Source organism: Oreochromis aureus, linkage group 10 (assembly GCF_013358895.1).
Source record: "Oreochromis aureus strain Israel breed Guangdong linkage group 10, ZZ_aureus, whole genome shotgun sequence".
Taxonomy (NCBI): Eukaryota; Metazoa; Chordata; class Actinopteri; order Cichliformes; family Cichlidae; genus Oreochromis; species Oreochromis aureus.
Window position 1 is genome coordinate 20576655 of NC_052951.1, and position 253731 is coordinate 20830385.

At 40.1% G+C, this 253731-nt stretch overlaps 11 protein-coding genes and 1 non-coding gene across 21 annotated transcripts in view; 8 read left to right on the forward strand and 4 right to left on the reverse strand.

The window, feature by feature from the left end:
- ubtd2 (ubiquitin domain containing 2) overlaps positions 1-10048 on the reverse strand; it is a 13829-nt gene extending 3781 nt beyond the window's left edge. The window contains exons 1-2 of the mRNA XM_031739107.2: positions 9691-10048; positions 4474-4710 (exon numbers count right to left, since the gene is read on the reverse strand). Coding sequence (XP_031594967.2) covers positions 4474-4710; positions 9691-9973 — 520 coding nt within the window. The 5' untranslated portion in view covers positions 9974-10048. The remainder of the gene's footprint in view (positions 1-4473; positions 4711-9690) is intronic.
- Positions 10049-28817: 18769 nt separating this feature from the next.
- LOC116319692 (beta-2 adrenergic receptor-like) lies at positions 28818-38642 on the reverse strand. The gene is made up of 4 exons (XM_031739104.2): positions 38377-38642; positions 35147-35303; positions 34746-35037; positions 28818-32118 (listed from the first exon to the last, which is right to left on the reverse strand). The coding sequence occupies exons 2-4, from the start codon at positions 35298-35300 to the stop codon at positions 31077-31079; spliced, it is 1488 nt and encodes a 495-aa protein (XP_031594964.2). The 5' UTR covers positions 35301-35303; positions 38377-38642; the 3' UTR covers positions 28818-31076.
- Positions 38643-53581: 14939 nt separating this feature from the next.
- Positions 53582-111275, forward strand: LOC116319712 (actin-binding LIM protein 3-like). Its single transcript, XM_039617893.1, has 23 exons — positions 53582-54006; positions 59742-59909; positions 74626-74809; positions 76243-76355; positions 77315-77441; positions 77784-77877; positions 78283-78370; positions 84828-84886; positions 86799-86879; positions 87452-87613; positions 87734-87763; positions 88583-88694; positions 88942-89043; positions 95492-95542; positions 100251-100388; positions 100542-100606; positions 100921-101062; positions 104779-104808; positions 106497-106555; positions 107245-107311; positions 107452-107459; positions 108829-108909; positions 109836-111275. The coding sequence occupies exons 1-23, from the start codon at positions 53988-53990 to the stop codon at positions 109947-109949; spliced, it is 2094 nt and encodes a 697-aa protein (XP_039473827.1). The 5' UTR covers positions 53582-53987; the 3' UTR covers positions 109950-111275.
- Positions 111276-113472: 2197 nt separating this feature from the next.
- On the forward strand, positions 113473-131374 carry afap1l1b (actin filament associated protein 1-like 1b). 2 transcript variants are annotated; one of them, XM_039618890.1, is made up of 19 exons: positions 113473-113648; positions 120954-121082; positions 122646-122726; positions 122854-122939; positions 123024-123135; positions 123249-123338; positions 123458-123669; positions 123906-124085; positions 124176-124268; positions 124850-124952; positions 126601-126756; positions 127502-127716; positions 127928-128073; positions 128190-128268; positions 128706-128814; positions 128911-129078; positions 129172-129338; positions 130351-130476; positions 130553-131374. In XM_039618890.1, the coding sequence occupies exons 1-19, from the start codon at positions 113627-113629 to the stop codon at positions 130577-130579; spliced, it is 2301 nt and encodes a 766-aa protein (XP_039474824.1). In that variant the 5' UTR covers positions 113473-113626; the 3' UTR covers positions 130580-131374. The 2 variants fall into 2 exon arrangements, with proteins under 2 accessions (XP_039474824.1, XP_039474825.1); XM_039618891.1 differs by lacking the exon at positions 130351-130476.
- A 2689-nt stretch (positions 131375-134063) lies between these two features.
- On the reverse strand, positions 134064-152318 carry fgf13b (fibroblast growth factor 13b). Of its 4 annotated transcripts, none has more exons than XM_031739118.2 (5): positions 152080-152318; positions 141107-141217; positions 139166-139269; positions 137711-137909; positions 134064-135450 (listed from the first exon to the last, which is right to left on the reverse strand). In XM_031739118.2, exons 1-5 carry the CDS (start codon positions 152126-152128, stop codon positions 135311-135313), a joined length of 603 nt encoding a protein of 200 aa, XP_031594978.1. In that variant the 5' UTR covers positions 152129-152318; the 3' UTR covers positions 134064-135310. The 4 variants fall into 4 exon arrangements, with proteins under 4 accessions (XP_031594978.1, XP_031594979.1, XP_039473845.1 ...); XM_031739119.2 differs by lacking the exon at positions 152080-152318 and adding an exon at positions 149001-149095; XM_039617911.1 differs by lacking the exon at positions 152080-152318 and adding an exon at positions 145581-145829.
- Positions 152319-158691: 6373 nt separating this feature from the next.
- On the forward strand, positions 158692-164123 carry LOC116319684 (coagulation factor IX-like). The gene is made up of 8 exons (XM_031739093.2): positions 158692-158848; positions 159802-159968; positions 160197-160221; positions 160313-160426; positions 160526-160657; positions 162191-162552; positions 163028-163172; positions 163437-164123. The coding sequence occupies exons 1-8, from the start codon at positions 158761-158763 to the stop codon at positions 163994-163996; spliced, it is 1593 nt and encodes a 530-aa protein (XP_031594953.2). The 5' UTR covers positions 158692-158760; the 3' UTR covers positions 163997-164123.
- Positions 164124-164349: 226 nt separating this feature from the next.
- Positions 164350-185937, reverse strand: LOC116319715 (proto-oncogene DBL). The gene is made up of 27 exons (XM_039618166.1): positions 185611-185937; positions 183775-183909; positions 183529-183645; positions 182377-182526; positions 182132-182256; positions 181887-182001; positions 181678-181797; positions 180309-180500; positions 179721-179912; positions 179461-179641; positions 179060-179148; positions 178588-178688; positions 176793-176859; positions 176495-176551; positions 176226-176341; positions 176048-176117; positions 175868-175960; positions 175659-175751; positions 174144-174269; positions 173695-173910; positions 173517-173609; positions 173350-173425; positions 173076-173118; positions 168960-169132; positions 168042-168160; positions 167231-167343; positions 164350-167130 (listed from the first exon to the last, which is right to left on the reverse strand). The coding sequence occupies exons 1-27, from the start codon at positions 185659-185661 to the stop codon at positions 167049-167051; spliced, it is 3105 nt and encodes a 1034-aa protein (XP_039474100.1). The 5' UTR covers positions 185662-185937; the 3' UTR covers positions 164350-167048.
- Positions 185938-187002: 1065 nt separating this feature from the next.
- On the forward strand, positions 187003-197029 carry arr3a (arrestin 3a, retinal (X-arrestin)). 2 transcript variants are annotated; one of them, XM_039618611.1, is made up of 21 exons: positions 187003-187159; positions 187314-187443; positions 188263-188300; positions 190107-190257; positions 191747-191778; positions 192554-192584; positions 192685-192745; positions 192851-192895; positions 192998-193188; positions 193478-193537; positions 193625-193701; positions 193811-193946; positions 194048-194132; positions 194223-194295; positions 194398-194535; positions 194707-194790; positions 194885-194908; positions 194999-195048; positions 195180-195199; positions 196178-196208; positions 196522-197029. In XM_039618611.1, exons 5-19 carry the CDS (start codon positions 191771-191773, stop codon positions 195182-195184), a joined length of 1068 nt encoding a protein of 355 aa, XP_039474545.1. In that variant the 5' UTR covers positions 187003-187159; positions 187314-187443; positions 188263-188300; positions 190107-190257; positions 191747-191770; the 3' UTR covers positions 195185-195199; positions 196178-196208; positions 196522-197029. The 2 variants fall into 2 exon arrangements, with proteins under 2 accessions (XP_039474545.1, XP_039474546.1); XM_039618612.1 differs by lacking the exon at positions 188263-188300.
- Positions 197030-203894: 6865 nt separating this feature from the next.
- Positions 203895-209232, forward strand: znrd2 (zinc ribbon domain containing 2). The gene is made up of 4 exons (XM_031739136.2): positions 203895-204011; positions 204449-204600; positions 207097-207181; positions 207764-209232. The coding sequence occupies exons 1-4, from the start codon at positions 203996-203998 to the stop codon at positions 208198-208200; spliced, it is 690 nt and encodes a 229-aa protein (XP_031594996.1). The 5' UTR covers positions 203895-203995; the 3' UTR covers positions 208201-209232.
- Positions 209233-220181: 10949 nt separating this feature from the next.
- On the forward strand, positions 220182-242821 carry LOC116319691 (EH domain-binding protein 1-like protein 1). Of its 5 annotated transcripts, none has more exons than XM_039618348.1 (18): positions 220182-220300; positions 225605-225807; positions 226956-227297; positions 227441-228883; positions 230464-230988; positions 231249-231353; positions 236805-237012; positions 237101-237249; positions 237374-237422; positions 237796-238120; positions 239070-239140; positions 239307-239355; positions 239463-239515; positions 239870-239990; positions 241149-241248; positions 241339-241412; positions 241568-241682; positions 241850-242821. In XM_039618348.1, exons 2-18 carry the CDS (start codon positions 225728-225730, stop codon positions 241935-241937), a joined length of 3897 nt encoding a protein of 1298 aa, XP_039474282.1. In that variant the 5' UTR covers positions 220182-220300; positions 225605-225727; the 3' UTR covers positions 241938-242821. The 5 variants fall into 5 exon arrangements, with proteins under 5 accessions (XP_039474282.1, XP_039474283.1, XP_039474285.1 ...); XM_039618349.1 differs by having other exon boundaries at positions 239879-239990; XM_039618351.1 differs by lacking the exon at positions 231249-231353.
- A 1416-nt stretch (positions 242822-244237) lies between these two features.
- Positions 244238-244309, forward strand: trnae-cuc. Its single transcript has one exon. It is a non-coding gene; the product is annotated as a tRNA-Glu (tRNA).
- A 170-nt stretch (positions 244310-244479) lies between these two features.
- Positions 244480-249673, forward strand: LOC116319717 (CAAX prenyl protease 2-like). The gene is made up of 8 exons (XM_031739130.2): positions 244480-244825; positions 244898-245000; positions 247459-247542; positions 248108-248186; positions 248276-248443; positions 248791-248862; positions 249008-249070; positions 249167-249673. Exons 1-8 carry the CDS (start codon positions 244716-244718, stop codon positions 249385-249387), a joined length of 900 nt encoding a protein of 299 aa, XP_031594990.2. The 5' UTR covers positions 244480-244715; the 3' UTR covers positions 249388-249673.
- The last annotated feature ends 4058 nt before the right edge of the window (positions 249674-253731 follow it).

A 253731-nucleotide genomic window follows, 5' to 3' on the forward strand; every position in this document is an offset into this window, starting at 1 on the left:
TATTTCAAAAGCACACCAACTAAACAGTTGCACACCAACTAAACAGTTGTTTATTTAGGCTCTGATGAATTTACTTTTATGTGGGATAACAGAGAGGGCACAATATGAAGAAGTAGCGATAGCCAGCATCACAAAAGGCTAAGATAAATATTAGTTTTAACATGGATCAATGAAAATGTATAAACATGATCTGGAAAGGATCTCCATTTGATTTTTTTCCTTCAACAGCTATTTATTTTTCAGCTGCAGAATACTAATGTATTCCAGATGGTACTGATGCTTTTGGTTGTGGCATTTCATTAACACAAACAAACAAACAAAATTCCACCCACAAGGTGGAATTAGCCTTGTACCAAATTTTAGAGAAACATGAAAGAAACATGTTGTTGAAGTGCTTGCTGTGCTGCATATCCCCCAACACGTTTTGAATTTTAAAGGATGAAAATATAAGTGATGTGAATCTGTAAATCTTTCCATCCTCACGAGGATATTCAAAGCTGCGTGGGAATTTGCCCAACCAGTCTACATGCATTTTATGGACTTTGAGAAATCAAGTGACAGCATCCCTCGGGATGTCGTTTGAGGGGTGCTTTGGGAGTATGTGGTATTAGCCTATTATTATGGGCTATTCGGCCTGCCAAGTGTGCTAAGAGCTTGGTTTGTGTTACCCACGGTAAATCAGACTGGATCCTGAGCTGGACTCTACCAAGGTTGCCCTTTGTTAAAGAGTCTATTCATAACTTTCATGGACAAAATTTCCTGGCACAGCCAAGGGGTGAAGGGTTTTGAGATTAGTGGTATCAGGATCTGCTGTTGTAGATGATGTGGCAATATTGGCTTCACTGAATGATGACCTCCAACTTTCACTCTTGTAAGAAGTGTGTGAAGTGGACAGGATGAGAATCTACATGGCCGGACTCAGCTGGAAGACTTAGGTATCACAGAGTGAGCAGAGAGTAGACTGGGAGACTAACAGATGGATTCAGGTGGTACTGGTAGTGATGCAGATAGAATAGAATAGAATAGAATAGAATAGAATAGAATGCCTTTATTGTCACTATAGTTGTACAATGAGATACAGAATGCTGTACTGCTATACTGGCCTGCCATAGTGACCATACCTTCATTTATTGTCACAAGCTGTGCCCAAAAGAATAAGATTGTGGATACAAGTTTGAGGAATTAGGTTCCTCTGAACTGTGGCTTGTCTCCCTATAGATGAGGAGCTTGGCCATTCAGGAGGAGATAAGAGAAGAGCCTCTACTCATCCACAACATGAGCCAGATGAGGTTGTTTGGGAATCTGACAAGATTGTCTCATGGACGCCTCCTAGGTGAGGTGTTTTTGCTCCTGATGGAGACCCAGGATATGTTGGAGAGATGTTGTTTCTGGGCTGGCTTTGTAACAACTCAGTGTCCCTATAAGTGCTTAAAGAGTTGGCTGGAGAGCCTCTGGGCACCTTGTACCTCATGCTCCTGGTACCCCAAGACAGATAAGCAGCACAAAATGGATGGATAGATAGATGGATGGATGGATGGATGGTTGGCTAATGACAGCAAATGGCTCCAGAAAAGATGCTCTATAATTTCATTATGCTTTCATAATGACAAAGACTCTTGAATCTCATTTCAGGGTTCACAGAGCAACTTTCAATGACCACAAAAATTGTCTTCAGCCTTTTTTTCTTAAAAACCAAAAAAAAAAAAAAAAAAAAAACAGTGAAAGGAGAACCCATCAGACAATGCATCTCTAATAAAATAAAAGTCTCCATTATGAATTGAGTGGGGATTTGGAAAAACTAATCCATTTCCTGAATGGCACCAACAAAGTCTCAGCTAGTAATGGCAATACAATTTTAAAAGAGTTTTGAGGATCACTGTTTGGTCCCATAGTGAGCAAACATTTTCTTTTTACCATGCTGGCGCAGACTGAAATGTAAACAGCTACTGAAAAGACAGCCATAAAGTGAATCCTACAGATTACAGTGATTGTTTTATTCTGGTGTCACAAAAATACCCTGGCTTTTCTTTAGCCACATCAACACTTGTGTGTAAAACTAATGATGGCTTCGTCAGCCTCAGCTGTACTCTGAATTTCTTAATATTTAACTTGCTAAGAGTGATAACTAGGATGTTGGACATAATAAAATTGCTTTAAATTTGTGAATGTGTTGTTTCTTTCTCATGCGTTTCCTTTGCTGCAGACCTAGAATGGTGGCCTGATGTTCAAGATAAGCCCTTTCTCATCAAACAAAACACAACTTCAATTTGTTTCTTAAAACCTATTAAACAGACTTCACAGCCAAACACACATAGCCAAATGATTTAAGCAAACTTGCCTTTATTCTGCTGCTGTAACACAGTCATTTCCCTTGTGGGACCAGTTAAGAATACATCCATCTTTCCCTCTATCCCAATTGTACAATATGTGATCTATTAAATGTGATGAAAACATTTAGGAATGTCAGTTCTGATTCCTGCATGCTGCTCAGTTTAAGGGTAAAGCAGTACTGGAAGACCAAAAGTGTCCTGGTGAACAAGGGCAGAATGGTGAAAGAAATCTGAAATCAATGCTTTGCATGACTGAATGAGAAAATGTAAATGTGTGAGTGGTGAAAATATTTAAGTGTTGTGTCTACTCTCTGCACTGCACTGCTGGTTGAGTGAAACAATGATGTCAGGTCTAGAGAATCCACAGCTGCAGCCCAGCAGGGCCTGATATGACCTAGCCAAACTACTGAGAGGAATAAAGTAGGAAAAAGCAGGAACCATGTTCACGTAAAGCCTCTCACTCGTATTGGCTGTTCTCATTCAGGTGTCAAGTCGCCTATACACTGATAAATCTAATCTCCAAAAGACAAATTATATTCACTGACTCCAAATGTCACATGCCCAACATTTTGGGCATGTGACATTATAGGATCAAGTTAATAAGGCCCCAGTTACCTAAGGCCGAGAGGTAGGTCAGTGACCACTTAGCAACCACTGGTCGCTAGGGAAAAATTCGAAAAATGTCCCAGACCAGCTGGCAAAAACCTCATTGCGACTGCTTTGGTCCCTTCCTATGGTCTCCAAACAGTAGTGAAACTGTGAGAAGAAACCAGAAATGGGAGAGCATCCGTCTTCACAGTAAAAGCTCTGCCTCTTCGCTGCAGCAAACACATTTCTTTGAAGCCATATCCTTCTTTTCCAGTCAGTGTTTCACTACTGCTTGACTGTGTTTGCAGCCAAGTTGGTGTTTTCCACAGAAACTTCAGGTAACTGTGCCAATCTGCTAGTGACCAAAGCAATCACCAGAATGTTTTTGGTGCAGCACCCTCTTTGCAACCAATTTCACCAAGCAACTGGCAGAATGGGCTTTAATCCATCATGGATTGGCCTCACCAGAGACCCAGAACTCTGAACATTATTAACAATGTGGGATCACGTTGACATAGAACAGACCAAAAGGGAGCAAACATCTAAAGAAGGGCGTTTAATGTCCTTCAAGAAACTATTCCTGACGACTACTTAAAGAAATTACAAGAAAGCTTGCTTGTTAGAGTTCAGGCTATGCTTAAAAATAATATTCCCTTTCAAGCTTGGTAGAATTATACAAAATCTGTTTTTGCCTTATGCCTGTATTTCTCTGTATGTTTGCATGTTTCAACAACTCTGCATCTATTTCCCATTTTTCAAGTAAAATATGAAGAAATGAGGGATACTGCACAGAACTGTATTGTTTTTCTGAAGTTTGTTGAATTGGGAACAATAAAGAATGACACGTCCACGTGTAGAGAGCCTACTGCAGCAGCTTATTATAACGGCTTGGATTTGGGCTTCCTGAATTTGAGCCACATATATTTTATAGATTTGTTCTAAGAGAACGCTCTTGTGTTTTGAACTCTTTGGCATACTTAGGGGACTTATTACTTCCTCCTTTCAGCAGAGCAAGAACATGCCCCTTATTTATTATTTATGGGTTACTTCTGCAGCACTTCCTCGCAGCTAAAGCCTAAACTCTAAAATGTGGTCACTGAAAATCACTAAGAGGTTCTTTTATAGCAGGCTGAATTATATTGATGCTTTATAATCGCTCTATTTAGTTCCATGTTCACTAAAATGTCAATTGTAGTCTGTGACTTTAACAGACACTCACATAAACAAAATGCTTCAGTAATATGTGGCAAAGTTTGCTTCCTGTTTATGAAACTCATCAGAGGGCAATCTAAAGACACTTCCTGGGGAAGCAGCCTCCCTTTGCTTCTCTGTTCTATGTAAATTTAACCTCTTTACATTGAAGAGCTACTATTTTGTAGCTGTGTGTGGTAGTGAATGCTGACAGGTGGCACGAAGTAAAAGCTCTGTATCGTGAGTATTTGCAGGGGAGATTTTGACTTTGACATTTCAGTGTCCCAGTACAGCTAGTTTTCAGAAAGTAAAACTAAATCTATGACTTGTCAACTAGATCCATCACTGTGGAAATGTGTGTTACCATGTGGCAGTGTGATGCTGGCTCCGTCAAGGATCGCCTGAGCCAGCAGGTGGTCATTGCTCTCAAAGGCGCTGGCCGCAGCCCGCAGCGCATCCCAGATCTCCTTCCGGCCTTCGAAAGCTGGCGCCGTATCCCAGAACTCATCTCTTTTGCTGCGCAGCTGGCCTTCAGTCATCGGGTAGTCGCTTTTCCATTTAGGCCGCTCTCTCTTCAGGGGCTGGTTACGCCCTAGAGCCACTGGGAGCGGCAAAGAGAGGGAGAGGAAAGGGGGGATTTAGAGAGAAAATGCAACTAATAAAAACAGGAAGACTGACGCAGGCTGAAAATTGAGGAACCAAACAGAAATATTGAAAAAGACTTTCATAAAAGTGAGGGAGGGAAAGAGGAATCAAAGGTGTGAACCCAAATGGGAATAAATGGAGGAAGCAACAAAGAGAAGAAGGAGTAAAGGGGAAATACCAAGAAAAAGAAAGAATAAAAACAAAAGCAATTTGGATGTAGGGAAGAGAAAGTAGACAGATGTGGAATGCAAGATGAGAAAAGATGGGAAATCCACATAAGATAAAAATGAGAAGTAGAGATTATGAGTAAGGAGGAAGCAGGCATAACAAAAGTTAGGATTCACTGGAAACAAAACAAGAATTTCAGCTTTGCTCATAAACACAAGTACGATTCAATTGTCAATTAAAAATGGGCCTACAGTGTAATATAAGGTCTAAATGAAGCATTTAGACAAACTGAAGCTAAAAATGTATTGGTACTAAACCCAATTAAATGATTAGCATCTAACAGCTCTCTGGCTGCAGCGTGAAGGCAGGTGAATAATACCATCTGGATCACCGCCAAAGGGGCCGACACACAGGACAGCGTGTATGTTTGAAAACACAACACAGACACGGAGGTGCGAGCAAGCTGATGGATCAAGGTGTTGAGTTACACCTGCTGGTATACACGTACCCTGATGATCATATGGCACAGTCGAATAACACCAACCTTCAACTGACTTTAGTAAGACAAGCCTCTAGCCGTGTTACTTTTAATACTTGCTTGAACTTGCTGAAAAGACTCTTCCCGTTTGAAATAGCTCATTAGACAGGTTACAGTACACAGCGTTTAGTAGGTTAAGGGGGACCTAGTTGGACAGGTTTAGCCTTTGATATTTCAGGGAGGAGGAAAACAATGCGGTAGAAGTACAGTAAACAGATAGCAACACAGATAAACATACATTAAAGTCCCTCTCCTGGTGCTGACCTTCAACTCTTCTCAAATACTGAAAACCACTTCCCAGTGCCAATGACATCCATACATAGGTGTTCAACTAGAAAATCATTCCGAAGAATAATGAACTGCACAAGGTTTAATACATGTTGATGTATCATAATTGAAATGTATTTTATGGATTGAGCTCAACAGCGTTAGAAACTGTGCCTCAAATTAACTTTTTGACTCACCAGCCAAGAAAACTGGAATACACTAAAAACAAACAGAAAAATCCACCAGCAAAGTGACAGAGCTTTATGCTGAATAAAACTTAAAAGAAGAGCCCAGAGCAAAACTGAAGCCAAATTCTTGAGAATCGATAAACGGTGAGTCAGTTTAAGCCCGATTTCAATAATATCACACATCAAAATTTGCAAATTAATTAACTTACAAATCAATCCTGGATGCTTAACCATTTAATCAACTTAACCCTCTTAAACTGTAGGCTCTTTATCTCAATTATCCACTTCTTCACACGGCCCATAAAGTGCTAATCTTCTGCTCATTGGCTAGTGTTAATGATTACTTACATGGTAAAGGACAGAAGAAAAAATGTCAGGGAGGGAATCAATCAGACAGCAACTGTGTGACGCTTGCTTTATAGTACTACGTTTGTGACCGTTTACCTACGTAGAAGTTATGCAAAGGGGTACACAACCAACACAACAGTACTCCCCCTTCAGTCTTCCAATGACCCAACAGCACATAGATTGGTGTGGAAGATGCTATGAATAGATTAGTTGAAAAGTGAACACTTCTTGTTAATTTTAACATTTAACTTAACTGATCTTTGCTGATCTGTACTGAGAACAGTACAAGAAAGGGCTTTTTGTGACACTGGCCTGTGACGACAGTACACAGCTACATGTAAGTGACGATCTGGAAAGGTGTCTTTAGGCTCTGCGTAATGCGTGATTTAGACTTCTGCGGGAATTCTATGTAGTAACTGGAAACTCCTTTAAACCCTACGCTTCAACCTTCCACGCCATTCAAGTTGCTGTGGGCTGTGATGGGTTGTGTGGAAGGTTATGGTGTATGGTTAAAAGGAGTTTCCAGTTATGTCGTAAGTTACCACATAGATTTCCCACAGAAGTCTAAATCACGCATTAGTTTAACCATGAGCGTGTGTTTATCAAACTCAGAACCAGAATGCATGTAAATTACAAGGGAAAAAAAAGCAACCCACAATTATTTTGGTAGCACAGTGGTACAGCAGTTGACGCCGTTGCCTCACAGCAGAAGTGCTCTGGGTTCAAATGCACTGGCCAACTTCACTTCTAGCTTCCTCAAACAATCCCAAAACATGCATGTTAGGTTAACTCGTGACTCTTAATTGCACATAGGTATCAATGTGAGCATGGATGGCTGTCTGTCAACTGTGATAGTCCTGGAATAGACTGGGAACTTGACCACTGGGTACGATTGATCCACATCTCCTGTGGCCCTGAGCTCGATAAGCGTTCGACATTTATTTGACAAACTGAAACTAACTACATTTGAAGGTTGTTCATTTTGGACCCTGATTAGAAAAGTTATGGTAAGGGGGTAGCATGAGCCTTCAGTGTGACAATGTCAAATGCTTATACCTGATTGCAAATATGGACAGATGGAGATCTGACAGCCTGACAGTCATTCCTGCTTTAAGTCCACTGCCTGAGGCTCATGCTTTGTTGGTGCATTGCAATGCAAATTCTCTGCAGTCAAGTCTACAGCGTTATAAAAAACAGGCATGGACATGCGCTCACAATCTGATGATGAAATTTATGTCACTTGGACCCGAGCAGACACAGAATATATAATCAACAATGTGTTTCTGTTCACCAACTCTAAGAAATTAGCTCCACTTCCTTATGCTTGTTAGATATGAATATTTATCCCAGCTCAGAAAGGGTGTACCGTTTCTGAAAGTAACCCAAGAAGACTGGGTTACTTTTATGTGTTACTTACGTTTATCTGATTTCTGGCTAATAGGTTAACAAAAAAAGATGTATGCAATTCCTGAGAAAATCTTTTCTTTTTTTGTTAAAAGTGGCTTAAGACTCTCTAAGAGCTTAAGTACTATATATTACAATAGTCAGGATTCTTCTTTGGCTCTAGCTATAATTTCTTAGAGGGGCGCCAGACCCAACACAGGTACAAAGCAGCTCCAAGGCGGAAATGCTCAACTATGAAGTTGAATTGCTTATTTTGTTCCTGATTTATCTTTAGAGGAAAATATAACTGCGCCAACTTTCATTGGACAGGCTCTTTAAACAATTTTATGTGATTATACAAAACATTAGCAAAAGTACCAAACAATCAGTAACATCAGGAACATAAAAGCATTTTAGTGCGTCATTTAGTTGTAATCATTTTCCAGCAGTGCATGCCTGAATTCCTGTGGATATGCTCTCATGTTATGAACTTGTCTGCATGACTCTGTCCATATGTCTTCATTAGCCTGCTTTCCACATCGTCTGTAAGCCAATAATTCACGTATATCTTTAAACAGTAACCTACTTGGGTGTCATTCAGTAAGGATTTATGTAGGTCGGTATGCACAACAATTTAACATAAAAATTTCTGCAATGTAAACCTGCCTACGAGATCTGATTTAGTGACAAATAAATGTGCCTATGTTGAACTGAACTGTGTCGTTCCTGCTTGCTTGTCTGCATCCGTTTAACGCTGCAGCGTCTCTTGATCCTCCACATTTTACAGATACCGCTGCTGTTTATACGCAACATCTAGTCAGGGAGGAAGCCTGAGGAACTGGCAAAGACAGAAGCAGAGGCAACGAGGGAATGAATAAAGGAAACCAAGTTTTATCTCAGCATCTCTAAGTGTTCAGTCTCCACCCCGCCCCCCCATGACCAACTGTATTTACCGCTCTGTAATTAAAATAACTCACTGGCTATGAGCAGAACTCATTTTCAGATCAGACAAACCAGGAAACAACACTAAGGAAGTTGTGTAAAACCTCAAACGACAAGAAGGGCCTCTTTTTTCCCCATATCTTTCTTTTTTTTTTAAGATTCACACCATTTAAACGCAATAATTCCCCTTAAACCCCACCCAGAGCTTTTATAGTTGACAAAGCACCCTTCTTTCACGGTGCACCCTACCCATATCACCAATGTAAACTATCTAATAAAGGGAATATGTACTACAGCATGCATTCATACACAGTGTCGCACTCAATTTCTCACTGCTTGAGCTGTCATCCCTACTATGCTTTGCGACTGCATGCAACTCCATTTATTGCTCGGTAAATAAAACTAACCTTTACCCTGCAGTTTTGTCCGATATCTAACTTTTTGCTCACATGATAAGTTTCGCTTTTAGTCATAAAGCTACAGTTTTGACACCTCCTCCACTCTTCCGACCACTTTTCAGGACACAGCATGACCCGACACCTCGTTCACAACGAAAACAATCAATAATAATAATAATAATAATAATAAATATATAAGATAAGATCAGCAGCTGCCATATGTGCACCCCTACTCGAGCTGTCAGTAACTTCAAGTTGTGCAGAGAGTCTGGGCATAATTCAAATCTGAAATCACACTGAATCACGCCTGAGCGCTCCCCTTGCATACCATTGCTGCCTGTGACCCATATTTGTTATGCAGAAAGCTAGCAAGCTAACTAGCTACGTTTTAGCCGGCTAGCTTAGTCAACACCAAAGAACAAAGGGAGGCAGCCTGGCACAGTCAATGTTTCCCACTTTGTAAAGTACAGAGCAGACGAGGCGTCGTTTGCCGTTTTAAGGCCAGGTGCATGGAGGGAGACACCCGGCAGGACTGCTGTCTGTCTTCGGCTCTGTCTGGCTCGGATATTAAAAGGAAGGGAAGAAGACCTCCAGTCAGGACAACATGCAGGGAGCCTGGAGGAAGCCCTTCATAAAAAAAAAAAGGAAAAAAAGAAATGCAAGCTTGTGGCCAATAAAAGACGTCGACAAGCCCCGCAAGTTACCTCCAGTGCCGTCCGAGTTCTCGTTTAAGCTGCCCGAAGAGTCGTGGTGGCTCCCGACACAGCCACCCATGGATGTTTCAGCAGAGCAGCCCGGGCTAGGTAGCTCACCCCCCGGCCCACAGCTACAGCTACATCCACTACCCCTCTCTCGTTTTTCTCTCTCTCTTCCCCCCTCCCCTCCTTTTCTCCCTTCCTCCCTCCTGTCCTCTCCTTCCTCCTCGTTTCCTCCCGTCTTTCCCTTTCTCCTCGCTTCCTCCTTCCCCTCCCCTCCTTCTCTCAGCATAGACTGAGCTCAGCAGGCATTATCTTCTTCGTGTTTTTCGGCGGCGCAAGAAGGTCTGAGAGAGGTTCACATCGGTGCAAGGTGACCGAGGTAGGAATGAAGGAGAGAAAGAGAGGGGCCGAAGGAGGAAGAGACATAGAGAGAGAACAAAGGAGAAGTGCACTGTGCAAAACAAAACAAAAGATAAAGATAATCTTTAGGGTATGAAATGTTTGCTTTGGACCTTCTACTCTAGTGATGTTAATGCATTTTGACACATCTGATGTCATGTTCATGTTCATGTTTGCTGCACAGATGAAGACACATCAAAATGTTCACCCTCTATTATTATTATTTATTATGTTCTCATTCATTCAGCTGGCAGACTGTAGTAGCTGTGCTGCCTATTATGTTCTAATTTCCACTCTATTTAATTTTATTATTCAATTAATTTTTTAGTTTTAATGCACAAAATATTGTTGATTTTGTGTTGCGTGGTTTTTACTCTACTCTGCTCTCCTTCCTGCATGGGAGACTTTCATTAGTGAAACTAGTTTGGTGTTTTAGACACACAGTTTAAATTTATTAAGTTGTACACAAACTGGATTTTACCCTACAGAGCATAATGAAAGCAGTTGCAGTTGCAGTCAGAAGTTTGTATACACTCATCATGGTAATGATGTTTCTTTGATCAATTCTTTTTCCAAATAGGAATTTGGTACAGAAGTACCACAGGAGTAAAGGTGAGGCTTTCAAACCTAACAACACTCTACCAGGTGTCAAGCATGGGGGTGGTAGCATCATGCTCTTTGGCTGTTTTGCTGTCAGCGGTATTGGTACATTGCATAAAGTGGATGGAATAATGAAAAAGGAGGACCACTTCCAAATTCGTCCACTTCGCCTCACATCAGCAGCTAGAAGGGTAAAACGTGGTTGTTCCAACGGGGCAATGAGCCCAAACACACCAAAGCTAGTTCTGGAGTGGATAAAACAGGCTAACATGAAGTTTTTAGAATGGCCTTCCTAAAGCCCCGACCACCACCCTATTGAAAATTTTTGGAGCGTTCTTCAAAGGTTGGTCCTTGTCAGGAAACCAGCCAATTTAAACGAACTTTACCAATTCTGCCAAGAAGAGTGCTCAAATATCCAACCAGAATCATGCCAGAAGCTTGTTGATGCCTACCAAAAGCATCTGCTTGATGTGCAACTTGCACCACCAACCAAACATTAGTGGGAGTCCATGTATATATTTGAGTCTGTGTTTATACTTTTGACCTTGTGTGGATTCGAGAAAATTCAAAATGAATTCAAACTTGTTTCTTTAAAGTCATTAAAGATGTATGCTGTACAGTCATTCTACTGTGGAAAAAGAATTACCATGGCATTCATGCCCATGATGAGTGGATGTAAACATCTGACCACAGCTGTATTGTGTTACAGTTCTATTCTGTTCTCTTCAGTCGTTAGATCGTCTGTAGTTCTGTTGCAAAAACGAAACAAAAACCACACTTAAACTTTATTGCAGATAGAAAAATATTGTCATAGGGTATTCTGAAAATGTAGTTGTTCTGCTTTTTCTATTCTTATATACTTCCCTCTTTTCGCCTTATGCCACTGTCAAAATATATCAAAATACATTACATCAATTGTTTCAGGTTTTAACACCAAAAATGTTGTTGAGTGACTGTTGCATAGATTCTGTTCTATTGTACTCTGGACACTATCTTTGGGACTGTGCTAAAGAGATCTATGTGTAATTTGATGCACCAGAACACACACCCACACCCGCATGCACATGCGCATGCACATACCCACACAGTCACTCACGTGTTTCTTAACACAAACACAGAACAGCAACAGGATAGCGAGGGTAATTTTACAACAAAGCTGTCTGGAATTTCAGTTATTTCCCATTGCTAGGAACTGAAAGAAGATGCTCGTGTAGGAGCGAGCTTAGTTGGAAGCACTTCGCTAACAATCTGTGTGACCTAAATGATGTAATATGATGTAACAAGTTCCTGGAGTTGACATTCCTCTGAATACTTATGATCAAGGTCATAGCAGGACATCCAGCAGAATCTTCTGTACTGCCTTCTATATGTAGACCGTTTCATGATGTAAATGACTGAACTTTGAATTTTATGCTCCCAGGCTTCATTCAGGGAGTGCTAAAGATGGCTGAGAGAAGCGATTTTGTTGGACATGTTGCCTTTTTTTAAGCCACTCAAACATTACAGAAACTCGTACACGTCACAGAACCTGAAACCCACACTGTTGGGTGCCCAACGATGGTTAAAAGGAAACTCATAAACGCGCGCAGTTGTGTGGTTCCAATTAAAATCCCAGACTTGGCTGTTGGTCTTCTGAAGCATTGTTAGAAGTCCCAGTAAGCTGTGAACTATTTCACACAGTCACTGCTCAAGGCAGAAATAAGCTGTTGGCTGAACACACAAGTGTGACCACCTTACTTTGAGAACGGCAGTGACCTCTAGTGAAAAGGCTTAATCTAACATCATGATTACATTAGTCATAACGGTATATTGGTTTGATTTATTTTACAAACTAAATGAGTAGTTTGAGTATTTTGTAAGAAGAGAGACTTAAATAGTTTATTGGCAGTTAAAAAGCAGGCAGGGAGACACAGTGATATTGCAATAATCACAGTGTTGATATAGCAGAGATCTTATGCTTCAGATTACATATACCGGATGAAAATAGCATATCCTGCTCATGTGCAAGTGTCAAACCGCAGTGAATCTTATCTGTAACAAGGAGAAAGTAAAACGTGTGACCTTTAACACTACAGAGACTTGCATAATTTTAGTTAAAGTACTGTCTGTTCTTGTACATTTCTGCCTCTTGGTTCTTTGCCTTCTCATTTTATCTTTGTTTTTAATCTTCATCTGCTTTTACTCATCTGAGACAGTAGATGGTGCTGGAGAGGTGGAACTAAAGACTGGGGTACTCTGCTTACACCAAAATAGAGTGTCTGTGTGTGTGAGACACACAGGTCAGAAACCTGGTGTAATAAAGACGCGCTTGCACCTTTGAATAGAGAATAATATGAACCTGCTGGTATGGTATATATGCAGCTCTTAGAACTTTAGATTTTTCAGGCTATATTTTCTAATCTTATAACAGCAACAGTTTTGTCAGTATATTTGTTAGGACTCACGTATTCTTTAGCAAAAAACACTGTTTAAGTTCATTAATAAAACCCTGTAACGTTGGATGAAAAATTACAAAAACTGCAAATGGCAGTTAAAGTTGTTCATTCTGACCTCTGAGAACGTAATTGTTCTGCTGACTCTGTTAAATAAGGCTTAATTTTTCAAGCTGGAAAAAAACAGAAGAAGAAAAGTATCGATTTTTTTTAGACCAGCAGGCTTTGCTTTTCTTTATCTGACAGGTCTCTCTAATCGTTATCTCTGTGGCTTCATTTACTGTCTTCTGTTCATTTTCTTCAACACCCCCTTTTCCTTCTACTTCTTTAATGTAGCTGACTGAAAGCCGGCACAGGGATTAATGGCTTGTCAGTGATTGATTGATTGATTTATTCTTGCGCTCACTCAGCGCCTGACTGGCTATTTGAAGATGTTCAGCTTTTCCCATCTGTGTTGAAGATGGGGCTGCTAGCGGACCCATTGATTTACTGTTATCTGTGGAGCGCTACGCCCTTTTTGGATAAAAAGCCACAGTGTACTTGAAAACGGCCAGAGAGAGGCAGGGCTGCTTGAAGCTTTTAAACTCATTCAGAGCCAGCTGTGTGTTTGAAGGAGACTAACAGACAGCACACAGTTGATTGTCCTTTCATTGATTTACAATTAACTGCTTTGTCTGACCGGACTGCAAATCTACACCACACCACAGCGTCACACACTTTGAAGCGAGCCAGAAACAGGATGGGACAAAAGAGGGAACAAAAAGGTGAAACGGTGAGGGCTGACAATCAGAATGTGCAAGAGAGAGGCAGATAGCCTGGCTGTGAGAGATTCAGGTCAAGTTGGCCCTCGGGATAAAAGTGGCCTTTAGCAGATAATAATCTAGATGTACGGAGGACTCAAGCTGCCATAATAAAAAAATATCCAAGAAGAAACACCAAAAATATTGTTAAAATAAAATGAAACATTTGTTTTAAATATCATATGTATTTATTTATATTTGTGGTAATTCTTAGATTTACATCATTTGCTTTTAATCTTATATTTTATGTATTAATTTAGCTAGTGCCACATTTCTCTGCGAGTCTAGGCCAACATTTATGTTGTGAGTTATTCTGCAGGGAACTTTTGTAGAGCCTAGAACGTAACCTACGTAAGTGGCCCATCGTCGTTGCCAGCATTTGTGCTTGTGTGTGCTGCATTATGTGTTAATTAAAATGTGCTTGTGTCCCACTATTTCATATGTGGTGCCATCGGATAGAAAAAACGTTAATCTTTCCTTATACTGAGGTGATGATTGCCGAATCGACAATGCCGAACAGACACAGAAGGACGTATGTGTGGCTGTTTTGGTCCACCATAAAGATGGAGCAATAACGATCACTCTGTCACTTCGTTTCACTAAACATCTCTAAACAAAATAATATTATTCTTTCACATTACACACATTTGTTGAAGGAGATGTCTGAAAACAGGACATTTTCCACTAACATTACATACATTGCTGTAGTAAAAGAGTATGCACACACTCACATGTGCTCCCCCCCAAAAATGTTTATATATGTTAATAAATGTGGTTTTGCTCTCCAGTTTGGACAAAAATGTAGAACTGTTTACTTTGTTTCACACATACTGTAAATGCTCGTTGTTTTAAAATAACATTCTCCAGTAGATTTTCTATTTGTCAGCAGCTGATCTTTGGTAGATCTTTCTTGACTTAAATCCAGATTATTTCCCTAATAATAATAACAATAATAATAGAATAAAGGGATACAAATATGAATTGTAATTAGGAATAAAATGTGAAAAAAAAAATTAATGTATCAGCATCAAAAAAAGTTATTGCTTGTGTTATGAGAGCTTTCCTGTATCTGTCCTTGTGGCAGTGGAGCTGAGCCAGTCTGTTAGAGAAGGTGCTCAGGATTGGATTGGATTGATGGATAACAGCTTGTTCAGTGACCTCCTCTCCACCACAGCTTCAAATGTGTCCAGTGTGGAGCCAATCACAGAGCCAGCCTTTCTAATCAGTTTATTCAGTCTGTTTGGTAACCAACTCCAGTGCTGCTCCCCCAGCAGAGCACAGCAAAGTGCACTGCACTTGTCACAGATGACTGACACCATTTTGCTGCACACATTAAAGGATCTCGGCTTCCTTAAGAGGTAGAATCTGGTACAGAATTATAGAATTATGGTGAAATTGCAAAATTCAATAACGGCAAAATACATTTTACTACGTGGCAAAAATGTTGGCTTTGAGGGTCAGAATAACACTGAGACAAGTGTTTGTATTAACGGAACAATGATATTGGCATCCAGCTACAGCTAGCACTGGAGTGGCTTTTGGAAAAAAAAAAGCCTTTGAATCCAAGCCCAGGCTTTCTCATTCCCTTTGACAATCTATGAAGTGTTCAGGGACACGCTCCAGAATTTTGACCCAAGCTGGGATAAATCCAGACGTGCTAAACTGACACAGACAAGTCAAAGCTGCAGGTTTTTACAAAGCATTAGAGTTACTGAGCTATTTATCAAAAAAGCTGATTCTTTTAATACAGTTCAGCTTTTTTGGTTTTCATATTTTAACGTGTCTGTCCAAATGCGATCTCAGGGGTTAAGTCTGCAGTGTTATGTGATGTCGTCACCATTAATCTCAACAAAGGACAGCACAACTCAGTCATGAGACCATAACATGAGTCTGGCTCAGAGAAAGTCACTGTTGATACATCAACACAGCCGTAATTAAAAGTTAAATTACCATAATTACAGCTAAAATGGCCATGTTTGCATTGAAAGAGAAGGGTAGAGAGAAAAATGATGGGGGCTGATGGAGCTCTTACTAATTTTGGGCATTGCTGCTGTTGTACTGGTGACTTTGTACATCTTATCTTTCCACAGTCTGTCTTGCTTTCTTTTGTTGTCTCTCTCTCTGTGTGTGTGTGTGTGTGTGTGTGTGTGTGTGTGTGTGTGTGTGTGTGAGTGAGAGAGAGAGAGAGAGCACATCCCACACGGAGTAAAGCCCAAACTGAGACCTGACTTGTTTTGGTAAGGCTCAGTTTTGTAGCAGTTTATCAGTCCACTGGATGTGTCTTTAGTTTTTCACACCATATGCTCCATAAACACAGGAATAAACTGTCTCGATATAAACCTTTATGCTTTTTACATTGCAGTACATGTGTGTATATTTGAAGTTCAGCAGAAATATTGTTACATAACCTCTCTATTACAGTGTGTGATTTAGTATACAGCATTTTTAAGAACTCATCAGTAAATGACTAACTTAAGCTTCTATAAATTGCTATGCATTTTAACCCTTTTTTTCCACACCACTTGCTTTCACAGCCAAAGACCAATCATCCCGATCTGCCTAAAGAGCAAGACTGTTACTTTGACACGCCAATCATTTAAAAAAATAATGGAGGACTGTGTGAAGTAGAGGAACTTGAGCATTTTTCCAAACAGCTGCAGATGCTACAGTGTTAACAGCCTGAGAGGCAGCAGAGGCTAAAAGGCTGTAGAGGGTCAATCTTGTTTCACAGGGCTAGTTTGTCTATTCACAGTCATAAATAAATGCTTTCTTCAGTCATCTGTCTGTGTAAGGGCTCAGCCTTTACAACCATTCATCCACATGACCAGGAGAGATGTTATCATGCTCAGCAGAGCTTCAGGCGCTAACAGCAAGGAAATGAAAAGAAGGGTTGTACACAGCACTGTGCACAAGTTTTACGCACATGAAAAAATACGCTTTAGGTGAAGACAATTTTTTTTTTAAATTACAGGAAAGAATTTTTTTTCAGTGTTCTTTGTACAGAGTGCAATAAACAGAAAGAACATGATAAAACAAAGATACACTTGATTGCAGTCAAGGGTCACTGCTCTGCATTCTTGTTCTTGTCTTTTCATACGACTTGCTTACATAAAGACACTTTCTGGTCAGACTCTACACAAGCGGCAGATTTGTTCATCAGGATCCGAAACCGGTTTCTGCCACAAAGTCCGACCAGCTGCTGGAAGATTTCCTGAAAGGGTGGTAAACCTGGTGTACTGTTCACCCTCTGCAGAAAGCTCTCACAGTCAACCATCAGATGTTTGTACAGCACATCAGGAAGCACCTGCTTGTGTCTTCGAGAGAACTTAATGTCTTTTGTGTATTTTACACATCATAATATGTTTTATCTGGAACTCTAATGCAATGAGACCAGTTGCAGGTTTCTTTGTAATAATACAAAATATAATATACAATTTGGAAACTCCAAGTGCTTATTGTTTATACGTCGATGCACGATAGTGAATCCGCATGCAATATGCCGCCCAGTATAATATCCATCTTATATGATTTGTGCAACAATTTATGACTGAAATTTTGCATTTACCATATCTGGTATTTATTATGTATGTATTTAATTACAAAACCTTACCAGATATACATCAGGGTCTCAGGTAGTTGTGAGCTAGTGGATGTGCTCTTGGGAAAAACACTGAATCTCATACTGCTGGGCTGAATGAGGAGAACCACTGCATCATAACCAGTTAAAAAACAACAACTTCATAAACTATCCATTTACAAAACTGATAATGATGCGAACAATTCTCTGAAAATTCTCTGCATTCTTTCGGTCCATTGTCATTGTAAAGAAAGCCTGTGGCTGGGCTCCTAGGCGTGGTATGTAAGGCCATGGGTAAAGTAAGAACTGACAATTATTCAGATTTGCTCTGGCTTCGATTAAATGAATAGTTCTGAAAAAAGTCTTACTTTAACGTACAGCATCTTAGTTAAAAATCTGTGAAATTTAAAACAAAACCATTTTTCTCTGCATTGTTCACACATTTGCAAAGTCAAGCAGCGGTCTGGATTAGCGGTTTGGTTCTGGCCCACAGCTTTATGTTTTCCTCATACCTTTCAATTGGAATTTTCTTTTTAACTTCTTCAGTACACTACAACCTTTTCCTTTAACTTGTTTGTTCTCATCTCCTCAAGCGTCCTCTGTAATAATGGAAAAATCCAGCAGGCTTTGGCAGAGCTTAAAGGGCTAATTAGCAACAATGAAATAAACCAGCAGAGTCTGGTGTTTGACAAGAGTGGGATTAAGAAGACATTTTCCCAGCTGGTAGCGCCGTACAAAAACTCATGCCCTTTCGGTCCAGTGACTGTGATGCAACACATCACATCTCCCCTGTGCCTTTTTATATCTTTTCTACATCTCTTCTTGTACATTGCCATAAAGTGTGTCACAGCTGGTTTGTCTCCAGGCAACATGGAAATGTGATCACAAAGTGAGCTGCAGACACCTTCGTGTCTTGTTTGCATTATGCAATAGCAGTTCAAGTCAAATTAGGTTTTTGTGTCAGACTTTTCTTCTAATGTATCCTGACATGATTGGATAATAAAAGTCACAATGAAGCGAGAGGAGAGATGTCAGCTTCAAAAAGCCGTCCTGAATTAAAGTGGCTGCATCTTTTTTCTCTGTCAGCTTGGCTAAGAAGGTGTCGAACTAAGAGTCTAATCCTAATCTAATTAAATCTAATAGGGCCTGATGTAATCCATTTATGTGCGCTGATTGGATTTCTTAGGATGGTGATTGGAGACCTTTGAGTTGTACGCACTAGTGGTTTGTATTTATGAAACACAAGTAACAGTTTGATGGTTATTATTTAGATTGCTCTTATTTCTACATCAAAGAAAGCCTTCCTTCAGAACAGATTTCAGCGTGACATGAATTTGAAATGAGAGACACACACTGGAACCAAAGCTTGCCAAACGGCCGACAGCGGGACAATAGGGGAATATTTAACTTCCTGTGCTGCTCTGGAACGTCACCATGGATGCACACAAATGTTCGTTTAAGGTAGCGGGGTATAAATATGCACACACACAGAAAGACTGCACGCAAACATGAATGTGGAAAAATACATACATGGACTCACACGTACACAAATGCAGCCAATTGCCAAGACCAATCAGCTGGTGTGACACCATATGTTGCAGTGTTGGCAGCAAATGTTCATTTGAAGGACTACAAACCGGTTAGAAGCTGTAAACACAGTCAGGAAATTCCTGCACTAAGGAAAGACACATGCAGTCACTGAAATCTGAGTTCGGTGCTCGAATGTAGGGTGGAGGGAATGAATGCACACACTGCACATGTGCACTTGTGCTTTTGTCTGTTCAAAAATGTACGACAAAAAATTTAAAAAGAAATCTTATGACGCAATATTTTCATTTCATATATAATATGAAGCTAAAATACTGGCACCAGACTTTAAATCTGTCTAGTCCTGAGCTGAGCTGGTAGAGCTGAAGGCTCGCCTCAGGAGCACATAGATCATGGGTCATGTAATGTAAATCTATACAGTGGGAATTTATGTTAAGCTGAAGACTGTGTGACTTTCAGCTCCCAGAATACCACCAGGGCCCCAAAGACCACCTACAAGTTAAGTCAGGCTCCGCTAAGCTTGATGTTGTGTGTAGTAGAGGAGGATGGATCGATCCACCCTCCTCTATCGATATTACTCTAAGTATGTACCCCACTAAATATGTTATTATGGAGGGTTTTTTTGGAAACATGCATGCATTTCATTAATGGGCTACAGCACATTTAAGGTTGACCAAAAGTACTTTAGAGCCAGGCACATTTAACTTCCAGGTCTCCAAAAACCCAGTTTCAAAATACATGAAGTGTGTTTTGGTGTGTTAGCTGATTATTGTGGAAAGAAAAAAAACAGTAGTCATTAAAATGTGAAGAAGCAGAGTCATGCTGGTGAAAGATGATCCAGGGGATTGATGCACTGTAGTTTGGGCATCCCTGCATATAACCAGTACTTGTGACAACAGCATGTGTGTTTGCTTTGCTTTTAAAATGGAGGTTTGTACATGCAGAGATGCTGGTTTATTATCTTCTCATTCCCTGGTCTCTCTTCTGATGAAAGACTCCACTTTATCGGCAGATGTTATCACTTAATATCGTTTTAGCCATTTAGTTGATATTGGTCCACTTATGGTCACTAAGCAATGAGGCTCTCCTGCCTTCTGGTATAGTCTACATTACCTTGCTGGAAGCAGGGAAATAAACTCTCCGTTTGTTTCTCTGTCATAGCACCATCAGGGGCCCTGTTGTGTTTGGGCCACACAGTGTGCCCAAACACAGTCCTCAGAGGCAACTAAGTTTATTGTTATGGACCATCTGATACTATGAGGATCTGCTGGCAATTGCAGTGGTTCATAGTTTGCTTTTTCACAACTCGAAGAGGTACCAGGTACTTGCAGATCAAGTAACATATACCACCTTTTCCACAGATGGAGTGCCAGTGTTGGTGTGTTGCCAGTTATGCTTCAGTCTTTTTAAGAACCAGCCACTAGGTGCTAGGTACTGAAAGATGGGGTAATTTCAGTGTGAAGTAATTCATGGCAGACAGAATCTTCCGGCTATGTCTGTGCGTCATTGGTGCACAGACATAACCGGAGGTGATTACCCCTCCCATAGCAACCAGCCGAGTGGTTTCAACATTAGGGCCAGCAGTCTTGTGGTTCGGTGCTGGTGCCAGCTTTTCAAGGAGCTAAAAAGACCAAACAAACAACCAAAGAAACAAACAGAAATGTGTGTGCCTGTCATCTTAAAGATACCCTGCAGTATTTACAGGGGGCCTGCTTCTGAAACCAGATGTAACATCTTCTTGACAGTCACAAAATTATGTTGGAGCAAAATAAAGAACTCCTTATTCACAAACCAAAGATACCACGGTTATGTTTGGTTGTTTGTTAGTTTATTCTCATACATAAATAACACTTTCCATGAACCAGTCCCTCTGAGTCACAGGGCTCTTAAAAAAACAAAAAACAAAATACTAAAGTCATTCAGTTATGTTCAAAGGTTTTGAGCCACTCTTCATTTATTTGAATTTTCCCAGAGCCAGACTTTGTTGTAATTTTTTAAACTGGTCCAGACTTTCTGAAGGTCTTTTAAAGTCTTTGTTTTTGGTGATTGGCTGGTTTTTCACTCATTTTCATTCCAGTTTTTGTTTTTTTGGTTTGGTACACCACTTAGCAGGGACCAATTCAATTCAAATCAATTCAATTCAATTCAATTCAATTCAATTCAATTCAATTCAATTATCACCAAATCACACCTCAGGTGTTTTAGAATGTAAAGAAGAGTGTTGGTCAAGCTACTTGAAAATAGTAATTAGTTACTAATTACTGATTACTTCTCCAAGAAAGTAATCCCATTACTTTACTGATTACTTATTTTCAAAAGTAATTAGCTACTTAATTACTTAGTTACTTAAAAAAAAACCATGATACACAACCCAAATATGTTATAACTCAATAGACCTTTCAGCCCAACTCTCATTTTTCCTTCATAATTCATCAAAAAAAAAAAAAAAACTATCTACAGCAGATGAACAGCATCTGAAACACAGCCTTAAGAAATTGAAAAAACAAAACAAAAAAAATCCAGCTGAGACCTGAGCTGAATTCAGCTCAGTTCCATCCATTTGCTGTTCACTGAGGCCTCATCAGAAAGTATTTTGGGAAAACAGTTGCAACAGGGAAACAGAGAAAAGGCAAGAACCTTACAGAGTGATGAATCTAAATTTGAAATTTTGTGGTTCAAATCACAATCAGTATGTATGTAGAACACTGGGATTTGGGATTGTGTCATAATTGATGGAACTATGAACACAGAAAAGATTTTGATTCACCATGCAATACCATATGGAAAGTGTTTGATTGATAATTGATTCATTTTTCAGCAATACAATGATTCCAAAAACGCTGCATGTGCATTAAAAGCATACGCAGATAGAAAAAACAAAGTGGAACACAATCAGCCATGGACTGGCCTCCCCAGAGCACGGACCGCAACATTATTGAAGCAGTTAGGGATCACACTTCAGAACAGTCACAGAACAGTCCTGCATATGTATACAGAATAGAGGCCAAGTTGTCTTAGAAAATATAACCATGTATCTTTAAAAAAAACATGTATAGCATTAAGCATTTATTAAATAGGCTTTCAGTTAAGACTGGAATGCTAACTAGCTTGTCTTTGCAATGAAATCTAGTCTGTGTAAGATTTGCAGCATTTTAACCTACGTAGTTAACCAACCGCTCAGTGTGTTGCCATGATACTGCACTATATCTCTTGCCATCTTTCCCTTTATTTCCTCAGTTCAGGGAGGACACTCGTGTCGAGTGACTCTCAGATGCCTCCACCCGAGGTCTGAAGGACAGGCAAACATTATGTAATGTCACTGTACAAACAGCACTCTACTGTAAAAGAGCATTCACCTGCATCGCACATACACAGATACGCACAGATTACACAGATTTAGTCAGGCATCTATCCACATGTTCCTTTAAAAACAGTAAATAGGTGAAATGTCACCTAAAACCCTCAAATCTTGCTATACTTAGTTTCAGTAAATTTCCCCTGTAGTGCTTATCACATGAGTCCAAACTTTATATGACTGTGTCCCATTTCTGGCCCTCTCCCCTTCATGCAACTAATCTGTGTGACTATCCAACATTAAAAAAAATACATTAAAAAAAGAAAAAATTTGTTTCAGCTAAAGATATTCTGCAGGTTATTGACATTTAAGGGGATGGATCAGTGCACCTTTGCATATAGGCCTGCAATCTGGCCTGATGCCTTTGTGCACCAGGCCAGATTGAAAGAATCGTGGGTGTTTGTACACGTGTGACACAAACAGACAGATAGACACACAGACAGCCCGTCTGTCTGTTCTCACAGTCCTGCTTTTTCTTTTTTTGGCAGGAGATGTTGGGTCGGTATCAGCTCAGGCAGCAAAACAAGCTCACCATCTATAAACTCTCTGTGATCATAAGATACACTTGGCACATCTCTCCGTGTAACACACACTCTCAGGACATTGTGTATCTGTGCATGCACATTCTGAATATTCTGCATAGCCAGGCTGTGCTAATGTGCAGTTGCATGTCTGTTAGCACATTACATGAGAGTATGCCTGCACACTGGGGTTTCACTGTGTTAGTGCCCGTCTGTGCCTCATTTGCAAGCACTATCATTGCATCTGAGAGATACAGGGTGTTTGTGTGTGTAGGTAATTGCAAATCCGTACCTTAGCCTGTCAGCTATTAGCAAATGTCTGAGACACAGCCCAGGGTGGGCCTCTGGAGCGAGAATAAACTGCTTCTGTCCAACAACATGCATACATCACTGTGTGTGCATCTGTTAGTCTAACCAAAGTAGTGCATCGTTTCTGTTTGTGGGCGAGTGATCACACAGGACACATGTGACTGCCTTTTTGTCAGTTGTGTTAAAAGTTTAGATCAGCAACAGGGGTAATACGCAGACACACCTAGACAAAGTTTTCACAAGGAAGTGAAAGCAGATATTCACATGTAGAGAAAGGAAGTGCACAGGATGTAAAACATTTAAATTATGTCTCCTACCACTGACTCTTTTCTCAGTTTCACAATTCAAAGAATTATATATGACACCAAAACCTTAAAATAGGCCAAAGGTCAGCAGTCGTAAACAGAAGCACAGAGAGGAAGAGGGTGGAGATAATAAAACAGTGTTTAATATGGAATTAGCTATATATATATATATATATATATATATATATATATATATATATATATATATATATATATATATATATATATATATATATATATATATATATATATATATATATATATATATATATATATATATATATATATATATATATATATATATATATATATATATATATATATATATATATATATATATATATATATATATATCAATTCACAACGATCCGCTGTCCAAATCTGTCACATCAGTCTTGCCGAAATCCAATAAAACATTAGAACATCACTAAAATTCAGTTTTAAGTTAAATCAGTCTTCAAAGCAAATGTTCTTTTCCACATGATTTTCTCTCAAGACAAGTCAGCGCAGTGCGATATGAGTTGATTTGTGTGGTTTTCCCCACCCAAAACCTTCCAATTGAATTTAATTCATTTCATAAACAGACGCAACAAGAAATTAGATGATTGTGGTGCATTAAACGCAGCTCTACTAAAAGTCAGAGCTACACGAATCAACACAAATAATTAATTTAATAATTTTGGTACTTAACGGACAACTAAGTGTTAGGTATGGCCCAGCTGAGTAAAAGTTGTGTGTTTACTCATAACTGTTATTAAGTGAATATTAAATACAGCTGGAGACAGTATAAAAATAGTCATTTCTACACCACCTGCCATATCAATGCAATTTACATATATAGTAGAAGCATAAGAAGTTCGATTACCAGGCGATTAAATCAGATGTTATTTCTGCTGAGATGTTTGACTGTCTGCTTACCCTGCAGCAAACCCAGATGATGCAGACAGCATGCAGCTCTAATATAGTCCAGTCTGAACAATCTTTATAAATCAAGAAGCATTTGAAGCAATAAGCTGTCTTATTATAGACTCTTTTAAGAAAAGTATTCAGAGTTGATGAACTAACTCACCTTACCCTAACTCGCTCTAAACATTCAAAATGAGCAGTACAGAAGGAAGATCGCCACAAAGATATTTACCATCAGCTGACAGTGACCAGTTTTGGAGGTATTTGCAAAATTTTCTTTAATAAAAGCAACAGTTCAACACTATGAAAATGCTCCACTACAATCCTGAACACAATTCATTAAAATGTGTGAGCATTATGTGGCTTTTTTAAAAAGTAAAATATCAAAATTAAAAGTAACTATTTTACAGAAAAAAGTCCACATACAGTGTTTTATGGCAATGTATAATGCTCGTGTATTAATATTGCACATGCACCACTGTGCTGCATTTTAAAGAGCAGGCGTGAGCCATGTCATGAAGACTTTATGCTGAGAAAGAGCTCTAAAGAGGTGGAGAGCGTTGCTGGAGAAGTACAGAGAAATTCAGGAGGAACTGCACTGACTCTTTGTGGCTTTAGAAAAAGTATATCATAGGGTGGCAAAAGAGGAACTGTGGTACTGCATGAGAAAGTCAGAAGTGGCAGAGAAGTATATGAGGGTTGTGCATGAGACAGCAAGACAATGTGGGGAGGTGTGAGGTTGAAATGACAGATGAGGTCAAAGTGAGGGTAGAATCAAATCAGGCATTGGTTTCTTGTCTTCTTGGCTTCTTCTTCTTCAGGGAGCAAGTGGAAGAGACCCTGAATAGGTGGAGTTATGCTCTGGAGAGAAGAGTGAAGGTCAGTAGAAGCGAGACAGAATAAATGTGTGTGAATGAGAGACAGAGGTGTAACAGTGGAGATAGAAGGAGCAAGGCCAATGGACAGTGCACAAGAGAGGCGAAGAAGACAGTGGAGATGGGTGGAGTGTGTGGAGACTAGTGTCAGGGGTGATATGTGACAGAGCAGCAAGAGTAAAAGGCAAGGTTCACAAGATAGTAGTGGGACCTGCTATGAAGTGTGAAAACAGTGGCCCTGAGAAAAAGACAGGAGGCAGAGCTGGCGTTAAAGATGGCAGAATTTAGCTCTGGACAAGATCAGAAGTGAGTACATCAGAGGGAGACAAACTTTGGAAGGAAAGGCTGAGATGGTTTGGATATGTGCACAGGGGGGTTGTGGACAAGGGATGATGAATAGCAGGCAGAAGGAAAAGAAAGTGTTGCTTTTTACTGCTGTAGAACTCTTTTTAAATAATTAGATTTGTTCTCTTATGTGCTCATCTGGAAGTGCTCGATAGAGCTTTCACATCAAACCCACCATGGTAAGAGTTGATAGTCCTCCCTCATCTCTTTTCTGTGAAAGAAGGTGAGCGCTAAGCATTATTAAAAGTTACTTCACACAACACAATAACTTTTCACTATCAGACATGCTGATAAAGGTAATTAGTAAGAGACATCTTACCTGTTGAGATAATAAAAGTTTAAGCGGAAGTTGGCTAAAAATAAGCAAAGGAATAGTTGACCTGGTTTTGCTAGCTGTTAGCATAGTTAGCAGGCTGCCTGATGTGCTTGTATTTATGCAGCTGGAGTTTGTAACTCCAGTCTCCTGCAGCAGGGTTTTGTGTGAGTAGGCGCAATCTGTCAAGAGCTGCTCCTAGCATCTTTGAAATAAAACTTCAATGGTCTTTATCTGAATAATTATATTGGCTCGACCGATGCTACAAATACACAAATGACAGGTAGGAACGAAAGAAATTTCATTTTCCCTCTTAGACGTCAGTGTTCCATCAAAATGATGTTAAGTTTTTATTTTAAAAATAAAAATCTTTTGAAACTGTTGCTTTATAGATTAACCTTATTTTATGAAATAAAATAAAAGTACATATATGTTATGTACCATATATACCATACGCTGTATATAAATGATCAACATGCTGTTTATTCCTCAAAGTACAGCTAATGAATTGATGCCTGGAATCTGGATTTTTTCCAGCAGTGGAAACTTGTCTGTTAGCTAAAGTAAGACTATTGATGTTTCATTTGTGATGTCATGTACACAGTGCTTGAGACTTGGGTCTGGACTTGGAGGAGCTTGAAGATATGGTCCTCCATACTGGATGTTATACCGGTTGTAAGTAAACATGTATTCCCTGACTGCTTGGCAGTGGCTTGTGGAGGTTGCTAGCTGTCATTGGGTTAAATTTGTTGCACTGTCATGCCTCCAAAATGCCAGAAAAAGCATTTTGGGGTTAGTGAGGCAAGCGTGGTGGCCTGTTAGTGACCAAAGAGAGCACAAGGAGGTTTTAGCTACAGCACCATCTAGAGCAGCAACGAACACCAACCACTTGCCAACCAGTCTGAGAATGCACATTTTTCCCTTGCAACTGGTGACTGTATCACATCCAAGATGGTGGACAACTCTTGAGAAATATACATATGCTGTCATGAGAGAAACCTCTATTGGAAATCGAGACTCCGACTTGCCTCGTTTTGTGAAATGCGGTTCTAGATACCAAGATGGTGATGACAAAAAGCTTGGTGTAACACTTCACACTGGGACTTAACAAACAGATGGCTACACTCATGTTTTACGTGCCGACTGTGGTGGCTGTGTGCAAAAACATACATAAACATAAGGCACTCTTACCCAAACATTTTGAGCTCAGTTGCATTCAACAAATTAGTATCTAAGGTAATCGTGACACCAACATTTTGGACATGCACCAAAAAAAGGATGCCTCCACACGCTAATCTTAAAAAACCTAAATTGGAAACGGGTCAAACTTCACAAACACACTTGGACACATCCACAGTTTGTTTTCATGTGTGAGGGGAAAGACGTGTGTATGAGTGCTTTGAGGCAGCAAAGCTGATTGTATTTCCTCTCCAGCAGCTGATACTGTAGCTGCTGTGACCAGCTGCAGCTGTTACTGTGTGTCACATGCACCCACACACACATGCACTCACGCCAAACTCACAGCACACAACCCACCCCACCTGCATGTACCCTTTAACTTGAATGCATATGTGACAGCGGAGTCTTCATGAATAACCTGGATGACTGAATAAGCACAAAAAGCTCCTGTCTCAGGGTTTAGTTTAAAAGGATAAAGGTGCAGCCAGTGAAAATCACATTTCCTCAATGTCATTTTACTGGTCAGCCTAAGAGGATTTGGAGGAAGCATTTTCCTTGAATATTCCACAGTTGTGGAAATTTCTTGTATAATATTTTAGACATGCTTGGTCAACAACATGTAACAGAGTTGTTTTCTCCACTGGCTACTTGAAAAGCATCATTGTTTCAGCGAGTGCTAAGGCTAAGACAAAGCTAGGAAGGACCGGATTAGCAGTGTTTGTATTTATTTGATCTAAAGAATAAATACAGTGACATTAAAATACACTTAGATTCCCCATAGCCTGTAACTGAGAAAATAACTGCGTGCTAACGGCACATCATTCGTCAACTTGTATGAACAAGTTTCACACATGCATCCACACATTCGTACAGACAAAACAGGCTGTATCATTTTATATATATATAATTTTGTGTATTAATCTATACAGCAACGAGATGACATTCACCTGACTTTGATGGAGGTAGGAAGTAGAAATCTTTCCTCTGGTTATCTTTCAGTTTTGATAAGTCAAATTTCAGATTTTTCTCAAGTCCCAAATTGGGACACTGAGGCAGCTTTCTTTCTTAGTTACTTACTGTAGCCTCATGTTTTGGTGCTTTATTGTAAGGTTCATATGATTCAACTGGATATGATTAAAAAATCTTCCTACCCATATGGAAAAGAAATAGTAAAAACTTATAAAAGACTTGCATAAGATGTGGCCTACGTCTTATAGTGAATCATATAAGGCTTATATGATTTACTCATGAAAGTGGCCACTTTCTCATTACTTTCATATATTGTTTTAGTAAGTATCCAAAACATACAAGTTTCATTTATATAATTTTTCAAGGGATCTTATATCTGTTTTCACTCTTGTATGCTTTTCATACAAGTTTCACACAAGACAGATACAAACTTTATAAGATTTATATATATCTTTTCCATATGGGTACCCATGTCACTGAAAAAAAAGTTCCTTTAAAAAATAGAAAATGAACGGTAATTTTCAGCCAGTGTGTTATTTGTTTGTTTGTTTGTTTAAGTTTCTGTATGTGGTTAAGAAGTGTGATCTCAAAAGTACAGAAAAAAATCCATAAAATTTAATACTAAAACTATTTTTTATGGTGTAATGTAAAATTTATCAAGTCAGTTTCAGTAAGTTCAGCTATCATCAAAAGGCATACCTCAGTTATTCTACCTGTTTTATTTCCCATAACTTAATGAACTTGAACCCCAATGCAGAAAACAACACCCACCTGAAAGGTAATCCCAATTTCATACACGTAACAGTACATTAAGAAGATTCTGTGGATGTTTATAGCTTTACATTGCAAAAATACTCATTTTCACATACTGTAAACATACTGTACACTGAGACAGATACATGCAGGTGATATTTACAGTAACTGACAATGTTCAAGAGTATTATTTTTTTTAAATCACATAATTATTCGTGCACATAAAAGATGAACAAGAGAGATCATATTCAATCTGACTTGCTCTGCTTCGTATTTGGGCAAATTTATTATCATCACTTTGAATTTGGGAAATGGTGAAAGAAAGACTAATCCAAACAAATTTTTTGTTTCTGCAAAGCTTCTGCTGAGAGCAATGTATAAAGTAAGCACTTAAAATATGCGTAACCTGATCGGTATGTTTTTACAGGGAGTGTAACAGACAATGTTATTGAACCAGATCCAACTACATAAAAAAAGATCTCCCAGCTCTTCTGACAGAGTGCACCGTTCGTACTTATAACAGAGCAAAAGCAGATAGGATAAAAGGAAAGCGTGGGTTCATGGGGTTGTTGGTGGAGGGACAGAGTGGGGGATATAGTTTAAGGGAATACGTGATGAAAAGAAGCCAACACATGGGGAGGACACTCATGACAGTCACAAGTTTGGGTCTCACATGTTTATCTGATACACAATTATACACCACCAAATAACTACGGACCAGTTGTGAGTTTTGTTAGAAGGAATGAAGAAAACAGGCAAACTGTGAGCCTTAAAATATACTCCCTGTTTCAAATAAAACCTTTGGCCACTGGGCAAACATGTCGTTTCTTATCTCAGTTCTGTTGGGTTCCGGTTCATGGAGAGTTTATCTTGATATTATACTTAAACTTTGGTTTCTGAGAAAAAAAAGTTTATCTTAACTGCAAATATTATTTATATTTCACATTTAATCCTTTGTGGAACAATGTAAGAAACCACTGTTTTTGACTTAAAAGGCTCCATTACTGTGGCAGCTTTTCAAAACAGGTAGTCCTCATCTGGTATTTTGATGGTATTTTGCAAGAACACATTATGTTCTGACAAAACACTTTTACTTATTCTAAAATTGATTTTTACCCTTCAGCTGTATAAGCCTGATTGAGTATTGTCTGGTGTGTGGGCGGGCAAGGTAGACACTCAGGTTTGTGATGGCGATAACTCGAGAACGAGACAACGCGGGATATTCAAATTGATGAGAGGTGTGTCTACTAAAAATCTTGAACGAGTCAGAATCTCAGTGACCTCAAGGTCAGAGGTCAAGTTTTCAGGAAATCTTGTGAATGAGATAACTCGAGAACAAGGCGACGTAGGGTTTTGACATTGACTCTTAAATAAATATTAGCCTTGGGAGGTGTAGGGGTACATCTACTGATGCGAATCTTATTCATCCCACCTGATAACTCAGGGGGCTGTTAATGATCAACTGTAGCTGAAAGTCCAAACGTTTAAGTCTTTAATGTTCTGACTCTAAGTCCTCTTCCTGCTCAACATTCTCAAATGTTACTGCACCTAGAGAGCATTCAGTGCTCTCCAGTACATTCTAATGCTGCTGTGCTGCACTCTTATTATGAGGACAATGATCTTTTTGACAATGTGCAGTGATTTGAAGCAGCAACCTTCTCGCCAACGGCTCACTCCTCTTCTTTTTTTAAGCAACAGGTAATCTCATGACTTTAGTCGAGGAACATTTTGGAATGAAGTAGCATGCATGATATCTTAGTACTCTTAAAACATGTATTATTTGCTACCAATATCATACCTGTAGTAATTCCAATTTGAGGAAGCTGATAATGTTTGATGTTGTGAGGTGTTTTTCATGGCGCTGCTTTGCAAACTTTTCCTGTGTTTATAGCTCCTGAACCAAAAAACTGCCCTTTTGATGCTAAATAAGCTACAGCATGATGCCTTTATGATCGACACAAACATCATACCTGTTTGAAAGGAGACACTGCTGAATATGGTTTGCCCATGTAGCTGCCTTCTTGATTCACGCCATTATGAGGAAAAATCGGACCCTGGATCATAAATAAAATCTCAGTAACGCTGACAACGTGGCCTCATAAAAGACCAAAAGGTTGGGTTACTGTAGTCTCAAACACAAACATTATTAACTTCAACAAATTGGTGCTTACTGCACACACAATGGGAATCCTAATGCTCTAATTGGTCAAGCTATTGAACTCAGACTGTCCTTACAGCTCCAGGTGGCAGAACGGTTTGCCTGCCCGTTGGTCAAGGATCCCGGAGCTACATCTAAAACTTGCTCAGAGCAAGACGATGGAGGAGCCAGATTCAGTGAGCTGCCTTGAATTGAACTCTCCACACTGCCCTTCCATCTAGAATGCTGAATGTCAAGTTCTGTAACATCAGTAAGAGCTGAGTTCCCATTCAGCCTTTGTGGGAGATTGGGATAACCGCTGTTCTCGCTGCATAGTCCCAATAGTCTCCTTATGCTCCACTGTCTTCCCCTACTCCTCAAACAGAGTATCTCCTGGAAGGCGTGCCTGAAATCGGGGCTGCGACAGTAGATGAGAGGGTTGAAGGCTGAGTTGGAATATCCAAGCCAATTGAGGAGTCTAAAGGGTACCTCAATGTTGTCCAGGCTGAGTATGTTTCTGAGGATGTTGAGGATGAAGAATGGTAGCCAACACAGTGTGAAAGTTCCCATGATGATACCCAGAGTTTTTACAGCTTTATGCTCTTTAAGAGAAAACTTAAGACGCTTTGTGGCGGAATGTTTTCCATCCCCTTTGTCTGTCCTCAATCTGCTCTCTTTCCCCTTTTCTTCTTTACCAGTGTCTATACTTGGGTTCTGCATATTTAGACTATCGTCTCCTGCTTCTTCTCCCACCTCAGTTCCTGTCCTGCGTTGATTTAATGCAGGGCTATCATCAGGATAAGCAAACTGTGAAGTGCAATGCAAGTTATACATATGTCTTTCCCTTCCTCGGATCTTCTCCAGCTGTTTCTGAGCCTCCTGGAACACGCGGGTGTACAGGAAAATCATCACCACCAGTGGCAGGTAGAAGGATACAATTGAAGAAGTCACTGCGTATGCCGTATTCGTGTTGAACTCACAGCAGTTTTCATCTTCCAGACAGTCGAGAGCTTTGTCATCACCTGACACCGACCACCTCAGACATATGGGTACGAAGGAGATGAAGGAGGCCACCACCCAAACTGCAAGCACCACTGCAAAAGCTCGACCCCTGGTTATCAGCAGGAGACAAAAGAGTGCGCAGAGAAGTGAAGAACGTTGCAAACAGTAGACGTGAGTGACAACACAGAGATAATTTCTTACTTAAATATTACGTTGGTTGTCCAAAAATTTAAAAGAGCTCTAAAAGCAACATAATAGCCACGACTACATTCTAAATTAACTACAGCTAAGCCCAGGATCTAGCTCAGGCAGGTAACATGAGCTGCACTGTGTCATGCAGAGATAACATGCCTCATTCTTCTCATTCTCCCCATGTCATATGCCAAATACACTCTTTCAGTTTGGTGGTCTACTTAAGCTTCCGTTTAAATTTTATATGTAACGTATTTGTGGGTAATTATGAGTCTGGTTAACTATATTCTGCTAAATATGTCCTTTGATTCATTCAGATTTAAAATGGCTAATCGCTAAGATAATGACTTTTCTTCTTTACTGTTACCTACATTATGTATTAATTTGATGAATTTGAGTCAGATATAATAATGGTAAAAAAAAAAAAAAAAGAAGTACGACATCTATAATTTCTAAGGTTTTACATATCAGGATTAATTTTTTTAAATATTGTCTAGTCTTTATCATCATGTAAAATGAGGTAAATATAACTTGAGATGAACAACAACACATGACACGTTGCACTGTGTCATTATTTCTGCAATAAAAACAAAGCTAATATGTGGAAGCAGTCTGTAAAAAAACCCCTTGACTTATTCGCTTGCAGAACAACCTTGAGCAGCAATAACTTGAAATAGTCTTTCTCTGTGTGACTTTATCCGTCTCTCACATCATTGTGGGGGAATTATGACTCATTCTTCTTTACAGAGGTGTTTCCGTTCATCAGTGTGAGCAGGTTTTCATTTACTCAAAGCTCTCTTAAGGTCTTAAGCTCTCTTACACACAGAATTTCAATCAGCTAGAAGTCTGGACATCAACTGGATCTGACTGAGTTAGAACATCCTTTCTTTTTGAGTCATTCTGCTGAAGATTGCCTGCTGTGCTTGTGATCATTGTCGTGTTGCATGATCGAATTTGACCTCAAATCTGACTCTAGAATACTTTGGTACACAGAGTTCATGATCGACTCACTGACTGCAAGGTGAAAAAAGTGGGCTTGAGAGTTTGCATGAGGTGCTTGTGTTAATATGCTGTGTTTGGCTTTCACCAAATGTGGCGCTGTGCAATATAGCCAAAAATCTCCACTTTGGTTTCATGTGTCCAAAGCACTTTGTTCCAGAAGTCTTGTGGTTTGTTCAAATGCGACTTTGCAAACCGAAGCTGTGCTGCTATGTTCTTATTCAAGAGAAGAGGCTTTCCCCTGGCAACTCGGCCAAAACAAGCCATGCTTGTTCAGTCTTTTTTTAATTGTACCATCACGAACTTCAACATTTAACACGCTAACTGAGGCCTGCAGAGTCTGAGATGTAGCTCTTGGGTATTTTGCAGTTTCTTTGAGCACTGCACGGTCCGACAGGAGGAATTTGCTGAGGAGTCGACTCATTGGAAGATTGGCAGCTGTCTCAGTGCAGAATGATGGATTTCAAATTGTTTAAAATAACCCCATCCGTAAAATCACTGCTGATGTTTTTTCTTCTTCGCATTGTGTTATAACACACCTGAATGTTCCAGACCAGCGAACTGCCAAAACGTCTGTTTTTATAGAGGTGCTTACACTTTTAATGAAGTGCATTTGATTAGCAGCACCTGGCTGCTACTTACCCTGTTAATTCCAATGGAAGCAGTAAGGAAGTATTCAGTTTTTCACACGCTGCTTCTGCGATCAGGCATTAATTTTGTATAATAAATAGTCACACAGTGTAATACGTCCAACGTGTCGTTGTTCATTTAAAGTTTTATTTAACTAATTTTAAGACCTGCTAAGGATTGTTTTAATGTTAACATATCTTCTTTTTACCACGACTGTATTTGAGAATCAGAATATCTTTATTGTCATTGTAACAAGTACAATAAAATCAAGTGCTGTGCCTGTGGCATTGAAGAGAACAACAATAAATATTAGCAAGAATAAATATGACTTTGAAGGAAGTAACCCCAAATGTCCAGCCTCAAGCGAAAAGTCAGGGGTACTGAAAGCTCACGTCTTTGAAACTCTACACCTCTGGATTTTTTTTTCAATCTTCAATGCAATTTGCACTCCCTAGCTGACTCTAACCCAGACTTTGCACAGGGGTACAAAAGGGAACATCAAAATTTTCACGAGTTTAGCCGCACTCCTCAACATCCATAAGCAGACTTTGATGTGTGCAAAAAGTAGAGTTTCCTTTTTTAAGTTGCATAAAGTTAAATTATTTAACCTTTATTAAAGTTTTATAGAAACAACTCTTCAGAGAGGAGGTTATAGCCACACTACAAGGAAAACTGTCACTAGTGCCCTGATTAAAAGTCTCATATTTTCCAGTATGTTGCACCTCTGGTTATACCGCAACAAGTGTCAACAGGGTTTGCCTTCAACAGGAGACAGAAAGCACCTGATGTGACATCACTGGTTGGGTTTAACTAAGTGTGCAACATCTTGGAAAGTTTGAAAATGTAGAGATTTTTGCAGTAGCAGCTTGATCTAACCTCATACTACATACTAGCCAAGCTACATCTCTTTTGTACCTGGTGAGCAGTGTTGGGTAGCGGAGCGGCGAGGTGATGGCAAGGTAGCGGTCCAGAGCGATCACACAAAGCGTTTCGATGCTGGCAGTCACGCACAGCACATCGGTCGCTGTCCAGAAATCACACATGCCATTTCCGAACTGCCAGACTCCCCGCAGGATGTGGGTAGAGCCAAAGGGGACCACAACCACACCCATGATGAGGTCAGCAACAGCCAGTGAAGCAATGAAAAGATTGGTGACAGTCTGGAGCCGCTGAAACCGCAGGATGGCGGTAATCACCAACACGTTTCCTGTGTAGAAGAAAGCAAACTGTATTCGAAACTATAAACTGGATCAATTGTAAAAGCGCATTTCAAACACAAGCTGTCCTCTGATTGAACCGAAAGAGTCACAGCTTACCGAAAACTATAGCCAGGACCAGAATGGCCATAGCAACACCAAGCAACACGAGTTCTGCATCACTGTACTCTGGTCTAGAAGAATTGAAGACCTGGGTGATGTTACTGTCCTGTGAATGGTTAGTCTGTGCTAACACAGTACTCACACCTCCCATGATCTGCAGAGAAAACACAAAAAACACAGCTTGGTCACGAAAGGTAAAGACACATCAACTGATTGTTTTGCATGCATGATCACTTTAGTAGGGAAGATGTTTAAAAGGTATACAAGAGATTGGACAGCTTGTATTTGTTCCTTTGTTTGCCTCTGTGTTTGTCATGCTTTTAGCAGTTTGTGCAGCAGCTTACGGGATTTGTATTTTTTTGGTGTAGCCTCAGTCCACAGGATCAGCATTTGGCTGCAGCTAGTCCACACACACTTCCTAGTGGGGTGTTATCTGCTCAGGCTTTGATACTTTTTGAATAAGATTACAAGTGACCCTTTGATCTGTTTGGCATTCTTTAACAAATAAGGGTATTACTTTTTTTTTACACCATTAATGCCATTAAAACAAAAAAGCAAATGCCAGTGCTGGTAAAAGCGAGAGGGTGGTTCCTGCAACACGTGTAAATGAAGACACTAAATGCCCTTGTTATGTAATAGTGCTTACATAAGTAAATGCACAGACAGATGAGTGTGCTCCTAATGTGCCATTAACACACACAGGTGTATATTTAAGCTGTTTGTATACCAACAGATCATTCTTTCTGCCAGAATGATCAAAGAATGTAAAGATATCAAACTTTGAGCAGTATATGATGAAAAATAGCTTTCACAGAAGTCTGTGCATGAGAGCTAGCCTGCTTTCTATCTTATAGAAACAAACAAACTGTGTATATGTGTTCACAGAGGAAGTTATATGTTCCTCTGTATTGTCATGCTTTAAACTTATCCTCCCCAGTGACAACATATGTCCTGTGATATGATGTCATGTATCAGCATCTAACTTCATGTTTTTCTTACCTTGTGTTGCCATAACCTAATAACATAGCATAATTTTTTAGTTTTTTTTTTTTTTTTTTTTAACTGATACTGAATACTGCAGTGACAGAAAACAGGAGAAAAGTGAGCAGCAAAAGTTTACAGGAAATAAAAGTCCTTGTCCAAACCACTAGGCCATCAGGACTTCCTCTACACACTAATCTTAGTGCCATGGTACAGAGTGTACACTTTCGTTTCAGGGTGTTACTAAGCACAAATAACTGATGCTGAGGAAGAGCAAGGCTTGTGAAATACTATATAGGCTCCAGGAGCCCGTATACTGGTGTTTGCAAAGGAGCAGTGCACAGTAGAGCAACAACAGGCAGCTTAAATAAATAATCCCCACATTGCTACGATGCTTTATAGATATATTCCAGTGATACATTAAATAATACATAAAAATAAAGTTTTGGCATCAGTTGCACTTATTCCTCAATGTTATTTCTAGTCATGTTCCAGCATAAATAATAATAATAAAAACAAGACGTCTGTTTTTTGGGGGCTGAACATAAATGCTCTTCCACAGCAGCCGTCTAACTGACAGTAGACACATGGCGATCCTTGTTTGCGCTTCTGATGTAGATCCCTGTCGGGGGATGGTAAGTTGTATAAGTCATCCTGTCTGGACAGTCCATGAGTAGTAGACAGATATTAAATGTCTACTACTTATTGACTGTTTGCCCTTCACAGGTGGCATTTGACTTATTTTTGCTTTTCTCCAAAATGTGCAATTAAGAGAAGAACACATCTATGTCTTAATGCTAATCGTAAGGCTGCTTGGCCAACTGGATCTTCTGTGTGCATTTGCACTTAGATGCATGTGAATGTTGGCTTTATTCCAATGCAGTCCAAACACTCACAACATATGTTAATTGGCAGCAGTAAAGAGGTGCATTGATTCATGAGTGTTTACCCAGTTCTCTCATGGTCAATGAGCAAAGTGTTGAATTTTGGGATGCTTTTTAAATGTCTGGGTGGACCGTCGGGCGATTGTTGTTTTTATGACAATCATCCTGTAAGTGGGATAATCGTCTAAACATGAAAGTTAAACGGTGTCATTACTTAGCAAGTGCGAGGCACCACACATTAATTTGGAGAGCAGGTATGCTGTCAATCATGCCGTCTGCATCCACAGCAGCGTGTTTGTGCGAACATTCGTCATCGCTTGGAAAACGTCCCTAAGTCAGCACATTAACATTTTAGTAAATACGAACTAGAAGTGCCGAGAAAATGATGGATCTGCTGGAAAGGTAAGTGCAGACTCCTTTTAAAATGAACATTTTCATTATTCATGCTTTGAAATGACTTCTGTTATATAATAATGTGTGTGATTGTGCACTACACACACAAAAATCAGACTTTCATGTACTTGTTAATTCATTTATGTTTACATGATGTGACAGTCGCTGTTGTTTTTCTCACAACACCAGTCACTTACCCTGTTACTCTTTGCCCTAATGACCCCTGTACTACCCCTGCAGAGGGGATCAGTACTCCAGGAGGTGGTTGCACACATTAATACCAAGTCAAACTTGCAAAACAGACTCCAGTCGCCTCCCTAACCAAAACTGTTTAAACAGCCGAGACCGAATCAAACACAAAAGATTTACTGAGACGTAAAACTCCCAATATTTAGGCTTAGGGAGCATGGCGATAGTAAGTACACTGAGCACTTAACACACAAAAGCGCTTGCACAAATATAACCATGAAGCTGCAAGTGTGTGGAAAATACACAGAGAGAGAGAACACCCAGCTTTTGTTGTCGTCGGTAAAATAAAGAGATGACGGTAGAGCAAACTGTGAAAAGGACACATGCTTTAATAGGAAAAGATAAACAAGTTTCCCTCCTGATATCATAATAACAGGAAGAAAAGGAAGAAAATCAATTATATCTGTAGGTTTTGTCAAACAATTTAAACAGTAAATGTATTATATGATAGGTAATCTTCAAATCTCCCATGATGTCAGAGTTAGGTGCACATATTTTAAACAATGTCATCATCAAATAGTCTTGTAAAACTAGAGCAACTTGAAGATTCTTTATCTGCACTGATCCCTTAGCATTTACTTTAAATCTATATTAATTTCACTGCTTTGATAAGTCCAAAAAAATCACAGAGTGGTGCATGCACCCGTGACAAATAGGTTGCCTGCAAGATTTGCACTTTGTAAAACACACTTTTATTTTCAGTTGTTCTTTAATTGTTACCTCCAGACTTTGTCCTCTTCTTCAGTCCAGTGTTTTCATACTCCAGAAGCTTTTAAATCCACCACACAAAGATTCATAATAAAGTGTCTGCCAGCAGCTTTTTCTTCATTTTTTGCTGAGTTGTTAATTTCAGGAGTTGGTGTGTGACTGACATGCACAGACACACACACACGCACACGCACTCACACGCTCTGTCTCGCTCCCTTCTGTTCCCACACATGTATAAACACTTTCAGGTCTCAAGCACACTTGCCCCTTTGAAGCAGCTGAGTCTGTCAGCCTTTTTATAAGCAAGCCACGATGACATCACAGCAGGATAGTAGCCTATCAGAGGACAAGGAATGGCTTTTGGTGTATATCATATGTCTGCAGTGCACTGACAGCCGGACAGCACCCAGTGCTCTCTGGGAAACCTTAGGTTTTTAACATTTATTTATTCAGGGCAGCTTTTCTGAGCTTCTTTTCAGCACCACCCTCCTCACATTCTCACATAGGAGGTGCCAAACAAAACCACAGACTTCTGTATTTGGCTGCTGTTTAGCTGTACTTCTGCACCACAGCAGTGCAAAACATAACAGCAACACTATTCAAACTGAATATGGCGTTATACTGTATTCCCAGTATATTCAGTGGTACAAGTTTTACCTGTTGCTTTCTGAGATTATGAGGATATGATAAGAATCACTTTGCATGCTCAGACAGAAAGTCAAGGCTAAACATCCATTCACCAGTCTCTGGTAAACCTTAAATTAGAGTGTTTCTTTGTTCCAAACTGCAGGGCTGATTTTAATATTTATAATTTTATATTAAAATGTTTAATACAATGTGGACTATATGAAGTCTCATTAAAACAAACTTAGAGGCAGTGGATGTGGGAAACAAAGCGTTTTAAATATGTAATTTTGAATTTTCTGAAAGACATGAATTCATGAGTTATTTCCTTGATTTCTCTACCACTACACAGTCCTGTGAAAAACTAAGTGCACATCTTGATTCAGTAGCTTGTAGAATGACTTTATCCATCTTTCATATGCTTGTGGGAAGTTTTGGCACACTCTTCATTGCACTGTTGGCTCACTTCATTGAGCTTTCGTTTACACCACAAGGTCCCCAGATGATGTGGCTGCAAAGTATCACTACCTCTCCACCACCATGGTTTGAGGTGCAGAAATACTGGGTTTGGTTTTGCCAAACGGGGTGCTGTGAAATATAGCCAAAGATCTTCACTTTCATATGTGCTAAGGACACTTTAACCACGCTGCCATGTTCTTTTTAGAGGCAGGAGGCTTTCTCCTGGCTGCCCTTCCAATTAATCCAGGTTTGTTACGTCTTTTTCTAATTGTGTTTTAACTTTTAACATGCTTCCTGAGGCCTGTGAGGTTTGAAATGTAGCGCTTGTTTTGTTGTTGGTGGGGTTTTTTTATTTCCCTGAACATTGCATGGTCCCAGCAAATTCACCTTGAGGGGATGTATGTAGGGATGCCAGTTGTGTGTTACCACACACTGAACGCTCCAGACCATCAAACTGCCAAAATCTCAGTGTTTATAGAGGTGCTCACACTTGCTGATGATCAATGAATCAAACAGATTTCATTAGCAGCACTTGGCTGCCACTTACCAACTTAATTCATAAGGAAGCACTGAGGGTGTACTTACTTTTTCACTGGGCTGCATACAGTTGAACTGTAGTCACAATGAAAACTACCCTCAATAGAACATGTCTGTGAAGGTTCTCAGTCATCCAGGTCATCGTAGTCAAAGGAGTTTGCAAAGAAAAGCGTCTGGACTTCTTTAAGTTCCTTGAAGACGTTTCACCTCTCATCCGAGAAGCTTCTTCAGTTCTAAGGTCAAATGGCCGAGAGTCCCAGATTTAAACCCAGTGGGAGTATCCCCCAAGGAGGGACAAAGGACCCCTGGTGATCCTCTAATCACATGCGCCAAGGTGTGAAAGTGGGTGTGGGACCTAATCAGCCAGGGTTTCGGGTGAGCTCATTGTGAAACCTGGCCCCACCTTGTCATGTGAATTCCTGAGGTCAGATGGCCCAGGATGTGAGTGGGCGTAAAAGGCGTCTGGGAGGGAACTCAAAACTGGATTATAGATGGCAGACAGTTGGTGTCGTAAACCACCGCCTCTGTTCAAAGATGGTCGCTCACAGTGGACATAGATGGCCTCTTTCACTCCTCTTTCAAACCATCTGTCCTCTCTGTCCAAAATGTGAACATTGGCATCCTCGAAAGAGTGACCTTTATCCTTAAGATGCAGGTGGACTGCTGAGTCTTGTCCTGTGGAGGTGGCTCTTCTATGTTGTGCCATGCGCTTGTGAAGTGGCTGTTTGGTCTCGCCAATGTAGAGGTCCGGGCATTCCTCGCTGCACTGTACAGCATACACCACGTTGTTCAGTCTGTGTTTTGGAGTTTTGTCTTTCGGGTGAACCAGTTTGTGTCTGAGTGTGTTGCTGGGTCTGAAGTACACTGGGATGTCGTGCTTGGAGAAAACTCTCCTGAGTTTCTCTGATACACCGCTACATAGGGGATGACAATGTTGTTGCGTCTGTCTTTCTTATCCTCCCTCGCTGGTGTCTGATCTTCTTTTCTGTGCCTCTTTGCTGACTTTATGAACGCCCAGTTCGGATAACCACATGTTTTGAGTGCTTCCTTTACATGTGTGTGTTCCTTCTTTTTCCTTCAGGCTTAGAGGGAACATGTTCTGCCCGGTGGTGTAGGCTCCTAATTACTCCAAGTTTGTGTTCCAGAGGGTGATGGGAGTCAAAGAGGAGGTACTGGTCCGTGTGTGTGGGCTTCCGGTAAATTTCAATGTTGAGGTTGCCATTCTCTTCAATGTGCACAGCGCAGTCCAGGAAAGGCAAACAGTTATCCTTTGTGTCTTCCCTGGTGAACTTGATGTTTTTATCCACGGCGTTAATGTGCGCAGTGAAGGATTCCACTACGGCGGTGGTTTACGACACCAACTGTCTGCCATCTATAATCCAGTTTTGAGTTCCCTCCCCAGACGCCTTTACGCCATTTGACCTTAGAACTGAAGAAGCTTCTCGGATGAGAGGTGAAACGTCTTCAAGCAACTTAAAGAAGTCCAGACGCTTTTCTTTGCAAACTCCTTTGACCTCAATAGAACATGAACTTTGCTGCTTCATGTTTGTGCATCAGTGTTTCTCATTTCACTGAGCCATCACGGCACAGACAAGTCACCACTGGTCGCATATAAACAAAACACTGCGATTACTCTTTTGTCAAAAAACATATTTTTTTTAAAAACTTTCAAGGCAAGTCTCCATATGTTTGCAAAGCTGTTGATGTGATCTGTGATCTCTAGTAATGATAAATACAGTGTACATACAAAATAATAATCCAACCCAGTGTGCAAGGTCGTGAACGCCTCTGATGCAACCAGTGGTAGTGTCAGTAATCATACCCAACCAAATATTAGGCCACTAAAATGTTTTGGAAAAAGGTTTAGTTGATGGGCTACCTCGTAGAGATCCACCCAACTGAGTTATGACAAGTCCAATCCTGCACCTTCCATCATGCTACCTTGTGTGCTTACTCAGTTAAGACTCTTAGTGTGTTCCAGATGAAGTTGGAAGTCAGAACTGATCAGTCAAAATTTTCATCTGCTTTCAGCTGCTTTCATCTTTCTCTAATTTTTTCTTGCTTATCTGACTTTACCACTGGAACACCCTCCGACATCTGACTTCTGAGGTAAACGGACCCGGTGGCATCTGGCGTTAACCAAAACGGGTAGAATGAACTCCACTGAAGCTGCAAATGAAGGTCTTCTGTCTTCCCTGAACCTTATATCTCAAGGAGGTGATGCGTGCAACAGGAAGCAGCTAAAGGTTCCCACACACCACAGAATGTACCCAGCAAGGCTTTCATGTAGAGAATTTCTCATACTTGATCACCACAAGCCGTCATTTTATATGCTCATGATGACCTACATGTCGTGAACAATAGACTCCCACATATGAGGCGCATTGAAACCACTCAGATGTGAACCAGTTAGATAAAAGATGCTTCCGCAGGCTGATTGAGCAACACCGTCTCAAAATTGCAAAGTGGCTTAGCTCTGTCTGATAATATATATACATATTGCTTCTTCAAAGCAATTATATCATCTAAAAATATACACCACTGATGGGTAATGTTTTGTTATGTTTTTAGGGCAGTACTTTTTTTTGTCAGCCCATTTAGACTTTTAGCTGTATATGAAAAGCAAGAAACACACTGCTGTGAGCAGCTGTGAGCAACATGAGCACTCGCTTCTTCCCTTTTTTATGGCCTCTTTTGGAGCATGTCTGTCAGAGAGCCCAGAGCAACATCTTCTTGTCCAAACGTACTGGTAGAAGATAAAGCTGAACATTTGATCAGCATGATTGAAATTCAGGATCTTAGTCAGTTATGCTCCGACCACCCTACGGTCTGTACTGCAGAAGACAACAATCACCCCTTGCGTGCAAATGAAAGCTATCATAAAGCTGAGCCTGCACTCAGTTCATTTGAAGGTTTACATGCTTTAAAGAGGAAACCACAGCTGGTACCAGTGTTCGTCTGACATACACATAAAAACTCTAATCTTTCTATTGTAATGTTTGTGTTTTCTGCTCTTTAATGTTTCCTCCTGTGGGAAAAGAGACATAGAACAGAGAGTATGGCCACTTCCTCCTGTCACATTCCTCTTGGCGCCTCTTCTGTCTGCGCCTTATCTTTTCCTCTATCTCTTCACATGTTCGCTCCCCGTCACACCTTCAAAAAGTATCCATCCATTACTGTGCGTTAGCTGCTCCCTCATTCACGTCACTCTTTTGTTCTTACTTTTTGTCAGTTTCTTCTTTCATCTGTCCTCGGCAATACATCATCTTTGGACACTTCAGCTCACCAGTTCTTTCAACCAAAGTCACATTTAATGAAAGAACGTTATGACACAGTACACTGACATTTTAATAAAAAAAGTCTTATTTTACCGAGTGTTGCCACTAAACCTGATTGTAAAATGTTTAAATTAATGCGGGAATCCCGCGCCGTCACTCTAATGATATTTTTAGCTGCAATGTTTTTATTTCTTGCCAAATACTTCCAACATTTCTTCATTGTGTTAATATAAAATATGATACAGTGATATCTGGTTATGTGTTCTTACGTTACTTTCTGTTATCTGTGCAATTATCAGTTTGGTAATATATAGAGTGCGCACCGCCTTTCCAACATTTCACACCATTTGAAACACACGAGTCCTTGTGGAGGGGTTTCTAAAATGTCGCTGTACCAGTTGATTCTTTGTCTGCTTGAAATTCTGTCTTCACAAGCACTTAAATTAGATTTTATTTGAACAAATTATAACAACAATCGACCGATGATGAGTAAATCTTTGTAAGGAAACAGTGAAGAAAATGTTTTCGCAGCGGTGGGCAGTGAGGTTAACGCTGTTTGTAGGTTTTAGAAGCAGCTTCTTGCTGTGATCTTTTTTTCTGTGGGGTTTGCGTGTTCTGCCTATGGTTGCATGGGTTTCTTATCAAGCCTAATAGGTTAACTGTTAATGATAAATTGACTGTAGTTGTGAATTTGGGAGTATGCTGTTGTCTGTCTCTCTGTTCCCCCTGGCAACCTGTGCAGCTGTGATCTGTATGCTCCCCGGCTATCAGATGTGCTCCGGCACCCCTGCAATCCTCAGTTGGATAAACAGTTAAGAAAATGGATGACTTCTGTTGTGATTTGATAAATAAACATGTAAAACACATCTGTCTCTCTTATTGATTTTTTTCTTCTAATGTTTTCTATTACTTTCTGCTGAAACAAATATCCATAATCACTGAGAAGCTTCATCAGAAATTTACATAAAGTACTGAGTTCACTCCCCAAGTTCTGGGAACAATTTATATTGTCAATGATGACTGTTCTTAAAGTTTCACACAAAAGAGCAGTCGCTGAATGTGATCTGCAGACGGTTGTTTTCTTAATTACAGCAAATATTTTCCAGAACTCTGATTAAGAAATGAGAAGTTTTCATCTAGAAAAACGTCTGACACCAGATAAACGATCTCAAAAGTTGATCTTTAGTAGCTTGCACTACAGTTACTGCAGGAAAATATCTCCCACATATTGTGCGCAAGTATGCATGTGTATCAGACTATTACAAGAGTAATTAAGTCTAGTTGAAGCAACTGACTGTCTATAAGGAAACACTCTTCTGGATTTCTGGTATGGCCTCTTTGTTTTTCTAAGAAATGCTTGTTCTGAACAGTATATCCTGCACATAATGTTCACTGGTATTATTTGACAATGTATTTTTCCTGTATCAGTATTTGACATAGACTGCAATAATAGCAGTGGTTTCCTTTTTTCTTCATTAAAACTGGACAATAGATGATTTGAAAATGCTGAAGATTATTCTATTTCTGCTTCAGATGGTAGAGCCAGAATTTGGTGTAAGCAACATGAAAGTATGGCCCCATCCTGCGTTGTATCAACAGTTCAATCTGCTGCTGCTGGTGTAGTGGTGTGGGGGATTTTTTCTTGTCACACTTTGAGCCGCTTAGTATCAAATGAGCATCATTTAAATACCGCAGCCTGCATGAGTATTGTTGCTGACTATGTCCAACCCTTCTTTGACTGCAGTGCGCCCATGTTCTAATGGCTACAGGATAAAGCATCACGTCACAAAGTTTAGTTTATTTCAAACCTGTTTCATGAACATGGCAAAAAGTTCACGGCACTCAAATGGCTTCAACAGCCATCAGATCTCAATCCAATAGCATGTGAGATTTGCATCATGGAAATGCAGCCAACAAATCTGCAGCAACTGTGTGACGCTGTCATGTCAATATGGACCAAAAATGTCTGAGGAAGGTTTCCAGCACCTTTGCTGAATCTGTGCCACAAAGCATTACTGAAATCAAAATGGGGTTACAGTTCATTAAGAAATATGAAGAAGTTAGAAAATGAGGATTTTATTGCAGATGAAAACTACACAGAAGTATTTAAAACTAGAGATTAAATGATTTATTGAGTAATTGCTTAAAGTGACAGCTCAAAATTTCATTTTTGTATTTTTCCTCCAGCCTGTTGCTGCTCGTTATCCATCTAGATTTCCAATTACTTTCCCAGATTTTGAGATATTAGCTGTAGTACACCCACCCTTTCTCAATACAGTGGAACAGGATAGCATCTGTTGCTCAACCACCAAAAATTACACCTGAAAAAGTCTGAAGCAATCTCTCTTTCCAGAAAAAGACCCGAGGCTTTTCTCATTTCTCTTTTTTATTCCTTCTTGTGTCCTCTCTCCTCCTGCTAGTGACCCAGAAATCGATCACAGTACTCCATGGCTTCAGTGTATTAAAGAGGGATGGCACACAGCTGTAATATACAAAATAAAGTGTAAAGAGGACCTTCAAAGGACTTGGTCCTTTTATGCATTTGTTGCTTCAGTTGTTCAGTTGCCCTTCATTGTTTGAGTGCCTGTGTACATTTAAAAACAGTGATAGTCGCATTGTACTATGTTGTGAATTGAATGTAAAGTAGCCCTAATTATATAACATCTTCTGACCTCTATAATTCCTGAGATCTATAACTGCAGTAGGGTTTAAAAAAAGGTGCAGCTGGCCAAAAGTCATGTTTTATTCACAATGCTTCAAAATGAGGCTCCAAAGTGAGATTTTCTTGTTTTTTTTAATGACTCCTCCCTTCTCCTATCTCTTCCTCACCAACTCTGCAGTGGTGGAAGGAATTAGGATGTGAGGAGAGGAGTCAAGGACAGGAACTGCATGTGTGCAATCCAGGAAAAGAGCGAAAGAGTGCAGGTGAATGGAAAAAACCCACAGAGACTTGTTGTGAGAAATTTCATGAAAGCTCTATTTTCTTTTTTACAGAACTACACACAGAAACCACAACACACTGCTGAACACAGCTGCTCTAATTGCCACATGGGACTTCGGTTAGCCTACCTTTCAATACCTCAGCCGGGCTGATATGTGCATTGAAACACATAAAAACAAACAGGAGTTAACAGCTATCCATAAAATCTTTCTTTTTGCCATTACCTCACTGCATTTTTTTTATTACATCCCCAATGCTTTGCTGAACCTGTTGTGCTGAGAGATGATTGAAGTAATCCCTGAAGCTAGGTGAGAGTTAAACAAGTTGGTAAGAAAAACACAGGGTCACAAACACAGAATGCATTTAAATGAGAAAATGACCATCTCTTCATTTGCTTTTTCAGCTATCACACAAGTAGTTCTTTCATACGTACACATATATGCAGAGGTCCATGTACAGTACCACCTGTATGTGTGTTCAAAAAAGGTGGCTCTTTATGTGCTGACAGGTATCCAGAACAGGAACGAAGCACACGAGCAGAAAGAAAAACAGTCTTTCTGCCCGTCAGCACTTTTCTTTTCCTCCCCTCATCCATCCTCTCATCAGGTTGCTGTTGTTCTTTCTCTTCCTTTCTTTTTTCCATCATTCACCTTCTCTCATTTTGTCTGCTCTGTCACTCTTTCTGCTCGGCCTCATCACTCTCTCCACTTTCCCTAGCCTCCTCTGCCTTTTCACTCATAACTCTTTAGCTTCTTCCTTTCTCCCCTGTGTGTATCTCTGCCATTCATCTTTCATCTCTCCTCAATTTCACCCCCTCCCGGTACTTTCTTCCCACTTGTGTCATTTGTCTTCCATTTTCAAGCACCATTTGCAAACAGTTGTCAGCAGTTTTATCTCTTCGGGGCAACCGGATGCATCAAGTGTTTCCACATTTCAACAGATTTGTAAGGGACGGCCTCACACGCGGTTTACATGATACTGTGGACGCCACCTTAACCTATAGACAGTGTAGCCATGCTTATATCCATTTTGTTTCCAAATCATTTATCATGTTTGTTTTCTGTGGAAAGTGCAAAAATAGGTGCAGCAATTTACTGAAACGTGTGCAACAATTTTAATGAGACAGAAAGTCAATATTTGGTATGACCACCTTTATTCCAACTCTCGTCTGCAAGCTTTCTTGGCATTCCTGGCACTCTTCGGGAATTGTTCTCCAGGCTCCTTGAAGGACACTCAAAGCTCTTCTTTGGACGCTGGCTGCCTTTTGTTTTGTTCTCTGTCAAGATGATCCCTCACTGCTTCAATAATGTTGAGGTCTGGTCTCTGATTAGGCCAATCCATGAGTAATGGTGTTCCACTGTGTGTGTTTTTTTTGTCCAGGTATGCTTTTACTTCACTGGCAGTGTGTTTGGAATCATTGTCATGCTGAAAAATTGCCAGCCAGACACTTTCCAGATGGTATTCCATGTTGGATTAAAGTCTGATCATACTTTTCTATGTTAATAATTCCATTAATTTTGACAAGATCCCCAACAACACTGGCTGAAATGCATTGACAAACCATAACAGAGCCTCCAGCATGTTTTACAAATGGCAGTAGACACTCACCGTTGTATCTCTATCCTAACCTCCTCCGCACATACTGATGAGTTGAACCAAAACTAAAATTTGGAACGATCACTTGATAAGACCTGTTGTTACCTGTTGTTTTCAGTCCAATTCTTGTGTAATTTGGCATACCTTGGGCTTCTCTGCCTTCCTTTCTCTAACAATTGCTTCTTTACAGCCATCTTTCTGAAGAAACCATTTGTCATAGGCCTTTGCTGTTTTTTTCCCCCTATTTCCTGAAGACATGAATTTCAGATACTGTAGATATCTGCTTGTAGATAGCTTGTAGGCCTGCCACTTCGTTTGTCTTTGCACATCATGCAGAGATATGCAAAGGTTTTGGCAAATAGCTTTTTGAGAATCAACTTGTTGGTATATAAATCCTATTTTGTGTTATCTGTAACTGTTATCTTTGGCATTTTTCTTAGTTGTTTTTCACCTAAAGAACTGGTCAGAAATGTTGTGTTTTTCTTTGGAAGCAAAAGGTGAAGAAATGATGGCTGACTCAAGACTTTTGCACATGCTTTAGTTAAGACTAAAGTGCAAGCATGCAACACTTTTTTTCCTTTCTACTCAGACTACATGTCATAGTGCATGTTAGTGTTTTACATGTCATCTACAACAACGAAAGGAATCGTTTACAACAAATCATCACATTGGAGAAGCTGGGTGTGAGGAATGTTTGGTATTTTTGCTCGTCTCAGTCAGATGAAATCTTCATCGGCGTTCATGTTTCAGCGTGATTTTAAACTGGTTGCATCTCTAAACTCCACGGATTCTGTGTGAATTAACACATTTTAACTGCTGTTTGTCACTTCCCGAGTTTCACCTTCCTCTTTTGCACACAGCGGGCAAAGACACATTACTTGCTGCACCCGCCTGCTATGCTAGACCAAAGGCTGAGAGAATTCCTATCTGTCCAAACACAGCTGCTAGAACGACTAAGGATAAAAACCAAAGCTGTGAAAAACTGGCTCAGCAGCCAGGTTTGAACAATGTGTGAAAACAAAGTGGCAGTCAGCCAAGGGCAATGGTTCTACTCCACTACCAGAGAAAATTTTACCACAAGCTTTTCAAGAAGCTGTGAGAAATACAGCTGTTTCTGAGCAAAATTATTCATTGCATTTTAATCTGCACATTGTAGACTAGCATAACACAAACAAGCAGTTATGATGGAACTCATGAAAAAGACACTCTCACTGAAAGCCCTGAGGTAAAACAAAAAACAATTGCAGGGGATGTCTGCATGATATACAATTAGCATCACGTTTTGATTTCTCAGGCATATTTTAATCCCGCATATCTATAAATCTGAAGCTTTTAAGGCGTATCGTTGTGACTCTTGATCTCTGGATTATGATTTATGTTATAAATCCTTCTATAACGAACAGAATCCTGACCCACAGACTCCACTTACGACCCTTTAATGAAGGAAGCAGAGGCGGATCACTTATTATACTGAAACACACAATAGCCTTGACCTCACCTTCAACTTGTTTCATTTCCTGACTGATAAACTCACAGGCAAACACATATGTACCAAGGCCTTGTTCCTTTAAGTCAAGATCATAATTTTTGTCTTCATATTGGGAAGAAAGTCTCCACAGTGTGACTTTATGTACAGACTTGTGTCTCCTTTCTGCTATAAATAGACACACAGAATACCCAGTCTTTGTGAAGACAACTTTATGGGTTAAAGGTAAAAGTAGTTGCAAAACCAGAAACTGCGCAAGAGTGCAAAGAGTGCATAGTCTCACTTTTCTGTGTGTGTGTCTGTAAATAAAGGTTTTGAAGCTATTGCAGAAAATTATTATCAAACAGTCTTAGGTTTTTTTTACACAGCAAAATGGAAGGTGAAAAAAAAACCTTGCTAAGGCTGCAAGCCTGCAATTCTGACTTCAAAGAGGCCTGTTGCTCAACCATCATCCATCTGTGTGTTCGCTTATCCATTACACGGGTGATTTGGCTGATTTTGTCTATGTCAGTGGGTTAAACGTTTTATTTCATCCTCACTGATCTCATCGGGAAGCTATTTTGAGCAAGAAAGCTGGAAACACCCACTGTATGCTATACGTCGAATAGAAATAGCACAAGGTCACATCTAAACACAGCAAAGCATTCAGCAGATGAAGACCTTCATCATTCCTTCTGTTGGTAGAGACCAAAAACAGAGCAAAAAGAATTTACTGTCATAAATTGTTTATAACTGACAGATGAGGTCATTAGCAATTTTACAATTAATACAATATCAGTATTGTGTTTGCAGTTTGTTTCTTTACTATTATTATTTAATTAAGTTACGATTATTATTCACTAATAATATTGGCATTATCATGTTTAGAACTGTGCAAGTAAATGAAACAGTAGTAAGGGTAAATGTTACTGTTACTGCAGAGCTGTTTATAGGTAGGTGTTATGTCATATTTCCTTCAAAGCCAGTTACTTCCTGTCCAGGAGGATGTGGTGACTTGTTGCTAAGGCACAGCACAATCTTTGTATTTCTGTCTGTCTCTTATTTGCTCCATCCGTAAGCTTCTGTACTGTGCAGGTGAAGTGGTGCAGCTGTTTGCAATAAAACAGCAGCGCCCTCTTTATGACACTGTCAATCCTGCTGATTTTCTGTTGTCTAACTGTGTGAAATAACAAAATGTGGTGCAGAAACAACACGAATGATATCACTCAGAGATGTGAATCTGAAAACCCACTTCCAAAAAAGTGTCATAATGTAAATAAAAACAATGCAACAGAATCCAAATCTCATAGACCCACATTTATTCAGAGTAGAAAATAGAAAACATATCAAATGTTTAAGCCAAGAAAATAGAGACCAACTGCTGGACTTGTGGGAGAGAAATTTCCCATTCTTGTCTGATATAAGTTGCAGTTGCTCAACAGTCCTGGATTTTCTTTGTTTTATTTCTAATTCCATGATGTCCTAACACCTGGACTCTTCTACTATGAAGTCATGCTGCTGTAATATATGCAGTATGCTGTTTAGCATTGTCATGCTGAAATACAGAAGGCATTCATTGAAAAAGAGGTAATCCTGTGATCCTTCTGTTGGTAGATGGGAGCATATGTTGTTCTAAAACCAATGGTGCCTTTCCAGATGCGCAAATTGCCAATTTCATAGCCACTAATGCACCACATACCATCAGAGATGCAGTTTTTCAACTGAGCGCTGATAACAGCACTTGTCCATTTCTGCTTTAGTCCAGAGGATATAGTGACATTTCGATTTATCTGACCACAGCCTGTCCAAGGTACCACAGGGAGAAAGGTGGGGTACACCCTGGACAGGTCTGCAGCCTGATGCAGGAAAAAACATAGAGACAGACTCACATTCACACATATGGGCAACTTAGAATCACATACCCCCAATAACTGTATGTCTGTGGGAGGTATTGGGAGGCATGGCTGTGGGAGCACACGGAGAGAACTAAAGAAATTCAGAAAGGCCTCTGACCAGAGGTGGAGTCGAACTCCGGACTTGCTTACTTTAAGACAACAGTGCTAACAACAGTACTAACATGTATGTAACGATCTATATTTATACATATAATGGTAAGTATGCTGTTTCTTCTTTCTTGATATACAATATTCCTATGCATGTACATAAATCCCATTGTTCAGATGATCTTACTGTTTTAGCTTCCTCTCAGTGTGTCTACTCTGACCAAAAACAGTGTAACTTCATCTTTTACAAACAACAGATGCATCCTCTTTTGGAACATAATACATCAGCTAACTGTAGAAAATCAATGAACTACACAAACACACACACACGGTGCACTTTCCCAACTGTGTTCTTCAGTTCTTCCCAACTGCTTTTAAACTGACAGACTGACTTAACAATGGGTCATTAATCACATCTGAGCGTCGTCGGAGACACACAAACTGCATGCATGACATATTGTTTTTCTGACCTTGGCGGACTCACGATTGAAGGCATGAGCAGACACTCAAAGCTTTGACCTTTTGATTCTGAGTGCAACCATTGCAGACACGGCAGCGATCTCCGTGGAGGAGTCAAACCTCTGTTGCTGCTAATGTCTTTAAAAAAAACCAGATCAAAAGCTAAACACACACCTCAGCCAGGTTTAATATACTGAGGATTGTTAGATTTTGAGCCTAGGCGTTCCCTGACTTTATTTTTACTTCATCTTCGCAGTAGAGGTTAGATGAGTTTCAGCATTTGCAGGAAATATCCTGTGCATTGTTTCTCAATTACAGGGAAGTGAGCCAAGACAGACTGAAAGTTAACTGTATAAACATGTTTTGGTTGGAGGGTTGCTGCCTGCAAGTGAGAACAATCACATGCCAAAGTCTTCAAAAGAAATATATATATAACACCTGTTTGGCAATTCAAAGAGTAGTGGAGTATACCAAATAAATATTCCTGTGATTTTGTTCAGCAGCATCAAAAACATTTCCCAGTTCTTCTTCTACGGACAATAATAAATGCATTCCAGCTATGTTCACCTTTTCTTCTCTCTTTTTGTCACATCTTACTTTAATACTATCCAAACTTAGACTTTACTGATAGTGCCGTGCTTTTTTTTCTAAACATACACTGCCACCTCTTGGTGTTTCTCTATATCTACAGATAATATTTTCTTTGGTCTGTCCTGTCAATTTTTTGCTATTTATTTAGCTATGCATTTATAGAAATATCTATTCATGGAATATTTCAATTCAGTTTAATTCAGTTTTATTGATATTGCGGCCATTCACAACAGTTGCCTCAAGGCACTTTATACTGCAAGGTAAAGACACTACAATATTATAAAAAACCTCCCAACAATCATACAGCCCGCTTATGAGTAAGCACTTGGTGACAGTGGGAAGGAAAAACTCCCTGTTATCACAGGAAGAAATATCTTGCAGAACCAGGCTCAGAACTGTACTTGAACACAAATAAGAAAAATATAGGCAGCCCAGTGCCACCCCCAGCCTCCTGCTGTACTTATCAAATAGCCGCATGAACTAGTAGACAGCTGCATCTGTGATATAAATGTGAAAATCCTAGGTGATTTTCAGAAAAGTTGACCTCTGACCTTGACCTTGAGGTCGAGATGCCAGCTCCTCTGAGATTTTTAGTAAATGCACATATGGTGTACATTTCAAAATCCTACGTTGCCTCGTTCTCAGGTAATGGCACTCACAAACTTGGGTGTCCAAATTTAGCTCATATACCCGACATAAGCGACTGTAAACCAGTAACGACAGCTACTTCACTACGTGTGGGAATTTACACTTAATAGTTTAAATCAAAATCATAAACTATTGATAGTTCACATTTTTTCGTTTTAATCCTTGGTACACGGATCTTCAGAAATAACTTGTTCGCCAGAATCACTTATGCGCTACAAAATTAATCCAATTTAAATGCGTTTGACTAAAATTTCCTCTCTATACACCCCCTGTGGAGCTAAAAAATTAGGTAAAAATTTTAAATAAGTTAAAAAAAAAAAAAGATGGACATTTGTTGACTGGAATATTACAGGGCAAAAGCGAAGAAACGCCAAAGCAAAGGTGATAGAAATTTTCACAAAAATATAGGCACGACCATTGACTATCATGTGGGCAGTTATGGTTTCGGATATTTAGGCTTTTGTTTTTGACGCACTTTGGAATTCGGACGCTGTTCGGCGCTCTCTCACCGCGAGAAAAGCCCCCGCCTTGCCCGGCCAAAGATGCTCCGGCATCTCCAGAGTCTGCGAACACCCCCAGAAACTCAGCATCCAGCATATCAGCCCTGACGCCGGAGCGCACCGGTTTACAGGCGACCTCAGTGGCGCTGCTGTGACAGAACAGTTTGCAATGGACGCGTCTGCACCGGAACCGAGGACCGCTGAGGTTTGTGAGGTGGAGGAGGCAGAAGAAGCTGGAAGCTTGAGGAGAAGTAGTAAATCGTCAGTTCCCATTTAATTCCTGCCTTTACGCAGGGTGGAGAGGCAGAGCGATCCGCCGCCTGACAGTAATCCTCTGGCCGGGAGGAGCAGGGAAAGCCCTTTCAAGGCTGAGGCAGAGTGAGGGAGGGAGAGTTTTAAGTCGGACGGGGAACGAGAGAGTTGTCATATTCGGAGCTTTTGCCCTGCCACTCGAGGTTTAACTGATCTGCTCCAGAGCCCGGGGCGACTCTCATTCAAGCTTCTGGGAATTAACTTCGCACCATGAGCGGACCGACGGACGGTAAGCAGTGTGCGCGAATCTGCCTGATCAATACCACAGTGTCCTGGGAGGGCTTAGCTTGAAGTAGGCATAAACAGCCCCTCGCCAAGGTTATTGATCACTGGCTCACTTATTGACAGGCTGTTAACTAGCTTTTTTTGGCAGTGGCATTTTGAAACAGAGCATGATATTGGTTATAGATCGGTGACGGGATTCATCAATGTTTTCCTCAATGTCACTGCGTGTTGCCAGTTCTGAGGACTGTCAGCAGTATGTACTGACTCATGTGGGACTCCAACAGTAGAGACATTTCTAAAGTCATATCACCCAGGCTGTTTCCTTTTATTGACCCAATATTTAAAATCACTACTCGATCATTTACTTTTTGAAGAAGATTTTATTGTTATTATTCTTTGTGTGTGTGTGTGTGTGTGTGTGTGAAAGAGAGAAATATTTTTTGTAGTCAATACAAGTAAGACGGTCAGAAGACTTTGTGATGGCTTGTCAGATGTATTTTGGAGAGAAGAAGCCTGCTGTTCTTTGATAGCTGGAAGACAAAAGAGCTCATCTGTGGTTGACACTGTTCTGGGCGCACATATTAAAATGCATCAGTGACTCAACATAGCACCAAATAAAAGCAGGTTTTTTATTAATGTGAAACCACCTAATCCCAGAATTGTATCTCTGAAGAAACGTAGAACAAAGTGGCTCTGCTGCTGTGACACAGTGCTTTCCAGTAAGAGCTACCAAGCAGCTGCCTTCTCCTCCTAGCAGCCATTCAATTTTATACCTCCCACCACACAGAATAGTTAACCTTATAAGGGCTTTGGTGGTGCTACACTGGCACAAGTACTACCATGTCAGTATAGCTGAGGCCACCCCCAGCTGAGCGACTGTAACCCCCACAAACTCTGCCACAGAAAAGAAGAGGATTATCTGTTTGCTGGCTGATTTGGTTCAGAGCTTTATTGGTATATTCATGCTTTTTACCAATGAAGTCACAGGTCAGAGTAAACATGAGACGCTTTCAAACAGAGCAGAATAACTGGGATCACTTATGAAGTCACGAGATAAATCCGATGGATCCCAAGACTGTTAAAAGATTCATGCTTTAAATGTTTTTTTCATATTTTTTGCATGCTTTGTGTGAATCACTGGATATCTCAACTCTACTGCAACTCAACTATTCAAATAATTTACCTCGGGTGAGCAGTGGTTTCCAGTCCTGGGACCCATCATGAAGTCTCAATTATACAAATGTAAAAATTTCAGTGATTTTACTTATGAGTTACTGCATGTTAGATATCATTAGTGCCATTTTATTTTCAAGTGGTCACTAATACACTCCTCAAAAATAATAACGGGAACTCTTGATCATCACAATATAACATGAAATCAGTTAAACGTCATAAATCTGACCAGTCAGAAAGCATTTCACCTGCTTTAGTGCAGCTGAGCATGACAACAGGTGCACTGTTGTGGTCTCTTTTTATCCCTCCTGACCTACCTTTCTGTACTTTGGCTTCTTGCTGGTGTCCTTGTCAATTCTTTTAGCACCAGATGATGTCTGCTGCTCATTGAGATTGCACATGTAGTCCAGCTCCAGCACGTATTCATACGTGGTGTTATGAGAAGGTTTGCTGTGTCTCTCAGCACAGTCTCCAGAGTGATTGGGCGGAATGAGGAGTACTGAACACAGCTGTAGTTTGAATAAGAACAGGAGGGCTGGCACTGCCAGAGCCCTACTGAATGACCTGTAGCAAGCAATTCATGTGCATGTTTCTGACCTGACTATTACAAACAGACTCCATGACCATTGCATGAGGTGCTGATGTTCTCTAATGGGACCTGTGCTCACAATCAAGCACAATGCAGCTCATTTGGCATTCACCAAGGATATGCAGATGTCTGTGAAGAGAACAGCACCAGTGATGGACCTGCCAGTTCCGGTCTTCTCTGGCAAATGCCAAGTGAGAGAGAGAGAGTGGAAATTCTAGTTACTTTTAATATTTTATCAGCATTATACATCCGTGATAACAATAACACTCACCAGCCATTACAAAGGTACACCTGCCTGTTACTGGGTTGCACCGCTTTTGCCTTCAGAACTAACTTACTTTTTCATGGCATAGATTCAACAAGGCGCTGGAAACATCCCTCAGACATTTTGGTCCATGTTGATTTGATTTCATCACACAGTTGTTGCAGATATTTTGGCTGCACATCCACGATGTAAATCTCCTGTTTTACTACATCTAAAAGTCACTCTGCTGGATTTTGATCTGGGACTTGTGGAGGCCATTTAGACTCACTGTGACATTCCAGAACCCAGTTTGAGATGATTTGAGCTTTGAAGAAGAGCACACTGAGGTCACAAAAAACATCCACATGGTCAGCAGCAATATTCAGGTTGGCTGTGGCATTTAAATGATGCTGAGGTGGTACTAAAGGGTCCAAGAAAAAGCGACACACACAAATCCTGCAGCAGAAATCGGGCTCATTACCAGGAAACCATTTTCCAGGTTTATTATCGTCAATTTTAGTGTGAACTGTAGCCTTAGTTTCCTGTTCTTAGCTTACAGGAGCGGCACCTGGTGTGGTCTTCAGCTGCTGTAGCCCATCAGCTAAAAGGTTTGAGGTGCTGTGGATTTAAAGACTATCCTCTGCATACTTTAGCTGTAATGAAAGGTTATTTCATCTACTGTTGCCTTCCTATCAGCTTGAAGCAATGTGGCAATTCTCCTCTGACCTCTGACATCAATAAGGCATTTTCTCCCAGAGAGCTGCCACTCACTGGATATTTTATCTTTAAAATGCCAGTAGATCAGCAGTTTGTGAAAAACTCTGAGGCACAACATCCATGCCTCATTCAGTGTCACTTAAATCACCCTTTTTCCTCTTTCTGATGCTCAGTTTGAGCTACAGCAGGTTGCATCAAGGGGTACACAGGGTACCTAATGAGGTGGCTCTGACTGTATATATAAATGACACAGCGATTCTCTCATCTGTAACTGGAAACAAAATGTATTTTTTCACTGCACTCTGGTGTTAGTGTCATTATTATCATTATTATTAAATAGTAATAATGTCATGTGATGTTAATTTCATTTAACTAGCTCCATCATTTCCTTTCCTCCAATGGGAGCCTCTTATTTTTCACCACAAATCTGCAAATTCCTGAAAGTTTTATTTAGGGTAATATGTTAGGAAGACCGCCCTTTTTCAATAAAAAAACTGATATTTTTGATTATTGTATTGATCATGTATTGCTTGAAGAAGCAACTGTTATACAGAGCAGTTACTGGTTGTGTGGACAGAACTTTCCCTACCTCCTTTATCAAGAAAGCAGTACCCATGCTACACACACACACACTGCATATACAGTACAAACACACAGCACGAGTTCAAATTCCAAAATTTAGATCACTTAAACCTGCTAAATATAACACACACACACACACACACACACACACACACACACAGTAACACATTTAATTTCTCAGCCACACACAGGTGGCTCAAATCTTTCTATGTCTGTTGTTCCAGTTCTTGTGCTGCCATCTGGCTACAAAACCAATGCCAGCTTCTGTGATACACACACACACACACACACACACACACACACACACACACACACACACACACACACACACACACGTGTGTACTTGATGATACAATTTGTTAGGAAACATTTTTGTCCCAGTTTTACCTTTTCTTTATCATGAAAACATTTTTAGATTCACAACCCTCTCTTTCCGTGTCTCTCCTGCTGTCACCAGCTTAACCTGCCAGCGTGGTGTTCGCTGTGATTGCATAATACTCTGGGATGCAGCAGCATTAACTGTAATGTAATTGAATTGAGCAGAATACAGTAGAATTGTTGCTCAGAGTGCTGTACGGTCTGTTGAGCGCAATTTACTTTTATGGCAAAACAAAATTTAATGAGTCAGGCAGTGAAATTTAATCATCCCACTGCTCTTTTCCTGTGCTGTCCTTTCATCACACAGATGCGGTACATGGACATGTGTGTTCGGGAGAAGTTAAAGAAAGGCCTTTTTCATTAAAATGGATTTGACTAGTTTCATAAGGATGACAGAGGTGTAATCTCACCAGAGTGCACTGTTCTCTCTCCAGCAGTGTGTGTATCTTTGCTATTCTGCATGTATGTTGAGATTTGACATCATTCAGAGCTTTATTGACATATGCAAAAAGATTAAGTCAGAAAATGTAATGCAATGGTTTGCTGCCATCCAGGATTAGAAATGGAAAAAGTAAATATATAGGAGAGGGAAGGTAGTCAGGACTGAGGGAGATTGCACTACCTGAAGGCAACATTGTAGACATAGAGGACAGAACTTGGAATCCCACAGGCAAATGGGAAACATGAAGAGGTTGCTAGAAAAGCTGCAACCACCAAATACCTGCAGAGACTAAGGCAAATCCTGTGGAGTCAGTCGAATGGGAAGAACAACCATCAACACCTACGCCCTGCTGACCGTTAGATATCCTGTTGGGATAATCAGCTGATCAAAGGAGGAGATAGAAGCCACTGATATCAAGGCAAGAAAGCTGCTTTCCATGCATGGAAGTCCAGCACCCTGAGACTGTATGCTAAGTGGAAGGAAGTAGGTGGAGGACTGGTGATTGTCAGAACCACTATTATCAGGAAGATGACCACGACTGATCACTTGCTTCGTCAATACCACAGGCAGCAGAAATCTGAGAAAGAAGAGGAGCAAGAAGAGGAACCATCATGGAAGGACAGGCCCCTGCATGGCATGGACCACCTTTAGATAGAATAAGTGGCTGATATTGGGAAATCCTACCAGTAGCTGGATTGAAAGACAGCACAGAGGCACTAATCATGGCAGCATAGGAACAAGCTCTGAGCACAAGATCCATAGAGACTGGGGTCTACTACACCAGACAAGACCCCAGGTGCAGGGTGTGCAAAGGTGCCCACGAGACAATCCAGCACATACCAGCAGGGTGCAAGATGCTAGCAGGCAGGGCATACATGGAACGCCATAACCAAGTGGCCGGCATAGTATACAGGAACATCTGTGCTGAGTATGGCCCGGAAATCCCGAGGTCAAAATGGGAGACCCCCCTCCAGGATAATTGAGAATAACCGAGCTAAGATGCTGTGGGACTTCCAGATACAGACAGGAAAACTGGTGATGGCTAACCAATGGTCATGGACATAGTAATGGTGCACAGACAGAGGAAGACAGCCGTACTGATAGATGTAGTCTATGTGCCTTGCAATAAATGGTTGTAAGTCAGGCTGATCTCCCTTGCAGACTAACAGGCTTCTGAGATATTTTGTACAAAGTCAATCTCTTCATGTTTTGTGAACATTCAATCAAGTGTGTACGCTGGTGTGTCTGTTCTATCACTGTAAATGTTTTTATTCATGTTTTCTGACTTACTGATCCAACAGGATTGGTTGCCATAGTGTTTGTGCACCATTTAACAAGAGTGTCATCTGAAGGCCACACTGACTTTTTTTTTGAGCGGTTGATGTTGGAAAGTAATTTTTTCCTTGTAGAACTGATTGCTTTCATCTTAACTCATGAGGCAAAATTGAGAAACTGTTTTCAAATTCATTAAGATTCATTGTTTTGCCATCCCTGTAACAAGATGCTTGGCTGAAAAAGGCATTTAAAACCTTGTCATTTTGAGGCTGTGGAGCAACTGGCTCAAAAAGATAACAAGTAACAAGGTTTTTTATCCTCTCTTCTTTCCTCTGCCAGCAGTTCAGTACCAGTCGAGCCTCTATGGAGGAAACAGCAGCAGCAGCTCTCCCGTCTCCAGCCGTGGAAATTCACCCATCGTGTGTGAGCGCTGTGGGGAAGTTTGTCGTGGGGAGGTGGTGCGTGTGAAGAACACACACTTTCACGTTAACTGCTTCACTTGCAAAGGTAAAAGAAAAAAAAACTAATAAACCAACACACAAACATGCTTTATGTATGTATTTATTTATTTATTTGTTTTTTACATTACACAAACATAAAAAACTCATTAAGTGTGCACCACAGTTATATCTGCTTCCGTACTCCACTCTTACCCTTACATACAAGGGTTTAAATTCATTTGTTTTTCAGTCTTGGTCTAATGCATTTCATCCGCATCAATTTATATAGTTAAATATTAAATAATTACCCAGACAAGAAGGAACCAAGGCAATTGAATAATTGCTAGCTTCTTCTTGCTCACTTAAATGGAGGCTGAACTACAACTTGACCAGGAACAGCCAGAAAAAATTAGAGACACCAATTTGGAAAACAGTTCTGTCACCAGCGACAAAAATGATGTTGATGTAGGCAATATCATCATTTAGCACAGCGGAAAGATCGTTGGTCATTTAAACATATGAGGCATTGTACTTTTGTCCAGATTTTCCGGCCACATAACATGCATAATATCATATTTTAAATCACCCAGATGCACATGTAAAGAAAACCGCTATGCATAATTGTTCAAGGTCTGTTAAATAACTTTCCTCCTTTTTTCATGTTGTTCCAATTCTGGATACTCATGAAAAACTTGGTTAATTGGTCAGAAAATGAGGTTGAAATATGTACAACTGTGTACAGTTGTACAATTTTATTATTGAACAACAACCATGTTCTCAATGAACCCAAAAACTCATTAATATCAAAGCTGAATGTTTTTGGAAGTAGTTTTAGTTTTAGCTATTTTAGGGGAAGTGTGTGCAGGTGACTAACTGTGCATAATTATTAGGCAACTTAACAAAAACAAATATATACCCATTTCAATTATTTATTTTTGAAACCAATATAACATCTCCACATTCACAAATATACATTTCTGACATTCAAAAACAAAAAAAAAACAAATCAGCGAAAATACAATAGGTTTGCAAGGACACTCAAAAAGCCTGCCATCCATGGATTCTGTCAGTGTTTTGATCTGTTCACCATTGCAGCAGCAACCACAGCCTCCCAGACACTGTTCAGAGAGGTGTACTGTCCTCCTTGTAAATCTCACATTTGATGATGGACCACAGGTTCTCAATGGGGTTCAGATCAGGTGAACAAGGAGGCCATGTCAGTTTTCTTCTTTTATACCCTTTCTTGCCAGCCACGCTGTGGAGTATGGGACGTGTGTGATGGAGCATTGTCCTGCATGAAAATCATGTTTTTCTTGAAGGATAACTTCTTCCTGTACCACTGCTTGAAGAAGGTGTCTTCCAGAAACTGGCAGTAGGACTGGGAGTTGAGCTTGACTCCATCCTGAGCCCAGCTCATCTTTGATGAGCCCAAACCAGTTCACCTCCACCTTGCTGGCGTCTGAGTGGGGAGCTCTGCCCTTACCAATCCAGCCACGGGCCCATCCATCTGGCCCATCAAGACTCACTCTCATTTCATCAGTCCATAAAACCTTAGAAAAATAGTCTTGAGATATTTCTTGGAGTCTTGACGTTTCAGCTTGTGTGTCTTGTTCAGTGGTGGTCGTCTTTCAGCCTTTCTTACCTTGCCATGTCTCTGAGTATTGCACACCTTGTGCTTTTGGGCACTCAGTGATGTTGCAGCTCTGAAATATGGCCAAAACAAGTGGCATCTTGGCAGCTGCACGCTTGACTTTTCTCAGTTCATGGGAGTTAGCACTGGTTTTGGGCTGCGACCCTGTTGACTATTTTGAATGAAACGCACTCAGAAGCTTTGCAATTTTAAGACTGCTGCATCCCTCTGCAGATATCTCACATTTTTGACTTTTCTGAGCCTGTCAGTCTTCTTTTGACCCATTTTGCCAAAGGAAAGGAAGTTGCCTAATAATTATGCACACCTGATATCACATGATGTCATTAGACCACAAGTCTCATTACAGAGATGCACATCACCTGATTTAATTGGGAGGCTTTCGAGCCTATACAGTGTGAGACAACATGCATGAAGAGGATGATGTGGACAAAATACTCATTTGCCTAATAATTCTGCACTCCCTGTAGTGGAAAACTGGGACCATATGGCTTGTTGCCAACACACAGTTCAATCTCAAGCAGGAATGGGGGACACTGTTGTTTGAAAACCACAACATTTGGTCTCTTTGGTTCTTAAACACCCGTTAAAACTCAAAGTCAAAATTTCTTCTTCTTTCAGCTGCTCCCTTTCAGGGGTCACCTGCCTCTATCTCACCCTGTTCCTAGCGTCCTCTTCTGCACATGCCCAAACCCTCTCACCCTCGCCTATCCAACTGTCAGAATTTAACTTCTTTACATTATTTGCAGACCTTTGCCTTTTGCTTTTTAAATTATTGACATCTTTCAGAGTCTCCTACCATTTTTTAAAGACTAGCTCGTGTGAACCAAATGCATATGCCTGAGACTGCTCTGAAATCTTGGAATCCAGCTGTTTTTTCTATGGTTGTGATGAGCCACAGTTTTCCTTATAGCTTATAAGCTCTGGGTTCTGTACATAAAAGCAGGCGAGGGGCAGCCAATGAGAAAAAAAGAGGCTTTCAGGGATGCAAGTCTTAAAGAAACAGGAGCTATAAGTGGCTTATTTGACACTGAAAATGAGCTGCAGCGCTGCATCAATGCCATGCATAAAGTAAAATAAATAAAGGATTTCTAATTTACTCTAGCGGAAAATTAAATTAAAAGCTTGATGTTAAGGAAGCGGCTTTTTTGGAAAATACGCCCTACACGCTTGCTTGCAGAGATAAAGCTTAGCTTCGCCTATTAGTTTCGCATAGCGCAAAGACCACAGTCTGGGTGAAACAGGTAGCATGGGAATGAATATTGCTGTTCTCCAAAAGAAAAACTATGACCCTCTTGCAACTAAGGTTAGCAGTAAGGTTGTAACACATAGGCAAAAAATTGTATAAAGTGAGCAAATCTCCAAAAATAAATCCAAGCTGTAAGCAGTGGATGCAGGTGTAAAGAAGCAGAGGAAAGATTTAATCATTTAGATTTAGTGTGAGGCCCTGTTTTTAGTAACACAGCTATATGGTTTTTTTTAAAACATGTTTATGCATGACAGTGTGCATTTGTGCATGTAGTTGTGCGTGCAAACCCGGAACTATATACGTCACTTGATGTCTCTGCATGGTTGAGCTCCAACAGCGAGCAGGTGGGACAGAAGGCACTAACACAGTTTTGCAGTCAGCAGCTAGCTTAGCAGTGCAGTCAGCAGGTTTTCAGCCCCTAGTCAGACTCCAACCAGCTAACCTCCTTTCACGGGCCGGGACCTACACAGTCCCAAAGCATACTGCAAGACAACAGTTTTCTCTGTTTGATCTGACAGAAGCATCGCATCAGTGCACTCAGTCACAAAGCACAGAAGAAGAGGATTTTCTATTTTTTTTTTTCTTTTCTTTTATGGAACGCCATGTTTTATCTCACGCACCATTACTTACAGATGCAGATCTTAAAATAGCCTGAGGTGAAATGACTCTTTTTGGTTGTTTGGATGAATAATTGATTATCTGCTGGATTGAAGCACTCACTCCTCCTGACGGGACATAAGCCAGATGTATTGACAGAAGTGTCCCGTTTGATATTAAAGTTCATATTATTATGGACAATTGATCTTGCAGAGTAAGCTTAATGACTTTTAGCTAATGGCACAGTCCATTAGTACTTCATCAGCAGAGGAGACGTCAGCTGATGGAGTGGACAAGAATCAAAACGTCAGCTTTTAGTACACAGATGTCTGGTTTTTCCACTCTTCTGCTTGTTATCTTCTTCTCGCTTCTGCTCTCCCATGCTGTCGCTCTCTCGTCCCACATTCTTTGTTTTTTAGATGTGAATGTCAGTGAGTTACAATGCATCTTTGGTAAACAGCTTGCCTGTTAACGTGACTATTCAGGAAAGAAACGAGGTATTTTTAGGGAACAAAGACAGAGTGAGACGGATGAGGCGGCTAAACTCTATTTTAGAGAGACTCAAATTGTTTTTTAATGTGTTGTGAAGTGACTAGTGGTGATGGTGGTATGCAATGAAATTAAGATCTTGGGCCTTTTTAATGACATATAAATTAAACGTATTGAAAACCTGGAACTATTTAATGACAGTTAATTATAAGTTTTCATTGAGTCAGAGAATAGAAACCTATATCAGGCTGGTAGTATAAGAAGTCTGTGATGTGAAAAGACCGTGCACGGTTTTTCTGACACTTTTAATCGTGAAAATATTAACCAGTTTGTTTTCTTAAAATGTCTCAACAAGTATTAAGTAAATTTTGTGTAATTTGGTGACTTGGTAGCAATAACATCAAGGTATATTTTTTCTAGGACTTTATCAGTCTCTTACGTGGTTGTTGAGGAATTCTGGACCACTTTTTTTACAAAGTTATTTTAGTTCATTGAGGCTTACGGGCATTCATTTATGTACAGCTCTCTTAAAGTCCCACCACAGGATATCATTTACCATTGCAACACCTATTTATTTTCTTTTTCTGACATTCTGTTGTAGATTTGCTACTGTGCTTGAGATCATTCTCATTTTGTATGACCCAGTTTGGACCAAGCTTAAGCTATTGGAGAGATGTCCTCATATTTGACTCTAGAATACTTTGGTACATGGTCGACTCAGTGACTGCAAGGTGTCCAGGTACTGTAAAACAAGCCCAAATCCTTATTCATCCACCGCCATGATTAACAGTTAGTATGAGGTGTTTGTGCTGATATACTGTTTTCTATGCATTATGGCCAAACATCTCCACTTTGGTCTCATTTGTCCAGTGGCCACTGGATGCAACTTTGCAAACCTAAGCTGTGCTGCCATGTGCTTTTGAGAGAGAAGAGGCTTTCTTCTGGTAACCCTTCCAAAAAAGACATAATTTTTCAGTTCTTTCTGATTGTACTGTCATAAAATGTAACATTTGGTATGCTAACTGAGACCTGTAGAGTCTTTAGCTCTTGGGTTTTTTCAGTTTTTCTAGCCATTGCACGGTCTGATCTTGGCATAAATTTGATGGAAACTCCACTCCTGGGAACACCAGGCCACTGTGTTAACACACCTGAATGCTACAGTACAGCAAACTGCCAAAACATCTGCTGTTATAGAGACATTCGCACTTGCTATGATCAGTTAATGAAGTGCATCTCATTAGCCGCACCTTCTGCTACTTACCCTCTTAATTCCTATAGAAGCAGTAAAGATGTACTTTTTTAGAGGACTGGACAGAGCGTTGTATGTAACACTCTGTCCAGTATATAACCAATTTTTTTTTAAATAAAGCTCACCACAGAAGTAAATTCATCCCATGCAGCATTTAGAGCTAAAAGTTGTACCAAAAACATGGTCTTGTATACATTCTAATATACTTGTCATCAATGTGAATACTCACTAATGATTTCTCTGAAAATCTCTCATACAGCACACACCTCTTTATATATTTTTTAATGTTTAAAATCTGACTGACAAAAGTTGACAATTCAAAACCTCAGCGTCAAACAATACTGCCAAAATCCATGCTGTAGCACATAATTCTGCCTTTGTACAGTTAGACCACAGACTGATTAGACCCGTGCTTTTCCCTTTCCCCCTCATCAGTTTCTCTTTGATCCTTCTGTCCCGATCACACACTCATGCAAATTCAGTCGTGCTACAGAAAAGGAAATCCATCTTAAGTTGATGATGCAAATAGATGAGGGAAGACAGTGACGGGATGGCAGATGTGTGCTGGATGGACAGATCGATAGCCTCATTGATACCTCCCTAGAGTCCCCCCGCATCTTTCTCTACGTCCTCATCCCTTCACTTTGCTGTCTGCTTTCCTTTCTCCTCACATATGATGCTCTTTCTCTATTCAGCTTCCTCTAATCTCTCCCTCGACTCCCATCTTGCCCTTCTTCGTCTTCCTCTGTCTTGTCTGAGCCTTGTGTCTGAAATAATCCTCTCTCCTCGTCATCTCTGCTTTTTTAGACAAGAAAACTTCCCCATCTACATCATCTAAAACCTTCCAGCATCTCTTTTCTGGCAAATCTATTCAAACACTGGCAAAAAGGAAAAATGCTTGGAATTTTCCTTTGTATTGAAACATTCTACAAGACAAGGCTTGTAATGTCTTCCCTCAAAGGCGGTGAAATATCGGCACGCACTAATTTATTTTGATAGATCATCCAGCTGCAGGTGCTTTGCCTTCTCAAATGAATTTTAAAACAGACTCCTATGATTCTAGTGAAGCTTGCTGCCAAGGCTGACCCACTTTAAGATAAAACAAGTTTGTGTTTCACAAGTGAAACATACCAGGAGCAAGAGTCTGTGTATTTTATCACCATTAGTGTATGCTCAGCCATACACAGTCATGGATGGCCTGGCTCTTTCTTCAGAACAGACTTCAAGGGCAAACTGTAAAGCATTAATCGCTGTATCAGCTCTGCTTTGCAGCACTTTTTTGTGGTTTTGTATGAACATTTGCTGATGTCCTTGTGTGTTTCCATACATGCTTGTATTCTGTGTTTTTACGTGTAACTGAAAGCCAAATCACAAAGATGAGACAGTCAACACCAAACCTCCAGGAGTTCCTTTTGTTTTGCATCTTCATTATATCTATTATTATTAAATCTTCTTCTTTTTTCTTCTTTGAATCTTTCTTTCATTCACTCAATGCTTTGCTTCAGGCATCAAATAAAGAAATCATTACTCGCAGTCTTTCTGCCAATATCGCGTGTTTGTGGATAAATGCATTCACACCTGAAGCACTTCAGTCTAATAGGCTTTAAATCACTATTAACAGTTGTAAAAAGAAAAAGTACTTGGATACTTGAGTGCCTCTGAAAAAGTGCAGCTGAACCTGTCCCTTAAAGGGAGAATAAATAGAAGGCTGGGGAACAATTAAATCGATGAAACAGGGCGTGAAAAAAGGGAATACAGTTTACGAAGCAAATTTATTTAATGGTTGATATTTAATGTATTTATCTGTGCCTTGGGAATAGTTTTTATTGTTTTCTTGAATAGCCCACGCTCACGGCAGTTTGTGAAATAATCATAAAAAATTCATTTTTTCATGTTTATGGGCACAAAGCAGGTAGGTGTGACCACGGCAATCAGGAAAACAAGTTTTGAAAGATGTGGCAAGCTGCCTCACATTTAAAAAAAGGCCATGTTGCAACTTTTTAGTGGAATCGGTTGCACACAAATGTTTTAGTTGGCAGTACAATTGAGTTCAATCAACACAACCTTCATATTCAATAAAGATATATATTAATAATAAAAAAATTGAAATATGTTTAGCCTGAATGTTGAGCTCTCCGGCTTAAAGGTTCAGATGACTTATTTTCTTTCAACCCTCCTCCAACCTCCAAATTTTTCTCAACTTTTCATATGTACATATCAGAGTGGACTCATGGAAAATCATATTCTGGGTCTTAGGAGTTGTGATGAAGATAAATAGATTACTTCTTGATATTTATAGACTGTTCTGCAGGCCTTGTGATTACAGGACAATTTTATAACCTCAATAGTGCCTTAATTTCATTGCTTTGCAAATCACAAATTAGAGTTATTAGTGAGACTTTGTTAGAGAAATTAGATTTCTATTGTGGGAAGAAATTTATGTCAAGAGAGAAACCAGTGCAAACTAGTTAAGAGTGGTGTGAAAACTGCTCTCTACACATGGATTGAACTGCAAATGAATGAGCTAATTAAACAGAATTTATTCAAAACCCTCTCACTTCACTTGCTTTTATTAAGAAACCAAAGTAGTTAGTTAATGTGAAATATATTCATCGGTCCCCATTTGAGCTTCTTGTTATTAGTGTACTTGATTTCCTGTTTGATTAAAGGAATAAAAGACAAATGTGAGGCAGTCATTTCAAAAAACAAATTGTTGGATTTCATACAGATCCTTGATGATTTCATTACGTTTATACAAACATGATATTATTGTGTTTAAAAAGCAACTTTTTTCAACATTACCCAATTTGTTATCTTGACTTCACTGACTGCATATATCGATCCAAAACTAGACTGAAAGTTATTGAGCCACACACAACATGGGGTGAACAATTTAATCGCATATGCACTACATAGAATAGAATCCACTACAACTGAGTATTTATCTATTTGCTACATTACTAACTGGAATAATCCAAAGGACAGACACAGTTTGCAGTTTTCAAATCAGAGAAAATAAACAGCTAAATGAAGTCTGCTTTTTGCCTGTTAATGTAAATGTTAGGGAAACATAAAAGTTAACGTAAGAAGGAAAAAATTTAAATTATCAACTTTTGCATGCTGTGTCACAAATGTCTTAATTTCATGTTATTCCAAACAGCTATTTCACTGGAGGTTGGTAAAAACCTAGACTCTGTGTAAAGGTGAATGTAGCTTCCTGAAAAAGCGAAGCTAATGAAGAAGTGCCTTAAACTTGGTGTGTAGTGTCCTGGTTGTTCCAAACTTATGGGAAAGCTTCGTTACTTCGTTACTCTGTGACCTCAGTACACACTTTCTTAATTATTGGTGTCAATGACTTCCTTCAGGTCTTACCGAATGTGTTTACAGCTCGCTAGCCTATAAACCTTCAGCAGCGCTATTTTTCTCTGTTCAAACAAGAGATACAACAAAAGTTTCAAAACACCAAGATGGCGTTGAGGTGAAAGCGCTCAAATTGTGGCTGCATGAATGGCCTTGATAACTACGTGTTTGTGAGTGCATACGTGTATATACACTGAACAGTATGACAAAGTGCCACTATGACTTGATGATCCTCCAGATGGTTGTAGGCAGTCGAAATGTGTTAGTGTCTCTGTTAGTGGATCCAGTGTATAATCCAATGTTCACTTAAATCTATAATGCCAATTATTCATCACTAATCATAATAGTGATCTTAAGAGTGTTAACCACTAAGCAGTCTCAGTCATTTTCCACTGTGCACACTATGTCACTGCATATAGGACTCTTACATCTCTGATATGCCAGGTTTTATTTAGCTCCTGGAGGAACTGGTTAATGCTGATTCAGCACACAGAGCAGTCTCCTCCTTCAGTTTGGGACAGCAGGTGAGGGTCACGGAGTGTCAGGGGTAAGGTCACATTGTCCTAAGGTCTTGTTTGACAGGGTATGGATGGAAGTGCCTGACAAGTCTCTGACCTATATGAACATTAAGCCTCAGTCAGCAAGTTCAAGTAGCAGTGGGAAGATTTGCTCCGACTGTCCATGAAAGAGTAAAATGTCATGTGACAGAGGGAGAATAATGGATAGTAGCAGGCCGGCACATGCTCATTTATATTCTGGGAGTTCACTGCTGTGACATTTTCGTCTTCTATTATAATTACACTGTAAATGTGTCAAATGAAATTTTTAGTTCAATGGAATTATTTGTGGTCAGTCATGCCCTTGTATTTCAAAAGACTACATTATAGGGACGGGCCTTTTGTGGCAGTATCTGCGTAAATTTTAAAGAAATGACTGCAAAGAAAAAAAAGGTTTTATAAGATATGGTGAGCTACTTGATGTATCAACCCTCCTTCCAGGTCTTGGGTCCTACTGTGTTCATTAAAGCCGTTGTCTTTTTAACGTGTTTTAATGCTTTGTATCTTGTTTTATGTGATATAAACAAGCCCCTAAAAATAATCAGTGGTCAATATTAGGCTCTCTGGCTTTTTATTAGCACTAGTGTGCTAATAAAATGTGCAGCACTATGTGCAGCAGGTCTTTTAGCCCAGTTTTTAAAACTTTACAATGTAACTGTAGCCCAAGGGCTCATGGTTTACCAGACACAAAATATTTGAACGCTTCAGAAAACAATTATTTAAAGCTAATTAAGATTTGAATGGGTACATGAAGCCTAGGCTCAGTCATAGCGAGTCATCCAAACCACGCAGCAGCAAATTACTGATTGACTTTGAGCTGTGGATGGATCATCACAGGTGTTCTCTAGTCTGACGTTTAGTCTGTTTTCAGCATCTTCTTACTGCCATATGATGATGTTTGTCTCTGCTAACTGGGGGCTCTCTCGTAAAGTCTTATTGAGGGGAAAAAGTTATTGCTAATCCTCCGTCTTTGCTGTGCTAATGTGTTTCTATTATCCTAAACACAGCTTTGTAGATAGCTACCATTATATGCCTGCTAGCCTAACTTCAGTAACCTTACAAACATCGCTGCTGTTTAGCTTCCTGTTTTCCTTTATGTCCAAAATGATAGCAGAGCTGCACATTTTAGTTTTTTAGAAATCCCTCAGCCAGAATATGATATATTGTCTTTGGATGGAAACTAGCAAGCTAACTTCGTTCCAACTTTCAAGTCTGTTAAACTTCGTAAGTCCTCTTTTTCATGGATTTCATGAAGTCATACTTTATTGTAACACTTGTGAGAGCAGCCACACCGATCATTTTATAGGAGAGGAAAGAATTTGGATCATTTTTAATTGTCAGTGATAGCACAGCGTTTGTTTGAGTTTAGAAACCAAAGAAGAATTTGGACCCAGAAATGGCTAATGGTATGCTTTACATCTTAGACCTGAAATGGGTGTATATCAGTTTCACAAAAAAAACAGCAAAGCAGTGTGTAAAGATATGCTAGCAGTTGATATGTGTATAACATGCAAATATTAAACTGGATAAGTGTATCTACTATCTTAGTTTAGTTTGTTAATAAGCTAATAATTGCTAGTTGGCATTGAACACAAAGCTGACACTATAACGTCAAGTTTGTGTTTTAGTCATAAACCAAAGCAGTGGCTGAATGCGAGTATCATAGTTTCATCAAAGGAGAATTGGTTAAATGCCAGGTTAAAGTAGTTGGACTATAAATGTCTGTAGAATACTTAATGAGATTGTGGCGGGGCGTGGTTTGCGATGCTGCGGCAGGTGCAATGGATGCACCTGCGCGGCGTCTACAATCACGCTCCGCCGGCTTAAAAGTCTGGATTTTGAGTTAAGGTTGTTGTTGTTGTTATGTTGAGCTGGCAGTGGGAGAGCTGCAGCTGTGTGTGTCCAGCAACCGTCAATAGTGAAATAAAAATGCCAGTAGGTCTGTTGTGGATATTATTGAAATGATATTTCAGTCTGGACCAGCAGTGGGATTAGACCTACAAACTGACTGGCTTTGCCATCCCTAGTAAGATAAAATTAATAAAAAGGTTTAAATAGGTTTAAATTCACCAGTGAAAATTAAAATGATATAAATATTTGTTGAATGCTCTCTGGTGATCTTGCTTATTTGAAAAATAAATATGAAAGGATATCAGCCTGTATAAAATTCTTGCATTGATTTTTGTCAGCGAGAACAGCTTTTGGATACTGGCCTACGATTTGAAATCCAAAAATAACAGAGAGGCCTCTGGAGAGGCCAAGTCTTAACAGCTCCCACTCTTCCCTGTTTCCTCTATATCTTAATAGCTTTCCATTGAGACAGTGATGAATGTGTGAACGTTATCAGCATGGTGAGAAATGATGGGACGGACTCTGCTAGGATCCTCAAGTGTGTATTTGAGTCTGCTGGGGGGGACAGGGAAGGGTATCTATATGCGTCTACGTTTGTTTGGATCAGCTCTGGTAAATCCTCAATAACATCAACATTATATACAGTATATGTCTTTTGAATCCCAGTGAATGATAGCAAACTGAAGGTTGTGTCAAGGCTGGCTGTGTGGCTGGCAGAATTGGACCCAAATGCAGGACTGGGAAACACAAAGGAAAAAACTAAAATGTGGCTTTATTAACTAAAACAAAGTACAAAAAAACATGAGAAATAAACGAAGGAAAATCAAACTTTCAACTTAACTGGGAAAACGTGCTGCAGAAGACACAACTATGATGGATGATGTAAAAGAGAGCAAAGGGAGACTCAGACAATATAGGCGCACCAGGTAATGAGGGAAATGGGAAACACCAGGGAACACAGCTGAACACAATCACACTAATGAGACAAGGGGTGCCAAAACCAAACACAACACACAGGAGACGAGGGACCATCAAAATAAAAAACGAAGTAATAAACACTAATGCCAGGACTAAGACGCGAACTTGACACAGTGACAGGAGATAAACAAACATGGTGACATGACTGACTGGGGAAACAGAAAGGGAACATAAAAGATGATAACTAAAGATTACATAACCTAATGAGGAACACAGACTGGAAACAAAAGGAAACCAACATAACCAAAAAAGAAACCTCGAACCAGAAATATACATAATAAAACTCAGAAGCAAGGAATATAGAACATAAAACACAAAACTCATTTTAACCTAGAATGAACCTAAAGACCTACAGAAGCGCAGAACTATAATACAAAAATAATCAAAAATGAGAAAAATCACAAAACATCCCAAAAACTCAAAACCATGACAGGTTGACTTGCTGGGCTTGACAATATTTACCTTGTATGTCACGTAAAAATGGCCTTTTGTTTTGACATGCAGTATGTGAGTACAATGAGTGCATGAATGAGTGTTTCAGTAACTGTAACTCTTCCTCTGTGAACTGCTTTAGTCTCAGCCCGACTGATAAAGGTCAGGCTGGCATTTCAAAGTTGTACAGCAGCAGCTTTGCCAGAGGAGAAAAGAACCCCCCGCCCCCACCCAAAGAACGCTTAATACAGTATTGTTATCTTTTTTTCCTACACTACAAAAGTTTACTTCCAAATCTTCAGGCTAACTAAATAATTACTGTAAAAGTCATCAGTTTAAATGCAGCAGTCAGTGTGTTGGAGGTCCATGTATCATACCATTTCACACAGAGATGGTATGAGTTTATTAAAGGGTTTGTCTCACAGGTAGAAAAACCATGCAGGTTCCTGCAAAAAGGCTGCAGCTGTTTACAATCACAGCTGCTGGTGCCAGCCTACACAAGAGAGGTGGCTGACATTTGTCTTTAATTTAGGATCCTATTTGTCAAACACTTCATTTAAAATATTGTCATTTATTTCTAAAGCACTGAATGAATGAGGATTGAATAAACTTCTCATAGTTCTCTGTAGTGTTTACTATTATTCCACTCTTTTTTATGGTCAGCAGTCCACAAATGATTACGGGTATTATTGTAATAAAATGTATATTGAACAGCAATACCATATAAATCTAACTTTTAAGGTGTTAGAAGGTAATTTTAAAGCGAGTTGGATCCTTTTCAAACCTTTTAAATATATTTAAATGAAAATTCCTGAGTTTAGCTGCAGGCTCATGTTGTTACTTAATGTTGCTTTCCCGTATTTATGATGTCTTCAGCTTTCCTATACAGTTCTATACATCTCTCTCGCTCCTTCTCTCTATCTGTCTGAGCCTCTTAACACACTGGCTCAGATTAGATCCACTCACTCTGTTGGGTTTAGAGCCATTAGCTTAATTAGAGACTAGACGTTCAATTCACTGTCAGATATCTTGATCCGTTGGCTGCCTTTCAGTCGTCTAACCTAAAGTACGTAAAGGTTTCATCATACTGCCTCTGTGGATAATGCAGCGTATCCTGGGTAGGTCCGTTACAAATTATCTGTCAGTGACAGACTTGCAGAGGTGAAAGCACAGCAGTAATTTGATTCTTTTTAGAGATTTTCATAGGAAAATATCTTTACACTAGTCCCACTACATAAGAATTTTTGGTTAATATAAGACATTGACTGACACATATTGTAATAAATACTAGATGGCAGATGAGGGACTCAGCTCCCTCCAGCTGGAGCAAATAGCTGTTCAGTTCCTTTTAAAACGCCTAATCAACCAGCTGAGCAGAGGCCGCCTAACCTTCACACACAGTCGGACTAGAAGCAGTCACTTGGCTGAAGGACTTTGCATTTGCTAAATGAAAGCCATAGATCATGCTGCCAGTATATCTTGCAAACACTGTGTCTATCTGTGTGCCCTTTTTTTGTTGCTGGATATGCACTTATCACACAGCTCTGCCTCCACATAAATGTATTTAAAGTTGTAATCTGTAACTGGACACATGCAGATAGAGACAAAATTCCATATATAGTATATAAAACACAACACGTGCAAGTTAAAAGCAGTACAAATTAGGATCAGGGTTCTGTAGATGCTGTACCATCTGTTGCAGGACTTCTTGTTCTTCTTGTCCCTGAAGATAGTTCTGTGTGTCTCCTACTCAGTGTTTGGAGTCGCTGTTCTCCATGCACAATGTGAGGCCAGTCAGATGCCTCCCTAATGGTATTACATAATGGGGGAGGCTCCAAACATTTGAAGTGGCTGAAACTTTATTGAACCTTCATTTGGATGGACAACCATAACATACTGTATGAGTTAAGATACGATGGTCGCTGGTCTAATCCCTAAAAGCAGATTAGAGTATTAACCCTTCTGAGCTCAGAAAGGACAACAGCTTGTACTGTACAAATCTACACCCACAAACAGTACACACACACACACACACACACACACACACACACACACACACACACACACACACAAAGAATATTAATTGTGCCTTGAAATCAGCGGGTGAAACCTTTATGTGGATAAGTGGATTAATACTGTTCATTGTGTCAAAGAAGGCTGTCAATTAAAGTTTCTTAATTACTTCAGCAGATTGTGGAACATCATACATACTGATCACATACATATTTGACCAACTCAACACCCTGTTCTTTAATTCGTCATGACAGTTTGCCCTCTATAACATGACTATCATGAGCAACCTTGCCACATTGTAACTTTACATCCTTTTTTTGCTTCTGTTTATGAGAAATGAAGTTCTGTGTCTCTGTTTAGTGTGCGGCTGTGACTTGGTCCACGCGGGTTTCTTCCACCATTCTGGTGAGTACATCTGTACAAAGGACTACCAGCGGCTCTACGGGACCCAGTGTGACAGCTGTAACCAGTACATCACCGGAGAGGTGGTGTCTGCCCTGGGGAGAACGTACCATCCAGACTGCTTTGTCTGCAGCATCTGCAAGTAAGGAATGAGTGTTTCTTCATGTAGACCTAAATGTTGGCAGGCAGATAGTCAAACAGATTGACTGACTGTAAGGCAGTCAGAGTAAAAAAAGTTATTTGAACTCGCATTCATCTTGTAAATCTATACTTGGTAGTAGTCTGTCTGAGATCAGTAATAAATTCAGATGAAGGGATCAGATAAAAAAAAGAATAAAATCCACAGTTTAATAATCACAGCGGGGATTGAAGACCAGTCAGGACAGGTTGTCTGATGACTTACTCGAGTGGCAAGGTTCAGTGTTCTGGTGCTCCTGGTGTCAGCAGATTTACGGATCATGACATAAAAGTATTATTTAACCAAAGGGATTATCTTACTCTAACCTTAAAGAAGTGCTGTGAGTCCATAAATGCAACTTAACCAAAGTTACTTAAACATGACTATCAACAAGTAGATATTGTAGTGAGCAAAATGAACTACGCAGAAAATTAACAAACTTACTCTCTGTGAATGTTTTCTGTTATAACACAGTGATGCAAACCTTTCAAAAATGATTGATTAAAAACATAATTGCAAGATGTTTGTGTTGAAATTCTGCTGCACATAAAAATAATCCCTGACCTTAGTGTAGTGGTTTACATGTTTGCTTGCCAAGTGAAAAGATGCTGCTTCATTTCCAGCCGGAGACACAGATCCCCTTTGGGGTTGTGTCATGAAGGGCATCTGGTGTAAAGCTCAGCCAAATTAAACCTGCAGAGCTGCCTGCTGTGGTGACCCCTTGTGGCAAGGCAGCATTTTTTTTTAAAGTAAGACATCGTAGTTGTTTCTCACACGACTTTAGAAGAGGCCTGCTTACATTACCGTGTACGAGTAAGCTGTGTTAAAATGTTCTTGGTTTCTTAAGAACAGCTCCTGTGTCTGCCTCACGGGCTCTGTACTCTGCTTTTACCCTGAAATATTATCCCATACCTCACTGGATATGAAGCGTTATTCATTTTAACTGTTACGCACTGAGAATCTGACAAAGATTTCCAGAGCTGGGAGTAACATTTAATCCTCACAACTTTGACATCAGCCTGGAGATCTCGTTTTATTCTTTGGTACATTCAAACTGCAGAAATACTCCTCTGACACTGCTGATGGTAGTTCTTGACAGTATTTATTAAAAAATGTCCCAGTGTAAAAAAGAATTAAATGTTAGTTTTCAGTGCTGGGAATGACAAATTTCCATGCATAATTTAAAGGTAGCCGAAATAATGGCAAATATTGTGTAAAACTTTTGCTAAAGAAACTTGGAATTACCTGCACCAATACTACTTACCTACCATCAATACTGTTCAACTTGGGAGTACAAGCAAATTGGAATTTCATGTGTTTTGTGATTGGGTAAACTGTGAATTTCAGTATTGCCCTATCTGCATTCTGCATGTTTTTTTTTATGTGTGCTTTCTCAGAAGCCCATTTCCAATTGGAGACAGAGTGACCTTCTGTGGGAAAAAGTGTGTGTGTCAGCAGTGTTCACTTTCTCTGAACAGCGACAAGCCCGTCAAGGTCCACGGACCAAGCTGTAAGAAACAAACACGCACACACACACACAAATGAAAATATACGCTCACTCATGTGTGCAACACCATACACAGCAACAACATATCTCACATTTTCTTCACTAGACATAAAGGATAAGCCAACACACATTATCCAGTTCTTCAAAAGCTGTGCAGGTATTACTTTGTAATAATTATTTTTCTATTAACATTTTAAGGAAATGCATGGTGTTTTAAATAGAATATACTCAACCCAAAGGTTCATTTACTAGCCTGTAGAGTGGCATCCCTTATGGTGTTCATTAATGAACCAAAATATGCAAACTTTCGTGTTTGCTACTCCAACAAATCAAAGAAATGGAAGAAATAAATATGTGTCCAGCTTTGAGTATTTAAGTTTGTGTGTGTAACTAAATCCCATCAAATCCCATTCATCAAACCTAACACAAGCAGAAGATTAATTTTACAGCACTTTGCCAGTTCATCTTTTTAAAAAAAAAATTATTAGCTATGGTTTTTCCCTGCCTAATGATATTTAACCGACTCATATCTTTGTGATTCATCCAGCATGTAAGACTGTTTGTTCCTCTACAAATGAACACCTAGAGTTGTACAGTCCACCTGCTGAACGCTGCAAAAACACAGCGTCTTTGTAGGTGTGTAGCTGCAGGGAGATACTTCCAAACACGCCCACAAACACAGAAGGTGGCCTGCTGCTTCAGGTAGTCCTGTAGCCTGGTTCTGGTAGCTCCATCTGGCAGAGACAGTGTGACTGTCACGACAGGAGAGAGGGATGAGGAAGAGAGGAGGAGGAGGTAGAGAAGTGATGAGAGGCTGGCAGAGCAGAAAGGCAAGGACATAGAAGGGGAGTGATAAATGCATAAATGCTCAAAGTGTTCCTGCCTGTTCCTATCGTACATATGTGCGTTCTCATTACCGCGCTTCCTGCTTTTCCTCTCCCCTCTCCTCCCCTCCCCTCCAGACTGTGCCGGCTGCGGTGAGGAGATCAAACAGGGTCAGTCTCTGCTGGCTTTGGAGAGACAGTGGCACGTCAGTTGTTTTAAATGCCGAACATGCGGCTGCGCCCTCACTGGAGAGTACATCAGCAAGTAGGTGGCTTGATCCTTCTTATGTCAAGTCAGTCATAGGTGTGCTTGGGCAAATATCAAACGTTTCTTCAAGCAATCCACATCAAAAGCCACTGCACAGAAACTGCCTCCTGTATCCAGACTTTTAATTCTGAAACTACTAGAAAATTGCACATTTAAAACATTTGTCAAGTTGTGGAAAGTTGCTGTTTTTTACTCACTTTTTCTATTATTTACTATCAAAATTAAACTGAAATGTATATTAATGCACTTGCTTCATAAATCTTTACAGGATGAATAGTAGTGGAGTAGTTGCGCAGAGCTGTGAGCTTTTTGTCTTTCTCACTGTTTCTCACTGTTCAGAGATGGGATACCTTACTGTGAGACTGACTACCACAGTCAGTTTGGGATCAGGTGTGAGAGCTGTAACAGGTACATCAGTGGCAAAGTACTTGAGGTGAGTGCATTTTTCTGTTGTGTATGTGTGCTTTTGGGAATATGCGTGCATGCTTAAAGACAGCTGGGAATGACAGTGGGAATGTGCGTGTTCTGTGCTTGTCAGTGTGAGCTGGTCTATAAAAAGCTGCAAAAAAATGCAGCTGTCCCTCTTTAAATGAAGTGCTGACTGATGACGAAGCAGCTTTGGAAACCCGACAAAGCAACACTTCCCCATCTCCTTCACACTATTCATCTTTTTTTCCTATTTCTTATCATGCCTCTCCTCCTTCTTCACTCTGCATTGTTTTTCTGTTTCTTATCACCACTCTGTTCCCGTTTTCTCATCTGTACCATTTGCTTTTGCCGTTTTGTGTCTGATTTTCCTTTCCTTTCCTTTCCTTTCCTTTCCTTTCCTTTCCTGCAGGCTGGAGGAAAACACTACCACCCCAGCTGTGCGAGATGTGCCCGCTGTCACATGATGTTCCTAGAAGGAGAAGAAATGTACCTGACAGGTAATCAGGATGTATGTGTGTGGTAACTAGCAAAATAAGTTTCCCTTGTATGAAGTGGAAGAAAATTCCACTATCAACCTGAAACTGGATAAAACAAAGCTTAATATTTAATAATAATTATAACTTCTGAATATAAAAGTCTGAATATACTTGTTGGGAAATCAGTTTAGTCTGAATTTATGTCTCTATAAACACAAATGTGCTTTTGCATTTGTACAGTTAACAGGCATAAAAATAGACTTCTAGCTTCAATTGAATTAGTACCCTGCAAGTATCCAGATGGCCTCTGTGTGATTCTGCATCTGTGGAAGTCTGTGTGTGTGTGTGTGTGTGTGTGTGTGTGTGTGTGTGTGTGTGTGTGTGTGTGTGTGTGTGTGTGTGTGTGTGTGTGTGTGTGTGTGTTGGTATTACTAATGTTGTGGGGACATTAACATGTTTACTTGGCCATATCATGAGGACAAACTTCCCTTTTGGGGTCAAAAGCAAATACTTATAATAATTTAATGACTTACATCTAGGGAAGTGTATATGTGTGTGTATGTTTATGCCTGTGGTGGACACAGACATAAGATTGAGTTTTAGATCTTGGTACTTGGGACATTAGTTGGAACTGAGGACATTTTAGCCATGCTTCATCTCCTGAAACCTCTGCAAATGACTGCATGAGTGTTAAGGGTTAAAGAGAAGGATTTGGGGGTTTATGTCTGAGTGTGTGTGTATGTGTATACATACACATATATATATATATATATATATAAATATATATATATATATATATATATATGTATGTGTCAAAAAGACCAGGAGTGTTAGTGAAAAATACCTTGACCTAATAAAAGATTGCGCGTAACAGCCATTATATGGGTTATTGATCTCAAGTATAACACTTGTGGTAAATACACAGAAACCCACACATCCCCCTCCTCTGTCACACACAGAGGTTGGAGTCAATTACCTGTCAGCCTTCACCTCTGCCACTGTTTCCATTACTCTCAGCTGTCATTGACAGAATTATCCTAAATGATGTTACCATCACCAGGTTTTAAATTGAATCATCCAGGAAATGTTGTTTTACAAATCAGATAACAATGACTAAAGTTAATGAGTTCAATCATGGAGATACATGAAGATAAAGAAAAATCTTGTTGTGTATGTATCTGATGAATTTAGTTTGAGTCCCACATATTCAAAGAGCATGCAACGCTTATATCATGATAATACTGCTAAGTATGTATTAAAATTGTCAGATTACTTATACCTGACAGGTGTGTTCACCTGTCACAGAATAAAGAGTTTTTATACAGTCTGACAGAGAACAGTAGGAAGATTTCCTGAAGCGTTATTTATGGTAATGGGGTTGAATCAGTCAGAGGATATAAGGAGCTCTGCTTCCTTAGTAGTGTGGAGTGGAGGGAGTTGTGATGGGTTGTCCATAATGGAGAGCAGTTTGTTCAGTGACCTCCTGTCCCTCACTGACTCAAACGGCTCCAAATTCTGGCCTGTGATGGTTCCAGCCTTGTGAATCAATTTGTTGATCCTACTGGCATCTCTGGCGCTGATGCTGCCCTGCATAGCAGACAACAGCAAAGAAGAAAAACAAATAACAAACAGGGAGTGAAACATTATAAAAAAAATCAAAAACTTAACAAATAACAAACTAAGTGTACTGAAAGGCATACTATGAAGAACATATGGGAAAGAAATGGGTGCACTGCACACAGAAAGAACTGAGGGTAAACAGGCTAAATACAGAAGTGGAACCTAATTGGTGAAAACAATTAGGAAAAAGCAGCAAATCACAGCAGTGAGGAAAGACAAGAAGCAAACCAACTGGACACATGAGAAAAGAGACTGCTGAATAACACAGGAAGTGACCAAACGAGCACACACAAACCAGGAGTGGGTGGCTGGAACACACTGAGAAAATAGAAGATGAAAACAGATATTATAAAATAGTGCATGTGATAAAAAAAGTAGGACAGGACAAGAAAAAAATTGTGAACACTTGGCCTAATGGAGGGAAATTTAAATTTAATATTAAGTTACTGTACCGTAACATGTGGCCGACAGACACAGTGTCAGAGTTGCCACACAGGGTGGCACCTCCTGTTTCAGCTCATTGTCATTCTGCTGCTCTACCTCTCAAAGCCACCAGTAAAACTAAGCATTTGCATATAGTACTTGAAGACCACATATGTGAGCTTTTTAATCTATACCTGTAACCATGTACATTATATTCTTTATAGATGTGTTTGAGACTAATATGTGTGTCTGTGTGCTGAGCTCCTGTAAACTGCCCCAAGGTTACATTCACTCCTTTTGATTACTTTAGACATGTAGGAGGCCCGAGCAATCACCCACGTGAGGCACACTCAATTACGACACACACACACGTACACCCACTCGTACATGCTCGAAATCCATCTCATGACACATGTCTAGAATAAGAAGTGGTTTGTGTGTGCAAGTTTGTGTGGTGGTAGGGATAAGGGATGGGAATTGATGAGAATTTAGAGATTCCAATTCCATTATTTGATCCTTATCGATTCTCTTATCGATTGTCATGAGGTTCTCATTGGCTCCGTTTTGAGAGTCACCATCATTGCTAAGCAGCAATAAAGAAATTACATTCATGCAAATTAATTGCATGCTGTGGGTCAAATGTTTGTGGATGTTTGCTGAGGTATTTGCCCTCTTTTTGTGATCAGTGTTGAAGTCGTTACTCAAAAAAGTAATTATTACACATATTACACAGGACATTCTTCTTTAAAGTAATGCGGTACGTTACTTGATTACTCCCGGGAAAAAGTAATTTGTCATACTACTCGTTATATTAATTTCATAACAATATATAAAAATATAAAAAAACCCACACACACCAACACAAATTCCCAATGAGAACACAGATCTCTAAGACCTTTTTTCTTAGTAGATCCAAAGCTAGCTGCAACAAAGCAAAGATGAAAACCAGCACAAAAAAGCAATCGCCTTCTGCTTTAGAAACGTGAACAGGTAGAAACGGAGGCTGCAGCCTGTTTGCTCCTCTGCTTGTTACCTGTTGAAGTTCAGGGTCTGGCTGCTGAGGTTGGTGTTTACTCAGCTTTCACTCTGGGTTCTTGGCTAGTTTAGCATTAGCATGCTCTCTTGGTGAATGCTTGCAAAGAACCAAAGTTATGTTTGCAGCATAAAGCAGTTGTTTCTGTCCTGGATGCCATTTTCCACTTTGCCATTTATCTCTTCCTTTTGTGCAATAAAAAAAAGTCCATATCCACGCTCTAGACTGTGTTGCTATTTTCCTCCTCTTGCACGTGAACTGAAATCAGCTGATTGTAATTCGAGTGCAAGAACCAGTTTATGAACTAAAAATGGATGCTAGCATCTTCAAAACGGTTAAAGGATCGAATTGCTGTTAGGCTTTCCTTTTCCCTTCATTCTCAACAACATTCTCAACAAAAACTTGGATTTAATGTTAGTTAATTTCCTTTCTTTAAAAATTAGCAGCAGGCCGCGGTGTTTTTGTTTTTTTGTGTTTCGTTTAAATGACGAATTACATTTTTCCTTCAGGTTTGGGGCCGCTGCTTAAAAGACGTCTTTTAATTCATTTTATCATCATTACATAAATATAATGGTGATAAAAGAAAGCACATCTTTTAGAAGCGGTATGATCGCTGCTGTCAGTTAGTTTTATTAAATTAAATTAAAATTCACAGAATAAACCACTGATTCAGGATACAGCCAATCAACGTAGCATGGTAGTGAAAAAGACTTTAACAGTGAAAAGAATTAATTTAATGCTCACACTAATTTTTGACTACACAAGAGTAAGAGGATGCCTGTGGGTTGTATTTCTGACCACAGCTGAGTGATAAGCGATGCCAAAGAGAATCATTTTTGTTTGGCAGAATCAGTTTTTGTTTGAATGAAATGTTCCTTTCCAAGTAGAAACTGATGATTAACCACATATATTTACTCTTTACTCGGTGTAGTCTCAGTTTCAAAAGACATACAGTATGCGTTTCACGTGCTCAGTGTGTACACACTTTGTATTGGCAGCATGACTCAGCAATAAGGAAAATTGTCTTGAATATTTAAATATCTTTTTATAGACTACACTTAGAATTTCAAATGGTATAAATGTTAATAATACTTCCCTGGGTTTCACACCCGTTGCCTTCGCCCCATATTTTTGAATATCACCAGTTAAGATCAGATGGCCAGTTTGTTCCATTGATTACTCTTATTTTGCATGTCTGTACAAAGACAGCAGAGCCTTCATTCCTACATCCCACATCTGCATGTAAGAAAAAAAATACCAAATATCCCAGGTTACTTTATAATGGCAGTATTGTTAAAAGAAAAAATAAATAGGCATGCAGCTAGTTTTCTCAGAGTTTATTTTGCACTGTGTTTGAGACTGAATTCTTTTTCACTGCACAATTTAAATTCTCCTCATCCTGCAGAAAAAGGATTTCAAGTCCAAGGCCACACATCTGTTCGACAGCAGAGTTGAAGACCGTGGGTGGAACGGGGGTGCACTGAATCACCACGCATGGTTCCTGTCTACACTATTGATTTTGTGTGGGTGTTTGTGTGAGAGCGGTGTGTCTACTTATTGGGCGTGCATAGCCTCCTGCTTTGTGTGTGTGCGTGTGTATGTGTGTTGCAGATTTATGGTGTTGATAGTGGTTGTATATTAGAGTCATGATCAACTAACTGAGTTCTTTTTGCTGGCCTGCACTGCCCCAGGGCTCAAGAAAAATGATACATAGTCAGCGTGTGTGTACACATGCATTTATTGTGTGTGTGTGTGTGTGTGTGTGTGTGTGTGTGTGTGTGTGTGTGTGTGTGTGTGCACACGTGCTCAGGGTGGATATATTACTGTCAATATCAGATCTACATGGATATAACATCCTGACATTAGTGGTCTATTGTTATAAGAGCTACGAGATCTCATTCATTGCCTCTTTCCTCTCTTGCGCTGTAGTTCACCCTGCTCTTCTTTGTTTACTGTTGCTCATTCTTCTCTCTTTTTCCTCAATTACTTCACTTCTTTTTCATTCAGAAAATTCTTTTGCAATAACTGTTAAAGCACAATTATGCCAATGCAGTCAAAATGTCCAATAAACAGCAACACAATTATAATGTTGCATCCTGCAATATTTGATGTAACATTTTTGCGCTTTAACACTTGTTTTACTCTCCTTTTTCTGTTTTTACAACTTTAAAAAGGATGGTACAATCATGCTGGCTTCCTTAATGGAACAATTTTGAAACTCAGTTTTTTTTTAGTCTACAATGTAATATAAGCAATGAGAAGTATTCACAGAAGCACAGCATAAAAACATGATAGCAAAACTAAAGAAAAAGTATTGAATGTATTTTTTATAATCAAATACAGCGATAGAAGTTTCCATATGGTTGATGATAAATCAGCTTGCTAAATCATTGCTATAGAAGACAAGGAGAAAAAAACAAAGTTTAAGCAAAGTAAAGCTTCTACTTCAATATTAATAACTTTGTGGACATTATTAGAAACATACAACATGCAGTTCAGCATAATTCACTTGTTCATTCTTTTCATTTCTATTCTTGTTATCTGTGCAATACTGTTTATTGTGTCTTATTTGCTAATATCTGTTGCATTTTAGGCAAAACCACAACAAGGAGGTAGAGAGGCAGGTTGCAAAAAGTAACTTTATTGACCATAAAGTTGTTAACAAAACACACTGCAGAGCGTTAGCAGCAAATTCCAAGTCTAAGTTGTTTTATAAAAACTGAAGGAAGACACAGGATACAAGCTTGATAAATTGACAGACTGAGAAGTCATACAGGCGAAAGACCCACCAGGTGGAAATGGCTAGTAAGGTTCAGCTAAACCAAATTAGACAATAAGGATGGCGGGAAATGAGCAAAGGCAGGAAATAGAGCTACATGAAGGACAGGCCTTCAAAATAAAATAGGGAGTCACTGAAAGATGACATGGCAAAAACACACACGAACTAATGAGAGGTTGTGGTTAATCATGTCACAACAAAATTTGGGGATCACATGTCTTAAATTGTTTTCACACTTTCAGAATGTCGCTAAACATTAACAGGTGAAGATGATGACATGTACTGTCATGAAACTAAAAAGATGAGTTACTGTGAGAAAAACATCTGTTTAATTATTGTTGGGATATTTCAGTTTGGACAAAGGGGTGGACAGAATTTTTATTTGTCCCTCTTGATATTTATCTGTGTAGGAGACCACAAGAGCCACATCCTCTCTTATCAGTTTAGACAAACTGCCTCCACACACACACACACACAGTGTCTGTGTGTGTGCCTTTGATTGATGTTGATGCACTTGAGAAAAGCTGATCTGCTCTTCATAGGATCCCATAAAACTGTATGGCTGCTGCCCACACGCAATAAACAAAGTAAACTGAGATAAAATCGCATGTGTGTATGCGCAGGTTCAGAGGTTTGGCACCCCATGTGTAAAGAAGCAGCTCGGCTGGAGAGGAAACTGAGGGTGAGTGTTACTCAAAATACCTGCAAGCCCCTGCTCTTCCTCTCTGTTTCTGTTTTTGTCCTCTCAGTGGTTCTCTCTTTCATGCTGTGTCTGAAATGTCTCACTGTTGTTTTAAAAGCAGGTATGTCGCTCTTAGCATTGTAAGAAATGTGCTAAAATCTGCCCTCAGCGAATGTAGTTTTATATATAAAAACTTGGATAAATAGACTTTATTTTGATGTTAATTTATACAAGATTTCATTGTAATATATAGTTCATCACCAGATTTTTCATACTATTGTTGCAGCTTTATTTAACAGAAATTGTCCAAAGAGGTTCATAAAGTCTTATTGTATTTTTTCAAAAGAGCATTTCATCGAAAATAGAGCTGCAGACCTGCACTTTGACAGCTCATGCCGGAGCGTGGTGTTATCATGAACATGCAAATAATAATCATCACACCATGGCAGAAGAGGAAGTTTTAACTTTACACAAACACACACACACAGACACACACACAGGGAATATGAATGTTAAAAGTAGGAAATTAAAATTTGTTGTCTTTTGCATAGTCAAATGATTGCTCAGCTCAACTGAGAAGTGAACACGTGAAGAAAAAAAGTGAGATTCAGCTATTCCAGCACATAGAGGAACATTTACAAGAACACTTGCATGATTAAGACTTGGCTTAATAATGCTGTCACAGTAAAAACATAACAGGTACAGAAGTGTTAGTTTGTAGCTATAATATTCAGACAAAGTGGTTCTCTATCCTGAAAGATTAATCCTGAAGAAAAAGTCAGGTATCTGCCTTTTTAAAGTCTTGACTTTGTATGAAGTCAAACAGAGTGGATATCGATAATATTACACAGGTCTGGCTGTGAGCAGAGAAGCTCCATCCACTTGCTTTATATTAAAAACAAAAAGGAAGCATTAACAAAACACACTTTTTTAAGTGAGAGGCTGAATAAAGTATTTTATTTTACTTTTTTATTTTAAATTTGGTCTATATTGAACTTTAATATCACTTGGTTGATGCATGATTTTGCAGCTGCACCTGCATGCTGTCAATCTCCTGTTTGCCATGTCATCTGGACTCATTGTAATGTTCCAGAAACCCTTTTTGGGATGGTTTTAGCTTGGTGTGACTTGGTGTGTTAACTTACAGCTACTAGAAGATGAGCACACTGAGGCTTGATGCTGAGTAGTAAGGATGGAGTCCAGAGTGTGCCAAGAAAATATCCCCCATAGACCATCATACCACCACCATTATACCACCTTAAGAGTTGATACAAGGCAGGATGGATCCAGGCTTTCATGTTGTTTACACCAAATTCTCACCCTACCGTTCAAATGTTTGAGCAGAAATCAAGGCTCATTACCAGGCGACCATTTTCCAATTGTCTGTTGTCCAGTTTTGGTGAGCCGATGTGAATTATAGCCTCAGTCTCCTGTGGTACTGGAGGTACTGGTGGTACTGGGTAACCAACTCAAGGTTTGAGGTGATGTGCTTTCAGAGATGCTCTTCTGGATACCTTGGCTGTAATGAGTGATTATTTGAGTTACTGTTGCCTTCCTATCAGCTTCAAGTTCACTTTTTTTGACCATTCTCTGTGACCTCTAGAGATGGCTGTGTGTGAAAAATCCCAGGAATCATCCTTTCTTGAAAATTCTGGCACCAACAATTTGAACGTTCAAAGTCACTTTAATCACCTTTCTTCTGATAATGTCTACATGCATTAATGCATAAAGCTTCTGCTATGTGATTGGTTGATTAGATATTTGTATTAACAAGTTGTTGAACATGTGTACCTAATAAAGTGGCAAGTGAGTGTATAGTAATGCATTAAATTAAAGTACTTTTCTGCGCTCACTGTTGTATTTAAGCTAACTTTACTCACCTTCTTGCTCTCACTGACATTTGTCCCACCAGCTGAGACGTACCTCTGAGACAGCATCCATTTCTCCTCCAGGCTCCTCTCCTCTCCTTGGCTCTCCTCACCGGCTCATCTGTGTGAGTAACCGTCACCATGGCTACGCCATGGTTGCGCCCTCGGCTGTCACTGTCACATCTGTCATTCAAACATAACCAGCATAGACAGAAGCACAAAAGAGACCCTGAAAGCTCAGGCGGTCTGTGCTATCAGTCTCTCGGCAGACTTCTTGTCTGTCTGTTGCCTCTCCCTGCCTTACTGTATGTCTACTAAAAGCAAAGTGCTAGACTACTAAAGCCTTAATATGCCTTTTATAATAAGCAGGCTTTTATCTTAAGCTCTTTAGTTTCCTATCCAGAGTTATTGTCTTACAGTGCACACTTTTTAGCTCCATCTTAGATTGTTTTATGTCATGTTTAAATCTTTACTGGCCCATCAAAGATTTTAGTTTAACCTGCTCACCTGAATGTTTACCATTGCCTCATTTTCCTTCCTGTATGCTACCATATGTGTGATTTTCTATGCAAGAATTTGTGTCTCCATGGGTGCCTCTTCTGTTGGTGATCGAGATTGGCTGTTTACAGCCAGTCCCCTACTTATGGTTTGGTCTTCATTTAATGTGTATTCCTGTCTACCTGTCTCTCTCTAACAGGCTAAGGGTGATGGGGATGTTTTGGAATATAAGCAGCTGGCAGCACTTCCCAGGGTTAAAGCCATATATGACATTCAGCGGCCCGACATTATTCCTTATCAGGCCGACCATGCACAGACGCACCTCTCAGGTGACACTTTGGAGAGATGCAACCGTAGGCAGGTAGTCACACACACACGCACAAACACACTATTTGAATTTCTTCCAGTAAAAATAAATTGACCATACCATATTGAGAATAATGAACAGTAACAAATATCTTTTATTTCTCCTCATATCCAGTCATTGGGCTCCTTATCACCATACTCTCATGTAAGTACTCCCCCCACCTCTTTGTGTAATGGTTGAGAAGGTAATCCTTACTCTAAAGTATTAAATACAAAAGAAAATAGATGTAACTGGTTTTAATTTTAGAACTAAAAACAGTAAAATTGAGTGATATCAAACACCAGCAACATTTGAGTAGATCAAAATGATAACAGGTTGATTACTTCAGTGTATTCAGTACTTTAAACACATTAAAATCTTGGTAATATAAGGTACCGGTGTCTTGCTATTGGCAGATAATCTGAGGTACTGTAAAGTGTTGGGTTTCTGGAAGCAGATTTTGATGAAAATTAATTACCAATAATAGCACATAAAAAAAGGATACAAAAAGACATAGTTTGATATTTTGGGACATAATTTTGCACCCTTGAGATATACCATCTTAATTAGTAAACTGTAGAAGTGCTGGTAGGTGGATTTTGTTCCCATCAGGCTGCATGTTTCCTCTGATTCCAGTCTACATGCTACGCTAACCTAACCACTTTCATATTTAATACCCATCTATTTATATGCTAATATTATTGTTTCAGTCTTGGCATGAAGGAAAGTAACCATCAAAGTATTTCTTTAGTTTGTGCCATCATTGTAACGGCACGGTGATAGTCTTCACTGTCTGTGTTTAGACTACATCTACACATGTTTGTGCACTAGGACTGCTAGCAGCATATGCACCATGTAGGTTAATAAACTGCTGTCAGCATGATTAAAACTGTGTTGTGGAAGTAACCTTGTGGTCTACTTTACTGCCTTTAGTAAATTAAAGCACATTACTCAGACAGCCTCTAAAGCAGCCTTTCCTTTCAGGATCTCTTGGATGGCATGGAGTTAAGAACAAGACGTTCCTCCAGCTCCCCCTATACCGACTCACCTGCACACAGTCGTCACGGAGGCTCCCCACTGCATTATTATGTCCCTGGTAATACTCCCACTCAAGCAAAGACACACACACACACACACACACACACACACACACACACACACACACAGAGAAAAATAGCTGGATAGAAAGTCTTTGTGTGGGTGCAACTCACATTTACATGCACATGTAATCCGTCGGGTTATTTGTCAGTGTATCTTTCAATACCCTGTCTGTCTTACTGTTTGTGGATGTGGGTCATTGATGCTTTGGTTTCTCTCATTGTGATTGGCTGGGCTGAGTGCAGGCAGTGAAAGTGGCAGGAGTTCTCCTTATTATAGTCAGCCAGAGCCCAGGTGTGCTACACCCACCAACACCTTCCAAGCCCCCAAGCATTTCCATGTGCCAGGTAGGCCGTTACTGTGTATGTAGCCCTGACCCTAACCTGTTAACTAACCAAAACTTCACCACGTCAGTCCAAAACTAATCCACAGTTCAAATATTTACAGGACATACCAGGTTGGTCACTGATGGACCTAGTTTGTTATTACTATATATCAGCTGTTCTCCTGCATTCATGCACACAGGTTTTAATTGGATTAAAATAATAATTTGATATTTTGTTATACTTTTTGAAATAAAAAAATCCTTTATAGTCATGGCAAAAAAAGTACACTGTCTCAATTCTAAGGTTTTACATATGAGGACATGATAAAAATAATGTGGTCCTGAGCAGGTGTTAGAATGAGGTAAATACAACCTCAGATGAACAACAAGCAACTAACTAACAACAGCTAAGCCAAAATGTAAAAGCTGTGTGTGAAAGAGTCCACGATTCAGTAGCTTGTAGAACCAGCGTTAGTAAATTGAAGTAAACATTTTCTATTCAACTTTATTAATCTCTCACATCATTGTAGAGGAATTTCTGCTCACTCTGCTTGACAGCGTGGCCTCAGTTCATTGAAGTTTGCGGGCATTCGTTCATGGACAGCTCTTTGAAAGTCCCAGGTTGAGGTCTGGACTTTGTCTTGGCCAGTGCAACACCTAGATTATTTTCTTTTTCAACCATCCTCTCGTAATTTGCTCTAGTGCTTGTTTATTGTCCTGGTGCATGACCAAATTTCAATCAAGCTTTAGCTGTCAGGCAGATTTAACTCTATACACAGGAGTTCAAGGTGGCTGCAAAACAAGCCCAAATCATCACTAAACTAAGCCATGGTATAATTTTAATTTTTAGAAAGAATCAGCTTTTTCCTGGCACTTCTGTTATCTTTCTTGGCATTGTGTTAATACATCTGAATGCTCTAAACCAGGGGTGTCAAAAGGGGTGTAATTTTTTACATTTATTTATTTCTGCTGACAGATTTCAGGGGATCCCCGGGTGAGGGGGTGGGTATGTCGTTCACCCAAGTTTGTGAATGTGATAACTCAAGAACGAGGTGACGTAGGAGTTTCAGATAGGTGTATAGGTGTATCTACTAGGAGGCTGAGAGGTAGCACTGGCCGCTGCCAGTATTTTTGTTTTTGTTAATGTCCTTTTTTTTTTTTAATAATGTGATAGTAAAAACCTTAGAATTCAGGGTTTACTTTCTTTTTACCATGACTGTAACTGAAGAGTAAATTTGAATATTGAGTAACTATTGTGATGGAAGAACAGTCTTCTTGCTGGTTCCAATTTATCTACCCCCAAAAAATGAGTCACAAAAAAGTAATTTGAGATATTAATTACTAATGAGCACGATCCATCCATCATCATCTAGATAGAGGAACAAAAGTTTTTCTGTAATTCATTCATTTTCATCTTATTTTTATTTTCTTTTATTCTTTTGCCTTTAACAACCATAAATTGTATTAATCCTCCTCTCTCATTGACCAATAGGCACTCTTTGTCTATTTTGTCTTACTGATTTGCAGCTTTTGTGTAACATACGAGTACTTTAGTACTGTCATCTTGCAACAAATATCGGTTAATTTTATTTTAAGAGCCCATCAACCCTCCACTTTATCAACTTAACGCCTCTCTCCTCTCTGAATGTTTCACTCTGTCTTTGCTCCCTTCACTATAAAAGGCCTCTTCTTCTCAATATGAGCTGCATATTTGATTTCCCTCCATCATTCCCTCTTCCTGCCCCCACTCCATTTCTCAATTTGTGTTTCCTCCTGCTTTTTTTCTCTCGCCAGCCCTGAAACAGCACTTCCTGCTTGCTTTCAACAGAGTGCGAAATGTATCTGCTGGATGCTTTTATTCAAAGTGTCTCAGAGTGTCATGTGCATACACATTTAGTGCATACAAATAAGGGAGTCAAATCTCAAACTTGGTTGCATTTGTGGCACACTGTGTGAATGGAAATGTTTTCTGTTCTTTTTTTCATTATTTATTGTTATATTAAAGGCTAAACGGCATTTATAGTTTACTGTGGCATGTTGTTGTGCCACTTTCCTGTTCTTGTCTCTTCTTAGTTTTTTTTAATTTGGATCAACTTTAATTGCTCTCCACCCTCATCTTTATTCTTGTGCCGCCTGCTTTTCTTTCCCGTATTAAGCCTGGGAAGCTGTATTAATCAACCTCGGCATGTTAGTCAGGTTGTCTGGATGCAAGGCAGCACCTCTGCAGTACCAGTTTATCACCTGTTCTGTCAGCTTCTGTCGTGCTTAAGACTGTAAATGTATACAACTAATTTGGTGGGGGAGGTTAAACAAGGAAAGCCAGAATATTTAACTCCTCCGCTCTCCTCTGTGCACTGCATACTGGGATTTTGTACGGGAAGGTGGTTGGTATAGTTTTACCTTTATATACAGTTTGCATGATATCTTTAAAGAAACATGAGGGTAATTTAATTAATTATCTCATTAATTGTTGGTGTAAAGCTATGCATTGATGTACTGGTGTTCTCCCCAGAAATGGTGTCCCTCTCTGGGGAAAAGCAAGTGATGCTAACAACACAAATAGTGCAACAAATGAAAAAAAAAAAAATGGAAGGAGGAAGTGTCGCTGTGGCAGGTGATGCAGCAGGTTCAGCTTCAGTTGTATGAGGTGAAAATGAGAATAAAGATGAAAGAATGGTGGATGATGGTTGACATAATGTGGAAATAGTTTTTTTTTCCTCCCTGCATCTGAGCAAATTCTAGACTTCTTCAAAAAATAAATACTGATGACTATAGTTCTGATATTTAGCATCTCTGTCAAGGCAAACATATCCGACCTACCTTCGTTTCACCTTAGTCAAGTGTGGTGAAAATGACCTCACTGCTGTGAGAAGAAAACTTCATTGATTTGGAGGTCTTAGTTTCTAGTCAGTTTTGAGGTTGGGTTTGTGTTATAAAAGCATATGTTTTAGTTTTACTTCCTGTATGTTTTCACCTGTGCCTCGTTCCCCACCAGCAGTGTTCAGAACGGATGGTATATTCCTGTTCCCTTTCTTCCTGTGTGCACCTCCTTTGATCTCCTGTTTTCCTTTGCTTACATGTTTTATTCTGGATTTCTGTTAATGCCACATGATGGATTTTTAACATTTTGCACTTTGATTTTACCCTGAATAAAAATCTTGCTTTGTAATTCAAGTGTACCATTCACAGCTCTGCACTCAATATTTCACATTAGGGCCATGATGTCACTGTAATGATTTTTCAGATCACCATACAGCTACAGAAGACACCCTCAGCACCCACTGTGGCAAATTAACATTCAGAAGCAGACCCCTTCTGTCAGTCTTTCTGAAGTCAGTGGAGATTAAGAAAAGATCACTAATATCATTATTTCAATAGTGGGAGTTGGTTAAAAAAAAACAAAAAAACCAACACAAATTAGAGTCTTTTCTCAGCAATACAGCAAATGCACATGACCCATACAAGAAAAAAAAAAAAAAAGTATTTAGCAGTTCAAAAGAAAGATTTAGTTACTCAAAGAAAGGATCGTCATCAGGAATAAGAATTGCAAAAAGCTGGGAGAAAGGAAAGAAATCTCACATGAAAGGCAAAGAGGTTCTGATTAGAATCTTTGCTAATGGGCCACATACAACCCATTTTAAGTGGGCAAGACCATAGAAACTGTCACCAAGTGCTTGGTCAAAGCAAGCACTTGTTTGATTGTTGGGGTATCTGTCAGGTTTTGTGTGGAGGCGAGGAAGAAGGAACCCAAACGCAGGACTCGCAGGTAGGTGAAGACTGGTGAAGGTTTATTATAAGGAGTGGATGAACAGAGGGTGAACGGACACTGACTGGCTGGATAACTGAATGGCTGACTGAACTGAGAGAACACACGGGAAGGACGACAACATCACACGAACATCAATGACACGACAAAGAACTGGAGGAAATTGAGGACTTAAATACACAAACTGATGCGGATGATAATGAGAGACCGGTGAGTACACAGCTGAACATAATCTGGCTAACGACATGAGAAATGAGCTGATACGGGAGAAACAGGAAGTGAGAACAACATTGATGTGGCAAAATAAACTGAACATGAACAAACTGAAATCACTGGGTCAATGACCCAGGAACCCTGACAGTACCCCCCCCCCTTCAAAGGCCGGCACCCGAAAGAAAGAACCACCAAGACGGGGTGGGCGTTCCGGTGGGCGGCCGCGAGGAAGACTGCGGCGGCCACTGAGCCGGCGTTGATGTCCAGAACGTGGGCTGGGCGACGGCGTGGAGGGCGCGGGAAGCCGAGGGCTGGACCGGTCGACAGCGTGGCGGGCGCGGGAAACCCCTGGCTGAGGAGCGGCCGGGCTCACAGCTGGCTCTGGATGCTGTGGCTGCAGGTCTGGGAACTGACCAGGATGGTGGACGAGTGACTGGGCCAGAGACTGGAGGCGGCCGGACTGGAGGCGGCTGAACAGCAGGCGAATTAACTGACTGGAGTGGAGGCTGAACAGCAGGCGAATTAACTGACTGGACTGGGGATGCTAAGGGATGAACAGAGGTTGGCGAGGCTAAGGAGTGAGCTGAGGTTGGTGTGGCTAATGGCTGAGCTACCGACTGAGCTAGTGAAGGAGATAAAGCTACAGCCTGGACTAGTAAAGCTGGTGCCTGAGCAGGGGACACCTCAGCTAGCCTAACCAGGGATAGTGCGAGGGCGTGAAAGGCTGGATCAGGAGGTGGATGAAGAGGTGAAGTAGCAGGTGGACCGTTAGCTCTTCCAAGCCTCTAGGGAGGTCAGGCTGGGTTCTGGCTGCTCTCAGCCTGGGCGCTGGGACAGGCACGGGAGGTGGCTGGACACCAGTCACCCCCACCCGAGAAACAGGAGCGGGTGTGGAGGTAGACTGGGTCACAGCTGCCCTCGTCCTTGGAGCTGGCACAGGAGTTGTTGCTGGCTGGGCCCAAGTCATCTGAGGTGGTGTTGTAGGGACAGGCTGAGCCTTAGCTGTCTTCACCTGAGAAGGTGAAACGGTTGAAGAGGAAGGAACCCTGACAATTTCTGTATTATTGTAGACTCTTTACCTTACAATACAACGTGCCTTGAGGCAACTCTTCTTGTGATTTGGTGCTATATAAATAAAATTGAATTGAATTGAATGGATGGCAGTCATGTAGATGGAGGGATTACCTACGCTGAAGTTGAACTTTCCATTGAGAAGACTTTTTTTACTACCATTCAGCAGCTCAGTTGTGACTCCCTGCAGAGCTCTACAGGCAACCAAAAAAAAAAAGAGAGATGTTAGGGTTTGCTAAAAAATCAGAGACCAGCTTCACTTCACGTACAAACTATAAAAATAGGTGAATGTCTTTTAAATACATTTAAGGGTGGTCTGGAAGCCATTATTCATTATATTCAGACTTAACACAATCAATAACTCGCACTATTGGACAATTTAGGCCTTTGTGTCTAGAGGAAGAAAAAGCAGATCATCTTTGTTGCAGATGCTTGAAGCCTTCATGTTATTTCATGGGATAAGCTGTTGTATTCAAATACTGCTATATTGTTGAAAATAAGAGGACTTAGCAGCTACGTCATTGTACAAAGAGGCATTAGGCAGGGTTGACCCCTGTGTGGTCAGCCATATGCTGTTGCCTTTTAAATCAGCTTAGATGGGGTCTCACAGGTTTAACCTTTGCTGCAGTTTCACATACATGAACTAATGTGCCTGCTTATGCTGATGATGCAGCTGTGTTTATTACTAGTCATAACAATTCTGCACGTGATCACATAAAACACCAGTAAAATATGTGAGTACACCCTTTTCAATAGTTAACTGGTTGAAGAAGGGTGGAGATGTAAATGGCAGCTGGCACTTCCATCTAGGATGCACTGGAGCAGAAAGGGATGAAAAACTGGTGTTTTTGAAAAAATTATATTCTGAAAAGAAACTGACAGGGTTCAGAGGAGAAAAATCATTGCTCAAACCGTCTAGCAACAGTTTGACTATAGGATGAGATATTTGGTTGTGAATTATTCTGTTGCCACTTGACTGTTGTTGAACCTTCAAGTACACTTTTAAAGGAAATACAAATAGGACTGGTCAACTTTTTCTTGCGAGGATATCACTGGCTCAGATGTGCATTTCTGTTGTTACTTCTGTGTGAAGGTGGGCAGAGTCCAGTGGTTGCTTTTCTCTGAATAGAGTTCATGTGGATGATTGTATCGATTTTGGAGTGATAGAAATGTCCTCTGCACAGTAACTTGTGGATCACTTGTTCTCACTTTCTGAAAATATGTATGTGTTGCAGCCACACTATGTACAGGTTGGGTTTGTAAATATGTACAGTAGCTTTCCCTTGTGGGGTCAATAAAGTGTCTGTCTAATTGTACAAAGACATTTGTTTATTAAAGAATTAGTTAAAGGTCAAAGTCCTCTTCTTATCTGAATGTTTATTTTGCTTTTTGTCACCAACTGACTCTTTTTTGTTCTCAGCTTCTGAGGAAACCAACATCTATAGAAAACCACCCATCTACAAGAGACAAGGTTGGTTAATTGCTCAAATTTTTGTGATTTCAAAGCCTTTTTGGGGGCTGTGTATCTGTCCAGTCCATTGATTTTTGTGTTCATTGTAGCATAGTCTTAGTGTGATAGTTCTGTGTGTCTGACTTAATGAACCAGTTACGGAAAAGATTAAAGCTGTTAAAGTTAAAGCTGCAGTATATATTTATAGACACACTTTTTTATTGTCTGTAATCTGCTACTTCTGATTAGATTCAGTCTTCTTAGGATTTTCTCAACATGGAAACACTCAGAATAAATGAAAGAATTTCTTCTGGACCCTTACACAGCCTTGAAGTAGCTGCAGTTTGACCCCATCCCGTTCAGTTACAAAGTTTATGGTGTGAATTAACTCAAATTTTGTTCCCCAATTTTTCAGCTCTTGTCAGTTGTCCACTAGACAAGTTTCACCTTCAGAAACTAGAAAGGTCGATGGCCTTTGGGTACTGATCACTTGTCCCTGTTAAGTAGGCTTTGGTTGGAATGGGGTAAACAGTCTATGAAAAGCCTAAGAAATACATGTTTAAAATGCAATTTTAAAACCATCAGCTGTAGTCTTTAAACAGTTTAGCCCTTTATTGCTTTTAACAAATTGTAGTGAAGTGGAAAATGGTAAAACTACAAGAAATGAACCCAACATAAAGCAAGATGGCAGACACAAAGTAAAGCACCTCTTAGGGTAAACAGACAAACTGACAAAGGGGACAATACGAGACTATACACACACACACACACAGAGGGGTGACTGGAGATGAAGCACAGGTGGGAACAAGACACAGGTGAAAGCAGATAGTCACAGCAGAGAAAAAGAGCATGAAATAAAATTAGAGGTGTGGTTGTGTAGTTAATGTTGCTTAGGAAGGTTTCTAACAAATAGAAGTGACCCGGAAGTATCTGTATGGCAGCCATAATAACAGCGGTTCAAATTCTCCAACTACTAAGAAAAGACCCTTCCTTTATTACGTGCAACACACCATCCAACTGTTCACCAAAACAATGACTGTGATTTAGACCTAAATCAAACTGATGGTGATTTTGGTCACATAAATGTTAACACTAAGTGTGTGTTTCTCATTTTTGAGTCATTTCAATCACTAATTTCACAGTGAGGCTTACTCATACCATAACCCTGCTGTATGGTTTGACAACAGGTAAAATCTACAGTTGACCTGTCAATGTTGCACTGCCATAATACAATTCTCAAGGAGGTGTTGCCTCGCATGAAGAGCATAGATTTATATCAGCTGTCTAAATCAATGTTATAACTTATGTGAACTATATCAAAGTGTGTTTAAGATATACGTTAGTTATGTCTGTGGTTGTATTGCCATCCTCATCATATCACATGCATTTTTACTTGGGGCTAGCTGGGAAAGGCTCCATCCCAAGTTGTTGATGGAGGGAATTTTACTTTGGTCACAGAAAATTTTAACAGTAGGATAGGAGTTACTGCATCATTGGTCAGGCAGGAAAAAATAATAAAATAAGATTCATTTAATTTTATAGAATTTCAGGCTTTGTAATGAAGTAATGGGTTTTTTTTACTAGTCCTTGTAATTTAGTAATTTAGTCCAGCTATGGGGCATTGTAGTTTTAACATGGTACAACACCATTAACAAATATGTGCACTCAGATTCTCTGAGTAAAAAGCTTTCCTTTTCCTGTTTCCTTATAAGTTCTTCTGGACACCTTTCCTTGATGTTTTCCATCAAAATCAGGTAAAAGGAAGTAGGAGTCAATTTTAGGACTATTTGATTATTATCCATAACAAGAGACATGAGAAACTAACCTTCACTTCAAATCAAAAAGAAGTGACCAAGAGACAAATAATACAGAGTAAAGATGAAATATAATGCCAGAGGTAGAGGAACAGATGAGGCTAGAGAAACTAAAAATATTAAAAACAGTAAAAATAGCCAATCTAACTGGGACCTGTTACACCACCACTGCAGCCATTGTCTGTGCTTCTCATTTTTGCTGTCACATATCTGCAGGAGGAGGACTCATATGGAGACTCTTAAGGCAGCAGCATAAATTGAAAACACACCTTTACTTAAATGGGTTGAAAAGTACAAACTATAAATATTAAAGATTATACAGGAATCCAACAATTTAGGCACAGAAGACACAATAACAGATACTGTGACAAGGACTGACAGAAACATGCCATTATATATACACAAGAGGGGGGATTAGCTGAAGTGAACACAGCTGAGGGAAATGAGACACAGGTGAACAGAATCTAGGTAATGAGAAAAGGAGGAAATAAAGCTAAATACAAAAAAAACCAAGATGAATGAACCAAAATAAAACAGGAACTAACAACTGGGGGACAGAGACGAAAACTTAAGAAGACTTAAGAAACTCAAGATATAAACAGACCTCAGATTATAAAAAGTAACCACAACTTAAGACTAAAAACTCAAAAATATAAAATTCAGAGATCCATAAACTTTATAAAACTCAAAACTATGTTTTTTCCATATTTCTTTTTGCACTTCTTCATCTTCAAGATGAACTCCATTGTCACTCCCTTTGCCAGCCCTTTTCTGTGTATGACCAAATATCTCATAAGTCAGAAGACCATTCAGTGAGTTCCCAGATTGACCTTAATATGACTGAATCTTGTATCACCCAGTCACACTGACTAGCCTGCTCAGTTTTTTAGCATTCTAGCCAAATGCTACCTCATGAGACTTTTGGAAAAATGCACATACTAAATCACAGTCAGAGCTGATGGATTGGTGCATTCCTAATTATGACAGTAGCATTCCCCATACATCATGTTGATAAAGTTACTTTAAGGTTACTTGGCTCGACTATAAAGGTATGCAGACTTGAGGCGGATGTAAAGTTTGATCGCAGTTTTGATACAGCCACATCAAACCTGTGATTACAGATTCAGCTGGTGGAACTGAGAGAAGCAGTGCCAAATAGTGTCTAGATGATCTATCTGTGCTCACATGGCAGGTCCAACAGAGTTACAGTTCTTCTGAAAGACCTCTGCATGATTTACATTGCGCCACAAAGTGCTGACAAGCCTCTCTCTCCTGTTGGGCAGTCTGCAAACTGGGCTGTGTGGATGTGGATTTACACTTACACCATTAATCATGTATAGAGCAGGTTTCATATTAAGGCAAAATACCATAATCAGGTGTATATACGATACATTGATACCATAATTTGTTATAGGCAGATGTGGCTGCACATCAAAAACACTATTTCATCTATTTCCTCACATGTCATCTGCCACATCTAGATATACCACAGGAGGAATCACAGATAAAATGTTTTAGCAGCTCCAGTTGCATCAAATGATCTAAGTCAGGCCAAAAATACATTGCATCTGTTTTAGTGCATCTGAAAGGTAGCATCAGTTTTGGATGTAAAATGATACTAAAAATAGGGGTGAGGTGGAGCCATATTGCACTTGATCAAATGCCCAAGTTAAATGAATACTCAAATTAAATAAAAAAAACATCACAATACAAAAATGATAACAAACACGCACAAACAGATGGATTTTGTTTGTGTCCTTCAAAGAAGAAAAATGCCATTCATGTATACACATGATTAGTTTACAGTGGCCCTGAAGGTACAAATGCACTGCATCTTAAGAAAACCAGCAAATAGAAAAATGCTCCAAAAGCACACAAAACACAAGGGAAGTTTGAGGAAACAACAGTGTGATGGACCAGCTGCAGAAGTGACAAGCTAGCAGTACACAGTTAATTGCAAACATGAATCTACAGTGTTATATGAATCGTCTCATTAAAAGAAAAACACCTTGCGTGCGTCTTTTTCACATCTTTTCTACAGTCATTGGTCCTTGACAGCACAGATGAATCCTCCACTTCTGTGTATCATGTGTATTCGTGTGGTTTGGTTTCTGTCACGTGTGCAGCTGTGCTGTCATATTATTGTCTTCCAAAAACACTCCATTGTGTTTTGTGATTTCCTGTTTCCATTGTGGTTTGTATGCTTTTACAGTGTTTTTCTGTTTTCTGGCATTTTTCTTAATTTGCAGTGTATTTGAACTCTCAGGGCCACCGTATCAGCTTACACATAACCGATATGACAGCATCTTATTCGGATCACTTTTTTTTTACGTTGTTTAATAAAAGTAAAAATTCCAGCCAATCTTCTTGTGAGATTTCAGCTTTAACAGAAACTTTACACATTTGTATAATACCTTAAAGTGTTTCATTCTGTTCATATTTTTTATTTAGAGTCAGCATTATCGCCTGCTTGAAGTTTTGTATCACACCCCCTCCCATTGTCTCTGACCTCTTTTCGATTTTCCATTCCCCTGTTTTTGATGCGTCTCCCCTCTTCTCCTCCTTTCCTCTCACATACTGTGCTCTCTCCCCTCTCTGTAAATACATGCTCTACTTCATCTGTCTTGTTTCTCTTGCACTCACGCATCAGCAAACACGTTGGTCAGAAAATCATTTTAAAGCCAACAATGGGAGGGGAAAAAAGACACTTTCATTAAACAAGAACATCTTTAAGGCTTTCTACCCATATAGACTTTTCACTTCTGGTGGTTTTCTTGTTATTTCTAGCATGAAATTCAGCACAAGATTCTAGGACAAAAAGATTTTCTGTCACAAATCAAATGCTCAAAGTGTGTCTTTAACAATAAATTTAAAAAAAATACCCTCAACAGCTTCTCTAATTATCTTCCTGTCAGAAATATCAGCCTCTCCAACAGCCAATAAGAGTAGGACCAATGACAATCTCACCAATTCCAATCGCCTTTCCACCTCAAACTGTAACAGCATTTATCACCCGAACTCCAACTACTACCCATATACCGGCTCTCCAAAAGGTAAAGCACCATCTACTTAATAGCATGTTTTACTGCTATACACAAACTGAACCCAGAGAGCCAAGTTACAGGGTTTTTTCACTTTGATGTTCACTTTTTCAGTCTTCCCACTTGCTCCCTGTTACCTTTCATTTCCTCCATCTCTCTATCTAGTCTCCAGGGTGAGGAGGTTTTCATCTGGAGGAGAGGAGGATGGACTGAATCATAATATAAACAGGGTAAAAATACATCTGTTGCTTCTTCCTGTTATATTTTAAGTGAGGGTTAATATTTAATGAGCCAGTTAATTAAATGCTTCTTTCTAGCCTCACTTGACATGATACAAAGTGATGCCCCTGTACTCCTCTCTTCTTCCGTCCTCACATCCATCCTTCTCTTTTATCCTGCATTATTCCATCACCATCTGTCAACTCATGCACCCATCTCACTCAATCAACTCTTATTACTCCATCTATCTGTCCTTTTGTTCCACCTTGTTTTCCCATCTCTCTTTGTTCTTCCCCTCTGCTCTTCTTTCCTTCACTCCATGCAGGGAATTGGCAGATTGATCCTGAAGGAGGAGATGAAGGCACGAGCAGGTTGTCACGACAATGACCAGTGGGGTAGCAGACACAGCTCCCGCTGTAGCAGCAAGGAGGCGCTGAGCAATCTGGGATACAGCTCCCTTAATGGCTGTAAGTGTGTGTACATTTCTTTATTTACAAGGTTAGGCTCTTAATCTTGTCTTTTATTATGATGAATTTGGTATGGGATTTTTTGCAGATATATTAGTAAAAGTCTATATTGTAATTCATAATAGAAAAAACAAAGTAAGTCTGAAGTATTTCAGAGTTAGTGCCAGGACTATAAGTTGATTAGTTGGAGTGAAGCAAAAAAAGTTCAAGTGGATGTATTCAGCTTTTTTCTTATTTTATGTATATATATATATATGTATAAATACTGTTGCACTGGTGCATGCTCACATTAAACATGGCTAAAGTTTTAAATAATGAGGTCAACACAGGCTTCAGATGACTCTAAGTGCACAGTTTTTTATACTCTTATTTTCATATGATGTCACTAAGAGCGGATATCCATAATATGGTCATCTCAGGCACACAGGACTGTGAGCAGAGCAGCCTAAGTCATCCCTTGTTCAAATGATTTGTTTTCACGGGACAGCCAATGAGAAGAAAGCTTGCTTAAAAAGAGAGGAAAAGTAGCCACAAAAGACTGTTTTTATGGCAATGCTACAAGCACCTCTTTTATCTGGTTGAGTAAGTCTGTGTATTTGTTATTCCCTCACTTGTTCCAAATATCAGAGAACTATCTCCCTGTCTATGGGATAAACCATCTATCTAAAGTACCTCAGTATTTACTGGAGTCCATTATTTTATCTTCTGGTTCCAATATGATATATTCTGTGAATGTTGGGGATCACCTGTCCTTGCATGAAGTTTGGTAGAAACATTAATTTTTCCTGAGGAAAGTTGTGATAATTAACTCCTCATCTAGTATTTTTTTTTAAATATAAGATTCAGTAAGTGTAATATTCTGAATGAAGACATTTCTGCAAAACAAGTGGTAAAATAAAAATAGTAATAAAACATTAAACGTTAGCATGTTAGCATTATCAGTGTGACCATGTTAGCATGCAACAGAATTCCAGCTTCAAATAGCAGCTAGCGTGGCTACGTCCTTTCTGTCTCTCTTCTGGTGGAAGGTTAATGATGTTTGCATGACTTATCGATATATTCCCAGTCCCTGAAGTGTTTTATTTATTTATTTATTTATTGTATAAAAGGTTTGAGGTTTTAATAGCTAAAACAAGATTAGTTTTTGGTTTGGGCTAATTCTGATTAGGATGCATTGACTGAAGGTTAGATGTTAGGAAATAAATGTAGTTTCCTTTATAGCTGGAACAGTGTTGGGTGTTGTCCTGCTTGCTGACCGAGCCTGAGCAGGTGGGGTTTTCCCGCTTCTGTGTTAACTCTTTAATTGATTCCATTCCTCATTGTGTTCAGCAGATAAGGCGAGACAAAGATGGAGAGATTCGAAGAAAGGCAAAGAAAGCGTACGTTGTGTTGTGTTGTGGTGGGGGTCCAGCAGGAATAAAAGGAAGGGTGTTAAAGCGGAACAAAGAGTGAACACTATAGAAAGTGTATAGATTTAAGGGTGAGAGAGAGAATCAGAAGCTAAAGCAATTTGGAGCTGTTGAGAGAAGATGTACGACATGAAGCCTTAGAAGTAAATCAGGGTCAGAGAGCGGTGGAAAAAGAGGGAAATGAGCTCTGTCCACAGGGAGGTCACGGAGAGAGAGAGAGGTATGAATAATGTGGGTGCTCAGTGCTGTGTAATCACTATGGGTTTATGGTGCTTGCTGTTATTATACTGATTAGAAAATCCTGACAGGCGCACTCTCATCTGTTCTTCAGAGGAGGCTAATTCCAAAATGGGATGTTCAACATTTTTTAGAAATGGAATGAACTGCTACAAACTGACTGACACGCTTGGTGACTTCATTTCACTGAATTGATTCGGACCATTTTTATCCACGCTAGCAGCGTGACCCTAAGGATGGCAGTATCTGTCCATCAGTTAGTTAGTCAGTCACTTCGGTCTAATATATCTCAACATGGTGGTATGGCCATGACAATTTCACATTTCATGTTCACCAGAGGATGACAGCTGGTAAACACATTTATATCATTCTCAGTGATGACCTTAAGTCATCAGCCCAAAGCTTAAGTTAATTACTAGAAAACAGCTGAGCGTTGCAGTTGTTTTGTTTTATTTTGATCAGCTTTCAAAGTCATTGATTGTAGATTGTTAAGTGATTGCATAATCATTCAAAAGTACTTCAGTGTGTACAGGATCAATAAGCAATATTCAGCAGTGATACAAGCTGTCTTAAGTTTAGCACTAATACTAGAGAACCAGCTGCATTTAGATTAGTACAAAACTAGCCGTAAAAGCGCAAGGTTAACAACTAAGTGTTTTTGATTTATTATTTTTTATAATAAATCATTATTATTTTTGATTATTTGTTCAGTTTAAAGACTTAAAGATGTTTTTACAAGATCCTCAGCTGTAGTTTTGCTTTCTAATTAGCAATTGCTAGCAAATTGTGGCTGCTAAACTTGTTAGCATTCTCACTGCAACTACAGTCATTAGCAAGCTTTGCTAGTAAGTCATTATAATAAAATTGAAAAAAGGGAAAGAACTTTTTCCTTTATTTATTTATTTGTTTACCTATGTTTGAGAAAAATAACTGCAAAAATCTCACATTTCGATGAACTCTATTCAAAATAAGCGCAGTGGTTATGTGCCATAAGCATATAAATATCTAACGTGCTGCATGCCTATGCACATAGTGCTTCATATTTTAAATGATGTACAGGTCTTGGTAGTGATTAATCCTGCATGCAGATCTTCTTAGGGACATGTTCTCACACAGCTAATGTTTTATAGACATCTCCCAAAACAGCTGGCTTTTTTTAATCTGAAAACTAATAGTTTTACCATGTGGTAGATTTAATAACCCTACTTAATAGAGTGTGACATCTGTTCATGTTGTCCCAGCAACTGATATGCATGTTTATGCGCACACTAAACCAAAAGACCAACATGGTCCACAAAGGACAGCAGCATTGTTGCAGCTTTAGTCAGTTTAATGGATCAGGAAGAAGAACATCTGCTGATTGCCAATGCTTTTTAAAGAGGAGAATGTATATCCCAATATTAACTTCAGCTATGCCTTTGTTCTCACACACTGTGCATATAATGTATTTTTCATGGGTTTTATTTTGTCAAATGTTAAAATTCATTGCATTATATTTAACATGGAGTCCTCTTCATTTGGTAGATATCCTAATTACTATTACAACTTCAGTATTTCAAGATATATACAACAGAACACCTGGATTCTTACATATGTTAAGTAGGATGTCATGTGCAGAGGAGTAATAGTGCATATATTGGACAAAGGATTGAAGATGACGATGTGAGGCGGGAAGAAAAGAAAAGATTGTGCTAGGGAGATGGAGATAGATAATTTGATGTAGTGACCTCCTAAGGTTCTCCTTGTCTCCCATAACATACTAAAACTTTCTCACTAGATTCCACAGATCACTGCACGATTTGTTCCTCAGTGTTTTAACTGAATCGGAGATGGATTCAAAATCCATCTTGCTGTTTTTCTTTAGCAGTATTTTATTCTGCTCTTTACTAGCATCTCCTTTCTGGGAAACAAGTCCCTCCACTAAAGTATTCATTGAGCTAAAGTTCTTATTCTAAATAATTTAAAAAAACTGCATTTTGGGGGCTTGAGACAAAAATTTTCACAGTATGAAACTGGTGAAATTACAATATATGGCCCCTCTCCCCACTCCTTTGTTTGTCTGTCTTTCAGCTCCCAGGTCCCTCTGCAGCGCTGACAGCGGTGAGTGGTTCATCAATGTGTTTTGATCTGCTTGTTCATCCCAATGGGAGCCGCGACGCAGAGAGCCGGCTTTCCCCTCATCTTCTTCATCCTGTTAGTTCTGCTGTGACAGCAGCAGAGCTTTAAGTAGGAGATTTTTATCAGTTCACACTGACACTCGCACAGACACCTCTATCTTTTGAGTTACGGGTAGGAAGATGAATGACAACAAGGTCTGTCTTTATTTTTTTTTCAGAAGCTGCATCATCCACAGTGATCTGTTCTATAAGCTGTTGTTACATGTGACAATATTTTTAAAGATTTGGAGGAATTCCGATGCTGTTCTTCTGCCTTTAACAGTTGTTAAAGGCATTAAAGTCCGAACTGGGCTTCCATATTTGTTTTTGAAAACTGTGCATTTGTGCCCAATAAAGTAATTTTGATGGTGCACTAAATGCATCAAACGTTAGCTATAAAGATTCAAAAGCCTCAGTTATTATAGGGAAGGACTTGTACAACAAAAATTGTGATATATGAGATGCTTATGCTAGTAGTTTTCATGCTGGCAACAGAGCAGTACATATCTGAGATGAACACCGACTATATCTCATTTCTTGTTGAGAAAGAGAGTAGTAGATGACAAACTCATTATAGTTCAGCATTTTACACACTGTACATTGCCAATACACCGCAGCCTGTATTCTGCTGCATCATGGTGTTTCTTCAGGGCTCTTTGACATTACAGGGTAATTTAATTCCTTTCAACACCAGAGTAAAAGAGAGAGGGAGGGAGGAAGGATGAACAGAGGAGTGAGAGGGAGGAGTGGAAAAAGGAGGGAAAAGCAAGTGACAGGGGAAGAACAGGAACAGGAAACAGTGATAGTGAAGTAAAGGCAAGTGAAAGTTGATAAGCCAAATGAACTGAGAGGAACAGTGGGATTGCACTGCCCTCTGCTGCTTCCACTGCAGGAGTGCACACAACAAGTGCAAGGATGCCCGGAGATGCTTGGTTGCCACCAGTGGTTATCACTGATTACAAGACAGGTGCTATGTTGGTATAAAGGAAGTAATGCAGCTCTTTTCTGCAACTTAAAACCCATCTCAGATCACAGCTTGGGTCTTTGAGACATTGTGTTGTAGCCTTGAGATTTCAAATATATGAAAAAAGCACTTCTGCTTTGAATTCTTATATGAAACGATAGAAAGTTGATCGGAGGCCTTTTTCCAAACTCCCAGCAACATGTCAGTAACTCGCTGTTTGAGCTACTGAGATGAGAGGTTTCAAGATCAGAGTTGGGTGAAAGATATTAGATGAGCATAAGACAGAAAAACCATTAGATCATCACTTTTCAGACATGAAAACATTTCTTATGCAACACTTCAGTAGAAAAAAAGTGGAAAGAAAACCTGATGAAACAGCAAAATATAGAAGCTTCTGCTCATCGACAGAAAAAAAGCAAAATGTCTTTTCCCCCCGTTTACCCACAGCTCAAAACCCGTAGCTTTCTTAAAATCAGATACAGACGAAATCAAATTAAAAATTTTGAAGCTGTAAAGTAACCTCTTTTTTTCCAAATAAATAATTAAATAAATAAACCAAAAGCACCACAGACAATAGAGGCAGTGTACTCTTGATTCTAATTTAAGTGTGTTGGTATCAGTTTTCATACTTCATGTGTTTGTTTATGTGTTTTTGTTTGTTCTGCCAGACTCCTACATTGCCAAATCAGCCTCGTTGCCAGGCTACGGCAGAAATGCACTGAACAGGGTAAGGAATCAATGGGTTTTGGCTGTGTGTGTGTGTGTGTGTGTGTGTGTGTATTCTGGTTCTTCCTATCTTGGTGGGGACCAAAATCTGAAATTTACTATACTGGTGGGGACCAACAGCCTTCGTGGGGACCAAAATCCAGGTCCCCACGGGGTTGAAGGCATTTTTCACACTCAAAATGTGGTTTTAGTGTCAGGGTTACAATTGGGTTATGGTTAGGTTTAGGGTAAGGGTTAGGGTTAGGCAATCATTTTTGATGGTTAGGGTAAGCGGCTAGGGAAAGCATTACGTTAATGAGATGTCCCCACGAGGATAGCAACACCAGACGTGTGTGTGTGTGTGTGTGTGTGTGTGATGACTCGCCTTGTGTTTGGAGACAAAAACCAAGTTCCCATAATTGATGATTGCAGTCCACAGATAATGAATGTAGGTTTCCTCTCAAGAGTCAGAGAGAGAATAAGATACACATGGCCATTTGCTAAACTGTAATACATTGCAGAGTCATTTGCTACTGACCTGAAACCCATTTGTATCAGTTGCTTCTTAAGGCCAAGTGAGACAAGTGGCATGATGCTGTCGTTACATTAGTGTGATAAGTTGTTAGACTAAAAAACCACTACACTTTGTAAAATATTAAATGTGTATTTTTATTCCATGTTTTCCTAAAATGCACTTTCCTGTTGCGGCAGCCTGGGAGTGTTGGTGGAGATTATTACCAGTATGACAGCAGTAATGCAGTTAATTGGCAGATAAGAGGTAAGCCTATTGCTCAGCTCAATCTGCTTACACCACTTTTTAGAGTTTTTCTCTTGATCTATTGCCCACCTTAACACATGTTAATCAGAACTGTTGGAACAGCAATTGTCAGTGACTCCTTTTTTTCTCCTTCTTTTCAGAATACAAGGTAAGATCCAGTTGATAAAGTAAGAAATCTGTTGCTGAGCAAAGAGTGACAGGTTTGTATCAGTGGATAAGAATGATGATGTTGCTTCTTTAATCTGAATAATGAATTAATCTCACTCAGTAGCACCCACTTCAGCCAGAGAAATTGTAACAGTGACAGACTCATTTTACTGACAGCAAAGTCAAACCCACAAATAGACGTTAACAAAAGCTAACAGTACCAGCCTTGTCTTTTTATGGCAAGATAAGTATATTTATACTCATGAATATGAGTAAACACAGGCTGGACAGTACTCTCTAAGATCAAGCTGCCTAATTGGAAAGTTAATAATAAATAATAGTCATGTATTATGTATATACTAGTGCATGGCCATTCTCCAGTATTGTCTGGTCTGCAGTTTTTCTCCTTCTTAGGCAGTTGCTAGGCAACATGGTATCCCAACATAGCATGCATAATTCAAGTTTTGTGGTTAAAAAATTGCATGATATTGTCGTGAAATTTTAATCATATGGCGCTTTTAAGGTGTTATAGGCACATAAACTACAAAGGCATCAGTTGACTTGGTAGGTGGTTGCTTGGCAACATGATGATATCACAACACCTGCTATAGATGAGAACCTTCAGGGAAGATTTTGGTTGCTCAAATCTTGATCGCATAGCTATTTTGTATATAATCACAATAAATATATATTTCTTCTTCGTTTTAGTTTAGTTGGTGTCACATGCTGTATCCTGAAAAAGCTGTTTATTTTGTACTTTTTGGCACTGAATTAAAAATTACATGTAAAGTAAAACCGTTCAAGCTTTTTTTGTTTGTATTTAAATGATTATAATTTATAGCTCAGGAAGATCAGAATTGTGCTGACAACAGACATCAGCAGACTTGATTCTGCTGCGTGATTATTGTAAATAATAATCAATAAATAATAAGAAAATCAACCGAGAACTTCATTAACACCAGAAGAAAACAGCATTTCTTAACATTTTCATTGGTGAAATCACAAATTTGAAAACATAAACTTAATGTTCTTTTTTTTCTTCATATGCAGTTTTAGGGGTTGTTGGCATTGTAACTGCATTTGACCACTAGAGGGTAAAACAAATGCAAAATGATTCAGATGTTAAAATATATACTGAATTTCCAAAATTTTTACTGGTGTTTTTGTTTTCATGCTCATTCAAATAATCATTTTCAGTAAAGAATTTAGAATGAAGTCAGCATTTAAAGTCCTTTTAAGTCCTTTTAGCGTTTCAGACTTATTTCAGCTAAATCACCCATGGTGCATTTTGATGAGGAACCTTACAGGAATATTAATAATAAAACAACCACTTTGACAGGTATTAATAATATGTTTTCTTTCTTCATAAGATCTACCCATATGAAGCCCTTGTGGTGTCAGTCAGAGGGCAGCAGCGCCTCCCCAGTGATGTGGACCGAGCCAGACTAGAGGTGACCTGTTATAGGACCCAACTCTTTCACAAAGTCTACATCAATCGTTGCTTTTGATCTTTCAGACTGTGATGAAAGCTCTCAACACTAAAGAACAAAAAAACCCTGCAGTGTCCCTCATGTTGGACACAACGAGCACTGCAGATGTTTTACGAGTCATAGAGCAGCAAAGAAAGCAGAATACAGACCCTTCCTCTAAGCACTAAGTGGCAGATGTTGTTGCCCGTAGCCTCAAACAACCTGCAATGTAAAGCTGAATGGACAGACTGATCATTAGCAGAGAAAATCATTTAAAGCACAGTGTTCCCTGTGTAGCTGCTGTAATGCTGCACTGTGCAAAAGTCCTGAGTCACCATTCATTTCTTTATATTTTGCTAACAAAATGGGAAATAGGTGCAGTGATTTACTGAAACATGTGCAAACGTAAAAGGAAATAGAGTGCACAAAGCAAAAACAGAGTTTTAACAGTTTCAAAGAGCTTGAACTTTCTAGGCCTCTTGAAGGACATTCAAAGATTTTGACTGCCTTTTGTTCAGTTGTTTGTCAAGATGATCCCGCACTGCTTCAAAAATGTTGACGTCCAGGCTCAGGTACAAGGAGTGGAGTGAGAAAAAAATTCCAATGTCATAAGAAGAAATTTGAAAGTGCGTCTGAAAGCCCGAATAGTTATTGCTCAAACCACTTTAAAATTACGAGAAAGTCTGGCTACTTGAAAGCAAACTTTATAGAAATGAGGGTGACTCAATACTTTTGTATAGTACTGTATGTCTTTTCATTTGGTACTGTAGCAGCAAAGGTCATTACTTATGAATTTTAGAAACTCTGTGCAACTGGTCGTGTCACATTATTAATGTTTTTTCTCTATGGTTTATTAAATGTAAAAATGAGATTGTGTTTTAATCTGCTTTGTTTCTTCCTGCTAACAGCGTCATCTCTCCCCAGAGGAGTTTTATAGAGTCTTCGGCATGTCCATGTCTGCCTTTGACCGTCTTGCTCAGTGGAAACAAAATGAAATGAAGAAACAGGTCAGACTCTTCTGAGAAAAGTCAACAGATTCTTTCACTGAACCCAGCTTGAGTTCATGGCTCAGTGGAAGAAGAACTGAACAAAATAAGAATGCAGAAGAGAGATGTTCTTGGCTTGTTGTAGCTGCTGTGTGTTCGGACTTCTTAAGCAATGTTTGTGAAGTTTGCCAAGTGGGCAAAATTGAGGAAAAATCCCCACCAAGAAGGGAAGACTGAGTGGTAGAAGACTAAAAGAGGAGCAGAGAGCTTCACTGGAGCTACAACGGGTTGCTTGTGCCTCTCCTACCAGCAGATGGCAGTGTGTTTACACGAGCGTTAGAGTTTTTGTCTGAACTACTGATGTGCTTTTTAAGAAACTCCAGGTCTGCCAAAAAACGTGCATTCTTATGAAGTATGTCAGCTGTTTGGAAGATGGTATAAAGAATCTAGTTTTAGGGGGTGAGAGTTGCTGCAGAGTCTGATAAACTGTGTGATTCTCAGCATTGGGGTTACTGAACATGGTGTATAAATAATGTGTTTTTATAATGTGCACATCTTGAAAACCAAAGGTTTTCGTCTACATTTTTCAAACAACATGTTTGATTTTTGATGTCAGTATTTCTGAAGCCATATTACAAACTTCTTTTCTACACGTGCAAGCAGACTGGACAGTCCATCGACGTTTACTTTGAAATGACATTTGACATAAATGAGCTGCGTCATGGCTCAGAGCTGGAAGGTGTTAGTTTAGAAGTGGGGGTTTAGTACTATACACTTTAAAATAAGATGTTTGCGTTTCACTTATATATGGAAATCCAAGTTTTTTGTTCGTATTTGCACTTATTCTCAAGAAACAAGCCCGAATTTCAGATGCTGGACTACAGTTGAAACACTGTTTTTCTGACGTGTAGTGTACGTGTGAGGGTGTGAGTGTATGACTGATGATAGTAAACAGTTAATCAAGGAATTTTTTTTTATTAATATGTAAAAGCCATCTGAATAAAGTGAAGAACTCTGAATATAAGGAATGCCAAGAAAGGAAATATTGAAGGAAGAAATGTACAAAAAATATGAAGTAAAGGTTTGTGTTTGTGATTAACAGATGCAATATGTAGTGTCTGAGCTTAAAGGGGTCTAATTAAAACAAAAGGCACTGGATAGTTGTTGCAAAGAATGACTCAAGTTTGTTTTAACTGGCTGTAAAAGGTGAAATAATGCCATTGAACCAAGTGGAGGGTTTTTGTGTTTACAGGCTGCAACAATTAATCACATATACAACGTTTGCCTTTTTGTTTATTGGAGTTTTCATTTACAGCCTAATGTCTTTCACTGCTACTCTTAAATAAATGATGCACTGATTTATTTAGTGTGCAATATTTTTTTTCCAACCCTCGAATGCAACTCAATAGAAGTTATGATGTTATCTGTTCTATGGTTTGTATTTTTAGACTTCACTGACACAATCATTAATCAGGGGCTCATCTTTAAAGTGCTTTCACCTGCAGCTCTCTTATCTCTCAGAGTGTTCAGTTTTACTGCAGATCTGGGGGTACAGAAAGCTGCTTCCTTATCTGGAAAATATAGGAATTTTGATAAACGCTTTAGGAAAGTGGAGGAGTATCAGTGAATATATCTCTTGGTAGGTTTGTATTTTTGTGCACATAATAATAATAACTTATATGAGTTTATTGTATAAACATTTTTTTTTAAATTAAAGTAATGTGCATTTTAGAAATATAATACATAATCTGAGAGGTTTAAATACAATTATTAATTTAACTTAGTGACATTTATTGCAGCGACACCACCAAATTAGCACCCAACAGCACCCAACCTTTGCAGTCTTTTTTATTCATAAACTTGTATTTGGTATCATGAACATAGATGTTTATTTTTTTTCTAGTTGTACTTTGGTTTTACCAACTGACATGGAAGGTTTACCAGCTGAATTTACCTATTAGTATCCATATTTAAGAGAACTCAGCCAGCCATGAAGACCTCATTGGGTTCCTCTGTATGATGAAACATCATTTTCACTGTTATTATTATTTTATTTCATATTAATAGTCTCGTATTCATGGTAGAGCCATCCTGACATATGACAAATTGCTGAACAAAATTCTAGTAATGATCTCAACAGCTTCAAAACTATCCGGATTTGTATTTTTTTTTCTTCAAAAAGACAGTTTTCACCATTCTAAGGAACATCAACATTAATATTTGCCTTTTTGTGTGAGAGAGACTGAACTCCTTCAGCCAAACTCTTCTTTAATAAGTCATCTTCAAGAAATAGTTTCCAGGCTTCTTGAAAGACCTCCACTGTGTTTTACAGGCGGCTTTAGAAACTCACTGTTTTACCTCTCTCCTGATCGCCATTGTCCATATATGATTTAAACCAAAAATGTAATTTTCAGTCCAGTTCTTGTATAATCTAGCATACCTCAGTATTTTCTCCCACTTGCTTTTCCTTTCTGATTATGCTTCAGTGAACTGTAGATGATCAGCTGAAGAGCCAGATGCATCTCTCAGGTCCCGTGTCAGGTCTTTACTAGATATTTTGCTGTTTTGCAATGATGTGACTTTCAGATATTGTTTATCTGCTGTAGGTAAATTTTATTTATTTATTTTTAGCCCTTCTACTTCTTCTTTTGTCCCCCACTTTTCCAATTTCCTTTAGATTTTTTAGGGACAAACTGCACACCATAGTGAGACATCCCAAGTTTAAGGATGAAAAAATACAATTTTATACCTGTCAAACCTTGATGTCAGTGCCATTTTGTATTATAGATTTGACTAAAGAAACAGGAACAAATTATGTGTTTTTGCAGTGAATTGACCAAAGATACAATTTAAAATAGATTCTTTGCTAACTTATATTTAGAAGCAAAACTGTTTCATTCCTTTAGTTAGGTTATTTTTTTATGCTTGAGTGGTTCAGACTTCGGGTCCTAACAAACATCCAAACAAATAAAATTCCTCTGAAAATGGTGAAGTCCAAGGAGCCAAAAGCAGCCGATGAATGACTTTCAAAGAAAATGGAAAAAAAGAGAAAGACTTTCAGAAAGCCTGGAGAACTATTGCTCAAGACCACTTCAAAACAACAAACAACAACAACAAAATTCCAAGAAAGTCTGGCTCCTGGAAATCAGGCATTGCTTAAAACTTTTCCAGAGCACTGTAGACTCAAACATGTGCATGACCCTTGAGTAAGGACCTTCTTAACGTTAAAAATAATTCTACCTTTAATAATTATGGTTTATGATCTCTTAAAATAAGAAAGTGCATAGTTGTGGCCCCAAGAGTATGCATCCCGGCCTCCAACCAGATATATTTGCTAATAAAAACCTGTTTTCTGGTTAATACTGTAGGAATTACATGATCGTGTGAGTATTATGCCTTCCGTACCAAACTACTACCCCGGTATTGCCATGTTACTACCAAGCTGTAATGCTATGATGAATATTGTCACGGTGGACGTGTAACAGAACTCCACCAGCACTAGGACCCAGCAGGACCCTTGATGATGAACAAGCAGCCCCTAGTCAAAAAGTGTAGCGGCCACTCTGACTCACTTGGCCGCACAGAGGCCGACAGACCTCCGCTGTGTATGCGGGTACAACTCCTCTCATATGAGCAGAACTTTGAACCGAAGCAACTGAGGGATTATTACTGGAAACAAATCGGGCGGCACAGACTTCAGAATATCTGAAGACATGGACTCCAAACGCCAGAGTGGTAAGTAAATATCCATGTATCGCACGGTAACTGTAAATACTTTATGATAAAGCCTCCATAGGTTGGGTGGGCACCAGTGTAAATGCAAGAGCTCCTCCACAGCGAGGCCACATTCATAAACCCTAACAGAAACAACTGGCTACATTAAAAAACATTATCAAACGTATCAGATACGATATGCAGTTGTTTTCCAAACAAAAGCAATGTTATGGGTGGTTTTAATACATCTGGGTTCTCGTTAAACACACGTGAATGGAGAGGCAGCATCTGTCTCAAGTTTCTCTGAGTGAGCGAGCAGAGAGCGCCTCGCGCCTCGCTGCCGGTTGACTGCTGGGGAGTGATGTCATACAGCCACGCGCCGGGTGGTGCGCTGTGTGAGTGGATGGAGGAGGTATCCTCAGGTAGAGTGATGCAATCTGATACCAACAGAAAAGTGCCCTGTTGGAAGCAGCGCTGCTGGTGGGAAGCAGCAGCAACTGAATGGCTGCTCTGTTTTAAAACCCTTCAGGCCACTGTGTTGCAAACAGGAAGCTTCTTTACGGGAGACCAGGTGATGAAGAAGGGGCTTAATTTGAAAGATAATAAGAAAGAGGGTTCGTTTGTCACAGAGGTAACTGGTTAAATAGGCAGTTTGCATTAAACGGAAATGTAAATGGATGTAAATGGCACAGCTCAGTGCAGCTACAGAATTAAATTCTAAGCACCTTATCTTGGAATTTGGGACTCTTATCTTATCTCATCTCATCTCATCTTATCTCATCTTAACATCTTATAACACATAACTGCCCCAGCTCACTGTATTTTTATTTAGCGTGCAGTCCATCTCTTTTTATTATAAGATTAGTGTGAATTTATTGATAATTCATCTTTTGAAGCAGCTAAATATAAATAAGCCATTCTTTTTTGTCTTATGGAGGTGACAAATAAAAGGAAAAAAAATAACATTGTTGGGCCACTACATGCCACAGTATGGCACTGATCTTAAATATCTCTGGATCTCTAATGGAGGTCTCTTTTCTCACTCATTTGGTGTTTTAGTGATAGTGGTGCTCACAGTGCCTAACAAGCTGATCTAAAATCACAGATAGGTGTTCTTCCAGGTTGAGACCAGGTGATTGTGAAGGCTACAGCACATGATACACATCACTTTTTTATTATTAATTAAGTGATTAATTAATCACCTGTGTCTTAAGGATAAGAGTGTTGCTAACTAGTAAAGGCCATTCAAATCAGAAGTGATTCTTTGTAGGATAAAAGCTATGTTACTCTTCCCTGTAAAAGCAGGGAACACCAACAAAGTCACCAGGCGCCCTCGCTGCAGAGTTTGGATTTCTCCTTTAGATTGTCCCCTTTCTATCTGTAAATTTGTCTGTTTGTCGAGGGATGAAACAAAAACTACCAAGCTGACTTTCATGAAAAGTTGCGCAGACTTAGAGCATGGACAAATTGAAGAACCGATTCAGCTTTGTTGTGCATCTGGATCACTTTCTTTTTCTTTCCTTAAAAACTGGAAAATGCTGCATTTGCCTTGGCAGAAGTTGGGCTTGCTGCCCTTTTAGTTATTTTATTTACACCTCTGCTTTTCCAGTCTGAAAATGTGTTGTAGGGGAAAAACATGGAGCACTCAGACACAAGCGGCAGATCCACAGCCAAATGGTTGGAGCAGCTGTACACTGCAGGAGAAAATATTCTCACAGTAAATGTGTGAATAATTGATACTGGAGATTTGGCAAAATATTGCAAGAGCTTCAGTGGCTGGGAAAAATTGGTAGATTCTGAGCTGTGGATAAAGGAGAGATTAAAGAGCTGCAAAGTTTTCTCACAACCCTATTTTAATTTAAAAAGGTAAACCTACCCCTCACTGAATTTTACACTATTTCTATGTGCATTCTGCCTATAAGTGGTTTATTGCATTTGCACATATGATTTTCCTCAGTTTAATATGTGTCACAAGCCTTGACCTCTGCCATGTTTGCCTTACAATCCCTTTTCCTCTACAATTCATTCCAGCGCGCTACACACCCCCTCGCTCCATTTTCAAAAAGTGCACAACTCCCTCTTGATTGGATTTCAAGTTGTGTTTCACACAGAAATATAACCTTCATGAGTGGAAGTGAGTCTGCAGCTCAAAGCCAGAATTAGCTGCGCTTCAAATCAGCTGTGATTACATTTTCTGTAACAGAAACGCAACAGAGCAGCAGGTCTATACATGAGGCCCATGTGGGTCTGGTGTAGGTGGAAGCTAAGCTGATGTGGTGATGATAGCAGCCTCCCCCCACCACCAAGTGGAAAAACAGAGAATCATGATATTTTGTCCTCATCATCACCCTGTCACTCCCTGTAAAAGCAATAAAAAATAAAACCTTTGAGTGGGTGCGTGTGTCTGTGTGTGTACGTACGTCTCAGTGTTTGCATTTGTGAAAGACAGTGATGACAGGTAATAACAGTAAAGTGTGGTCTGGTCCAGTCATTTTAAATCGTGTGCACTTGATAGGATTATTGCAGACTTAGTTCAAGAAAAGAAACGCAACTAGCTAATTTCCCGATTTCATGCCTTCACACTAACTCATACTAACTGTGTTCTGGCTGCTGCGTTATCTTTACAAACCATTTTCATTCCACTCTGGGCAAATAAAGAATTTCAGTATTTATAAAAGTCGTTTGTGCCCCTCTGTTTCCTGTGTTTCCACACCATTTGCTATCTGCAGAAAATGATAAGATACTAAAAGAATGCGAAAAGAATTCGTCTACTGTTTCCCCCCAGCTGGTTCTTTTTAAGTATCTTGCTATCTTTGTTGTGGACTTTTTAAAGTGTCTAACTGAATGCTAACCCCAGGCAAGCACTGACACCATCTTTTGTTGTCACGAAAATATGAATTACTGGATGCTGTGTCTCTGAAGTAGACTTTTGTCTTAGTGGGAGCTGCTGGGCCTGCCAAGCCTTGAACTTTGGCCTCTGTCTGAAGAGGATGGGTGTCTGGGGAAGGGACAGAGGGAGACAGGCGAGGGAGAGGAGTTGAAGGAAAAGGATCTCAGAGGAAGGGAAAGAAAGGAGTGGCAGAGAGAATATGCAATCTGGAGGGACCTCAGTGCTGAGGAGTGTGGGGGAGGCAGGAAGAGGACAGTTTCATACGGTTTTTGCATGGAGTATATGTCTTAAATTACCCTTGTTACACATATTAATGTCAATCAGGTAACAGAACCATTGGAAGCAAGAAGCAGTACAGTTCAGTGCATTCATATAGAGTACTTCTGAGTCATGAAGTGTTGCTAAAATTATAACGTGGAGGGATATTTTGAATGGGAGAGGCAAGTGAAGATGGGTAACCTTGGATTTATGTTAATTGGTGTGTTCGAATTGTAATGGATGGGAATGAAAGCCTCAGTTTAGGAGATCCAAAGTGTCTTTCCTGTTTTGACCTGCTGCCCATAGGTATTATGTGGCGAGAAAAGCAGCAGCAGCAGCAGCAGTAAGTAGCAGTTGTTTTGTTCTAAGCTGCAACCAAACACACTAAATCAGTCCAAATGAGAGTCGCATGGCCCGAGTCTCATGACTGATCTTCATCAGGAAGTCTGTCTGTGGAAACACACAGAAAAAGGAACGTGAAGACGCACAAACAAACACATTCCTCTTTGTACTCTTGTGACTGTATGTTTACTCAGACGAGGAAGCGAGAGACGAATTAACAGTGAGCGTTTGTGCTTCCTCTTAGTTAAGTGAATGATTGTGTCTATCAGTGGAAAAAAAAAAAAATTTGAAGAAGAAATTTGTGCCGTGTGTGTGTGTGTGTGTGTGTGTGTGCTTGCATGTGTGTGGTTCTGGGTGGAGTGGGGGTGTGTGGGGCAGTGGGGGATTACAAAGATCCCTCTGTGGGTGAGACAGACCACAATCCTGCAGAACAGCTGATTCTCAGCTTCTGAACCCTCAGGTCCCTTGAGAGAGAGAGGGAAATAGAAGGAGAGAGAAATAAAGATATAGACTCAGACATGAGGGGGAGAGAGAGAGAGCCTGTGCACTGATGTCCTTGACTGTGCGTGTCTTTGAGACTGGCAGAAAATAGATCAGAGCACTGGTCTGATTACTCGAGATCTTTGTTGATTGTTTTGTAATTGAAGTTTCCTCAAGTAAAGCAAAATGCATCTGCAAATTGAGCACCCATCAGATAAGAATCTTTCTATTCGGTTGGTTTGGGAAAAATCTAGAGTATGGGCAAGAGATGGAAGGAGAGCATGCAGCGAGAGAAGATGTTGGGGCAGAAACAGAAACAGCAGGACACAAAATGGGAAAGTGGGAAGAAGTGAAGGAGGAGGTGAGGTGAGGTTCATAATGGAATGGAGAGTCAAGATCAGGAAGGAGGGGAGAGAAGCTCCCGTCGACAGCTAAGACAGGAAACCACAGCTGCACTCGCACGTACACTCACTCAAACACACACGCACGCACACACACAGCTGCTGGAGATACAACCCTGCATGCCCGTGGATTGAGACCGTGCAGCTGCGTTGCACCACGCCCCTCTTACACTGTGTGTTAGTTCCTGTTTTGTTTTCTCCGGGAGTCTCTGACTCCGACAATACGATTGTTTGCTCTGGTCTTGCCGAGCATTGTGGCCATCTAATTTTGGCCCTTGCGGAGACAATAGAGTATTGTCCGAGTGAGAGGGGGAGGCGGAAGAGGCTTGTGGGAGAGTGAGGGTTTTTTCACTCACTCTCTCTGTCTTCACGTTGTGTGAGAGGAAAACAGACTGTTTTGATCTTATTTTTATTTAACCCTTGTTCCACTTTTTTTCTGGGAATGGACAATTCATTTATTATTTTTTTTAGGTGTACTTATGTCATAATAAATTGTAAACATACTAAAGCTTATTGATCTGACTAATCATTGTGAAGCATGTTCTTCTTAGCAAAGCCATAAAATTAAGTGGATCAGATAGTAAAAAGGGACACGAGGTGAAAGAGTCTGCTTTTTCAAGTAATTCCTGAAAAATCCTGTTGCTTTTCCAGCTTTCCAGCTATGAACTTTCTGCTTTGTATTATGAATGAAACTGAACTGTAAATTTGACAATTTTAATGCCAAAAAATACAAAATCTAAATGTTTCCACAACCTATAATCTTTCCAGTGTGGAAAAAGCCACATAAAGAGCACAGGCTATTAAAATCTCCCACTGGAAACCAAAGTGACATGAAACTATTTTAGACTTGGTTGCACTTGACCTGTTCAAGTGTATGAATAATACTTCATCAAATAACAGTGGATAATATCAGAGTCCTATAAGAAGCAGTTCTAATGTCTATGATAATATTCAGTGTTTAATTAAAAGTCAATATCAGAAGAAAAGCTGCTTGCTTCGGGTTCAGACTAATCCTAAGATACGCCTTTCAATCTTCTTATATGAAGAAGTAAACAAGTAAATGAACTAACTTGGGGCTTCAAGCAGTTTGGTAACCATCTCCTGTCCTGTGTGGTAAAGCTATACATTTTCTTCTTCACTTTGGCTCCATTTCCTTTAGGGAAGGAAGCTTCCTCCCCCTCACCTTCTTTTTTCTCCGGCTTCCCCCCCCCCGCTCCTCCTGCTCCTCCTCTTTGTCGGCTGTGAGCAGGCAGGATGTGTGAGAGTGTGTCAGGGCATTTGGAACAATGTCAAGGTCAACAAAACACACACACGGACACACACGCTTGACCCACACAGGATGTAGGAGTGAAAAAAGTAAATTTTTCAAAGAAAGCACAAAATATCAACGTGGAAAGTCGGATTTAACGCTTAGTAGTGACACACAGAGAACTCGCTGTGTGCCCAAAAGGCTTGCTCCGAGCGGGACAAAATCACCAGGGTGACATTAAGGGATGTTAAAAATCTTTTCCCTGTCAGCTGTTGCAGCAGCTGACAGCTGAGTTCCAAACTGACTTCATGCCACTTGTGAACTGACAGTTTTAGTCATATTTGCCTGTATGGCCTTGTGATGATCTGATGACCATGCTGAGCACACAGGATTTTACTTTATTGCTTTTACCTTAAACATTCTTCCCTTAGACAATATTATAGCCTAAAAACTGCATACAGCATTATTACCATGCAGATTGTACGCTGTTATATTTATCTATAAAATCTGACTACAGCAGCTAAAGACATAAAGGCCTAAATGACCTCCAGTTTTCTGCTTCTGAATTCAGATAAATCTGGTTATTGTACTGCTATCCTTAAAATCTTAGAAACATGCTGTCTAACCAGATACTTTCTGTGTATTGCATTACTGTGGCCTTCAGTAACACTGTGAGGCATCCTTGAGTCATTTTTGTCCAGGACATATCCATAAGCACACACATCAGACAAATATGTAAGAATGTTTTCTTTCATGTGCTAAATTCAATGGGAAACACCCTTTCTTAGAGTGATGCTAAAAAAAAATAGTTCATACTTTTTTACTTTGTGGCTGGACTCTTGTAATTCATTATTATCAGGCTGTTTTAAAAACTCCCTAAAAAGCCTTCAGTTGTTTCAAAACACTGCAGTGAGAGTACTAACAGTGATTAGTAAGTGAGATCATATTTCTCCCAGATTAGCTTCTCTTCATTGGCTCCCTGTTGAATTTAAACTTCGCCTCACACACAAGGTCTTGAATAATCAGGGCCCGTCATATCTTAAAGACCTCACAGTACCATATGATTATAAACAGAACACTTCGCTCTGAGACTGCAGGCTTATTTGTGGTTATTAAAGTTTCTAAAAGTAGAATGGGAGGCAGAGCTTTCAGCTGTCAGGCTGCTCTTCTGTGGACCCAGCTCCCAGTTTGTATTCAGTAGACAGACACCCTCTCTACTTTTAGGATTAGACTTAAAACTTTCCGTTTTGATAAAGCATACGGTTAGAACGATCCCTCCCTGACTTCCCATGATGCACTGAGTGGTTCTTCTCCACTTATCTCTTCTCACTCCCTATTCATTATATGGCTTTGTAAGTCATTACACTTTGTGTTATCCCTCCCATGGTGTGTGTTTTGTTCTTGTTTCTCTGTGCCCTCCTTTTCTTTTTTCCCCTCACCCCATTCTGGCTGCCTATCCCTGAGCCTGGTTCTGCTGCAGGTTTCTTCCTGTTAAAAGAAAGTTTTTCCTTCCCACTGTCACCAAGTGCTTGCTCATAGGGGATCGTCATATTGTTGGGGTTTTCTCTCTAATATTGTGGGATCTTTACATTACAATATTTTGATGAATTGATGCTATATAAATAAAATTTTGGTGAAGTAAATAACCTGGTGGTTCTTGAAATCAGAAGAGTATTACGTGATGTCTGTTTTTTTGTGGTTTCTAGTTGTGATGGAACGACTTGTAAATGAGTTAGGCTCTCTGCTGAAGATGCTGGACCACGAGACGGTCAGTCCTGCTACCGCTGAAAAAATGGCATCCATACGCAACATCCTGGACTCACTGCAGCTGTCAGGTACAGAATCTCCAATGTTAGGATGGCAATGTAAATAACCCAGGTCAATATTTCTTACCATGTACAGTTCTTGTACAGCACAGGTTAATACATTTCACACAGCACAGAAATAATTTACAGTTCTTTACTCAGTCAACTGCACTGAATGACCTTTCCCACTTGTATAAATTTAGGACTTCAAAGAAGGTCCACTCAGTCCTGGCTGGTCCAGCCAGCCATAGTCTAAGCAGTTTAAGGTCTGGCTGCAGATAGACTACATCAATAAAGTGAAAAACTCATTTGTTCAAACTTCCAATTGTTTTTAAGTCACTCACTATGATTTTGATGTTGCTGTTTGCTTGATGGTTTTGTGATTTCCGCTGACTGTGTAATATATTATCCCTTGAAGATAATAAAGATCTGATCTTTCAGATGGAGCCCAGTAATAATAAAACTGCCCTTTTGTGTTATGTTTATTATTTATTTTATTTCCTGCTCTTCTGTCAGGTGCTACTGGCTTCTCATAGCATGCATAGTTCTACTGTAATATTGGACACCTAGAGACTGAAGTTTCTGTCCTTTGGACATCTGCATTTCGGTTAGGTTTTGGGGAAAAGATTTTAGGTTGAAATATGACTAGCAGAAACATCAGTGCAGTATTTAAAAATGGTGCTTCATTAGAAAAAAGTCATGCATTATAAACAGTTTGATTGCCAGACTTGTCTCATTAGTGCCAAGAAACACCTTCTGCACACCAGCAGGTCAGATAGAACAGCAGCATTTGGTGTGCTGGCATTACAAAAATAGTAAAAGCAGCACTTTATTTGAATACAATGTATATATAAGAATATTCAATGTAGAAGTGTTTTTTTATTTATTCAGGATGAATTCAGCTGAGTTTGATGGCAGCAGTTTAGCCAAAAAAAAAAAAAAGTCAGAAGTGTCACATCAACAGTACTACAGCATGTCTTTCTTTTTTGTCTTTTTGCAATGGTGCGACCCTACTGTCATCAGCCAACCAGACTGAAACTGCTCAACTTGAGAGAGTGCAGCAGTTGTTGTGCTACAAAATGCAGCCTCTGTGACATGAAATCTTGCTGAGGTCTTTACAGACAAATCCCTTTTTATCTGGAAGAATACAGGATGTCGGGGAGGATAAAAGGATCCGTGTAAGAGGATAATGAAATGCAAAGAGGATAATGAGAACAGCAAAACATCCCGATGGTTTCAGAACACAAATATTAGACTGGACCCAGCCTGGCGTGTCCATACTCATCTTTTTTAAAGAGTTGCTGTGTATTTCGCATCATTTTATCTGTTTTTTTCTGTCAAATCTTTCTGTGACCTTTCACACACATTTTCTTTGTTCTTGCTGTACAAAGATTTTCAATCTCAGTTCTGTACTCCCTGTACATAGGTCATCATAGATCTAATTTTTATTGCAGATGAAATACTATTTATACTTCGTGACACTGTCTTTTTATTCAGTCTCTATAGCCCTTCATAATCCTGACCTAAAAGCTATAGGCTATGTTAACCCTAACTCTGATCCTGTTTTTAATCCATAATTTGTCTTTTCCACAGTGAACGGCTCTGATGTCTACATGAACAGCTGTCTCTATGGCAATGGCACGAGCTTTGTAGAGTCTCTGTTTGAGGATTTTGGTTAGTAGACCTTCAAAATACCTTCGGTTCAGTTCAGTTACAAAAAAAATCCTTTGTGTATGTATTTACAATCATTATACCTCAGTTTATAAAAAATTATAAAGTTAATCATGATTAATCCTATCAGGCTGTGATTTGCACATGCTCAGTGCATCTCCAGTGGAGCAGAAAGAGCACAAGGATGAAGAGGAGAAGACTCATCCCAATAAATCTGTAAGTCATTCACAGAAACTACTTACCTACATCAGCCTTCCTTTTACCCCCAGTTCTGGTTCAACAGCTACCTTTGGTTTTCAGACCCCAACTGACACGCCTCCTCCTCCTCTGCCAACTACACCCCTTCCTGATGACTACTATGAAGAGGCTGTTCCTCTAGATCCCGGATCTACTCCTCAGTACTTTACCACCAGTATGAACACATGCATATACAAACGCACATGTGTGTGCGCATTCATATATAATGGTAATCGGATCAGTACCTGTGGTTCTGCTTTCTCACATACTCTATCTGTTCATCTGTAGCATCCAGGAACTCTGTGGAGGACGCCTATTATGAAGATGCTGACAATAACTACCCCACCACCAGAATGAATGGGCCTCCCAAAAGCTCCTGTGAGTCTTAATCTGACCCCTATTGATGCTAGTTTATGTCTAGTAGTAGAGCTAGGATTTTGTGAATCACAATTTGTTTTGTGGATCTTTTGTAAAACAATAATTGCTTTGGTACTCAGACAATGACTCAGATGCTCTGAGTAGTTCCTACGAGTCTTACGAAGAAGAGGAAGAGGAAGCAAAGGGCCGAGACCAGCCTCAGAGATGGACAGCCGAGGAAAGCCCAGATGGGCCGGTTCGAGACTGCCGCATCTGTGCCTTCCTACTGCGAAAGAAACGCTTTGGCCAGTGGGCTAAGCAGCTTGTTGTTGTCCGAGACAGTAAACTGCAGGTAAATAGATGCTGCTGTTTATTAATGTTTATTTTATCATTCAAATCAAAGAATTGTCTTTTTCTGTTGTTATTCAAGGTAAATCCTTATTTATTTATGGTGAATCAGACGGTTGAACATACTTATTTGTAAGCCACAGTTTACAGTTATTTTCCAGCTTATAACAGTAAGAGGCTAGGCTTACATAGATTATCTTTTACTCAAATAATGCATGTTCTTGACTTCTTCCTTCACAGTGTTTTAAAAGCATCAAAGAGAGCTCTCCCAACACAGAGCTCCCACTGAATCTTTGCAACGTCATCTATGTCCCCAAGGAAGGCCGGAAAAAGCGACACGAGTTGCGCTTCTCGTTACCTGGGGGTGAAGCGCTAGTCTTGGCAGTCCAGAGTAAAGAACAGGCCCAGCGATGGCTCAAGGTACCTTTTTTCACCTCATTAGGGGCATGGTGCTGAGACACACGAGCAGACACAAGGCTGTAAATGAATGTTTTCTTTTTCTCTGTCCAGGTGGTCCACGATGTTGGCAGCCAGTGTAGCAACACTGAGGGGCTGGATGGATCAACTTCTCCAATTATACAGAGGAAGCTGGAGCTCGACAAGGTGAGTGTGCTTATCTGCGTATGTCCTTGAATGTCAGACTGTTTGTCCGCAGTGTTCTCTTTGTCGTCTTGCCACAAAGACCAAAATTTCCCATAAAACAGTCTTAATGAGGAGCCCCAATGCCGGTCTAACGCTGTGCTCTTACTGTGTCTTACTATGACAAATGTAATTTGTGGCATACTGAATATATACCCCAGTTTTAACATTTCAGTGTCGCTGACATCACCCTCTTTCAGCCCACGCATGACACAACTATTCCTTTGGCTTCTAGTTTACAAGCAGTGAGTGAGGTGATTATTGCGGTTGCTGAGTTGCCTTGGTTTCAAAGAGCTTCAAGTCCTGAACAAACTGAATGCATGCTGACATGGCAGTTACACCCCACGTTGGCAGAAAGAAATAGTCATACTCCCAGAGGATACATTAATTTTTATTTATTTTTATTTTTAACATGGTTTTGCACAATTTAAATGTTTTGTTATAAAACGGAAAGTCAAATGTGCCAATTTGTGCTATTTCTTGTCTCCTCTCTTCAAATGTTATAAAAGAGAGAAGTAAAAGTGTTTTGTTCCTTTTGTTGCCAGGTGCTACAGTCTGACAGACAGGCTTCAGACTCAGACAGCGGGCCAACAGCAGACAGTCAGGCCACTGCACACGGGTCAGGACGAGACACTACTGACTCACTCAGTACGTGAACCTTCACCAGCAGTTTTTGAGATGTTTTTGTTGCAACCGACTCTTTTTTATTGTGGTTGCTTCATTGAAATAAGCTTCTTGTGTGTACACTCTCAGTAATTATAGCACAAGACATGTTATTGCAGGTTAAATCGGTGGTTATAGTGAGATTTAACGTTAGATTAGTGTCTGTGGGTAATTTCTCAGTGTTACCACAGATATATTGGGACAGTTCAGCATGATTTACACTTTACACGCTCTTTAAAATCACAGCAAAGCATCTTTCTGGTCTCGTTGGCATATTTCACAGTGAAAACAAACATTTAGATAGATGGTTGTTAAAGGGTATTTAGGCACAGTTTCGCAAATGCAGCACACTGTTGATCTGTGGGGAGAGGCATAACACCTTCCTCTCAAGTGTTGTTAGATTAGGAGGTAAAGGATTCATTTCAGTATATTTGTAACACACATCATATACTGCATTGCTCTTCTAGCTTCCCATAAGCTCATTTTATGTTACCTTTTTTTATGAAAAGAGAGGAACACTGTATGAGTAATACTATTCTGACTCATTCATTGATACTTTGTAGTGAATTAAAAAAAGGTAAACTAATAACTGGCAGGGAGATGATTTTTTCCTCCGTTATTCTACATCTTTAACATAGAGAAACAAACATAGTTACAGTTTAAAAGAAATATAAATGACTATGATGCAACTTCTCTGTAGTAAATGATAACTGTATGTCTGTTACAAAATTTAATGGTTGTTGATGGGTTTTGCGTGAATAGTGTTTGACGTATCTTTTTAAACCATAAATATTTAAATAAGGGTTCTTGGTGTTGACTTCCTGGTGTTGTTGATAAAAACCTACAGTGATGGCTACAAGTTGTTGTTGAAAAACTCCTAACTTAGCCTAGACCTTAAAATTCTTCAAATGGGTCCTCAGTTTCTAAGAGTCCCCACTTTCAGGGTCTGGAACTCAGGTCCCCACAAGGCTACAAAAGCAAACACACAATAATCAAACACACACACACACACACAGAATATTTTTGTTTTTCTATCTACAAAATCAGGAAGGGAGATCCAGGGAGATCCTTGGTGTTGGGTCAGAAAATAGGTCAAACACAGTGAAGTTGGGAAACAGTTGTTTCAAATCTGTTTACGGACGAAGGAACTCTGATCCTAAAGAGACATGAGAGAGAGGGAGAAACAGGAAGTGAGGCTCGAGCAGATATGACATCCTTCCTGTCCTCTTCCTGCGATTGTCTCCCACTGACATCATCAGGAAGTAGTGTGAACAGTGCACTGCAGCACCTGGTACATTCAGAGTGAACTTGCAAACTGGCTGTAGGGGTCTGGTTGAATAAATACAAGCCATCTCTGAAATAACAAGATATTATTTCTTCAAAAGCTTCATGAGTCCTGTTTGGGTACAGGGTCTTTTTCAAAAATGTATTTTTCCCAGAATTCAGACCTTTTACTTTATTCCAGTTTTCATCAAGTTTTTGTTACATTGTAACTGATAAAATGTAAAACTTTAGAAAAAATAAGTAATTTTTTTATTTCAAAAACAGCATGATACTATAATGATGAGGCAACATTGTCTTTTTTACTGGCTGGATGTTATAAAGTTCAACTTCAGGATGTGTTTGACTTCAGACAGGGGGAAGCGTGGAGCATTTTCAGAGCTGACCGGGTCGATGAGCCGAGCAGCTGGGAGGAAAATCAATCGGATCATCACCTTTTCCAAGCGGAAACCTCCTTTACCAGGAGAGCCTCCTTTGTCTTCTGGCCAGCACGACAACCCCCGCTCTGGTGAGAAGACCTGATGAATACTTTGTTGAATGGCTGGTTAGTTAGAGAATCATCATAAGTGGCTGATTGATGTTTAGATTGTTTTCTATTAGCATTTGTAATTTGACATCAGTGTCAAAGAGTGTTAAAGGACAAATTAATGCTGATGATGCACAATTCAGAACAGAATAAAAATGCCTTTTGGGAAAAAACGTATAACTGTAGAGATGTAAAGGGTATTGTACATATTCTTCCTATAATACACCAAATATTTGTCCACAAATTCCTCCTCCATGATCAGGAGCTAAACAATTATAATGTGCTGTAATGGGCACAAGTAGATATTGAGTCCCTGAAGTTTTTATTCAATATCAGATGTTATGACATCATCATTTTGCCTAGTCAACACCTAAGAGCAAGCGAAAATGACAAATTTTTAGCATTCATGCAAATATAACACCTTATGAAAACATCATATCATATTAATTTCATGACAATAACATCTAATTTAGATCCAGAAACCGAACTTCACATCTAACAGTGTTGGATACAGTATATGACAATGAATGAAGCAACCTAAACGTATTGATCTGGATTGAATATATTATTACTCTGAATTTTTTCAGGAATCAGTGGAAACAAAAATTTAAGTTTAATGTATCACTTAAAAACGTTGATTTTGATTCTTTTAGACTGAGTTAAGTCTGCCATGTTAAGACACTGTAAATATGCCTGCAGTTCACGTTCTTTTTAACACACTCATCAGGATATCTGAGCGTGTGTCTGAGCGGCTCTTGGAGGGAGCGATGGTGCGTGCTCCGGGGTGGAAGTTTGTACCTGCAGAAGGACCCCGGGGACCAGCGACCCCCAATCATTGTGGTGCCACTCAAGGGGGCAGAGGTGGTGCCAGGCGGGCTTGGACCTAAACATCCGTTCTCTTTCCGCATCCTACAGGGAGGCAACGAGCTGGCAGCTCTGGAGGTGAAGCAAGAGATCTTGAACCATTTTATCCAGCACAGGAGATTTAATGTATATACAGACTGATTTTATTTGTGCCACTTGGTTACATCAGTGTTGATATAGCTGAGAGGGATCATCAATGTGTGCACAGGCATGCCACGCCTTACATTTTTCTGCTCATGGACTAAAAAAAAAATGTCCGTGTGTCTGTTTGTGCTTGTGTGTCGTTCAGGCCAGCTGCTCTGAGGATCTTGGCCGCTGGCTTGGAGTTTTGTTTGCAGAGACCGGCAGCAGCACTCTCCCTGAAGAGTTGCACTATGATTACATCGATGTGGACACACTTACTGACATACGGCATGCTGCCAGACACTCCTTCTTGTGAGTCAACAGTATGCGTTTTTGTGCATATGTTTACCCAGCAGTCTTTTATTACAGCTTTTATTCTGAAATACTCATTTTTGTATTTATATATCTTCCTCTTCTTTTCCTCCCAGGTGGGCTACAACTGCTAACTCCTCCAGCAGTGCTTCAATAGACTCCAGAACTTACGATGAGGTCTATGAAAGTGTTGCGGTGAGGAAACTTTATTTTTCTTTAATTCTAAGCAGTGATGAGATACAAAAACCTTTATATTGAACACAGCAGACACAGAGATGTTTAAATCTGCTTCTACTCTCTTTCTCTCCTCACTGATCCTCTCCTCTCTCTTACATTCATTCATTGAAATTTATTGCAGATTTTCAGAATGCAAACACCATTTTTTTTATAACTTAGGATTTTAATACCATTCTTTGTTGAGCTTCACTGGAGCCCCAGTGAAACTACTAATACGGTTTTGGATAGTAGATTAACAAAATATGTTTTAATTTAAAAAAAAAAATCCGATCTTTAAAAAGCTTATATGTATCAGTCATACAAACATATAGTATTTATTGTATTTTCCTTCCTTTTCCTTAAAGTTCCCCTATTACATTTTGTTAATTAGAATTAATTAAATTATTCTGTTGCAGGAAGTGGATGTGGAGAGCAGAGGAGGCCAGGTGAGACGTCACGCTTCGTTCTCCAGCAGGGACTCTGAGAAAACTGAACAACAGGCTGCCATTAAGAGACATGCCTCCAGTGAGTTTCGGTTAATTTCATAATTCATTAGACTGTTTCCATGAAAGTGATTTTGGTTCAAATGTGGCCTTCATTTCCTTCTTTTTCACATCATAGATGTGAATCAGTATGGGCGGTATGGGAAGACGCGGGCAGAGGAGGATGCCAGGCGGTACCTGAGAGAGAAAGAGGAGCTGGAGAAGCAGAAGGAGGACCTCAGAAGTGCACTGATTTCCCTACGCAAGGAGAAAAGGCAGTTGAAGGAGGAGGGGAAGAGCGGCACAGGTCAGAGACGAATCACACACACAGCACTTGTTCAGTCGTAGGCTTCATAGCGGTCCTAATTATGAGTGTGTGTGTGGGTGTGTGTGTGTTCAGGTAATAGCGTGGAAAAGCAGTTAGCTGAGCTGGAAACGCTGTGCAAACAGAAGGAGGAGGAACGGGTGGAGCTGGAGCTGAGACTGACAGAGGTCAAAGAAAACCTGAAGAAGTCACTGGCTAGAGGGGCACTGGGTCCACCTACTGACACCAAGATCAACGTCAAGGTAGGTAGCAAACACACATCTGTTTACAGCTGGAACTCAAACTCTCCTTAGAAAACTCTTAATGAATGTACTTTAAAATATATACAAACGCTCTTATAAGAGTTCTTCATGCCTTAATGACTACAGAGAGATCACCAAGAGGCCAGGAATACGTTTAAATGCAGTCCTGAATGACAGTATTTTGTTTAGGATGGAGGTAAAAAGATGGTACTAAAAATACATCAATATCAAAGACTGCTAAAAGTTCATATGAGCTTCAGTGAAGATTTACGGTTGATTTTTGTCCAGAACATGAGCTGAGGGATTTCTTTGAAGCATATGGACAGCTGGGACTGTATTAAGACAAATCCTATTAATCAGTGTGCAGTGTCTGTTATCAGACCAGTCATTTATTTGATTGCCAAATCTCAGTACCGTACCTTCATACATATTATTTTAAATGCACACTGCTCTCCTATAAGTGGATGCTGTTTTTTATTTACTTAATTTTGTTAGCACTTAAACAACCTGTACATGACCATTCATATTTTCGTTACTGTTGTCACCTTTATAGTTGTTATGGCAACTACACTTACACTAATGACAATTTTATTTTTAATAGTAGAAAGAGAAACAAATACACATATTTAAAATAAATTTACATGCCCGTCTAAACACAGATTAATTAAATAGGTGTCCACAGTAAACTATACTGTTTTGAAGGATTTACACTTATTCATCTGAGGCCCTTTGTTTACCTGTGGATGGTTACCATATGGTCCTTATTTATTTGACTTTTATTTTATTATGATTTATATGTTTGTTTGTTAACATATGATTCTCATTTTAGCCATTTATAATGAGTTTATGTGTTGGGTTTGGTGTTTCACTCTTTCTGTGTTCTTGTTTGCTTGTAATCCATCTGCTTTTCACTGGAAGAACTTTTGGTCTTCTTGTGTTGTTTTTAAAGTAACATCACTGGACTCAAATAAGTGGTTTTTTGGGGGGGGGTTGCCTGTGTGTTCATGCGTAGGCGCAGGGCAGTAAGGTTGAAAAGGTTTACATGGAGACTGTGCCTGTCAACGCGGCATCTGAGCTTCGAAAGCGGCCTCCGTCTCTTTACGCCTCCTCCAAGGGGAATGTGATGCAGAAGGCAAAGGTAGAGTGTGCGTGTGTTTGTGTGTGCGAGGACCAAAAACTGTTTGACTCACATGCTCCCGTTTTATGGTTTCCAGGAGTGGGAGTCAAAGAAGGGGACATAGAGTGATCATAAACAGATCGACAGATGGACACGAGGACGTTTGAAAGGAAAACGCAAGAAGAGCAAGAAAACTGGCACTGAAGAGAGAAAGGATGGACTCGGAGGCATTGCGCTCTCATTTCATCTAAAGGAAAAGTACAGGCAGCGTGATGCTGCACCAGCTACTGTAAATACGACATGCTCTGCTGATACATCAGTACCGTGTTAATGTGGATCACTATGAACGTGATGTGTACGTGTTGGTGTGAGTTTGCATGCGTGTTTACATTTGCACAGGGCTGCAGAAAGTTAAAAAAAAAAGGAAAGCGTAGCAAAGGGAGAGTGTAGTTCTTCAACACTGTGAGTTCAGAGTTACAGGCAAGACGTTTTAGCTACACCCACTGGTTTGTATTATTTTTATACTTGATACTTGGAAATGAAAAATGAAAAACCCGGTTAAATAAAATTCTTTAGTTATAATCTTAAATTATCATTATTAGTAAGAGAAGTACAGCATCTCATATCTTAATTGTGTATTTATACATTTAATAAAAAATATCGAGTAGACACTGTTCCTAAAAGCAATGAATAAATGTTTGTTGTTGCAATGTGAAACAATTGGTTTTAACCTTTATATGACTCTTATTTTTCACATTTGACTTTTGCACTTTATCTTGTTGTATTTTGTGATTGCATAAATGTGTCCTCAGCCCCTCTCAGCTGAATCGTTTGAAGATAAATGCCTGTGTCTGCTTTACCTGCCCTTCACTGAGAAACAAACACACGCAAATGTTGGAGTAAATAATTTTATAAAGAATATTTGTGTTTGGGACTGTTCATTTTTAGTCATTTCTTTAGACTTTTAAGATTCTTTACCAGAGTTTCTTTTATTTCGGGATTATGCTGCCTCCCATCCACCCCCAAGATGAGTTACCAATAATAGCAACAGAGCTCTGAAATAGAAGCACCATCTAGTGGTCAAATAAAATACCACTTTTTTTTAATGTTCTTGTTTTGCTTCCAAAGGCTAATGTTGAAGTTAGCATAATTAACTTCAACATTAAAATAAGTCAATACTTAGGGTTTTTTCCTCTCTTATAAGAGCACAAGGAGCTCCTTAATGTGAAGATAACTACAGTCAAAGCTACTATGTGAGAGGGCAGTGGTTCAATGCCCAGCTCCTCCAGCTTGCATGTTGTTGAGGCCTCCATGGACAATTTACGGGACCCAATACTGTAGCTGACCTCACTGAGTGTGAGACAGTGAGAAAGTGTTTAAAGGCTTATGGGTTGGAGTAGAACGTTAGGTGAGTGTGAATAAAACAGCGTTATAATTTTTCTCTTCGTCTGCTACTTATAAAAAACGTTTTCATGCATGAAAAACACAAATTCACTTTATCCAGAACCCTGTTTGGATCCTACAGTGATTAACTTAAGTGTTTTATGCATATGTTCAGTGCAGCACCATGCGGTTTTCGATCATCATCATTCACATGCTCTGTTAAACTCCAAATGTCTGAATAACAAGCATGGCTTCTTTGTGAGCCTTCAGATAAAGTGATTTGATATCAAACATACAGTCACGGTAAAAAGAGAGTACACCCTCTGCCGATTCTTTGTTTTACATCATTTGATCAGGGCATAATTAAATATATTGATCTGGTCTTCACCAGTTCTTAAGATTAAGCTAATACCACCTCAGATGAAGAAAAGCAATGCATAATACACTATCATTATTTATTTAAGCACGCCCATGATTCTTAAGCTAGTAGAACCACTTTTATCAGCTATAATTTGAAGTACCTTGAAATAATCATTTGTATGACTTCATCAGTCTCTCACATAATTGTGGGAGAATTTTTGCCCGCTTTTCTTTACAGCATTGTTTCAGTTGTTTGAGGGTAGCAGTCGGGTTGAGTTCACTGTGCTTGGCAGTCAGTACAAGGAGTTTGTGCTGATATTCTGTGGTTGGTTTTTGTCCATATGCCCAAACAACATTGTTCCAGAAGTCTTGTGGTTTGTTCAGAGGCAGCTTTGCAAACCTAAGACGTGCTACTATGTTGGTTTTAAAGAGAAGAGGCTTTCTCCTAAAAACCCTTCAAAAAAAAAAGAATAAACTTATTCAGCCTTTTTCTAATTGTATTTATTTGCTGGGTAGTCCACTCCTGGGAACATTGGCCACTGTCTCAGTTGTTTTCGCTTTGGCAGATTTTCCAATTTGCCCTTCCAAACTGATTGGTGGCAACAATTGCTTTTCTACAATCAGTGCTGATGTCGTTCTTCATTGGCGTCGTGTGAACGCTCCAGACCAGCAAACTGCCAAAACGTCTGCTTTTATAGATGTTCTCACACTTGGTTGGTTATCAGTATCAATCAAGTGTCTTTGATTAGCAGCATCTGGCTGCTACTTACCATTTTAATCCCTGTGGAACCAGTAAAGGTGTTAGCTTTCACACATTGCTTTTGTTTTGGCTTAATCTTTGTTAAATAAATAATGACACACTGTTTTGTATATTTGTAAGACCTGCCAAGGACCAGATGATTTTTATTATTTGATATGCAAAACATTAGAATTGAAAAGAGGCTGCACTTTTTTTTATACCATGACTGTATTACCATTCTAAATCACTACAAAGTAAAGACAATTTAAAATACATATTTTACTTTATTGAGAGTCATTTCCCTTTATTCATATGTCAAAATTAAATATGTTGTGCTTCTTCTGTAAGTATTTAGCATTGCCACTCCTTTCCATAAATGAGTACAGTCAATTTTACACCATTATTCATCATTTAGCATTTAACAGTGTTAATGAAGGAGCAGGTCACCACTTTATAATACCAAGCAAAAACATGAAGAGCCATGCTTAATTCATCATGACTGCAACATCTGGAATTAAACATAATAAACATGTGCAAATTTTGTTTTAGGGCCCACCCTGTAAACTGCAGACGACTATGAACATGATTAATATATCCTAATTCACGATGAATGAAATACATGTGGCATTAATTAACGCACCGCTTCATGCAAGAGCTGTTTTATTTATGTACTCCTGATAATTCATGAGGGTTTGCATAGTTATTTAATGAGCTTTTACCATGATTAGTTGGTGAGGTTTTACATTAATTATTATTTTTCATGCCTGAAGTCTTACATTAATCCGCGAGGTTGTGTTCACAGACCCCCGCTATGGAGTGCTAGCAAATCAGCACTGTTACACTCGGTAATCCACACAAGCCACTATCAACACGTTTTCATAGGGACTAATTCATCTTCCGCCTTTGGTGGTGGTAAAACCGTCGGAGCTGGGCATGAAACCAAAACTATCAGCAGCCCACTGGAGCAATAGAATAAAAATATGTCTTATGTAATAAGAAAAAAAAATGTGAGCGCTGCCTTAACTGTTGATAAAATTCAAATATTATAAGCCAGACTTCAAACATTTGAAACAGACATGACATCAGCCAGGTGCAAAATGCTTGAATAAATGCACAAGGGAGACAGTTCACTTCCTTAGAAAGAGTTTATTTAGTGCATTTCTAGTTTGTCCACAGCAGGAACCAAAATATTAAGTTAATCTGTGCTGTTCACCAAAGTTCTGGTCCAACACCATTGGTCCGCTCGTGTTCTGGTGCAATACTATTGGTCCAGTAGTGTTCTAACACCCTCACATTAGTTCACTAGTGTTCTGGTATCACACTATTGGCTCACTAGTGTTCTCTTATGGTCAGGAACACGTAAGACCAGGAGGGGGGGGGGGGGAGAAAAAGGACCTTCAGCATGCTGCTACTGAGCAGAGGTCCACAAGCTTCCATGCAACAACAAACAAACAAACGGCAAGGGACAACAACGACAAACGGAAAGAGAAACGACAGCATTGCTTGTAAGAAGTAAGCATGGAAGCATATACAGTAAACCTTACAGTAACCTGCTCAAGCCCTCGGGGGGTTTGTCCGATATACAACAGATCTTAAAAAGGTAAAATCCCAACCCCCACCCTCAAGACACATGCGTGCACACACACACACACTCTCTCTCACACACACACACACACACACACACACACAGCACGCCTACCGCAAGCACAGCATGTACTCAATCTCTCTCTCTTGCTCTCTCTCACACACGCACAGGCACACCTGCATGCAAACAAATGATAAGTCCTTATAAGTGTACAAGGAATATGTTTGTCAGTTTTAAAAATATGACTTAGACCCATGAGCTCTGTGTAAACATAGCGTACGGTAGATTAGATAAAGACTTCCTTCCATTGTAACTCCCTGTAACTTTCCAGCCGCGTGCCATTTCGTCGTAACAACCTAATGGGTTAATACTTGTACTCTTTGGTTCTCTGTAACAGTCTGTTTATCTGACTGCGTGACTGACTGTCTGACTTCCTCCGTCCCCTCTTCTCTATCGCTCCCTCGCTTGTTCCGACTGTTCACGATACGGCAGGAGGACCGGTCAAGGGAAGAGAGTCGCAGGTCCTGTCCCTCTGCAGGCCAGGGGCAGCAGAGCCAGACGGATTGATTGTCCTTGATTTATTTACATCACAGTCAGTCACAGTGGGCTCCGTTTAGTGGAAGAACACGTCCCCGTCCTCCTCCTTTTTCTCCCACCCCTCACCAGTCTGATGTGTGGGCATGTCGGCCTGAGATCTGTGCGTGTATGTGTGTGTCTGCATGGGAGTGTGTCTGTATGTGCATGTGTATGTGCATGTGTATGTGCGGTGCGGTGCGAGGGGTCGGGGGCTAGGATAAGTCGTTGTTGCTGGGTGTCTTCCCGCCGCCATTAAGTAGGGCCGAAGCGCTGCGGCTCTTGGTCGGTGTGCCGCTGCCTGAACGGGAGAGTTCTGTCAAGTCATGGAGGGAGGGCTCCCTGTACATGGCCACTACACCCACACACACACACACACACACACACACACACAAGACAGACACACAAGACAAGACAAGAATCATTAATTCGGTTATTGCCACTGGTCTATGCCACATGGGTTTAGCTGGCAAAAAAATAAACAGTTTACTAAGAGTTCAGTTGGTTTCCTTTTTCCTCACTTCCATACAATGCCTGATGACTTCTGGTCACTGACATATTAGCCTTTAGGCTGGAAGCCTGTTACCAAACAGTTGCCACACTCTGAGCGCAACCATTAACAACATTATATGGAGTCGTGTTCGTGTCCGTTTGATGAATGTAACTCCAATATTCATTCCCTTTTCAGCTTTGTTTTGCCCTGCGCTAGGTCTCTGGGGAAATATGTGTCTCTTCAGCTAACTTCTTGTGTCTGCTGTTCGCTGCCGGTCAGATGGTGCACAGTGCATTTTAGTGCTCTTTCACTGGAAACAGCTATCTAATGCATCCAGAAGTGGTGATACTAAATGGTCAGAAATGCTGCAGTAGAGTCAGATAACCAATCTCTGTGGATCCATTATCGCCTTGCTATGCAGAAATATTGATTATTCCCTCTTTTCCTATTTTCCTGGTATTTTCTTGTTTTTCTGGATGACCGGCACTGGTAAATCAAACCCGAAAATTGGGTTGCCTAACACCATCATATCTGGTGGCCAGGAATTTGATTATTGATGTTTTCTCCCTCCTCTAGAGTATTTGGGCATATTCTTTCATTTTATGCCATTTAAGACTCAGTTATTGTTTTTATTCATGAGTACCCAATATGCATTTACATTTCAATGTTTATCTTCTGGCACTGGCACTCTTTTCAGTGTGCTTTCACTCCGGCCTGTAAATCTGTACAGGTCCTATATATTACCATCTACAATGGCCTTCCTTGTATAGAATCCAGTTAAATCTTTTATAAACTAACAAGACTCAGTTTTACAGATGATAAGACCTTCAGACAAAGAGTGCAAATAGCAGATGGGTTCTGAATTAGGCAGATATTTTTCATAGGTCAGGGGTCCTCTGAGTTTTTGGAATCCTAAATCCTCTATAGGGGAGAAAACTTTCCAAGAACGGCCCCACGCTCCTAATCAATGAGGCCTTTTCTTAGTACAATTTGCTCTCTTAGATGCTATCACAACTCCATTTGTTTAAAAACTTTCTAACCCAACATACCCTATATACTTGTGACGTAATACATCACAGCCATAGTTTCTAGAGCCCTGAAATTGCGAGGGTCAGGGTTAACGGACACACTGTGTTTGCTTTGCTGATGTAAATGGTACCTGCAGTTTTATACTTCATCATTTATGAGCATGGCTTACTTTGATAACGAGTGCTATAGGTTCGCTGAGATTCTGCTTTTGTTTTCACTAAGCTGCCAAACTCACCCCGAGGTGCTCAAAACCATTTTCACAATTAGCTGTCTATTTTGTTCAGTGCGGTTCTACATGAACACACGGGGGTTATGAGCTCATCTATAGCTTTTTCCCAGTGTTAACACTGATCGCTGCATATTTAGCCATTAATATTTAAACATCCCCTCTGGACATGTTTAAACTTAAAAAAAAAAAATAAAAAAAAAGTCGCTACTCTATTTTTTCTTAAAACGATTTTTTTTTCAACACAAATCTTAATTTAACTTCTTTCCTCCCTCACTGACAAACTCAGAATATATGAATATGTAAATACTGCAAGTTTCATCGGAAAGGAGGCATACTCTGCTCATTTCCAGACTCATGTTTTTCATTCTTGGACTCTATGAGTACCTCTGCATGATTTACAGTTCAAAGAAATTCTTGTTTATCTTATGATAGGCCTTTGTGAAACCACTGTCTGAAACAAACCCCTCCTCACCCAGTTAGACCACCCTCCCTTTAAGCCAGCTTTCTTCTGATTGGCTGCTCCTCCCAAACACAGCTTTCCTCTTCTCAGTTTGAAACCTACAGTAAGCCTTGAACCCGTACTTGTGCACATGCTGAGCTTCTTATTTAAAGTTTTGACTATAAAAAGATGTGTAGGGTCTGACTTTCGAGCTGAGAGAAATACAAAGATGAATCCTTTTAATGATGCAAAATGATGAAGAAAATCCAAGTGAAGCAACAACAAGCAAAACAGTCTTTGATGTTTTGTGGGGGTTTTAAACAAGCGTCAGGAATATCAGAATAAAAGCTTCATTTTACATTTAAACTTTGACGTGTTCCCAGTTATTAAGTTGGTATTTAAGTCAGTAAGGCTATCAGTCCTACCTTTGAGTGGCTTCGGTATGAAGTGTGCAGCAGGCTTGTTCTTCTTGACATGATTCCCCTTCATGATTCCACCCTCCTTGTTAAGCCCCAGGTACCAAGCCCGGCCCGATGCCTGCTGCCGGTAGAGCATGGAGGAGTAGGTGACATAATAGTTCTCGAACACCGACTCCTTGAATTTACACTCCGGGGTAAAATGCTCCTGTGAGAAAAATGTGATAGAAATGAGAACAAATCCTACACGAAAGAAGACGAGAAGGTGATAAAGCGGACGTGGCGAGAGTGGAGTGTTAGCTGCTGGCGGCGACTCCATTAAAAAGCGTTCAGTCATTCCACCATATAGTCATCAGTGTATTCATCCATCAGCTGGTCTGCTCTTTGAATCATTATCTCGGCCAGGCTGTAGTCTCCGAGAACAAACTGCACCAACTTAGGACAGCTGACATTTGCATTTCCTTATTCCTGCGTCTCCATAGCAACCGGCTACTCCCTTGAATACCAACCAGCCCACTGAGAGAACGGTGGTGCCCAGAGTGAAAGCTGTTTCTCTTCGATATCCATTAATCTTAAGTGAATTTTGATGAAGTTTCAGCATGCATGATCTTGAAATAGATTAAGCAGGAAAACATAAAGAAATATGACCTGGGCGCAGAAATATTGCGCGGCTGTATTCTGCATTTAATATGAGGTGAGAAGATGGAACGAGCGATATCGGTGCTGTGACTGAAGCCAGCACCCTCACAATAACAACATGATGGACCAGATATTGTGGCGGTATACGTGTCTGCACAGGCGTAGCAGCGTGGCTGTTATTACATCGGGGTCTGTGCCATTCTTCTATTTCCTCTCTGTTAGTTTTCTATCTGCTGCTCTCACAGTTTTGTTCAGATTGCTGTTATTTTTGTTGATTCTGTTGTTGTTATTGCTTCCACACCACCCACCATCAGAGCTGTGCAGCTAAAGTGAGGCACTTAATGCACTGCACTGCAGCCAGCACTACCTTCTGACCTGTCTGAGAAAATGTAGGCACAGTAGCGCTGGAGAGGAGGAGGGGGGGTGTACGTGTGTTTCGAGTGGGAAAAGACATGAAAACAAATTTTGGGAGCTGTGTGTGTAAACGGACACAAAGTAATCTTCCTATCACAGAATCACTGAAGGGAGATAAACAAAAGGAGGCTGGGGGATGATCTGAAATCAATCCTGAGAAGCCACAATATCAGGAGACAGATAAGGGAGGCTCAGACACTGGATTATAACACCCCGTGGCAGCTGACTCACAAAGCAACACTATAGTTAAAGTATTGATGTGATGATGTGATGACAATGAGTCTGCTCACAGTGAAAGCTTCTGCTTCATTACTCAACCTGACCCAAAGAGCAGGTTTGAGTCTGTAGCATTAATGACGCTGGTTGTGATGGTGTGTGTGTGTGTGTGTGTGTGTGTCTGTGGTGACCTACAGAGGTGTAGAGAAAGCCTTCGTTGTTCATTGCCAGGTAGAGTTTGGTCTGGACACCCTGGATGGCCACCACACGAAGCCCCACTGGGATCAGGTTGAACACAGCTGCAATTGCACACGCAAAGCCACGCGCACAGCACAAAGCAATCAAACAAGCATTCACACAGCGAACACAGGGAAACAGAGGAAAGTACTCATCAATATCAATGGCATGATGACACCTCCATTTTGCCACAGAGAAGCTATTTTGGAAGGTCAGGCGCTGAGGAGGCTGAACTACGCTTACAATTTAGCTCCTGCTATTAAGCGTGGGATAAAATTATCAAAAGGCGAGCAGCAGAGCAAGTTTTGGTAAACATTTGATAGTGCAAGGACATGCTTCAACAGAAAAGCCAGAGAGCCAGTGATCAGCGCTATTTCATCTGTCATACAAATGAAAAATGTTCCTGCTAGAGCTGCACTTAATGATCACTTTCAGCTATTTTTTCTACTCAATCATTCATTTAGTCTATAAAATGTCAGACGGTAGTTAAAAGTACCCATTACAGTTTTCCCCACACAGAAGGCGATGCCTTCAAATTTCTGTTTGATTAACACTCCAAAAGCCCTCGAAATATATTCACTTTACACCGATGTGAATCGAAGAAAAGCGGCAAATCTTGCGGTTAAGAAGCTGCAATCAGGAAATGTTTGACGATTTGCTGGAGAAGTGGTCCGCCGTCACCGAATGTTTTGAGCATGCAGAGTAAACAGTGCATTCCCGAGCTTCTTTAACGCCGCAAATTCAGTGAGCTCTGGCTGTTTGTGAATTTTTACAGCACGATTTATAAGCATAAGCTACCCGAGCAAAACTAAGCTGTCTGGGCTCTTCGACACATTACAGCGAATGTGACATTAAATCGCAGACTGTCAGATTTCATTTGAATGCATTTCCAGCCAAACTGGATGAGCACTTAAAGGCTCCACGATGATAACACCATATCAACGTAAAGATTAGACCGAGCCATAGATCTGTGAGTCAGGACCCTTGTTTAATCATCATCATTTTTAGTCAATACTGTTCTTTACAATAACTGTGTATAATATATGAAGACGTGGATTACGAGGATTATGCATTCAAACGCATTTACGGGTGACTGATTTAATGTGGGTAGGCGTTTACATGATGTATACACCATGTAATCATCTCATTAAAGAGTGCGCTTCCTCTGTAGTCGTTCTGCATGCAGACAACAGTTGGTGGCCTGAGAAGTAGCAGAGATTAATGTGAGATGCTGGCAACACCAACTGTGCATAAGGAGAGTGATTGCAGTCTGAACCACAACAACAGAATTGAATTAGCCGTATCAATCAAACATTGCAGTGTGTGTGTGTCTGTGTGTGTGCGCATGCATGCACATGCGCGTGCGTGCATGTGTGATAGAGAGAATGAAATGGAGTGGATAAAAATGAATCTGTTGTCTGATTTGGTGTAGTAGCTTTCTGAATGCTAAGGATTTGAACGTGGCACTGTATGTTCTGCAGACATTTGATCAATTTCTTTAACCAGGAAGCATTTCATATGGAAAGACTGCAGTGTCACCACTTGACATTTGCTAATTAAATGAGTACTTGACTTGTTGTTGAGTGACTGACTGAATTAAAATCACTGCAGTAAACAGATTTCCACAAGATGAAACTCAACAATAGGGATGTGGGAATTAAATGAAATCGACCCTTAAAGCAGTAACATGTCGCAATATTCTGTTGTAGCGGGAAGTAATATAGACCTGCACTGAAGAAAGTCAGTTTCAGCCTGTACTTTGCTTTTATTTATAAATCATGTTAAAGTATAAATGATCTAAATAACCTAGTTCTAGGTTACCTAGTTAACCTAGGTCAAAATGATTGAGTCAGGGAAAATACACACACACACAACAAATCTAGTTAAAGCCAGCCTCACCATAGGTGCTGTCTTCATCCTTGGTTCCGTCAATGGTGCCATCAGGCTGCATCTGCAGCTGGAAGCCCTGGCGACTGGAAAGCCTGGTCACAATGCCCTTTAACTGGGGCTCTAAGAGGAAAACAGAAACATTAAGTGCATTCTTTTTTTACTGCTGTCATGTGATCACATGCATCAAATCCAGCAGCCTCTAGGAAGCCGGAAGTGTCAGAGGAGGAAACGCTGTTTGTATTTTCAATCACTGATGCTTGAGGGCCCTGACCACCAGTATCGATCCGTGGCCGCTAAACATTGTGGAACTCATAAAAAAAGATACAACTTTTTTTTTTTTTTTTTAAATCAGCTAATAATTGACACATACAACATGAGTAGGATCACTTAGGGTTGTGCTTTTCCACACTTTGCTGTGGGACAATATAAAGTTATTAATGTGAGACGTTTGTGGGTTCATGCAACAGGATTGTGACACTGTCCTCAGAGAGAGGAGTGATGAAGTGATGAAGAACCTGCCTTAGTGATGAGAAAAAAATAATGCTGAATGGTGGCAGAGATGAGGATGGCGATGATGCTGAAGGTGATGGTGAAGATGGACGAGGTGGTGATGCTACCCGCCGGCTATCCGACTGCCCCCACCCCCCCTCCTCACAGACCTGGTGGTCGCCTTCTCTTCCGTTTCTTCCTCGAGCCAAACAACTTGACACGCGAAAACACGTTCAGCTTGCTCGGTTTCTCGTTTGCGCCTTTGCTGTTGCTCGGGCTGCCGCTTCCGCGGCATGCGTTTGCCTTCTCCCGCTCCCTCGCCTGTCGCTTCTGGCGGATCAGGGAGCTGGCGATAGCCGCTGCCCGGGACATGTTCCCCCGGTGGAGTGAAACAAGGCTGCGCGTCCTGCGTTGGAGAGGGCGATCGCGGACGAGGCGGTCGGGGTGTGTGGAGCTCGGGGAGAGGGGTTGAGGGGTGGGGGGTCTACACCACCCACGGCTCAGTTCGCATCACACACCCACCGATGCAGTCTCGCGGATATCCGTGATTTTAAAAAGCGTCCAGAATCCTCCATCGGTGCGTCCCGGCGCTTCATGGAAGTCGTTAGATCCAGCACCGTGCCAGTGACTGAGCGCTAACGACGCCGCCTCACATCCCCGCAAGGGGTCTGAGTGGCAAAGAGCGCTCTGATTCCCCCCTCTGGTGATTCCTCCGAGTGTGAGAGTGTGTGTGAGAGAGAGGGAGAGCGTCGACGGAGAACGACGGCGCGTGAGATTCTCCAGGTCCGAGTGGCAAATCAACAGAGTGTAAGCTGGCGTGAACGACACCGGGGGTTGTTGACGATCGCTGCAGCTGCTGCTGCCTCCTCTTCTCCTTCTTCTTCTGCTGCTGCTGCCGCTCTGCACCGTTCCCCCGGCGATGCTCCGCTTCTTGACGCTGTCCGTGACAGAAATGCAGCAACTGGGATGTTTGTCAATGAAACAGCTCGGGGCTGGCTCAGTGGGAAAGGGATCATGGTGCAGCCGTGCCGTTCATAAAACTGCTGCAGCCCTGCCCGCCGCGAGGAAGAAGAGTGAGGAAGGGGAGGTGGAGCGGGTGTGTGTGTGTGTGTGTGTGTATGCGTGTCCGTGCAGTGTGTGTGTGTGTGTGTGTGTGTGTGTGTGTGTGAGGAGAGGGGTGTCAGATGAGACTGGTGGGGTCTGGATGGTGATGGGGGGGGATTTGGGCAGTGCTTTCTCATAGGGCACCTGTAGCCCCTGTACCCCCACGTGGCATGATATTTACATGATACACTATATATGCTGATGTGTGATAGGCAGCGGGACTGAGAGAGACAGAGGGAGAGGATAAAATGGGAGGTGGGAAAATAAACAATGAAATAAGAGAGGAGACAGACAGGTGAATGAATGAGAGGAGGAATAATGAAAGAGGGGGTGGGCGGAAGAGAGAAAATGAGATACTGAGAGTGTTGGAGAGAGAAAGAGAGAGAGAGGGAGAAGCTTGTAGAAAATAACCTGCAAATGGATTGGAAAAGAGAATGATGAATGAAAAAGGAGGGAAAAATAAATCCAGTAGAAGAGTACTGAGAGTGTCAGCAGGTGACAGGAGAAGAAAGTGCAAGACTATTCCACACATCAGGAAAAATGACGTATATGAGGGGGAACTACGTGATAATGAAATAAGAGAAATGAAGTGAAGGGACAATGAAGGAAGAGGGTGGGAGAGAGAGTGAGAGAAAGACCTAGCAAGTGTGCATGAGGGGAAGAAATCAGAAGGGGGGGAGAGAAAGGAGGGGCTCTAATATTTTGGTGCAGAGGTTCACCACTGCTGAAAAGGCTGCAGCATGCAAGAAGGAGGTGAATAAGACGGCGGCACTTGTGTCTCTGCGAGCTGTGTCGTTCTCTAGATGTTCCCTTTTTGCATTTGCACCAGAGCAGAGGTGCACACACACACACACACACACTAGGCAGCAGCAATCAGCCACTCGGTGCATGTCGGCTGGCCACAGGCAGCCCCCACAGGAAAACAGATGCACAGTTGTCAGAGCCAGAAACAGCTGCAATGGCGGATGGTGACTGCTAATTCCAACTGGTACGGAGGAAGAGGAGGCAGTGGACACGGAGCCGGCAGACGAAGGTCGACCTGCATGTGGCACCTGCCGCTGAACAGCGGGCAGAGTCAATGCATGCTGTTTTCCAGCGGGAGAGATCGATGGCTGGGGGAGTGAGAGGATGTGGTGAGCAGTAAACTACACGATGAAGAGGATCCAAACCCAGTGAGCTGTAACCCACTGTGAGGATAAGACAGCTGGAGAACGTGATGGACCGTGGACAGACACTGAGGTCAGGAAGTGGCTGCTAAAGTGGAGCATTTACCCTGCCACTGACCGAGGAAGTTGAAGTACCACCGATGGCCCTCTGGTTAGGTAAGGACTCTTGTAAACATGCACAGATAAATATAGTTTTAGCTGTGACTTTGCAGTTCAACCCACGCTCTTTGAGACAACACTCAAAAATATTTCATAACTAACTGGTAATGTCAACTAAAACATCAATCACATGAAGGAAAACAGCCGGAGTAAAGAAGTGACTGAAAGCTAAATCTAGTTCTTCATGTTTCTTTTATGAGCTCACTGCTTTAAACCCAACCGCAGGCCTCTAAAAGCTTGAGCCACACAAAATAAGAGCCACGTAAAAAACATCAGATATAAAGTGATTCTGAGGAACATTAACACAGCCTTCAGCCATCACGATAACTCATTTCATCTTTACAGAGAGCAAGAAAATCAATAAAATTAACCAACAGAAAAGCAATGAAAAAAAGAGATGAGGTACAAAGATTTAAAAATAAATAAATGGCTATCCATAATTAACATCTATTTGAGGTGTAGCTAGAAATGACACAGTGATGTCTGAAATGGAGACAAACAGTCTGAAGAATGTGAGTAGTATGTACTCTATGATAAGGAAGTGAAGGTCTTTAAGCTTTGGTTGGAGTTCATTAGCGCCACCAATTGGCAGTTTAAGAACTGAATGTATTAAAAAAAAAAGTTGGAAAAAACAAAAATACTTAAAAAAAAAAAACAGCAGCCTAAACTTTAAAATATTTAAAAAAAAAAAAAAAACTGTGAGAAACTCAGTCTAACCAGTCGGAAATAGTGAAATCAGCCACGCACAACAAAATTCACAGCTTGCGGTACAAAATTCAACACTTTAAATGTTTTGCGACTGGGCGCCATGACATTAGGAGACCAAAATGCTTCAGTGAAATGCTCAGACCCGGAATTTGTTTGCGCAGTTAATCCATCAATGCGTTGTTTGAATCGCGCTTGGAACATTTTATTTAACGTAAAACTTTGGATGTAAAGTGGTTTTAGGGGAGGAGACCGTGTAAGAAACTGCACTGCAGTCCGACTCTACACTAAAGGGATTATCCGAGTCTTCGCTGTGCCTAAACGGACTGGTGTTAAACCGATAATAGAATTCATTAACGCTCCCAAAACTCACTCAGAATTTTTCTCTGTTGAGTTTCATGTTGTGTTTTTTCTTTTCTTTAAGTTAAGCTCGTGAAATAAACTCAGAGCCGAGGCGATTCGTTGTGAATGTGTCTGTGTTTTAGGGAGCCAGCGCGTTGCTAAGGTGTGCTCAAGTCCAGCTGTCCTCCCAACAGAAGGGCGCGTCCTGCCCTGTTTTCAGCACCACGGACAGCGCTTCATCTTTAAACCCATTTTATTTAAAAACAAACAAAAAAACACGTTAAACTTTTTAAAATAGAAAATTATCAAAATTAAGTTAAACATTTAAAATATTTTAAGGCCCACAATTTACATTCGTAATTCAGAAGCCACTTCAAAGACGTCCAGCGCCTGAGTTGCGCTGTTTGAACTTAGTTTAGCGCGTCTCGTTTGCACATCTTATTACCAGAACATATTTGTGATATTTACGCACAGATTTGGCTCCATTTTCTAGCTAACTTTGTTCTTTCTCATCTTACCTGAAGTGGATCGGCGGAGAGGGAAAGTCATGCTGCGCCCGCGGAGCTCTGGAGCCTTTTGCTCGTGGCTTTTTGCACTTCCTGTTGTGCGCCGCTCGTCGAAAACAGGGCGAATTATGGAAGTTCAAACCAGACAATTCTCCACGGCATTGGATCCATTAAGACCGCGTACATGGCGTTGACGGGAGATCATTACAGAACATTAGAGGCCATTAAGCCGTTGGAACCGGTCATTAATGATTCATCTCGAGGCCCCGCTGATCTGGCACAATAAGAGAGGGAGAGAGCCAGCAGGCCCTTCCCAAATCCAAGGACCTATCGAGGAAACGCTCTCTGTGTTTGTTTTTCCTTGTAATGCGGCTGAGAGACATTCATCCAAATCTATGTTACTGCAGCCGACATATAAATACTCTCTGATGACCTCTTTCAACACTTAAACACAGTTATTCTCTGTCCAAAAAAAAAGACAGCTATATTTACAGGGGCCTCTTGTGACTATTCTGGTCAGTATCCGAACTTGTTTTTTGTTACTTAAACAATTAATTTACCAGCAAAACATATGGTTATTTAAACAATTGCTAAAAAAAAATGTAAACAAACAAAAAAGAAATAATCAGGTTTTAATCCCCAAAATCCTGCAATCAGATTCATGTTTTCCATTCCCTCAAAAAGCAGTAAACATTACAACAGAGACTCTGGTGCTTACTGCCTAAACTGGGGCGTGAGTCATAAAACACAAACCTTTTTAAAATGCCATGTCAAATCCAGCTAAACAGTTTTAACAAAGAGAAGCAGGAAATTTCTCAGCTGCACTTGGTGAAATAAATCAGATTAATAGGAAACAAGGTCTACATCAGATATCGCTCTTTTCAGTATTTGTCACAACTTAAACTGCACCAATACATAATTGTAGTCATCGACCTTAAACAAGCTCCAGGCGAAATTCTTATTTATATTTGCTTCTAATTAAACCCTGATTACAAGTTCACCCAGTGGAGCCAACATGCTTGGTGATTCAAATTTTAGGTCTTATATAGAAAACTGATTACACTGTCTCGCTGTTGGAGCCTTTCAGGCAGACACACACATGGACACACACACACAATTCTGTTAAGATAAACAACTAGAAGTGAAACTACTAAAAACTTCAATTCAGAGGCAAACTCACATAGCGTGCACACAAATACACAAGCAAACACGCCATTAGTGGCTCTCTCGCAGTGGGCTATCCACATCATAGCACATTAAATAGCAGCCTCACTCAGAGACATGCCCATGAACCATATAGAGACTCTACACAATTATCCACAACTGTGTATTATCAGCCCATTACACTGCTGTCCTCTAAGAGCTCTTCCTGTGAAGCTGCCTGGTAAAAGACAGCAGCATCCATATTACTGACATGATACGCAAAGAATAACAGATTGCAGCAACTGCTGCTACATGCACTGCAGTACAGAACATCCCCCAAAACACGCAAACTCAGCACATTAAGAAGTAAAACTAAAACAAGTCATTTTAAAAAAACATCTTTGAAATAACTCTGTAGATTCTGATTTTACATAATCAACATTTCCAGAGAACCAATATTATTGTTGTTTTGCGTTATTATGGTTTGCCTTCCTGTAATCAAGAAATAACTCTATTAATCAGATGGATGAGCTGGGTCAGCTTTCTTTCTTTTTCCCTTTTTTGTTTCTTTCTTTCTTTTTCCCTTTTTTGTTTCTTTCTTTCTTTTTCCCTTTTTTCTTTCTTTCTTTCTTTTTCCCTTTTTGTTTGTTTCTTTCTTTCTTTCTTTCTTTTTCCCCTTTTTCTTTCTTTTTCCCCTTTTTCTTTCTTTTTTCTTTCTTTCTTTCTTTTCCCCTTTTTCTTTCTTTCTTTCTTTTTCCCTTCTTTGTTTGTTTCTTTCTTTCTTTTCCCCCTTTTTCTTTCTTTCTTTCTTTTTCCCTTCTTTGTTTGTTTCTTTCTTTCTTTTCCTTCTTTCTTTCTTTCTTTCTTTTTCCTTCTTTCTTTCTTTCTTTCTTTCTTTCTTTCTTTCTTTCTTTCTTTCTTTCCTTGTGTACCAAAATTCTTTCTAACTTTGTAACCTTGGCTTTGAATAGCAAATTACAAAGATGGCAGCTGGCATGTTTTGGCACAGATTTCAAAGACAGTTTCCTGGGCAGGTAGCCAGTATTTAATAACCTCAGTCTATTAAAAAAAGAGAACGAAGGAAAGAAAAAAGAAAAACATCTGCAAACATATTTCCCTTTGGATTTTTCAAACTATGTAATGTCACCAGTTTTGTAAGTGATCAGCCACTGGATGGCACCATCAGATAACATAATGCTGGAAAACAGGAAGCTGAAGGGAAAAGCTATGGGAAAGGCTGAACAGTACTGTGAGCTCAGAGACAACCAAATGTGAATCTGTGTGTTCTATAAAACCTAAAACTTTTAGTGTTTTTCCCACTTCACTTATATCATAATAACAGAGAATGAGAAGAGCAAGTATGTGTGTGTATCTGTACCATGTTTACATATCTTCGTGGGGACCAGAAATTGGAATATTACTATAATTGTGGGGACCAACAGTCCTTATGGGGACAAATGCCTGTCCGCACGACTTTGAAGGCATTTTTGAGACTCAAAATGTGGTTTTGGTGTCAGGGTTGCCATTAGGATATGATTCGGTTTAGGCTAAGGGTTAGGGTTAGGCATTCATTTTTGATGGTTAGGGTAAGCGGCTAGGGAAAACATGTCAATTAGATGTCCCCACTAAACTATGAAAACACGACTGTGTGTGTGTGTGTCTCATTTATGTTGTGTTCATGAACAAGCCACAATAAGTTGATGCATTTACTAACTGTGATCTCAGTCTGTGCTATGGAGGCATGTCTCTTTATTTTGTTAATGTATATACAGTGGGTAAAATAAGCATCGAACGCATCATCAATTTTCTAATTAAATATATTTCTAAAGGTGCTATTGACATAAAATTCTCAGCAGATGTCAGTAACGACTCATCCAATCCACACATGCAGAGAAATCAAACCACAGAATTAAGTTATGTGTGATAATGAGAGCTGAAACAGGGAAAAAATGTTGAGCAACCTTAGTGATTTTTCTTATTTATTGAAGACGCCTCCTGTATGGAAAAGCAAGTTGCATGGATTCCTCAGGTGTGATTTTGGTTCATTCTTCCATGGTGTTTATTATGGCATCCAAAGAGTTCGATTTTGGTCTCATTTGACCGGACAATATTCTCCCATCATTTCACAGGCTTATCCAAATGTTGCGCATTTAGAGCAACATTTAGACAAGATATTTTAAACATATTTCATCATGCTTTTCTTCATCAGTGAACATCATCTTGTGTGATGAGCATGCATACGACTGTGGTGGCTGAGTACATTACTTGTTTTATTAGAAACAACTGTACCTGCCGATTCCAGGTCTTTCTGTAGCTCTCCACAAGCGCTCCTTGGCTCTTAGACAACTCTTCTGATAATTCTTCTCACTCCTTTGCCTAAAATCCTGTGGGGAGCATCTGGTTATGTTAAATTATGTTCTTTCCACTTTCCAGTTTTGAAATTCTTCTGTAACCAATGCCATCAACATGTTTTGCAACAATAAGGTTGTGCCGATATTGCACCAGCTCTTTGGTTTTACCCATCATGAGATGGTTCTTGTGTAGCACCTTGGTAATGAGGCACATCTTTATAGGCCATTAGTTGTGACTGAACCAGCTGACATTAATTTGCCCTAAGTGGCAGGATTGCTTTCTAATTGCTGATAGATTTCAGCTGGTGTCATGTCTTTTTGCGCCACCCTTTCTTCATGTGTTCAGTACTTTTTTCCTGTGTCATTTCTCATTATTACACGAAACTTAATTTATGGACATCTATGGTTTTATGTCTCTGTATGTTGCACTTTTTCTATTGCACTGTTGTGTCTGCACTGTCTTGTGTCTGTATCATTCTGTTCTGTCTGGTGTTGCACTGTCTTTGTTTTGGTTTTTTGCGATTTTTGCACACTTGCACTTTATTTAGTCCTGTGTTGATTGTCTGTTATATGTTATATGTAGCACCATGGTCTTGGAGGAATGTTGTCTCGCTTCCCTGTATACTGTACCACTGCACATGGTTGGAATGACAATAAAGCCACTTGACTTGATGTGTGGATTGGGTGAGTCGTTACCGATATCTGCTGAGAATTTCACATTATAGCACTTTTAGAGATATATTTACTTAAAAAATTGTTGATGTGTTCAATACTTATTTTACCCACTGCATTTATATATTTGTTATATCATTCAAACTAAATTCAAAGCCTGGTGTTTCAGGTAATACTGCATAACTTCAAATACTCTGTTTATAAAAAACACAAATAATAAGCGTTCCTTCAAAAGAAATATTTCAAGGTGCTTTTATTGTATCCATTGCAATGTATAAGGGTTTCGCCCTACTCTGATAAAACACTTGGTTTTATTGGCTTTTCTGTGTACTGATGTGTTTGCTTTGTTCCCCATAGGTGAGTAAATGTTAACATTAACCTGGTTTATTACAGCACTGTCACTAGCTGTTGGGCAATATGGTACAAAGAAGCTGAAGTTTAATTGGATCTACTATGCACATTTCTAGCTCAATATTGTTATTCTTGTACTCTCCAAAGGTAGACAAAGGTAAAGGCATGGTCTACATTAAACAAAAAACATCTGTTTTTTAACTTTTGCTGAGCCTTGGCAAATACCTGGACCTTACAAAGTTTGCACAAAAAGTCCAGCTCTTACAGCAGTACGTGCTATTTTAAAAGGATTTGCTGTGTCTCCCAGCACAGACTCAAGAGCATGGAGGAGATTCCAGGAGACCGGCAGTTACTGTAGGAAAGCTGGACAAGGCTGTAGAAGGTCTTTGATTCATCAGCAGGACCAGAATACCAGAACTGATGCGCTGTGCTTTTCACGGATGTGTGCAGGTTCGCCCTGAGCACATGTGACAGTCCTGAAAGGGTCTGGAGACGCTGTGGAGAGTAGCTGCCTGTAACTGGTCATGCTGTCTGTAACATCGTTCAGGATGACCAGTTTGGTGGTTTGTGATTGGTGGTCTAGGACACACAGACTTACAGATCAGGCAACAGCGCCTTGACTGCTTTTAAGTATTGCTATGAAATCCTTGGACCCATTGTCAGAAGTAGCCTAGATTTCAATGTTATTCAATTAAGAAGCAGCAAATATGAAACTCTGAGCTTTTGAGTGCAAAGCGATGTTTATGCAAAAAGGAAATAAATCAGCTGAACTAATGAGAAGAAATACTTGAAACTTAAAATGATTTCTCATTAAAGATTAGTTGTTTCCCCCCCAGAAATGCTCAAAATATCTATATATAATATATCAGCTGCCTGTCAACTAAACAACCAATCATAGCCACTTAGTAAAATGCTAGATTACAACAGTGTCGTTCACTAATAATGATAATAATAAATAAAAAACTAAATAAAATTGCCAATGTGCTCTGGCTAACTGACCCATCCACCTCCCCTTAAGCAGGGCTACAGCGTTTGCTATCTACTGTCTGCGTAAATGTGTTGTTAATTCATAATTCCAACAACAGCTTTTTGGCTCGATGCTTGTTTTTTATTTTTGCTCTCCATATGTTTTTAGAATACACAGCGTTAGCCTCTTTCCCCAGCATTAAGCACAAATGTGACTTATTTGTGTTATAGACCTACATTTACCTTTTAGACCTCCAGTCTCTTTGAATATTTTGTCCTCGCGTTGTTTAACTTGTTTAAAACTGCAATCTTTGGATTTTTTTTTATATTAAACTCTTCTTGTATCTGCTAAATTTGTCTTTCTTAACTTATAAAAACGAGTATTTTTATGTTGGCTAAATTCTTGGTGCTAAATAAAGCAAATAAAGCTTATTATTCATGACAGAGCACAGCTTGCAGGCAACTCCCTTTTTTGTCTCCATGGCAATCATAGTTTCCCAGTTTCCATTGCGGTGTACCCCACGTCGATTTTACTGCTGTCCAGGGGGGAGGAATGAATGAATTTGTGCGTGCTCGCAAACCGTTTCACGGAGGAGGGGGGGAGACACACCACATTTTAACGATTTTACAAGCTCGGAACGCAAGAAATTCAATCTTAAACAAAAGTAATAAATTCATAGGTTTGTGTTTCTTCTTATATATTTAAAATACCTCAAAGCTGTTAAATACAAAACCAATAGAGAGAAAACATCCACGAAATAATTTTTTTAAAAACCACGTGTTTCATTTGCATTATACCTAAACACACGTTTCTAAATGGTTTAAGTGTGTATGTTGAAGCTTCCACACAATGCCCTGTATGCCCTGTATTGTGGGAACAATGGATTAAGTGGCCACGGAGCGTGCTGGACTCAGCATCATCGCAGACCTTTTGGCTACCACATCTTTCTTCTTTTTTCCTTCCGTCTATAAACAATAAATAAATAAATAAAATGTCTTCCTCCTGACTCGGGTTCACCGTTACTCACCTTTGGAAGCATGGTCTTTATCCTCTTTGCTTTTCGTTATCACGTTCATGGAGCTCCGTCGCTTCTACCGGTCGCTGAATCAAACTTCAGGTGAAATGTTCACTTTTTTCATCCTCCTCTAATGTGTCCGGTCCCTTTGCGCAGGGTCCGGCTCTTTCCCCTTTTTCCTTGTCCCCCTGTCTCCTGCTCCTCTGATGCTGCTTTCTGCACAGCTCCACTCTGTCTGTGCTCCTACATGTCACCATGTACCAGCAGGAGCGCTCCCCCCCCCCGATCCTGCACGCGCGAAAACTGCACTCGCACGCGTGGAGTGAACTGAAAAAACGATAATGGCGCTGGGGGGGTGCGAGCCAAAGAGCGTTCATTGTATTCTGACTGAATGAGCATATCATTTTTAATCAGCTCTGCAGAGATGCAGTCACTGGATTTATTTCTAACTGTGTTGCTGCGATTTTAAAACATTACACGGGCTTAACTGGCGTTTGTTCATGTGCTGCTATAATTTTAAGTAAGTGGTGGTGGCTGTTGGACCACTGACCTCATGGCCTTTTGCTGAGTCAGAAAGAAAAGAAAAAACACACAGGTGACCAATACTGCATTTTTTATTTTGGCAATTTATTCATTGTGTATGATTAGAACTGAGTACATCAGAGGGATGGCAGTTGAGACAAAGTTAGAGAGACAAAGTTGCGATGGTTTGGACACGGGCAGGGAAGGTTCAGTGGATATTATTTGAAAAAAGGATGCTGAAAACGGAGCTGCCAAGGAGGAGGAAAATAGGAAGACCACAGAGAAGGTTCATGGAAGATGTGAAGGAGGAAATTCAGGACTGATGTGACAGAGGAGGGTGCTAGTGATCACAGGGTGTGGTGAGCCGTTTGTGTATTTATTATCTGTTCTTTGTTGTGTCCTTCTGTCATTGTATGGCAGACATGATATAGACCCAAATTCAGGACTCAGAATTTAACTCAAAATCCAGCTCAAATGCTGATTGTTATGAGGGATAAGAAAACACCAAAAAAAAAAACATCTGCAGTGCAGAAATTAGGAATCAGAGCTGAAGACTCTTAGGATTACAGGGGGCAGGGAGACATAGCTATGGACAGGACAAATAGCAGAGGGCGACTCGGACAATAAATAAGCATAAAAGGGAAGATAAAACACAACAGGAAACAGTTTAATGGGGAAACAAAACTGGGGAAAACTAAAACTGAACACTAAGCACACAATACAAAGACTACAAAATTAAAATAGGAAGAGACTAAACAGTGGAACATCACAGATGGAGACAATACATGTATTGTCATTGGGGAGGCAGGTGAAACTGAAAAAACAGACATAAACTCAGTCATGATAAATAACAATAACAGTTGTAAGTGCAAAGCAGACAAAAAAAACCCTTTAAGATAACTAAACCAAGCTTACAAGTCCAAAACACAAAATTCCTGGCACACTGTTGACTGATAAAAACTGACCTAACGACTAAAAGGATTCATCAGGATCTGATGACCTGCTGATGAGCACCTGTTTTAGAAACACACAGCTCTTCCTTTTTATCTTTTTTTTCTCCAAAACCCAAAACTCTGGGTCAACAACCCAGGGACCATGGCAAAAAGATGAAGAAGATGATGAAGAATTGGTGATTTATAGGAAACCTGGAGTCCTTCATGTTTAAATAAAAAGGTCATTAATAAAGTGTTTTGCAGGCTCACTATTTCTAAATGTTAAACTGATATATTTTTAAAAATAGCAAATATCCCGCAGCTCTTTCTCCGAGTAGTCAAGGGATCTTTGAAACAAATTTAACAGCTATAAATACAACAAAGACAAAACAAGTGAGAAGGACTTTCCACCAGCTGACGAAGCAAACAGTTCTCCTTATAACGCCTCTACTGCATCAAACATTAAAAGACTGAGCAATAATGAAGACATTGGTTACAGCAGACACACAGAAACTGAAAGATGCACATTTTTGCTCTTACTGAAGAAAAGAAGGTCAGTGTAATCACAAGGTTGTCTTCTCTCCAAGAAATGCAAATCCGCTACTGAACTCAGCAGTCTAGCACTATGCAAATGAATCCATTTATTGATCACTTAATCAATTTTTGCTGAAAAGTAGTTTTTTCTTTTTTTTGTTTTTTTTACTGTGGTCAACATTTATTTTGGATCCCATTTAAACTTCATACTTAGTATTGGTATTGGGTAATGTATTTTTCTTTTCCATATTATAATATTCCTACACTGTTCTGCCCTAAAGGCCTGTTTTTGATTCATTTCTGGTTGATTGAATGAAAAGTGGTCTCACGTATGAAAGGCTTCAGTTTGTTAGTGCAATGGTTGTTCGTAGTAAAGAAGTCGGGTCAGAGATAAATTTAATTTCTTCTGTTAACCTACATCAAGCTTTTATATGGCACAACAGGAGTGTTGGAAGTAGCCTCGATTTTGCTTGTTTCTGTCGCAGATTGTCGAGAATTGATTATAAAGGACTTTTTAAACTGTGAAATGACCCAGGCAGAGGGTAATAGGAACTGAGAATAAAGAGCGTCTCCTGATTTTCACTAACAGGTTGTAAATGTGTGACTTCATTGTCTAAAATGAATCACAGGTTGCTCTTAAAATTTTTGAATACATAGTTTAACCAGTTTGATCTTGCGTTGTCACAGTGGCAGTTCCTCTTCCACCCCACTTCATGTCTTCAGTTGTAATCTGAAGAGGCAAAACAAAAGGGCTGACAAGAAGCCCAGCAATTATGATGGCTGAAACTATTTTATTGCCTCTCTGTAAACTTGAGCTGAAAAATAACTGGTTCACATTGAAAACGAACAATCACAACAACACTGTACAAATGTATGCAAGATACATTCATTTGAGAACAAGAAGCACTCCGACACCGCAACAAGCATTAAGACACATATTTTTAAATAGCTCTATATAGCATTATTATCACTTGGACCTTCAAATCAATCTAATGACCTTTAAGATAGTTCAAAGGTCAAATGGGACATGATATGGTGCATTCAATATGCTGACAATACAGACCACACTTGTAAGAATCATAGTTTCTTATAAGTGTTGTTATAAGACTTTTTGTCAATTTTCAACCAATAAATCACTAAGTTGATCTTGAAGACCTTGGTAGATGTATGTAAAATTTGAATGGATGGTTAGGACGATCTCAGGCCACACCCCTACAAAGTTTTCTCAGAATGCATTCGAGCTACCCTGTTTACAGACAGAATGACACATATGCATGCAAACATTAACCGTCTTGGGCAGTTAATAAAGGAAAACGTTACCTAAACCTTAAAGAAGGGGTACAATGGAATAAAAACATGAAAATTAAATATTAGAGATTTGAAAAAAGGCACAATGGCACAGTGATTAGCTCTTTCACTTGATAGGAGAAAAGTCCTTGGTTTGAATCCAGTCTGGGAGTTTCTGTGTGGAGTTTGTGTTGGTCTGCATGGGTTTTCTCAGTGCACTCTGGCTTCCTCAGGTCTTTGGATTGTTACTCTAAATTGGCTGTAGGTGTGAATGTGAGCATGGTTGTCTGTGTTAGCCTTGCGACTGATTGGCGACTCGTCCAGGATGGACTGTGTCTCATGCCCCGGGATAGGCTGAAGCTCTCCTGTGCCCCTAAATCGGATAAGCAAAAGAAAATGAACTGATTTTTTTTAAAAAGCCTGTGAAAAAAGAAAATCTGCATCCTCAGGCCACAGTGATTCAAGCCTGTATATTCAAGGAATGTCTCTTTGGAGCGGCTTCTTCCCAAACCTTCACCTCACTGCATTCACTGAATATCTTGAATAGAATTATTTGCTTCAGTGAAATTTCCTGCACCATGAGAAATGATGTCACTGTGTTTTGTTAAAGATTTTTGTCCTAGCATGACCCTTCAAAATGCTCCTACTACATCTCTCGTATGACGACTTTGTATAATGGAGCTGTGACATCGTCATAGTGGCTTTTTGACTCTAAGCCAACAGACCAAAGCACAGCTGTCCTTCTGAAAGATCCCCCTTCTGGAGGATTACTGATCTGGGACCAGCTGCTCTATTAGAACAAAAAGTGGCACGTAAGTCTGCTCCTTTTCCCAGGAGTCAAACCCACAATCATTTCTGGGGGGAGTCAAACCCACTCCCCCCAGAAATATAGATTTCACACACAGAGAAAGGTAACACATGCGTGTGTGTTTGAATGCAGCACAAATTAAACACAGAAACCATTAGAGGGTAATTTGCTTGTATTGTTTGTGAGTGCTGCCACATTAGGGCAAAGACATGGAAATGAGAAATGAATTATACTCTTTACTCTACAGGGGGCTTAGATTAACCACCTCTGATCATGTTCATGTCATTAGTTTCAGCATGTTTTCAAGTGGGACAAACACCTGGCCACAGTGGAAACACTGTACCCGGGGGCAGGTGTATTAGTCAAAATATTCTCATTCAGCCAGTCATAATTCCTCCGCACTGTGTGCATGTCTGAGATCAGCTGCACACCACTCAGTGTTGTTGAGGGAACAGCAATGACCTCATGACTCACTAATGGCAACAGAGCTGAATGATTTTAATGGGAATGAGAGGGGGCACTTCTGTACTGACTGGAGAAAACGGGGACATGAATAAAGGAGGTAATTGACTCGATGTCATGCCTAGATCCGGAGCATCGAGTCCTACAAATCAAACCAAGATTTCAGCAGCTCTGTTAACAGCAAACATTGATATCAAATACATAAAAGTCTATTAAAAACACTGGTGGTAATAGGATTTTCCTGCTTTTCACCCACTTATTTTTTTAACCTCTCTCTAGTCATCTGTAAAGCTTGAAACCAGTACCACCCTCCTCATCTTCAGAGCTATAAAATCTGTTCCCAGGACACCACTCAGCATGCAACGATCTAATCATAATTGCTACAAACCTGCTAATTGTGAAATCCCCCTTCCCATTTTACGCTCTAATATCTAATTTACGAGTGAGATGAATTTAAAGGCTTACATAAGTTTCCATGCTCGCTCCATCTAAGCCATCTTCAGCCAATAAATCACCACACGGGTGCTGTTGCTAAGGAGCTGCTGGCTCAAGGCCAGCTGACCTAGCTGTCAGTCACAGTGATTTATCACCAGTCAAACCCTGCGTAGCTCACGATCTAATCAAACAGCCTTCAACACTTAGTACTGATCTGACATTATTTACTTCAGTGTGCGAGTTTCAGCATCAACTGATGAGTTTCTGTTGATGTTTCTTCCTTTTCTTGCTGTATCTGAATGGCTTTCAGGTGACTTCCCTGCTTACATTTGTAATATCACATGCAGGTAACTGCATTTAAGTAATTAAATTATGCTGCTATTGTTATCCCTGTCAGGTAGTTATTGATAAAAGCATGCAGTTAAATTATAATTGCTAATCAAATGTTGGTGTTAGTGGGTGACCTGCTCCTCCACCTGAGCTACCATGTTGAGTAAACAAGACAAAAATATTACATAAATAAATACACACATATTGGTTTCCATACAAAAGGACTATTAACGAACATTAGAGAGGAAGGTTCAACTGCCAGCTGTGAAAATGATCCAGGTTTGTGTGAGTGTTGTTTTTTATTTCCTAATATATTCTACTTTTTGGTAATTTTGTGCTTTTAGTGGTTTAATGAATACTTTTTTTTTCCAAGGTGGAAATCTTTAATGACTTTAAAAAACGAGAATTGGATTCACCAGTTTGAATTCAGGTCTCTTGGGTATCTTTCTAAACAACTGAGATTCCAGGATTAGCAGTTCAAACAACTGTACGTAATGTTATTGCATGTTATTTGAATGTGTCACCACTTCGCCGAGGTCTAAAAGAACTTTCGTCTTTGGATGAGATGAAATTCAGGTGAAAAGTTTTACAGTCAGACGAGACAAAGATCGATCTGTTCACAGTGACAAGAGGTATGTTTGGAGGCATAAAGGTGAGGCTTTCAAACCTAAGAACACTGTACTTACTGTCAAGCATGGTGGCATCAGTTCTAAAAATGCTTTACAGTAAGTCTCAAATTCCTGTTTATGTGCCAGAGGTGGCAGAGGTGAAATGCAAGGTTCTTACTTGCCTTTGGGAACAACTTTGGGTTCAGTCACTTGATCAAGGACACTAGCTCAATGACCTGAGCCATCATTATAAACTTACCCAGAAATGGAGAAGTACAAACTTGTGGGTGTGTGTTTTCGTAAATGTGCCTGTGTGAGTGCACTCAACTCATCTGAAACCTCACGTAAGCCTTGCAAAAGCTGCTTATCGGAAAAGACTCATCATGATAAACAACAGCTGGTAATGTTCACACACACACGCGTGCACACGCACACACACACATGTACACACGCTAATGTCCAAACTGTTCCATCCCATCAGCAGTCAATATTTAATGTTGCTCAATTTCAGCCTGACGTGTAGAAAAAAAGCACCTTCTTTTATTCTTTTATGTGATAACTCTCTTTTCTTGCATGCACACATGACATTTTTCTCCACATCCTTCCCTCAAACATACTTCATACACACACAAATCTGAAAAAACAAACACCCACAGTCACACACGCACGCACTGCAGACATACTGGTGAGCAAACACTGTGTTGCTGTACTTTGGAGCGCTGGATAAGGCTTTGAGTTTAGTGTCAAAGTCAGACAGACAACTGGCAACAACAAGATGGCCAGAGTGTGTGCACTGGTTTGTTTTGCTGTTTTTTTGCTGGACATGTATGGAGTGGGTGCTGAGATCACAGAAGAAAACACAGGTAAAAAGCAGCAGAGCAGGTACTGACTGCGGTGGCAGGAAAATGAGTTCAGCAAAGTTTAGAGCTACACAAAATATAGGAAAAGGCTGGTGGCTAAGCAGGTGACCACTGAATTGCTTTTGACAGCCTGGTTAATAACCTCGATTCTTAAAGTTTTTATTCACTTGGATCTGTAAAGATTCCTAAGTGCCTAGGCTGTAGGTTTAAATATTTTTAACTGTTCATGAGGATTACTCAGGCCAGCCCTTATCAGAAACCGAGTTTGCTTTTGTCCATCCACAGGGTTAGGATGTAAATCTGAAATATTAAGTTGATATAATTTAGACAATTTGTTTGGTGGCTGTTTGCAAGATGTCTTGTGCTGGAAAGGCAGGGAAGATAGCTGGACCACTGAGTTAGGTCCATATAGCAGCCAGTCTAGATTATCCTAAGCAGATGTGGATGTAAAACTGTAGCAAGTATCAGCTCTTTGTTTGGCTCAATTAAATGATTAAGTTAGGTCAAAGGTAAAGCACGGTATCATGTATCAAAGGGATCACCAGATATATGAAGATGAGACCATAGCAGACTCTCTACACAAGTGAGAACACCAATAATATGATTACTGCAGAGGAATATCATAGACTGTACATAGAAGATGGTCACTGGACAGTAGTAAATTTTTAGCCTCAAGCTGAGCTTTTTGGTCACCATAAAGGTGTTTTGATGAGTACATTGTTGATCTGAATGAAAAAGTACAGAATCTCAGCCTGCTTCCAACAAACCTCTCCCTGCTCTCAGATTTAAGACACTTCCACGCTGGTTTCACTTTCAGTCCTGGTAGCTGTCCATCTTTTATGTACTTTTATATAGGCTTTATATACATATATATCCCTGAAAGCAGCCTTTATCAATAGTTCTGAATAATTATGTTGAACTTAGTGAGGACTCTTTGTCTTTTGTTACCCTTTCAGGAGCTGTGTTTGTGTCTCAGCAGATGGCACACACCGTGCTGCATCGTAAGCGCAGACATAACACTCCTTTTGAAGAACTTAAACAAGGTAACCTGGAGCGGGAATGTATGGAAGAAATTTGCAGCATGGAGGAGGCCAGAGAGGTGTTTGAGGATGATGAGAAAACTGTAGGTCTCTCTCTCTCACACGCACACACACACACAATCCTATGCTTTTACCAGTATTAAGAGGCTGGCACTGCTGACACCATATTAGGATGTAAACGTTCACATTCAAGAGAAGGTGGCCATCTTGACTGTTTATATCTCCAAAAGTGAGCAGTTACAGTGGTCTAGTGATCAGAGCTTGATGGATGGTTGGTGAACTTCCCGTTTAATTTGATCTTCCTTTTTCAGATGGAGTTCTGGGCTGGCTATATCGGTAAGACAAACAAAGTACAAGTTCTCATGTTTGCTGAGAATTTACAGCCCACAGTCTTCTCTAAACCTGTGGTGTGGTCTGTCATGTGTAGATGGTGACCAGTGTAAGCCACCCCCCTGTCAGAATGGAGGTGTGTGTGAAGATGGGGTCAACGGTTATCTTTGCTTGTGCCAACCAAACTTCAGCGGCAAGAACTGTGAGATCGGTGAGCGTGGATCTGAATAACTCGGCTGAAACAAAGTTTGATCTAAGACCATAAAGTTTTGTCAAAGAAAGCTAATTCTGTTTTCCTGACTTTTTCCAGACGTGAACAAGCAGTGTTTGGTGAACAATGGCGGATGTTCTCATTTCTGTGTAATGAAGGCTAATCAAGCTGTGTGCAGGTGCGCAACTGGTTACATACTTGGGCCAAACAAGAAGAGCTGTGAGCCAATAGGTAAAACCACACACAGCATTTAGTGCAGTGGTAAGAGCGTTTTGTTTTGTTTTTTCTGAACGAGTGCTTTCTAAAAAGGTAACCACAGTCTATGTGAAACATCTGCACCCACAGAAGAAATGCAATTCACATTAAATTTAAAGTTTAACTTACTAAGTACCTTTTCCATTAACATCTGCGTTTTCCTATTTTTCATTCTGACTTCAACTACAATACAGTTTCTAAGGTTTTACATATGAAGACATAATTAAAAAACCCCCGTCTTTATCAGGTTTTAATATTAGCTAAATACAGTTAGAAACAAAAAGACTGAACAACTATGGCTTGTTTAGAAGCCTCTAAAAGAGCATGGAAGTAAAGCATGGCATTGGCTATGATTTGCGCTTGTTTTGAAGCAGATCATCTGAGTCCCTTGTAGTCACTCGGTCAACCATGAACTCCTCTGTATACCAAAGTATTTAAAGCCAAGTGTGAGGTCATGTATCCTGAAGAATGATCCTGAGCAGAGCAGCAAATCTACAACAGAATGACTGAAAAAGAAAAGAATCAAGGCATCGCAATGGCCCGGTCAAAGTCCAGAACTCAGCCTGATTAAAATGCTGTGGTGTGACAGTAAGAGAGCTGTGCATAAACAAATGCTTGCAAACCTCAATGAAATGAAGCAACATTGTAAAGAAGAGTGGACCAAAATTACTCCACAGCCACATGAGATACTGATAAAGCCACAAAGAAAAACCATTAATTTAAGATATTGCTGCTAATGGTGGTCTGGAAGCTACTGAATTGCGGATGTATATAGTTTATTTTATATTGCATTTCGGCTCAGTTTTTGTTACATAAATAATGACTTGGAATAATATTTCATGTGTTGTTGTTTATCCATGGTTGTATTTACCTCATTTAAAAACCAAATACAGACTAGTTAGCTTTTTTACGATGTCCTGATGTGTGAAACCTTGGAAACGACAAACTGTGTAGTTTCCTTTGTACCATGAATACATGTAAATTTTGTATTCCACAGAGAGGCAACAATCATAAAGGAAATAAGCTTTCATGTAAATATTCACGATGATTGTTCTTGATGCAATTGGTCCTCCTCATACTTCTCCTGAAGTTGTCTTCCTAACACGTCTCCAGTGGAAGTGGTGGGGTGCAAAATTTATAGTTCTCATTTTTACGCTAGTTCATGCTTCAGCAGCCGGACTAAGTAAATCATGTGAACGGAAAAAAATTCTTCTTTTCTTTTACCACAAAAAACCTTCAGGGAACTTAACAGTAATCACATTCATCTATGATATACTGCTTAAACATAATCTAACTGGTCTTTGCTAAAGATGAAGCGTTCAAAGGGAACAGAAAGGAAATGGGTATTTTTCTATTCTTTTTTTTTTTTGGATCAGCAGTCTGCACATGTGAGAAAAAATCTGAAGAACTGTAGTTCCAACCCCATAAAAAATGACAATGTAAAATTTAAACAAATCTAGGAGGCAAAAATGTAATATCTCCCCTATTATTTCACTTCTATTTCTCCAGAGCCATTCAGCTGTGGTCGTGTGAATCTGTCCTCCAGCTCTCTCACCAGGTCCATTCTAGAACCAAGATCGTCAAACTTCTCCTACAACGATACCTGGAACGATTACTTCTATGATGAACTTATACCAGAGTATGATTATCTCAACCATCCCATGACCGAATCAAACCCGAGCAATGACTCTCTGGACTCTGAGGATGTGATTGTCAGTCGGCATGTGAGAAGTGTCACTGAAACACCGAAAACGAAGACGGAGATGTCGTCCTGGGGGTATGCCAAACTTCCCAATGTCACAGCTCAAGAGAACACTGACCAAAGAATTGTGGGAGGAGATATGGCCATTCCTGGACAGATACCTTGGCAGGTACTGTGATATAGGCTGGAGAGAGAAGAGCTGGGGATGCAGTGAAGGCAAATATGTGAAGAACTGGAACAAAAATCCCAGCAGGGCAAGAACATTTGCATGAACCCTCCGGGGCCTCTTCAAGTTTTATCTTAGGCAACATTTTCAAGAGTTTTAGATGTAGCTGTAAAGTAAGATGTAAGCTGTAATCCTCAAATAGTCAGCAACTTTTAAATCTGTGCAATAATTTAAATAGAAAGACTTTTGAATAGACTTTGACATTTCAACTCGCACTTGAGCGCCAGGTTTAATGAAGATGCATTAGAAGTGTAAGTGTAGACCCGAGTTTGAAGCCTGTGCCATGCAGAGAGAACGTGCTGCTTTTGAGTGGGTTTTTTTTCAGATGCTCAAAAAACGTGGAGGTTCTTTAAAACGGAATACTGCATCACTGCTCTTCTGTTGCAAGTTTTCTTTGCATTTCTTCCTGTGTTTGAAGGTGGCGCTGATGTTCCGCCCAGACAGTGTGCAGAGAGCGCTGCCCTTCTGTGGAGGATCCCTGCTTGCTGACTTATGGGTCATCACTGCTGCCCATTGTCTGTGGAACAGGGATGGCACAGAACGTAAATTCTTCATCAGAGTTGGTAGGAAGAACAAAGGCTACATGCATTCTTTAACATTAAATCTTTCACTTGAACTTCTAAAGTACAGATAATACTGTTTTGTCCTAAAGTATTAGGGATCAGGCTATCCCTTTTTCCTTTCAGCTTCAATGCTTTTTAACAAATTATGTTTCAATTATGTTTCTTTAATGTTTTTTCACAAGTTGTCTAATACTTTAGACTTCGCTTCCTTGTGCAGAAATTTACATTGTCTTAGAAAATCTTAATCTTAATCTATGCTTCCAGGTGAACATGATGTGAACCAAGATGAGGGTCCAGAGCGAGACCACGAGGTGGCCGAAAGGCATCCCCACCACATGTATGATTTCAAGAACTCACCATATAACCATGACATTGCGCTCTTAAAGCTTGGCAGTCCAGTGGAATTGTCCAACAAGCGGCGTCCCATTTGCCTGGGCCCCAAAGACTTCATACAGAACATTGTGAGAGAATCCACAGTCTCCCTTGTGAGTGGATGGGGCCGGATAAGGTTTCAAGGCCCCGAGGCCACCAAGCTCCAGAAGCTGGAAGTCCCCTATGTGGACCGCACCAAATGTAAACAGAGCAGCCGAGACCATATCACCCGATTTATGTTCTGTGCAGGCTTTGAAAGTGAACAGAAGGACTCGTGCCAAGGGGACAGCGGTGGGCCGCATGCCACCAATTACAAAGGAACTTGGTTCCTGACAGGCATCGTCAGCTGGGGAGAGGAGTGTGCCAAAGATGGGAAGTATGGCATCTATACCCGGGTCTCACACTACTACAAATGGATCAGTAACGTAACAGAGATCAGTATAAGCAATTAACAGGATTCATGACTCAGCTGTAAAAATAAACAAGTAGCATGTGTTGAGTTTAGCCCCCGAGGAAGTGAATGAAGTGAGAAATCCCCCATGTTCTTTTTTAGTACCTCAATAAAACATATCAACTTATCTGAGTGTTTGATTATCATATGATGTTCTCATTTTTGATGACAAATATGATTTAAGCAAATTTGCATCAACAGGAAGCTCTATATGAATACCCCGTTTTATCAATGACATGAAGTGGTAGTGAATTTTGCTGGGACCGGGCCATTAAGAAGCACCATAAAACTAACAAGAGGATTATAGATGTATCCTTCAAGCAAAGGCTATACAAAAGGGACAAATCACATCAGTCAAGCTGAAACAAGTCCAGTGTTTATATTTTCAGAAAATAATTATGTACATAATTAGTATTATTTAAAAAAAATACAGTTCAAATAAGCAAAAGCAGCAAACACCAAGTTAAAGCACTGCCACGAAAGACGCTAAAGCCTAACTGAACTAATCCATTAATAACTTCTGATGCTACAGTGTAGCCAGCGGTGGGTGGATTTCAAATCAATTTAAAGTGATGAAATGTTATTTAGTATTGCGTATCAGTGAACATGCTTCATTTGGATGGTCGAGCGCTCACTGTCAAATGATTCAATGCTCCCACTGTGGGTGCTGAATACTGTGAAAATTAATCTTCACTTAGTGTACAAGCTAATCTTGGATTTACTGCTACTACAAGGATTTGATTCAAATATTCTTGCAATAAATTCATTTCTTCACTTGATAGCAGAGTATCAGCATCTGTCTGTCCAAAGCAGTACCACCATTCAGACTAAAATACTGACTAAAATGATGTTTAACATTGACAGTTTCGATTTTTAATGTTTACATGGTCACAGTCTGCTGCGGATGTCTAAATAAGCTGCCAGCAACTCAGATAATTACACTACATCAGTCAGAGATGAGCTCTCAGCTCATTTACAGTTGAGTGGCAGTGTTTTTGTGAACACTCTGCACACTTCACACACTTTTCTGGCTTATTTTTACAACGTAGACAATGTTGGACTGGGCAGTTTTAAAACAAGGCAGTTCAAAATACATTTCCATATTCTCAATGAACCCCCTCAAATTTCATATTCACAAATATGCTCAGGTGAAAACTCCACATTATTCTTTTTACAGGTAGTACCCAACACTGAGCATAGTTTCTCATTGCAGGTGGAAATAAAGCTACAGTCATATGTAGGGTGTAAGTTACCCATGCACAGCAGCAAGCAATCAATCAATATGGTAAAGCTTGTCAGTGATAATGGTTTTAGCTCTAAAAGACTATGATGGATGGAAAAGCTACTGAATCAAATGAAAAAAAAAAAGCATAGCAGAGAATATAACTTTCATTAAAAACTATTTTATCACCATAAATAACAGCAACCTAGTCCTAGTGTAGTTTTCAGGAGACTCTTCATAAAAGAGTGAATCACCCTGCAACTGAAACTTTCACCAATGCTTTTTTTCAATAAAATACAGGAAATATTTAAACTTGTACCACCAGGAGAGGATCTGTCCGTATCAGTGTTCCTGGACTCCAAAGTACACAGTGGCAAGGATGTACGATTTAGACCTAATTTAATCTGGTTGTTCAAAGTGCACTGACAGAGGTTTCTTGTTCCGTTAATTACCAAAATTGTGATCAGAGATTACAGGAGAAGGACTTTGAGGTCGAGGCCTTTGGTGTCCTGTTAAGACCCAGGGCAAAATTTTGTGTATTGCATTTGGTCTTCCACACTTTGGGGTGGCACCACAAGATGATGAATTGATTCACTTTATCATATACTGTGTCAATAATAACGACTAAAAATGTTCTAGTTTGCTAAAACTGTTGGCAGATTGTTTATCTCCACTTTAAACTCCCAAACTAATTTTAAACAATGTTTTTTTGCCTCTGCCTTTCCTGCTACGACACGTCATTAAAGGGACCGATTATTCTCATTTCCTGCTCCATATGTTTTATTCTTGGAATCTACTTAAGCAGCTTGGCATGATTCAAAGTTCAGAATAATCATTTATCTCATACTAATTACACTAACAGTGCAGTTTCCTGTTCCATCCCTTTAAGCTAGCTCATTTCTCATTTGCACATCATAAACATCATAAAACATCATATCCATTCTCACTGATGTCATAAAGAGCCGAGAGTAGAAGGAACTGTATGAAACCAAGCATTTGGAGCTATTTGAAGCCTTATCTTTTAGCTTACAAGGATTACTCTGGCCATGCTTAATATGAGTAGTACTGCTGTAACAGGTAATTATTTAAGGAGAGAGAAAAGTAAAGCATAATAGGTCCCTTTTAATTAAGCTAACTGTAAACAAGGGTATGCAGTAATTTTTTCCCACACTATGAGCACTGAGTGTCAAATTGTCTAGAGCAAGTATGAAAGCTGAAACCTGGAAAACTAAAATGCCATATTTTCATTTTTTTCTTCTTTTTTTTAATTTTTTATCACGTAAACAAAGCTGACAGACATTCAGTGTTCACTTTGGCTGCTAAGAGGCGGCGACGACATAACCAGGGCATTTCTGCATGACAGTTAGCTTAGCTGTTTGGCACAAGAACAGTAATGATATGTTGGTAGACATGATATTTCATAAGAAAATAGAAATTATACAGCTTGACGTCTAGAACAAAAGTCCACTCTGAACATATAAATAAAAGCCCCTGTTTAAAGTCTTCAGTCCAAAATATTCTGATGTATTGCTGCCGGAGAAGGCAGAGCAAAGGATGGCTTGTATGTGCTTTCCACTGTTAAAGTCTTCTGAGGTTCTTTCTGGAGTTCACAGTCTTCAGAGGTGAAACTCTCACAGCAGTTTGAGGAGTAAAGTCTGTGGCTGATGTTGTGCTTCATTTTGATTGACAAGCAGATTCAGATGCCCATTTTTTCAGGAAGTTGATGGAATATATAAGTCTGTGTGTGTCTGTACACATGGAAGGATATTCAGGCAAAGAGTGAGCAACAAACAGGCACACTTCTTCATTCATCCTCTGTCCTGATTGGCTCTCAGCACGTCTCTCCCAGAATCCTATGTAAGTCCTCGGGTAGGACGCGGCCTTCTTCGCCACGACTTATATTCTTCACTATCCTGCAGTTATACACAACACCAATGCGCAAAATCTTTTTAAACATTTCAACATTTGAAAATGGTTGAATTCAAGATTTCTGAAGAATGTGGCCAGTCTTACCACATTCCTGATGAATCCTCATGCAGCAGCTGGATGACATCACCACAGTTAAAGATGATGTCATCAGAGCTGGCCATGGTGCTCTCTACCATCACTCTGTACCTGCCTGCCACCTGGAACAGAGTAAAAAAATTAAAAACTTAGGGAACAGTGTATTCAACCCTTTGCCACATGAATGAATAGACAAGACACATACATATTTACTCATTAAGGAACTCATAAACCACCACAGGCCGCAAAGAGCATCGTCGCACAAAGTATCAGTGTATAATAGATGGTACGTCAGTCACAGTGTCCTTCATAGTCATATTGGATGGGGGAAAAATATCAAGAAGGCAGGTCTTGTCTAATATCAGTCTCCAGTAGGAGGTAATGAAAAGAGGAAGAAGAGGAAGAAGAGGAATGAACTGCCAGAAAAGAAAGTTGGAGGATCTTTGTTAAAAACAAAGACATAAGACTTATAGCTCTTATCCTAATGATATTTTGAATTCTGGTGTAAGAAAATGACAGGCTGGATGCCACCACCCATTTGAGGGAGGTCTACTAGGTTCAGGTAGGACCTTCCACCTGCTGTAGCTGCACAGCTTTATGTTCATAATTTTCCCTTAAAGAAGCGGTAGGCTTCATGCAAATGCAAAGAAACAAACAAAAAATAAGAGCTAGAATTTTAAAAGCTTTAGTAAGTCCCTCCCATCAGGCAAGCACATTTAAACTGCTTTTAGTAGTCAATGTTCTCTGCATAACCACATCTCAGTTTCTGTGTGAACTCTGTGCATATCTCAGGACTCATGTGACAGTAACAAAATCTCACCAGTGGGGCAGGCTGATCCTCCTCCTCCTCCTCTGAGTCTGATAAAGCGGAGAGGTCTGTAGCACCCCAGTCCTCCAGGCCCTCACAGATTGCCACTGAGTGAGCATTCGCAGGCCAACCTACAGATGAAAGACAGCTAAAAGAAGTGAAGTGAAACTGCAGAATTTTTCTGTTTCTTTGTTTTGTAAATGAGAAAATTGAACAGTTAAATGTTAGTAATGAAATACTCATGGTAAAAAAGAAAGGTCAATAAGGTCATTTCCAAACAATCTAAAGTCCATCATTCTACACTAAGAAAGGTTATCCACAAGTGGAAAACATTCAAGACAGATGCTAATCTTCCCAGGGGTGGACATCCTAGAAAATGTTCACTAAAGTCAGACCATGCAATGCTGAGAGAAGCTGCAGAATACCCATGTTAAATGTTAAAGTTCATGACAGTGCAATTAGAAAAAGGGGAAAACAGGGGTCAGAGGGCCCGGTGGCGCCAGTGCTCGGCAGCCTCGTCTCTGTCAGTGCGCCCCAGGGCGGCTGTGGCTACAATGTAGCTTGCCATCGCTAGTGTGTGAATGTGTGTGTGGATGGGTGGATGACTGAACGTGTAAAGCGCTTTGGAGTCCTTAGGGACTATGTAAAGTGCTATACAAACACAGGCCATTTACCATTTACCAAAACCTCTTATCTCTAAAAAGATGGTAGGGCATGGTAAAAAATCAAATACAGCATATCAGCACAAACACCTCAAATTGTGGTTTCAGGGTTAAGGTTACAATTAGGTTATGGTTAGGTTTAGGGTTAAATATTATTTTTCTTATTGTTCAGGTAAGTGGCCAGGGAAAGCTCCTGTTGATTTGATGTCCTCACTAAGGTGTAAAAACAAGTGTGTGTGTGTGTTTGTACTCCATTTGTCCAACTCACTGCGTCGAGGTGAATGAACCACAGGATCCGAATGGGCGGGGCTAGTGTGTAGCGACTCCTCCCCTCTCGGAATGTGGGAGTGGCTTGTTGTAGAGGAGCTGTGAGGAACAGGGAGACACGCTGAGCAGCCTCCCACCGGCGCGCTGCCCCACGACACACACATCTCTGATGCACTAAACCACATCACAATGGGAACAAGACCAACGAGCACAACAAACAAAACAAACAACAACAACAACAACGACATCCACGGTGTCACAAAACGAGCTGTTACCTCAAACACAGTCTGTAAATTAACACAACATCCCACTCAGGTTACAGTCACATATATTTCAGCGCCTGATTTCAAAAGATGTTCGAGGTTATCACATGAAAATCATTTATATCAGAGATCGCTGCAATATATGGAAATATTATTTCTACAATATTCTACACAAACACACATAACAGGCCCTGATTAAAGGGCATTTGCAAATAATTTCCATGTGTGCTTCAACCTGCTTTATGTAGTAGACGGGTGAAGCTTGTCCCATTTAATACAATAACTAGAAAGAACATTAAGGCAGTACAATAATAATTGTCTGAATGCTTTAAGCCTTCCCATCTGCTAAATAAAGCAAACACTGCAATTACTTACAAATACTGTTAGGCCTACACAATTGTTAGATCCACATATCATTCAAAGAGTGGCAATCCTTACAGTATTTCATCATCCATACTGTATATTAGTAAGAATCAAAAAGTGCTTCAAGACAATGTCTGATCGGGGTTTTACCATGCTCAAATTCTTAAAAGAAATCGCTGGTATCATTTAATGTATGTCAACAACTCCCATGATAAGACCAACACTAACAATGGGTCGTGGTCCTATTTGAGTTTTGTGTTTAAACATTTTAGTCTGAGTTTCTGTTTGTTTTTTGTTTTTTTTATCATTCTAGTGCTTAAAGTTTGTTGTACTTTTTAAAACTCTTTAATCCTCATTCCTGTGGTACGATGACTTTTAGTTTTTTAATTTTACAGAATATTCTGCGTACGACTTTTCACCCTCAGTCTAGATCCAGGTAAGGAAATCCTGGATGCAATCACAGAACTGGAGCTAGGGTCCCCTCCTCAGTTCAGAGATGATCTTTCCCTTTTCAGGTAAATGTCCTGCTTGACTGCCCATTCAAACCAGCGTTCCTCCCTGTCCAGGATGTGTACATTCTTATCACTAAAACAGGGGCCACTGGTTGGTAGGTGTAAATAGAGTTTTTACCACATGATGCAGCTCTTCTGCTTAGTCAGTTTTCCCCGAAGTATAAATGACAGCGATCCTCCTGGCACTTAACAGTGTACACTATATTACTCTGTTTTTACCGGGGGATAGGATCCTTGGTGTGAACCAATTTTGGGTGCAAGTCTTCTGGGCTTGAAAGCCACAGAGACGTGTTTTGCAAAAAATGCATCAGCAAGACTAAAGAAATCACTCTGATGTGAGATGAAATGCTTCTCCGACTGAAAACGCAGCAGTGCTCACTTTTCTCATTCATGTTGTTTAGTCAAACTCTTCCTCCTTCTGTGTTTAGCATTTGTCTTTTGGGTACTTCCCGATGGTGATGCTGAGCTTGCGTCATAAGGACTCGGTTTGCTTTATGGTTCTTCCTATTTTACCCTGGTACCTTTTGTTTCTCTTTTCAACTTGTGAATTTTGAAATCAGCCATTAAAGCTTGTGTGTAAATTAGTTTTGCATCCTACATTTTGGCCCTCAAATCTACTATCTCATCTGTCTCTGTCAATACCTTCTAACACCCTTTATAATCTCCTGGTTCCCTATTAAAGATTTCTATAAATGCTCACAAATATGGATTTTAATTTTACATCAAATGTTTAATAGTTCTTCATAGCTGGGCACTTTATTTATTTTTTTATTTTTTGCATTATAAATAATGCAACTAATGTAACCTAGTGCCAGTGATTACAGTAAAGAAAGAGCACTGCAACAGTATGTGTCATTGATATGTTTAAAAAGGTTTCATGAACAGTGGAGGTCCAAGCAAAACCTGGCTGAGACTACAAATAACAACATTAGTTTTGATCTCTTCGTGGAAGCTGCTGACAAAGAGAAAACATACCAGTGTTGATAAATTTCCCATAAACTGTATCTCCATGATCTTGCACATTGTGACACACACAAGGCTCAGCCATTACTTGACCTTACAACATGCTAGCATGCCACCTGTAAACATAAAACTGTCATCTCCAAAACAACTCCACAAACAAACACCCGCAAACTCCAACACACTGCAAAGCTCCATCACTGACAATACTTTGAATAGCTTGCAATCATCAAAGCAACAAGTACAAGATGTTCAAAAGAAAACCCCTCTAAAAGTAGTCTTATAACTACCACACACTTACAGTTACCTCTTCTAGCACATCCTATCACTTTAATGGTCACCACGGGATCAAGAATGTATCTGACAGAGTCACTTAAAAGAATGTGTTTAAAAGAATGTAATGCACAGCCTCCCTGTTACAGTCAATAGCACTTTAAAGCATCTAATCAGGGACTGTTGCAGTGAGGTGAATATGCATGAATATGAAGAGGAATCAAAGCCCAGCAGCACAGAAAGAAACTGTAGCAGGCCTAAATTAAGTGAATGGCACTGTCCATGGTGCTGAAAACCAGCAGCTTTAAATATCAGAGCTGAAGACAATGTTGTGCCATCTGCAGGATTTGGCAGTTCAGCCATGAATGCCAGATCTCGCGGGTAATGACAAAGATGCTGATACATTCACATACGGAGCCACTGCGCACATGCACACTGACTCAGTAACATCAATAAACTGTAAAAAGATTATTATGAGAATTATGATTGTGGCAATGGCGGATATCCTGACTTGTAGGCGGGTGTTATGTGATCGGGAAGTCATTCCAGAAATTGGATTTAAGGGTCAAAACACAATCTTTTTCTTCCCAGAATTTATCAGGTTTTAAAAGAATAGAATGGAGTTATCAGACATGGGCTGACCTGTTCTCACCACACATGAAACATCATAACAAGCTTCTGTGATGCTGTATGGGGATGAGGGAATTTTGAAATTCTATCCACAGAGTTACTCATACAACCCAGATTCCAAAAAGTTGGGACACTGTGTAAAATGTACACAATGATTTTCAAATCTTATACCCCCCTGAAGAAGACATAATCTGGATGGGCGTATATGTTTCTCTATAAGCAGTATATACGTTTCAGCACTGATAGTGCCTTTCCAGATGTGCAAGCCGTCAATTCCTTAGGCACTAATGCGCTCCCATACCATCAGAGCTACAGGCTCTGATGGTCTGAGCACTGATAACAAGCCAGACGGTCTCTCTTGTTTAGTCGGCAGGACATGGCGTCCATGTTTTCCAAACAGAATTTCAAATTTTGATTAATTTTACCACAGAATGGTTTTCCAGTTTTAAACGAGCTTTCACTGATATGGCTTATTTTAGAGCTTTAACCTGTATTTGTGGATGGCACAGTTAACGGTGATTGATTTCCGGAAGTGTTATTGAACAGCGCCACCTGAGGGCCCAGAGATCAAAGGCATTCAATACTGACTTTTGGCTTTGTCCCCTGAGCACACAGAGTTTTCTCCAGATTTTGAATCATTTGATGATATAATGTACTGTAGATGATGAGATATTCGATCTTCACAATTTTAAGTTGAAGAACATTATTCTGAAATTTGTTTCACAATTTGCAGACAGACTTTTGTGCAGATTGGTGAACCTCTGCCCATCTTTACGCGTGAGAAACTCTACCTCTCTAAAGTGCTGTTTTTATACCCAAAACTGTTACTGACCTGTTAACCTGATTAGTTGTAAAACATTCCTCCAGCTTTATAGAGACGTGTTGCCACCATGAATCTTAAAATGAGTTAATATTTTTCATGAACCAGTAAAATGCCTCAGCTTGTACATTTGATATGTTTGCATTTTACACAGCGTCCCAACTTTTTAAAAAAGCTATTGAAAAAAACGGAATCTTTTTGGTTTGTGTGACCTGAATAAAAACTGCATTTCATGATTCTTATGTAAATGTTTTTGCACATCCCTACATCATGTGAGGTCATGCAGAGAGAATCACCTGTCAGAGAGAGGGTTGTCTGAAAGCAGAAGAGAAGCTTCATCTAAGAAAATGAGATGACATAGAGGAATGAGTTAGATGTAGAAGGAATAAAAATCCAAAAACAACAGAGTAAAGGAAATTACACTGCTAGGAAGGACTTTAAGGTTTCAACAAAAACCACAAAGCACTTATAAAAAAAAAACACGACTGAACACAAGTCATATAAATGAAATCGGGCTTTTAAAAAGGGAAAAAGAACAGGTCACAAAGCAACATCAACATTAATTGAAACCTTGTAGTTTTTGCTGGTTGTTGAGAATTTTTCGAATCTCCATCAGCCAGGCAACTTTGACCTCCACCGTGGGAGCCTAATAGAAACACAGAGTGAATATAACACACTACAAGACACTGAAAAGTCTTTGCAGTTACACTTAAAATAGAAAAAAGAGCATCACATACCTGAACTATGTACACCACTTCTCTGCTGCTATACCAGATTTCAAATTTCTTCACATCTCCTTTCACATTTTCCGTGATTCCCACTGCACTCATCTACAGACAGAGAGAAAAACTGTGAATTGGAAACATAAAGTGTTTGAGTTGCCTGATAATGTGAGAGAGTTTTTAGTGTCATTACTCTGAGGCAAGATTTGAAGCTGTAGAAGGGCGTCCTGTCGTGGTTGTCCTCGTCTCTGCGCTTGCAGAAGAGCAGGGCGTGCTCGTAGAGGAAGAGGTGCCTCTGCATGGGTTTGAATCTGGCCAGCTCTTTCATTCGCACCGCTGCCCTTTTATGGCTGATCCACACGCTAAAGCTGCCTTGCATCACGACACGGCCCAGCTGGCTGAGATCACCCTGTGTCAAGGAGACAGACAGATGGATACACTCAAGACTCAAATCTGCAGCTTGCCAGCAAAGTAATATACTGAAGGTTTTTCCACACGCACAATCTATTCTTATCACAACCAGTAAGAAAGATTTTGTGCTTTGCTCTAATAAGATTAAGTGTGATGATAGGTCATAAATCTGCCAACCAGTAATGTGATTGTGTGTCTGCTGTTTTATTTGTTGATTTGACTGGCTGGTACCTGATATCCGGTGATGGCTATTTGATGCATGGAGTCGTTGACAGACTTCAATAGCTCCAGCATGGAGTCCAGAGCCTCCTGGAGTTCACAGCGGTATCGCTCCTCTGTGCAGTGCTTTAAAAGCTCCTGAACAAGGACAGGCACACAGCATGACATGTCAGTGGATCTTACTTTATCTAATCTGGTCTGCCTTGATGTCTGTCCACTTAAATGGCTTTATGCACATGTAAATCATTGTCAGCCTGTCTGTGACTCTGCAAATTGAATAAATGGATCCAACCTGTTGCTGTCGATTAGTCTCTGTGCCTTTTAAAATTGTGCGTCTCCACAAAAGTCATTTTTATTTGTCTGCATCTCTGTTTCTGTTGAAATAACCTTCTTATCTGTTTGTCTCTCTGTGCCAGCGTCACTTTGTCCATGCGTCAATTCAGACAAAAGCAATTACTGCACGGATGGCTTGTCCACATGAGATATTACTACTATTAAAAAAGCACAGCAAAAAAAATAATTACCGCTAATAGAAAGAAAAAACACAGAGGTCAGGACAAGAACCGCAGGCTCACAGAGCTCAGTCTTCTATCAACATTCTCTTGTAGCTCAAAGTTCAACGCACAGACATTTTCAATTATGAAACATGTTTGTTTTCCTGACCTACTTTGCTGTAGCCAATAACATTAGCAGCACTTTTTTTTCTGGTGATGAGTTGATACAATTTGCGCTGTATGAGGGTGCAGTTAAATTTTTACACAATAACATAGTGGATGAAAGCAAATATTAACATTTTCACCACCAGAGTATTTATTTGAGCTTCTGAGTGACTCATGAATCAGTAATCATTCAAGATCTCCCTGAATATTTTTGTTCTATGAATACAGATGCATACTGTAAATCATGAGAAAGTTAGGATTTTTTTACATAATCGCATGTTGTAAAAACATTGATTGCTGTAATATTTTGTGACTGGCAGGGGTCGTGCTAAGTTGACAGTAAAAAAAAAAAAACAGAAAATAGTGAAAATAGTGAAAGTTCACGTATTGCATGTATTGTTCATTTGTAACACAATATCTGATTTTAAGCTTTAGTAGCATACTGATCTTCATTAGGTATATGAAAGTTTTTGTTATCAGCAGTTGTAATTAGAGCTAACCCATACACAGACCGATAGCCATACCGATATTTGATGAACATCAGTATTATAAAAATTTGCTATTATGATATTTATCCAGACACACAAAACGTGAACAGATTTCTCTGACATTTGTCATATGTATTGATTTACTCGTAACACGGTTTAAATGTGTTCCGGCGTCTCTTCTTTATAAATGTCAATAGCAACAGATCAGCAAATATCTAATATCGAAAATATCGGCAAGCCGATAAGTTTTTTGGGCTAGTAATGAAATTATAAGTCAAAATTTACATTTCTTTATTATACATTGGCAACAGACTCAGAATTATTAATTTCAGTGAGTGGACTGCATTATTAATAAGTTTTTATAGCTCAAATGTAAAAACCTTGAGCAGCAGCTGGTACTTGGTGAGGCGTTGGACTGGTTTCAAGAGGTAAGAGTCCAGACCTAACTTGTGATCAAGCTTCTTCTGGCACTCCTGCAGAAAGAAAGAACAGGACAGGGATGGAGAGATCAAAATACATTCTGAACAAATACGGTACCATAAGTACAAAAAGTGAAAGTGAGTGCGTCATGTTAAACGTGCGCAACTACCTGAAAGAACGGCGAATCAGCACACTGTCTCCAGAGCAACACAGATCGAGGCTTGTTTTGGCAGTAACGCTCGTACACCTGGAACTTCTCCTTCTGCTCACACACAAATGTGCACTTAAACATGTTGTGTTATATCACATCATGTAAAGTCCTCGTGTTTTTCATCATGTCTTCCCTCACCCTTTTCAGAAAGCAAGCCCCCACGCTCTCTGGTGTCTCCAGGCAACTCTGCAGATCTTGGAGGAAGATCCTGTAAGGAGAAACCAAGAGGAACATAAAAGGAAATTGGATCAGCATGAAAAGACAGAAAGGGACAGGAACAGCTTGTGAGCTCTGTGTGTTTGTGTGTGCGGCTTGCCTGCTGTGGAACTGGTAAATCTCTGGCATGTTGCCGAACAGAACGTCCTTCTGGCTGCGCAAAGCTACAGGAAGAAGATTAGCCATGGAGGGGTCCTCCATTTCTGCCCTGTAACCCTGATAATTGCAGAGGCGAGAGGTAGTCAAGGGTGAGGAGAGATGGTAAGGCAAGCCAAAGAAAAGGAGAAAGGTTTAAATAAAATATCGAGAAATACAAAATGACAAAACAAGTCTGGAAACCCTGTCATCTGATGACCACTCCGTGGATACTCTGGCCAAGACTTGTTCTTCTGTGCCCTGGTTAATGTTGACGTTGATGAAGACAAACTAGAAAAGCTAACAAACAACTAAATCATAACCAGGTAATAGCCAGTGGTTTCAAGATTGCCCAAGACTTTAAGATATTCCCTCCTCATGCTGTCAGTGTTACCCAGACTAAAAATGAAATCTAGAAAGCCCCTGTACCTAAAATACTGCCCCTTACTATTCTTTACACTGATATGTATATCTATAAAAATGATGAAATATCCAACAAACAAAACAATACCATCAAATGATTTAAACTCACCAGAAGGACGGAGAGCAGTTCATCCACATAGATCCTCTCTGTAGCTATCAGTTCCTTCATAATATGGCTAAAAAGAGTGAACGTAAACATAAACAGACACAAAAACAATATAAAACTGCTGTGTAAGCTCTGACACTCGCACAGGAAGAAGCTAAAAGGCTCCTAAATGGATCACACACATAAACCTAAAAAAACTACAGGGAGTGCAGAATTATTAGGCAAATGAGTATTTTGTCCACATCATCCTCTTCATGCATGTTGTCTTACTCCAAGCTGTATAGGCTCGAAAGCCTACTACCAATTAAGCATATTAGGTGATGTGCATCTCTGTAATGAGAAGGGGTGTGGTCTAATGACATCAACACCCTATATCAGGTGTGCATAATTATTAGGCAACTTCCTTTCCTTTGGCAAAATGGGTCAAAAGAAGGACTTGACAGGCTCAGAAAAGTCAAAAATAGTGAGATATCTTGCAGAGGGATGCAGCAGTCTTAAAATTGCAAAGCTTCTGAAGCGTGATCATCGAAAAAATCAAGCGTTTCATTCAAAATAGTCAACAGGGTTGCAAGAAGCGTGTGGAAAACCAAGGCGCAAAATAACTGCCCATGAACTGAGAAAAGTCAAGCGTGCAGCTGCCAAGATGCCACTTGCCACCAGTTTGGCCATATTTCAGAGCTGCAACATCACTGGAGTGCCCAAAAGCACAAGGTGTGCAATACTCAGAGACATGGCCAAGGTAAGAAAGGCTGAAAGACGACCACCACTGAACAAGACACACAAGCTGAAACGTCAAGACTGGGCCAAGAAATATCTCAAGACTGATTTTTCTAAGGTTTTATGGACTGATGAAATGAGAGTGAGTCTTGATGGACCAGATGGATGGGCCCGTGGCTGGATTGGTAAAGGGCAGAGAGCTCCAGTCCCACTCAGACGCCAGCAAGGTGGAGGTGGAGTACTGGTTTGGGCTGGTATCATCAAAGATGAGCTTGTGGGGCCTTTTCGGGTTGAGGATGGAGTCAAGCTCAACTCCCAGTTCTACTGCCAGTTTCTGGAAGACCCCTTCTTCAAGCAGTGGTACAGGAAGAAGTCTCTGCATCCTTCAAGAAAAAACATGATTTTCATGCAGGACAATGCTCCATCACACGCGTCCAAGTACTCCACAGCGTGGCTGGCAAGAAAGGGTATAAAAGAAGAAAAACTAATGACATGGCCTCCTTGTTCACCTGATCTGAACCCCATTGAGAACCTGTGGTCCATCATCAAATGTGAGATTTACAAGGAGGGAAAACAGTACACCTCTCTGAACAGTGTCTGGGAGGCTGTGGTTGCTGCTGCACGCAATGTTGATGGTGAACAGATCAAAACACTGACAGAATCCATGGATGGCAGGCTTTTGAGTGTCCTTGCAAAGAAAGGTGGCTATATTGGTCGCTGATTTGTTTTTGTTTTGTTTTTGAATGTCAGAAATGTATATTTGTGAATGTGGAGATGTTATATTGGTTTCACTGGTAAAATAAATAATTGAAATGGGTATATATTTGTTTTTGTTGTTGCCTAATAATTATGCACAGTAATAGTCACCTGCACACACAGATATCCCCTAAAATAGCTAAAACTAAAAACAAACTAAAACTACTTCCAAAACATTCAGCTTTGATATTACTGAGTTTTTGGGTTCATTGAGAACATGGTTGTTGTTCAATAATAAAATTATTCCTCAAAATACAACTTGCCTAATAATTCTGCACTCCCTATAGCAACATTAGAGTCACAATTAACATTTAAGACTATGTACCGTGTGACCTGCTCTGGGCTGTCCTCTGCCTCTGAATCAGTTTCAGGGTTGGATCCATATAGACAGCTGCGGTTGCCTTGGTAATCATGCATCACCTCGATCTGACGAAACACATACAAACCACGTCAACTTAAACTTTCCATGGAAAAGTGAGTAAAAATACGCGTTTTAAACACATGTAATAAACAGAGAGTCTGCAGATCTTTTGCCAAAGTTGCCCTTTCTCAGACACACTCCTGCTACTGGAAATATTTTTCTGGTGCATGCTGGGAGATTAAAAATTGTTTAATATTGCATTCCCATTGGGTAATGTCTACAAAGTTCAAGTCTGCTGTGCATGTATAAAAATATATTTAAAAAGCAAATGAAAGCAAACACACCAAAGTTTTCTCCTGCAGTGAAAGAGTAAACACACACACACACACACACACACACACACGTATTGTATGTACATATATATAGACACACACACCTTGCGTTGGCTGTTGTTCCTCCTTGCAGCCCTCTTGCCGGGAAGCAGATCAAAGGAGAACTTGGAGTTCAAAACATTAAAGTCTACACCTGTGGAGGATATCGCACATATAAGGAAGAACTAAAAGGAAATGCTGGCAAAAGAGCAACAGCTCAAGACCTTTAGAGCACAGTCAAGACCAAAGCTTGGTTAAACTGTTGAATGCAAGAGGGACATGGAGGTAAGATAGGGAGATAACTGTGCCCAAGTAACATCCTACTCAACAACAGACATGAACCTCTTCAATAGCTCAAAATATCTCCTGTGCTTTATCATACTTTCTACTGCAAAACAGGAAGAAACCCCATTAGGATTGAATTGTTGAGAATGTGTTAAGAAGAGTGCAATGGAACAGGGTCTACCATGTTTGGGGGAGAAAAGGGGTGACTTGCAACGCTGGAAAGTCTGGTCCGGTTCTGGCCGAGGGGCCACCAGCTGTATGGGTCGGACCTGCACGTCCGCCAGCTTCCTCAGACACTGCTCCCTGTTTCTGATCATGCACTGCATTGAGTTCAGCTTCTCTGTCACCATGGAAACCTGGGACTGGACAGACACAGAGCTACTGTAGTAAACAACAGTGGTGTAAAATATATGTGTGTTTGTGTCAGCAGTTTCAGGTTACCTGCAGCTGCGGGGTGAGTATGGCTTGAAACTCAAAGCTGAGAGTATCCTGGCTGTTTTTCATGGCTGATGGCGCCCTCTCCTGGTGGCAGCTGAGGTACTGCAATGCTTCCTGAGCTCCTTCTCTGGTTTGGAACTTGTCCACCATCTGGCTGGCCAGCAGATAGGCGCCCTCGTCACACCAGCGAAGAGCCTGCTCACAAAAGACTGCTAAATACAAGACCGATTCCATGGCAACACTTTGTGCTACAAGAAAGGTGAATGATTGCTAACAGAGCAAATATTTGCTTCAGTCAACAACTGACTTGCAGATGAGAGATTTTTCTTTGTCAAATTTTTCTCAAGGACAGAAGAGCCTAGAGATTTATAGATTTATAGACAACTATAAATAGAGGCATATTTGTGATTTGGGGCTGTATAAATAAAAATGACCTGATTTTCATTAATAGCAAGAGGAAGATTCACAAGTAGATCATTCAGTCAAAAATGCACAATCATCAGTGTATTAATTTTGCTGTTTTAATTTAAGTTTGTATGCACACATCTTTGCATTTCTGCACATGTGAGAGTGGCCTGTGAACATTTTTACCTCCTCAAGGCGGCCCAGCAGGTCTCGTGTTCGAGTGAGCGAGGCCCTCTTGGTGCGTATGGCGATGGTGATGACATCACAGTGATGTCGGAGCTCATTGCAGCGCTGGATGATGAGCGCCAGGGCGTAGTGGTGGTTTGCAGCCAACTGGTGACCGTGTAGAATCAACACCTGGGCACGAGCCATCTCCTCCTGATTCAAGCAGAGACAGAGGTTTGAGGTTTTAATGACAAAAAGCTCAGACAAGAACGAACCTGAACAACATGCAAACTCCATCAGTATAAATTATAAGAAAAGCCTGCCAAAAGCCATAAGGGTGTTATGTTGGCTTTGTTATGTTTTGGTTAGTTTTGTTGTGCGTCTAGTTTCTCCCTCCTCCTGTGTTCTCCTGTCTTTGTCAGACTTGGTGTTAGTTTTCATATCTTAATGTTAATTATTTAGTTTTTAGCTGTTTAACTCTGAAGGTTATTTCCATCATATAATCGTCTCCCCAAACCCTCATAGTTTCTACCTGCTGTGGACTGTTTCCACCTGTGTCTCATCATTCTCACCTATATATAGTTATGCTTTTCCCTCTTGTCCTTGTCAAACCATCTATTGCACTCCTGTCTTTCTAATCCTCATTTTTTCATGGTGGTGTCTATTTTTGGTCTTTGCAACAGAAATATAAAAGGATTGCATTTTCTTGATTTGTTTGTGTCTGGGTCCTGCATACGGGTCCTCTCGACACCACGCTATGTGTGGACGAGTAATTAAAATCCCACTTTGACCCACTCTGTGTGCGGAGGTCTCTTGCTACTAGTTTTCTGCTAGCAGAATGCCTTTGCAAGTGCTTGGAGAGATATGACGTCATATTTGCTGGAGTTCATAGTTGTTTTTGGCCAGAACACAAATTGCACTTTACCAACACAATATTGAGAGTTCTCATGATGGTTTGAAGTAAGTGCATATAGCTGAAGTTTAGAAGAATCTGTGGAATGCTAGGTTGTGCACCAAAGCGAATTGGTTTTGATAGCCAGCGGCCAGAATAGACATCATGGGTATATAACCCAGTTACAGATATCACTGAAATGACTTCGCCTGCTGCTCTCCCTGCCTCAGGCTTCCTATGTGTCCACATGGAAGGGAAGGTAGATTTGTCTGGTATTGTGTGTTTGCTTGTGAGGGTGATTGCTGCTGCTCTCGCTGCCTGCAGGCATTAAATATATGAGCATTGAGAATATGAGCTTTCCACATATTCTCCTTCAGCAGATTACTGCTGAAGGAGAATAAATCCTATTTTGGATAAACAGATATACATTTTGGCCCACTTGCTTAATTTCTTCAAGTCACATGTGAGATGTTAATTGTGTGTGTGCATGTGTGTCACCTGAGCACGTTTGTCCAGTGTATCCAGGTCTTTAAGTAACTGTTCTGTCTGAACCACTGTGTGCCCCAAAGAGGGAATCTCCTTCTCCTGGGCAGAGAGCCGCTCCAGGACCTCCTCCATCTACACACACGATACCAAATACAAAACAGTGTGACTGAGATCATGAACTGCTACGACTCGTGAAAAGACATCGGCACCACTTATCACACCTGCTGGAAACTACTTTCATAGTGTAGCAGCTGGAGGTACTGCTGCAGCTTCAGGTGGTGTTTCTCAAAGAAGCCATCAAATGCCTCCTCCATGTCTCCGAGCTGTGCCAGGAGCCTAAAACACACACGCCGCATGATACAACTGTCTACTAAAAGAACGATTTAATAACATTAAAAAAGGGTATTAAACTCAGAGCGTGTCTTTCATACTCAAGCTGAGCTTCACTTATCCTCTGATGGTTTACCTTTTAACAGTGTCCATGTCTGCTTGTATTTCCCTCTCCTCCTCTGCATCTCTTTTAGAAGCTTTGACAGTTTCCAGGTTTGACAGCAGGAGGCGTCCTTCTTTCAGCACACTCCTGATATCATCCTAGATCAGTACAAAATTGATGCAAAAAAAGAGAGAGAGAGAATGATTAAGTACAGAAAGTGACAGATACAGTGTGGATGAGCAGAGAGAGGCAGGAAATGATTGGGAGTAAAACACCACCTTCATCTGTCGGTATCGGTGTGTGTGGGAGTGCAGCAAGAATTCGATGGCGTTAGCTTCATCAGGAAGTTCGGTGTCTGACAGCTCTGATCCGAACCTCTGGAGCAGCTGAGCAATCTCTTTAACTGTCACTGCAAACGTCTCAATGGACTGCAGGATTACACATTTTCACCCAAACCAAAAAAAAGAAGAAAAAATCACAGAAATAAATTATTTGTATTTCAGTTTTTTGATGGTTCTCAAAATTAGGCATATAAATATGTGGAAAAACTAAGCACACCTAATGATTCAGGAGCTTGTGGAACAACCTTTAGCAGCAATAACTTGAAGTTTTTTGTATGACTTTATCAACTCCCACATTTTGGTCCACTCTTTGTCACAACGATTGAGGTTTGCAGGAATTTGTTTTTGCACAGCTCTCTTAAGGTCACAACACAGCATTTTAATTAAGTTGAAGTGTGGGCTTTGACTGGGCCATTGCAACACGTTCATTCTTTTCTTTTTTAGCCATTCTGTTGTAGATTTGTTGCTGTTCTCGGGATCATTGTCTTGTTGCATGACCTATTTATTTATTTTTGGGATAAATGGCCTCACACTTGACTTCAAGGTGCCTGGGTCCTGTAGCTCCAAATTTCACATGCTAACTGGAGCCCATAGAGTCTGAGATATAGCTCTTGGGTTTATTAAAGATTCTCTGAGCATTGCAATGTCTGATCTTGGGGTGAATTTGCTAAGACTCATCTCCTGGGAAGAGGATAGCATAGTGTTTACAACCACTTAAATGCTCCTTTTATAAGAGTTGGTTACACTTGCCAATTATCAATTAATCAAGTGCATTTGTTTAGTGGTACGCGGATTGTACTTAACCTTTTAACTCCAAAGGAAGCGCTAAACGTGTACTTAGTTTTTCACATGACTGCATATGAAAACCTGTTTCACGTGAGTATATAATACAAAAGAATTAAACATAAAGTAAAAGATCAAAAATGAAGGCTTAGAATATTTATAAAGACACATTTTTACATTCCCAGAACAGGCTATCATGGCCTGTTAAATTTAGCAGCATAGATAGTTGTCCTGGATACTAACAGAATTAGCATGACAGAAAACATGCCTAGATAAAGTGGATTATCTAGTATCTGAAGTGCGTACTGTGCGGAGGACGACCCAGTCGCTTTGGCAGAACTGCACTTTTGCAGTGAAGTCTGTTGTCAAGTGATTTTCATCAATGTAGCGCAGCAGGTCGCCAACTGAACGCAGCATCACCACCTAGAAAACACAAACACGAGGCATCTGGCTGTTACCTGGCCAGTGTTGCACTGCAGCTGGCATTTTAAAAGGTGACAAAATTAAATATACATGCACAGGAGTGCTCTAGTTTTTAACCCCTTCTCTCACCGGCATCTTTAACAGAAAGTCATCCTGACTGAAGCGAAAGCCCAGGTCGGTGCTCGATGATGGACTTGGGGCAGAGCTTAACAAACTGCTGGGGTTGAGCACCAGGATCAAATGTAGATTGCCTGGAAATGAGGTCTGAAAGAAGAAACGATATCATTACCTCACTTTATCAGTCATTTAAAGAAATGATTGGTATGTTAAATGTTTGTGAAATAAAGATAAGCATTTAGCTTATTATTTAGCACAAGCAATATTTTTCCCATGTTTTTCATGCTCCCCCTGCAGTGGTTATGTGTCCTGCTAAAGGGGCTCACCCCACAGATTGACAACCCCAGAATTAAAGAAAAAATGTGCTGCAACATGTCCAAATGCAATATCTAATATGTGAAAAGGCCCTCTTCGTGTACAAGCACAGCAGTCAATTTCTGGTAGCTACTTGAGAGGGGCCAATGTAATTAACTACTACTAGGTGGACTAATTGGTTTCTAATGAAGTCTAAAGCAGTCTTATTCAGAAATGTGAACAAACTCTAATTCTTGGGACAGAAAAAACAACAGTGTAACAATGTGGTAACCAGAGTTTTAAGGATTTATTCCTGCATTATCTGAGGACTGCAGTGTGAGAGGGATGAGAAAAGTCAGACGAGTCATTCAGAGTCACTGACAGCTGGATGTTGTTTGTCATGGAGTCTAGCAAAGCTCAACACAGCCTCAGCATCCCTCTGTGTCAATCCGGGGAGTCTTTCAGCCTCTGCAGCACTTCAGAAGGTCTTACGGTCAGCTCCTCTGGCTCACTCTGCTCTATGGTCACTCTTCTCTCTTTTTCACATCACCTGTCCACATCTCTCCTCTCACACCACAGACTGTAAACAGTATCCACTGTACAAACCCAAAGAATGCCACACCTTCTGTTGCCACTGAAGTATTACTTTTTCCACATGTTACAGGGTTAGTCATCAAGCATGTTTACTCTTTCTTCATAAGCCTGCCAGTGTTTCCAGTTATCCAGTTTCCCTCTCCTGTGTGCAGGCTCAGATAAAATGAGGCTGAGGAATTAATAAAAATGGAGAAGACTTCTATATATAATGTAAGTCTCTTTCAAATCTGAGAAACCTGGAGGGAAGCCTATCTGTGTCTCATGATGCATTATTTTCAGTTGCTCATCTACTGATGTGTGCAGTGTAATCTAATACACAAGCAAAACCTCAAGGATGCCTCATTGGGTTTTTTTTTTAAAGCGCATTAAAAGCCATCAAGTCTGTTATCAGCTATAGCTGTGGAGCTTTTTTGGACACCAAATACACAGACTGATACTCTGCGCACACTACAAATGTCCCAGGTAAATAATCACCCAACTGCACACAGTCCCTCTTGATATTTACTAATACAGCAGCCATGATGGAGGTAACTTGATAGCTGCAGACTTGTAGGCACATCTGCACCAAACAACTGCACAGAGATTTGTGTGAGTACTTTAAATACACAGGTTTCAAAATGTGTTACATAAAGCTGCACAACTTGATCCCTCTGTGTGTGCAGACTGCAGAGCCAGAGCTGATACAGCCTCTTGTTGTTCTGCACCTGCAGTTACAGCCCAAACATTTGTCATTGGCCTGTCCTGGTCCCCGACACAGGCTCTTTAACACTGAACTGCCGTCCAACTGCGACCCCTTTTCTTAACCGGGAGGCGTGTTAAATATGTAATGCGGTGCGAACACATCCCAGCGTCTGTGTCGCAAAACCTAACAGTCTTAAGAAAAGCTCGTCTATCTTTCCGCTGCAGCATCCTCATTCTCGCCACCCCGTTTAAAGCCTCCCACCTCCCGGCGGATCTTACCGCGGCCCGGCGCAGACGGGGGAACCCCCGTAGCGGGTTGGACTCGGCCATGGCTTTTTAGCGCTTCCTTGTTCTGCCCTGTCCTCACTGGTACGCGGAAAGTCCGCAGCGGGACGTGGTGTACTGCAGCCGCAGAGATGGCACGGTAACCTCCACTGCAGTGTCCGGATAGGCAGAGCGGCGCGCTGAGTGCGCACCTCAGCAGATGCACTTCTGCTCTGGACCAGGATGGTGGGGTGTGCTTCACCTGACGTCAAAGCCAAAGGAAGTTGGCCGCTTTACACTTACACAAGCCTACATTATCATCATCATTCCTGTGACCAGACGAAATAAGGATCAAATCACTCGGCTTGCTGTTATCAAGGAATATTTGGCAAAGGCGGAGACTGACGAACTCTGCGCAATAATATTATATTTGTATTATCATTTATTAACTTTAAATCTCACATCGCTGACACTGATCGTTAGTCATAAGATACCGGAAGATTATCTATGAAACAGGTGTACAAAAAATAAATAAATAAATAAAATTGAAAGCTGTATGGAAATATGCCACTGGACCCGCTAGATGGCGCTTGAAACTCAGTATACGATGAGTCACCTGCGGATCACCCTTTGGCATCAGAAGCACGTGAACATGAGGAAGCAGAGGCATTACTGAAATCTAGGGGCAGCACAGCTGAAGATAGAGGTGTCATTGTAAGAGGCGTATAACACTGAATTAATGAATGCATGTATGATTGTTATTGACATGGTATGAGGGAGGAAAGATTAATTTAATGACATGTAAAGATGGAAAAATATCCCACAGCTGAAGCTCTACCAGCAGATTGATCCAAATATCGATAGTATTGGTACCAACACTGGCATCAGTATCTTTGTTTCTATCTTCAAAGTCCAGTATGTATCCTACTGTCCATCCATCCATCCATTCTCTTCCGCAATTCTGCAATGACAGGTCTGTCACAGGGCTAATGCACAGAGACAGCCAATAATTCACACTCACATTCCCACCTATGGGCAATTTGGAATCACCAATTAACCTAACCCCACTGTATCCCAATGAACTGTGTTAAATAAAAAATTATTTTTTTTAGTGAAAAAATATTTTCACCTATAGCACATTTAAATAACCGAAGGTGACCCAAAGTCCTTTAAAGACAGGCACATTTACATTCCAAGTCTATAAAAAACACACTGTATCAATATATAAGAAAACTGTCTTAACTAATTATAGGAAGGGCAGCGCTGACACTGGATTGACCAATTAAATCTCTTATCGCAACCGTCCCGCCCCCTTCATCCCTGTGCGCTCGTGTACATTTTAGGTGTAGGTGTAAGTGTATAACAGTGATTAAAGACAGACAAACAAAAGCCTAAAGCTGTGGCTGAAAAGAGAGAAAAAGAAACTAGAAATGGAATAAAATGTGTTAAATTAACAGACATGCTAGCTGTCAACAACTAACAAGCCCTCACAGTCACAAAGGGTTTCTATAGCTAGTACCAGCTGTGGAGAAGTGAAGAAGAGACTGAGGAAGGTGGTAAAGTGGTAAGAACATAATTAAGAGAGACATAATTAAGATATGAGATATTCAAGGATTCAACTAAAATGAATGCCTACTTTGACTTTGACCCCTGCTAATGGCTAAAGTGTAGCTTTTAATTGTCACATGCAGCACTGATGATTGTTTTTCTTTATGCAGACCTGGCTGTACGTGGTATCACTGCAGAGTGGAAAGGTTCAGAAAGCATTCACAGCAGCTCAGCTAGCGAGTAGAGGACCACGTAAAAATGTTATCTGACTCATAGTCTTTCTCATCCCACAGCCAGCAGGTTAGTCAATACTTTGGTAATTTAGTTATTTACCTATTTATTTAGATATTTGTTTATATATTAGTTGTATTTGCAGCAAAGGTGTCCATAAATAAAATCAGCAGAAATCATTTGGCATACAATGAAACTGGCCTTTTGGATTCCCGGAGGGTGCCGAGCCCCTGGGCAGTTGTTGCTTTGCTTCACAGGTAATTCAACTTTTTAAAAAAGTGTCTTCATCACATAACTCATAATTAATGGAAAAGCTCCTAAACAGATAACTATATATGTTTTAAATTTGTTTCCTTTGCCTAATGTTTTATCTGAGCTCATGTAATGTTGTCTTGCTTATGTTTATTTATACTTCATATCGTGTGGCTTACCTCGTGTCATTTCATTCTGTCCTAGCCCATAAATAATTGATTAAGCTGGATTTGGCCTTTGGCTGATTCCCCTCATCAGACACTCCTCATAATTACTAGTCTGTTTAGCCTGGAGTGTGTGCCTTAAAAAGATTCAGCCGCCTCCGTCAGTGCCTTCAGTCAGCTGGTCCCAAATAAAGCCTCTCAAGAGCACGAGCAGCACCGACTCGGTCTTTATCGATCAGGTGCTGAAACAAACACACTTGTTTCAGCACCTGTTACACCACATATACTTCTTTTTTCAGGCATGTTATTTATGCCTATTGACCTATGGCACCGTTTCCCAAAATAGGATACATAAGTTTGTATTAGGAGAATTGGTTCAAATGTTCACATAAATAAAATGAATTTAGGCCACTGGAACACTCACAGCATGATTTAAGAGCAGTAATTATACTGCATGCAAATATGTCTCCAGGGCTCAAGAAGCTGTCTGAACATAATCAACCACTGCAGGTACAGTGATGCCATTTAATTAGCATCTATTATATGAAGTTTTAGAATACATTAAGTAGATAGGGAATGTATTTCTGTTTTTCTCTCTTTAACCCACTTCTTTGTCTCATTTTCTCCTTTGATTCGAGTTTCCAACCAATCAAAAACTACTCAGACTAAATCTGTTTCAAAGATAAGATCTGTGTACTATACTAACATTTTGTTTCTTCTGAGTATTTATGTGTGTATTGTGTCTAAGCAACTGCTGTTGATCAAACTGCTGCCTAATAAGGCCAAGCCACTTCTGCAGATGGGATTTTAAATCTCCACACATCCACTTTCTTGCTTAAATTAAAGTTAAATACTATTAAAAAACATATTTTCTGTTTGTCTAATGCCAGACATATACCATTATTAGATATTCAAAAGGCAAAGATACTTTTTTCCACCATTTCTTTGGATACAAATGAGTGTGTTTGTCCTACAGGGCGATCCTTCTTAGAGGCAATCGCTCTGTCACATTGTGTTTAGGTTGATGATTTAAAGGGCGCAAGCCAGAGACACAGTTTCCAAGAAGCATGGCAGCACAATCAGTGATTAGTCTGAAGCCAAAGTGACTGATAAAACCTGTACCTACTATTTCTGTTTTATTTCATCTCACCCAGATCAAGAATACATGTGGTTAAAGTCCAACGTGGCGAAGGCATTAAGTAACCTCTCCCTCTTGGCGTCAGATCTTCCCATTGCGTCAGACAAATAAAGAAAACAAAACCTGGAAAATGCTAAAGCTCATAAAGGCTGTGCAGAACACCTCACCAGGATTATGATTGTCATTAAGGACTACGTTAAGCCATGTTTGGTACAACACAGTAACCCCTGACTTGTGGGGTGTCCAGGTGGCCTAAAGGTCTCTGTTAACCTCGGCTTAACTCCAGCAAAGGTCTTGTCATCCTTTGGATGCAATAAAAACACTATATTAACATTTACTACATTTTTAAAGCTTTCTGTCTCATAATCAAGGATCTTTTTTAACTAAAAAATATTCCCTAGTATCCCCATCAATCCTAAAATGTATTAGTTTACATTCCTGTGTTCTTCATTCTTTTAACATAAGCTAGTTATAACGGACCTGTTGGAGGATCAGCAGGTTTTCAAGGGTCAAAGGGGATTCTGGTGATTCTCCTTAATCTTTGGCACGTTACTTAGACACTGTTGAATAAGAAAGCTTATTCTGACCTCACCGTTGATACTCCCGTCATCTGTACCATATTGGGAGAGGGAACTGTTAATCTGCTGAGAGCAGACAGACTGGAGTACTAGGAATCTTCACACGGCTGCACACAGGCTTAAAATAAGAAAACATCTGAATCCTTTATCATATAGGTTAGTTTATTATTGCGTCTCCCTATCAAGCATATAGCAATACTCTTGAATCTGATATATTTTTAAAATGTTTGTTTTTTTATGAGCATGATTGTAAAAGAAAAAAAGAAAGAAAAATAATACATAGATACCCAGCTAACCTGTATTTACAGATAAAGGTGCTGCTCACAGATGAAGTTTTTAGTGCAAGCTATTAAGATGTTCAACACAATTTTTTTGATGGGAAAAAAATCCATCAGAGAAAAAAACGTTGATTTTAAATGTCCTGGTTTGTTGTGCTTTCTGAATCAAAGGAGATTTGATTAGTTGATTTGTGGAGGTGCAGAGGGGGATTATCGGCCTACTACAGCCGCGTGGCGACTGTGAGGTTGTATTTCTGTCCCTGTGATTTAGATGGCTGCACCTTTTGTAGTCCAAAAAAGCTGCTCTCTGATTGCTTAACAGGATTACGAAGGAGGCAACAACAGCAATAGTGAACTGACTAAGCCTGAAGGATGCACAGAGGGAGGCAGGTATAAAAAGGGAGCTCAGCTGTAGACTGCACTCTCAACTTATCCTGACATCCTCCACCACAGTCCCAGACTACTAAGAAGAGGTAAGAAGTCTTCATATTCACAGATGAATGAATGAAAGGATGGATGTGTAGTGGTGAAACTAATTATGAGGTACAGTTTTATGCCTGATAGCCCCCCGCAACCTTAAATTGGATAAGTGGCTATGAAAATGATGGATGTCAAAGGTCAAGTGGTGCAATGGTGAAAATCATTGAGTTATGCTCCACTGTGGGGTTGAATAAGGATGATGGAAGTCATTACAGTATATACGTATATATGGGGGCCAGGTAAAAAGAGGCAAAATAATGCAAAATAAGAAGAAAATAAGAATGCAAGTTCAATTCAATTCAATTTTCAATTCAATTTTACAGCAGCAAATCACAACAACAGTCACCTCAAGGTGCTTCATATTGTAAGGTAGATGCTACAATAGTACATATGTAACAAAAACAACTGCTTTCTGTGGCCTTCAGTATGTCTACTAAGTTATCTGCAGACGAGAATGCTATTTAATCACTGTAAAATAGAGTAATCGACCAATAAGGATTTAAATATAGTGCTCTGAAATTGCACAGCAATTAGCCAATCAGAAGAGTGGCAGGAAGCTGCTGTACCTGCTCATGGCACTGAAATAAGTAACTGTAGCCCAAAGCAACTTTAGACTGAAGGCATCTGGGTAATTAACCAAGACTTTATTGTTATTGTTTGAATTCATCCATACTATTTGTATATGAGATTGGAACTTTTTAAGCCTAACACAGCTAACTAAAGGGGTAAATTGTGTGTAAAGACTGTATCCCCTCTTGCACTGTCTATTGTAGCTGCCAATGATTTGAAAATGTCAGTACGAGCACCTTTCTCCTTACTGCTGATGTTTATAGTTGCTGTCAGTACAAGCACCTGTACTGACAGCAACTACTGAAGATTTTACTTGCTTTACTCAATTACTCTTTGAGTTGAGACAGTAGGTGTCAATAGAAGGAAAACCAAAGTTTTAAAGAGAAATATGATGTGATGTTCAAAAATATATAAGACCAAACAACCTGAAGACTGGAGATTATGTTGGAAGTTGTTTGAAAATACGTATTTAATTAAATGCTTGTAGTGCTCTTAACCCTTCAGGACTAATCTTTATTTAGGAGCTATAGAGGGCTAAAGTCAACACCTAGGGACTCTTAAGTCCTGGAATGCTATCAAAGGTAATGAATGGGTTTTATCCATTTAGTGTTCCTTGAATAGTCCAAAGACTTTGGCACTTTTAGGAGAAACATACTGTGACATAACCATGTGTGCAATGTAAATCTTTGGTTGTTTGTTGTGAGGTCACGGGGGTCAGTTAGCGGACAGAGAAACACCAGTTTGGTGGAAGAGTCCTAACACCAGTGGCGTAATCTTATTGCAGAGGATTAACCCTCTGTACCCTCAAATGAAAGCATCACTCCAGCTGCCAGAGAGCTGTCAGTTATAGATCTGTGACCTCCTGATCACTTTTTGATAATTTGTTTGTTTTTTTCACCTTTCTTCCAACAGAATACTTCCAAAAACCTTCTAGAGATGGCAAAGTAAGTACTGGATACATTTTGTTTTTATCTTTATGTCCCAGAGGAACTGCTGATTCTAATCAAACTCTATTTAAAGATCTCTCTCTCTCATACTCAACAAATATAACAATCCAAAGTTATTGTTAGTGGAAAGATGTTTCCCTTTTACCTAAAGGAAATCTGACAGGGGCTGAAGAGTTGATAAAAAACCTGATCTCTTTGACATTTGTGGAGTTGTAGACAGGATGGTCAGCCAACTCCTAAAAGGGACAATTCGTTTTAAAGTATTTATTTAAGGTCTGTAAAAGGCTTAGTCTCTCAACATGCTCTTTCAAATGTGGTAACACAGCTCTGAGCTTTATTTGATGACAGTGGTAATCGGTTATTTGGGGAACCCTCTTACACCATTTGTAGCTCCCTCACCTGAGCCAGCCTCTCAATCCGGGCTTGATGAGGTAAAGCAGCTCCACACTTAGCTATTACTAACTGGATAACGAGGAATAAAGGATTACCAGCCCTTCTGTCATTTGCCAAGACACCGAATTTACCCACAGGATCCAAATTTAATCACTATTTTATCTTGTTAAGCCTGACAGTAACTCCATCAGTGGATGTCAGTGGATGTACTCTTCTTTTAAAAGCACAGGTTCTCCAGCTTTATTCAGCATTTCACACACTTATTTCTGCCCTGGTTGCCAGGATAAGGAGGTTAATATTTTAACTGTAATTTATACAAAAAGGTTCATTTAAAGGTTGAGTTTTAAGGTGAGTGGTGTTTCTCCTTTTTGCTTCACAGGGTTTTCAAGAAGACCAGTGGAAACGGAGGGGTATGTTCTCTTTTCTTAAAATGTTTTTTTAATAAACTGAAAAAGGGGTAAAACTTAAAAGGTTCTGAAACACTACGCTTTCCCTTCTTCAATGTGACAGCTGACCCTCTACCTTGGGAAGAGAGACTATGTGGATCATGTGGACAAAGTGGACAGAGTTGGTACGTTCCTATTACAGAGTGTTTTTTCTGTATTTGTGTGTGTGTCTGCAAATGCACAGTCATTATGAAGACAATAACTGTGCCTGTAATCCTGCTCCCTTGCAGACGGCGTCGTAAAGCTGGACCCAGCAGATTTCGGAGACAGAAAAGGTAGCATCACATAAAGCGCCATTTTAAATTGGGTTCAGTTCTATAAATAGAAACTTTTGCCAATCATTGTGAAGTAACTGATGTAATTACACCTGTCTGCAGTGTTCGTGCAGCTGGCATGTGCCTTCCGTTATGGTAGTGATGACCTGGATGTGATGGGCCTGTGCTTCAGGAAGGACATCTGGTTACAGCAAATCCAAATCTATCCTAATGGCGAGAAGCCTGCCTTGAGCGCCATGCACGACACCCTGCTGAAGAAGGCAGGAGACAACGCACACCCTTTCTCTTTTGAGGTGTGTGACTCAGGACCACAAAATTAAGCACGACAAGCAGTTTATGACCTCAGCCATGTCAGAAAGAGGTTTTTTGTTTTTTTTAGAAATTGTGGATGTAACATTTAATGACACATGACATTAGTCCACTTTAATACTGAGTATTTAATAGACATTTATATATTTTTTCTTAACGAGGAAAAGCTCAAGTTAACAATTTTTTTCTTCCTGAATATCTAAAATTATGCTTTATTTTGTAATTTCATGGAAGTAGCTCTTGTGTTTTCTTATAAATCTTTTATCTCCATAGATTCCAAACAACCTACCCTGCTCAGTCTCTCTGCAGCCTGGACCTGATGACAAGGGAAAGGTGAGGCATCCCTTTACCTTAGAGTATATAGGCAAGAATGTCACTTGTTTAAATATCAGCTGTTTACAACTTCACTGTACTTTGCAGGCTTGTGGTGTTGACTTTGAGGTCAAAACTTATCTTGCCAATGAAAAGAACAACCCCGATGAAAAGATTGAAAAGAAGTGAGTTTACTTCCACTAGTGTCTTTGCCTTGCTATCTCGCCTCTCTTTGTTCCATTTCATTTTTCCTCACCTCATCTCTTCTTCCTTCCCTCTCCTTCGCCCTCACAGGGACACCGCCCGTCTCATCATTCGCAAAATCCAGTACGCTCCGTCTCAGGTGGGCGCCGGGCCCAAGGCTGAAATCTGCAAAAGCTTTATTATGTCTGACAAGCCCGTTCATCTAGAAGCTTCAATGGAGAAAGATGTACGGCAGCAAAATTTTACTTCCCTAATTTTCAGCTTCACCCTGTTGAAATGGGAGCTGTGCAGTGAACCAATTAAAATCTCTCTTCTGTTTTGCCGCAGCTCTACTTTCATGGTGAAGCGATCCCAATCAAGATCAAAATCAAAAACGAGAGCAACAAAACAGTCAAGAAAATTAAAATCACTGGTGGGTACCTCTATTCACTGAAATACTGTAATAAATCTTAAAAATTATATAAAGAAATAACATTTTTCTATATCTTCCTCCCTGCAATAGTGGACCAAACTACAGACATCGTCCTCTACTCAGCAGACAAATACACCAAGTGTGTTCTTAACCAAGAGTTCGGGTATGTGAGCAGAAAACTGAAAGCACAGCAAATGTCACAGAAGCAAAATGAAAATATAAAATTGGGTCAATCTGCTTATGTGTTTCTTTTCACTCTCTGCAGAGAGACGGTGGACTCTAACGGCACCTTCGACAACACTCTGACCATCACACCTCTGCTCACTGATAACAAGGAGAAAAGAGGTTTGGCGCTGGACGGTCGACTGAAGGACGAGGACACCAACTTGGCCTCCACCACCATGTAAGTGCACACTGGTGTAAAGTTTGGGCGAAACTCTCTTCTCTGTCGGTTCTTTGTTGCTTCACATTTCCAGCCGCATTCTTGTTCAGTGTCCGCAATATCTTACGGTAGTACACTCAGCTAATTTAAACCCCTCTAATCCTTCAAATCCTTGCGTTTCATCCTCCACAGGCTGCGGCAGGGAGTAGAAAAAGAGGTGCTGGGTATCCTGGTTTCCTACAAGATTAAAATTAACCTCATGGTGGCTGGAGGAGGGTAAGTATTTTTTGACATAAGTAAACCCTGTTCAAGATTAAACAGAATGAAACGGCAAAGGCTGGCTTACATTTTCCCTCTTTTCTCCATGTAGTCTGCTGGGTGGCCTCACCTCCAGGTGAGTAATATTTAGTAGCAATATTATCACAATCCATACAGAAGTGATGATTGTATGCATTCACGTTATTTGGCTCATTTTTCTCTGCAGTGATGTCACAGTGGAGCTCCCACTGAATCTCATGCACCCCAAACCTGAAGGTATTTTTTTTTTTACCTTGTAGAGCCTCAAAGACTTCTCAAAATTTATATAAATGCCTTTAAAATGATTTTAACTCTCATGCCTCATTACTTTCTCGCCTTTGTGCTAATCTCTTTTCCACACGGAGCAGAATAAGGAGTATACACTGGTGTAAGTTGTATTTAATACTTTTTTTTATTAACTACATGTTGGTTTGGTGCTATCACTTAGACATTTCATTATAGGACTTGACTTAGAAACTAACAAATGAAAGCTGAATATTAACAAAATTTTAAAAATCGCATACAGTGTAAAATATAATACAATGAAAAACGTACATAAGCATATAAAATGTAAAACATTTTGTATTTGAAATCAGCAGCATGTTTAAAAAGCTAGAATAGGATTTTTATACAACTTTCTGTTTCATAAATGAAGATGGGAAGAGGTTAACCCCCTCGATAAGACATTGTTTGGTCAAATAGTTCAAAAAGTTCAGCATGAAGTTAAGAATAATTTTGGAATGTTACTTTTTTTAATCCTAAGAGTAAAGATTTGGGGAACCCAGAGAAAATCATGCACAGGGAAAAGACCATTATAAAATGTTTCGGAAGATCACGCTCTCGGGAACAATATATCTGAATATATACAAGTTTTGAAGTACTTAGTTACTTTGAAGGTCTTTCCACATGTTAGGAGGATATCTGTGTAGTAAAAAAAAAGTCTAAACTGGGCTGCCAACAGTCCAGGCCTGAAAAGAAGTTTGTCTATTTTAAAATGAAATAAACCCCAAAGGAAACAAAGAGCTGTTTCATTCATTATCAACCAAGAAAGGGAGAATATCTGTCGGGTGGTTTAAAAAAAAAGCAGTGATGCAGCTGTAAATCCAAAATGAGAAGAGAGTTTTTCTAAACAACATTTTGCAGTGTCAGTTTCAATATTGAGCATGTTGTCTTTGTCCTAATTATATAGTCTTTAAACTCATTAATAATGATTTTATTCTTCTTTTATTTACATTACACAGAGTTCTCACTTTTTAAAAAAATGGACCACATGTGTGATTTGTTTTTATGGGTTTTTTTGTATTATTTCATTAATAAATTGAGCCATTGTTATTAATTTATCTGCATCTTTTTCCTGTTTTTACAGTGTCTTAAATGAAAACACCCCCATAGTCAAGGTGAGATTCAGCTATTACTATGTAACCTGCCATCTGCTGCATTTATGAATTTTTGTAAGATGAAAGTTTAAGTCATTAAATGTGTTGACAGGATATGCACTGTTTTATATATAACTTCCTCCAGGACATTGAGTTGATAACTGCTTTGCTTTTAATAATGTAAATTATAATTACAAATACATGAAAGCAATGGATTATCAGGAATGATTATGACACCTTATACTCCTAAAGAGGAAATTCTGATGCTAAAAAGTGAAGTATATTATATAATGACATCACAGATTCCAACATCTCTTTCTGTTTACTTCTCAAGAGAGGATGTTACCCTGGACACTGAAAAGAAACCCACAGAAAGACAGGAACACAACAAAAGGAAGTGACAAAAACAAAGAAGAAAGAACACGACTGGTGTCCTCACACCAAGTCGTTAAAGAGCAACCGAGGACATTTACCTTTCAGACACACCAAGGATATGCGTACAGATGTAACATCAGTCCTCTTGCAGATTTCGTGGTCATGTTGTTGAATAAATGTAATTTTAGCCGTAGAGAGAATGCTTGGATTGCGTGTTAGTATCCAACATTTAGACATCCCAGACTTCTGTAGCAGCATGTCCTGATTATCCTTTGCCTGTTTGCAGGATGTGATTGGAAGGCAATGAACAAAAGATCAGAGAGAAACCCTCAAAAGCTGATGTGCTTCTGATTATTGTGGTGCGTTCATTCATTATTTTGAGTGATGTACTTCTCCATGTGAAATGTGCTGGATTATGGTTTAGACTGGACACATGAAACATCCCAAAATACAATAAAATCGCCTGAAAGACAGTTTTAAATGTTTTCTTTCTTTCTTAATTTGGTTGTCTTGTTTTCATTCATTGTTCACATCATAAGAGTAGATACTGGAGGTGACTTTACTTATGGCCAGAGGACTACTTTAGAAAATACGAATGCCAAAGATAGACTTTCAAGAAAACACTATCAGCCCTCTTCTGTATTGGAACTGAAGGACTGGATTCTTAACAAATGCTGCCAAAGAAAACTGTTCTATAAATTTATGGGATGTAGGTGTTGCCTATAGGTAATAGTTTAGTTGTGTAATTTCAATTAAAGTTGAATATATTTAGGCCATAGCAGATGTCTTCCCAACATATAAAAACATCATGTCTGGGGTATACGTACATATTTACATATCCACGAACCTACTGTGTTGTCTTCCTCTATTCCTCCTGCCTGGTAGCTCCATGTTCAACCTCCTTCGTCCAATATATTTACAATGCCTCTTCTGCATATGTCCAAACCATCACAGCATTGCTTTTCTAACCCTACTTGTCCCTCTGATCTAATTCTAATCTTCTCCTTTATCGTCACTCTCAATGGAAATCTTAAAATCTTTATCCATCTTAAACCCATCTGTCACTCTTACCACCCACCTCGCCACTGTCTCACCATCCTTATACATGTCCTGCCCCAACCATTACTCCTTTTGATTTTCTCTGTACTTCTGCATCAACACTCTCAAAGCAAACATCACACATGTAGAGCGCTTTCTCAGCTTGAAGCCATACTGCTGTTCACTAAAAGTCACCTCTCTTCGTAATCTAGCTTCTTCAAGTCTTTCCCACAGCTACACTGGAGGTATGAATACACATGTGACGTGACACACAACACAACACATGGCACAGTCTAAAAGAACTTCATCTGCATCCGGCAACAATATCAATATAACTCATTGGAATTCTGTTTATGATAATCTGGAACTGAGAATATTTCAATACACAGACCATAATGTTCTAGACTTAGAAAAGGATATAGACCCGGAAAATAATTTATTCTACACCATCAGCAATAACTGCTGCTACCTCACTGATGAACAGTTTAAACACACCATCAACACGGAAAACAAATTATCAATAATGCATTTTAATAGCAGACATCTGTATGCCAACTTCAACAATATAAAGGAATATCTAAATGAGTTGACAAATCCATTTGGAATTATTGCCATTTCTGAAACATGGATCAATGCTGATAAAGGACTGGACTTTGGACTGGAGGGATATGATGTGAATTTTGTAAACAGAAGGAACAAGAGTGGAGGGGGAGTAGCTGTGTATGTGGATAAAAACCTAAATTACAAGGTGGTGGAAAGTATGACAACTGCAACTGATAATTTATTAGAATGTATAACAATTGAAATTTATAAGGAAAAAGAGAAAAATGTAATAATTAGCTGTATATATAGAACGCCTGTCTCTAATATTCAAGTATTTAATGACTTCATAGAAGAAATATTCTCTAAAACAAATCAAAAAGTTATGTTTATCTGTGGTGATTTTAATATTGACCTGTTGAATCCGAAAAAGCATAAAATGACCGACGAATTTCTAAACACTATGTACAGTTTGAGTTTACATCCTAATATAACCAGGCCTAGCAGAATTACACCACATTGTGCCACCTTACTTGACAATATTTTCACTAACAATATGGAAAACAACATTGTGAGCGGATTATTAATTAATGACATCAGTGATCACCTACCAGTTTTTGCAGTTTATGACACTAATTATAAGAGAAAACAGCATGAAGAACAACTGAGATACAGTTTTTGTAAGGACAGAAGAAACTATGAATGCACTTAAGAATGATCTATTAAATCAGGACTGGGACAATGTGTACAAAGAAAGTGATATTGATATTGCATATGGCATATTTTTAAGAATATTCATGGAGGAGAAACGTCCGATTGGGGTCCGCCTCCTGGGAAACTCTCTGCTGCTGCTGAGTCAGGGCAGTCTGCTTCTCTCCACCCCAGAAAAAAGACATAACCTTGACCACCTGGGTCTGGGTGCAGTTTCTTCCCCTCCAGGGGCAAGGGTAAAGAGACCTGGGGTTTAGAATACGCTTGGGGAGTGTGATTGTGTGTACAGTGTCTATTTATGTCTGTCTCCACGTTGGGTGAGTGTTGAGAGAATTGTGCATATGAGAGCATGACCCCAAAATGGATGTTTGTATCTGTGTCCCCTATTTGTCTGTACATAATATGTCAGGTTGGGCCATCAGAAGCCATTTGTTCTAGGACATCTCAGGAGAACAGGGGCTGGAGGCTTCATCTGCCCCACCATTATCCTGCCAGTGGCTGACGCCTCAGACAGCCAGTGCATTGGTGGTTCTTTTTGTGTCCAGGGATGGGCATCCGGTACACACCGGCTCACTCCTGGTGGCTGCTTGTCGGGGCCTGGAGCCTGTTTAAAATATCGGGCCACCGGGGTGGGTGCCCTCGGCCCTCGGCCTCATTTTTCGTCACTCTGGCACAGCTGGAACCGGCGGAGCTCACAGGCTTCCTCACTGCAACCCCCCAACAGGTCTCATTTTCCGGGATAGCGCTGACCCTCTACTGGTCTTCCAGTCTCTTGTGTTCTGAGGGCAACTGGATGTCTGGAGCCTGATGTTTCCATACCTGCTTCATGCCCTGAGGATGGGGTTGTGGCTCCCCACACTCTCTAGCAGATCATTACATGAAGGAACCTTTTTAAATACAAGCGCACTCATGCTCACAGGTGTACAAATTGGGAGGTGCTCACACACACAAACCACCAGTGTTGGATGTTACTGATTCTAAAAAGTAATTCAATTATAGTTACTAGTTACTTCTTCAAAAAAGTAACTGAGTTAGTAACTGAGTTACAATATTCTAAAAGTAATTAATTACTTGAAAAGTAACTATTGCGTTACTTTAAAAAAACCGTTTAACCCTCTGGGGTCCAGGGTATAATTGGCCATTTTTTAATACTTTTGATGTTCCTGCCACATTTCACCTTTAAAACTATTTGTTTTGCCTTGTTTGGTATCATTGTTTTCAGCACAACCTCACGTGTCTGAATTTACAGTCATGTTCTCATTTTGACATACTGTATTAACACAATTGATCTAAAATCAGACAAAAACCACAAAATCAGAGTAGAAAAAGTTATATTTTTTACTGTAACAACCACAATCGTGTAATGAATCATATTTCATAACTTTAAATGCAAAAATAAATTGTCAATTTTAAAATCCTATGCACAAGTTTTGCAAACAACAAAGTTATTTGCAGCCATTTACCTTTTACCTTGATTTTTAAAATAACAATTATAAACTATTTACAGAACAATCAGCTGTTCTTCAATAAGATGCCACACAAATTATTTGTGCCACTCCAAAAAAATAATTTCTGTCCACTATAAAGGAGAACATCACAGCCTGATACCTGCAGGTCTGACAGCAGCAGGTGTATCACTCCTGTTCTCTACCTGGAGACAGCAGTCGCCTCATTGTTCTGACACACAACACTTAAAAACTATCCACAACACTACACACTAACTACACAAGACAAACATTATATACACATTCCAAACACGCTAAACGTCACAAATATCTCATCTCAAACTCTCTTCTCTCTCCGATTGGGGCTCCTCTCTCTCTCTCTCTCTCTGCTGAGTCAGCGGCAATCTTAAAACCACCCCGTGAAAAGGGTAGAGAGCTGCAATCGATGTGCAGTTTCCCCCTCCAGTGCTAGCGTACCTAACATGGGGTTTAGAAACTATTGAGGAAAAAATTGTGTGTATATTGTTTATCATGACTCTGGTTTTACGTGGGCCTATCAACACAATTTATAACTGAGCATGAAATGACCTTGTTGCTTTGTCTGTTTTAAGTGGTCATGTGATTGGCTTACCACCGGCTCACTACTTTATTCTTCCTCAGGTCAAACAGCAGCACTCATGCGATTGTTTTGCCCCTGAGCTCAGGTGTTGTGCTAGACAGTGATCTCTGGATTACCGCCCACGGAGCTCACAGGCACGCTACTGCAACCCCCGGCTTACGTAGACAGCTGCTTTCCGTGCAACTGATATAAGATGCGGTAAGCTGAAGACAGCTTCAACCGTCTGTTTGTTGAAAATAGTAACTGGACCTGTTTTCTTGTTAGTAACTGTAACGGCGTTGTAACGATAGGAATAGGGCTAGTTAGATTACTCGTTACTCTAAAAAACTAACATGTTAGTAACGCCGTTACTTGTAACGCCGTTATTCCCATCACTGCAAACTACACCCTTTTTGGCTCCTACCTCAAAGCGCACTGTGCGCTGTCGATCTTACGTGCTGCACAGTAATGTTTAATATTTAGTATTTACTGTTATATTCCCATAGATCATCGTGATGATATTGTTTATTATATTGCTCTCTTTTTTCTGCTTGTTTTCTCTTTTTTCTTTCTCAACAGGTGATCCAGGTGATTGATATATGTATTTCTTGTCTGCTTATTTTGTTGGTTTTTGTTTTTTGCCCTTTATCACCATTCCTCTTTCACGCTGTTTTTCTTTCCCTTTCTTTCGCCCCTTTCTTTTCCCCAGTCAAGTCTGTCCCATATTTAGCAAGTGAAAATAAAATGAAATAAACAATAAAAGGTGAATCCAATAGACCATTACGGCAAGGCTGGGATGGTCCATTTGGTAAAGTAAATCTGTTGGGCATCTTCTTCACCTTTAGACAATAATTCTGATGGCAAAAGAGCCAAACGGGACAGGAAAAAAAAAAAAAAAAAAAATTCATGGAATTCTACGATAAAAACTGTCCAACAATAAAATGCAACAGAAAGCACAAAAATTCAGATAGACCATGGATCACTAAGGGTTTACAAAAGAAAAATACACTCTATAGGGAATTCCTAAAACAAAGAACAAAAGATGCTGAAAATAAATATAAAAAATACAAAAATAAGTTGACCAATATTATATGTGTATGTAGAAAGGAGTATTATAGTAAAACATTGATCAACAATAAACATAATATGAAGGGAATATGGGATGTTTTAAACTGTATCATTAAAAATAATTCTGGACAACAAAGTTAACCTCAACATTTTATTGAAAATGGCAATATTATGGAAAACACTGCTGATGTGGTCAACAGCTTTAATCATTATTTTGTAAATATTGGACCAAATCTGGCAGAACAAATTCCTGAGTCACTGCCATCAGTAGACTGTAGTGAATGCCTGATTGATAGGAACCCTAACTTAATGTTCCTCAGTGGAGGAAAAAGAAATAACTGACACTGTACACATGTGTAAATATAAAACATCTACTGATTGTAATGATATTGACATGAAAATCGTCAAGAAGGTCATAGAAGGAATTGTAGGACCTCTAACATATATTTGTAACTTATCATTTCAGACTGGAAAAGTTCCAAACAAAATGAAAATAGCTAGCTGTATAAAACTGGGGATAGTTGTTACAGGCCTGTATAAAACTGGGGATAGACACCACTTCACAAATTACAGGCCTGTTTCTTTACTACCACAATTCTCCAAAATCCTAGAAAACCTGTTTAATAAACGATCAGACAAATTCTTAGATAAACATAAATATATATAGTAAATTATGAGTGGGAAAGTAACAAAAAACACATTCTGGACCACAAATCACTCCACATTCTCTATTGTTCCCTGATTGCACCGCGAGGAAATTTGCATTACTGTGCAGAGGTTTGTAAGGCAATATCAACACTCACGCCCCTTACAAATGTTCGCTATCATCAATCTTTATATTACAAAAAAGGGCCATAAGGATCCATAAAACTGGTTACAGAGATCATACAAATCCACTATTCTTAAAATCAAAAATTCTAAAATTCACAGATGTGGTTCATTTTCTCACTGCACAAATTATGTATAAAGCAATAAATAACCTGCTTCCTGACAATATTCTAAAACTGTTTTCTAAAAGGAACAGGGATACAATTTGAGTGGGGGAATTACATTTGGAGAAAACATCCTTGTATCCGCTAACCAACCGGACATAGTGGTGGTAACAACAGAAGAAAAAAGTTTTTGCATTTCTGTGTGTGGAGTGAAGCTGTGGAACAGACTAATTAAAGATATGAAACAATGTCCTGGGAACAGCTAAGATATGGGCAGGCCTCTGGTAGAGGCCCAGTTGAAGGATAAAAAAGCGGTTTAAGGATATGTATGGATAGATAGATATATATATATATATATATATATATATATATATATATATATATATAGATAGATAGATAGATAGATAGATAGATAGATAGATAGATAGATTAATAAATAAATAAATAAATAAAAATACACGTAACATATAATGTAATTAGGTATTTCTGTAGTCTATTGATTACTAGATAGTGGAAAAGGGGTGGGATTAAATAATCTTATGCTTCTTCCTGCTCCTTTTTGAACATGAAAGTTATTTGTAGTTGTGGTTGCTCGTTTTCCTTTTGTTTTGCTTTGTTTATTTGTCTCTTTTTAATTCTATGTTGTTGTACTTTTTCAACATGTTCAAAATAAAGATTCAATCAATCAATCAATCAATGGTGTGGCCCATCAGCTTTATCCCTCTCTAGTGCACTTCCATTTCTCAGGCATCCTTTCAGTCTTCAAAATTGTGCTAAAAAGTACACTGCTCTCACTCTCTTAATAATTTATTACAATAATAAGAAAAAGAATAAGAATAATATGAGAAGTTTAGCTGAAACGATTTAATTGTTTGGTTTAATTAACTAATCAGCACACGGTGGCGCTATTGCTACCATTTTTGAACATAACAGCGAGGAGTGAGTAAGCTGCCCACCAAATTTCACTCTTGTGGTATTTACCAATATTTACCACTAGGGGCAGGCAGCTGTGCTCAAATATTTGACGAACGCAGAAGAAGAAGAAGAAGCGTTGCATTGCGTGACTCCGTCATCACGTACAACGTGTAGCACAGAAGAAACATGGCTTTGAATGGAGGTTTGTGAACTTGTGTTATAAAAACAAGCTGACTTTGACATTTCTGTTGCTTGCCTGCATTGTGATTTAAAAAAGAAATTATTTTTATTGAGGCTGTTCCTCTGGGTTACTTTATTTTTGCTTTTAAATTCGTCGCTGCCAGCGTAAACATGTTGTTAGCCAAACGGTAGCCCGGCTGGTTTGCTAGCTAGCTTGTCATTTCCTAGCAGAGCAGTTCACCTGTGATAGTCACACTTCAAAACAGTGCCAAAAAGGTTTTGTAATAATCCCGCTGAAACGGTAAAGTAGAAGCAGACATATAATAGTATACACAAGTTACAGCAGCGCTTAAGACTGTTTATAATCCTAAAGTATTAAGAATACGAAAGAAGGAGAGTTCTGGTCTGAAATCTGAAAATAAAATAAAATTAAACGTTCTGGCTGTTACTGACCTGCAGATGAAGAGGATTTTAAGTGGGAGCCTCCAACAGAAGCAGAAATGAAGGTGATCCAGGCTCGTAGGGAGCGGCAAGACAAAATCAGCAAGCTGATGGGAGACTACCTGCTGAAAGGGTACAAGATGCTTGGAGACTGCTGCGAAGTGTGTGGGGTGAGTGAAGCAGGACGCTGTGCTGTGTTTGTCAGGTTGGGCGAGTTAGCCTCTGAAAGTTTTATCACGGTCGTTTATTAAATATGCAATAATTATATTTCTAGGTATATAGAAAAATATGAACGTTCTGTGATTGCAGCTCCCAGCCAGCAGCATTCATAAATGCAAACAAAATGAAGACTGCCTAATTTGAAGTGTGGATCTATTGTCACAAGATGCCAGCAGGGTTATAGTGTAATAGTACTGACACTGCATGATAAACAGTTAGAGAGCAGAAATGGCTTAAATAATGTAATCCCTGGAAATTTTCAGTAAGAGCTTAAAAAAGGTTAAAATAATAGCAGTTTCACAGCAACTATTCCAACTAAAGGAACTTAACCTGCACCTAATAAAATTAAATAATATTTTCTACCTGGGATGTCATAGCTTAGTTGAGCTTTTTAACCACCTGTTTAACACAGGAAGGAGGTCATTTTGACCCTCTTGGCATTTTAAAAGTTGTGTAACTTTGTTAAATTAAAACCCCATCATCATCTCGTATTTCATCAAATACTGAATTTTGGAGTGTGGGATCAAAAGGGAAAAATATTATGAGTGCTTTTACCTAGAACCACGGAGGACTGATGTGAAACCACTGCTGCAGCACACAGGGTTGCCTAGCAATACTGTGTTTACACATGAGCCAGACCTTGCCAGATATGATTGATTAAAAACAGTATGTAGGGGGACTGTAGTTAGAGCCAAAGTAAATAATTATTGCAAGGCTGAGGATGGGATTTCAAGCCGAAGAGGAGTGGTACAGAGCGCTGTATGACTGAATGTGTGAGGAACCAGGAAGGTTGATGGCTGTGCAGAGCAGCAGAGGAGCCGTAGCTGAACTGAATAGAGAGCCTAGAGGATGGAGAGCTAATCCGAGCAAATAAAGAGTGAAATCCAGAGCACAGCAACCAAATCTGTTTTACTCTTGAGCAGGAGAGGTGAAGAGCTGCAGACTGAGGCAGAGGAGTGAGCACACAGATTTGGTGATCAAATTTAACTACTGAGGGTTCTAGTGTTCATCTATAAGCGTTACAGTTCTGTTAGGATGTCCCAAAAGGGGAAATCTGATAAGTATTACAAACACATAAATATAGAAAAAAAACCCCTAAATAAATAGGGTAAAGTGTGAATTTTATAAGTTAGTTTTAATGTAAAGATGGCACAGATAGATCTTTCAAACTATATAAGATTTGTACATTTATATTTTCGTCATCATTTTTTCTCTCTTTTCTTCATCTGCCTCATTCACCACTTCTCTCTTCTCCCTTATGCCCACCTCATCCTCTTCCTGCTCACCTGTAGTCTCATCTCGTGAGCTGAATTACATGCTTTAACATAAGAAAATGTCAATAAACATACTTATTTAGTCCAGATTTTACCTGGTTGTCAGCAGATTAGACACTCCTGTCTCCAGACAGCTGGCAACATACCAACTATAACAACACCACCTGGTTATACGCTAACATTGTGCCAGCTAAATAAAAATCCAATATTCCCTCCGATAAACAGTTTGATTACACTCTCACATCGTCTGAGATTTTATTCATACAGGCTGACAACGTTAGAGCCACTTAAAAGAAAGCTTCTCACACAAGCTCACATCAGGGAAAAAAGAAAAAGCAGCGGTTACTGACAGAGAAGTAACAACAACTCGCCATCAGTAAGGAGTGAGCTTCTCTGACTCATTGACTCATCACAAAGCTTTTACAGCCTCCTTCAGAGTAAATGCACATGGGGGATTCTCACCCAGCATATTGACAGCTGAGGTAAACGGTGATCCGAGAGTCTTCACTTACTACACATGAATGCCAGACAAAGTGACTGGGATGAAAACGTGAAATATCGCCTAATGTTTAATTGAAATGTGTCTTTTTTTCCCCCTAATTTGTTGTTAGGTGTCGGTGTTATTCAAATATTTTAAAATATAGTGTGTACACAAATAGTAGTAGAAACATGCATTTAAGGGGAAGTTTAGAGCAACTGTTATGGGGTGTAGAGGGTTAAAACCGTCCTTTACCACCATATTAACTGCATCAGTAATTTCAATCCGCTGTACGCTCTTCCTGTCATGTGGAGTGCCCCAGCGATGCTCAGTGGAGTCATGTTTACATTTGGTTTCACATCACCAGCTGCAGATATCTCTTTTTTGTTTGACTTCATAGCCTGGTTGTATTACACAGTGTATTTTTGCCTCAAGCAGTGAAACTTTTTTTTTTTTTTTTTTTTTTTTTTTCCTTTTGTGAATTAGCTCCTTTGGGTCCTAAATCATCATCTCTTGTTAAACATGTCTGGGCTTGTGTCATCTCTGTTCTAGGAAATATAAAAACATGGTTTTGCTGTGTCATTGATGGTGCAAAGTGGCACTTCTTTTTTATTATTATTATGTAAAAACACATGCAGGTGTTATCATGAACAGAAGGTGAGGAGTGGCATCATTTATGTATTTGTGTTTTTCAGACTATTCTTCTTCAGGACAAACAGCAGAAAAACTACTGCGTCTCATGCCAGGAGCTGGACTCTGATATTGACAAAGACAACCCTGGTATGCATTAAAGACATTTTTTTTAAATGTATTTATACAGGTAAACCTCATTGAGAAATGGGGTCATATTTTCAAGATTGACCAGTTTAAATATCTATATAAAATTACATTTTAAAACATTAGAATTCATATAAACAATTAACTGAAATAATAAAACTTTTTTTAAAGAGTAGCATTAACACATGAAGAGCAGGAACAGCCGTACAATGATGCTTTCTCCAGTGTCCTTAGTTTGTTTAAAACCCTTCAGCTCCACCAGACAAATTTACATTTAAAGTTAAAATTTCAAATTGTTTAGAAGAAGATTTGGAAACCGTCATTTACACTGCAAAACTAGATTGAACATAAATACTCAAAATTGCTACGGATGACGATAGAAAAACGATCCACGCTATCGTTTGTTTCGTGGTGTGAACGTTTCTGCAATATTTTTTCATTATTTTGATAGATATTCAAACCTTTAAATCACATAGTCTTATGTTTTCCATGTAAATAATTATAAATATCTTTTCAAAAAACATACATATGTTAGCCCACTTTGTGTTCGTGTTACATTGTCTGCCCTTTCTTTCTTCCTCCCAGCCCTGAATGCTCAGGCTGCATTGTCCCAGGTGAGGGAAAGGCAGCTCGCAGCCCAGTCCCCCGCACCGTCCCAGGCTTCTGAGCTCAATGAAAGCCCCAGCAGCAGTCAGGGAAATATGTCCGTTCCCCAGCCCAGACCAGAGCACTGTGAGGGGGCTGCCGCAGGTGGAAGAACTCCTCTGCCTCCACCTGCTGTCCCTTCTCCTTCAACTCCAGCCTCCACTGCAGCCCTGGCACCAGCTCGTCCCTCAGTTACTCCACAGAGCGCTGCCCAGCGACTTGTGTTGCAGGAAGCTGAGGAAGCTGTCCTCACCAAACTTCGCTGGGCCACTAACCAGTTACAAAGTTCAGCCTCACTGGAAGCAAGCATCCAGCTCTGCAGCCTCATCAACAGCTGTGCCAACTCGCTGCGCAGCCTCAAGGAGCTCACCCAGTAGCCGCCACAGACTGGCTGAAACCCTGGAACACTGTTTCTGCTTGCCTCTGTCTTGGAGTAATGACTCTGGTTCAGCTTCTCTCTTTTTGGCTGAATCCTTGCTTAGAGATGATTTCAAAATTGGTCAGAAAGTATTATGAAAATAAGAATATAACATCAAAAGTGCACCGGTTAGTAGTAGTTGTATAGCTGGCAGAAATGTTACAAATTTGACTGTTTTTTCTCCCTTTTGGAAGTTACAGCTGATATTAATCTAAAAACATAAATAATTTAACCCATTCTGTGATTAAATTGTTCTAATATGGTTTAATCTATAGAGCAAAGAAATAAATGCCAGTTAACACATGCTTCTATGCATTTCCATTGAGAAGAAGCAGGCTTTTTTTATACAGCACCACAAATGCTGGACCCTAAGTTGAAACCACTGATGTCAGTGTCTGATAGAGGGGCCATCACCCGATATTCACCAATGATTTGCTGAAGCAGTCAACAGAGTCTGTCCTGCGTTGTTATCTCCCCTTAGAAATAACCCTTTCTTCCTCTCTTTACCACTCGATTGTCAAACCTGTGGAAATATGGGATGGTCCTCCTTTGGCAGAACTGGCTCCACACTAGTCACATGTCGGTGGAAAAGAGCTATAAGAGATCTTTTATTACATTCAGATTTATAGCACGTCAGTATTTTTGCCAAAACGCATCATTCCTCTAATGTGGCCCTGTATTGTCTCACAAAGCCTGCTGCTCATTCTGACTCCGTTTCTGTTGTCTCTGACATTGTGGCAGTGCAAAGATGGTCATTGTAGAAAGTTTTTGTTGTATATGTATTTCATGCCTAATGGTGACGGTCAGGTGGCTCGCCGATGTCTCTATGAGAGCACGCAGAGTTCGGGAGTCAGACATAATACTTTGAAAAAAGCTGAGAGCAAATATACTCTGAATTGTATGTTGATAGAGGAAAAGCCAGCTTCAGTGTTGATCAAGGTAGTAAAAGATTTCTAATAATGTATCACAATAAAGCACTTCTTGTTCAGGAGCTCTGCAACTTGTTTCTTTTCATAAGAGGGCTTCATGAAGGCTGGATCCATACACAACACCAGACACAAGGTGGGGTTTAAAGTCGTTTACAGGGGCACAGAAACACATCAAAATATAGTTTTAATGTGAGAGTGATGTGTTGAAGCAAGTACAAAATAAACGTTTACAGCTTTTGCATCAGCTCCATGCAAGGCTGGTCTGGGATTTAACTGGAGTTAGAGAAGTGCTTCAGTTAAAGAAACCACCGTTGTGTACTTTATCCGAAAATCAAGACAATCATGGTGCTGTTGCAGCCGGTGAAGCAGGGATGCTGTCTCAAAGCTTGACTTCACATTTGTTACTCCTACATTACATCCAGTCTGCTTTGCACTTGGAAAGTGTGGTTTCGATGGGGCAGCTATGTTCTGTGAGAAATATATAGGTGCTGTTTCCACTGAGGGTTTGTTTTCCATGTTTTAACTGTGCCATTGCGTCTCCCGATGAGGTGATGGATGAGTTTGTGCCACGGAGCTGACTGTCCACTGGGTGGTGTCTTTTCATCACTGAAGCTGCTGCTGCTGCCCAAGGACTTGCAACATCCTGACCTCCAGCAGGATGGTGCTGGGGATGGAGAAATTGCACATCAGGTGAGGAAGCATCCAGGCCAAAAGTGATCATATTCCAGATTTTTTTTTTTTTTACATTGGTAAACATTGTAGATAACAGGATTTACACAGAGGTTTTATATAAAATAAAATAAAAATGACCTGTTTTGAAAGCCACATTCATCTTTTCACGCAAATATTTATGCAGCACTTTATTCTACGCACTTCGGAGCTTCTTTTACCTTGCATCCACACCTACACCCAATTTAAACTACTACGCCCTGTCAAAAACACTTAGAATAACACTCAGTCATTCTAATGACTCCATAACAGCACCTCAAAATGAAACTTGAGCTGTAGTTGTTTATTTTATTTTATTTTTTTTTAAGTGGCAAGAACAGATGTTTTACTTAGAAGGCCAAGGCTGTCAACAAAGCAAAGGTTGGCTACTTTCAGGAATCTAAAATAAAACATATTTAGAGCTATTTATCAATTTTTTATTTTTTTGCTATATGAATCCATATATCTTGCTTCATGTATTTGATGTTTTCAGTATGTATCTACAATGTAGAAAGTAGTAAAAATAAAGAAAAACTATTAAATGAGAAGCTGTGTCCAAACCTTTGACTGGTGATGTATATCCATGACAGCTTTATTTGCCGTTCTCCTGATGTGATTGGTAATGTCAGAGGGGAAGTTTATAACAGATTATAATCACTTATGTGGCTGTTTCTTCCTCTTATAAGCCTCAGGTTGAAATTTAACCTTAGATTAGTTGAATTTATCTGAAAACATGAAGTTGTAAAATCCGTTTTCTCTTGTCATGCTGCATGCTTGATATGAGAATAGTGTAAAGGTTCCCTGATCTACGTGGGATCCAGAACTTTGCAACTTGGTAAAAATAACACTCATTCAGAAGTTGTATGCTACTCCAAGCAAAAATACACTAACTTGCACTCACTGTGCTGCAGGAGAACTTACAACCACTGCTAGAGAAGAAAATCAGGAGAGGCGAGTAAGATCAGACATTGGCACTGTTCAGGCATATTTTGTGCCATCTACATGCTCCAACGTGCTTGTTGTTGGATTCTGAAAATGCATAACTGAGGCATGCATTTTGTGGTTTCATGAGGATTTCATCATTTTTCTCTGTCCATGTTTAATACAAAGAAATCTCTTCTTTTGCTTGTTTTTTTTTATGGTGAACAGGATGCTTCCATATTCCTAATCAGATGTTTGGCACTGTGTGTGATACAGTGGGAGGTTTTAAAGACTCTGAGTCGCAATCCTAGAGTTTTATCCATCACACAGTAGTATCAGGGAGGTGTGTGAGTTGTCCAAGATTTTCTTACTTCACTTCAATATGTTAAATGACCATAGGTTTTCAACAGCAGTGTATGGGCAAAAACAACCTGTTTTGTTTTTTTTTTTTTTAAATTATGCATACAAAACAAACTATTTTGCTTCGTCTTTATTCTCCAGTGAAAACAAAATCGACTGTCAGATTATCAGAAATGATTCCTGAGTAAATCCTGATGGGATTCTGCTCAGAGGTCGTGAATGCAGATATATTAAGCTGTCATTAAATGTTTGGAAGTCAGTGTCTGTGTTTAACAAGTGACTTTGCACATCATAGTTTTTCTTTCTTAATACTTTGCATTTAAGTCTTGGAATATAGCTGCAGCGTGTGCCACAGACATGAACAGTATTCCTGCATTCGGTTAAAGACAACCAGGGGGTGGTATTGCCAAATATGACCAACAGGGGACATGCTGTCTTCAGTCAAGAGAGAGCTTCTGCAGTCCTCCACCTTCTCCTCCTCCTCCTCTGAGGTCATCCTACATGGCTGCAGCATGGGGAAAACCATTTGCTCTGGAGAAATGTCTGAGAAGAAAGTCTCACGCTGTTCTCTATTTATAATCAACACATGTTGTGGATATTGTTAGAATATGCCTCTCTGTCACTCTAAATGACAGTTGGGCTGAATTTCTGTGTGTGTGCGTGTGTGTGTCTGTGTGTTCACGCTCTCTATCTCATCCATCACCAGAGTGTTTTTGTGGTTTGGCCTTTTAGGTTCGATGCAAATGTGAATTTTTATGTTTCACATATATCCCACTGCTCACTGCTCATCTCATAGAAGCTTTGTTATCGCTATTGGTATCATATGACTCAGTTACTGTAAATTCAACAGTCGGTGATTAGTAAAACAAATAGACATCAGAAGGGGTGGTGACAGCAGGCAAAGCTGGAAAGGGCAATAACACTACCAGAGCTACAATACACTGACTTGTGAGGTCAGTTCTTACAGCTGGGAAATAACCCAGACAGGCAAAGAGAAACAAAAGTGATATGGAAATAAAAGAGACAACACAAAAATTACATGTTTGTGCTACAGTAGAAGAGGCCAGACAGCAGCAAGTGTTTACAGTAGACAGAAATTAGTTTGACAGACTGCAGAGAGCACCAATTAACAAATGAAGGGATGAGATGACACTGCAGGCTGTTGTGTGTGTGTGTGTACATGTTTAGAGTAGGATTGGGCATAGGTTCTGAGAGGTATAATGCAGTGTTGAATACCAAAACCAAAGAGTAACATTAGCCCAACTCTGAGTCATGACAGAGTTACCCCCCCTCCCGCTGCCCCACACTCCTCTACTCCAGCTGCCTCTGTCCATCCATCAATCCCTGTTCTCCATCCTATAAATACACTCCTGCTCTCACTGAGGAAAATCCCTGTGCCTTGACCTAGCTTACACACACGCATACACACAAACACACACTGGACTGGAGTCCATTGGCTCTCTTCAGTGGAAACTATTCCTCTAACTACATGAAACACACTTTCCTGAGTGAGCGTTGGATGACGCAGCCGAAACTCAGAAAGTGATTTCAGTTATAAACCCAATTTGAAAAATGCAATTTCAAGACACAGCGTGCTGAGAGCTTGCATGACTTTCAGCATGCTGGAGATGAGAGTCTGAACGGCTGATTAAGTTAAATGTCAGATAAGGCTGTTCAAGATAGCTAGGATCAAAGTCTGCAGGTATAACTGAGGACTGTCACCTCAGTGCCTCCACACAAGCAGCAAGATAAAGGAGTTTGCATACCACTGCATCAGTCTTTGCATATCCTGTCTGACTCTGCCTGTCTCTCTGTTGCTGGCTGCTGTCACCCATGAAAAAAGGGAGGGTGAACTAACTCTAAAGGAAGCAGACCTATATTACAACAACCCCACGCTTGAGTCAGCTGCGACGTCTCCACATGTGGATTACTGGCAGAAAGAGAGGGACGAGCTGTCAGTGAGAGCTCCTGCAGTGGTCTGACTGAAACTTAAGGCTCCTGTCGTATTATTTTGAACCTTGTGTTAGTGACAGAGCGGAATCGGTTCCTCTTTACTGACTCTTCAGCTGCCTGTTCACGTTGTACGGCTCTTGCTTCTCGGTACATGGCGACATTTCTGTCTTTTTTGTTGTGTGTCAGTGTGTGATTCAACTCGGTGCCAATGAGCGCAAGTCACAGCTTGTGTGAAGTTCATTATAAGCAACAGGAGCAGCAGCAGCGGAGAAGGAAGAAGAAAGCCTTATAAGGAGCACAAGCAGCGGATAAAGTTGGATTATTGTCGGGCGGAGGGCTTCTTCAGTTTTCCTGTTTGTTAGATTTTATTTTAACCACAGGACGTTATGACTTCGGTGTGGAAAAGACTGCAGCGAGTTGGTAAAAAGGCTTCAAAGTTTCAGTTCATCGCTTCTTACCAGGAACTCGTTTTGGAGTGTACTAAAAAATGGTGAGTAAATGCGCTTTTCTGCGTCTTTCTGCTCACGATTTTTATTGTTGTTGATGTGAGTAACGTCCTGATACCGTGTGAAGCCTGTTATTAGCTATAATAAGCCTTCTCCCTGCGATGTTTATTCTCATATCGTGGGTGTTTCCGCTACATTGAGGACGATGAGGGCGTCCCCCATGTGCTGAGTTGATAGTGCGGGTTCGATTCCCCACCTCGCCTGCGTGGACGAAATGTGTCCACTGCTGTGACCATGCGCATGTAGGACTCTCTGTAGTGTTCAGGCATGCTCATCGTTGTTAGTTCATGTCTGGGATTAAAATAAACTATTTTATGAGGCTAAAGCTCGTTAGGGCTCCTTTCTGTTACACAAAACTTTTGGAAGCTGAAACGTTATATGACTCAAACTGATATACTGAAAGCAAAATAAGTCAAAAGTGTCAGCTTCAGGGGTCATGGGCAAGGTTATTAGACTATAGCTAACTAAGCCAGCTACTTTAAAAAAGAGAGATAATAAAAGAGTTGATGCAAATAAAACAAAAACTTAGAAAAGATGCAACAATGCGATTAAAAAATACAAAAAGAAATGCTGATTTGTCAGCAAAAGTGTAAGGCACTGGCATTAAAAAAAAGGAAACTAAAACTAATGCAATGCAGTCATGTGAAACAGAAAGTTTTCACAGGACTCTGTGCAGTCCTGCCAAGCACGGTGGTGGAGGTGTGATGATTTGGGCTTGTTTTGAAGCGACAGGACCTGGGGACCTTGAAGACATGGGATCAACCATGAACTCCTGAATATGAGGCCATCTGTCCTACATCTAAAACTTGACCCAAACTGGGTCATGCAAGAGAACGATGATCCCAAGCACAGCAGCAAATCTATAAAGAGCGGCTGAAAAAGAAAAGAATCGATGTGTTGCAACGGCCCAGTCAAAGTCAACCTGATTGAATTTACTGCAGGACCTTAAGAGAGCTGCGTATAAACAAATGCCAACAAACCTCAATGAACTGAAGCAACACTGTAAAGAAAAGTGAGCTAAAAATCTTCAGATAATGATGTGAGAGACCAATAAAGACACAGAGAAAAGCTCAGTTTAAGTCATTGATGCTAAAAATGGTTCTACAAGCTACTGAATCATTATGTGTTCCTAGCGTTTCACATAACTGCACGAGGACTGTGAAAACTTTCTTTTTCAGGTGACTGGAAGTAGTATTACACATTATCATAATCTTAAAATCCCAAGTGCAATCTCCTCTGTTAACAGCTTCAGCAACATCTTTAAACTTTCACCCAGTTGTCAGTTCGGACCACACTGCACCTTCTTATCTGTTCAGATTACATTAAATGATGTATTAATTGGGTAATACATCAATAAAGACCAGATTGGCTCAAAAAAGTTTAAAGAGTTTGATCAACAGCAGAAAGACACGGGTATACATCTGTGGTGTAAAACTCAGGCAACTGAGTGGTTTACTTCCTACATTCAGAGTTATGAAATCAGAGTCTTTAACTTCCACTGTCATAATGAGACAGGGAAGGAAAAACAGAAACCACAGAAAGAGAAGGAAAGGGAGGAGTAAAGAGGAAGTGGGGACACCACCAGAGATCCATCCAAAGTTTCAGTCATGTGTGCTCAGTGTATGTGTTGGTGATCAACACATGTTTGAACGTGATTAAACTCTGAGATTACTGACAGGAAGTAAACTCTTTGGCCACATGTGGGTGCCTCTACAAATATTCTGTTATGCGCATGTGTCTTTGTTTGAGGGGGTGTTCTAATTTAGTGTTAGCCTATTATTTAAGATCATTGACTTTCTGTACTGAGACACATGTACAATAGTAACAAAGGTGGCCATTTTAACTAAAAGAAAGGTTAGGGTTAATCACGGTCGGGTTGGATAAGAGAAGCAAAAATACAGAGGGGGGAAAATTCAAGAAGGACCCGGAGACAACATTTAGAAAATGAACTAATGTTGACAGAGGCAGTGAAGTGGCACAGGCATAATAAAAGACTTAGCAACAAGACTATTTTTATGTCTTAGAAACGCTTCATGTGACCAAACCATGAGAGATGTTGGTGAGTAAGTGAGCAGGTTTGCTGAGGAAACAGCTACGCTTATATCTAACACTTAGCGCTGCATGCGAAGATTTCAACACAGAGGCGAGTCATGTTTACCACTCATCCAAGCAGTCGTGGGATAAGAAAACTATTGTCTGTTGAGCTGTGGTGTACAGTAATCACATGTTACTGAGCTGTATTGCACCACCATTGTTTGCTTCTTTGAAACCAGTCTCAACTCTCCACCGCTGCCCATTGTAACTGTGCCCAATAGATCTTTTTGCATCTTCATATGATAGATTATATTTCCTTTCAGCAAATGTTGATGTCTCTGATTTTTATTTAATGTATTCTTCCCTTCTCGTCTGCATCTCTGTGCCTACCAGGCTATTTCTGATGGCACTCCCTGACCCCCTAACACACATACCGCACAAACACATGTGCTCACAAAGCCTTCTCAGCCATACTTGAACACTGATGCACTGAAACCTGAGACCACATGGACCATCTAAAAACTATTGCTGTCGTTTTTGTATGTATTGGAATACTTCATGTATAAATGTAATGTAGTAGGGCTTAGCAATGAGATTTAATGAGTATTATGAGTTATTCCTCCATAGCGGTGAGAGGAAAGGAGGAGGACTTTTTCTGCTCTTTGCCTCATAGAGAGCACTTGGCTCTCAGACTGCAGGATTTTGAAAGTAGAATGGGAGGCAGAGCCTTCAGCTTTCAGGCCCCTCTTCTGTGGAACCAGCTCCCAGTTTGGATTCTGGAGACAGACGTCCTGTCTACTTTTAAGATTAGGCTTAAAACTTTCCTTTTTGATAAAGCTTATAGTTATGACTGGATCAAATAACTCTGCACCCTTCCTTACTTACACTTACAATAGGCCTAAGTTGCTCAGGGCTTCCCATGATGCACTATAATTCTGGTTTTGCCAGAGATTTCTTCCTGTTAAAAGGGAGCTTTTCCTTCCCACTGACACCAAGTGCTTACTCATAGGGTGTCATCTGATTGTTAGGGTTTTCTCTGTATTATTACAATATTTTTGTTGTCCAGTTTTACTTTTTAAAAATGTTCAAAAATAGTGCGGTATAGTGCTGCAAGACAACATACAGAATTATTCTTTCCCCTGGCCCAGACAAAAGAATAAATATGAATAATATATAACATTGTTATAGCACTATTATTGACATTTATTACTACTATTAGTAGTTGTATTAGTGGCGGCACAAAGGGGTATTATGTGGATCAGTGCCTGCATTTGTTAGTATCTTGTGTCCTGTTAAGGGGGTTCCTCTCTTCCTGTCATAGGCACGACTTATAGTCATACAAATTTAGGTCATATGATTGTGCAGCTTCCTGTCTCACTTCCTGTGCCAGACAGGGCTGAGAAATACAATAGAAACACAGAAACAGATGTTATAAAACACACATTTACAAAAAGACAGGTACACACTTGTAACATGTTGCATGTGGTAACTTGTTGTACTCTAACACTTTAACACATAAATGCACAGCACCACATCTTCACAGACCTGCATAGATTTGCTGACAACCATCTTTACAAATAAACACACATCATGTTCTTTCGTTGGCACAGAGGAATAATTATTCAGCAGTCACAAGATCTCTTACTTGTGTTATCTCGTTTGGATCATGTCTACTTTGTTCTGAGAACTCTTTAAAGATTCAAAACAGTTCTACAGTTCCTGATGTATTTTTTCCTCAAGCCTTTTTGTAGTCTTATCCTCTTTGCTTATGAACAAAGAGTGTATTAGGTATGACTGACATACAATGGCCTGAGGGAAAATGGCACTTCTGTTTTGATGTGTGTTCGTGTTTCTTTAGGCAACCAGACAAGCTGAGGGTGGTGTGGACCAGGAGGAACAGACGAATGTGTTCCAAGGTGAAGTCACCAAAACACCGCACACATAAACACACACACAACTCCTCACAGCTCTGTTAATGCGTTATTTCTTGTGTAGCTCCACAGTTGGCAACCTGGAATCAAGAACCCCTACAGAGGCATGGTAGTGTGGCCTGTCCCGGAAAACATCGACATCTCTGTTACTCTCTTCAAGGTACCAACACCCAGTGTACACACTGTACTATTTACAATGTAATAACAAAGTAAAGGAAAAACCTGAATAAATGAGGGGAAACATATAACAAAGGTCAGGGTATAAGTTGTTTCTGGGTGGCTTGAACAAGTTGATCCTCGTGTGAATGGTTTACTGTGGCCCTAAATGTTACGAAAAGTCCCTTTTAGAAAGATCATTTTTAATCCTTCAGTAGTTTAGAATACTTCATTAAGCCAAAGTGTAAACTTAGGCTTTCCTTAGAGTCAAGTTAACACCATGGTTAGTTAGTGGTTAGTCGTATTATCTCATAGCAAGAAGGTTCTGGCTTCAAATGTTCTCACTGGTCTGCTGGGGTGTTTCTGTGTGACTCTGGACCCTGTTCCTGTGTGGGTTTTCTACAGGTACTCCTCCCACAGGCTAGTCATGTGTTTTAGGGTGTTTGGTGATTCCGAATCGATTTAAGGTGTGGAAGTAATATAGATAAAGAGTTTAATTGCTCAGAATAAAAGAGACGTGGAATATATATGCGAGAAAAGTGTGGAAAAGTATATATAAGGATGAATATAGACACTATGACATTAAACATGGGTTAACAAAGTCCTGTTGTAAAGCTTCGAACTGAGCATTTTGACAATTTGGCATTCTGAAGCCAAACATGATGGATATACCTTTCATTATCGTCCTTTGTATCTCCAAAAGGGACTATAATTTAAATGTGTTTTAGTAAATAAGACTCAAGACCAGCATCTAAGACCATAAACTCAGCAGGAAAGTGTTGGCTGAGGTCACAGACAAGGGAACAGAGGCTTATTATTCCATAGACTTCCAAACAACCAGTCTTCTTTTTTCTAAAGGGGCTGCTGTCTGCTGGCCTTTAAAAAGAATGCATGTTTAAGTGCTGGCTGCACTGGAATTGCTTTTAGGTCCATCTTTTAAATAAATTCAATATAGAGTCATGTGAAAAAGGTCATTTCCACAGGAGTCAAAGCAGTCCTAAGTACAGTCCATGAATCAGCAGCTTATAATCCATCTTTAACAGAAATAACTTGAAGTAATTGTTTTCTGTATAACTTTATCAGTCTTTCACATCTCTGTGGAAGAATTTGGGCTACTCCTGTTTTGCTAGAAGTTTCCATTTGTTTATCCACAGCGCTCTTAAAGTCCTGCCACTGCATTTAAATCAAGATGAGATCTGAATTCTGACTTTTTTCAGTCATTCTGTTGGAGATTTGTTGCTGTGCTTGTTAAACTGCAGAGTTCTAGCCAGACTGTAGCTGTCAGACAGAAGTTTTAGTCAAACTTGGTGCTGTGCATTATGGCTAAACATCTCCACTCTGGTATCATCTCATTGTTCCAGAAGTCTTGTGGTTTTTTAAGATACAGCATTGCAAAGCTAAGCCATGCATGCAGAGTTACCTGCTTTGGTGACTCCCTGTGAATAAGGGAAAAAACTGAAAGTAGCTTTCTGAGCGTTGCAAAGTCTAGTCTTTCAGACCAGGAAACTGCCCAAACTCCAGCTTCTATTGAGGTGCTCACATGTGTTAGTGATTATTTAATCAAGTGAATTTGATAAGTATCACTTGGCTGCTACTTACCGTCTCCTAGAATTAAAACCAGACTGTGTGTTACTGTGTCCTTCCTTCCTGGACACAGTAACAGTGTACTGCATGTGCTCCTGTTTTTCACAGGATTTTATAGAGTTTATGTAGTACACCTGAAGACTCATATGTGTGGAAGCATATGTGTGGATATGTGGATACAACTTTTAGGAGGATGTCCCACTAAACAGTCTGCATTTTTATGATAATCCCCTCAGGATGCCAATGCTGATGAATTTGAAGACAAAGAATGGACCTTTGTCATTGAGGGTGTAAGTATTTCTCTATGCCTGACTAAAACTGTTTATAAGTAGAAAAATAAGCAAAAGGTTTGCCAATAAAATAGCCAAACCTAAATAGCTCAGACATCCAGTTATAAAATTCAGACTCAGCTTAATCACCAAGTAGAAATCAAAGAATATGGTATAAAATACTTGTTTGTGTTATTTACAGGAAAATAAGGGTCACCGTAAGGTGCTGGCATCCGCTGACATCAACCTGAAGCGGTTTGCTAGCCCCACGCTAACCCAGACTGACCTGACGCTGAAGCTGAAGCCACTGTCTGTCAAAGTGGTGGAGGCCACGCTCAAGCTGTCCCTGTCATGCGTCTTTATTCGAGAGGGAAAAGCCACGTGAGTAGTTTAAGTCACTACTACTTACTTACTCTTACTACTGTTCTACATCAGTCAGGGTGTGACAATAGCACTTTTAACCTGAGTTTAATAAATGAATCATAGCTTAAAGAGTAAAAGCATTTGAAAACACTTTTTTTCATAAAGAGTGCTTCTTATTGGTGGGGTTGGTAATGAGGTTGTGGTGCATGTTTTTCTTGTTCTTCAGTGATGAAGACATGCAAAGTCTTGCCAGCCTGATGAGCGTCAAACCCACAGATATCGGCAACCTGGACGACTTCAATGAGAGCGATGAAGAAGAGGACAAGAAGTCTGTGACTGCCACAGGTAGGCAGGATTACACCAACACAGTTTTTTGACCTTTTGACATTTCCTTTTCCTCTGCTTTCCTTTTCTGTTCTTATTTCCGTATGTTTTTCCACTCTTCCCTTTTTCTGCTGCTCCAGTTGTCCCCCACACTCTTACCCGTCCAAATCGCCCTGCTCCCCCTCCACCTGATAAGCGAAACTCCACGGCATCCACTTTGCCATCCTCAGGTAGCGCTTTCTCCCCCCTTGCCACTCTCACCTACTGTTTGCCTCTCTGCCTGTCTCTTACTGCCTAGATAAGTTTATATATATTGCAGTATTTCACACACTTGTGCCATTTATTCTGTGGTCCTTACCACATGAATGGACAGTCCTTTGGACACCACATATTTCTCGTCCACATACTAAACACGATTAGGAATCATGTGATGGCAAAATACTGCCACCAATATACTGAAGTTTATGCAGAGACAGCGCTGAACACAATGAGGTTTTTGTGTCCAAACAGACATTAGCGTTGCTTCATACGGTTTTCTTTTTTGGATTGCTGCAACTAATGTTGTATTTGAATTTGGAGAGAGATTCAGTTGCAGAGGAGTTCTTAGGTTGCAGTTTCAGGCAATTATTAGTTAGAGTTGTGGTCTCAAGTTTATTCATGGCCATTAATGTCATGGAAATTTTTTATTTTAATTTTAGTGAGATCAAAACTATAAAGACAGGCTTAAATATATACAAACACCCAATTAAATATTTCAACAAGTGGTACTAAACGCTCTACAGTATCTTTTAGCTTAACAAGGCCTATTAGCTTTTCTTTAGTGATTATGATTTACTACAACTAGCAGTTTCTCTTAGCAGCATAGCTGTAGGTTGTAGAGTTATACAAGCTGTGAACAGCTTCTAAACAACAATTCCAAGATCTTCAGTTCAAATAATTGTATAAAAGCACATTTTGCCAAACTGTCACCGTCGGATGAGAGGAAGTTGGTTGAGGTGTTCAGGAACAACCAGGAACCATCAAGGCTCAGGCCTGCAAACCAAGCTTCTGCTGGAAGTTGATTTGCAGCACTGTCCATGGAAAAGCCAGTTTTACATCTTCATGAACTGAAAGAGTTTGTGGTCAAGAAAGAAGCTTTGCTCCAAAGTTGATTTGCAGCTCCAAAATGACAAGAGGTATCTTCTGAGTAAAAAAGGTTTGTGGTCTTTCAAACCTATGAACACTGAAGCCAGCTGTCAAGCATGGTGGTGGTGGTAGCGTCATACTAAAGGGGCTGCTTTCAAACCTATAAACACTGGTAGATTGTCAACATGGTGGTGAAATAATGAAGAAGGAGGATGACCTCCAAATTCTTCAACTTTACCACAAAGTTTGGGGACTACACTTAAAAGTCAGGTCTGTGCCAGGAAACCAACCAATTTAAATGAACTCTGCCAATTCTGCTAAGAAGACTGCTGAAAACATCCAGCCAGAATTATGCCAGAAGCTTGTTGATGGCTACCAAAATCATCAGGTCAAGAGGAGCATTTAACCAAATAATTGTGGGGGTGTATGTGGATATTTGAGCCTGAATGTATACTTTTGACTCTGTGTGAATTAGAGAAAATCCTCAATAAACTCAAATTTTTCAAAATTCATTATAGATGTTTACTGCACAATTATTCCACCCTGGAAAAGAACAGTTCAAAGAAATCACTAAACCCCCCAAATTATCATGACGTTCATGCCAATGATGGTCAGATATAAACTTGTGATTACAACTGTACAAATGAAGAGTTATAAATGGACGTTATTTCTTGTTGTATCACAGTTAAGAAAGAATACTCATAGGCTTATCTCAAGAGTAACCTAGTTTGCCTTTCCATTGCATCATATTCATATGCACAATTCATTCTCTTTTCTTTCTTACTCTTTCTTTTCTAATCTACTTTCATTAATCTATCCTTCTATCCATCCTTCCATTTATTAATGCAGCCAGTGGAAGTGATGGTGGTCCTTCCAGTCTCGCTGTGCACTCCCGGCCTCCTTTACCAATTGCCCCCCGCCCTTCTCCACGCCGCTCACGACATCCCTTGTCCACTACTCCTGTCCAGTCAGAGATCCAGCCATCCCCTGGCCCCTCCCCTCAGCCGTCACCCAGGTCCAAGCATAAGAAATCTGCCAATCCTGTTCTTCCTGAAGCGTCTTCTCTGACTGACTCTAAAGCTCCAAGCTCCCAGATCACAGCAGATGCTCCTTCAATCCAGAGTATGCCTTCTGTCCTTCCTCTGCCAGACGTGCCCACCCACACTCCATCTCTTAAATCCTCTGAATCTGTGTCTCCTTTACCTCCTGCCTCACTGGTGTCAGTTCCTGTGAATTCTTCATCCAGTTCCAATGAAGGTGCTGCAGACTCAAACACACCTTCTTCTCTGTCCTCAAAGCCTGCCTGTGCACTTGCCACGAGCATTTCTTCTTTACCTCCCAAACTTCCCTCCACTTCACCGTCGTCACCTGAGCCCATTGTAACACCATCTTCCATCACTTTACAGAAGTCTTCACTAACCGTATCTACTTCTCTCCCCCATAAACCCAAATCCACTGGCTCCCAGCCCCTTTCTATCAAATCTTCCTTCCCAACAAAATCCACCCTGTCCTCTGAACCTCCATCATCTCACCCTCCACCCACCTGGACCATCTCTCAGCCTCCCTCTCTGCCCAAAATCTTCCAGTCAGGCTCTGCAAAAGGTAATGAGAGGCTGGCTGGTAGACAGGCATGCTGCATGCTTCAGACAAATTGATGTCTGATATGTGACCGTCTGATTTGGTTTTGCCTTTTGTATGATTTAGCTTCATGCCCATGGTACATTATAGAGTGAAATAGAGAACGGACTGCACTCTGGATTATGTTGTGTTGGGAGGAAGCTATATGCATGTTCAGGTTGTGATGATTTCAGAATTTTGAGTGAAACATCTGAATGTTGTGTGAGTGTCTCAGAGCAAGATAAATTAGTTATTTATGCTCATTCTTGTATTCATTTTTTAAATAGTTTGCCTCTTTTCATTTAACATCAGTCAACATTCAAAGTCTGCTCTGTCTTTCTAATATTAGCTGTTTGCTTAATCCTTCATGTAACTGAATCCATGTGGCCTTGTGTAAGCTTCAGGCATTAGTTTCATCTATATATTTAAATAAGCCACCCATCTGTCCTTTATGTACTATTACAAATATATATTTGACTGACTCTAACAGTAGCTCTTCATATAGACAACAATTTGAAGAGATAAGAATGAGCTAAAAAGTAAACGCTTTGGAAATGTTGAGAATAATTAAACATTTAATGCAGATGTATTATTATTATTAATGAGTAAAAATAGATTAGCTTGACAGCAGTGTTAGAGCTAGTTTGTTCCAGACAAATATACTGTATCTGTGTGCTGAAATACAATTACGAAAATGAATGTAACCTTTGTTGTCACAGAAAGGAAATTGGTCAGAACATACAGTACCATGCAAACATATCAGTCATGCCGCATTTCTTTAGATTTTGCTTGGAGAATAGGTGCAGTGATTCATTGAAACATGAGTAAAAATACATGGAAGTACAGTACATAAGGCAAAAACGGAATTTTTGCAATTCTAATTACCTTGAAAGTCAATATCTGGTATGACTACCTTTATTTTTAAGTTCAGCCTGAACTGTCTTAGACAAGCTTTCTTATCATTTCTTCAGGCATAGTTCTCCAGGCTTCTCATATAATTCAGCAGACCCCAGCCTTTTCTCCCTGTTTCCCTTCTTTAACAATGGCTTCTTGGCAGCGACTCTGCTACTCAGACCTTTTCTGATGAGGCTTCAGTGAACAGTAGATGGATCGAGATGTATATCTCAGGTCCTGTTTCGAATCTTTCCTGGATTTTTTTTTTCATATCTAAAGGACATGACTTTTAGATACTCTTCATCTACTGATATTTTTTTTTTGTTGTTTTTAGGTCTGACGCTTCTTCTTTTGCTCTCCACTTGTCCAGTTTCCTTAAACGTTTTCCTTAAGCTCTTTGGGAATCACTTTGTTTGTGCAAAAATCCTATTTTATACATTTCCTAAACCTAAACCTATCTTTGGCTGAAGAAAAGGTGTGTTTTTGCGACAGGTAGCCAGCAACAAAGTGCCTAAAGATTTAAGGATACCATTTAAAATTGGTTATTTTCTAGGTTTGTTCTGTTTAAACACAACACTGGTCCATCCCTTGAGTTAGGTGCCTTTTTTATCATTCAGTGATTCATAGGTCATTTTTAAGTGGCTTAATAAATTAAAAGAATTAAAAAAGCTTTTGGCCCTGTAAAACTAGACACAAAAACACATACAGATACAGACCCACATTTTAAGGATTTCATAGTTATAAAGTGAATAAAATAAAATATTGTACATAACTCTTTTCTATATGTCTTTAAACTGGAATAATGTTGTTAGCTCACTCTTTCCTCATACCAACTTTAGAGTCTTTCTTTCTTCCTCTGATGTTCACACTTCTCTTCTCCTCAGCTCCTGTTTCATACCAGCGGCGCCCCCCAGAGATTCAAACTGCAGATGATTCTGCTTCAGCCTCTGGTCTGTCTCTGTATTCACAGTCTTAACAAAAGCAATGCTTATCCTCTCTGTTCTCTGTTTAATAACTTTAACATTTTGTGTTATCCTCTGGCAGGACATTCTCACATTTTCAGACCTCAAATTGTCAAGTCAGTCGCCCGACCCACATCTCCCTCTCCTTTTTCTTCTGATGCCCCTCTTCTTTCATCCATACCCCCTCTTCCAAAATCTCCCACCTCTAGCTCAGAGTCAGGTAATTGAAGGCAGCTTTTCCTATTTCTGATCTTTCATAGGTTCTGTAGTTATTTCCCAGTGTTTCTCCTCTGTCTTCATCCTGGAAATCATCCTTCCTGCCATTCCTTCTCATTTTCCAGGTGCTCACGGAGCAAAGTTGAAATCTGACTCTGTTAGAGCTGATGGGGACATCGCCCCTGTTCCTCTGTTAACTAGTCCTGATCTTGATGCCCTCTGTGACCCAGCGGCTCCAGTCTGTCCTGCTTCTATCCTCTGCACTTCACCCCCTCAATCCTCTTCTCTACCAAAGCCTGCCTTTTTCTCCTCACCTCTCACTGTAACTCGTCCTTCTGCTCCTCCAGCACATACCAGCTCCAGTCGGTCAGGTACACCGGCCTGCAAATCATCCTCATTTCAAAAACATTTTCCTCATTCTTCTATCTGAAAATATCCAATTTAAAGCAAAAACAGTCTTTCCTCCTTTTGTGCAAAGTATGTTCTGATCTTTCCTTCTCATTCTGTATAGGCTTAACATTCCCCCTCGCTCAGGTGGATGAGGAAACGCCCTCAGCAGTGAAAGAAGCAGCCGCAAGCCCTCTGCACCAACCCAAGGATTCCCCAAACCAAAGGGACGGCTTCACACAGCAAGATGTCCACTCAGCCACTCAGAGCAGCCCAGGATTCAAAGGTGACCATCGCAGAAAACAAAGTCGGACCAGTGCGGATCAGGTGAGGTCATGGGACGATATCACATGAATGGATAAATTTAGATTGCTAGGTTTGGTGCCTTGAAGATATGTTTGGCCTGAAACTGCTGTGTGAGTGGAAAATCTGTCAGACCGCAAAGGTTACGCTGTGTCTTGTGGACTGGGAGCAGATCTAACTGAGTGCAGGAGAAACAGCAAAGATGACAACACTTGTTCATATTGAAACAAAGACAAAAAGTTAGAAGGCTCACTTCCTTTTTTTCTTCTTCCTGTAATCTTTTTGATTTGTTTTTAACGGCAGTCTTAGATGTGCTGTATGTTTGAATTTGCAATACTGTTTTAAGGAATAAGGAAATCTTTTTTTGGAAGAGTTGTACATAAAAATTAAATTGATGACCTCAAGTATTAACCAAATGACCTCAAGCTGTTATGCTCACATAAAAACTGGAAGCAGGGGAAACAGTTTACCTGGATTGGCAACATTCTTAGTTTGCTAATTCCATGAAAAGGCTCGCAACAACACTACACATTGCCCATAAAGAACACATAATTTTAAAAAAAAAACAAGATATGAGCTCCTAATAAGCGAGTTTTAGAAGATCTCATCGATTCAGTCAGATGTGTCAGTCTGGACTTTGATGCTGTACAAAGGTAACCATCTGCTGGTGGAGGCTTCATGTTTAGTGGAAATCTGTGAAAGCTGCAAGACAACAAATAAGCATATTTCCCTAAACATCCCTCTAAGACACCCAGGTTTAACAATCCAATACCACTGATAACATAGCTGCTGGACAGCAACGCTCCTACAATTGTTTGGTCTTATTTTCAAACAAAAATGGAACAAACTATAAAAACCTAATAAGGAGCATTGATCATTGGCTTATCAGCACTAGCGATCATCCAAATTACCCCCAAATTAGTGCTTCAGCCTGCTGTTCATGTTTCTAGATGAAGGACTACGATAATTGTCAGTGTGCACTTCCCCAGCGCATCACAGTTGCTTCTTGTTTGTGATTGTGCTTCCATGATGCTAACATATGCCAACAGTTGCAAAGTGCTTTGATTTCTGCCTCCTGTTGCCCTGATATCCTGGTCTGGTCTGCACTCTCAGCTTTCTGTTATCTCAGCTGCTTATCTGTTAAGCCTGACCTCCAATATTTCTGTCCCTAGTCCTCCCCGGACTCGCTCAGAGCTGATCATAGCGCCACCCCCTCCTTGGCCCTTTGCTTCCTGCGAGCGCGCCACTCCCCAGCAGCCCTCCACCACTGTTGTGGCAGCATTTATAACTCCTAAACAGCCCAATGTTCCAGAGCAAATTGATGTTAAAAAGCCTTCCAGTGAGAGTATTAGTAGCTCCATTAACACAGAAAAGCCGCCCTTGGCAAAGCCAGAGCCAGAGCCTGACTTTGATGATGTCATCTTTGAGTCGCCTAACCAGAGACAAGAATCAAAGGATTTGTTTCTGGAAGAGGATGACTCTAAGCACGATACTATCAAAAGGTGTCCTCCAGGGTGAGTATTTATATTCAAGGATGCAATCAGGAATAATTATTTTAGAAAACGAATGCTAAGGTTGCAGAATGTGAAGTGATGATGAAGGTGATACACACAGGCAGAGATATAGTCTTAAGGTATATTGTGTATCTGTTCTGCAGTCTTGAACAAAAAAACACTGAAAAGAAGTACGGAGAAAAGCAATTAGAGGGAGCAGCAATCGCAAAGGAGCAGGAGAAGCAGAGGGAGGCAGAAATTCAAAAGAAACAAGAGGAGGAAAGGAGGCGAAAAGAGGAAGAGCAAAAGGCCATGCTCTTAAAGCAAGAAGAGATGAGAAAACATGAGGAAGAGAAGAAGAGACTGTTAGAAGAGGAGAAGAAGAGACTGTTACAGGAGGAGGAGGAGATCAAGAAGGAGAAGGAAAGGATGAAACGTGAGGAGGAGAGACTCCTGAAGGAGAAGAAAGAGAAACAGGAGAAACTGAGGGTAGAAGAGGAGATGAGGAAACGAGATGAGGAGGAGAGGAGAAAAAGAGAGGAAGAGAGGAGACTCCTGGAGCTGGAGGAGGAAAAGGAAAAACTCCAGAGGGAGGAGGAGAGAAGACTTGAAAGAGAAAGATTCATCAAAAAGATGAAGGAAGAGGAGGAGAAAAAGATAGGGGAGAGAAGAGCAGTTGAGGAGCAAAGAAAAAGAAGGGAGGAAGAGAAAAAGAGGCTTGCGGAGGAAGAGGAAAAAAGAAAGGTGGAGGAGAAACGCTTGAAAGAGGCCAAAGAGAAGGAGCAGCAGAAAATAATAGAGGAGGAAGAGAGAAGAAAAAGGGAGGAGGAGGAGAAAAAACTCAAAGAGTCAGAGGAGAGAAAGAAGAGAGAAGCGGAAGAAAAGGAGAGACAACTCAAAGAGGAGAGAGAGAAGGAGATAGAAAGGATGGAGAGGAAGAAAAAGGAAGAGGAAGAGAAAAGACGTGAAGAGGAGGAGAGGAGAGAGAGGCTCTTAAAGGAGCAGAAAGAAAAGGAGAGGATACAAAGGGAGGAAATGGAGAGAATTAAAAGGGAAGAAGAAGAAAAGAAGAGGCGACTTCAAGAGGAGCTGAGAATGCAGGAGGCAGAGAAGAAGAAAAAGGAGGAGGAGGAGAGAAAAAAGAAGGAAGATGAGGTGAAGAGGCAGAGAGAGGAGAAAGGTGAAAGGAAAGTGAAAGAGGAAGAAGACAGGAAAAAGAATGAAGAAAAACAAAAGCAGAAGCTGCAGGAGGAGGAGATGGAAAGAAGAAAGAAGAAGGAGGAGGACGACAGGAGGAGGAGGGAGGAGGCTCGAGCAGCATCGGTCTGCAGTCTGGAGGCCAACAGGTCAGATGAAGACAAAGAAAAGATGAAAACCGTTTCCTCCTTGTCCATTTCTGAGTTAGACACACACACGCCCCCTGCTGGTACCAAACACGCCATTACGGCTCTTAAAAATGTGACACAAATAAAACTTCCTGCTCCTCACTTCCCTCCGCTGGTCAAAAGCAGCACTGCATCCAAGCAGCTTCCCTCACAAGTTCCCAACCAATCACAAGACAGAGAGAATGCCCCTCCATCAGTTCGTAAACCAAACTCCAGCGAGCGGTGAGTTATAGTTTTGAAATAAGTGGTGATTTCACTCTGTGCGTGCTGATTGCGCTTTGTGTGGTCTGTAAACAGAGATGGCTTCTTCTTTAATCAGCAAATGAAATCAGAGAGACTCAAAACTTGAAACTGAATTCATGATCTTAAAAATCACTTGTTATTTCCGACTTAAAGCTGCATGAAGCTGAATCCGTCTGATTACTTTGTGGGGATTTTTTCAGGATTCTCTGCTCTCTCGCCTAATACCTCAGCCAAGGAGGTCATGTTTTTGTAGCTTTCCCATGTGTGTTATTCTGTATGTAAACACAAAGATGAATTATTGGTTGAGAGTCAACGGAAGGCTTAAAATTTATAGTTTATGATTCTTACAAGTATGCTGTGTGTTGTCAACATAGTACTGTATAAACATTTAAAATATCATCTCACTCAAGTTCAAAATATTGATCTGATGGCCAAATTTATAATAATGCTATATAGATCTATTTAAAACTGTTTCTTACTGCCACTGCTTCTACTGACAACATATATCCATATATGGAATGATCAATGCGATTCTAAGTATACGGTTACTTTAGACCTCTGGCCTCTTGTGAAAGGTCAAATAAGCTCTAATTTTCATAAAAAATGTTCTGCTGCCTTTGTTTGTATTGGCAACATTCAGGAAATGATACTGGTATATGAGGATTATAAATAACACTTAAATTATAGTTTGCATCCAAATATCAGGTCACATTTGACCTCTGACCTCACTTTTACATTTCACATCTGCTTTTTATTTAAGTTAATCCCAAAATGTGTGACATCTTTGAAGAAAAAATATAATTTATATAATATATATATTATATATATAGTATAATGCTATATAATAAGCTGAAGGTATTCAGCTTAACAAAGTGAATATATATGAAACACAGTACTGTTCCCTTAGAAGTACATACTGCCCAGAGAGTGAGCAGCTTTGGTGGAGGTTTGCATCCTGCTCTAATAACTGGTACTGATATCGGTGATCTTGCCCCTGGTATATCTCAGCTGTCCGTCATCGCTCACCCCTACTTCTGTTTGTTTTTTATAATTAATAATGGCTGTCCTCTGCTCCTTTTCTTCTTGTTTTTCCTTTCTTTTATTCACTTTTCCTCTTTCTCTCCAGTCTCGGGCAACTGTGTCTCATAAGCGAAGGTTCACTGTCAAACATTGTTGTGCCAGAAAAGAAAGTCTCTGCCACATGTACTCTGCCTGGCCCTGCTGTTCAGCCAACAGCCCAGAATAAAGCAGTTATATTAGAGGTCTCGATGGTGGTGCCACCGCAGCAGAGGCGGTCTGATGCAGAGATTCCTCTATGGAAAGTGCTAGAAGGGAGAAGTGGGAAAGGTACACCTGAAAAAATCTCTGCCGAGGAGGGTACAAAACCTTTGTGCAGAGGGTAAGAACAGACTAGGGGGCACATCTTTGTCTGCTTCTCTGCTTAATCCTCTTGTTTGTGCTTCAGGTGCCTCGCTAATTGTTTGGTTTCTTAACGATGTTTGTATGAAATGCCAATTAGTAGTGGATATATCCTTCATGTGGTTTTCCCTCTTTTCTAGCTCACACGGAGAGGATGCTGCTGAGGTACACACGCCTGTTAGGCAAGAGAGCCAACCAGTTAAAGCAAAAGATGGAGATGCACATCACATTGCCGCACCCTCTGCTCAGCCCAGCGCACCGGCAGTTAAAGAGGAGCCTAAAGAGCCAGAGGGACCCAGGGTGGAATCAGCAACCTCAGTCAAGGTTCCCCCCCGAGAAGCTGACAAGCGCGTGACTCTGGCGCTGGAGCCGCTTCAGCCCTCAAAACCAAAACCAGAACCAGAACTGCGGCCGGAACGAGATCTTCATCCATCAGGAAAACCACAACAGGAGGGAGCAGATGAGGAGAAACCAGCCGATGCCGTGCCTGGTGGTCACAAGCATTTCATCAACAATAAGGACCCAGTGTGCGAGGCAGAAAAACAGCTGTGGGCAGCTGTGGAGGAGACCACCACCGAGATAGGAGTGGAAAAAGGGATGGAAAGTAGTGAAAGCAAGGAAGCGAAGGAGGAGAAGCTGAAAGAGGAGGAAGGTGTAATAGGGGGGTGAGTCAGCGATGGTTGCTTGCAGTGTTTGCTGCATGGCGTGACACCACATGCGCATTTTAATGGCTAACGTTCCTCTGGGTGCTGCAGCCTATCAAGTGCTTACTCAGCAACTGCAACTAACCTCACCTGAAGCTGTTTTCTTTATATTGACCTCTGTCTGTGCTGCAGTGGTATTTCAAATGGAGCGGTTTGATGAGAGCTTTACACAAGTATATAATGGACCTGTGTGTGTGTGTGTGTGTGTGTGTGTCTGGTAGTGCTGAGAAATGTGCGCACACAGAGGCAGATGTGTGTGTTGCAGAGCAGCAGAGGGAGGCGCCTGCTGGTTTCATGTCAGCAGTAGTTGGGGTGTTATACAGAGGGTGAGTCTGTGTGTGTGTGTGTGTGTGTGTGTGCTACTGTGTGGACTTCTACTGTGTGTTTTTCTATCTAGGTATGCTTTTATTGCAACGGGTTGCTATTAACAAAGTCCCTAAAGATACCATTTAAAATTGGTTCTTTCTTAAGTTGTCTTTTATGTGTAATTCAATTCAATTCAATTTTATTTATACAGCGCCAAATCACAACAACAGTTGCCTCAAGGCGCTTTATATTGTAAGGTAGATCCTACAATAATAGATACAGAGAAAAACCCAACAATGATATGACCCCTATGAGCAAGCACTTTGGCAATAGAGGAAAGGAAAAACTCCCTTTTAACAGAAAGAAACCTCTGGCAGAACCAGGCTCAGGGAGGGACGACCATCTGCCATGACTGGTTGGGATGAGTGAGGGAAGACAGGACAACAGACATGCTGTGGAAGAGAGCCAGATTTTTTTTTTTTTTTTTTTTTTTTTAACCTGTCCCGTTTGGTTCTTTTGCCATCAGAATTATTGTCTAAAGGCGAAGAAAGATGCCCAACGGATTTACTTTACCAAATTGACCATCCATCCAGAGATTAATAACAAGTATGATTCAGTGCAGAGAGGTAGACACCAACACTGGTTCATCCCTTGAGTTAGGATCCTTATTTATGCTGCAGTGATTCATTGGTCAGTGTTGTGATATGTTAAAAACTATTAACTATTGCTCATCATGATTTTAAAAATTACACACAAAAAAAATAAAAAATAAAATTCTAGCTCCTTGGAAGCAAAATGTAAAGAAATGAAGGGTGGTAGTGTAAAAGACCGAAGAAATATTAGACTAGGTAAAACATTTAATACATTAACCTCTTCATGTAAGCGCCTACACGTTAATGCATTATTACCTCATCTCTACAAAAGTTGCTGCGTGGCAAACCTTTAGTGAAGTACTGAAACATTTTGATGTTTATTAACTGCTTTTGTGGCATTTAAACTGGCTGCATATAAAAGCATCCATCGCTGGAGAATGCACCATCCAGTGGATGTTAGTGATTGTTTTGATTATGTGGTGAGCTGGCTTTGCCAATGTGGTTTTTAAGTATTGAGTGGCTCTTTGAGGATTCATCTTGCATATGTAGCTGCTGGCTTGTCTGTGAGCTGATCTGAGCTCTCAGCTCTGTGCCACCAGAAAGTATTTCACTTGTTCCTAATCCCGTCAAAGAGAAAAATCGGTATGCTGTGCAGAGTTGCTCTCACTGTAGCAAACAGTGTTTCTTTTGGGTGCTTTTGCACGGCATTTTGGAAAAGCACCAAAACAAAGTCTGAGAGGGAACTATTTTTAATCAAGCATGTTGTCTGACCCTCTGTCGCAGTGTTCAGAGCTCATGAAGCAGGTCATTTTCGGGTGAGCTCTGTCTCACAGTTTTCCTGTTGTTCGTATCTGCCCTTTAGCTACGAGACAGTGGCCTCCATCCTGCACACATCAGGATCGACTCTTCCAGGTCAACCGCAACCCTCTATCAAACAGCCATGCCACCTTATAAATAATGAACTCCAACCATGTTTACATGAAGTAGATCCGGAGATCTTGTGTTCCTCTGAGGCGGATAATGATCCACCGATTCCCATTGATGTGGACATTTTGCCACCCACAGACTTCTCTGACACAGCAGAGAGTCAGGCGACTGCAGAAGAAAAAGTTTCTGAGACTCAGAAACAAGGGTGCTCATCTTTAAACGAGGCGCACAATCTGGTGGCAAGTCTGAGAAGAGCTGCTAGTGAACAGGAGAAAGAAAGAGAAGAGAACAGGGAGAGAGAGGAGAGAGAAAAGGGGGAAAACATCAAGAGGGCAGAGAAGGAAGAGAGAGACAGGAAGGAGTGGGAAGAGGAAGCAAAGAAAGAGAAACACAGGTTGGAGAGGGAAAAAGAAGAGGCAAGAAAGAGGTTGGAAAAAGGGAGAAAGGAGATGAGGATGAGTGAGAGAGAAAAGATAAAAGAGGGAATGGAAGAAAGGAATGGAGTGGGAGAAACAAGGAAAGGGAACGAGCATAAGGAGAAAAGGGAGACAGAGACCGAAACAAAGCAACAGAGGAAGGATGTCAATGAGGAAGTAAAGAAAAAAGAGAAGAAAGGAAAAGGAAAGGAGGACAACCATGGAGAAACCCCACAGTGGAGGACAGAGGCCCTTCCTGTTCTTGCTTTAGAAAAAGTCAAACAGAAAGTGGATAGCAGCCAACAAAACAACTGTCCGCCACTGAGGGAGGTAGAATTAGAGGATATTGCATATGATGAGAGGTCACAAGGTAATAATGAGGAATCAGGATTCAGTTCTGATCCTAAACTAGCAAACACTGTAATATCTAATGCTGAAGTATTGACCAGACCGGCTGATTCTGCCCCTGCAGCCAAAATTAAAACCAACAAAGCTGAGGACTCTGTTTGTATTGTTAAGAAAGACATGGATGATCCTGGCTTCAAATCAGTTAAAAAAGGCAAATCCTATCTTAAACATGGAGCCATCCCAGTGTGGCTGAGAGAGGATGATGTTGAGGAAATATCATATGAGAGGGGACAGGAAGATCTTGGGTCCATCTGGCTGGCTGAGCTGTACATGGAAGGGGAGCAGGGTGAGTAAGGGGTATGGGAGAGATAAATAGCCACAGGGAGAGAGGTGAGTAAATAGAGCTGAGATGAGAGAGTTGTGCTCGTTGCTTCTAATGGATCTCTGGACTGTGTTTTCTTTAACTGGGCGGAAATCACGTTAATTAAACCCCACTGAGCGTTTGGCCTGGCCGTGCATGTCTTTCTCATGAAAGAGTCATGTATTTGCATATGAATCATACATGCAACCTACCAAAGAACATCATTAGAACATTATTGTTGTTCTGGATTAATATTAGAGTTATTATTATTATTTGAGCAGACAAAGAGCTGCAGCCTTGGCTATGAACTTATGTGGGATATCAAACATTAACACTTCATATATACTCCATGCTTATTGGAGTCGACTGGTACTTACATAGCACGCTTCTACTCGGTTGAACAGTTCTTTATTTCCATTTACTGTAAACTGAGGAGGGTAATAATCAAAGTTAAGATTATGTTATCTTTCAGTGTTTCAGTGTCAGTGTAGCCCATTGATAGTCCCCTGTAAATCTATGGAAAAATTGCAAATATGAAATTTTAATAGTTAACCATAGGCTTTCAGTTGTTGTTTAGACAAATATGTAGCAGTAAATCTTGCAAGCATGAAAATAAAAAGGCATGCAATGGATGTATGTGCATCTACTGCACGAGTTATTTTTGCTGTCTACATGAATATGACAAGTCTACTTACACAGTTCTGTAATCGGTGCAGCTTCACAGCATGTCTAGTGGCATGGATGCATTGATTGTTTTGATGTTCAGATGCTGTGATGCATTAGAGGCTAGAGAATCTCAAAACTGATATAATCTCATTGCTAGGCCTCGGTTCTACTAATGCTCTGGGACTCTCTGTGAAAATCTTTTCCTAACAAGATGTCCAAGGAATGACATAAAAATAGCTGAGTGTGGGAAAAGCACAGTGAGCTTTAACATCCACCATGCTCTACCCTTAGTTCATCAAAATGTTTGTCCTTGAATGTCTTTAGACATTTGTGATCTTGAAAGGGTAAATATGTGGTTGCTTGAGATGAATGAAGGTGTGTTTGCAAAGAAAGGGAATGGGGCATGAAAAGGATGCTGGCTAGGTTTGTGGTTCTTGAGTTTTGTGAAAAACACGTGAGATCTGAAATTTGATTTTCTGTCTTCAGACCAGGCCACCCTTCCCCAGCTGTAAACCAGAAGTCCTCTTCAATTGTTTTCAGCCAACAAACACTTTACCAGAGCCCTTCTGCCAGTCAGCCAAATAAACCAGAACTTCTTGAGTCATTAACCAGTCTAACAGACAGTCCACATCCTAACCCTCCGTCTGTGTCTCAGCAGGGGATATCAGTCAATCAGACAGTGAGGAATAAACCCGTTCCCCAACTTAATGAATCACAGAAACAGCTGGTAAAAGGACAGAGAGATGCTGTTGCTACAAATACTAGCCATAGCCTTGAGGTAGCAGCTGATGAGGAGGGAGAACTTGTTCAGTCTTCAGTGGTTCCTTGGCCTCTCCCTCCAAGCACTTCCAACATACAGTCTGATACAAAACATACTAAGACATACACAGACATGAGCGTCACTAAAGTTGATGGTGACACAAATACAGCCACACAATCACACACAAGTCTTGAAATGAAGGTTAAGGAAGATGTGAACAACTCCAAGACTTTCAGTTTAAACAAGAGTTACAGTGACAGCCAAAAGAGTGACAGTGCACAAATGAACAACCTTTGCATGAGTCACTCCAAAGACCAACAACTCAAAGAAGAGGAAAAGTTCCTATTGGCTAAAATTCGCCTGATGTCAGGTGACTCATCCCCGGTGTCCAGCGTTCACAATATGAAACGACTCATCCCAGCCCCGGGGGATATTGACTGTGACACTGAGCAGCCAAAAAACCAACTGGACATCGCCACAGATCTCACTGTTGTCAGTCAACACTTAGTTATTCCCAGCTTTGATGCCCTGCAGGAAATATCACTAACCGAAACAGAAGAACCACATGCAGAGGAAAATGTGTAAGTCAGGATAGGCTGTAATCTTGTCCTGTTTTATTAGACCAACTCGTTTGAGACTTGGCTTATAAAGCACAATGTTTTAGTACAGCTTTGTGTGCTGAGATCTAACGTTGTCTTTTCTTGGCTGAACTTGGCTGAACCCCAAAAAGCAAGCTCTGGTGTAGTCTGTGAATGTGTACACATGAGTGCATGTGGCTGTTCTAGAGGTCACTATTTTCAACTTTATGTTCAAAGAGTATTTTACACCGAAATGCTGAAAAGAGGCCCTAGGTGCAGATCCCGGATGAGACCCCATTTGTTACAAATCGCTAAAACTTGCAACAAAAAGAGGGAGTGTGTTCAAGGCCATCATAATCAGCAAGATTATTTAAACTAAAAAAATGTGGCAGGTGTGTGATGTATGCTTGGCTGAGTGACAGTGAGGAAAGAGGCTTGCAAGATCTGTCCAAATCGGGCCCTGATGTCAACCAGCTGGCTTAAGGCTTTTGCTTAGGTCACACATGGGTGATGTGACCCAAAAAGGCAAACTGAGATGCTTAAAAATGAGTGTATGCCCATAAAATGCCAAAAAGCGTAGGCCTGCATTGAGGCAACCATGCTGCAAATCCTGATGCAAATCACATGACTGCTGTATGTTTTCCATCATGCTCTTTTAACATCATGAGTTTGTTTAGTTCATCATCATCATCATGGCACGCTTGCATGTCAAATCTGAAAAATTGCACATGGCAATGATGAAACGGGGTCGATAACCTCCTTCATTTCTTCTAAATTAAGCTTTTTTTCCCATCATATATCTTTTTTCTTGTGTTTTCTTAGGCCAAAACACCAGCTGGCTGACCTCCCTGATGACGTAGTTAAGAAACCACCATTTCAGCTAGAAGACTCCCCCAGCATAGCCCATCATTGTGAGATCACATCATCTCGTCTTCCTACTTTACCAGAAGAAGAGACCTCTGACCCCAGGATCCCTGATCCTGTTACAGTGGTCAGGGAGGAGGCTGATGGGAAGGACGACACAGCTGAGGTAAATTTAATGAATACTCATCATAAGTATTTGGCTTTTTCATTTGCGTAGATGCACAGAAACAAAATTTATTTCCCTCTTTTTCCAGGATCTGGTGAACTCCAGCCAATCGCTGCTCGAGTGGTGTCAGAGCATCACTAGTGGGTACCGGGGGGTAAAGGTCACAAACTTCAGCACTTCCTGGAGAAATGGGCTGGCCTTCTGTGCCATCCTACACCACTTCCATCCAGACAAAATGTACGACATTTTACTCAAAAGTTACTAGTTTTGAGTAGATTCTGTTTAGAAATTATAAATATTAACTAAACTGTTAATCTTAATGTTGTAAGCTACTTTTCTGTTTCTGCTTTTGTGCCATTAGAGATTTTGACCAGTTGGACCCTCATGATATCAAACTGAACAATAAAAAGGTGAGTATGATTTAATGTTTTCAGCTCTTGGCTGTTTAGTGCACTGTGCCATCAGTTTTTTTGGGGTTTTTTTTGCAGCCATGTGAAAGGGTGATGACATGGTTCTTTTAGATCAATATTTTTCACGCAATAATAGTCAGAGATGTTTGACGATTAACACTCAGAGCACTGAGTATAAGTCTTAATCCACCCCTTATTTCTTTATATTTTGCTTACAAGCAGCCAGACGTTCTTGTATTTTTTAAAGTGGTCCTGAATAATAGTTTTCCAGGTTTTGCTCCAGAGCACATATTCTGCTGTTCCATTAAAAGAGTGTTGCTAGGGCAATTGTTGCCATCTCCTTTTGTAATCCTGTGTTTCCTAACAACATCAGGCGTTTGATGGCTTCGAGGCGCTGGGAATCTCTCGGCTGCTGGAGCCGTCAGACATGGTCCTTCTGTCCGTGCCTGACAGGCTCATAGTCATGACCTACCTCAGCCAGATCCGCTCACACTTCACCAACCAGGAGCTGAGCGTGCTGCAGATAGAGCACAACAGCAGTAAGTCCAGTTACGGCGTCGCCCTCACCGGCCCGACTCCCACAGATGTGGACGCTGCTGCTTTCTGCATGGCCAGACTAAATGAAGGAGTGAGTCTAGAAGAGGGAGGAAGCAGCACGCTGGTGGTCCCGCCACCAAGAGCTAAACGACAGCTTAAAGGTATTAGTATTATTCCCTCTGTATGATTATTTTATTATGTATTCACCAAATAAGGTTAATTTTGCCCACTTTGGCTTTTTGGAACTTTTACAGTTTCTGTTGTCTTACCATAACAAAATGTGCAGGCATAGTTAAAAACCTTTTATTATGCAAGCCTTTCACACCATAAACCTGGGTTAAAACAGCAAAAACAGCGAGGAGAGCAGAAAGGAAAAGAGCAAAGGTGGAAACACTAGTGTTTCCCAGGGTAACTTAGGAATGTGAAGTAGCAAAGTTAGAGCTAAGGCGACAAGAGGCGCAGAAAACAGATCAATAAATCAAGTTCACAATGCCTCGCTTAAGATTTTTGTTGGTTCCCAGAGATACCAGATGTGCCTTTTTAGTGCAAACGTGTTTAATTTGCATTTTGGCTATAAATATTAGTCCCAGTAGAACAGCTGTGAAATTTATTGTTCTTATTTAAAACTCCTGAATGTCCCTGGAGACATGTTATCTCAAATAGATTCATGAGCGATGAGGTCTGGCATGAATTCTGCGTGTTCTGTCAAAGTTGGAAAAGTTCTGATGATTTCATATGTGAGAAATCTGTCTCAGCCTTTTTCCCTCCTGTGCTGTTATCAATGGTTTGGACTGGTCGACATCCAGTTAGGACATCCAGTAAGTGATGTCATGTACATCTGTGCATCAATCACGATGTAGTAATATTTAATATGTCATGACCATTTTGGCATTATTTTCTGCTGTGGCTCCTGGTAATCACATACATTCACAAAGTGTCAATGGAGCAGATTCAGATTACATGTTTTACTTTCACTTTGATAGTTCCTTCTTTGGCTTTTCATTCGACTGGATTAAGTACATATGGAGAAATACTCTGTACCAAGTTTTCTGAGGCCTTAAAACAATTAAGGAAGTGTAACATGTAATCATTTGTCTGTTCTGTTTTTAGTGGAGGAGTCCATAACCCCAGTCCCGCCCCCACGGTCTCTTACAAAGGTAGTCAAGCCTGGGCCGGCTCAGGTAACACTTTGTCTTTCTTCCTTCATTATTTAAATCAGCAAACAAACTTTTCAGGCAAAAAAAATATGTTAAACACTCTCAATTTATACTTTGCATTTTCACCTCTGTTTAACTTTATACATCTGCTTTACTGTAGCTATATGAAGGTTTTATATTTCTTCTCCAGGATGAAAATGCAATGTCTAACTCTGCAACAGAAAACACTAATAATACAGGTAGGAGCCTGCAGAGTAAGCCTTTTCTAACATTTGAAGCATTTGTTTTAGCACTCTTTCCCCCGCTTTTTTTCCCCAGTCTGATTTGTGTATTTTAATTTTTGCAGAGTTTCAGTGTGCAGATGAGCCCCAGCCTCCAAAACAAGATGAGGAAACGATGGTCAGTCATGTGTTCTTGCCCTTTTCTGTTCTTTATTTCATTTCTATATCATTTTGATTCTCACATCATCATTAATTGATGGCTGCAAAAAGTACTGAATAACAGTTGTCCAGTTCATCATTCACATCTTATATTCTCCATCCTTTGACATCTCTAATCTTTTTGACCCTCTTCTTCTGCTTCTCTTCTTATGTCCCCCTCCCCTTTCTGCTGTCCGACCCCCTCTTTCTGTTGATCTCTTCTCTTCCTCTATTTGTGGCTTTCGTCGTCGTCCTGTATGTTCATGTGTGGTTGTGTGTTTGCCTCTATTCTTCTGTGTGTCTTTGTACGTGTGTGATGGTGGCTTGTGGTCAGTCTCTGCAGGACACCAGCCAGTATGTGTTGAGTGAGCTGGCGGCATTGGAGACAGAACAGAAGCACATCGACAGCAGAGCTGCAGTGGTGGAGAGACGACTGCGAAGCCTCATGGAAACAGGTGAGTCACTTAATTAAACGGTGATGAGCAAGAAGTAAATGTTACAGAATTCACTAAGCAGATTTAATCCAATGGACTTTTGCATTGATTAAATGGTTGCAGTTATGTGTCACCACTGGAATTCTTCTGTTTTCTCTTCCCTATCCCCTGATCATAGCAGGTGGCTGCCCCTCCCTGAACCTTGTTCTGATAATAATAATAATAATAATAATAATAATAATAATAATGATAATAATAATAATAATAATAATAATAATAATATGATGATGATGATGATGATGATAATGACAATAATAATAATAATACATTTTATAAATAGGCACCTTTCAAGGCACTCAAGGACACCTTACAAGCAAATAAATAACAAAATCGCAGTATATGGCAATTAAAAAAATATTGGAGAATGAAAAAAATCAACAATATTAAATATGTTTTTGAAGGTTGGCTTTAAAGATAGGGAGAAAATCAATTTTGCAAATGTGGTGTGGGAGAGAGTTTCAAAGACGAGCGGACACTCGGCTGAAAGCTCTAACTGGGGTCTAACAGAGGACGGTGGAGGTGGAGGATCCCAGAGTGGAGTAGAGCAAGTTGTGACAATGTGCAGAAGATCGGTGAGATACAGAGGTGCAGGGTTATGGAGAGACTTGAAAGGAAGAAGATGAATCTTAGAATTAATGCAGTATTTTACAGGAAGTAGTAGGAGGAAGGACAGGATTTATATATTTTACTGAAGGAGGTCAGGAGCAGGCCTGTGTTAGAGGTCTATTCCCATCAAAAGGGAGTTCTTCCTCTCCACCATCACCAAGTGCTTGTAAGAGGGGAAGGTGGCACTATAAGACACCAAAAAATATACATGTAAATGCATAAAAAGATGAACTAAATTGAACTGAACCTTAAATCTCCTGACCTGAATGCAGATGAATACCCTCCTCAGCCATGATGCTAACCTGCCTCCTACTTGTGATTATAATGAAGTAAATTCCAGATCTAGCTCAGTCTAGTTTACACTTTTTTTGTTGTTCAATAGTATCTTGCACGTGGATCATTATGTTTAATGATCTTTATTTCTCTCACATGGCGATAATGTTTTTTGTTGTTTCATTTTATCAGTGTATTCAAATATTTACAGGCTTTCTTTTCTTTTCTCTGCTGTTGCAGGAAGTGACCGTGATGAAGAGGAGAGACTGATCCAGGAGTGGTTCACTCTGGTAAACAAGAAGAACGCTCTGATACGCAGACAGGACAACCTGGAACTGCTGTAAGACCTCCCACGTATCAGTATACACATACTCATATACGTATATTTTACATTTGTTTTAAACCAACTCGTTCTTAACTGCATCTACAGACAAGAGGAGCAGGATCTGGAGAGGAGATTTGACCTTCTGACCAGAGAACTGCGCGTAATCATGGCTATTGAAGGTCATTAATTACAATCAAAGTAGTGGAAACAACTAATCTGTACAATATCAGTCAAGTTCAAAAGGATTTATAGATGATAATACAAATGTAAATGGTAAAAAAAAATTAAAACACAATGAATTTGATCATTTTGAGTTCTGCTGTTTGTTGTGCAGACTGGCAGAAGTCCCCCGCTCAGCAGCAGAGGGAGCAGCTGCTCCTCCAGGAGCTGGTGTCTTTGGTCAACCAAAGGGACGAGATCATCAGGGATATCGACACCAAGGAGAGGCGGTCAGTATACGTAGGGTTATGTGAAAGAGACAAAGTGGGTCACAGAGAGATTATACATCCAAAAAACAAAAGAGATCAGTTTGTTATTTGGATCTTTATGCCTATCTATGATGGAGGGGTGCAGATATCCATGAGCTGAGCAACGTACCGTGTTTTTGTGTTTGCAGGGCCTTGGAGGAAGATGAGCGTCTGGAGCGTGGTCTCGAAATGAGGAGGAGAAAATACAGCAACAAAGAAAAATGTGTGTTACAGTGAGACGAGTGAGGACAAGCACAAACGGCTTTCAGTACGGATACTCCAAAGTCCCAAAAGAGTACTTTTTTAAAAATAGAAAGTTGTTTTTTTAAGGATGCTGGGGCTCTGTATTTTCTTGTATTTAAAGTGCCTTGAGGACTGCTTTGAGTTTGACACTGCAAAAAATATGTCATCTTCTCTGATAAAAAAAAAAGAAATTCAAATGTTCATTATTTTAAGTGTGTCTTAATATATAAGTATTGATTGATTCTTTTCACCTATTTTTATTTATTTAAATTATGTATCTGACTGTTTTACATCTATTGCACATTTGCTTTTTGTGTGTTTCTGTTTCTAATCTGTGACTTTCAGTATTCAAACACTGGCTTATCCTCCATTGTGAAAAACGAGGCCAAAATATTTGCAGCTTTGAGGGGAATTTTAGTTTACAGTTGTTTGTAATCTGCAGGTTTCTAGTAATGTCACCCTACTTGTCGCTTCCCCGAGGAAAAAGTCCATAAACACGCCCGAGCATTTTGGATATCAAAATAGTATGTGGTAAGTCATGAGCTGGACTCGAATGCCCAATGTTGTTAGCGGAGGATACGTGTTTTCAGATTCAGGATGACCCCCTGCAGCCTCATGGAGCTCAAAGATGTTTCCAGCCTAAAGTTACACCTTGGTAACTTGCAGTCTTTGTGGATGTGATTGCTCACGTCTGCAATATTCACAGAAATCAAAGTGCTTTCCATTTCTGTGTCGACTACTGTATGCATGCTTATGCAGGTGTGCTAATAAAGTGGCACTGTGCAGCACAGCGCCACTGTGTATTCATACTATAGCTGCGTATAATGAAATGAGGATGTTTGTGATGATGAAAATAAAAAAATATCGGCTGGTTGCTCATCTGTCATGACTGTTTTCATCACTTAGTCTTCATCACACTTCATAGATTATGTAACCCAGGGCAGTAACTGTAATGTAATCCTAATGTATAATCATAACATGCTAAAATCACCCTGTGTACATTATAGCATAAAGGCATTGGACGCTACAAAAATATCCCCTAATGTGATGCTGCAGTGATGATAAACACACATTGCTGGATAGTGATCAATACAGCTGAACTCTAAATTTAACAACACTTCAGGTTAAATATCTGTTTTTACCTTGCTTGGTGTGTCTCAAATGAGGCTTGGTAATGCATCTCCAATTGGCAGTCCAGCTGTGAGGAAATTACTTAAATTGTTAAGCCAAAGACGTCAAACTCATTTTACATCATGGGCCACATACAGCCCACTGGGATCTTAAGTTGGTCGGACCAGTGTAGAGAAGCTTAACTACACATGTGATCTCTGAGATACCTTAACATAAGAAAAAAAAAGAAGTGTAATTTTAACAATTTTAACAGTGTACAGTTATTTCCCAGACTGCCCTGTAATTATAAAACAGAAAGCTATTGTTTATGCATAAAAAAATAACCTTTTTTTAGTTAAAAGTCCAAAATTTATGCTCTTCTTTAAAGTTTCCAAAGCTGTCCAGTGGGCCAGCTTTGACCGTCTGCCAATAAGTGATTTCCAGTATTTATGATTGTCGGTATTTAAACGGTTGTAAATGACTTGTTGTCCTTTAATATGTAAAACATATGTCAAATATATCTCTTGTGAATGAGATCGAGCCACTTTAAGCCAGAAAGATCATTTCTGTCACAGAATAGAAGCTGCAATCAGTTTCTGGCAAAGCGACTATTATTTATCCTTTATTTATGAATATGATACTCTCATTAACATAAAAATGTCTTTCTCAGAAGAGCTCTGGCAAAGAGGGAAGCAACAACCATAACATAAGAGTTGTATAAATATAATTTAAGTGCCAAGTGGATTTAAGTGGATTGATTACAATGTAGAACACAGAAGTACATACAATAACGCATAACGCGAGTCATAAAGATACTTACAAAACATGTAATTTCTTTATTTTATTTATAAGACCTTCGTAAACCCTGCTGACTGCAGACTATCAATATAACCAAAGATATTGATTAATTAAAATGTGAATATATACACTTAACTATATATTTTTGGCATTGTATAATCTATTTAATGTGTAGACTGATACTGATAAATCAGCTAACAAAAATCAAATCGAGCATCAGTTTAATAAAATAAATTATAAGTCAGAGCCACTGTTTAGTACTACTGCATGAACACAGCAAAGAGCAAATGTGAATTGATGCAGCCCCAAAAGGTCTTAATGGAGGCATGAAAATTGTTTTCTGTATGTGATTGGATGTAAGGTGAAGAATAACAACGTGCAACATATCCCTGGTGGTCTAGTGGTTAGGATTCGGCGCTCTCACCGCCGCGGCCCGGGTTCGATTCCCGGTCAGGGAACTAGCTTTTTCGTGCTCTATGAAGGCTACATGTTGTTTTCCAATTACACAACTACTTCTACAGGCTGGCACGGAGAGGCTAAACTTCACCTGTTTTTTTTTCTCTGACCCAGTATAAAAATATTGAGTCATAACCAAAAGTGAATATTTACTGTTATGTATTATGTTTGTTTGCACGTGGTCTTGTTTACACTCGTACCGTTTACCTGAATGAGCTTGTTTTTTTGCGTGCAGTTACTGGACTTCGTAGAGCATTACAGCTAATCAGCTAATCAGCAGGACTCACTAATCTGAAATGACTGACAGGATCGAGCCGATCCAAAGCGGGATGAATCTGCACTCCTTTGTTAGCCGCCGCTTACCTGGAGAACCAGCTGAAGTTGTGATTGCAAACCCTCACGTTTGTCATGCAGGTAGAGAACACCCACCCGAGGTGTTTTCTGGGTTTGCTGAGCTGCCTGTTCTTGGCTGGTCTCTACGTTGGCAGTTTGTACGTCTGGAGAAGCAGCTCACCAAGGTATACAGCTCACCAACAGGCATGAGAGAAGTGCTGTTAGGCCAGACAACTAAACTTAAACTGTGCGTGCAGGGATCATCCCAGTGTGATAAAGCGTCGCTGTGCTAGTGTGCTGCTGGTCTCTGCAGTGTCACCTGCAGTCGTGAAGACATGGATGCACTGGGCTGATGTCAAGGTGAGTATACTGTAGATTGTAACATTTCCCCTGGAGGATTTACCTTGTGACCCGACAAGTTTCAGCAATATCAGTTTAACTCAGAGGTTCCCAAAGTGTGGGGCCCGCCCCCTAGGGGCCATTGCAGGGGGGGGGCGCGGTATGAAAAGAAAAAAAAAGAGCGCTTGGACACTGTGGACAGGTTTTTGACGGGGCTCCCACATAAACGCAAAGCAGGAGATGAAGCATCGCCAAATATATTTCCAAACCAACTTCTTTCCAAGCCAAAGACAGGAAAATATGGTGAAGCATATCTTCCTTTGGCTTCACCTGCACAAGCAAGGTAGGTCTCCCCTGCAAAATTAGTTTCCCTGTGTCGGGAGCAGCGCTCAAATCACGGACAAACAGTATCCCACATTCTTGATTTTTAGTTCACAAACACTTCTTGTAATAACTAACTACTCCTGACATTTTGGACATGTTAGCTCTTTATGCAGTAAAGTTACAGTGGGATACAAATAATATCAGGCTGATCCTGCCGTAATTTGTTCCCCTGTCTAAATCACGGACAAACAGTATCCCACAGCTGTTTATGTGTTTAAACCCATTTTGCACAGAGAGGCATTTTCTTGAAAAATATATTGATAGCAATGTTGAATATTATTACACAGGAAAAAAAAACAACTACACGTAAAATAATCACACCGTGGCGCCTCTGCCTTTCTAAATGGAGGGACAGTAACTGCGTGTGTATGTAGCGTGTAAAACCTGAAGATAGTCAGATTAACAGTAACAGTATTTTGTCTCTATCTGCCATTCTGCAATTCATCTCATGTAAACAATAACGTGGCGCACAGCGTGACGTGAAAAGAGGCACATACCTTTGACGTTGCGTGACGAACTCTGTAATCCTCGCCCACACGTAAACGCAAAAAAGGAGTTTTAAATAATTTCCGTTTTCGGTGAATCGCAACGCCGTTTACGTGTTGACGAAAGGCCCAAACGCATAGAAACAGCTGAGTTTTCAAAGATACCCGTGTAGGTGTGGACGTAGCGTAAAAGAGTTAGTAGTATATTTTATTACTAACTGTAATTTATTGCCGTTTACTTGTATTTGCTTAATTGTTTACTAAATGTTTGAGGTGTGAAATAAACCGCAATGGAGTTTGTAAACAAAATATGGTGTGTGTGTTTGGAGGATGTGTTTGTGCAGGGGGGCGGGGTTAGGTGGTGGGGCGCGAACATTTTCTTGTAAAAAAGGGGGCCTGGCAAAAAAGTTTGGGAACCACTGGTTTAACTCAACTCTGTGACCATTTAAACTCCACCCATCATTAAATTCTGTATCTGTTTGTTTATTTTGCCTGATTGCTACCTTTGAGTAAAGGATTTCTTCCACCACTAATCTATACCAATCAAATATCTGTGATTACTGCTCATCGTAAAATTAAATGTTATAAACAATATTCCCAAAAGTATTTGCTTGTTTTTCTTCAAACTCAACTTGAACTTGAAATATCCTTATGGTTTAATATGATGTTGCTATGATGTAGCTATAACAGCTTCAACTCTTCTGGGAAGGCTTTCCACAAGGTTTAGGAGTGTTTAAGGGAATTTTTGACCATTCTTCCAGAAGCACATTTGTGAGGTCAGACACTGATGTGGGACAAGAAGGCCTGGCTCGCAGTTTCAGGCCTAATTCATCCCAAAGGTGTTCCATCAGTTTGAGGTCAGGACTCTGTGTAGGCCAGTTAAGTTTTTCCCCACTAAGCTTGCTCATCCATGTCTTTATGGACCTTGCTTTGTGCACTGGTGCGCAGTCCTGTTGGAGCAGGAAGGAGTCACCCTCGTCCCCAAACTCTTCCCATAAAGTTGGGAACATGAAAATATCTTGATATGCTGAAGCATTAAGAGTTCCTTTCACTAGAACTAAGGGGCTCAGCCCAACTGAAAAACAAGACCATAATCCCCCCTTCACCAAACTTTACACTTGGCGCAATGCAGTCAGACAACCGCCAAACCCAGACTCGTCCATCGGATTGTCCATCACTCCACAGAGCACGTCTCTATTGCTCTAGAGTCCAGTGGCGGAGTGCTTAACACCACTGCATATGACACTTTGCATTATTCTTGGTGATGTGAGGCTTGGATGCAGCTGCTCGGCCATGGAAACCCATTCAATGAAACTCTCTGCGCACTGTTCTTGAGCTAATCTGAAGGCCACATGAAGTTCAGAGGTCTGTAGTAGTTGACTCTGCACAAAGTCGGTGACCTCTGTGCACTGTGCGTCTCAGCATCCACTGACCCCACTCTGTGATTTTACATGACCTACCACTTGGTGGCTGAGTTGCTGACATTCCCACTCAATATAGTGTATTTTGATCTCACAGCAGGCTTTAGTAGCTAATGTCCTAAACACAGGACTTCAGTGACTCATTTAAACGTCATTCTCACAGTTTCTAAAACACATTTTGCCTTTCAGGTCGACGTGTCTGTGTGGGAGTTGATGGGACTTCGCATGGACGGTTTGGTTGCTGCATCCATATTACCTTTATTACTTACTATAGTAAGTCAGGGGGTCCCACATCTGATTAACTTGATTCTGCATTAAAAATATTAATACATATTTTGTTTAGCAATACATTTGTAACATTATGCTTCATTAGAGATGGAAGGAAGAATAGCACTGATTTCAAATTGCTTAAGTGAGGGCACAAATATCTCTGAAGTTTTACATGTAGAGCACATTAAATACTTACAGATGAAAACCCAGGATTTATTTATATTTACATCATTAACATAAGATTTGTCATAAATGAAGAAAACCATAGTCAATGAGTTTTTCAGTCGCTTCAAACAGTAATCTGTAGATTCTGTTTCTCTCATACAGCATTATATTTATGCTTAGCTGAGGCATGCTCGACATTTCAGAGATTTATTTCCATTCCTGCTAAGCGTGGCCTCAGCTTAGCTTTGCAACTTCCTTTAAATGTCTGCATTCTGCAGTAATATCCCCATGGGCGAGTTTAAACCACTCACTGACAAATGTACCCTGTAGTTTCCAGTTTAATCTTTTTTTTATTTACATCCTCTAGATTTTATAAACAACTGGTTTTACTCACCCACGTCAGGTTTTTTATCTCGGCCCACTGGTTCACTCCGCTATGGACAACCCCAAAGGCTTCACCGGGGAAATGCAGTGTGCACTGGGTACGTTTGTCTCTATAATAACTGAATGTTATGTCGGGTTAACTGGAATCAGAGAGCTGCACATGTGTGCTTTCATGCACTTCCCTCAGATGTTCAGTCATGGAGGCGGTGTGCGGGGGACGCAGTGTGGCTCAGAAACCAGGTGGTGGCACCAGTGACAGAGGAGCTGGTGTTCAGAGGGGCCATGCTTCCTATGTTGGTGCCCTGCACGGGACCCACAGGCGCTATCGTCACAGCTCCACTGTTCTTTGGAGTTGGTATGTGAAAACGTTTTGAAACAACAGCAGCAGGTCAACAGCAGATTGTCTGCCTCCATCTCACCCCGTCTCCGGCATCCTCCTCTGTCACACCAACCCTATGCATGTCCTCCTTTCCTACATCCATGAACGCTCTCTGTGATCTTCCTCTTTTCCTCCTGCCTGGCAGCTCCATATTTACCCTCTTTTATCCAATCCAGTCACCACCCTTCCTCTGCACATGCCACCAAGGAGGAGAGAATAATAAATGTTGCATTTTGTGCCTCATTTTTTCTGCCAAATCTATGTTTGCTAGTATTACATTACATTTGGTTTTACTGACATTAATGTCAACTGCCTTGTTTTAGCTCATTTCCACCATGTCATAGAGGAGCGACGCCTTGGGAAAGAGAGCATGAGTGTCATCCTTCTGGTGGCAGGTCAGTTAGCTGAAAAGGCAAACCATGTTGTTATGATCAGAGCAAGATGACTCATTTCTTTTACCTTGATTTTGATAATCTTTATGTGACATGGACTGATAAAACTAAAACTGAGCACTTTGAATGCATCTTTTTTCTCTCACAGGGATGCAATTCTTGTACACAACCGTTTTTGGCGCTTTTACTGCCTTTATATTCATAAGAACTGGTAAGATATGTAATCTATACGATAATTTGGTCACGCATTAGCCTACGTTAATCGACTCATTTCATCTGAAATCTTTGTTTTGTTTTGTTTTTTAAGGGCATGTTGTCGGTCCGGTTTTGTGTCATTCATTTTGCAACAGTCAAGGCCTGCCTGACATCAGCTCTGCCCTGCAACACCCTCAGAGTTCAGCTCTGCTCTTCTTATATCTGCTGGGAGGCCTGCTGTTTCTGGTGCTGCTCTTCCCGCTGACAGACCAGTACTTTTATGGTCCCATTCCCATCTGCAGCCTGGCTCCCCCTCCAGCGTCGGTTTGCTGAATGAAATCGAATTAAGTTAAATGCGCTCCAGCTCTTGAAACTATCTCCTTCTTTTACTCTGGATTTCAGTTTGTGATGTTTCTGTTTTTTGTTTCTTTTTAACAAAACTGAAAATCTATGCGTGTATATATGTCTATGCGTGGGTTGGTCAGCATGAGAGCAGAATGATTAGAGCAGTTTAGACATTTCCTGCATGGTCAAAAATATTTCCTACTGTATTGAAACTCAATGCCAGTACAACTTTCTCTGGTTAAAAGGGAGAAAAAGATGTGTGTGTGTGTGTGTGTGTGTGTGTGTGTGTGTGTGTGTGTGTGTGTGTGTGTGTGTGTGTGTGTGTGTGTGTGTGTGTGTGTGTGTGTGTGTGTGTGTGTGTGTGTGTGTGTGTGTGTGTGTGTGTGTGTGTGTGCATGGCTGAGAAAAACAGATGAACTGTGAAAGGGAAGGCAGTAGAAAAAAACACAGGCAGACAGAGAGATGGAGACAGACACAAACACAGCCGATGTTGCCAGAAAATAGACAAAGGGAACCAAAGTGAGAGGCACAACTAAAACGTGTGCTATTAGGACAAATAAGGCTATGACAGTCAGACTTGAGCAGTAAATGCAGAAAGAAGTGAGGGAAAATGGTTGGAGTGGGCGGAGAAAAGGAAAACGGAGAAAATAAAGGAGAAATGTAAAGGAAAAGTGGAGGGGGAAGAAGCTTAAAGTCTTTCCCCAGAGAAACTGAAAATGTGAAGTAGCAGAAAGGAGGGAGAGGAGGTCATTCAGGGTCTGTGGAAATGGTTAAAGGTTGCATTGGACAATTAAGATTTATGAGTCAGACAGATGTTTACAAATTAAAACGGGGGTAAAGTCACGCATGTTTCTGCACATGTACTACGTGCATATCTTAGCAGCTCTTCAGTCAGTAAACTCTGGTCTTGACTAAAGTTTTTTGAATCCCATTTCAACTGGTAAGGGTTTTTTTTAAGCCTTTATTAGATGGAAAAGGAGAAAAGTGGGGGAAATGACACGCAGGAGATGGTCTGTGGCAGATATGAACACAAACAGCCTTTGGCATATGGGCTGCCTGTTTAACCACATGTACAGACGCTCCTGCAGCAAAAAAAGATCTGATTTTTGTAGTGTGCCTCTGTACACCACCACAGTGGATTTTAAATCAAACAGTCAACATGTGATTGAAGCGCAGACTTTCAGCTTTAACTCAAAGGCTTTAACAAACATATTATACTGGCTGTTTAGGAATTACAGTCATTTTTTATATACAGTTCCCCATTTTCAGAGGCTCAAGACTATTTCTTGGTGTCTCGTTCTCTGGTGAGTCTAACTATTGGGTCCTCTATTGGTAATATTGCTATAACGGATCATGCTCCCATTGACCTTGTTCTTTCTGGTAATGATAATATTAAACCGTCACCTAGGTGGCGTCTGAATAACTCATTATTGAAGAATAAAGGTCACTGTGAATGTATAAGGGAAATGATAAAGGAGTTTTGGTTGCACAATGAGGGCTCTATTGACGATGTTGGAATGACCTGGGATGCTTTTAAGGCCTACCTGAGGGGGCGCCTTATCCAGTATTGCTCCTTGATTAAAAAAGCTGAGAGGGACAAGCTGATGAAGCTGGAACAGGATATCAAGGAGCTTGAAAAACAACACATGCTGCACCCAGAGAGGGAATTATGGAACAAATTAATTAAATTTAAATTTGAGATGAATAGTATACTGGAGAAAAAAGCGGAATATGCAATGTTTTGTTTAAATCAAAAGTATTTTGAACAAGGGGAGAGAACAGGTAAAATGTTGGCACACAGGGTTAAGCAGATAAAATCTAGCAACCTTATACCATCTATTTTTTGTTCCTAGTAATAATAATAAGTTGACCACCAGTAAAAAGAAATTAATGATGCCTTTACTAAATTCTATCAGGAGCTTTACACTTCCAATGGATTGGTGGAGGAACAGAGGCTGTCAGATTTCTTTTCTTCTATTAAAATTCCCAGCCTGTCTGAAGACCAAAGAACTGTATTAGAAGGTAAGATTACACTAACTGAAGTTAAGCAGGCAATTGGCAGTCTTAGATTGGGCAAATCTCCAGGCAATGATGGATTTCCATCAGATTTTTATAAGGTGTTCGTGGGCTTAATTAGCTCCAAGACTACTATCGGTATATCAAGATGCGTTTCAAAGAGGGAGACTACCATTTAGTATGCGATCGGCAGTGATCACATTATTATATAAAAGGGAAAGACCCACAGCATTGTGGGAATTACCGTAATTTCATTAATTAATGTGGACGAAAAGATTATTTCAAGATACTAGCTTTTAGGCTTGAGAAAGTTCTTCCTTGTTTGGTTCATAGGGATCAGGTCGGTTTTGTGAAAAACAGAAGTTCTGCAGATAATTTACGAGGTTATTGCACATATTCTGGAAGAGCAGGACTAATCTAGACCCTGTCGTCAGCGTTCTCCTTAGATGCAGAGAAGGCCTTCGATAAAGTTGAGTATCCCTTTCTGTTTTATATGTTGAAGAGATTCGGTTTTGGTCCCATTTTTAGGCAGTGGATTCAGGTGGTATACACAGATCCAATGGCTACAGTTACTACCAATGGGATAATGTCACCCTCCTTTTCGTTAAGTCGGGTACTAGACAAGGCTCACCTTTATCACCACTCATTTTCGCCCTGTTTTTGGAGCCTTTGGCTATTGTGAATGTAAGCAAATCAGAGGAGTGGATATGGGTCAAGAAGAACATAAAACTTTTTTGTATGCAGATGACATTTTACTGATCTCAAGTAACCCAGAACAGGCTGTTCCTGCAATTTCCTCAATTATTGATTCCTTTTCTGTAATCTCTGGCTACACCATAAATTGGTCTAAATCGGAAGTTATGCCCATTTCTAAATTGTGTCCTCCAGTTATGAGGAGCTCATGGCAGTTCAAGTGGATGCCCGAGGGTCTGACTTACTTGGGGATTAAACTGACCCCTGGTTTAGACAACATAATGCAAGTAAATATTTCCCCAGTGATTCAAAACATTCGTCCGCTGTTGCAGAATTGGGTTAAGATGAATCTGTCCCTTTTGGGCAGAATTAATTTGGTAAAGATGCTTGTTGCCCCTAAACTTCAGTACCTTCTTCACATGTTACCGATAGCAGTCCCACATAATTTGCTAAAGCTTTATAATACATGTGTGGAGGGTTTTGTGTGGGCAGGCAAAAAGCCATCTTTTAATCGGTCCAAATTATATGCTGCAAAAGATAATGGCGGGTTGGCATTGTCCAAGATGGTTTGGTATCACTATGCTTTCTCCCTCTCTCAGTTAGTTAAGATACATAATTCCCTTATAGAAGCCTTCATGGGTTGCGATTGAGGAAAGTCTTGTGGCCCCTTCGTCTTTAGAGGCCTTCCTCACACAGAAGGGAAGACCAGTACCGTTTAAAGATCCTGTATTGGCTTTCATGCAAGAGACCTGGTGTAGAGTTCACCAATACACCAACGTTAGCCCTTATCTAACCTCTAGAGCCTCTATCTGGTATAATAAGAAAATATTAATTGGTAAGAAACCAGTTAGGTGGGAGGCTTGGGCTAGGACAGGTATTAATCAGGTGGGGGATTTATTTGGGCAGACTGGTATGAAATCGTTTGCAGAAATCAGACGAGAATTTAATCTGGATCCAAGGGAAATTTGGAGGTTTTTTCAAATAAGACACTGTATTAAAACCATTTTGAATAATAACCCAGACCCTCCATCTAGTATTCAGGAGATGTTTGCAGCTCCTGGCATTAATAAAATCAGGGCATCCAAATTTTATGGGATTATCAGAGAGGCGCACTCTCCCAATTTGGGGGGACTGAGGCAGTGTTGGGAGAAGGATCTGGGTATCCAGATTTTAGAGGATACTTGGAAGCAGCTCGTTTTATCATGGTATGTTTGCTCACCTGAAACACAGTCTCAACTTATCCAGTATAAGTTGCTTCACAGAAATTACTGGACTCCCAGTAAATTAGCCAGGCTGAAGCTTGTGGATAATGACACTTGTTGGAAATGTCAGGAGGAAGCCGGGACTCTAGTTCATATGTTGTACTCATGTCGGAAAAATGATTATTTGTGGGACGGGATCATTAACTTTGTGAATGATATTTTAAACTTAATCTTTCTAAATCTCCAGCTGTGTGTGTCCTGGGCTTGATACCTGACAATAGTATTCTTTCAAAAAAAACAGAGACTGTGGATGCATCTGGCTTTCATAACAGGATGCAGGATAATACTGAGGCACTGGAAGTCATCCAGCCCCTGTTCTCTCAGGGAATGGACTGAACAAATGTATAAGATGGCATTATAT

What these genes read in the sequence shown, in the direction of transcription:
- LOC116319692 (XM_031739104.2), bottom strand. Translation starts at nt 35,300, where the DNA reads ATGGGAGGTGTGAGTACTGTGTTAGCACAGACTAACCATTCACAGGAC. An exon ending in GGTCCTGGCTATAGTTTTCG is followed by an intron (nt 35,038 to 35,146) that starts GTAAGCTGTGAC and finishes TCTTCTACACAG; the next exon opens with GAAACGTGTTGGTGATTACC. An exon ending in TACCCAACACTGCTCACCAG is followed by an intron (nt 32,119 to 34,745) that starts GTACAAAAGAGA and finishes GCTGATAACCAG; the next exon opens with GGGTCGAGCTTTTGCAGTGG.
- LOC116319717 (XM_031739130.2), top strand. Translation starts at nt 244,716, where the DNA reads ATGCAGGTAGAGAACACCCACCCGAGGTGTTTTCTGGGTTTGCTGAGC. An exon ending in TGCACTGGGCTGATGTCAAG is followed by an intron (nt 245,001 to 247,458) that starts GTGAGTATACTG and finishes TTTGCCTTTCAG; the next exon opens with GTCGACGTGTCTGTGTGGGA. An exon ending in TGTCATCCTTCTGGTGGCAG is followed by an intron (nt 248,863 to 249,007) that starts GTCAGTTAGCTG and finishes TTTCTCTCACAG; the next exon opens with GGATGCAATTCTTGTACACA.
- arr3a (XM_039618611.1), top strand. An exon ending in GATGAAAAGATTGAAAAGAA is followed by an intron (nt 193,702 to 193,810) that starts GTGAGTTTACTT and finishes TCGCCCTCACAG; the next exon opens with GGACACCGCCCGTCTCATCA. An exon ending in AAGCTTCAATGGAGAAAGAT is followed by an intron (nt 193,947 to 194,047) that starts GTACGGCAGCAA and finishes GTTTTGCCGCAG; the next exon opens with CTCTACTTTCATGGTGAAGC.
- LOC116319691 (XM_039618348.1), top strand. Translation starts at nt 225,728, where the DNA reads ATGTCCACTCAGCCACTCAGAGCAGCCCAGGATTCAAAGGTGACCATC. An exon ending in GGAAGGACGACACAGCTGAG is followed by an intron (nt 237,013 to 237,100) that starts GTAAATTTAATG and finishes CTCTTTTTCCAG; the next exon opens with GATCTGGTGAACTCCAGCCA. An exon ending in TCAAGCCTGGGCCGGCTCAG is followed by an intron (nt 239,141 to 239,306) that starts GTAACACTTTGT and finishes TTTCTTCTCCAG; the next exon opens with GATGAAAATGCAATGTCTAA.
- afap1l1b (XM_039618890.1), top strand. Translation starts at nt 113,627, where the DNA reads ATGGACTCCAAACGCCAGAGTG. An exon ending in AGACACTACTGACTCACTCA is followed by an intron (nt 124,953 to 126,600) that starts GTACGTGAACCT and finishes GTTTGACTTCAG; the next exon opens with ACAGGGGGAAGCGTGGAGCA. An exon ending in ACACCAAGATCAACGTCAAG is followed by an intron (nt 129,339 to 130,350) that starts GTAGGTAGCAAA and finishes GTTCATGCGTAG; the next exon opens with GCGCAGGGCAGTAAGGTTGA.
- fgf13b (XM_039617910.1), bottom strand. Translation starts at nt 141,958, where the DNA reads ATGTCCCGGGCAGCGGCTATCGCCAGCTCCCTGATCCGCCAGAAGCGA. An exon ending in AAGGCTTTCTCTACACCTCT is followed by an intron (nt 137,910 to 139,165) that starts GTAGGTCACCAC and finishes TTTTTCTCACAG; the next exon opens with GAGCATTTTACCCCGGAGTG. An exon ending in CATACCGAAGCCACTCAAAG is followed by an intron (nt 135,451 to 137,710) that starts GTAGGACTGATA and finishes GTGTGGGTGTAG; the next exon opens with TGGCCATGTACAGGGAGCCC.
- LOC116319684 (XM_031739093.2), top strand. Translation starts at nt 158,761, where the DNA reads ATGGCCAGAGTGTGTGCACTGGTTTGTTTTGCTGTTTTTTTGCTGGAC. An exon ending in GAAGAGCTGTGAGCCAATAG is followed by an intron (nt 160,658 to 162,190) that starts GTAAAACCACAC and finishes CTATTTCTCCAG; the next exon opens with AGCCATTCAGCTGTGGTCGT. An exon ending in CTGGACAGATACCTTGGCAG is followed by an intron (nt 162,553 to 163,027) that starts GTACTGTGATAT and finishes CTGTGTTTGAAG; the next exon opens with GTGGCGCTGATGTTCCGCCC.
- znrd2 (XM_031739136.2), top strand. An exon ending in ACTGCTGCGAAGTGTGTGGG is followed by an intron (nt 204,601 to 207,096) that starts GTGAGTGAAGCA and finishes TGTGTTTTTCAG; the next exon opens with ACTATTCTTCTTCAGGACAA. An exon ending in TATTGACAAAGACAACCCTG is followed by an intron (nt 207,182 to 207,763) that starts GTATGCATTAAA and finishes TCTTCCTCCCAG; the next exon opens with CCCTGAATGCTCAGGCTGCA.
- LOC116319712 (XM_039617893.1), top strand. An exon ending in TAACTGCTTCACTTGCAAAG is followed by an intron (nt 59,910 to 74,625) that starts GTAAAAGAAAAA and finishes GTCTCTGTTTAG; the next exon opens with TGTGCGGCTGTGACTTGGTC. An exon ending in TTTGTCTGCAGCATCTGCAA is followed by an intron (nt 74,810 to 76,242) that starts GTAAGGAATGAG and finishes GTGCTTTCTCAG; the next exon opens with AAGCCCATTTCCAATTGGAG.
- LOC116319715 (XM_039618166.1), bottom strand. Translation starts at nt 185,661, where the DNA reads ATGGCCGAGTCCAACCCGCTACGGGGGTTCCCCCGTCTGCGCCGGGCC. An exon ending in CCCGTCTGCGCCGGGCCGCG is followed by an intron (nt 183,910 to 185,610) that starts GTAAGATCCGCC and finishes TTCTTCTTTCAG; the next exon opens with ACCTCATTTCCAGGCAATCT. An exon ending in TACTCACCCCGCAGCTGCAG is followed by an intron (nt 179,642 to 179,720) that starts GTAACCTGAAAC and finishes GTGTCTGTCCAG; the next exon opens with TCCCAGGTTTCCATGGTGAC.